The sequence below is a fragment of the Canis aureus genome, chromosome X (assembly GCF_053574225.1).
Source record: "Canis aureus isolate CA01 chromosome X, VMU_Caureus_v.1.0, whole genome shotgun sequence".
Lineage (NCBI taxonomy): Eukaryota > Metazoa > Chordata > Mammalia > Carnivora > Canidae > Canis > Canis aureus.
Window position 1 is genome coordinate 16,502,170 of NC_135649.1, and position 267,655 is coordinate 16,769,824.

The window sequence follows — 267,655 nt, forward strand, 5'->3', positions numbered from 1 at the left end:
GTGTAAGGCCTCATCGAAGATGGTGGTGAATTTTTGAATCCTTGTGGTAGTCGTGTCCAGGTGAGCTGGCTATTGATGCCTTTCAATGTCCGTCCATTCAAAGGTGAAAAGGTCTTGGCTCTTGGGTGCTAAAGGCAGGCTGAAAAAGGCATCTTTTAAATCTAATACCGTATACCAAGTTTTGTCTGGAGGCAAGGTGGAGAGGAGGGTGTATGGGTTTGGGACCGTAGGGTACATATCCTCTACTTGCCGGTTGACTTAATCGTTAGAGTGCAGTTTCCGCACCGGCAGCAAGGGAGTGTTCCATGCCGATTGGCAAGGCCTCTCAGACAGTAGAAGACTACTGCCCGAGTCCAGTAGTTGCCGTATGTGGGTTGTGATTCCTGCTCGTAGCACGAATGGGAGGCATGGGGGATTGGCGGACCCTGACAGGGTCTGCCCCTGGCTTTAGGTCTATGTATATGGCCAGTCGGTGCCGGGCCAGCCCAATTCCCCCAGTTTCTGCCCATGCTTGGGGAAATTCCTGCAGCCAACGGTCAATGTCAGTCACTGGGGCTGAGGGCATTTGGTGGAGATGATATTTGTCCTCTAGACCTAGGACAAGCACCTGAATCGGATGCCCCTCCTTGTTTAGGATTTTTGCCCCTTCGGGGTGGAAGTGAATTTGTGCCCCCATCTTGGAGAGCAAGTCCCAACCTAACAATGGGTAGGGACACTCAGGGATGACTATGAAAAGGAGTGGGATACCTGGCCCATGCCAAGATCCACAGTTCTTCAAGTAGTCCATGAGTACGGTTTGGTGCCCGTGGCCCCTTGCACCCATGAAGTCTTGCTTTCCAATTTCCCTTGGGGTTGTAATAAAATCGAGTGTTGTGCCCCAGTGTCCACTAGGAATTCAACGGGTTGCCCCTCCACTCTGAGAGTTATCCTGGGCTCGGGGAGGGGTGCCAAACTCCGACTCCCCTAGTCGTCCAGGTCCTCCATTTCTAAGATCTTGTCAGGGGCCTTAGGTCTTTTGTTAGGGCAGTCTTTCACCCAGTGGCCCTCTTCTTTGCAATAAGCACATTGGTTTTTGTTCAGTTTAGGGCGCTCCCAATGGGGACCAGGGCCATCCTCCTTACTTGTCCCTGAAGCCAGCTTCTTGAGATGCCTCCGTTTTTCCTGTGGGTCATCCATGGTTGTGGCCAGCAGGATCTTGGCCAGGTTTCGGGTCTGCCGGTCGCTTAGTTTAGTTTGTTGTTCTTCTGGACTTTCTCTATTATAAACTCTTTCTGCTACTATTACTAAGTCTTGCAAGCTCTTCTCTCCTAGTCTCTCTACTCTTTGCAATTTTCTTTTGATGTCTGGAGCAGCCTGGTTAACCAAAGCCATGATAATTGCAGCCTTTGTTTCTGGGGCTTCTGGGTTCATAGGGGTGTACTGACTAAAAGCCTCTATGACTCTCTCTAAGAAGGCTGGACTCTTATCCTTACCTTGTCTCACATCATATACCTTGGCCAGATTGGTAGGCTTGTGCGGGGCAGCCTTAAGACCTGCCATTAGAGTCTAGTGGTAGACCCGGAGTCTCTCCTTACCTTCAGCCGAGTTGTAGTCCCAGGTAGGGTGGGATAAGGGGAAGGCAGCGTTTATGAGGTCTGGGTTTTGAGTCGGCTGTCTGTCCTCTCCCAGGACAGACTTCCGGGCTTCCACCTGAATTCGTTCTCTCTTTGGTGGTGAAGAGAACCTGCAAGAGCTGATGGCAGTCATCCCAAGTAGGCTGGTGGATAAAGAGAACAGTATCTAAAAGCCCGATTAGATCTTTCGGGTTATCAGAGAACTTTGCATTATGGGTTCTCCAATTATATAAATCACTGGTGGAGAACGGCCAATATAACATTGGTTGTTCTCTGGTCTCCACGGGAGGCCCCATGGTGTGGAGGGGAAGAGCAGTGGAGTAGGCCGGCCCCACGTTTGGAGGTGGGGCCACCCGGTGGCTCTGTTGGTGTGCCTCTGCTGCTGGCTGGCACACAGGAACTCCCTTGTCAGGGAGGGGTGGAGCCCCTTCTGCAGCCCCTGGTGCCTCCAATGGAGGGGCGGAAGGGAGAGGGGGTGCCTGGTAGGGCAGTGAGAGAATCAGGTCCTCTGGAGAGGAATCCTGCAAGACCGGATAAAGGGGCGTTTTGGTCTTAGAGTCAGTCTCCTTCTCGGCCTTGCCTTTCACAGGGCTAGAATCTTGGTAGGTCCTGCTTTGTGGGGGTAAAAATGGTTTCAGCCAAGGAGGGGGATTCTCGATCATGTCCTGCCAGACCAGGATGCAGGGCACCTGGTCAGGGTGGCTGTCTGGTTTATTCCTGAAGATCACAGCCTTAACCTGTAGGTGGAAAGTTCCTTCTCGGGGCCATCCCACATCAAAGGTTGGCCATTCTGACATGCAGTAAGTTTGAAATTTCTCTCTCCGTATGTCTGTGTTCAGATTATAAGCTCTTTCCCTAATGTTCGAGAAGTGGGAGAACATAAGAGACAGGGGGGTGGTTTGTGTCTGTCCCATTATGTCCCCAGTCCACACCAAGGCACAGACAGTTATGACGATTAACAAGGACACAGTAACACAGACAAACGTTCCAATGCGGCCACGGAGACAAAACAGAAAGTAAACTGAAGGGCTGGCTGTCCATAATGGCAGTTGGCCCTCTTCACAGATGAGGACTTCGTCCTCCTGGCGGGGGCAAGGGATGTCTCCCAAGACCCCTGGTCGACAGCTTGCCAGCGCGTCCTCCTAAGCCAATGTCGACCTTTAACAGTTTTGAATTCCTACAGGTAGAAATACAGCATGGAACTCTCAGAAAATATGTGCGCAAAAGGTAGAAAAAGTTGAGTGCACTCACCAGGCATGGGACCCTCTGGGTGGGGTCCTAGGGGTCTCTCAGATCCCCGACGAGCTCCCAAATGTTGTGCCCAAGATTGCGAATCCGAGAAACCACCAAGGAGCCAACACCAATGCAAGCACACGAGGGTTTATTAGCAAGCTCGAGCTTGGGTCCAAGTGTACCCGTCACAGCGGAGCAGGGACTTGGACCCCCGAGGTGGGTTATAGCTGGGTTTTTATGGGCTGGTCTAGGGGATTTCCAGTAAGGGTGGGGGAGTTTCTCAAGCTCTTAGTTCCTCATTCCAATATAGGACGTGCTCTGCGGTTTTTCTTGGAACTGACTTGGGCTACAGGCCTCAGGGCGTGCTTATCTAGGGGCCGGGGTTGGGGACATTTTCTGAATTTCTTGGGTCCCACAAGAACAACATGGCTGGTAGGCTTCCATCTTTCTGGCATACTTTCCCTCAGATATCCACACAGTTTACTCCCTTCTTTATCTTTGCTTCAAATATTACTTTAATGGAGCCCATTGTGATCCACCGTTTCAACATTGCACCCTTTCATTCCATACTCCAGACCTTCCTTCCTCACTCTATTTCTTACATAGCACTTTTCAACTTCAAACACACGGATGGATTGATTGATTTAGATTGTTTACTGTCTTTCCCTGTAACTGAAATGTTAGCTCCAGATCGGCAGGCACTCTTAGCCTTTTGTTCAGTGATGCTGTCCCAGCACCTAAGACAGTGCTGGCACAGAATAGACACTGTGTTTGAATGAGTATTTGCGAAGTGTATAAATGAATAGATGGATGGTCTTTCTGACCAGATGATAAAAGCACCTACCCATTTTTATTCTACTACTCCTATGGTTCCACCTTTTACACTTAAATCTTTGAGCTAGGGGCACCAGGGCGGCTCAGTGGTTGAGCGTCTGCCTTTGGCTCAGGTCATGATCTTGGGGTACTGGGATGGAGTCTTGCATCTGGCTCCCCACAGGTAGCCTCTTTCTTACTCTGCCTGTGTTTTTGCCTCTTTCTGTGTGTCTCTCATGGATAAATAAATTTTTTTTAAAAACCTTTAAGCTGGAATTTATTCCAGAGCAAAAAATATGGTGGGAATTCAGATTTTCCCCCTTCAAATGGCTAAGTGCCTCAGTACAATTCATTGCAAAAGCCATCGTTCTCCACCCCATCATTTGAAATGTTTCCTCATACTTCAGTTCCTTTTAATCGAGTATTAAATTTGGTTAAAACTCATTATCTCCGGCGCCGAGGGGGCCGCATCCCCCCGATGGGCTGCCTGGACCCGAGCAGAGAGGATGTAAGGAAGACGTGGAGGAGATTTGATGTCCGAACACCCAAGTCATCTAACTCAGATGATGACCTCCCCGAAGACTATCCAGTGGTCAAAAACATGCTCCACGGGGATCCCTGGGTGGCGCAGCGGTTTGGCGCCTGCCTTTGGCCCAGGGCGCGATCCTGGAGACCCGGGATCGAGTCCCACGTCGGGCTCCCGGTGCATGGAGCCTGCTTCTCCCTCTGCCTGTGTCTCTGCCTCTCTCTCTCTCTGTGAGACTATCATAAATAAATAAAAATTTATAAAAAAAAAAAACATGCTCCACGGACTGGTAGCGGATTTGACCCTGGACCTGGGTACTGCACACCGCCCCCTACTTGTCTCCGCGGACCACCACAGTGTCCAGCTAGCCCTCCCACCCGGGACCCCCGCCCCCCCCCCCCATGGTCCTGCGGGCTTTGATCAGCTCCCGCCCGTACTGGGCACATGGGGCTTTGGGGCTGGCCGGCACTGCTGGGAGGTGGAGACCACGGATGCCGCCTGGGCCCAGCCTCCTCTGGGGAGGACGAAGAGGACGAGGATGAAGCCAAGGGCCACTAAGCCTTGGGTGCGGCCGGGGAGTCACTGCGCCGCAAGGGCCGCGTGGGGCTGTGCCCCGGGGGCCGTGTGGGCTGTGGAGGGTCGCGGCGGCCACCTGTGGGCCCTCACCGCCCCTGACCCCACCCCGCTGGGTGGCGCCGGGCCCCTGCCGTGGCGCATCCGCATAGACCTTGACTGGGAGCGGGGCTGAGTAGCCTTCTATGACGGCCGCTCCCTAGACCTACTCTTCGCCTTCCAGGGGCCAGGCCCCCTGGGGGAGCGCGTTTTCCCGCTGCTCTGCACTCGTCACGCCCACGACACGACACGCCACCACCCCACCACCGGGAGGCTTCCTCCTGTGCCAGGGAGCTCCCCTCCCTCCCGGGAGCACATCCACCTGTCCCCTCCCTCCTTCCCACCTGATCCCTACCCAGCACACAAGCCCTGGCCACCAGGTAGACAGGATGGGTACTCGCAGCAGTTTTCTCCCGGCCCCCACCTCGCCTCCTCTCCAGATGGGCCTGGTCCTCCTCCACAGCTCTAGGGCTCTGGCTTCTGGCCTGGCTCCAGTGTCCTCTAGGAGGGGACAGGCCAGCCCTACTCCATGGTGACTGCTTCCTATGCTCATAGCCTTTTCCCCTTTGGGACCTTGTTAGGGCTCCCTCTGCACATGCTCACAGTAAGGAACAAATGGTGCTACCTCTCCTTTCCTCCACCTGGGAATGGCCCAGACCCCCAAAAACTCATACTTGTATATAGCTTCACATCTTTCCACATATGTATAAATGGGCCCATATTTAACACGTTTTGTGATGCTGGGTTATTTATTTTGTACATCTGTGGCAATAAATGATTTCTCAGTTGTGGTTAAAAAAAAAAAACAAACAAACCTCATTATCTCCTTCATTGTGGAGAAAGGTCCAGTAGAATTGGATCTTCATTCCTTCAGCCAGTTTCTTTTTTTAAGATGTTATTTATTTATTCATGAGAGACACACAGAGAGAGAGGCAGAGACATAGGCAGAGAGAGAAGCAGGCTCCATATAGGGAGCCCAATGCGGGACTCCATCCTGGTACTCCAGGATCACACCCTGCGCTGAAGGCAGACGCTCAACCGCTGAGCCACCCAGGCATCCCATCAGCCAGTTTCTATAAAGATACTAGAGCTATACTTTGGTTTATTTATTTATTTATTTATTTATTTATTTATTTATTTATTATTATTTTTAATTTATGATAGTCACACAGAGAGAGAGAGAGAGAGAGGCAGAGACGCAGGCAGAGGGAGAAGCAGGCTCCATGCACCGGGAGCCCGATGTGGGACTCGATCCCAGGTCTCCAGGATCAGGCCCTGGGCCAAAGGCAGGCGCCAAAACGCTGCGCCACCCAGGGATCCCTATACTTTGGTTTAAAAAGTTTTTGTTCCTCACTTATTGTAGCTAAGTTGGATATCTTCTGGACAGTGGCTACTTTAAGTGGTTTGGAAAGTCTCCCAATCTTTAATCACATAAAATTCTTCCCTCCCTTCCTTCTTGCTTGACATAAGATAACAAGTTTTTAGAACATGTGGCAGGATATCTTTCTGTCATTGGGAAAACAGGCACAAGTGGATGCAGAGCGACCTTACATCTGCCCTTCATGTAAAAATGCAAGCCTGCCCAGAGAGCTTCAATTTACTCATCTCAGAGTGAGCCTTAATTTGATGATGGAAGTTTCTTCTTTAAAAGAAGAGTTTTGGGATCCCTGGGTGGCTCAGAGGTTCAGCGCCTGCCTTTGGCCTAGGGCGTGATCCTGGAGACTCGGGATCGAGTCCCACGTCCGGCTCCCGGCGTGGAGCCTGCTTCTCCCTCTGCCTGTGTCTCTGCCTCTCTCTATGTCTATCATGAATAAATAAATACATCTTTAAAAAAAAAACTTCAATAAGAGTTTTGGGCAGCCCAGGTGGCTCAGCGGTTTAGTGCCGCCTTCAGCCCAGGGTGTGATCCTGGAGACCTGGGATCGAGTCCTGCATCAGGCCCCCTCTGGGGAGTCTGCTTCTCCCTCTGCCTCTCTCTCTCTCTCTGTCTCTCATGAATAAATAAATAAGATCTTTAAAAAAATAAGAGGTTTTTTTTGGGGGGTGCCTGGGTGGCTCAGTTGGTTGAGTGTCTGCCTTTAGCTCAGGTCATGATCCCAGGGGCCTGGGATGGAGCCCCACATTGGGTTCCCTGCTCAACTGGGAGCCTGGTTCTCCCTCTGTCCCTCCCCCTGCTTGTGCTTTCTCTTTCTCAAATAAATATATAAAATCTTAAAAAAATTTTAAATACAATTTTTTAATTAAGTAAAAGTTATTGAAGCTTTTAAAACTATGGAGTGCTTTTTAAAAAAGATTTTATCTATTTATTCATGAGACACACAGAGAGAGAGAGGCAAAGACACAGGCAGAGGGAGAAGCAGGCTCCATGTAGGGAGCCCGACGTGGGACTCAATCCTGGGACTCCAGGACCATGCCCGGGGCAGAAGGCAGGCACCAAATCGCTGAGCCATCCAGGGATCCCTATGGAGTGCTTTTTGTTGTTGGTTGTTGTAGTAAAAAAAATGTGAGCCCTTCATTGGGAGGTTGAAATTTAAGACAAGACCATAGTATTCATTAAATACTTGTTACGCACCCATCTCATACTAACTGCCATGGAGAATAAAAAGAGCCTGCAAGTAATTCAGCCAACATTTATTTGGCACTGATCATATTCAAGGATACCTAATGGTGAAGTAATATTGCTTGACTGGCTATCAGTCCATCATTGAGATGGCATCTGGAGAGAAACAACTAGACCAAGGGAAAAATAATAGTAAAGAGAACATTCAACTATATGTAATGATAATCCAAAGGAGGAAGTAGAAATAAAGTACAAAGGGAAAAATCTAGAGGATCCATGATGGGGAGGGGTGGGTTTCAGAGATTATTTTTGGCTTGTGAGACCTGCTTCTCTGAGGACTGTCCCTTGGCCAGATTTGCTCACACTCAGCTGGTCCATCTCTCCTCGCCAGAATCACATCAGTAATACCCTGCTTCCTGCTCCTCCCTCCCCTAATATAGTCTCCAGGTAGCAGCCACAGTGATCTCTTTAAGATGAAATCTGATTATCTCCTTCCTCCTCTTAAAAAGGCTCCCCTTTTCATTGCTACCTGGATCTAGTCAGTAGGCCCTGCATCTCCCTCTCCAGTTTCTTCTTTTGTCCTCTCTGTCCTAAGATGCACTACAGCCATATCGATGCCCTCCTGCCATTCCCTCAACTAACCTTCCCGCTGTTCCCACTCTGGCTTCTTGTCCTTGGAAGTCCTGTCTCTACCCCCATACTCCTGGGCACTAATTGCAACGACCAGACTGATATGGTCCACATAGACGCACATTTCCCTCTTTGAACCCCAGGGAGAAAGGCACAATTATTGTAGAGTTGGCCCCATTCTGCCCTAGACTGGTGGAGGCCTGGCTGAGAATTAGAGCCTAGGGGAAGGTCCTAAGGTGCTCTATCTGGATTTGAGACAGAGATTGCCCGCCAATCCAGGGGGAGGGATTTCTCCTGACTCCTCCTGGGGGTGCAGACTGCTTGCTGAGCCTGGCATTTAAGTGTTTTTTGCCAGCCTAGCCAATTCCCAACTATCGCCACAGACAGTAACTTACATAACTCATCCTGAAGACAAATGGACAGGACTTTTGCTTTATTTGTCATTATTTGACTAGGAAATAAAGGAAGAAATATTCTTGCCCTACTGAGTACTATTCCCTTCAGTAATGTCAATAATTCAGAGCTGGTTCCAAAAACTCCTTGGGGTTTTTACCCGTGACCTGAACATTATTAACTACCACCTGCCTGATATATACAGTAATACACCATGGGCAGAGTATAACTGTGAAGAAGAAAAGTAACAATTGTCAAAAGATCCTACTCCCCCAAGATAAACTGGTAACATTTTAGTAGATTTCTTTCTGGTTGCTTCTCTCCGTCTACGTATTTTATAGTTAATAATGTGTGATCTTGGGCGTCTTTGTGGCTCAATTGGCTGGGCATCTGCCTTCAGCTTAGGTCATAATCCCAGTGTCCTGGGATCCAGCTCCACCTGGGGTTCTTTGCTCAGCTGGGAACCTGCTTCTCCCTCTCCTTCTGCCCCTCCCCCCTGCTCGTGCACGAGCCCAGGCTCTCTCAAATAAATAAATAAAATCTTAAAAAAAATAAGGTGTGATCTTAAGCTTTCTTTCCCCAGTGTTCCCTTTTCTGGTGGTCTCATTGTTGTATTATCATTTGTAAGTGACAATTCAGCCCTGATCTCTAAGCATCAAATTTCTCCATGTCCCCATCCCAAACTTGCTCCACTGCAAGCATTTTGGTAAGTAGCCACCACACCATTTATGCCAGATGCTTATTTAGTCATCCATACTACTTCTGATGCCTCAATTCCATCCCAGCCCTTTCCCATCTGATTCATTAGCAAATTCTGTCTAAACTATCTGCCACATACGCCTAACAATTGTTCCTTCCTCCCCATCTCCACTGCCACCACCCCAATTCAAGTCCCTATCCTCTCTCTCCAGATCTGTTGGCACAGTCCCAGGGGTACCCCTGCTTTCACACTTAACCCTTTGCAGTCTTTTAATGGGTTCGAAGATTCTATCTACCTCCTTGGCTCCCTCTCTTTATTCTCCTGAAATTCCTGTCACCCTGGATCTCTTTCTGTCTCTTGATATGTGCACACTCTTTCCTCCACTTTCTGCTTAATGCTATCTCTCTCCTTGAAAAGCTTTCCCATGGCTAGTTTTTCTCCATTCAGATCTGATGTGACGTCTAAAATCAAATTGAGTCTCCCATACATTGTCCACCCAAGCACCTAGTTTACTTCCTCTGTAGCACTAATTACAACACATATTGTTTTGTTATTTGTACTAAAATATTTTCGTAAGTTTTTAAATAAATTAGAAAAAAATTAAATTTTTGCAATCCCTCCAACACGAGTAGATTGGCACAGATAAAATACACAATGCCCAGTTAAATCTGAATTAAACGAGTACTTTTTTTTGTATATCATTTTGGGACATGCATAAACTGAAACAATTTATCTGAAATTCAAACTTAACCGGGCGTCCTATATTTTTATTTGCCAAATTTGGTAGTTTTACCTTCGAAGTGCGTGCCTTGTCCTTGTCTCTCTCGCTTGTTCTGCGTTGTATCCTTACAGCCAAGCCCAGATCCTGCCTTTTATTTGTAGGTGTTCAGTAATTGTTCTATATGAAGTAACTATCTGTACTCCCCCCCAAGTCATATTCATTCACCAGAATTTTCCCCATTCAGTAAAAATTCTTGTTGAGGATATTTGGGAAGATGTATTTTATTATTGAAACTTCTTTGTTTCCCCTTTATGCAAAATTAGCATAGTTAGGACTCTGTACCTTCATCACATTGTTTTGAGCATTAAATGAGTTCATGAGTGTAAAGTTCAGCACCGTGTCTGGCCCCCTAGACTATGCAATAAATTTCAGTTCGGTATTAAATGCAGCCCGTGAAACATTCTAGCGGAAAGCAAAACCGCGGGTTTGTGGAGCACGGGTGGGGGCTGGGGAAACGGTTAGAAACGGGCGCCGGCCAGAACGCGGAGGGCCTGGGGAAAGGGGAGGAGCAAGGAGTGAGTGACAGAGAGGACGGCCAATGGGAGGCTGGGAACCGCTCCCCCTCCCTTTGCGTTTCAAATTCTAAGCTCGGTTTCCATCCGGGTCCTTCAGCCTCGTTCCCGGGCAGTATAAAGTTTGCTGTCTCCTTTGTTCGCCCTCGTTGCGCAGTAGTGCTAGCGGCTTCCCTCTTCCGCTCTCAGAGCCGGTGGCTCTCACTCGTGCTGAGCTGCTACGAAGCCCCTGCCGGCGAGCTCGTAGGAGCTTGGAACGGTCGTCACCCCTCCGGTACGTGTTACTCTTTCCTTCACCCGCTTCTCGTACCTTCTTGCCACGTTACAACTTGGGATTATCTCCCTGGAGATGGGGGTGGCGGGCGCCATTTTAAGAGCCTAAAGGTGCCGACCTATTTCGTTAAAGCCGAGCATGTCCGGGGAAAACAGACGTGGGAGCGCCATTCCGTTCGGTGCCTCTCGAGAAAGTTTGGCTGTCCGCCTGCGGGGTTGGTGCCGGAGGTCGGGGCTGGAACAGGACGAGGGCAGACCGCGCCACCGCGGTACCTGCATTGGGATGGCGCTGGCGCTCCGGATGGGCACGTGCGCTTTTACGCGGGTCCTTGTTCATTGGCGGCCTTGGAGAGGAAGCCCTTTGAATTTTCCCAACCACTGCTGATGGCAAAAGTTACTCCCCTGACCGGTGTGGGCTTTTCTGGGTTGAATCCAAGTGTCGCCATTTTGTGTTTTCCACGCGGTTTTTAATGACGGGTTTTAATTGGATTCTGCTGCAGTCATGGAGTGTTGAGTGATACGATGCGCGCTTCCACCTTCCGTTATTATGAAACGAGACTGAGACCATTTTTTTTTCTTTTAAACCTTTTCGGCGGGGCAGGGGCTGGTAAAGAAGAGGAGGTATAACTTGGCCCAAGGTTTAAATTTCTTTTAGATTTACTAGGGAATCCTAATGAGAAAAGGCAAAGAAAGGTCTTGGAAGAGGACTTGCGTCTGGCCCGTGACCTTGAATGAGGCGATACACTTTTAAAAAACCATTAGGGTAATTGGGATGTGATAATTGAATCTTTAAAAGGAAACACATCTAGGATTAAACTAAAATGGCTTTTTCAAATGCTGAGTGGCTGTTACTTTATTAAAATTGCCGAGGTGGATTAAGGAGGAAGGTATTAGCTAAGTTGGACCTTTTTAACTAGTTTAGTGTAAACTGCTGTATCCGTAAACTACTTAAATTGGTTTCCTGCTGAGGCTTAGCAAAGGAATGATGATTTTAGTAAAACAAGAAAGATGTACCAGTAAATAGGTGTGTCCTGTGAACTTGAACTTTTTTTTTTTTTTGAACTTGAACTTTTTATAGGGAGGTAATACTATTCTTTTTTAACAGACTCTCACCAGGGGGAAAAAATGGTTGAAGCAGATCGCCCAGGAAAGCTTTTCATTGGTGGCCTCAATACGGAAACAAATGAAAAAGCCCTTGAAGCAGTATTTGGCAAATATGGACGAATAGTGGAAGGTGAGTTATCTGAAACTATATAGGGAGCTGTTAGAATTAAAAATGTAAGCTGTGATGTATTTAATTGCGTTGATTGTCTGAAATGATACATTATTTTGTCCTCTAAGAAGTTCTGAGCTTACGTTTTGTAGATGCACTTGTCTTACCTAATTCGAACTAGAGTAACACTCCCCCCCCCAAAAAAAAAACTGTTTTTTTTTTTTTTTTTTTTTTTTTTTAGTTCTATTGATGAAAGATCGTGAAACCAACAAATCAAGAGGATTTGCTTTTGTCACCTTTGAGAGCCCAGCAGACGCTAAGGATGCAGCCAGAGACATGAATGGAAAGGTGAGATTGCACAATGATAGTTTCCTAATGCATTAACTTAATGTTGTTATTGAATTTTGGTCTAGGCATAGGTCTTGAGTTGTGTTTGAATGTATGCGTTTCCAGAACCCTCTAATTTTTTTCGCCCTTTGTAGTTTCAAATTTTGCGGAGTTGTGGATTATACTCTTTTAAGTGTTTTCAAATCAGAAAATTATCTGATTGTTATCTGGAATCCATAAAATGAGTTGACAACTTGGCTTTTCATCGGTTATCACATTTGATAACAAGTTGACTGGCTCTTTAAACTTTATTGACCAGCAGTGTGATAGTCACCTTGTGTTGGGGTTCAACTGATCAGTATTGTTCTAAGATACTTTCTCCCCCCCCCCAAAAAAAAAACTTTCAATGGAAAAGTGACCATATATTTTTATCACTTTTCTCAGATGAGTTGATGAGCTAAATTTACCTAAAAACTTGAATTTGGAGGGCACATTGGTGGCACAATGCATAGTGAATACATCTACAAGATCTATTTAAATACTAATGCAATTAACCACTTTGATGTTTAGTCCTTAGATGGAAAAGCCATCAAGGTAGAACAAGCCACAAAACCATCATTTGAAAGTGGTAGACGTGGACCACCTCCACCTCCAAGAAGCAGAGGCCCTCCAAGAGGTCTTAGAGGCGGAAGAGGAGGAAGTGGAGGAACCAGGGGACCTCCTTCACGTGGAGGGCACATGGGTAATGACTTGAGTCTACTTCAGGCTTGTAGAATTTATGGACTGCAAACCCCACACCGATCTGCATTGGTTATGTCCTGGTACAAATTCTACAGCTTTTTTTTTTTTTAAATTAACCAGCTTTTGATATTGAGTGCACCTACTCCTTTATCATTTACCTAAGTTAAATTAGTGTTTAAAAAAATGGACCAGAGCCTGGCTGACAACTTAATCACGGGTCATGAGTTTGAGTCCCACACTGGGATTACTAAACCTCAAAAAATAAAATCATGGGAAACCAGCTTATATGGGTAGTTTGTGAAAGAAGTTTACAGAAAACTTCTCAGAATGCATATATTTTAAGTGTATAAGAATTAAACCATTTTTTTGAAGGAGCTTAGACTACTTAGTTTTGTTAGTCTATATAGACTCCCTTGGACAAGTGCAAATTAAAGCAAGATGTCCCAACTAAACAAAATGGTCATTGATACAGCAAAGGAAACTTTTATGACTTTCATTGATGTGAGAATTAACATGTTTTTCTTTTCTTTTTCAATGCAGATGATGGTGGCTATTCCATGAATTTTAACATGAGTTCTTCCAGGGGACCACTTCCAGTAAAAAGAGGACCACCACCACGAAGTGGTGGTCCTCCTCCTAAAAGATCTGCCCCTTCAGGACCAGTTCGCAGCAGCAGTGGAATGGGAGGAAGAGGTAGATGCTAGATTTATTGAATAATCTGTTCTACCACCATAACAGAAGAGATTGATTAATGGATTTTAAAAAATGATGCTTTAAAATTAAAAACCTAAGTAAATGTTAAGTATAAAAAATGTTAATGAAATGGACTCATGGACTTGAGATGTGATCTAGGTACATAAAGTTACAAGCACTGAAAAGAATTAAGTTGTGAATAGGAAATTTTAAAGAAACTTCATGATTTAGTTGTACTGTCCTATTTGAATCTCTACCCTCAATGCCTGAATATAAATTCATATTTTAGCTTTCCATTTTTGGATATATTTTTTAAATGGTTAATTTTTTCCCTTAAGCTCCTGTGTCACGCGGAAGAGATAGTTATGGAGGCCCACCTCGAAGGGAACCCCTGCCCTCTCGTAGAGATGTGTATTTGTCCCCAAGAGATGATGGATATTCTACTAAAGACAGGTAACAGACCAGTGTAGTAGTAGATAATTGAGGTTGAAAGGAGAACTTGTCAAAAGCGTGAACCAAGTTAATTTTTGTTTTTGTAGCTATTCAAGCAGAGATTACCCAAGTTCTCGTGATACAAGAGATTATGCACCACCACCAAGAGATTATACTTACCGTGATTATGGTCATTCCAGTTCACGTGATGACTACCCATCAAGAGGCTATAGGTAAAGTAATATTGTTGCCTGCCACAGCTGGCTGTAAAAGATAAAATTGCTCTGAAAATTGCCCTGTGACTTAACAAGTTTTTCTCTTTAGTGATAGAGATGGCTATGGTCGTGATCGTGACTATTCAGATCATCCAAGTGGAGGTTCCTACAGAGATTCATATGAGAGTTATGGTAAGATACTGGTTGAGGGTCTTTGAATATCACCAGCTTGAGTTTTTAGGTTCATGAGCCACTTTATTAGGCTGTGTGGTGCTTGCTTTTTAAGGGATATTTGCTTGCTTTTAAGGGGTAACGTTATCAGCTGGGCTTTTCCTAGTTTCGTGAGGGGCTTTTGTTTTTTTCTAAGTTTTTTTTTTTTGAGGCTGTTTGCTTGCTTTGGAGGGGATTTTGCTTGCTTAAATTGGCAGCCTTATGTGTTTTCCCCCAACAGTGAAAATACAATTTAAAAATTTTATTAACAAGATCAAATGTTTACCATTGCAATATGAAGGAAAGTCTACAGTTCAAAATTGCAACTTATCACTGGAAAGTGTCTGAGTGTCTACTATAAAATAACAAGCTGTCTGGAATATCCTCTTGAAATACACACCGTCTTCAATCTTTTCAAACAAACATTAAAACCCATCCAATTTCCGTATCTCAGCAGATGAGCAAATCCCTGTTAATGGCCAGCAATGGCAGAGTTTAAAACCTCCCAGTTAAAGTAAACGTTTAATACAAGAATTCTGTAAATTCAGATTTAAATGTTGTATATATACAATTTATAGTGTTGCCATATTACCTGACCATTGACCCTGCAGGTAACTCACGTAGTGCTCCACCTACACGAGGGCCCCCGCCATCTTATGGTGGAAGCAGTCGCTATGATGATTACAGCAGCTCACGTGACGGATATGGTGGAAGTCGAGACAGTTACTCAAGCAGCCGAAGTGATCTCTACTCAAGTGGTCGTGATCGGGTTGGCAGACAAGAAAGAGGGCTTCCCCCTTCTATGGAAAGGGGGTACCCTCCTCCACGTGATTCCTACAGCAGTTCAAGCCGCGGAGCACCAAGAGGTGGTGGCCGTGGAGGAAGCCGATCTGATAGAGGGGGAGGCAGAAGCAGATATTAAAAACAAAACAAAACTTTGGACCAAAATCCCCGTTCAAAGAAAACAAACAAAAAAGTGGAACCTTTTCTGTCATAACTACCCAAGGACTACTAAAAGGAAAAATTGTGTTACCTTTTTTAAATTTCCTGTTAAGTTCCCCTTCCATAATTTTTATGTTCTTGTGAGGGAAAAAAGTAAAACCTGTTTAATCTTATTTGACTTTATGACATTGCTTTCAATAAGCAAATGTTAAATGTGTTAAGACTTGACTTGTGTACTAGTGTTGTAATTTTTCAAGTTAAAAGTGTCCCTAAAGGCCACTTCCTATATCTGATTTTTCCCAGTAAATGAGGCAAAGCAATTCTAAGACCTTCCACAAACATCTAGCCTTCTAAAATGGAGAGGTGAATCCTTCTGCCTATACAAACAAGCTAGCTATTAGAGGGTGGTCGGGGTATGCTACTCTTAGGATTTCAGAGTGTCTTCAAACTGAAATCTCAATGTTCTCAGTAATGAAAAACCTGAGATCAGATGCTTATGTAAGGAAAGTGCTATTCACCCAGTAAATCCAAAAAAGCAAATGGATAATGCTGGCCATATTTTGCCTTTCTGACATTTCCTTGGGAATCTACAAGAACCTCCCCTATCCCCTCCCCCAATAAGACCATTTAAGTGTGTGTTAAGCAACTACAGAATACTAAATAAAAAGTTTGGCCAAAACCAACCATGAAGCTGCAAACGGTGCTTGCTCTTACTGTTTCAAATTTTTGCAACTCTGTAGTGTCTCACTTTTAAGGAACAGCTTGATTGCAAAGGAGAAAATAGATAAGCAATGAAGTTATCTCCAACTTCTCAAAGGCTTATGACTTCTAAAAAGTGAATCTATCAGCATTCCACATCAGATTTAAAGCATCAAATGCCTGTGAAACAGCAAAGATGGTAAGCAAAGCAAACTAGTTTTTCCGTCTAAGTCGAGATTGAACACTTACCTTCCTCATAGTACAGTGAGACATACTGTACCTCATGGCAATGGAAATGCTTTCTAGATTAAAAAAAAAACTTTGGAAAAGCAAAGTGTTCGATAGCATATTAGAAGTCCTCCAAATTCAACACATGGATTTTTTTTTAAAGCATGTATGACACTTAAAGGCCTTAATAATAACAGCTGTTGTTTACCAATAGCGATCTGGGGCTTGGGAGGGGGTGTCTTTTTTTTTTTAAGTATTTTTGATGAAGACCTTTAAACATGCTTCATATGTTTTAACATTTTTCAAAATAGACTTTTAGTCAATTTAGGAAATGGCTTAAGTTTGGGGTCCCACTCTGCCCCTGTAAGCCATTGCAAACTTGACATTTAGTTGGATGCCTGACTTGTTTTTAGTTCTATGAAACTACACTGTATGGAGAAAATCTATTGCAAGTGGTCTTTAAAAAGCAAAACCTGAGGCAGCATGACCCAGGTCCAGCCATGAAGTTGAAAAAGATGCTCTTGAATATAGTAAACTTGAAGACCTCCAACTAAAATCCTTACACTGCACTTATTCCTTCAAATAAGTTTTGTCCGTTCAACTTATGGATTTAACATGGCAGTGCACCATTGGAACAGAATGAGAATCCATAAGCCATGCGACTTAAACCATTTTAAGCCATTCCAGTCCATCCCAAGCCAGTGAATCTTCCACCACTTTGAGAATTAGTAGAACATGAAATAACTTAAGCTGCAAGTCTGAACTTGCCTTTTCTTTCTGGAAAAGAGCAGTTGTAGGCAAGTTTTGAAGAATTTCCTTTAAGGGAGATAACTAGTTACCTATTTAATTTTTACAGGTTGAGGATTTTGGTCATTATGGTTGGAGTGCTGATTTATTCACACTAGATAAAGCTGGCAGCAAGAGAAATCAAATGCTAAGGTAAGTTTCAAAAGCCAGGGCCTTTATAGGTGTAAGTAATAGCTTTAATAGCTTTTCCATTTTGCATATCTGATATTCGTAAATTTCTCTGACGGGGGTATAATCTTGTGGATTAGGATAAAATTAGGTGCTGTAATATGTAACATTTGGTGTGTTAACTTATCCATTAGAATGTAGAGCAAGGTTATCTTAAACAGGTATGTTTCCATTAGCGGCTTAGTCATAGAATATTAGCATTTTTTTCTATATTAGGGTGTACTTTCCAACTGAGTTATTTATCCTGTAACTGGAAGTTTGTACCTCTTAATCCCCTTTATTAGCTATTTTTGAATATATAAAGCTTGTTTAACACAGTCCCCATAAGCAGAGATTGATTGGAGCTGTACAGTTTGTTTTGGTATGTGAACAAACTGCACTTGCATGAGGTTTCAACTTGACTCCTGTGCATTTTATAAGAGGATACCCATTTTATTAACGATGCCTCTTCAACCGCAGTACAAATTGACTAATGGGATAACAGATGCCACTGTTCTCAATTCCCACTTGGAGTAACATTGTTGTGGGCATGATGTAGTTATCCTCAGTATTGCCCAAAATGATGCAGGAATTGTAATGAGTGTTTTTGGTTGCATTTTAGAGCTTGTAATTTAAAGCAAATGCTTGTTGCCAGTCAAAGCAACAAAAAAGTATATATTTAAAGAATGGGTGGGGAAGGGGAGTGATTTCCAGTATAACACAATGTCTTGTGACCTGATCACATGCTTTTCATTTTACAGAGTTGTTGAAGCAGAAGAATGCTGATTGTCGATAAGGCACAACAGTTGCATAAGCAGTACTCATCAGAATTGGTTTGGTGCAGGCAATAGATTTTGCCTTCGAGGGTTCCTGTGGATCTAAGGAGGGAAGGCATCAGTGTTGGTTAGCACTTAACTAGGGAGTGGTAGTTACTTCAAAAAAGTAATTGACCAGATAAAGGGGAGCAGTTAAGGAAATTGGTAAGTGGAGGTAGTAAGTTCTTGTGGTTCTTTATGTGGATTTTACAGCTTTGGCTTTCATTTTGTTAAAGTCCTAGGGGACAACTCTGCGATTCCTAATTATCACTGACTGTCAGAAAGTTGAAGTAGAAAAATGAAAGGCATGAGTGGTAACTCTTTATCCAGTAAACTGATTTTTCAGCAAGTGGAATATTTGTAGTTTACCCAGAAGTGGGGTTCAGTCATAAAAGAAGGGGAGGAGTAGTGTCTGGAACCTAAAGTAACTGGAAACATAGCTAAAATGACTGGAACAAAATTGGGCCACTTGGCTTTTAAGTATTTTGTAAGCCTGCTATAACCCCACCACCTGTCTTAGAAGCAAACCAGTCATGTTGAAGACCGAGCTGAGTATATATAAAAGCTAATGTTCTCAGAGGAACTGGATTTGAGTTGTTGCGTTAGAACGAAGTACAAAAACTTCTGAGATTTTTGTTTTCATAGTAAAATCAGTGCTTATCGTGTTTAATCTTGGCAATTGTAGGAAATAGTCCAAATACTGTAACCCTCATTGGACAGGCTCTTGTAATTGCAGATCATGATGAGGGTATTGACCAAATTTAAGTGGCTATTGCACTTACATAACTGTCTTCCTCAATCCTCCAATAATGTAAACTACTTGGGATTGTGCTTCTGATGACTTTGGCTTTGGAGATTTTTAGATATCTTGAAAATAGTGTAGAACATAGAAATTAATCATAGTAAACGTAAATACTAAATTCAAATTAAGCAAACCTAAATGACTATTCAGCTATTTGGCAAAGTTTACTGACCCAGCAGACTTACTCTCCCATTGGGAAAAGAATCCATCTTGATTCTTCTGGCTTTACATTGGTTGTAAGACAGAATGATAAAATGTTTTGTTTAACTGGTAGTTGATTATAGAACCTAGATATTATAGATCACTTTTCTCTTTTTGGAATGTTTTGTATTTGAAACTTAATAAAACTTAACCTGCATTTTTTTGTGACCCCTGGGTTCTTTTTCTTTTTAGTTTTTGTAATAAGGATTTCAGACTTTTCAGTATGGTCTCCATATGTCCTCCTCCCCAAACTCTTACTTCTCATGCAGTGAGGGCACTTTGGAGCAGTTGCCATAGAACAGTCATCAAGGTGGCCTGTTTTGTGACTAGGCCCCCTTTATTAGGGGAGAGAGCTTTAGGTGTAGATATTGAGGTGATTGCCTTTAAGATCTTTATCCCTGCATAGGTGAATGGGAGCAAGGACATCAAAGAACTAGAAATTGAAAGACCAAAGATGTACTCTGGTGCTTCTGCTTAACTCTTGGGAAAAAACCAGTCCATTTTAGCTCAGTTTGGTAGGAAATCCCAATTTGGGCCTTTAGCAATTCTGTTTAAACCCAGCACCTATGATTAATTAATGTTTGTGTTGACAACTCTGCTTTTATTGACTGTTCTATGTACATCTGACTCCTGGTGTACTTGTTAAAACTAAAAATGTAGTGACTTGTCCTTTTTTCAAAGGAAAACACCCCATGGATTGGAGTGCAGGGCCTCAAAACAGTGGAGGCTGTTTCTGGGGGGTTTGAAGCGTGACTCAGTTTCATAGAATTGGAAGATGTGCAGAAAGTTGTATATTGTTGGCTATAAGGTCTTATTTTCTAGGGTATGGGAGGTAAAGCTGAATTGGATTGTTCGGTGTATTAGGTTTGCTCTTAAGTGCATCTAAACATCTGACAGGTTTAGATTAGTGACATGGACCCAGACCGATGGAACAACCTCCATTTTTATGGGTCCTTGTTAGATGCATTAAAATAATCTGCACCTAAAACTTGTATTTGGCTTATTAAAAGCCAGTTGAAGAGAAGTCCTCACATGGGAAAGTAAGGTCTCTTGAGCATTAGGGTGACAATAAAGCCCTGAGTATTGTCCTGTAAATAAACTTAGCTCCGTACCAATTATTCTAGGAAAACCAGTCCTTCCCATCAGTTTTTAAGTTGGACACATCAATGTGCTTCCCTAAAAACCTGCATCAATAACGAGCTCAATATTTACAGGTTTTGAAGATTAATGTGTTAATAAACCTTTGAAGTGTTCAAATAAGCATACCATGAAATTTGGCAAAACACAGAACATTGCTATCACCTAACCAGTTACCCTGTGACTCTTCCTAGACAGTTCTTGCCCTCCTTTCTCAAAGATTTAGACTATTTTTGCCTAAATGCAATCAAAAGTGAAGCCTTGCATAAGGCTTTTTATTTTTTTCAGCAGAATGCTTCTGAGATTTTGCCGTGTGTGTATGTGTAGTTCCTTATTATTGCCAAGTATCAGCATGGTGCAGTTTACCTTTTGATGGAGACCTGGGCCTTTTCCAGTTGGCTGTTAAAGTTGCTAATTGAATGTTCTTTTTTTTTTTTTGCTAATTGAATGTTCTTATACACAAGTCTGTACATCATCAGATGAAAACACTTAGTGGAATTTGGATGTTCAGGATCCTATGATAGATGCTTAGTTTCTTAGGGAGTTGCTTTTCCAAAGTTGTAACATTTTACTCCATGCCCATATCAGTATGTGGTACTTTTAAATGTAGCCATTCTGGTGGGTACGTTATATCTCCTTGTGGTTTAAATTTATGTCTCTGATAGGTGAGGAGCATTTGTATTTTAAAAAGATAAAATTTATTTACAATGTAATGCATACAGATGTTGTTTGAGGAGATAGGAAAGAGTGTATAACCTATTCATCAAGAGGCATAATATTTCCCTCCAAAAAGTGCCTGCATGCCCCTTCCTAGTGTCTCTTCTCCCAGGCCCAGAGAAACCACATTGACCACAGGTTTCTGTTGTTGCAGGGTAGATTTGCATATTTTAGGACTTTATGAATTCAGTCTTACACCAACATACTTTTTGTGTTTAGCTACTGTCCACATGATTTTGAGATTTAGCCATGTAGTTGTATTAGTTTCTTTTTGGTGCAGAGAATTCCAGTGTGTAGCTTACAGTGTATAATATAGTTTATCTGTTCTGATAGGCACCTAGGCTTCTAGTTTTGGGCTATTATGAATAATGTTATGAATATTAGACAAGTTTTGGACATATAGATAAAATTTGGAGTGAAATTGATGAAGTACCTGAGTGGACTCTTTAATTTTTAAAGTGCTGAATAGTGTTCCAAGAGTACTATTTTTATGCCCTCTTAGCAAGCAATTTATGGGTTTTCTGGGTGCTTTCCAACATTGGCTGCTGTTCTATTTCATTTTACCCATTTTTGGTGGGTGGGTGGGGTTGGTATCACATTGAGATTTTAATTTGTATTTCCCTGGTGACTAATGTTAAGCACTTTTTAAAAAATGAACTTCATTTTGGGGTGATTGTAAATTTATAGAAAAGCACAGATAGAGTTCCTATATATCTACACCTAGTTCACCCAAATTTTAATGTCTTACATAATTATGGTGTATTTGTCAAAACTAAGATTATCATTGGTGTATGTTTTACGAGTCTGGTAGTTATAACTTTTGTTAGGTCTATAATCCTTTTGAATTGATATTTTTTTGGTAAGAGTTGGAATTTTTTAAAAATAAGGATATCTGTTCTAGTCTGTTGAAAAGATTGCTCTTCCGTTGAATTACTATCTCCATGTCTTTGTAGGAACCATGTATACCTACATCTATTACTTTTTCAATTAATGTGTCTGATCTTGGTTATTGTAGCTCCATATTATGTCTAAAAATACTAATTTTTAAAAGTTATTTTTTGTGGAATTATTTTTTAATTAAAGATTTTATTCATGAGAGAGACAGGCACAGGGAGGAGAAGCAAGCTCCATGCAAGGAACCTAATGCGGAACCGGATCCTGGAACTCCAGAATCATGCCCTGAGCCAAAGGCATTACGCTCAACCCCTGAGACACCCACGCCTCCCTCTGTGAAATGTTTTTTCCTCAAAGTTATTGTTGAAGAGTTTTTGTTTTACTTCAAACTCCATCTTCTATGTTTAGAGACTTTTTAAAGTGGAAATTGTGAGTTTATGCTCATGATTTTAAGAGTAGGAGATGAGCTCTGAGGGTTTTTCAACTCTGAACTTCACTGTAGGGGCTGTTTGGGGAACCCCTGGTGCCAGTGACTATGTTTTACCTCTTGGGATAGTCCCATTTCCTCAAGGAAATCTTGGCCACATTCCTATCTTGAGGGTGTAGGGTGTATTTATTGGTTCAAGATGTCAGGCTGGGGTGTGTGTGTGTTTTGGGAGCTGATGGACCCGTGTGCTCTTACTACATGTACTATGCTGTCAACCCCAGTGGCTTCAGTGCTACCATCATATAATCCACTTCCAGCTGGCTTGGCCTCGCTGTTTTTTTTTTTTTTTTTTTCTTAAGAGTTATTTATTTATTCATGAGAGACACACAGAGGCAGAGACATAGGCAGAGAGAGGAGGCTCTATGCAGGGAGCCTGATGTGGGGGCTCAATCAGGACTCTAGGATCATGCCCTGGGCTGAAGGTAGATGCTGAGCCACCCAGGCATCCCAGCACTGCCGGTCTTAACATGGTAATGAGGTGAAGGTTCTTTTCAGAGTAATGTTGGGGGAGGGGAAAGAAAGGAGAGAAATTTCTTATCTAGCCTCTCATGGTGCTGTTCCTCTTCCATTTTAGTTTTAGATCGCTGTCTCCTGACCTCCATCTCTGCTCTAGACTCCCCTTCTCCAGTCTTTAGGTGTTCTTCAGTTATATCTAGACTACCTTGAGTTTGAATTCAAGCTCCAGCATTACCAGTTGTGTGACCCTAGGCAGTTTACTTAACCTCTCCATGTTCTCTCACCTGTCAAATGGGGAGAAGAGGATCTATTTCTTAGCATAGGATATCTCAGAACATGAGGATTAAATTGAGTTAATAGTGCCTGGCACATGGTGAATGCTGTACATGTAGTAGATTTCATCATCTGTCATCTTCAGGGCTGGAATTGGGGGAAGGATCCCAATACCTTATGTTAGAATCTTGGGGAAGAAATAGAAATCCCTGTAATAAGCCAAGGTGTTTTTTTTTTTTTTTTTCCTGAGTCCTAGTCCTTAGTTTTTTGGTACATTATGATGATTAATCTATACAAGGCCCTTCTCATTTCACTTTCACATTTTATTCCCACTCCCATTTACCCCTCTCCAGTGGCAACCATTCTAGTGCATTTAATGTATATTGATGTTTTATATGCATGTATTTTTAATTTACTGAAATGCTGTGGTATTCTGTTCAATGTTTTTGTTGTGATTTCTCATCAGCATCTTTTGAAGACTTCAAGCATATAGGCCGTTGTTTCTTAGTATTTAATAGCCAGCATTCCCGTATTTTGCCTATCCACTTCAGTTTGGTGTGGAAGCGGTTTCTTTGTGGGTTGTAGTGTATACCTGGCCGGCTGCCTAGAGCATGCTATTTGACCCTAGTTATAGAACTCTCATGGCAATTGGAGGTGGTTGTGCTGGATATTAAGGAGAATGGCATCCCTTTTCAAGGAGTGTGCCCCACATGAGGTTATCATAGGGTTTTTAAGCAGAGGAAGGCCTATTTGTAGACCTTGCAGGGTAGTCTGCATCAACTGGTATGGGTGGAGATTCAGAATGACTTGGACATTAAAGATTGTCAGTTTCATCTGGATCCACAGAGGAGGTTCCACAGGGTCTTATTCCGTACCAATCCGTGCACTTTAATGTGAGCCTGAATTCAACTGTTGTAATTCAGCACCCTGTACAGTTGTTTTTCAGGAATATCAGCTCTGTGACTACAAGACCTAGGTTTTTTAAAGGTCTTACTCATTTATTCATGAGAGACCCAGAGAGGCAGAGGGAGAAAGTCTCCCTGCAAAGAGCCCAATGTGGGACTTGATCGCAGACCCCAGGATGATGCGCTGAGCCACCCAGGCATCCCTGCAAGACCTAAGTTTTTTGTTTGTTTGTTTTTTGTTTTTTTTTTAGAGTTGCCACAGAAGTTCTTTGATTCTCAGACTATGACTGGGAGCTGGCAGTTAATGGACTTGAGCTTGTAATTTTTTTCTTTGCAAGCATTCAGGTGAACTAAAAAAAAATCCACCCAACACCACAGTCTTTATGGTCATCTTGCTAGTATAAGGGTTAAGTGTAGTAAGTGTTTGGCTCGTGAAGCATGCGTTTAAGTTAGCACTTCTTGATTCATTGTGATGCTCCTACATGCCATGGATTACTACCATTTGCAAGGAACTCAAGCACAAAGGCATGAACAAACCAATCCTCAAATTCTGTTTTTGTGGGGTCTATCTCCAGTTGTCACTCCAGGGTCTATTTCTAGGTCAATTTAGTGTTTAGGTCCAGTCAGAAGAGAAACCACCGTCATCAAACAGGGAAGGTTTGATGATAAAGTTTTAACATGGATGGGGGAAATGAGGGATTACTAAGAGAACTCTGAAGAATAAAAGAATACCAGATATAATAGAATGACCAAAATAATGTGATGTATGTAACAGTCACTAAGGCAGAGATGGAGTACTAAGGAAGGCACCCCTCTCCCCTACCAAGGACAGTGATAGACACCCCCCCCCCTGCTACCGCCCCAGGGCTGAAACCTAGACCTGGTTGGAGAGCCACGGTTAGAGAAGTCACTGGTCCCCCTCCCCAAACAGCAGAACTTACTAGAACTATATTCTGGGGAACATGGAGAAGGTTGTTCTTTGGGAGGGTGGTCTCAGAGGTACTGGGCTAGAACACAGCAGGAGGCCTTCTGGGGAAGATGCAGCACATTGCACCCTGCAGGAGCCAGGCACAGGACAGCCTCAGCACAGTAAGGGCCCAAGGCTGCAGGAACCTGCCCTTGCTGCAGGAGCCAAACCTGGAGGAGTTGCCCATGCCAGAGAAGCAGTCTGTAAAAAGCCTGCCAAACAAGCATACCTGAACCAGGAAGCAAAACCCTTTTGCTTCCTGTGGTGTTTAATGCCTTTTACTGACAAAACCTAATGTATTATGATATATTAAAAAGTAGATCTTTTGGTTTTCATCCCCAGCTCCTGAAACCGCTCTGGAGTGATAAAGGTGTATCTTTTGGGTTTTGTCCTCAGTTCCTGAAATAGCACTAGGTTGATAAGGGTGAAAAGAATGCCTTTTCGTTTATTCCTGATAAACCCCTTTCAGCCACACCCAGGTTTGTTATTAAACTTACTTTTGGAAAGTCCCTAAGGATGGGAGCTGGTTGCTAGAGGAACTGACCATGTGATTAGAGAGGGTTAAAACTTTAAGCCCCACCTCCTTGACCTTAGGGGATGGAGGAGAAGGGATGATGAGCCCAAGCACCAGTGGCCAAGTTTAGTCAGTCATACCTACATAGTAAAACCTTCACCAAAAAAAAAAAAAAAAATGCAATGGGGAGGGGATTTGGAGAACCTCTTCACATAGTTGCTGGGGTGGGGTTGTGCCCTGCCAGAGGGGGCACGGGTACCCCGTGGCCCTTTCCCATACCTTGCCCTAGGCAGCTCTTCAGTTTGGCTGTTCCTAAGTTCTGTCCTTTATAATAAATGGTTCATCACGAATACAGTTTTTTCCCTGAATTCTGTGAGCTGTTCTGGATAATTTCCAAACCCAAGGAGGGAGTAGCAGGAATCTGATGTATAGGAGGCCCAGATTTAGGATTGGCATCCTAAGTGGGGCAGCTGTGTGGGACTGAGCCCTTGTAGACGCTAACTCCAGATGGAATTGAATTGCGGGCCACCCAGCTGTTGCCGGAGAATGGATCAATGGAAAAAAAACCCCACATTTGGTGGCCTGAGATCTTGAAAGTAGTACAGAGGAAACAAGTTTTCCTTTTACATACTGTTACAACTGGCAAAGGGAAAATATTTAAGGGGTTCAGATTTATTTTCCTTCTTTAAAAGGTTTACTTATTTGAGAGACCAAGAAAGAGTGGGGGATAGAGGGAGAGGGAGAATCCTGAAGCTGATGACCCGCTGAGCGCAGAGCCCAACATAGGGCTTGATCTCACAACCCCAAGATCATGGCCTGATCCAAAATGGAGTTAGATTTAACCAACTGAGCTACATCCAGGCACCCTAGATTCATTTTTCAAAGATTTATTTATTCATGAGAGACACAGAGCTAAAGGCAGAGATCTAGGCAGAGGGAGAAGGAGGCTCCCCGCAGAGAGCCCAATGTGGGACTGGATCCAGCATCCTGGGATCATGCCCTGGGCCAAAGGCAGATGCTCAACCGCTAAGCCACCCAGGCGTCCCCCCAGATTCATTTTCATAGAGCAAGCAAAAGGTGAATTTGGAGATGAGAGGCAATAAATCGGTAATTGGTATGAAGGGTAATGTTGGCCTCAAAATTAATTAGAAAATGTTTCCTCTTCTCCAAAAGGGTGTGTTTAGGATTAGTATTGTCTTTAAATGTCTGATAGAAGTCACTAAAATCTGGAACTGGAATTCTCTGTGAAAAGATTTTTGTATTGCAAATTTATTTTAAAATTTTAGAAATTATGTTTTAGTTGACACACAATGTTATGTTAGTGTCAGGTGTTCAACTTAGTGATTGGACAAGTTTATACATTATGCTGTGTTTCCCACATGCATAGCTCTTGCTATTACAATGTCATTGACTATGTTCCCCATGCAGTGCCTTTTAATCCTGTGACATTCATTCCATACTGCAAGGGTGCCCCTCCCACGCCCCTTCACCCAATTTGCCCACCTCCCATCCTTCCTTCTGGCAACCATCAGTTTGTTCTCTGCATTTAAATCTGATCCTGCTTTTTGTTAATTTGTGGGAGGTTTTTTTTTTCTTTTTCTTTTTTTTTTTTTGTGGTGGTTTTAATTTCCTGAGTAGATCTAGGTCTCTTCAGGTTTTCTACTTTTTGTGTCTCTGATAAGCAGGATTCCAGCATGGCTCCCCAGATTTCTCTCCCTAATCCCCAGGGCTATGAATATGATACAGTCATGATTGTGTTATGTTACAAGGTAAAAGAGAGAGGGGCAAGGGGCATCAGGCTGGCTCAGTCACATGCTCTTCTCTTTAAAAGATCTCTTCTCTCTTGATCTTGGGGTTGCGAATTCACGCCCCACTACTGGGTGTGGAGATTACTAAAATAAAGGTAAAAAGGATTTTGCATTTATAATTAAGGTTACTAATTTGTTGACTTTGAGTTAATCAAAAGGGAGATTACCTGGGTAGGTTCAGTATAATCACATGAGCTCTTTAAAAGCAAAGATTGAAAAAAAAAAAAAAAAAAAGATTGTCTCTGGCTGGTAGCAAAAGAGGAAATCAAAGGTTAGAGCATGAGAAGGATTTCACGTGTTCTTGTTTGCAAGTGGAAGGGTGGCTGCACGGCAGGAATAAAGGTAGCCTCTAGAAGCTGAGACAGCCCCAGGCTGATAGCCAACAATGAAAAGGAACTCCATTCTGCCATCAGTCCAAATGATCTTGAAAGCAGATTCTTCCCCAGAAGCTCTAGAGACTAGCCTGGCCCAGCCAACACCTTGATTTTAGTTTTTTTTTTTAATTTTTATTTATTTATGATAGTTACAGAGAGAGGCAGAGACACAGGCAGAGGGAGAAGCAGGCTCCATGCACCGGGAGCCCGATGTGGGATTCGATCCCGGGTCTCCAGGATCGCGCCCTGGGCCAAAGGCAGGCGCCAAACTGCTGCGCCACCCAGGGATCCCAATTTTAGTTTTTAATGTTATCCAAAGCAAAGAACGCTGTAGAGCCTGCTTAGACTTTTGACCCACTACTTGCCCCAGATACTCATTTGACTCCCTGATCTCTCAAGTCTGCTCAAATCTTGCCCATCCCCTCAATGAGGGTTACCCTGACTATCCTACTTAATACTGCATCTGTCCATTCCATCTTCCCCCATTCCCAGCATGCCTGAACTTCATTACCCTGCTTTAGGTTTTTAAAAAATATTTAAATTCAATTTGCCAATATATAGTTTTACACTTAGTTACCCCATCCTCCACCTTAACCCTGCTCTAGTTTTTCCCCTATAATGCTTATTTCTTTTTTTTTTTAAAGATTTTATTTATTGATTCATGAGAGACACACAGAGAGGCAGAGACACAGGCAGAGGGAGGAGCAGGTTCCATGTAGGGAGCCGGATGTGGGACTCTATCCCTGGACTCCAGGGTCACACCCTGGACTGAAGGCGGCGCTAAACCACTGAGCCACCCGGGCTGCCTGCTTATTACTTTGTTACATAACATATAGTTTATCTGTTTATTATACCCATTGCTTATTTTATCTTCCTTTATTAGAACTGTCTTTATGAGATCAGGGAACTTTGCCTGTTTTATTAATGTATCCCAAAAGCCTAAGTGAGTGCCTGGGACAGTAGGAGTTCAACAAATTTGTGTTGAATGAATGAATAAACTTTTCTCATATTTATTCTTCCAGAAATGTGTCTGCCTAACACACTTTATTTTGCATATATATCCAAATTTATTGCTTCATGGCCACCCCAAAGAAAGATACCTCAGAGTTTCATGAATAATTACTCCACTCCCAAGTGCAAAATCTCTGGGAACTTCATATTCTCCAATATATGGACTAAAGATGTTGCATTTATCTCCAAACATGCTTTTTTAAAGATTTTATTTGATAGCTCAAGCAGTGTGGGAGCAGCAGACCGTGGGAGAGGGAGAAGCAGGCTCCTGGCTGAGCAGGGAGGCCGATGCGGGGCTCAATCCCACAACCCAGGGATCATGGCCTGAGTCGAAGGCACATGCTTAACCAACTGAACCACTCAGGTGCCCCTGAAAATTTTCTTTTTAAGTAACCTCTACACCCAGTGTGGAGCTCAAACGCACAATCTGGAGATCCAGAGTCAAATGCTCCACCAACTGTGCCAGCCCGACGCCCCTATCTCCAAATATTCTATATAAAATGGAGGAAACAGGAATATGATAGGCTAAGGGACAAAAATCGAATGGAATCTACAACACTTGCTTTGCTAACTGGTCATGAGATCATGTTGGTATTTATTCCCTTTTTTTCCCAATAAAAATTAGAGGGATTTTTAATTTCAAGTCTTTGAGAAAGCAAAGTTAATGCAACCCAAAGTGGACAATCTGGGACACCTGGGTGCTCAGTGCTCAAGTCCTGGGATCGAGTCCCACATCGGGCTCCCTGCATGGAGCCTACTTCTCCCTCTGCCTATGTCTTTGCCTCTTTCTGTGTGTGTGTCTCATGAAAAATAAAATCTTTAAAAAAATTGGAAGATCTAATTAACAACAAGCCAAAGTAATTTTGTTATAAATTAACCCGTTTATTATAGGCTAGCAGTGTTTCAAATGGACCTTCTACTGGTCTTTAACTCCTTCAGTCTTCTGATGACAGGCTTTTGTGACAGCAGAAGTAGTGTTGCAAGTCCAGATGGCACTGGCTGTAGTTTTTATGCAGGAGCCACAATGCCAGATCCCCATAGCTCATCTTTTCATCTTGGTTTTGCCACAGAAGGAGCAAATGTACTTGGTGTGCTGGCTTATTTCAGTCTTCACCATTTTTCTGAGGGAGGCACCACAACAGGTCCCATATTTACCCATGATTCTGATCTTGGTGCATTTAGCCACATTGTTGCAAACTAGGGCTCCCATTTTATTTTTACTTTTTAATTAGAAAAAAAATTGACAGAGAGTACAAGCAGGGGAATGGTAGAGGGAGGAGCAGGATCCCTGCTGAGCAAGAAGCCTGATGCAGGGCTAGATCCCAGGACCCCGGGATCATGACCTGAGCTGAAGGCAGATGCTTGACCCACTGAGCCATCCAGGCACCCCAGATCTCCATTTTATATTCCCTTTACCTCAGTTAATAGTGGTATTTACTTGGTATGACCTAAACCTTTATTTCTGAGCACTAAGCCCTTAGTGATTCTACCTGTGTGTTACAGTAATTTTTAACTTTTTAAAACATTAAATAGAATAGTAAACCAAGCAACTTGCACTTCTGATGATGGTGGAGTAATTGGTATGAAACCTGCTTTCCCACCATAAACAATTTGTAAAACTGGACCAACTAACGAAAACAACCAGGAGGATCCATTTCCGTGCTCATTTGATTACAGGTTATAGAATTAACGTTCATGTTATTTGTAGGCTGTAAACTGCGGGATGTTCCCTGCTTCTAGAGGCCACCAATCTTTTAAATTTCTATCCCCTTTTCTACATATTCAAAGTCAGAAATGGCAGATTCAGTCCTTGTAACGTATCTCTGGCCTTTTCTGCTCCCGTCTTCTATTTTTAAGGACTCATGTAGTTCAGTTGGGCCTATTTGGATGATCTAGAATGATCTCCCTATTTTATGTAAACTGTTAGGAACCTCAATTCCCCCTACAACCTTAACTCTTTTTTTTCCATGTAACATAACATTCACAGGTTCTGAGGATCAAGAAGTGGACATCTTTGTTGGGGGGGAGCCATTGTTCAGCCTCCCACAACCGAGTATGTTCTCTGTCTATAATGGAACCAAACTAGAGATCAGTAACAAATAAAACTATAGCACTGTTAAGTAATCCATGGGCCAAAGAGAAAATCTCAAAGGAAATTTTTAAGGTACAGAGAATTGAATGAAAATGAAAATGCAACATATCAAAATATGTGGGATTCATCTAAGGCAGTGCTGGAAAGGAAATGTTTTTTATATAGTAGCTTCATTGAGGTATAACTTACCCTTTTTAAGTGTGCAATTCAGTGGTTTTTAGTATATTCACATAGTTGTGCAACCATCACCACTAATTTATTTTCATCACCCCAAAAAGAAACCCCGTAACTATTTGTAGTTACTTCCCATTCCTTCTATTCCTCTCTGCCCATAGGCCCTAGAAATAACTAATCTACTTTCTGTTTCCATGGATTTGCCTATTCTTCTTGCATGTAGATGAAACCTTATAATATGTGGCTTTTTGTGACAGGCTTTTTTCACTTAACATGTTTTCAAGGTTCATCCGTGTTGTAGCATCTACCAGTACTTCATTCCTTTTATTAATTAAATATCTATGTTTAGACATAATACAGTTTGTTTACCGATTCAACAACTGCTGGACATTTGAATAGTTTACACTTTTATTGGTTATTGTGAATAATGCTGCTGTGAGTATTCCTGTGCATATTTTTGTGTGAACGTTTTTAATTCTCCTGGGTATATACACCCAGGGTCATATAGTAACTCATTTGTACCATTTTGAGTTAATACAAAATTCTTTTCCAAAGTGACTACACCATTCTACAGTCCCATGAAATAAAAATTTTAAAACTAGAAGAAAGTTCTCAAATAATAGCACAAGTTTCCTTGATTAAGCAACTAGAAAACAAGCAAAATGAAACCAAAGGAAGTAGAGGAAGGAAATAAAAATAACACAAATAGGGCAGCCCTGGTGGCCCAGGGGTTTAGCGCCACCTTCAGCCCAGGGTGTGATCCTGGTGTCCTGGGATCCAGTCCTGCGTTGGGCTCCCTGCGTGGAGCCTGCTTCTCCCTCTGCCTGTGTCTCTCTCTCTCTCTGTCTATCATGAATGAATGAATGAATGAATGAATGAATAAATAAATAAATAAATAAATAAATAAATAAATAAATAATATTAAAAAAACCCAAATCACTGAAATTGAGGAGTGTCTGGGTGCTTAGTTGGGTGTCTGACTCTTTTATTTTTTTTTTTTAAGATTCATTTATTCACGAGAGACCCCCCACACAGAGGCAGAGACACAGGCAGAAGGGAGAAGCAGGCTTACAGGGAGCTCGATGTGGGACTCGATCTCAGACTCCAAGGTCATGCCCTTAGCCACAGGCAGACACTCAACCACTGAGCCACCCACGTGTCCGGAGTGTCGGACTCTTGATTTCAGCTCAGGTCATGATCTTGGATTCATCGAACTCTGCCGGGTGGCGTGGAGCCTGCTTAAGATTCTCTCTCTCACAGTCTGTCTTCCCCTCCATCTGCTCGCTCTCTAAAAATAAAATCACTGAAATCGAAAACAGGAAAACAATAGAGAAATCAGTGAAACAAGAAGTGATTCTTGTAAAATAAAATTGATAAACATCTAGCAAGTTTGACAAAGATAAAAAGACATAAATCAAAAGGGATATAACTAGATCCTATAGACATCAAAATGATAGAAGGGAGTATCAGGAACAACTTGTCACTCATAAATCTGAAAACTTAAGGTAAAAGTACCAATTCTCCAAATCACAAGGTACTTGAGATGGTTAATTTTACGTGTCAACTTGGCTATGGGATGCCCAGATAAATAATCATACATCTGTGGGAGTGTTTGTGAGTGTTAATGGAGCTGCTTTGCTTGCACATGCGGACAGCTGGCAATGCCTATGGGTCTACATTCACTGTGACACAATCTTGTTCCTACTCACCTGCAGGCCATGGACTGTCTTTACCTGGTGACTGACCGATGTGGGAGTATGAAGCCTTGGTTCCTTTGGCTCAAGTAGAGACAAACTGAGGCAAAAATTATACTCAAGAGTCTGCCTGGTGGATCATGCTGAAGCAATCCTCCACAGGGATGTTAACAGACATTAGACATTTGTGTAGCTTCTTCCCCCTTTCCTGCTCTGTTTTCTCCAGTCTCTTACCAGGTTCTCCTGGGAACACTTCTTTGAAGTTCATTGCACATACATGGGGGCGCCTGGGTGGCTCAGTTTATTTAGCGTCTCACTTCAGCTCAAGTCGTGATGTTAGGGTTGTGAGATCCAGCCCTACATTGGGCTCCCTGCCCATTGGGGAGTCTGCTTAAGATTCTCTCTCCCTCTCCCTCTGCTCCTCTTCCCCGTGTTCATTCTTTCTAAAATAAATAAATTTCTAAAAAAATAATTTCATGCACGTGAGTTCTTAGCATCTGCTTTTGGGGAACCCACCCTGAGACAAGGGGAGTTACTCCTTATTCCCCAGTTTTCAGGTAGAGGGACATTATTAAAGTAAAACTCCAGGCTTCTCTGTGTCCTTCACTTTCCTCCATGAGAGGAGGAGTGACATGCCGAATTGTGAGTTTGGGACTAGGAATTTGGTATATGTTGATAGAGCAGATGTTCTGTGAACCTGTAGATAGTGGTGCTGGCTGACCCCTTCCTTGTGGGCACTTAAGGCAATACCATACTTGGCACATGTGTCAGTCTTTGTCAGGATGAACCACTGACCTTTCCAAAGGGAAGGGTTCAAATATAATTATTTTAACACCAAGTCAATGGTTGCTATCATCAAAGGATGGTGCCATATTGGGGATTTAGCGTTGGTCTCTGTTGCTGGAAGGTCAGATATTTGGCCATGACAATATATGGATCAGCCTTGGTAAGCGGAAGACCGTGCTATTTGACCCATGCGTAGCCTCCATCTCTGGCACTGTGGTTGAGATAAACTGGCCAGGTCATCCTGTCTCCTTGGTCATTTAGTGCTTCTGCTCTCTGGTGGGTGTTAATGTGAAAACACAGAAATCTTCATGTTGTGCCCATTGTCCTAAGTCCACCCACATAACGTCTTCCTTAGACCTCCTTGACCCCAATCTTTTCATCTTTCCAAGCCCCTGACCAGCTAACCTCAAACCATTCACTGTACCCATAAACCAATATATATTATGACCCCAGGACACTTCTACACAAAGTGGATGATCAAGTGTACCACCAAAAGCTCAGCCCATGGCTTTTATAGAATTCCTCGGGTGTGGATTTTCAAGCTGCCCATTTTCAGCTTGAACCCAAACAGCCTACCCAACCATGAACCAAATTTGAACTCTTTCCTTTTACATCAGATGGTCATGAGGGATACTCCATGTTCTCTATGCCTATAGGAATGAGTTGAAGGAAAGGTACCAGTGCAATGGTGGGTGACTCACGTGTCTGGACTACCTGTTCCTGCAGCTTACTTGTGCCCCCCTGGGCCTGCTTGAACCTAATCCTGCTGCATGTATCACTTTATCTCACAATGGATTGCTGCGGGGCCTGTCCAAACTTATGACTGGGTAGATCTAACAGAACCCAGCTCATGATAAGCAGTTCTGGAAACATGATGTCTCTTGATATCCCAAGGTCAGTGCTCAATCTCTACCAGGGCCCATAGCATGTCAGGAGCTCCTTTTCAAATGATATATAGTTCTCTGCTTCCAGATGGCATGGCCTTGCTCCAGAGCCCTAAGGATCTGCACTGCACTGCTCCTTTTTGTCTTGGTCAGCACTTTTTTAAAAAAGATTTATTTTAGAGAGTGAGCAGGGGGAGGGGCAGAGAGAGAGGGAGAGGGAATCCCAAGCAGATTCCGTGCTGAACATGGAGCCAGACTTGGGGCTTGGTCTCATGACCCTGAGCTAATATCACGACCCAAGCTGAAACCAAGAGTCGGTCGCCCAACCAACTATGCCACCCAGGTGTCCCACACATTTTTTTAAACCTCAGGTACATTTTGGTGCACCTGGCTGGCTCAGTTGGAAGAGCATGTGACTTTTGAGTTCAAGCTCCACGTTGAGTGTGGAGCTTACAAAAAAACAAAAACAAAAACAAACAAAAAAAAAACAAGGACGCCTGGGTGACTCAGTGACTGAGCATCTGCCTTCGGCCCAGGGCATGATCCTGGGGTCCCGGGATCGAGTTCCACGTTGGGCTCCCTGCATGGAGCCTGCTTCTCCCTCTGCCTATGTCTCTGCCTCTCTCTCTCTCTCTCTCTCTCTCTGTGTGTGTTTCTCGTGAATAAATAAAATCTTAAAAAAAAAAACCCTCACAGATACTTCTGGATCATCTGACCCAAGTGGCAGACTTGCATTTACTACAGTTTGAACTTGCTACAGAGCCCTTTCTTGCTCTGGGCTTCATTCAAAACTAGTGGCCTTGTAGATCATCCAATGAATGGACCAGTGTGGTATTCCCAAGAATAGAACAAGTTGCTTCCAGACCTGAAGAAGTCCGCTTTTTTACTCTTTCTTGGAGGAGGTTCAAAGTTCAAAATCAGGGCAGCCCGGGTGGCTCAGCGGTTTAGCGCCGCCTTCAGCCCAGGGCCTGATCCTGGAGACCCAGGATTGAGTCCCACGTTGGGCTCCCTGCATGGAACCTGCTTCTCCCTCTGCCTCTCTCTCTCTCTCTCATGAATAAATAAATAAAGTCTTAAAAAAAATTTCAAAATCACTTTGGAGCAAATGTGTCAGCCTTCCCTAGTCACTAGATCTCTAAGAACTTCACTCATGTGGCTTATCATTGCATCTTTGTAAGGTTTATCTCTGCCTCTCTAGAGTGCATATGTCTTAAGGCATCTAGAGAACTTTTGCTTTTCACTCACCAGATCTAATGAACATACCATCAATATGATGGACCAACACAATGTTCTATGAAATATCTAGATAGTTTAGGTATCTTGGTGCTATATTATGAGAGAGGACAGGAGAAATAACATAGGCCTGGGATATAACTGTGAGTCTATATTGGTGTCTGTTCCATGAGAATGGAAACTTCGATTTTTCTTCCAGTTGGGCATGAAAGAATAAATTTTCCCAAATCCATAGCCACCTGCCACCTGGCAGAGGCTATGTTAATCTGCGTAAAGGTACTACATCCAGCTCAGTAAATATAATTGGGACTATTATTGGGCAGGTGCCAGACTGGATAAATGGGGATATAATGGGGGACCATGAGTCTTGCATCATTTAATGTTTTGAGAGTGACATTACTTTTTGTCATCGCCACCACCCCTGCCCAGGGATGTGTTGTTTTTTATTTACTGTCTTGGTCATTGGAGGATTTTTTTGTGGGGGAGGAGGGCTTCAGGGGCTTCTAGGGCCTTTCCTATTACAGTAGCTTATTCTGTACATCAAGAACTGATATAAGGATTCTGATAACTGCTAATATATTCATTCCATCTCTTCATCTGGGAGCTATGTAGATGACTGCTGGACCCATTATGAAATCTGAGTTTATATTCCTTATCTCATTATTCGCCTGAACCCCCCAAAAGCCCTCTCTAACAGTGTAGTGCAGTAGCACTGTGGGCTTGGTATCAATGAATACTTAACTTCCCGGTTGCCATACACCTCAAAAGTTCTGTGTATTCCCCTTTCCCTGGCTATCTGAATAAAAAGCTAGACAGGTTTTGGAGAAAGGCCTGGGGAAGTCATTACCAATATATCTGTCATGTTGTAGGGTGCTTCCTCATGGGAACCTGGCCTGGCATCTCACTTCCTCCTTCCCTCCTTCCCTTCCTCCCTTCCTCCCTCTATTCCTCCCTCCCTCCTTCTTTCCCTCCCTTCCCCCTTCCTCCTTCCCTTCCTCCTTTCCTCCCTTCCTTTCTTCTTCTTTCTGCTCCAGTAGCAGAAGAATCCAAAATCTTGTCTGTTTTTGCTTATGAGAGAGTCTGGTATTTATGACAAAGAATTCCTTAAGGGTTTTGAAACTCCCCTGCTGTTTTTCTAATCATTTACAGGAAAAGTTAGAGAAAATTGTTCCACTAGAAGGATCTATAATTTTCAAAATGTAGATGGTTGGCTGGCAGCCTCAGAAACCAGAGAGCAATGTAAAACTGATTGATGCTTGGGTTTTGTCATACTTTTTTGCTTTACGAGGGCATAAGGCCTCACTAGACAAATTGCAGTATTGCTCATCCAAGGTAGAAGATTTAGTGTATCTGTTGTCAGCTGTTGGCCACAGAGTGTGACGATCTAGGAGTCAACCCATTTTGCAGATAAAACAGCCTACTAAAATAAACTCAGACAATTTTGATGCCAGTACAATACTAGACAGTGGATTCCATTTTTTGCAGAGTAGATAAAATCTCTGATGAAACAATTGCATGATAATCCTCCAGACCTTCTGGTTTGTTTTCTAGAATCTGAAGAGGCTTTTGAGCAACTTAAATTGATAATACCCTCTCTCCCAGCATCAAAGAGTCCAAAAATTGAAAACTCTGACCTGATTTATATGTTCTTGTCAAAATGCAGATGTAATGATATTTACCAATGAGTAATGTGCTGTGCCTAAAAGTGGCCCACTTGAGGCCTCCTATGTTGTGATGACTTATGATACAGCTTTGGAAGCTCACATTTTGCCTGGAATTAAACCTACGCAGACAGATGGGTTAATACCAGTTGCTACAGCTTTAATTCTTAGTTCTGGACTTAAAATCAACAAATAAAATCTACCACTAATTAATCTGTGTTTGGTGCCGGTCATGCAACAGCACAACTTAGAAAAAAAATAGAGGACTTTTCCTTTATTAAGCTAAAAAAAATCTCATGGAATAAAACTATCTCTGGAAAAAAAATATCTCCTGGAAAACTGATAGCTGATTTGTTAGGGGCTTTACAATTGAATGTGCAGATCCTAGTAGTTCATTTTGCTGACTGCAGCTGCAAAAGTGCTATAGAAACATGGCAAATTCCAAGTTTAGAAGCTCTGTTCTTCCTACAATAAGAAACTTTTGTTAAGTCACAAAATGTGAGAAATAAATAATGTTTTTCAGAAAAAGGAAATGGGCAAATGCATTGAAAAAGAAGCTGAATTTGACCGGGCTATGGGAATTACCTGACAATACTTTTTATGCCCCAGTTAGTGTGGTGTCATCAACAAAACCATCTGAATAAAAGGCCATTTTAAAGGCATTTGACTCTTACTATGTCTACCAAAAAGATGAAAATTTTTAAAATCTATTAAAGAGATGTACTATTTATCAGTAGAATTCTTTACAGACAACTCCCAAGGTAAGCACAGGAGGATATCCCTAACCAATTTTACCAGGAGCCTAGTGGCAGTTGGATTTCATAGAACTAATGTTTGCAGAAAGTAAGAGATGTTGTCTCATTATGATATGTATGATGTTTAGATGACTGAAATTTATCCCACTTCAAAAGCTGATGTACAGACAGTGGCAAAGGCTCGCTTCATGCACATAATTCCCACTTTTGGGATATTGGAGCATATGGACTAGGACAGAGGAAGTCATCTTATTTCTTTCTACTGTTGTCCAGGAATTATGCCAATGTTGGCAGGTTCCTGTAAGCCTCAGTCCTCTGGATATGCAGAGCAAATGAATCAAACTCTTTGGAAGGTTCAGCAATCTACCAGGTTAAACTGGCCTAGAACCTAATTAAAAATTAAAGAGACCCCTGTGAGCAAGCAAGGACTCTCTCCCTTTGAACTTAGTTTGGCAGGTCTATGAATTTGGGTCTGAGGCCAGGTCCTGTGCCTAATTTAACTGAAGCTTTTCATAATCATGTTCAATACTTAAAAGGGCTCCTCTCTTTCTTAGAAACCTCAAGACTTGAGGTCATAGGACCTGGAAGGGCCTGCCTGAAGATGTCTATTTCTATCAATCAGGAAACTTTATCTTTGTAAAGGTATTCTAAAAGAAAGATGGGCTGTCACCTAGCTGAAAGGTACACTTTCAAGTGCTGCTGATCACCCATAATGGCTTTCAAAGTAAAGGAGAAATGTAGCTGTATTCATGCTTTTCTCACAAGAAGTCAGCAACACAGAAGGCTGCATTGTGGTTCCCACAAAGGACCTTTCTAGAGTAAGGGATATTGATACTGAACTCAACTGAAAAGGGATAGTCTAGAAAATTGATTAGTATTCTCAGAGGCTAAATAGGTCTCCTACTCATGGCAGTGGTTATTCCACTCACTTTAGGAATCACACTTACTAAGAAGACAGGAATCATTACACTACTTTTTCTTTTTGCACTCCCAAGTAATGATTCCAACCACATATTCCAATTCCTCTACATCATGCTCTTGGTATGGCCATGATCCGGATTTACAAATCCAACATTTTTTAAAAAGATTGTATTTATTTATTCAAGAGAGACACACACACACAGAGAGAGGCAGAGACATAGGCAGAGGTAAAAGCAGGCTCCATGCAGGGAGCCCGATGTGGGACTTGATCCCAGGACTCCAGGATCACGCCCTGAGCAGAAGACAGATGCCGAACCACTGAGCCACCCAGGGATCCCCAAATCCCAACATTCTGATTATTGGCATGGTACAAGTGGCACCATCTTTATTAGTAATTTTTTATTGTAACAAAGTAAAAGTGGTTAGTATGCATCTATGTACTCAAGCTCTAAATTTAACACAGAAATGTTTTTGTTAACTGGTTGATTGGAAAGTTGATGTAGAAAATAGAAAAGCAAAACATTTAATTAATAGACAAACAGAAAGCTGGCATCTAGAGGTAGAAATTGCAGAAATCAGATATGATATCACTAGATGAACATTGGGAGGTAAGTTCTCTCCAGTCCCAGTATAGATGGATAAACAAAGATGAATGCCTGTTATGTATAGATTCAGTTGACTGTTATAATAATACAAGTACTGACTTAGACCAATATGAAAAATGATCCATAGGATTAGTGTGTCCTCAAGACTTAAGACATCAGAGACATGTACAGTAAACACTAGAAGTTCCATCCATGCTCTTGAACTGGTGCCTCATAATAAGACTTCAAGAGGTGCCTGGGTGGCTCAGTTGGTTAAGCATCCGATTCTTGGTTTCTGCTCAGGTCATGATCTCATGGGTTGTGGGATCCAGCCCCACATTGGACTCCATGCTCAGTGGGGGAAATGCTGCTTGAAGATTTGCTCTCTCTGCCCCTCCCCCCATTTCTCTAAAATAAATAAAGTAAATAAATCTTTAAAAAATAATAAGACTGATACTAGATGATGGACATGGGAATCTTTGCATTTCATATTTGAAAAAGATTATTTGGAAAGATGGAACATTTACCAAAGGGCCTAAATTATCATGTAAGTATGATGTTGCTTATGTAATTGATGTACCTCAGGAGAAATTTATTGGTCTTAAAAGGATAACTCTTTCTCTTTTTAAGATTTTATTTATTTATTTGAGAGAGAGAGTGTGAGTGACCATGAGTGGAGGTGGGGAGGGGCAGGGGGAGAGAGAAAAGCAGGAGCAGGGAGCCTGAGGCAGATCTCCATCCCAGGACCCTGGGATCATGACCTGAGCTGAAGGTGCATGCTAAACCAACTGAGCCACACAGGTGCTCCAAAAAGGAAAAATCTTTTTTTTTTTTTTCAAAAAGGAAAAATCTTAATTAAAATTTTAAATGATCAGGCTCCTGAGTTAAGCAACCTCTTAGTCTTGGATTGGGAAAGACTTCATAAGGAACTACAAAACAATACTCAGTAGTTAATCATTTGAAAGCACAAGCAGGGGCACCTGGGGGGCTCAGTGGTTGAGTGTCTGCCTTTGGCTTAGGTTGTGATCCCAGGGTCCTGGGATTGAATGACGAATCAGGCTCCCCGTAGGGAGTCTGCTTCTCCCTCTGCATGTCTCTGCCTCTCTCTGTGTCTCTCATGAATAGATAAATAAAATCTTAAAAAATGTGAAAGCACAAGCAATAAAAGCATCATAATAGTTTATAAAATTAACGTATGACAAAAAAGTTTTTTTGTTGTTGCCGATCAAGAATCTGATTTAGGGATCCCTGGGTGGCGCAGTGGTTTGGCGCCTGCCTTTGGCCCAGGGCACGATCCTGGAGACCTGGGATCGAATCCCACGTCAGGCTCCTGGTGCATGGAGCCTGCTTCTCCCTCTGCCTGTGTCTCTGCCTCTCTCTCTCTCTCTCACTGCGTGCCTATCAATAAAAAAAAAAAAGGAGCCAGCAATGTATATTTAAAAAAAAAAAAAGAATCTGATTTAACCGTTTACCATAGTATGAGATACTAATTTTTTAAAAGAGATTTAATTCAATTATTTATGAGAGACACAGAGAGAGAGAGAGAGAGAAGAAGAAGCAGGCTCCATGTGGGGAGCCCGATGTGGGACTCGATCTCCGGACTCCAGGATCACACCCTGGGCTGAAGGCAGGCACTAAACTGCTGAGCCATCCAGAGATCCCAGTATGAGATATTCAAAGTATTCTCTTAAGGTGGATAATATCCTGACTTTCCAAAAATTTAGTAATTCCATTATTCTATCACACTTTAGATGATTGCTTTGCTTTGTATTTTTCTGTGCATACGCTTGATTTCAATGGCTACAACTTCCCCAGAGAAAGGAAAAAAAATAATGGAGATGATTAAAAAACTTTTAATGTGATTACTTTATAGTAAACACAGGGAGGATATTGTAGGGACAAATACACATTTTGTAAAAAAAAAAAAAAGGGCTTAAATTTTCCCTGTTGAAAATAAAGTATGAGATTTCACTCCCCTTTCTTTTCTCAAAGCATTTACTTTAGAAACTTGTAATTTTAAGCATTTCTCATCTCTTTGAAATGTATGTAAATCCTTTTGAAGACTAAATAGACCTTTTGTCAGCTTTGTGACTCAGGAGTGTCTTTCTCAAGGAACTGGGAATATCTCTTTGATGTGAACAGTTAGAGATAACACCCCTGGGACTCCTGGGTGGCTCAGTCAGTTAAGCATCTGACTCTTGGTTTCTGCTCAGGTTATGATCTCAGGGTTGTGAGATTGAACCCCGAGAGGAGACATGCAGCTCTGTGCTCAGAAGGGAGTCAGCTTCTCTCCCTCTCCTTCTGCTCCTACCTCCCCTGCTTATGTGTGCACATGCACACACTCTCTCTCAAGTAAATAAATACATATTTTAAAAATATTTGGAGAGATAGCTATGTCCTAGCTTCTGTGGATGGGTAGAAGCCTAACCTTAGTGGGCACCTTGCTCCAAGTTGCAAAACCACTTCCTGTCATAAAGATATGAGAAGTTGGTTGTTTATTGGTTTTTGTGTTTTTCTTTTTTTTTATTAGTGATGGGGGAGGGGCAGAGGGAGAGAGAGAATCTTAAGCAGATTCTAGGCCCAGCGCAGAGCCCTACATGGGGCTCCACCCCGCAATCCTGAGATCATGACCTGAGCTACAATCAAGGGTCAGATGCTTAACTGACTGAGTTACTCAGGCACCTCTGATTCTTTTTTAAGGATTTTATTTATTTATTCATGAGAGATACATAGAGAGAGAGGCAGAGACATAGGCAGAGGGAGAAGCAGGCTCCCACTGGGGAGCCCAGTGCGGCACTTGATCCCAGAACCCTGGGATCACGTCCTGAGCCAAAGGCAGACACTCAACCACTGAGCCACCCAGGCATCCCATTTTTTGTTTTTAAAATATTTTATTTTTTTAAGTAATCTATACACCCAACATGGGCTCAGATTCACAACCCCAAGATCAAGAGTCACATGCTCCACCAACTAAGACAGCCAGGTGCCCCTGAAAAGTTGATTTCTTACCTTGATAAAGCCATTTAGCTAACACAGATATTCATACCATTACAAAGTAAAGTTAGGATTAGCTGTGTGTGACAAATGGTGCTGTCAGGCACTCTTCCTTAAGAAGTAGTCCATCATTAATCTTGAGAACATGTATGTAATAGGTTGTATCTGCTTGGCTATATAAAATGGGAAGATTTCTTTTCTGTCTTTGTAGTCTCTTAGTAGATTATCTATAATGCACATCACATTCTGGTTTAATGTTTGTTCAATAATAAAAATATTCTCTTTCGCTACTACCACTACGGGAAAGATTTCTGGGTTTGGAGAATACTTCACTTTTGTTTTTTTTAATTGTATTTCTCCAGCTTAAGCAAAATAATGACCCCTCCCCAAGATGTCCATGTCCTAATCTCTGGGACTTGTGAATTTTACCTTACATGGCAAAAGGGATTCTGCAGATATGATTAAGGAAGATGGGGAAATTATCCTTGATTGTCTAGGTGGTTCCAATCTAGCCACATAAGTTCTCAAAAATGGAAGAAGAGGGCAGAAGAGTGGGTTAGAGATATGATATGAGGACTCAACTTGCTGTTGCTAGCTTTGAAGATGGAGAAAGGGAGCTGAAAGCCAGGGAATGCAGGTGTCTTAGTCTGTTCAGGCTGCTATAATAAAATACCCCAGATTGGGTAGTAATTTATTTCTCACAACAGAAATTTATTTCTCACAGTTCTGGAGGCTGCAAAGTCCAAGATCAAGATGCCAGCATGGTTGGGTGAAGGCCCTCCTTCTGGTTCATCACCAGTGCTTTCACACTATGTCCTCACTTGGTAGAAGGCATTAGAGAACTCTCCGAGGCCTCTTTTATTTTTATTTTTTCAAGTAATCTCTAAACCCAACATGGGGCTTGAAGTCACAATCCCAAGATCAGTATTTGCACGCTCCACCTACTGAGCCAGCCAGGCACCCCTCTCTGGGGTCTCTTTTATAAGACACTTACTCCATTCATGAGGGCTCCACCCTCATGATCTCTTCACTTCCTGAAGGACCCACCTCCTACTACCATCATGTTTGAGGGCTAGGATTTCAATAGGTGAACCATTGGAGAGGGGGCGGGCACAAACATTCAGACCATAGCAGCAGGTGGCCCCTAAGGGCTGGAAAAGACCAAAAAATGGATACTCTCTTACAGTCTCTAGAAAGGAGCATAGTTCTTTTTTTTATTTTTTTAAAGATTTTATTTATTTATTCATGAAAGACACACAGACAGAGAGGCAGAGACACAGGCAGAGGGAGAAGCAGGCTCCATACAGGGAGCCCGATGTGGGACTCGATCCCAGGGCTCCAGGGTCACGCCCTGAGCTGAAGGCAAGCACTTAACCCCTGAGCCACCCAGGGATCCCAGAAAGGAGCATAGTTCTACTGACACCTTGATTTTTAGCCCAGTGAGACCTATGTTGGACTTCTGACCTATAGAGCTAGAAGACAGTCTGTAAAATTGTAGCTATTCTGGTACTGCCATAATAAAAAGTTACAAAGCAAGGGAGTCCCCAGCAGCTAGAGCAGGTCTAAGGAGAAAGCTGCAGGTGTAAGCTGTTAGCTGTAGCTCTCCTCACAACTGGATGATAGGATGTGCTGGCCAGGAAATGGGAAAACAGCTTTGGCTATGCCAGTGAGTCTGCCTGATTCTGGGATGCAATATAAAGGAACCCTGTATTTATGGTTTGGATTTCTTTTTTGGGGGAGAGGTCCTTTTTGGGAATACCTTACCCCAAGGGCACAAACATATCTTTACATTTTCTTCTGTTTTTATTTCAGTTTTATACATATAAGGATTTAATCCATCTCTTCTGAATCTTATTTTTGTTTGTGGTATGAGTTGCTGATCTACCTCTTTTCTCAATGGATAGCCAGTTGTCTCAACATCATTTATGGAGGAGGCAATCTTTCCCTGTTCATCTAAAATACCATGGCTATCATATACCAAATTCCCACATGGGCATGAATTAGCTTCTGGGTGGCCCTCAATTTTTTTCCTACTGATTTGTTTTCACCAATCTTGAGTCAGTACCACACTTATTTACTTATTGTAGGCTTAGAGTATGTCTTGGTATCTTGTGGGTAACATCCCTTATTTATTTTTATTTTTAAAAATAATCTCAGCTATTTGAGGGTGGTGAGATGGGTTGAATTTATCTTCTCCTTCTTTTTAAAATACACAACAGATTTATTGAGATCTAATTCATATACCATACATTTATCCCGTGTTAAGTGTACAATTCATGGTTTTTAGTATATTCACAGATATGTGCCACAATCAGGTAGAAATGACAAGTAAGCAGTTGAATATATGAGTCTGAAGTCTAAGGGAGAGTTGTAAAGTAGTAAAGTTGAAGTGAATCCAGTCTATTGTTTTTCTCTGGTCACATTCAGCTAGAATGAAGTTGAATTTAGCCAGAGTTGGGATTTTGGCAGATTATGGCAGAGGGAGAGTGGAAGAAGAAAGGTGAGGGAATTTGCAAGGAAATTATTCTAACAATGGACCATGGGATCTAGGCTGGTTAACAAGGAGAGTGGTAGGACTCCTGGGTGACCGAATTAGTTAAACATCCCACTCTTGGTTTCAGCTCAGGTGATGTTCTCATGGTTTGTGGGATTGAGCCCCTCAGCAAGCCTTGTGGTGGGCTCCTCACTCAGCAGGGAATCTACTTGAAAGATTCTCTCCCTTTGCCCCTCTGCCCACTCATGCTCTCTCTCTTTCAAAATAAATAAATCTTAAAAAAGAAAACAAGGAGAGTGGTGACATGAGGGCAGTCGTGGACCATAAAGAGGTGTTGGGTTAAATGGATAACAAGATAGTTGGGGGGACGCCTGGGTGGCTCCGCGGTTTGGTGTCTGCCTTTGGCTCAGGGTGTGATCCTGGGGTCCCAGGATCGAGTCCCACATCAGGCTCCCTGCATGGAGCCTGCTTCTCCCTCTGCCTATGTCTCTGCCTGCCTGCCTCTCTCTCTCTCTTTCTCTCTCTCTCTCTCTCTGTCTCTCATGAATAAATAAATAGAATCTTAAAAAAAAAGAATCTTAAAAAAAAACAAGATGGTTGGGATGGGGTACTAAATGAGTGATCTGGAAAGCTATAATATTTGTTTAGAGTGCTGAATATTTGATCTTGAGATTTCAGAGGTGGTGTAGTTTTGGTAATGATATGTATTCAAATATGCTTATGAGAGTGGGTGGGGAGAGTGAAAACCAAGATCATTGGAAATGAAAAGTCAAGGCAATCAGAAGCCAGTGTTGGACTGATCATCCATATAGATATGGAAGTTACCAAGAACTGTGGCAGTTTTAGTGGTGGAAAGATAGCAAAGCAAGCTGGATGCTAAAGACTATTATGTCAAATGAAAAAAAAAAGAATAAGAAAGAGAACAAGATTTATGGCATGATATCACTCATGTAAAGCACACTACAAACTTTATGAGAGAACATGGATATTTATTTATTTTTTTTAAGTTTTTTTGTTTTTTATTTATTTATGATAGCCATACAGAGAGAGAGAGAGAGAGAGAGGCAGAGACATAGGCAGAGGGAGAAGCAGGCTCCATGCACCGGGAGCCCGACGTGGGATTCGATCCCGGGTCTCCAGGATCGCGCCCCGGGCCAAAGGCAGGCGCTAAACCGCTGCACCACCCAGGGATCCCGAGAACATGGATATTTAATGAGATTTATCACACACATTGGAATGGGTGTCTGTGAGGAGAGTTTGTGAATGAAGGAAAAATATGAGAGTCCTCATGTAGGATTACATGTGTGGTAAACTGAGGAGTATGATTAACTGAACATTCTGCATCTGAAGATGAAGAAATATCTAATGAGTGTTCAGTGATAATAGCTGTGGTATAGTATTCAATTTTTTTAAAAGATTTATTTATTTGTTTATTTATTTATTATAGACATAGGGAGAGAGAGAGAGAGAGAGAGAGGCAGAGACACATGAGGAGGGAGAAGCAGGCTCCATGCCGGGAGCCCGACGTGGGACTCGATCCCGGGACTCCAGGATCGCGCCCTGGGCCAAAGGCAGGCGCTAAACCACTGAGCCACCTAGGGATCCCCCAGTATTCAATTTTTTAAAAAAGATTTCATTTGAGGTAGAGAGCCTGCACATGTGCATAAGTGGAGGGGTGGGACAGAGGGGCAGAGGGAGAGGAAGAAACAGGTTCTCCACTGAGCAGAGAGCCTGACATGGGGCTCAATCCCAGGACGCTGGAATCATGACCTGAGTGGAAGGCAGATGCTTAACTGGATGAGCCACCCTGGTGCAGCATAGTCTTCAATTTTATGCATATTTAAGCATTTGTTTTTAAAAAGGAGGGTCATATCATATATGCTATTTTGTATTTTGCTTTTTGTGTTTTTTTCAAGTAATCTCTATACCCAGTGTGGGGCTCAAACTCAACCTCAAGATCAAGAGTCAGATACTCTACTGACTGAGCTAGCCAGGCACCCCTGGACCATATACTTTTGCTAAAAGTTTTTCCACATTCATCTCTGAAAATCTTCTGCCCATTATATATCAAAGTCCCATCATATATAATGTCAATTCTTTGTGACCAGACTACCAGACTGCATCATCACCTACTGCTTTACAGTATGGGATGGGTAGACCATACTGGCCATCCAATTTGGTGATTTTCATAAGACAGTCTTTTAGGCCTCCAAGGTTTCTTTTTTTAAAAACAAAAGTTCTCACTAGTTATTGCTGAAACAACCTACTAGTGAGTGCAGAAGCATAGAAACAAAGAGAATAATCATTTCCCCAATAAAACATGTCCAGCTGTCCAGATAGTACTGATGTTTCCAGCTTGATACAGTAAGACGCTAGTGACCTTGATGCATCATAGATATGTGGACCATCTCATGTGCAACTCCTTATAGACCCAGCTGGGTTCTTATCCAATGTCTCTCTTTTGAGTTGTACCTGATTTTTTTGTTTACCAGTTTTATCCAAATCCAATGGGGAATAGAACGATTCTGCTTTTGTTTCTTGGCCAGGAATTGCTTGATCTCAAAAGTCTTGCAAGGAGACATGGCAAGGAACATAGTCAACCACACACACCATGATGGTGGAGAAAGGGAGAGAGAGCAGAGTTTTCCTTCCTTGACAGATTTTCCAATATTGGCTGCCAAGTGGGTTCTGGCAAAATCTAAGTAGAAACAGCTGAAAGATGTGACTCCCAAAGTACCACAGGATGCCAGATTGTCAGCAAAATATCTCCAAAACTTTGTGCTTGTGCATTCATCTTAAGAGTACCTGCTGAAACTTGACCTTAAAGGCAAAGTTAATGACTCGATTGGGGATCAATATGATGAGTTTTCTCAAGTTGTTCCTCCAGAAGGAGAAAAGCCACTTCTTGGAGAAGCAGACTATATAATACTATGTGTCTTTGTATTGTTTGTCGACGTCAAGCTTTTCCCGTGTGTGTTTTACCTCTGGTGTTGTGAGACCCCTGGGCATCTCTCATTTCAAGAATGTTATATAAATGAAATATACAGTATGTAACTTTTTAGGATTGGCTTCTTTTTCACTCAGAATATTTTCCTTGAGATCCATCCAGGTTGTCGTGTGTATCAATAATTTGTCCTTTTCATTGCTGAATAGGATTCTGTGATCTGGATATACCATAGTTTGTCTAACCATTCACTTGTTGGAGGAAGAACCTTTGAGTTGTTTTTAGTTTGGGGCTGCTACAAATAAAGCTTTTATGAAGGTTCATGTATAGGCTTATATATTTTTTTTTCTGTGATAAATTCCCAAGCGTGTAATTGCTGAGTTGTATGGCAAGTACAAACTACTGCAAACTACTTTCCAGAGTGGTTGCAACATTTTACCTTCCCGCCAACCATGTATGAGTGATCCAGTATCTCTGCATCCTCAGCACCATTTGGTGTTGTCAGTGTTTTTTATTCCAGTTCTTCTGATATGTGTGTAGTGATATCTTACTATGGTTTTTAATTTGCATTTCCCTAGTGGCTAATGATATTGATCATCTTTTCATGTGTTTATTTACTATCTACCTATTCTAGATCATGAAATATCTGTTCATGTCTTTTGCCCATTTTCTGTTGGATTCCTTTTTTTGTAACTGTTGAGTTTTTTAAAAAAATATTTTATTTATTTATTCATGAGAGACACACGAGAGAGAGAGAGAGAGAGAGAGAGAATTTATTTATCTGAGAGAGAGAAAGAGCATGAGTGGGGAGCAGGGTGAGAGGGAGGAGAAGCAGACTTCCCACTGAGCAGGGAGCCTGAGGCAGCATTGACCCTGGGATCCTGACCTAAGTTGAAGGCAGATGCTTCTTTTTTTAAAAAATTTTACTTTTTATTATTTTTTTTTGCTTTTTTTAAAAAAAGATTTTATTTATTCCTGAGAGACACACACACAGAGAGAGAGAGAGAGGCAGAGACACAAGCAGAGGGAGAAGCAGGCTCCATGCAGGAAGCCCGACGTGGGACTCGATCCTGGGTCTCCAGGATCATGCCATGGGCTGAAGGCAACGCTAAACCGCTGAGCCACTGGGCTGCCCCAAAGGCAGATCCTTAACTAACTGAGCCACCTAGATTCCCCAGATTTTGACTTTATTGTCATCAACATATATCTTCTGAACTTGCCATAATTTCCCTAGGATAAGTTTCTAAAGTGACTTTGAGGAAGGACTTTAAGCATATAAAAGGTATATATCATAAAGGGAAAGAATGGTATATTTCATTACCTATAAAATTTTATTTTATTTTATTTTTTTCATTACCTATAAAATTTTAAACTTTTGTATAGTAGTTGTTAAGAAATATATAAAAGGCAAATAACAACTAGGAAAATTTTCTTTTAAAGATTTTATTTATTTTTCATGAGAGACAGAGAGAGAGGCAGAGACATTGGCAGAGGGAGAAGCAGGCTCCATGCAGGGAGCCCAATGTGGGACTCGATCCTAGGACTCCAGGATCACACTCTGGGCTGAGGGCAGACACTTAACCACTGAGCCACCCAGGCGTCCCCTCTAGGAAAAAAATTAAAACATATATACCAAAAGGTCAATATCCTGAATTATCTAAAGAGCCCTTATAACAACAATGAATTGTATTAGGTCTCACTTGTTGCATGATATAGAAGAATAATTAAAAGTAGATTAAGCCAATTTCTTTTTTAAAATTTTTTTATTTATTTATGATAGTCACAGAGAGAGAGAGAGAGAGAGAGGCAGAGACACAGGCAGAGGGAGAAGCAGGCTCCATGCTCCGGGAACCCGACGTGGGATTCGATCTCGGGTCTCCAGGATCGTGCCCTGGGCCAAAGGCAGGTGCCAAACCGCTGCGCCACCCAGGGATCCCAGATTAAGCCAATTTCTGCTTCTGCCCATGAAAGATTATGTAGTACAGATTTTCCTCCTAATGTAAACAACTAGAAAACTTTATAAAATATATGGAACAACTCTTTCCAGACATTGAGACAACAAGCAGTGCAGGATATTGATCCCCAAGAGAAGGGAAACAATGATGGAGAACTTTACGGTCACTCAGATTTTTTTTGCCTCAAAACAGATTCAGTATTACAGTCTCAAGGAAGGGCAACTTGATTGGATGCTGCTTTGAAAAAAAATCTCTAAAACACATTTTTAGGGATAATTGAAAAGTCTTGATACGGACTGAGAATTAGATGGTATTAGTGAATTATTGTTAATTTTCTTGGTTGTGATATAGATTTTTGGTTATGTTGAAAAGGACCTTAATTTTAGGAGAGGCATGCTGAAGTATTTTGGGTGAAGTGATAAGATGTGTGAGTTGCATACAGTTTATTTATTTTATTTTTTTAAAGTAATCTCTACACCCAACATGAAGTTTGAACTCATGGCTCTGAGATTGAGTCAGATATTCTACTGACTGAGCCACCCACGTGCTTCATTTTATTTTTAAAAATACAGCCACTGTACCAATGTAGGCAAGTGAAATATGGCAGAATGTTACTAATTATTTAATCTGGATGATGGGTATGAAGGAGGTCATCATACTATTCTTTCAATTTTTTAGTATGTTACAAATATTTCCTAATAAACTGCGTGTGTGTGTGTGTGTGTGTGTGTGTGTGTGTGAGGACTGTTGTTTTATTTCCCCTTCCTTTTTTCCTGATGGCTGGAATGCAGACATGATGGCTGGTGTGATCCTGGAGTTCCAGGATCGAGTCACACTTCTGGCTTCCTGCATGGAGCCTGCTTCTCCCACTGCCTGTGTCTCTGCCTCTCTGTGTCTCTCCATGAATAAATAAATAAAATCTTAAAAAAAACAACTTTGCTGAGACATAATTCAGATATTATACAATTTACCTACTTAAAGTGTACAGTTCAGTAACTTCTAGTATATTCAGAGTTGTGCACAGTTCAGTAACTTCTAGTATATTCAGAGTTGTGCAACCATCACCAAATCATTTTTAGAACATTTTCTTCACTTCCCCTTAAAAGAAATCTTCATAACCATCAGCAGTCACTCCCAGTTTCCCCTCAACCCCCACCCCAGTCCTGGGCAACTGCCGTTCTACTACTGTGTCTGTATGGATTTGCCTATTCTGAACATGTCATATAAATAGAATCATATAATATATGATCTTTTGTATCTGGCTTCTTTCAGTTAGTATGTTTTCAAGGTTTGTCCATGATGTGGCATGTATCAGGACTTCATTCATTTTTATGACTAATATTTGACTGTAACATTTTATCTATCCATTCATCAAGTGATAAACATTGTATTGTTTGAACTTTTTGGCTGTTATGACTAATACTGGTATTAATATTTGTATACAAGTTTTCATATATACATATGTTTTTATTCCTCTTGGAGAGGAATTTCTGGGCCATATTGTGACTCTGTTAACATTTTGAGGCACTGTAAAACTGTTTTCTTATAGCAACTACAGTATTTTACATTCACACCAACAATGTATGAGGGTTACAGTTTCTCCACATCCTTACCAACATTAGTTATTATCTTTTTGGTTTTTTTAGTTAAAAAATTTTTAGTAAAAAAAAATTTAGTGACCTCTACTTCCAGTGTGGGGCTTAATTTATGATCCTGAGATCAGGAATTTCATGCTCTTGGGGTACCTGGGTGGCTCGGTTGGTTAGGTGTCTGATTCTTGGTTTTGGCTCAGGTCAAGATCTGGTGGTCATGAGACTGAGCCCTCTGTCAGGCTCTGTGCTCATCATGGAATCTGCTTCAGATTCTCTCTCCCTCCCTTTCTGCTTTTCCCCTTAGTTGTGCTCCTACTCTCTCTCTAAAATAAATAAATAAATAAAATCTGGGAAAAAAAGGAATCGTATGCTCTTCTGACTGAGCCAGCCAGGTGCCCCGATATCTGTCTTTTTTATTATGGCCATCCTAGTGGGTGTAAAGTGGAATCTCATTGTGGTTTTGATTTGCATTTGCCTGAAGACTAATAATGTCGAGGATCTTTTTTTGAGCTTATTAGCTATTTGTATATCTTTTTTGAAATTTTGTTTATTTATTTGTTTGAGAGAGAGGGAGAATGAGAAATAAAGCACTGAGTAGGGAGAGGGGGAGGGAGAAGCAGACTCCCTGATGAGCAGGGAGCCTGACATGGGGCTACATCCTAGGACCCTGGGATCATGACCTGAGCTGAAAGCAGACACTTAACTGACTGAGCCACACCGGTGCCCCTGTATATCTTTTTTTTGGAGAATTGTCTATTCATAATTTGTCCATTTTTAGTTATTCGTCCTCTTATTATTGAATTATAAGAGTTCTTTATATATTCTGGATACAAGTCCCTAATTGGATATATGACTTGCGAATATTTTCTCATTCTGGAGTTGTCTTTTCACTTTCTTGATGATATCCTTTGAAGAACAAAATATTTGATTTTGATGAAGACCAATTTGTTTCTATTCTTTAGTTGCTTGTGGCCTCAGTCTGATATTTAAGAAACCATTATTGCCTAGTCCAAGTTCACACAAACAGTCATTTTGAACTATGAGGTAGGAAGCTAAAGATGGTGAAGTAACAGGAGAGTGGAATCCTGGGTCTCTAATGACTGTGAAGCTTCATGGTAGCCTTGGGCTGCCAAATTCTGGACTTATTTTACATGAGAGTGAGATAAAGTATTTTACTTTTAAAGATCAAGAACTGCTATTTCCTAAAATGCACCACATTTTACACCATGATGAAAAACAAAAGTACAGGGATCCCTGGGTGGCTTAGTGGTTTGCTGTCTGCCTTTGGCCCAGGGCGTGATCCTGGAGTCCCAGGATCGAGTCCCACATCAGGCTTCCTGCTTGGAGCCTGCTTCTCCCTCTGCCTGTGGCTCTGCCTCTCTCTGTGTGTCTTCCATGAATAAATAAATAAATAAATAAAAATCTTTAAAAAAAGTACAAGGGGATATTCATGTATGTATATAGCTAACATTGGTTTAGTATCCATCATGTATTATAGACTTTTACAAATCAATAGCAAAAAGACAACCCAGTGGAAAAGTAGACAATGGAAATGAGCAAGTATTTCACAGAAGAGGAAATATGCATGGACAATCGACATATGAAAACATGCTTTAGGGGCACCTGGGTAGCTCAGTTAATTAAGCATCTGACTCTTGATTTCAGCTCAGATCATAATCTCAGGGTTGTATAATGGAGTGCTGGTTGGGCTCTATGCTGGGCGTAGAACCTGCTTAAGATTCTCTCTCTCTTAGGGATCCCTGGGTGGCTCAGCGGTTTAGCGCCTGCTTTTGGCCCAGGGCGTGATCCTGGAGTCCCAGGTTTGAGTCCCACGTCGGGGTCCCTGCATGGGGCCTGCTTCTCCCTCTGCCTGTGCCTCTCTCTCTCTCTCTCTGTGTCTCTCATGAATAAATAAATAAAATCTTTTTTTAAAAAAAAAGATTCTCTCTCTCCCTCTAACCCTCCCACCCACCCTCTCTCTTTCCCTCTTTAAAAATTTTTTCAATGTTTTAACCTTATTAGGAATCATAGAAAAGTAAATTCTACACCCATGAAAATAAAAATTAAAAGTCTGAAATATGTAATAGCTATGATATGGAGCAATGGGAAACCAGAACCTGATTGCAAGAATGTAAAATTGTATAATCATTTTGGAAAACAATGCTTTGAAGATCGCTACAAGATTAAGGGATTGTTGTCATGAAGGAAACTGAACAAGCAGGCAGCCCGGGTGGCTCAGTGGTTTAGTGCTGCCTTCAGCCCAGGGCCTGATCCTGGAGACCTGGGATTGAGTCCCATGTCGCATGTCGGGCTCCCTGCATGGAGCCTGCTTCTCCCTCTGCCTGTGTCTCTGCCTCTCCCTCTCTCTGTGACTTTCATGAATAAATAAAATCTTAAAAAAAGAGAAACTGAACAAACAAGCTGGAAAGATGGTAGGTTGTGGTTACAAAATGTAATGATTGAATTCATGATTAGGAAGCAGAGAAATTTGTGTAATGACAGTACATGTTGTGACCTTGCAAGCGATTGGCTAAAGTGAAGGAGTGTTCATTGAAGATAACGAGGCATGTCACTGGGTCCAATCAGGACAGAGAAACCACAGAGGAATTTGAAGAGGAAAAGTTTAACATAATTATTAACAGTAACAGGGGAATGGAGTAATAAGGATTGACTAGTAGTAAGAAGTAAAGAGAATTCTTTTTTCTTTTTTTAGAATTCTAAGAGTATAGGACTAGCAGATAAAATATATAATAGCAGACAATATGAAATAATACATACTACTCACTCCCCTAGAACTGTGAGAACCTCCCCTCTCCACCTGCAGCTGAAATCCAGGCCTTATTATAGAAGTTGCCATGGGGCTGAGTCAGTAGAAGTAGCTGGATACTTGTCCTCTAGAACTTGCTGAAAATGTGCCCTTGTAGGATGCTTGTTTCCATTCATGGGGGAGAGGTTCACCAGAGACACTTTGGTATAGAACGCCCCCCACAAAGGTGATGCCACGGGAAGCTGCTACCCACTGTGAACTAGAGGAAGCCAGTGTTGCAGAAGGAGAGCACTAAGAAAGCTAGGAGCTCATCAGGAGCCTGTGGAGTGAGCACACAGGAAACAGGAAGTAAAACCCCTTCTTCCTGCAATATCTCTCTATCACCAGCTACCGATAAAATTTCGTATCAACTTCATATGTTGCAGGCTGGCAAAATAAAAATGATTTAAAAGCCCAGGTCTGTTTTCACAGAGCAAGCATGAAGAGGAGTTTGAGGTAATCCATCAATCACAAAAAGGAAAGGCAAGGAACTAAGCAGTCTTGACCTAGATGTTGGCAGAAATTGGTGTGGAGTGGGGGTGCTTTGGTGGCTCAGTCCTTTAGCCTCTGGCTCAGGTCAAGATCCCAGATGGAGCCCTATATCCAGCTCCCTGCTCATTGGGGAGCCTGCTTCTCCCTTTCCCTCTGCTCTTCCTCCTCCTGCTCATGCGCTTTCTCTCTCTCTCTCTCTCTCTCTCTCTCTCCCTCTCTCTCTCTCAAATAAAATCTTAAAGAAATTGGGATGGAGTGGAAGGTTATAACCAACTTGTTTCTCCCAGTGTGACTTTGGTCTACCTGCACTGGAATCAAGTGGGATATTTAATAATACAGATTCCTTTGCTTCATTGCAGATCTTCTGAAGTAAGCTTAGCACTGGGGACTAGGGCTCCCAACTCTTCTTTTGAAGTGTCCCAGTAGATTTAAAATTTAAAAAATTTAAAAATCAATTATGGACGTTCCAAATATGTAAAGGAAAATGGTATAAACAGTTACCAGTGTACCCAGCAACTAGTTTTAGCAAATGTTAACATTGACCTTACTTCCTGCAGATCTTTTTTTTTTTTAAGTTTACTTTAATTGAAGTAATCCCTATACCCGATGTGGGGCTCAAACTCACAGCCCCTGTGGGGAGCCCAATGTGGGACTCATTCTAGGACCTCGGGATCACGACCTGAGCCAAAGGCAGATGCTCAACCACTGAGATACCCAGGCATCCCACATCTTTTTATTTTTAATAAAATGTTACCTATTTTGGCTCAAGTTTCACTCTTCATTCTTTTTTTTAAAGATTTTATTTCTTTATTTAAGAGAGAGAGAGAGACAGAAAGGAGAAGGCAGAGGGAGAAGGAGAAGCAGACTTCCCCCTGAGCAGAGAGCCCGATGCAGGGCTCAATCCTAGGACCCTGAGATCATGACCTGAGCTGAAGACAGACGCTTCACCCATGTAGCCCTCCAGGCGCTCCTACACTTTTCATTCTTTTCTACACCTTCCCTCATAAGAGATGATTATTTTTGTACATTGTTGTTTGTAAGTCATGGCTTTAGGATACGGAGAGCCTTTGAGAGTTTTTGAGCAGGAGTATTGCACTATCAAAGAGGTTTTTCTGGAAGATCAACCAGACCATGCTCTGCCAGAGAATCCATTAGGATGAGAGGATGCAGATGGGAAAGCCAGTGAGTGGGGAGGCTGGTTCAGTGGCTCAGGGTGCATAGTGCCAAGCTCTGCAGTTGAGTGAGAAACCCGTTCTCTGTTTACTCCTGTTGTCATGTGAAGCCTGTCGCTCTTTGTATCACCATGACCTCTAGTCTCCCAATGGCCCATCCTATTCCCCCAGTTCCTCAGCTCCTTTCTCTCCTCACTTGCTTCCCTAGTCAACCTACACTCCATGGTTAGTCATTCAGCCACATGCTTGCTACAGTCCTGGAATTCTTTGCTCTCCTGACATTTGACCATACTGACCCCAACTTCCAATCTTCATACTAATAGAAGTGCTTTGAGGTGGTAGCCTGGCTTTTCTCATTTAACTTTAGTGGTTATAGTAATGTGCTATAGCCATTGTCTAAAATGAGGCAGATTTTCATCTGGGTGACCTCAGTGGGCTCAAGCCTGTTTTGGGCAAGGCTGGGTTCCTGAAATGACCTAGGCTTTATTCTGGATCGGGAAATGTAAGTGATACCTCAATAATACTATCAGATTTGTTTGTCTGTAAAGTACAGTTCTTAAAAAATATTTATTTGAGATAGTGAGAGACAGCATGAGCAGGGGTGAGAGGGAGAAGCAGGCTTCTCACTGAGCAGGGAGCCTGATGTGAGGCTTGATCCCAGGAGCCTGGGATCATGACCTGAGCTGAAGGCAGATGCTCAACTGACTGAGCCACCCAGATGCCCCTGTAAAGTACAGTTTTGATGAGCAATTGTGAAAATTGTCAAAATGACATAGAAAAACGTATTCAGATAGGTCTGACTTGGGACTTTCATTTATCAACAAGTGGATTTTATATTTCTTCCTATGACACAGCTTTGGCCAGGGTCAAAAGTCAATGAAAACTTTTTTTTAAAGATCTTATTTACTTATTCATAAACACACACACACACACACACACACACACACACACAGAGGCAGAGGGAGAAGCAGGCACCATACAGAGAGCCTGACGTGGGACTTGATCCTGGGTCTCCAGGATCACGCCCTGGGCTGCAGGCAGCACTAAACCGCTGCACCACCAGGGCTGCCCTGATTGAGTATATTTATTTTGCTTCTAAGTATAATTACATCAAACCAAACAGTTGGAGGTCAAATCCTTGTTATAGAACTATTGATAGACAAAACAACATGAATGAATCTCAAAATGATGATGCTGAGTGAAAAAAAAAAAAACAGAGAAAAGGAAGTACCACACTGTATGCTCCCATTTATATAGGATTTTAGAAAATGTGAACTAATCTGCAGGGGCTGAAAGCAGATTGGAAGGGAAGGTAGGGAAGAAGGGACATCTTTGGGGGTGATGGAAAGTTTTACTTGCATTGTGTTTGATTGTATTGCAGGTGTATATGTCAAATTTAATTAAATTGGACATCTTAAATAGGTGCATAATAATATGCATCAATTATATTTCAGTAAAAGAAATCAGCAAGGAAAAATTTTTGTTTTAAGACATAAGAGTTTATTCGTTCATTCATGCATTCCTCCAGCATTTTTAATTTTATTTATCTTTAAAGATTTTATTTATTTATTCATGAGAGACACACAGAGAGAGGGGCAGAGACACAGGCAGAGGGAGAAGCAGGCTCCATGCAGGGAGCCCGACGTGGGTCTCGATCCAGGGACTCCAGGATCACGCCCTGGGCCAAAGGCAGGCGTTAAACCGCTAAGCCACCCAGGGATCCCTCCTTCAGCATTTTTTAAAAAAGATTTTATTGGGATCCCTGGGTGGCGCAGTGGTTTGGCGCCTGCCTTTGGCCCGGGGCGCGATCCTGGAGACCCGGGATCGAATCCCACATCAGGCTCCCTGCATGGAGCCTGCTTCTCCCTCTGCCTGTGTCTCTGCCTCTCTGTCTCTCTCTGTGTGACTATCATGAATAAATAAATAAAATATAAAAAAAAATAAAAAATAAAGAAGATTTTATTTATTTGAGAGAGAGCAGGAGCAGGGAGAGGGGAGAGGGAGAAGGGGGAGGGATGGAGGGAGAAAGAGAAGCAGACTCCTGACTGAGCAGGGAGCCTGACCCTAGGCTCTATCTCAGGACCCCAGGATCATGACCTGAGCCAAAGGCAGACAACCAATTGAGCTACTCAGATACCCCTCATTCAGCATTGTAGAATATCTACTATGTACCTGATCCTGCTGGGAACAGTGTTAAACAAAACAAACAAGACGTCTACTCTAGGGAGGTTACATTCTGGTGGAGGAGACATATCAACAAGTAAATAGTAACGTGATAAGTGTTAGGAACATGGCAAGAAGAGGAAGCTTTGAAAACATTTAGCAGGATTATCTAAGCTGATCATTTGGTAGTAGATGTCTAGAGCTGTGTTGAGAAGGACTCGGAAGCTTAGCAGGATCCCCTACTTGAGGAGGGGCAGTGACTGATGGGGAGGAGCATGCATTTGCCAGTTTAAGGCTATGCTGTTCTCATTGGTCTTCTTACAAGTTTCCCAATAGTATGACTATTTCAACTGGTTGTGAAAAGATCTCTTGTTTTAGACCAGGTTTGTTTTTTTTCAGAGCAGCATTTTTAAAAAAGGATTTTATTTATTTATTTGAGAAAGAGAGAGAGACAGCAAGAGAGAGTACAAGTGGGGGGTGGGTGGGGAGAGGGACGGAGAAGCAGACTCCCCACTGAGCAGGGAGCCCGACATGGGGCTCAATCCCAGGACCCTGGGATCATGACCCGAGCTGAAGGCAGATGCTTAACCAACTGAGCCACCCAGGCGCCCCTAGAGCACCATTTTTAACGCAAAGTGTTTCTTGTTGGGGAAGCATCAACTTTCCAGACTATAGTATAGACAGAGGACAAGTGCTCTTTTGTTCTCAAAAGTTCTGTTTTCAAGTGTTTTATACCCTCTCATAGGACTGTGTCAGAGCCTTTGCTAGGGGTACTGCAGCTGGATTGTGTAGTGGAACCAGGTCCAGAAAAAGAATTGCTAAAGAATGCAAGTAAACAGGATGTCAGATGTTATCCTTAGCCTATTTCCCTAAACATAGCTTTTTGGCTGCAAAGTAAAATGCCATTCTTCTAGCTTCTGCTTGTACACAGTGATGGCTGACAGCAGGCACCGTCTTCATTTGCTTGGCACGTTATCACCATGCAATTCAACGTGTTTTACAAGGGATGATCATGACACACCATCTCTGTGAGACAGTATGAGGACATCCGGCCATTTCTTGGAAGAATTTTCTCAGCCTACCTTCTTCATGAGCCTCAGATCTATGTGACCTAAGAGCCAGTTGGCATCTTCCTCCTGACAGCAGCCAGATTTTCACTGGGGCTAGACTATTTATTGACAGTGTTTCCCCAGACTGGCCCATGAGTGTCTCATTGCCAAAGTCCCCTGTGTTTTCCAAGAGCACTTGCTTCATTCTCTCTCCTCCCTCCCCAGCATCCTCCTCACTTCCTTCCCTTACAGCTTCTTGCACTGTTGGGTTTTTTTTTGGGGGGGGGGGCTGTGTTTATGTGTGTTTCTTCTTCTTTTTTTTTTTAACCCTGGTAAGTTAGCTTTGCAGGCTTGGAAAACAAAATCCAGCATTATCCAAAGATTTTTATTCTTTCTATTTCTACATCTTTTAAGTGTGATCTCTGTGGCTTTAAGATCCTGTAATTGGAGTGGGGTCGCGTTATCTAAGAAAGTCGTTGAAACGCTTTGCTCTGCAAGCCCCAGAAGAGAACTTATAAAAACGGAAGGCAGTAGCAGATGCAATTACGGATGTGGCTTAGTCCTTGCAGCTGCCCTGGGGAGCTGTGCAGAGCATACAGTCCTCAGCGATGAATCCAGAAGAGCGAATCGTGACATGGCTTATATCCTTGGGAGTTTTAGATTCCCCCAAAAAGACTATCTGTGATCCAGAGGAGTTCTTGAAGTCCTCGCTGAAAAATGGGGTAGTGCTGTGCAAACTGATCAACAGACTTAGGCCTGGCTCTCTAGAAAAGGTAAGGGAAATGGGCATTCTCTTTAGGATTGCTTACCACCAGAGAGCAGCAATAATGTAACCCTTGAGATGTTCTGTTGCCTGGATCATGGGACTCTGCCACTTGAATCTCTTCCTAGGAGTTTGGCATTCTGTCTTGTTTTTGTAGTTTGAAAAGCTCAGAAAATGAAAGGTTATCCGTTAGCACTTGGCCCCCAAATATAGTAAAATCATGATACAATGTTGGTGCCAGGGGACAAGGAGAAAATACTCGTATCATTTGCTCTGTCATAGAGATATGTGTTATTACTCTCTGTGTACCAAGGGCATATTTTGAACTTGGGGTATATATGAATTGGTGTAATAACGGGATGATTTATAATAGATATTGATGGTGTTTATTGACAGTTTGACTAAAATCAATGTTGATTTGCTTCTCAAAGAAATAAAATATCCTTTGAAACAGAGGCAACCAGAAGAAATAATCCAAAATGTCAGAAAAGGTTTGTTAAAACAATAGAAACCAGATATATGTTTTGTATGCAACATGTGTTCAAAGTGAAACTAACCTTACTCTCTTTTAAAAAGCCAAAAGTTTTAATGTTGGAAATCCATATTCACAAGGATAGATAATTTCTAAAGTAGGCACTTTAAGTTTAAAGGTTGAATCCTACAGCTTTCTTAAGGTTAGCAGGGGACGTGACTATGAGCATAACGTGAGTGCTTTTGCCTTCTTGTACTGGTTGGTATTTTTATTGAGCAAATTGGTTTACTTATAATTTCTCTGAAACTTGAAAAACAGTGCTGAAGTGGTAGTGCAACATGCAGAACTGTAACCAAATGTAACAAACAGTAAATGGGAGGATAGAGTGTTAATAAATTATCATGGGGAGGAGGGAGCAAGAAAATAACTTAAAAGCAAGAACCAAGGTCAAAACACAGCCTGGATCTAATTTGCTGTCTCCGCACTTTGGCTGAAGGCTAAAAAATAGTTTGTCAGTAGAGATAGGTGGTTTGGGACTGGAAGTTTGGTGACATTTGAAACAGACCGACCGTTTAGACTTTTACATCACTTCCTCCAGTGGTTATTTCTCTTCCTGGATTGACAGCAATGTGGCCCCTGCCTTAAAAAGCTTACCTATCTAGTTATCAGAAAATGAGGACTATGGTGTATGCTTGGCATGCGATAACAGGGTTCAAGTGACATTTGGCTATGTTTTTCTAGTACTGTTTGGAGCCCCAAACCGAAGCTGACTGCCTCAACAACATCAGTGACTTCCTGAAAGGATGTGCAGCCCTTCAAGTGGAGGTAAGCCCACCCGGGATGCCTTGCCTTGCTAGTGAAAATGGTGTTGTACTAAAAGTACTGGGTTGTTTCTGACTGTTACACAGGGGTAGCATTTTATGGAGATCATGGTTAAGATTGGTGGTCTCCAGTGGTGGCTGGTTAGTTTGTCTTTTCCAGAAACCAGTTCCAAAACAAAATGAAACAAAACAAAATCAAAACTCAGAATATGCTATTTTTTAATACAGCATCCGTGCCCTGAAAGCAGGCTTCCAGTGACAAAGGCTGTGTAATGTGCCTCCCTCCTGGGAGGAACCAAAAGCAGGCCATTGGCCGCTCTAGGGGGTCATAGTAATCCCCCCCCTCCGAGTTGGGAAGAGATGAAAGTATACTGTCACTTTTTTCCTATTAACACTTTAGAACAGAGGCCATGAAAAGCCAAGAGAGCCTGGCCCTGTGGTAGAAATTGTATATTAACTTACATTGCACTATTTTATATCATATAGATCCTTACAGTATATTTGGGGGTATTGCTGCAAAGGAGGTGATACTTTTGTCTGAGTGTCCAATTATGTAACTTCTTTGTTCCTCAGTGTGTGTGTGTGTGTGTGTGTGTGTATTACATCTTTATTTGCAGAAGCAAAATCATGGAAACAACATCCATAACTAGCAATGGGAGAATAGTCAAATAAATTATAGTACATTCAAATGATGCTGAAGTCTTATACATTCATTTAAAAAAGATTGTAGGTTTTTAAAATGGAAGTATAGTTATATTGATATTAATATTAGTTGATATTAATATTAACTAATATTATATTAGTTTTAGATGTACAATGTGTGATTCAACATTCTATACATTACACAGTGCCCACCATAGTAAGTGTAGCTACCATTTGTCACCATACAATGTTACTTCAATATTATTCTTTAAAGATTTATTTATTTATTTATTTATTTATTTATTTATTTATTTATTTATAGAATGCGTGGGGGAGGGGCAGGGGAGAGAGAGAATCCTGAAGCAGACTCTCCTCCAAATGTGGAGCCCACTGCGGGGCTTTGTGTGGGTGGGGTTGGACACGAGGCTTGATGCCAGGACTTGGAGATCATGACCTGAGCCAAAATCAAGGGTCGGCCACCTAACCAACTGAGCCACCCAGGCGACCCTACAATATTATTGACTGTATTCCCTCTGTTTTATTTGTCATCCCCATGACTTACTTATTGTAACATTGGAGGTTTGTGCCTATTAGTCGCCTTCATCTATTTCATCCATCCTCTCAGTCCCCTTCTTTCTGGCAACCACCAGTGTGTTCTGTTTCTATGAGTCTGTTTCTATTTCATTTTGTTTTGTTTTTTAGATTCCACACATGAGTGAAATGGTATGGTAATGGCCTTTCTTTGTCTGACTTACTTCACTTAGCATAATACCCCATCCATGTTGTCCCAAATGGCAAGATTTCATTCATTTTTTTTATATGATTGAGTGCATGTATACCATATTTGTGTCTGTTCATCTCTGAATGGATGCTTGGGTGGCTTCCATATCTTAGCTATTGCAAATAATGCTTTAATAACCATACAGATGCATATTTTTTAAGGATTTTATTTATTTATTCATGAGACATACACACATACACACAGAGAGGAGAGAGAGAGAGAGAGAGAGAGAGAGAGAAGCAGAGACACAGGCAGAGGGAGAAGCAGGCTCCATGCAGGGAGCCTGATGCGGGACTCGATCCCGGGACTCTAGGATCATGCCCCCGGCCGAAGGCAGGCTCTAAACCACTGGGCCACCCAGGCGGCCCTACATATTTTTTTAATTCATGTTTTTGTTTTCTTTGGCTATTTGCCTCAGTGTTTTGATCTGTAAAATGGACACAACAATTGCTACCTCATGGGGTTGTTTTAAGGTCACATGAGATACTATATAATAATTTAGAGGAAGGAGCTTCAACCTGAAAAAGTTCTATGAGATAATGTATGTACCGTGCTCAGCTAAGAACCAGGGGCATAAGAAGTGTAGACCTGTTTTAGCAGTATAATTTGTGAAAAAGTATTGGTAGTGGGTTGATGATAGACTCCAATGCTAGGTTGCTTGGGTTCAAAGCTCAGTTCTCTCTCATTAGTAGCTTTGTGACCTTGGGCATGTTCTTTGACTGCCTCAGTCTCCCCACCTATAAAATGAGAATAATAGCAGCACCTATCTCATAGGATCAATATGTCAATTAATTCATGTCCCCAGAAGAGTGCCTGGCACATAGTAAGTATTCTCCAAGTATTAGCTATTATTATTAGTAGTAATACAAGTTGCTTTGCCCCAGATTAATTTGGCTTGCTTCAGAATTTTTCCTAAAGTTATCCACAGCATTAGGCTATAGTTGTCTCAGATTATTTTATTCTAGGTGTCCCTATTGCCCATAGTTAGCTGTGTGTCTGCAAGGGCACATGTGTGTGTATATGGCTTTTGAGGTAGGTGTAGCCTGAAACTTCTCTATATATCTTATAGAATAATGTCTACTGTGGTACAGATCATGGTATTTTCTTCTTTATTTGACAAATAAAAAACATGGTGAGATTGCCAGTGATTTCTGCACTGATAGCTGCCAGAAGATATCCTGAACTTCTTTGCAGTTCTAAGAATACTAGGTGATATAGAAACACCTTCTGGGTCTGGCATTGTGGGATAATGAGTCGTTTCACAAAAGTGGATTTTTCTGATAACTAATGCTTACTCCTTTAAGTACCAGTGCTTAAAATATTTTCACCCACTTTGGGGCACCTGGGTGGCTCAGTCGGGTAAGTGTCTGCCTTTGGCTCAGGTAATGATCTCAGTGTCCTGGGATCGAGCCCTGAGTCAGGCTCCCTGCTCAGCAGAGAGCCTGCTTCTCCCTCTCCTTCTTAAAAAAAAAAATTCATCCACTTTGGATAAAAATCTTTCTGAAAAGTATATGCTAATTTTCATTCTTTTTAAAAAAATATTTTTATTTATTTATTTGAAAGAAAGCACAAGCAGGGGCAGAGGCAGAGGGAGAGGGAAAAGCAGACTCCCTGCAGAACAGGGTGCCCTACTTGGGGCTTGAACCCAAGAGCCTGGGATCATGACCTGAGCCGAAGGCAGACTCCAAACCAACTAAATCACCCAGGTGCCCCTAATTTTCGTTTCTTAAATGAAAGGCATTGGGCATATTTTTGTCTCTCTTTGATCATAAAGGCTGGCCTGAACATTGTATGGGTATTGAAATAAGGCAATAACTGGCACCACAGCTAAGCACATAACTTTCTCTAGTTTGACAGACTTGAGCTAGAGTCTTGGCTTGGTGGGTTACTGACTGTGGACTCTGGGAAAAGTTACTTTGCCCCTCTATTTTCCAGTTTCTTCATCTGCATAATGGAGACAATAATATCTACTGCATAGAATTGTTTTAGGGATCAAATGAGATAGTGCTGAGCTGGGGGGCACTGACCATCCAGTCTCACGCTCCCAGGTAGCTAGGACACAGACCAAGACACAAATATTTACAAAGTTTTTCAAATTCATTTTTTAAATTGAATATATTTGACATATGATGTGGAAGTTGAAGGTGTACACCATGTTACTTTCTATATTTATATATTATAATATGATTGCTGTTGCAGTGATACTTATCACATCACATAATACTAGTACAGTATTGTTGTCTATATTCATATTATGCCATGGCATTAGATCACTGTTGCTTACTTAGTACTCATTGCAAGTTTGTGACCTTGAACAATATCAATGTTTATCTCCCCATCTCCCCATCCCATGGTAATCACCATTTCACTCTGCTTTTTTTTCAAGTTTGACTTTTTAAAGATTTTATTTATTTATTTGAGACAGACAGAGAGAAAGAGAGCACAAATTGGGTGAGGGATAGAGGGAGAGGGAGAGAGAGAATCCCAAGCAGACTCCCCACTGAGCATGGAGCTTGAGACTCTGAGATCATGACCTGAACCAAACCAAGAGTCAGATGTTTGTGCCACCCAGGTGCCCCCAGAACACACCATTATTTGTCTAAAGAAAGAGTGCCAGATTGAAAAGGGTCAGTTGGGAAATGTAGAAAAATGAAGCCAGAGATGGGGCGGGCAGCATAGTGACATCTTGAGTACTGGCTATCGGGCACAGTGGCTCCATTAAAGAGCTGCTGCCTTTTGAACCTCTGGGTGGCCTGTGGGCCTCTCCAAGGGACTTTCATCTTTGTGTTTTCATATGGCTGTAGTGTCCTAGGGTCTCTAGAAGATCACTTAGCTAGTAACTGGTTGAGGAGGTCTGCTGAGACATCTAAGAAACAAAGCACTCTCTAAAGCACCTCCCCAACTTTGATAATATCTTTTGAAACACACAAGTTTCTTAAATTTGATGAAGTCAAACTGATCTATTTTTGTTGTTGTTGCTTGTCTTTTGGGTATCATGTCTAAAAAATCATTGTCTAATGCAAGATCATGAAGATTTATACTTAGGTTTTCTTGTGAGAGTGTTATAGTTTTAGCTCTTACAGTTAGGTCCTTGATTCATTTTTACTTAATTTTTGTATATGGTGTGAGGTAGAATTTCAGGTTCATTTTCTCTTTTTAAAATATTTTATTTATTTATTTGAGAGAGAGAGATAACAAGTGGGAGGAAGGGCAGAAGGACAAACAGACTCTCTGCTGAGCAGGGAGCCTGACTCAGGGCTTCATCTCAAGACCCTGAGATCATGACCTGAGCCAAAGTCAGATGCTTAACCAACTGAGCCACCAGGCAACACCCCCCAATTCATTCTCTTAAACATTATTTGTTGAAAAGACTATTCTTTCCCCCACTCAATCAATTAATGTAGCTGTGTAGTAAGTTTTCAAATCAGAAAGCATGAATCTTCCAAATTTGTTCTTCATTTTCAAAATCATTTTGGCTCAACTGGATCCTTTGTGTACCCATATGGATTTTAGGATCAGCCTGTCCATTTCCACAAAAAACAAAAAACAAAAAACAAAACCCAACCCAGCTGGTATTTTGATAGGGATCGTGTTCAGTTGGTAGATGGCTTAGGGGAGTATTTCCATCCTAACAATATTAAGTCTTCTGATCCATGAACACAGGATGTCTTTCTACTTATTTGGGTCTTTTAAAATTTGATTCAATAGGGTACCTAGGTGGCTCAGTCCATTTAGTGTCTGCCTTCGGCTCAGGTCATAATCCCAGGGTCCTGGGATGGAGCCCCGAGTTAGGCTCCCTGCTCAGTGGAAAGCCTGTTTCTCCCTCTCCCTTTATCCTTCCTTCCCCCTGCCTGTGCTTTCTCTCTCTCAAATAAATAAATAAATTATTTTTAAAAATTTCATTCAACAGTGTTTTGTAGTTTCTAGTGTGTACATCTTATACTTCCTTGATTCAGTCTATTCCAAAGAATTTTATTCCTTTTGATACTATTGTAAATGGAATTGTTTTCTTAATTTCATGTTTGGATTGTTCACTGCAAGTATATAGATATAGCTGATGTTTGCATATTAGTCTTGTATCCTTCAAGTTTGCTGAACTTATTCACTAATTCTAAGTTTTTTTAAATCTTTGTGGTTTTCTTGTATAAGATCATGTCATCTGTGCATATAGTTTTACTTCTTCCTTTCCAATCTAGATGCCTTTTATTTCATTTTCTTGCCTACTTTGCCTGGTTGAAACCTTCAGTACAATGTTGAATAGAAGAGATTAAAGTGGACATCCTAGTGTTGTTTTTAATCTTAGGGGGAAGTTTTTAGTCTTAAGTAGGATGTTAACTGTGAATTTTTCATAGATAGCCTTTATCAAATTGAAGGAATTCCCTTCTATTCCTAGTTTTTTGAGTTTTTCTATCATGAAAGGAGGCTGGATTTTGTCAAATGCTTTCTCTGTATCTGTTAAGAGAACCATTGGTTTTTTGTCCATATCTTGATATGTTGCATTAGTTTGATTTTCATATGTTAGCTCAATCTTGCATTGCTGGGATAAATCCCAGCGGGTCTTACTGTGTATGAGATGTGTACCTAGAGATAGATTTGTGTACATCTGTGATTATTCTTGAGGCATTTTTCTTCATGGAAATGGAATTTCTGTGTCAAAATTTGATAGATATTCTCAAATCCTCTACAAAAATGCTATATGAAGCTATACTCCCACCAGTAGAGTAGGAAGTGCCTTCTTCCTCATGTCCCTGGCAGCACTGGATATTATGTATCTTTCAGGTTTGCTAAAAGGTCGGGTGAAAATGGTATTTCGTTTACTGCTGTAATTTGAGGTTCATGATTCCAGTGAATTTGGACATCTGCTGACCCCTTTATGGTCCATTTGTATTTCCTCTTCTGTGAACCAACTCTCTTTTTTATTTGTTTACAGAATGGAGAAGGCAGGGAGGACACTCAGGCCTCAAGAGAAAATCTAGAACACATGGAGAAACCTTTATGTCTAGGTAGAGTGTCACTAATTTGACCAGGAAGTCCTCTGACAACACTAGCAATGGTAGCAATGGTAGTTTTGTTTTCATTCTGCCTTTCAACTTGGAAGGAGGAGGGGCAGACACATTTCTTCTGATCAATTGAGAGTGGCTTGGGTGAGATACTTCTTTGACTATACTGTTCTGGCTGCAGCCTTCATGCTCTCCCCCTGGCCTCATGACCAGCTGTTACTCCTGTTTTGTCCCCTGCCACCTTTACCACAAACCCATGGCCAGGGATACTTATCTCCTGTTCTACTCCTGGACCAAGCCTACTTTTATAAAAAGATGTTTTGTTCATGAAGGATTTGATTGAATGTATATGAGGCTCAATTAGTGCTTCTCTCTCTCTCTCTTTTTCCTTCCCTCCCTTCTTTCTTCTCTCTCTCCTTCTCTTTCCAGTACCAGCTGGTCTCAGTATGGCTTTTCTTTGCCCCCACCCCCTCACAGCCTCCTGTCTCCCTGAGTCACTCCATCTGCCTTGTCACTGGAACAGTACGAGTGCCATCCCCAAAGTGAGGCCTGTGGGATGGACAATTTGCCATTTCCCAGGGAATGCTCTGCAGGGAAGCAGTTTTGGAAGGAAGGCAGATCTACTAATGACCAAAAGTCAAGACTAAATCTTCCATAAGAGAACCCCAGCTCTAGGAGAACAGAAGCCTCTTGGAGGAGTGAGGCATGAGGTCAGGAAACTAACCAGTACCTGTCATGGGTATCAAGGCCAAGTCTGCCACCTGTATGAAGTCAGAGACCCCATTCCCTGGGCCTGGGTTGACTCATCTGTGAAAGAGGAGACTAGAATAGGGATTGGTAATATCTAACTTTTGGACACTCTGTTTTTAACTGGCCCAATTCCATGAGTTTCTGCTGGGCAGAGCTTTGTATATCTAGCTGCTCAATTTGTGCTAGTGGGAAGACTAAAGAGGATTTTGGTAAGTTTTTTTGTTTGTTTGTTTTTGTTTTTCCCTGCTGAGCAAATGTGACACTCCTAACAGAATTTCCGTGAGTTACATTAGCTGACACCCAGGGCTCTGGCCATCCTAATCTTTTACCAACTGCACTGTATTTCTGTAAAAACCAGACTTCAAGTAAGGCGGTAAATATCAAGAACCTTTTTAAGCTTATAACAGGCTCACTTGACTTGGGTCCTGTTGTGAGAACCCAGGAAGGGCATCCAGGATAGTTAGGGAAGGGACGGATGTGGAGGGCCACCGGAGAGCGCTACCTTTCTCACTGTCTTGGCGGCTCAGCACAGAGCTGGGGGGTTCCAAGTTGCGTCGGGGAGTGGCAGGAGGAAGCGGGCCGCTGGGAAGGGCTAGTCCGTGAGGCCGGGATTCCCGCCTGAGGGTCTGGCAGTGGCCCGCGGCAGGCCAGGAGCCAGCGGCCCGGGGCTCGGCTGGAGCCGGCGACAGCAGCATGCGCAGTGTGGCCGCCGCCGCTCCACCACGGTTTCTGCCGCTGCCACGGCTACCCGGACGGCGGCGGCGGTGGCGGCTGCTGCTCTGCCCTGCCGCTGTCACTTCCAGTTCCTACTTCGGCGATCCAGGTCCGGGTCACCGCTTCCCCACCGCTGGCCCGGTCCCTCCAGGCCTCCCTCCCTGCCGGGCTCTGGCTCCAGGCCTGAGAAGCCAGAGCGCGCAGCAGAGCGGGGTCCGGGGCAGCCGCTCCCGCCCGCCGCCGCCGCCCCGCGCGCCCTGGCCCGGCTCGCCGCCAGTGCACCCGGCGGGCGGGTCTCCCGCACCCGGCTCGGCGCCGCGCTTCTCCGCCTGCCGAGCCGCACGGCCATGGCAGCAAGAACTTGAGGGCAAGAATCTGGCTTCCCTTTAGATTAAAAAAAAAAAAAAAGGCATAAAGAAAATCCTCAGGCTGGAGAGGTGGCGGGCGCGGCACAGAGTTTGGAGACGGGCGCCCCCTCCTCGCCCGCGTTCAGGAGCAAAGTTGCAGCCGCCCCTCCCCGCCCGGGCGAGCCGAGCCCAGCTCTCCAGTTTCGCTCCGGTGGCGGCCGCGTTCAGGGCAGGGTCCCAGCTCCGGCTGGGGTGCACAGTTCCCGCAGCCTTGGCACGGGCTCGCCCGCCCGCTCGCCGGCCCCGTGACTCGCCAGGGCGAGCCGCTTCCAGGAGGCGGCGGCGGCGGCGCGGCCGGAGCCAGCGAGCAGCGGGAGGAGCAGCGGGCAGCGGCTGAGCCAGGTGACCTGCCTGGGGGCGAGGGGTCAGGGAAAGGGGAGAGCGCGAGGGTCGGGGTGGTGCCGAAGGACCTGGGTTGCAGAGGAGCCGCCCTTCCTCCCCCTGCCGTGGCTTGCAGCCCCAGCCGTGGGGTCGGTGTTCGGCCAGGGCCTGGCGGTGCCCTGGGATCCCGGGGGCCAGGATGGAGGGGCGGGGGCGGGGGCCTAGGGCGCGGAGCGAGGACGCGGCAAACTTAGGGGCGAGTTCTCTGGCTCTGGCCGCTGGGTTTGCAGCGGACAGGATTCCTTCTTTCCCCTGGAACCAGGGCGGGAGTCAACAGTACAATTTTCGATACTAATTTGATGCCTCCCCCCAGCCTCCTCGGTCCCTGGCATCCGCGCATTTGGGGATATTTTCGGCGTCGAGTACACAGGTCTGTCGCAGGAATGGTTTGTGGCTGGGGGATGACCTGTACTCTGGAAGGTGTACCAACGTGCCGGTAGTTAATTTCGAGTTTTCATTTTTCAGTCATTTAGGAACCCAACAGGTATTTGAGCTATTTTGTTTCTTAGCTCTAGAGTGCAGAGCCCTTAAGTTTATCTCTGTCTCTTCAAAAATTTTATTTTTATTTTTGGTTTGTTATTGTTTTGGGCTACAGGGGTGACTCACATGTTTTTTTTTTTTCTTTTCTTAATGTGTAGTGGGAATAAAATTGGAATAAGAGAATATATTTATCTATGCAACTACTTATGTTTTTGTGAATAAGAGCTCCACATAACTCCCCCCAAAGTCACAGTATAGGATAAATTTAAGTTGATGTTTTATAAAGTATTAACGATTTTAACAGCAAGATACTAAGGTCCAGACTGCTTTTCTAACTTATTTTTGCCTGGAAAACCCACAATTTGTCCTTGAACTTCCTATCTTAATTTTGACATTGACCATGGTAAGAGGAGCTCGGATGACATCATTTGCTCCAGCCACAGTTCTGGTGTTCTGTGACTGAGAGCACCTCTCTCCAAAACATTAAGGCCTGGGCCTGCCCTTGTACTTCAGCTAAGGCATTTCCAAGGATTTCTCTTAAGCAAAGTATTGTGCTACATGCCAGGCAATGCTGCAGTCCCGTCTTACATAAGTGAGCTTCAGGCTGTGTGCTTGGAGCGGTTAGTATCAGAGAGTTCTCAGTCTCTGGGGGTGGTGGTGGTTGGTGATTGGAGTTTGGAACAAAGTAAATTTGCAGCTTGTATTGTCCTCTTGCATTTCTTGGCTGCTTAATTTTTTAGAATGCCATCTACATGCCTTATCTGAAACTCACTATGCCCTTGTAAAGCATGTAGCATTACTTTCGTTTAGCAGGGAAACTGAAAAGTTAGCTCACCAAAGTCATACAGTTTACCAGTGGTGGCATCACAACTCCAACCTGGATCTTCTGCTCTCAGCTCAGGATTTTGTTTTGTTTGTTTTTACTAAAATGTGGCAATTTATACAAAAGAATTTCATTTGGCACATATAATGGATGGTATGTCTTCCAAGCTACTAATTTTTTCTGTTCTTTTTGCCAACTCACATCTTGGCCTTGTCTTTGCTCGCACAGGGCTGGCACTGTTCTTAAGGATGAGGCCAGGAGTAAAGCTTTCTAGAGGAGGGTCTGTGGTTTCTATTTACGTGTGGTCTGTGTCCTCTCCATTCATCTTCAGGGATAGCATGTGCTGAAGACAGTGAGGAAACTACAGCCCAGAAATGTCCAATATTCGTTTGACATCATTAGTCCAAGTATAATATTACTTCAGTCTTTACAAAGAGACTCATTGAGGAGGAGAAATTGGAGAGCGTGAGTTTTGTGCCTTTATAGCAATCTGCTGATCACTGTACTTAAGAACTTAGATGCAAAAGAGGAAAAGGAGTGGAGTACCTAGCACTTCTCAAGCACCTACTATGTTCTAGGTACTGTGCTAGGTACTGTGTACTATGTTAAGTATATTACTTTGTTTAATCCTCCCAACAATCCTGGGAGGGAAGAATTGTTGTATCCATTGTGCAGTGGAGGAAACTGAGGTTTGGGGATGATGCAGACGAATGCCCCACATTGTCAGTGCAAATCAGAACGTAATTGCGGATGAGCCTTACTCCAGAACTCATTCCATTTGCCATGTGGCCGACTGTCCCCCAAAAGGAGCTATTAATAAATATAAGAACACCAAGCCCCTTGGTGTTTAGATATGGCTGTACATCAGAGTTACCTACGATGCTTCTAAAAAATACAAATGTTGGGGTGTTCCCCCCCAGTTGAGCTTAATTGGTCTGTAGTGAGGCCCAGGCCTGAGTATTTCTTTTTCTTTTTCTTTTTCTTTTTCTTTTCTTTCTTTTTCTTTCTTTCTTTCTTTCTTTCTTTCTTTCTTTCTTTCTTTCTCTTTCTTTCTTTCTCCTCCTCCTCCTCCTCCTCCTCCTCCTCCTCCTCCTCCTTCTTCTTCTTCTTCTTCTTCTTCTTCTTCTTCTTCTTCTTCTTCTTCTTTCTTCTTCTTCCTCCTTCTCCTGCTTTTTAGAGAAGAAGAGGGGTGGACAGAGGAAGAGGGAGAGAAGCTTTTTTAAAAGATTTATTCATTTATTTTAGAGAGAGAGAGAGCATGAGGTGTGGGCAGAGCAAAAGGGAGAGAGAATATGAAGCTGACTCCCTGCTGAGCATGCAGCCCAACATGGGGCTTGACCTCACAACCCAGAGATCATGACCTGAGCTGAAATCAAGAGTCAAATGCTTAACCAACTGAGCCACACAGGCACTTTGGTATTTTTTTTAAATGTTTAAATAAACTTCATATTGAAATATAGCATGAATTCAGGAAATCACACAAATTCTAAGTATTTATAAATTGAACACATCCATATAATCAGCACACCAATTAAGAAACACAACATTATCAGCACCTGGAAGCCACCCTCATCCCCTGTCCCAGTCACACCCCTCATCATTGGGTACCACTGCCCTGACTTCTAAGACAATAGATTCATTTTTTTTTTCTGTTTTGGTATATTATATGAGTGGAATCATACAGTATGTACTCATTTGTATAAGATTTGTTTCACTCAGGGTAACATTTGTACAAGTCACCCATATTGTGGATACTAAAGGTTCATTCTTTTTATTGCTGGTAGATCCTATCATGTGGATGTACCATCTTTTGTTTATCCATTCACCTGTTGATGGACATCTGGGTTGTTTCCAGTTTTTTGGTTGCTATGAACAGTGCTGCTGTGCGTGTCTCATGCATGTCTTCTGGTGGACATTTCTGTTGGGTTTGTACATGGTAACGGAACTGCTGGGACTCAGGGTATGTTCAGCCTGAGTAGGTACCGCCTGACAGTTTCCCAGAGTCACTATGTAATTATTTTGTTTTGAAAGGTGCCCCAAGTGCTTCTAATGTGCAGCCAGATTCAAGAACCATTTCCATGGGTTTTTTTTAAAAAAGATTTTATTTGTTCATGAAAGACACACAGGGAGTGGCAGAGACATAGGTAGAGGGAGAAGGGAGCCTGATGTGGGACTCAATCCCAGAACCCTAGGATCACGACCTGAGCTAAAGGCAGATGCTCAACCACTGAGCCGCCCAGTGCCCCTCATTTCCATGGTTTATCTAGAGTTCAGTGACCTAGCAACCTCCAGTGTCTGCCACTTAGCTGAGAACTGTAAAGAAAGAGATACCAAGCTTCCTCCACAGCCTTAGATCTAGAAAATCTCTGCTGAATTGGGCAACTATTGGCCTCATTCCCATAATCCTTTGTGTCAGGATATCTAATGCTGGCAGGCCACTCTCATTATAGGGAACCTGAGTTTGATCATTCTTATAAATCCCAGCACTCAATATAACACAGCACAAAGCAGGTACTCAGTAAATGTTTATTAAATGAATGACCGGTATAATGAATGAATGGTGAGGGAAGATCTGGGCTGCAGAAGAGACACACCGCCCCCATCTTTGCACTAAGGCTTCCACACTTTATTCCTGGGAGACTGCCTCAGGATCTCACTTGGAGCCTAATGACTTTTACTTATCTAAGCATGTTGGAATTATGGGTAATTTGGTTGCTCATCCCAAAATGAATTAGAAATAGAAAATTAGATTAGATGAGATAAGGTATGTGGAAGCACTTTGTAAATTGGAGAACAGCATCTAGATAGAAGGTCATGATAAAGGGAAAAGGGCGGCTGCCAGGGACTAGACGTGCCAGCAGTGGTAGAAAGAGTGCATATCCACGTATAACGCAGAAGAAATGAAACCAACAGCACACCAGGAAAGGAGACAGGAAAACTCTAAAAAGCAGATCTCCAAATATATAACCATCTGGGGCCTTTTGGTGTGGAATCAGGCCAACTCAGCACATGCTCTGTGGTCTAGTGGCTCAAATTTGTGATTTTCTCTTCCTTGGTCTGGGTTTGAATCCTGGTCAGGGAAACCTGTGTTCCTGAACACAGAAGTCGCATAGCAGTGCAGTGGCTAAGAGCCTGAGCTTTGGACTTGAATGGACCTGGATTGGCCACTTATTGGGTGTATGCCAACTTCCTTGGTAGTAGTGGGAGGTAATACTAGGTATGTGCCACTTTATTATTCCCAGGTATACACTACCTCTTAGCCATAAATGAGAGAAGGCAGAGAAAGCACTTGGTACAGTGCCTGGCACTGAATAGACTCAATGAAAGCTCATTCCTAACTGGAATTTTCATATATCCCAGTAGACTAATGTTCACGAATGATAACATTGCATTATCAAAAATAAAAGTTCACTTAAAGTCTTTGGTTACGTTAAGCAAACTCTAAAGTGAGTTATGCTGTACAGAGAGATCTTCTTTTGAAATCTTAACATTAAAAACAGCTTGGGGGTGTCTGGGTGGCTCAGTCGGTTAGATATCTGACTCGATCTCAGGGTGGTGAGTTCAGTCCCTGTCTTGGGTTCCACGTTGAGTATGGGGCTTGCTTACACAAACAAAAAACTTGGGTACAGGCAGGGGTAAGCTGTGGCCTCTGTGGGATGATGGCTTCTCCTCAGGTTTCTGAACTTATACATCAGTCACTTTGAGAATTTAAACAGGGAGGAACCTTGAAACAGGAAAACAAAATCAGCTATCTTGTTCCTTAGTTCTGTGCTTTATTGGACAGAGACTGCTTGTTTTTGGAAAAAACATTTTTAAAAGTAAAGTTGAAGGTAAGATGCCCACATACTTTCTCATGCTTACCACCCCTCTTCTGAAGGCAAACCCAAGTTGAGTGTTTCTGGAAACTTAGGATGAATCGTGGTAGTGGCCTTGGCCTCTGTTGCATTTGCCAGCACGCATCAGGCCTTTCAACATTATTAACGTCTTTCACTCACTAATTGAAGTGCTTTTTTTCTTTTTTTTGTACTTGAGATTCTCAGTGCGTCACATCATAGAAAATAATTTGAATTTAGCTTAGAGTATGTTGAAATGTGTTTAAAATTATTTGTATGTCCTATTTAATTTGCCATACTTTATTTGAAAGGCTACATAAAGACAGTTTAAATTTCAGTGATATCGTGGTTCAGTGATATCCATGGAACAGAGACTGGAACCTTCCACTATAATTTCTGTCAATTTATGTCTAAGCTTAAGAGTTACATGAATCAGTTATAAAAGTTCATGTTAAGCTCTCCGGCTGGCTGTCTTACTGTTGTTCTCAGTGCTTACCCTGGCCAGTTTTTAACTGCTGAAAACTATTTGTAGATGGTTTCCTTTGTAAGAACTGAGGACTAGAGATGTGTGGGTCTCCAGGTTTAAGGAGGACCTGGGGAAGACAAAGCAGGCGAATTCTTCAGAGACTATGAATTATTCAGTTGTTAACCACAGTAACTTCTTTAGCTACCATTTTGTGTGCTAATAATAGAAACAGTTTGGACGGATTCCTCTTGGAATTGAAAAATCAGGAATGCTTTTTGCTCTTTTTTACTCTATGCATAAACTAGAAGGTGATAAAAGAATATTTCTGCTTTCTTACATTGACTACCTGGATGAAGTAGTTTAATTTTTGTGTCTTTTAGTTATTTTCAAATTTCTGTGTCTTTTAAAACAAACATATTTGTTGTATAATGACAACAATAAAATTTAGAAAGATACCCCAGAGCAAGATGCTTGTTTTAGTTAAATTTAACTGTTCAACAAATGGTTTTCTAGTTTTGGGGATGACTGACAAAAATCATTTCCCCTTGCCCCCAGGAAATAAGTAATGAATCTGTCAAATTGGGCATAGTTGAGGGGGATAATCAAAATCAATTGCCTCTATTAAAAAAAGAAACATGGTATGTAATACTTAAAAAGGAAACATGTCATTTCTGAATCGGGTTGAATGTATATTGATAGTACCAAAAGGAATACATTTTGTTGGAAAATTTGATCAACTGAATCTTCCTGATGGGAGATACACAAGTTATCTTGTTTTAAATCTCATTCACTCTAATTCGGTTTTAATGTTGATTCTGATTCAGGCTGTTTCAGGGGGCACCAGAGGAAAATATAGCTCTTTACTAGAACTACAGAATCTTGGCCAGCTATCCCCTACTTCAACCCCATTCTAATCTGGTCATATGTTATCATTGAGGCAGCCCCCAAGGATCAATCTGAGAAGTGAAGACATTGCTGGCACAGCAGAAGGTATGCCGAACTATTGGCAATGACTCTGGGGTTAGTACCAAAAGGCAGTGTAAGGTCTGGCCTCTGGACTGCCAATGAAGAAGTGTGAGGGCACTTGTCAGTGTTTTAGGGACTTTACTTACCAACTTTGTAGAGGGAATATATGTCCACCCAGTCCAGAAGCTGCTCCATAACTGTATTTCAGCAGTGACATTGCCACTTCCTCTGCTGTCGTCTGGAGGACTTAGGACACCAGACATCTCTCTGATTAGCTCTAGTTTTTGTTGTATATTGGCAGACTGGACCCTATCACACAGAGGAGTGTATGGGTGCAGAGAAGTGGCTGATTTGAAAGAGCTTAGAGCCACTCATCATTTGTACTTGACTTCTGGCAGAAGATTTACCTTCCTAATTAAGTTCTGCTTAGACAAATAGAGTAAAATCCCAGCTTTATACTTTCTTGGGACTTGAATATTATTACAGAGATCAGACATATCAGCTGAGGGATTGAAGTGGGCAAAAGGGAAAAGAAAGGATTAAATTAAGGTGAGATCGAAGTTTGCAGTTTGCAAAGCAGTGAGTGACACTGTTATTAAGGGCTTGTCTTGCTCTAGACAATAGCAGGCAGGATTCCCTATCCTTGGAAGCGTGGACATTATTTTAAGAGGCATCTTTAAGGTGTCAAGCTCTTCACATCTGTATGAAGCAGACCTGAGCACTAAGGAACATTCTAACTTATAATTTGTCTGTTCTTCATGGCAAACTGGGGCTATTTACCAATACTTTGTGAGAAACATATGCAAACTAAGAAAATGCATTATTTTTGAAACAAAAGGAATTTAACCACTTCTTTGGGGGGATATATGTTGTGATAGTGTCACTAAGCATTTGTGCTGTAGCACGACCAGTTTTCTTGAAGACGTGCTGGTGTTTTATGAATGTGTTATGAATTGGGGAAAATCTTGATTTGGGATTGAAAAATTACCTTCTAGAAAAGACAACAGAGTGGAAAACAATGGTTTAGTGGCTGGTGAGCCTGTAAGTGACTCCTTTATTTGCCAGATTTTACATACTATCCTTTTTACGTCTCATCTTAACAACAAATTTCTCTCTTAGTCCCTGGCATATACCAGGTGCTCAGTAAATATTTTTTAAATGGAGAATGAATGGATAATATCTTTTTTGAGAGAGAGAGAGATAGCACAAGTGGAAGGTGGAGGGGAGAGAGAGAATCTCAAGCAGGCTCCATGCTCAGTGCAGAGCCTGACATGGGCCTCAACCCACAACTGTGAGACTGTGACCTGAGCTGAAACCAAGACTCAGATGCTTAACTGACTGAGCCACCCAGGTGCCCCTGGATGAATTTGTAAAAATGTATTTTAGATAGCTTGTGTATCTGAGTCTATATGTAGATTATCAAGAGTTGACTTTCATTCATAGAAATGGCTCTTCATGAATGAAAATCAAGATAAAAAGAAAGCTGAGTTTCTCCTAATGCAGTATTTGCTCTGTTTCTTTGTGTCAAGCTAGAGTACCTGTTACAGGTTTTTCAAAAAGAAAAAAATAATGGTTTGCAAGTTAAGTCCCATAATGTCACATGGAAGACCTTCTCTGCTTTTTCAGTCCTCAGCTCACTTCTTATTTCTTATGTTACCCAAACTCTCTTGATTTCACTGTGCTTTCAAGGTGTGACACTTTCACATTAGGACTCTGTAATTGTGATTCTCCCAAGTGATCCTAGGCAGTACCTTTGCTTCCTTTTGGTGAGATAAATATTTAGTCAGCATTCTTCATGACTCTCAATCATAGCCATCCAAAAGAAGAATCTGTTTTACCAAGAGATGAAAAAAGAGATGAGCTCTGATTAATCAAATTCTACCAAAAAACCCCCAAAAAACAAAAAACAAAAAACAAAACCCAACCTTTTCTCTGTCTTTCCTTCTGAGGAAGGCATGCCAGAAGGACTAATGTTTCTGGTGGAAGAAATACCTGTTTAACTTTTAGGTGAAAAGGAAAGAATAATAGTCTGCAAGTACTAGTTTGCCATCTGTACGGTGGGCGCTGTACCTGTGGCATTATGGGAAGAGGCAGCAGGTGTACGAGAAATCGTGGACTTGAACAACGTGGATTGTGTTGTATGGCAAGGTATCCAATCTAGTGGGTCCAGGGTCTAGAGCATAACGCAGAGTTCAGAAGAAGCCCATTGTATACTGAGGTGTAGTGTTTGGGGCAGACCCTATGGAGGGGGAATGATGTCGTCTGGGCCCCAAAGGACAGCTGGGATTCAGATGGTTGAGGGAACCTTTTCATGAGAAGTGTGCGTATCAAAGAGAGGCACAGTGAAGAAAGTGAAGGATTGTGGGGCATACGAGTTGATGATGGTGAGAAATGATGGGCTTGAGAAGAAATCTGAATGCCAGCTTAAAGATTGGGGATTTCATTTTGTAGGCACTTACAGGCTGAGTTCCATTAGGCTGAGAGACCTAATGGATGTTCATGGAAAGCACCGTTCCTGACATGTCTGATAGGTGAGCTCCCAATACCACCTCACCACATTTGGATTGTATCCTACGTCTAAATCTTTGAGATCACATGGAGAAAAATTAATTAACTGATTGATGTCAGGCATTGATGGGCATCTCTGAAAATGGCATGCTTTTGAAAAGGTGACTCACACATAGACATAAGCAAGGAGTGCCAAAAGTCTTTGCCAAATATATTGTTGAGGGTGATCTCTAAATAAAGGAAATGGTTGTAACTTTGGCACAACATCCTTCCTACCCAGATTAGCTGGTGTAAGAAGGACTGTGGGCATGTGGGTTGTAGGCTTTTAATTTGCCTGTCACCCCTTCTTGCTTCTCGTGAGCTCCTTTGGCATATTTTGCCATGTCCCACTGTGTTCTGTCTATGACTCAGAGCCTGTTTTGGAGTAAGGGATGAACAGATGAGTTTGGCTTATAGTGTTTGTCCTTTAAGCTATTTACAATGAAAAATATAGCCAACTCCAGCAAAGCAGTGAAATCCCACAGTTCTTTCCTGCTCTCTCTCTGTACTGTGTAAGTTATGGTGCTTTGTGAGGGGAATGAAAGGCACCTATACTATCCAGGACAGGCCAGCAATTGCAGACTTGGCCCGAACTGGCACATAGCTCAATGAAATCCACAATCTTGGAGCTTGAAGTACCTTTAGTCGTCTCACAGTTGCAAGGCTTAATTTTGATGACTTGTATGGGTGTAATATTATTTTAGCTAATAGTTGTTTCCTGGAAAGTCACGTGGAAATTGATTGTTTCTCCCTTAATCATATTTCTTTTGAACTTTACTGTAATTCTGGCAATGCTTTTTCTTCAATTATGATTAATCATCTGTTGGCAAGAGCTTCTAAACTTGCATCAATTCATCAAATATTTATTAAGTGCCTGCTGTGTGACAAGCACTCTTCTAGACACTGAGGATCCAGAAGTGAAAAAGTTTTTTAAAAAACTGGCTTCATGGGGCTTGCATTTGAGGCATAATTTGTGTTTAAGTTTTTCTGCCAGTACATCCTGTTGATCAGCCAATGAATAATTATTTATCGAGTCTCACATATGTTGAACAGTGGGCTGGGTCTGTGGGGCAATTTGGACTTCTAAGAGTCCGCCTTCTAATTGGAAATCCAGAGCTAATCTTAATACCCACAGAATAAATAGAGAATATTACAGTAGTAGGTAGTTGAGGGCTTAAGTGTGCAGCCTCTATACAGACTGGAAGACTCCTCCTTCCCTAATCTTTGTGTGGGGTTCATTTAACATCAGTCTCTCTGGTGCATGGAATCTGTAGTGAAGCCCTTGATTCTGCTAGACTCCCAGGCTCTAACCACAGCAGACTCCTGGGAAAGCTGGGGCTGCAGGAGCCCTCTCTTTACATGAGAGTCTCCTCCTTAACTGTCTGGCCAGTTAAACACGCATGATTTGTCAACTTAAAATTTCTGAGGACATTCTCATCATCTTTGTATGTATCACTTGATTGTCTCATCATGGGCAGTTCTAAAATAAATAGCACTTGGAGTGTCTGGGGTAGTTGTTCATCCTTTATTTGAAAGGACAAGGAGAAAGTATAACAGATGTAGACATTAATTTGGGACCACACAACCAGGCATTCTTCAATGTAAAATGGATTCTTTTCCAAAAGTTCATTTGTGAGTTACTGTTAGGAACACAGAAAACATTTTGCCCCCTAGAAACCAGGTTCTGTGTGCTGATTAAGTTTCCTGGCTGGCCCAAAACAGCCTGCTTAATAAGTATGGCTGAACTATAGAATTCACACACTAAGTGGCAGATGTGACACTATGTCTCTGTGAAAATGTGTTCCACATTCCAATTTGGAACGCTGGAAAATGAGTCCCCTTCTCTGAAGGGATGGGGGTGAGGAGCTTGGGGAGGACACCCCCAGGTCTGGAACCCAGATGCTCTAGCAGCTGAGGAATTACCCGTCCACCCCACCCCTCAAAACTGGCAGCCAATGCAGCTCCTGCAGAGGTTCTAGCGACAGGAGTGCAGGAGGAGGGGGCAGGCCACGGTGGCGTCTTGCTGAGCAGCAGCTGGTTCTAGGTGCCCAGCTTTCTGTCCTGGGCTTGGCAAGCCCTATTGACAAGAGAGATTTCATCTTTTCATTCTCTTCATGCCTAATCTCTTCTTGGTGAAATTATCCAAAACCAGTTATTCTGTCTCTTTCTCTTTTTAATCCTGTGACCGTCCTGGCCAAGATACCTATATCATTCCTTGTGTCATTTTGCTCTTTCCTGAACACTTAATACTCAATTGAAGAGAATTCCCTGGGGCACCTGGGTGGCTCAGTGATTGAGCATCTATCTGCCTTTGGCTCAGGTCATGATCCTAGGGTCTTGGGATCGAGTCCTGCATCAGGTTCTCCGCAGGAAGCCTGCTTCTCCCTCTGCCTATGTCTCTGCCTCTCTGTGTCTCACATGAATAAATAAATAAAATCTTTAAAAAATAAAAGAATTCCCTATTGTGGAGAATGTGTTTTTTTCCCCTACAGGAGTGTTAACAAGGAAGAATAGAGGCCATAAGGTGTCAATGATTCTGAAATGGCCATCAGGAAGTGGATTTGGTGATGTTCCATTGAGGTGTGAGTCATGTGGCATTACATGCAGAACTTCACTTCTGTCATAGGAGCTTTGTGGAGCTGAACTTCCTGGCTCTGGATTCTATAAGGTTCAGGCAATCTAGAAGCCCACATTAGTTATGTAAAATGACACTATATAAATCCACAGATACAAAAGAACATAAATGGTTAAAGCTGTCCACAATCACAGGCCAAATGCCACTAGGCAGTGGTCGCAAGATAGAGCAAGAATTTATAAAAAGGTCACTATTTATTTTGTATTTTTTTTAGAGAGGGAAAACGGGGGAAGGACCAAGGGGGGAGAGAATCTTCAGCAGGCTCCACACCCAGGGCAGAGCCTGACCTGAGCCGAAATCAAAAGTTACATGCTTAACTGAGCCACCCAGGTACCCCAATAGGTCACTTTAAAAATGACATTTTGAAAAAGTCCACTAACAAACAGGTAGTAATTACATTAGCTTGTGATACCCCAGACTCCTTTTGCTTTGATTGTGTACTATCCAACAGATTTCTAACTTTCTAATTTGGCTTACCATGCAGATTTCTCTCTTGCAAGAGAGTGATATGCTGGCCATAAAATGGGAGTATCCAATCTCCTTAACGGTCTATTTCTTTTAGCAGAAATTAGCAAATTGGCCTTTTGGTTGATGCATTGGCCTTTTGTGAACTTGGTTAGTGTGAGTCCATTCTCAAGAGCCATGAGAATCAAATACTAGATTCTGGACCTTGGGGACACAGCCCGGGTGATACATTTGAGAGCCCCTATTCAGACGATGTGCCAGTGTGCCTTTCACTGTGCCGGTCTGGTCAGAGACATCTCTCACTTTCCAGATAGGAAACAGAGCTGCAAAAAAGTAGTGTGACTTTCCTATGGTCCCCACAACTGCTCAGCAGTGACAAATCTGGGGTTGGAATCAAGGTTTTCAGACCCTCACACCAGTGCTATTTCCAAACACTGATGTTTTTGCAGCCACACACCCAGGTCAGATCTCATTCCCTGAGTTGCTGAATGGAGAGAAAGGAAGGAAATAAGAGAGGAGTGGAGAGCTGGATTTGCTCTCTTAAGTTTGCTCCATATCAAATAGGAAGTCATTATTTAAAACCAGGCACAGTAAAAATGCCATCTACTGTATTCTAGTAAGTGGTGTGTCAGTGGCTAATTGAGTGCAGTTTCTGAGCTAAGAGCATTATTTGTTGCTGATGTTGTGATTGCTTCTAGTAGGAGCTATGTGAAAGCATCCCTGGTTGTGTTCACAGAGCCAGGAGCAATGCTACCCAGTGAAATATGACTAAGCAGCTCAAATTTGCTTGCTCTATTGCACTATGTAATGACATTTCCTCCAAAGTTCAGGGGTTAACAGAGGCAGCATGCTCAGCTGTGAGAATGGGAGAATGTGATTCAAGATGGCCTAAGTTAATTTAAGATTTTATTCAATAGGAACAGGGGAGAGATGGAATGTTCTTAAAATATTTGGAATCTTTTTTTTTATGGGCCTGAAACAGAGCTATGTCCATGTGGTTCTACTGAATCCCTTGCTTTTCAGCTGATTATGTTTTAACAGATGAGTGACGGAGCCTATTGTGATCACCCCAAACCCTAAATTAGCTTTAACTGGAAGTCTATTGAATGGTACTGAAGCCCCATGACATTAGAGACCTCACCGTATTCTGATCGTGTATACGGTGTGGCTTCTTCTCCTAACAAGGATGTGGCCAGGGCTGTCACTGGTTATCTCAGGTGGTTAGAGCAAGGTGCCAGGGAATGGTTCAGCTTGGTTCTATAACCATGGGCTGGACCCCCACCCAACCGACACTTCACACATATGGACGGCAGCTCACAAGGTGGAACTAGATGAACAAATAGGAGTAGCTCAGCACAGCCCACTTCCAGCAAACATGAGCAGATGCTTCCTGGGTCAGGACTTGAAATGAAAAGGCCAGTGCTGGAATCAGCCATGGCCTCTGTGGAGACAGCTTTGTCATATGAGAGATTTTCTCTTTGCCACAATTAGTTGAATTAGTCATCTTAGAGGTTGTAACAAACTTGCTGCCAATGGTACAGATGTGGCTCATATTGACAGCAGCAAGGGATTTCTTTTTGTGTACAAATCCGCAGATTTCTTTTTCTTCTTTTTAATGCCTCATGACAGTGGAAGGTATTCAGACAGGACTAAAATGCCCCTCAGAGCACTTTCTTGTGTATCTGCATTGGTTCCAGCACTCTCTTGCCGTGTGAGTTAACTACTTGGAGTGCAGTTTGCTCATCTATAAAATGGGGGAAATAATTGTACCTACATTACAAGCTTGCTAGGAGAAACACATGCAATGAATAGAGACAAATGTACGTATCTCCCAGCATGGTGTCAGTGCATAGCAAGGTCTCAGTAAGTCAGTACACTATACCTACAAGATTAGTGAGGAAATGGAGCAGGGGCTTTGGAGATTTTCTTCTCATGTGTTTCCTTATGTTTGTCTGCTTAAGGAAAATGTCATAAAACAGCATACGTATTGAGACTGAAAACTACTCCAAAAGGGTCTATTTGTAAAGCCATGAAAATATTAACTGTTGTGTGGATTATACTGCCAGATCCTCAACAGTTTAGAATTAACACCTGGTGTTTAGTGGATGGAAAAGAAGTTTTGTTGTCATTGTGGATATCCAAAATGTTAAAATGTGAGGAAACATTTAAAGATCAAATGTTGGGCAGCCCAGGTGGCTCAGTGGTTTAGCGCCACCTTCAGCCAAGGGCCTGATCCTGGAGACCTGGGATCGAGCCCCACGTCGGGATCCCTGCATGGAGCCCGCTTCTCCCTCTGCCTGTCTCTGCCTCTCTCTCTCTCTCTGTGTGTGTCGCTCATGAATAAATAAATAAAATCTTTTTAAAAAAAATAAAGATCAAATGTTTTGTGGGCGCCTGGGTGGTGGAGTTGGTTAGGTGTCTGATTCTTGGTTTCGGCTGAGGTCATGATCTCGGGGTTGTGAGATCAAGCCCCGCATTGGGCTCTGCGCTCAGCAGGGAGTCTGCTGGAGATTCTCTCCCCCTCTGCCTCTGCCCCTCCCCACTACCCCCCATCCCCGAAAGCAAGCTCTTTCTCTCAAATAAATAAAATCTTAAAAAAAAATTCAATGTCTTGTCTGAACTCAGCTATTGATGTAGTATTGGACCTTATGTAAATTCACCTTATGTTAATTGACCAGAAGTCTCAGTGATAACATCAATAGTCAATTAACATATTTAGTATGTTCTATGTGTTATATACTACGTTCTTACAATAAAGTAAACTAGAGAAAAGATGTCCTTACAAACTCATAAGGAAGAGAAAATACATGTATGGTTCTGTACTGTATGTATCAAAAAAAAAATCCACATGCAAGTAGACCTGCACACTTCAAACCCATGTTTATCAGGGGTCAATAGCGCTTTAAAAAATCTTTCTTTCTTTTTTTTTTAATCTTTCTTTTTTTTAAGATTTTATTTTTTTATTCATGAGACACACACACACAGAGGCAGAGACATAGGCAGAAGGAGAAAGAAGCAAGCTCCCTGCAGGGAACCTGATGTGGAACTCGATCCCAGAACCCCAGGATCATGACCTGAGCCAAAGGCTCAACCACTGAGCTATCCAGGTGCCCCTCCCCACAAAAAATCCTTCAAGTTTAATCTTTGTCTTTCCTGTCACTTACCCAGAGTAGAGTAAATGTTTGTTGTTGTTTTTATCCTTTAGCCTCGCCTCATCCCACTGCAGGAGTAGAACCTTGAAAGCATCTAGGAGTCGTCTGAGAAGCAATCTTTTCTTTCTTGTCCGCATCACAATTGTGGTAAATGGAGGGAGGGGATCTTGTTCATCTGACCTTGGCAAATCCAACTGGAACTAACCAGCTAATTTCTGGACCCACATGGTACAGAGAAAGTGCAGCTAATCTGTGGCTCAGCTTCATGCCATACTAAACAGGCTAGTGAGGCTCGCACAGAGTAGCAGAAGATGAGTAGCATCATGGCTTCATGTTGGAAAAGCACAGGCAGCGTAAATATGCAAATATGCATTTCTTTTAACAAGCCTCTGTGCTTTGCAGACAGAAGAGGGGAATTGGTTCTCCATTTTGTATATAGAAATGGTTGGGATTAGTTGGAGGCAAATGGCCTGTACTGCAACCGACTTCTTGTTCTCTCCGTACCCCCCTCCGCATTGGGCAATTCTCCTGCCTTTTCCCAGCGGGGCACCAGTGCCTTTAGGTTTTCTGCGTCATCATCTCTAAACTTGGTTTCATGCCTCTCGTTTCCACGAGGGTCTAAAAGACTGCTAACAGCTGAAAGTGTTGTGCTCCCTCCAAATGTTTCCATTTTAGTAGGGGACCAGTCTCAGCACATGGAGGAAAAGGCCCGGGGTGGAATTTTTACTAGTATTCATTTTGGGGTTTGGAAGGGTGTGGTGCAGTGGAGAGTGTTCCTGGTTATATTTAATCTTTCAACTGCTCTGACTTTGTAATTCTTAGGCTTTGCTTTCTGTACTCCTCCCTAGAGACGTCTTCTAGCTCCTTCCTGTGGAGTGCTTAGTGCTACAAAATGAGAAAAACAGTATCCATGGGTAAACTCTAGTGTATTGGCCTTTTCTAAAAAGGAAACTGTATAGTCCAGGCAACTTCCCTCGCGCAGATGCAGTGACTCTTGCTGATGCAAGTTTCATTTTCTGATTAGGTTATTTGTCCTAATTTCAGCCAAGTACCCATATAAGTGAATCATGGCACTATTGCCACATATAGGCAGTCAGTTACTCTGGATAAGGAGCAACAGAAAAAGGGAGAGGTTTTGATCACAGTTTTTGCTCTCATGCCTTATTCTGCTAATATCTTCTTCTGCTTATTTCACACTCTACCCGTCTCCACCACACCTACCGAAGATACACATCCACATGCACACACCTTTTCATGCTCCTGTTAGGAATGATGGGCTAAAAACAAGTGAATTTCTTGCTTTGTTACCACTTTGTCATACATGTCATTAACACTTTCCCACTGATGTGCTCTAAGGGAGGTTAAGTGAATCTGGAATCCTCTGGGATACTTGATACTCTCTCCAGGGTCTGCTGCATCTTGTTCAGCCAGACTTTGGCAGACTAAAACAGAATGCCTATCCATTTATTCCTGGACAACTTTGAATCTAATATTGTGGCATTCAGAAACATATTTGGGATGTAATATCATTTGACTCTTTAGTAATATTGAGATTACCTCTTTACTAAAAGTAGATTAGTGTGTAATTTTTATTCTTTCAAAGATCTATTTATTTATTTTATAGTGAGAGAGCATGCACACGTTCACACGTGTGAGTCGGGGGAGGGGCAGAGGAAGAGAGAAAATCCTGAAGCAGAGTCCCTGAGGAGCACAGAGCCTGGGGCAGGACTTGAACCCAGGACTCTGAGACTGTGACCTAAGCCAAAATTAAGAGATGACAGCTTAAAAAAAAAAGAGATGACAGATTAACCAACTGAACCACCCAGGCGCCTCTAACATGTCGTTTTTAGATGTGATCGGGCTCTTCAGTCATATTGTTTGAATGCAAAACATTCATTGATCAAATGAGTAGTACAGTCGTGAATCCCAGAATAGGCAGACTTCTGTTGGCTCATATTTGCTTATATTATCTATATTGACACCTCTTCCCAGTGTGAAAAAAAATGGCCACTATATATTTTCATTCTAGAGACAGAGTTTAGGTCTTAAAGAATACGTACACAAAGAAGACAGAATTTTGTCTTGACGTGGCTCCCAGAAAACATGCAGATTAGCAATGACATGGATGGCTCTTAATAATAGGCCCATTACCAGTCATGTCCCACGTGAAAAGATATGTTTTATTCCTATCGCTGCATCTGGGAAAAGAATATTCAAACTTCTATAACTCCTGGAATGAAATGTTTTTAGAAGGTACATTTCCGGGATCCCTGGGTATCTCAGCGGCTGAGCATCTGCCTTCGGCTCAGGGCGTAATCCCAGAGACCTAGGATGGAGTCCCACATTGGGCTCCCTGCATGGAGCCTGCTTCTCCCTCTACCTGTGTCTCTGCCTCTCCCTCTGTGTGTGTGTGTGTGTGTGTGTGTGTGTGTGTGATAAATAGATGGATAAGGTTTTTTAATAAAAGAAGGTGCATTTTCATCCAGAACCTGGGCATCTGGTTTCCTATAGATAAATATATCTACATCCTTGGCTGGCAAATTAATAGATTGTACCTATGATTCAAAATACTTCTAGTTTCAAATACACATGTATGAGACTAGAAGAATTCTCCATACATTTTAATGCATTGAATACACTGATAGAACAATTAATTTGTACTTAAAACAACAGCTGACTGGTGTTTTCACTAGGGACAGTGGCATATCAGAATGAAGACAAAGTGAAATATAGTATTCATTTCATGTTTTATTGCTGACAGTTGAATAGTATTAGGAAGGCCAGAGGTCACATCTGGAAAAGTCACCTGAGGGAAGAGCCAGCACAGTTTCAGATTCATGAAGACAAACCAAGAGGGGCAAGGTCAAGCAGCAGAGACCAGGAACAGAGGCTGGGAGCAAAACGCAGGCCTGGAGAACTCTGGGTGGCATGGATTTAGGATCCCAGGCTGTTGGGACCCAGTGGGTGGTAGCAGGGAGATGAGGAGCACAGGAAAGGCAGTGTGGGTTGTGGCTATACTGAATCCAGTGATTGAACTATGCCCTTGGCAATGTGTCAGAAAGGCTCCACCACCTTCTTCATGGACTGTAAGGACTTTATGTAGGTGATGGACATGAACTGTAACCCATACATTCGGGTTTCCTGGAACTGGGCTGCGTATTGACATGCCTAGGTTTGCTGGGGACCCTGCTTCTCAGCTTGGCTCTCATTTCCCATCACTACTTCACTCTGACTCACTGATGGCCTGCCACATGTAATTAGGTGGCTCAGCTGCTGCTTTCACTTTCCCAAAGGTATACATACAGAGATTTGGGTCTTGGCTTTTACATTTTTTTTCTCCTGAGAGCCGGAGGAAGTGGCCTTTTGATAGTATAAAGGTTTGCTAAGTTGAATACTTACAGTGTCTGACAGTTTCAATTTCCTTTCTCATAGGTATTTGATCCTGATGACCTTTATTCAGGGGCCAACTTCTCCAAGGTCCTCAGTACTCTTTTAGCTGTCAACAAGGCAACAGAAGGTAAGCAGGGTTTGTGATTTATGAGTCATACATGACATGTTAGGATCCACAGGCTTCTCATTCCACCGGGGAGCCAACTGTGGCCAGGATTGTTCGATTGGTGCAGATTTCTCCTCTCCTCGAAAATAAATCGCAGTGGGTGTCAACATGCTTTCATTGTTCATAGCTTAGGATTTAAACATGCCTATCACAGATGTTCCTGTAATGCCCCCCATATAATGGCAAGAGCCAAGAAACCACTTCGTTCAAAGCTATGGAATAAGCAACAGAGTGTAACAAGACAGAAAATGAAAAGGAAGAAACCAGTTCTCTTTTTCATGAACTTCACAGAAGATAGCTGTTACTTCCCTGTCCCCACTAGAGCATGTTTTTCTCTGAGATTTTTGTATGTATCTGTCCATGTAAAGGAAGCCATCAGTAACCTGGCACTGGAAATGAAACCTCAGGTTCATAGGGACCGAAAAAAAAATTTTTATTTGAACGTTTAATAGCTACCACATTGGACATATTGAACGTAAAGCCGAGTAAATGTGAAGAAAATGCTGATACCTTGGAGTATAGCTTCACTCCTGTGAGACAGCACCTTACCTACAGCTGGGTGGGAATAACCAGAGTTAAAATACTTGAAGCCCTCACCGTGAGTCTAAGCAATTCTTTTTTTTTTCTTAAAGATTTTATTTATTCATGATGACCCACACAGACAGGCAGAGACTTAGGCAGAGGGAGAAGCAGGCTCCCTGTGGGGAGCTCGATTCGGGACTCGATCCCAGGACCCTGGGATCATGACCTGAGCCAAAGGCAGATGCTCAACCACTGAGCCACCCAGACATCCTGGGTCTAAGCAATTCTAAGAGCCATCGTTGGTCTCATCTTTGAAACAACTCTGGGGGTAGGTATTATTATTAGGTCCATATTTCGGATAAGAGAAGTGAGGCCCGCAGTTACCCAGTTAGAAAGTAAGTGGCAGAACTGGGATTCAAACCTACATTGGACTGACCCTGGGACCCTTATGGCCGAGCATGGGTCTTGATGTTCACACTGTTGGGAGAGTCCATAGGCTGTGTGCTCAGCACTGCCAGGTGCTACAAAGGAAGTGTTAGCTATGGTCCCCACCCTTGAGAAAATGACTGTCTATTTAGGGACACTCAACTTACCCACATGAAACAATTAGCGAACAAGAGCAGACAATATAGTCAAGTGCCAAATAGAATGGAGCATCTAGGAAGCTATCAAGTAATTATAGTTTTAGTCAAAAGAACTGTATATAATAGCAATAAATGTAAAAATACTTTTCTAGAGTTGTTCTTTTGCTATTTGGGAAAAAAATGCTTTTGAGCTATTGCAAGGCATATAGCAGAAAGTACAGCTAATTCAAGTAACTATATTTAACACACATGACAACTACCCAGTGCTGGGCAGGGAGGATCGTATAATTCTAACATTATGCCATACAAATTATACGTTCCTTTGCCAAACTCTGCTAGCAAGTTTTACAGTCTCTTCCCTTGCCACAGATATTTATAAAATACAAGGAGGTGAAAGTTAAAATCCACAGCATCAAGGAAATTACTTGGATACTGAGCTTGTCGCCTAGGGAATGTTTGGGCTTTAGACTTTTGCAGTTTATGTCTTTTAAAAATAAATGGAGAGGAAAAGAACCCTCATTTGAATTTGTCAAGGAGCCAGCTCCTCTCTTTATTTTAGCACACTGTCAGCGTACAGAAAACATCCAGCTCAGCGCTGGTCTGATCAAATTTCACAAGGTTTCAAGGAAGAGAAGATTCTTGAGTTTGATTTTTTAAAAGAAGAATACTGATATCAAGATTGCATCTTTCCCAGATATACAATTTTCTCTCGGATTATCCTTCTCCACCCCCCCCCCACCCTGAGGCTCTGGGGGAGAGTTTACATTACATCCGCCACACATACTGCTGCCTACGAGGAAGACAAGAACCACCCAGTTAAGGGCCAAAACACAAAGAGAGAAGTTTGAAATATTTCAAAGTAATAAGAGCCACAAACAGCTGTTTGGTACCCAATATAGTTCTGCCTTGGATAACAGGGCATACTGTTGCAACTGGTTTAAGAGGGGAGAGTTGTAGGGAAATGGGTTAAGAGAAAATGTGGCTCTGTCGCTGTTTTTCATTCTACTGGACAGCAATGGCCAGTAAGGTTACGCAGAAGGAAGTTGGCCACCAAGATGGAGGGAGGGGGAATGAAATACCCTTGGCATGTTCCTAATGGTAACAGTGAGGAAGACGGCCAGGGTGCCTTCGATAATGTCCCATGAAAGATGACTTTATGTTGTAGCAGTGTTTCTGACAGGAGTGGTTCCTTTTATCTTGCCTTTTCCTCTTTTCACAGATCAGCTATCAGAAAGACCATGTGGACGTTCTTCTCTTACTGCTGCTAATAGTTCTCAGACAAACCCACAGGGAGGAGTTGCTAGCACAGCTCCAGGCCTGCAAAGGCAGTCAAAGACAGTGGTAAGTATAGAACTCAATTCCCCTTGCCTGTTTTAAACTCCGTAAAATGAGATCCCTATCCTGGTTTCATCTGCATATGTGGTGAGATAGCCGGGTCTGTGTGTTTGGGGCGTCGCCCACAAAACGACTTTGAAACCCAGCGCCAGTTCGGGCTGGCCCACTGGCACCCATCAAAGGTGTGTGAGCCAGAGGGTCAGAGTGTTGGGGTTGAAGCCCCAGAGATGTTTTCCTTCCTTGAACTGAGTGAGTTGGTTCACAGAGAATGCTATGCAAGTGGAAGTCCTTATAACTACTTCCTAAGGGCAGTTTGCTGTTGTTTCCTCTACCCCTGGTTTATTAGGAGAACTAAATTGTGCCTGGCACAGAATAGGCAATCAATATATATTACTTGCTCTCATCATCGTTATTGTCATTTTGTTTTTCTCTTTGCATTCCTAGTGAGCCTGTGGGGAGCTTGCGCACTGGCATAGCCCAGTTATCTTTGCTTTTGGTCTTAATGGGAGCTTCTATTTGGGAGGAACCACCTATCTTTTGCTCTTTAGAAACCTTTATTCCTCGTCAGAAGCCACCCACTCCCTTTAAGCCATCAGGAGCTCTTACTTCCAAAACACTTTAACTACTTCCAAAGGGCTTAACCTTTTGGGATCACGATGCCTTTGAGGAGCTGATGAACTCTATGGTCCCACAGCCCTGGGACCCTCACAGATTGTGTGCAAAATCTCCTGTGTGTGAATTTATGCATGTGTGTCTTGGGTAAAGATCCGTTGTGCTCATTAGCTTCTCTAAGGGACCCACGAGAGGTTAACAACTCCCGATTTAGGTAACTATGGGGTATTTGATGTTTGCATATGACTAAAGCACAGCCAATTTAAGATATTCTTAGCAATTGGGAGGTGGGAGGCTGATTTTACGGGTAGATTAGTACCTAATCTTGGCCGTATAATTATGTAAGACTGTGTCTGCCTGTTGGTAGAGGCAGGGTGGAATAGTTTATCACTCTACTCTGTTTCACAGTTCATTTAAATAAGTATCTTTAGGTAATTGGCGAGGGAGAGGGAAATGAAAGCTATGGCCTCCTTCAAAATATACATTCTCACAAATGCAAAAGGTCGTGCGTGCTTCCGAGTGTCTTATTAGCCTCCCCTCACCCCCAGTCCCACTCCGCAGCTAAAAACTCAGGACTCAAGATTGAGATAGACCTGGGGTTTCATCCTTGGTCACCCCACCTTCTTTGCCTCAGTTCATTTAATTCCTGCCCCTGCCTCATGTAGATGAGTGCTTAATCTGGTGTGATTTTTTTTCTCTTAGGAGATGACGGAAAATGGGAGCCATCAGTTGATAGTGAAGGCAAGATTCAACTTTAAGCAGACAAACGAAGACGAATTGTCGGTTTGTAAAGGGGACATCATTTATGTCACCAGAGTTGAAGAAGGAGGCTGGTGGGAAGGCACGTTAAATGGCAGAACAGGCTGGTTCCCCAGTAATTATGTCCGAGAAATTAAATCCAGTGGTAAGTGGGTCTTTTAAGAGCCTTCTTGAATGTGCCTCTTGTACTTTCTTGTATTTCTACTAAAAATCTTGTACTTTTTTAAAAAAGATTTAATTTATTTATTTATGACAGACACACACATACACACACACACACACACACACACACACACACACACAGAGGCAGAGACACAGGCAGAGGCAGAAGCAGGCTCCATGCAGGGAGCCCGATGTGGGACTCGATCCCAGGACTCTAGGATCACACCCTGAGCCCAAGGCAGGTGCTCAACTGCTGAGCCACCCAGGTGTCCCAAATCTTGTACTTTTAATTGGTTCCCAGAAACTATTTGTTTTTGTATCTATATGCCCACAGTAAGAGTAGGAGAGAAATGCGGGGGTGGGGGGGGCATGGAAATCTGTGAGTAGATATTTTGAAACACAATTGTATTTAGATTATATCAAGGCAGCAGAAACCCCAAAAAGCAAAAGAATTCAAAGCTCAGATAGCTAACTGTTCCACCTTAACTATATCCTCTTCTGTCTACTAATTGTAGCTCATGTAATATAGAACATAGTCTTGCCTGCTGCTCCAAGGCTCACCATGGCAGAATACAATAATAAGACAGGCCGTGTGCTAACTTCCTTTTTTTAGCCCTACGCTCCTTAAGCAGACCTATGTCTAAATGCTTCAGAGATGTGTTTGAGAAATAATAATCGTCGGACTGCAAGAAGCTGTCTGGCTGCTTTGATTCTGAATAAGATTGTCCTTAACTCATTGCATACTACTAACTGCTTATCTTCTTTCATAATAATATCCAGAGAATAAAATCTAGTAATTCTTCATTAGTCTTTCTAGAACTTTCTTAGGTAACTTCCTTGCCTTTTATTATTATTATTTTTAAAGGTTTTACTTATTTATTCATGAAAGACACAGAGAGAGGCAGAGACATAGGCAGAGGGAGAGGCAGGCCTGGGCCAAAGGCAGATACTCCACCACTGAGCTACCCAGGTGTCCCACCTTTTATTATTTAAGAAAGTAGATCCTACCTCTCTATTAGCAAAGACCCCTGATACATAAAAATATGTCACAATCCGGATAAAATAGCGTTCAGTTATTTACATTATTATATCTCTTTACTTCCCCAAATTATTTACCCAAGGGCTCCTTTGAGTGGTTATCTCCTCAGGGCAGTTTTTCTTTTGTAGATGTCTTTATTGCTTTCTTAATGCCTCAAAATTAATACTATTAACTAATATAATTATAGGCTCACTGTAAATAAATTAAAACATTACAGAGATGTATAATGCAAATAATACGAATTCCTCTCTCCTTTGTACCCTCCCCCAGATAACCACCAACCATTAGGAGCTTTTCCCTAAAACATTTAATAGAAAGTTTAGTTTGCACACTTTCTCTGTTGTGTGTTGGTTTAAGGGCAGGGAATGCATCTTTTTTAATGGAATAGATGTTTACTAACAGATTTACAATTATATATGTATGTGTGGACTTCTTAGCATTTTTTTAAGATTTTATTTTTAAGTATCTCTACACCCAGTGTGGGGCTTGAATTCACAACCTTGAGATCAAGAGCCACACAGTCAACCAACTGAGCTGCTCAGGTGCCCCTTAGCATTTTTCTTTACTGGGAATCAAGATGTTTCTGTTGAGTCCTGAAATATTTTCACAGGCCTTGATTCGAATTTCCTTGGTTTTGATGATCCTCACAGCTGATTTTTACCCCTTGCTACATCTTTCAATTGCTTTGATCTGGTTATCAAGGTCTCTAACTTTCCAGATTCACTCTAGCTTTGTTCCTTGATTCAGTGTCTTCATCTGCAAAATTAAAAGCCCCAGCACTTGCTGCCTTGCCTGGGAATCCCAAGCATTGTTGAGAGGGCACAGGGAGTGGACACACAGCATGCCCTCATTATTGTGTCCCTTACTGAGATGCCTTGTAGCCCAGGCTGGCTGCTGTACTAGGGACTGCCCTGGGCTGTTGTCCTGGGCTTTGGACTCTTCTCTTCAGGTTTCTCCTATACTCTCTTTTGCTTGGAACTCAGTGAAGGACTCACATGGCAAGGTCTGGCCCTGATTTGAGCACTTAGGTAATCCTTAGAAGCATTTCACCCATCTGTCAAAGATAGATCTGTACAGTGTGGCCCAGGAAGTCTGCTAGTTAAATGAAATGTAATTTAAACTCGGTAGCCAGAGTGATTTTTTTTTCTAAATGGAACTTGAGTAATGGTTCCCCATCCCAAAAAGAGTAAAAGCCAAGGTCATCTAAGTAGTCTACAAGATCCTCCAGGATTTGGCTTCCCATTGGTCCTCTGACATCCTCTCTGACCTTTTTCCCCCTCACTCCTTCCACTTCAGCCACACGGGCCTCCTGGTTGCCTGTGCCAGACGGGCACCTGCCTCACTTGCTGACCCTCTGCTTGGGACACTGTCCCCAGATATCTGCATGACTGGTCCCCTCGCCTCCTCAAGTCTTTGCTTACTTGTCTGCTTTGCAGTAGTGCCTTTCCTGATCACCTGAGAAAACAACCTTATCCCCATTGCCTCTGTCCCCCTTCCCTGCTCTATTGTTTGGTTTACCACTTCTCCCCATCTAATATAATATACGTGTGCTTATTTATTTCATTTACTGTCTGTATCTTGCCATTAGAGTGTAAGTGCCATGAGGACAGAGATGTTTTTGTTTTGTTTAGGCTTAGTAAATATCTGTAAGATGAATGAATACTGTGGGGCAGGTCATTACATTCTGTTCAACCCATTCACTGAGCATCAGTTAGATACTGGGTAGTGGTAGAGCTATAATAGTCTGTCCTCATGGACCCAGCCTCTAAGGATGTTTCAGTCTAGTGTCAAGATAGGAGTGTATGTAACCAACTGTAACAAGATAGCACAAGGTAAGTAACACAGACAGAGCTCTAAGTCTAGATAAGATGCTGTTGGAGCAGTAAAGAAATTATTTTATTAACAAAAACCTCGGTGAGGGGAGAGCACTTAAATTGGGTCTTGGAGGATGAAAAGAAGCTTCTGCAGGTAGAAGATTAGAGGGCTTGCTCACTTCCGCAGCACATATACTAGAAGGTTAGAGGGCATTAGTAAGTTAAAGAATGGAACTTGGAGGGCAAGGCACTGACAGGTGGTAGGGTGATTTGGGTTGGGGGGAAGGTAAGTAAAGAGAAGTGGGGCCTTGGCTGGAGCTGCATGAAGAAGGGTGTCAGTGAGAAGCAAGGGATAGCATGTGGTTTGGAAAGCTCTTTCTAGTGGTAGTATAGAGGCTGGATGGCAGAGAAATGGTGAGGATAACTGACGAGGATGTGGGGAAGCCAGTAGAGACTCTTGCTGAGATCTAGGCAGGCCAGATAGTGGTCTGGGCCACTTTTGTGACAGTGGAGCGGAAGAAGAAGTGGGTGGATGTGGTGGAGACTGTCAACATACAATCAAGAAAATTCGCTGACAATTTGTTATGAGCACAAGGGAAGAGGTGAAGGTAACTCCAAATCTAGGGGTTTAGCTTGAGGGTGAGCTCTTTAAGGGCATGTAGTATCATGTACCTAGCCAGCCAGCAAAGGGTTTTTTTTTTGCCACAACTGGACCATCAGGCTCTGTCCTGGACTCTGGTGAGGCACAGAAATATAGACATGTTCATAGTCTAGTGGGGGGGCGCAGATCTCTTACCATGTAGCATGAGAAGTTCAGTGATAGAGTTAAATGCAGGGTGCTATGAAGAGTGGTGAGCAGAAGAGGGATGCCTGACTCACTGGACATGCAGGTCAAGGGGAATTTATTTGTCCTTGTCAACTTTCTGTCTCCATAGGACCTCATACAGTGCTTTAGGCACAGGAAATATAGGAAATGTTTGACACGCACTGAACTCCATTAATAGAGAAGATGGGATGAGGAGGGTATGTGTGAGTGTGTGTGTTGGGTGGGTTGTCAGGACCGAAGATGAGGAGTTGCTTTGGACATGTTGAGTGGAGATGCCAGAGAGTCATAGTTGTGAAGATTTGCAGCAGGTAGTTATCCTTCCAGATTTGGAGTCTGAGGGAGAGCTAAAAGCTGGTGATGAAACAGAACTGACAATATAAGGTGAGAGGCAAGAAAGTATAAACTGCAAAGCAGGTCAACAGCGGAAAGAGTGCGCTGTGGGTGGAGAGGTTGTCAGAGGCTCTGTGGAGGAGGTAGGGCTTGAGCCAAGCCCTCAAAGACAGGTAGTCTGTGGATAGGCCCAGATGAGAGGGGAGGGTGATCCAAGTCGTAGCAATGCGTGGGGGCAGGACAAAAGCCACAGAGGATCTGTGGTAGGATTGAGTCAAAGGGAGCCTGGGGGATGGTGGAGATCAGCTTGATGGAATGAGCTGTTGTTGGGAAGGAGGTGTTGAGCCTTTGTTGACCTGAATTCTTTCCCATCCCAACTTGTGCACCTTCACAGAGTAGGGAGTAGGCCAAAACCCATTGAGGAGGCTGCTGAGGGACATTTTAAGTTCTATGTGTGCTGTTTTGTCTTTGGCTTAGAAAATGCTTGTCAATTTTTAATGTCTGTCCGTGAAATTCATACTGATATATAAGCTTAGGAAAGGTTTATCTTTAAGGAGTTAAAAAAATGACTCAAAGGGGCCCCTGGGTGGCTCAGTCGGTTGGGAGTCTGCCTTTGGCTCAGGTTGTGATGTCAGGGTCCTGGGATCAAGTCCCATATCAGGCTCCCTGCTCAGCAGGGAGTCTGCTTCTCCCTCTCCCTCTGTGCTCTCTCTCTCTCTCCTCAAATAAATAAAATCTTTAAAAAAGTGATCCATAGATGAAATGCATCTCTCATAGAAATGAAATTGGCCACTCAGTTTTAAACCCCATTGCTATACAACCTCTTGGGTCATCTATAGAAGTTAAATCAGGCATCAAACTAAAGGCCTCCTGTCATCTCTTTCTGCTTACTCTTGGGTCACATATGTAGCACTGAGGTCACTCAAGTAGTCTGTAATTCTGACAAATTCATTCAAGGTAGCCTGGATACTGTTCATTCAGGCCAACATTACCCATTCTTTTGTATTGTCTTAAAAACAAAACAAGCAACCCTAGCCGGTGCAAACTCTCGCCCTGCAGATTGCTGTGCCGTGGGAGTGCTGTGCACAGTTTTCTTCCCTTGAGCCTGTCATCCACAAGAGCACTTTGTGCTCTGGTAAATGCCCTAGGGGAGTGGCATTTTAAGTTTTAGATTCCACTGTAGCTTTTGTCGAGAAGATAATTATGGCCAAAGCCCTGGGGGCAGCTTCTTCCCTCTGTTCAGACGGAGGCTGGTTTCAGAGGACTTGTGGAACTACCAATCTACTTCTGTAGAAAGTTAAGAAATAGAATATTTGAGGGGTGCTTGGGTGGCTCAGATAGTGAAGCATCTGCCTTGGGTTCAGGTCATGATCTTCAGATCCTGGGATTGAGCCCCATGTTGGGCTCCCTGCTCAGCGGGGAGCCTGCTTCTACCTCTCCCTCTGCCTCTGCCCATGCTGGTGCTCTCTCTCTCTCCCTCTTCCTCTCTTGAATAAATAAATAAATTTGAAAAAATAAATAGAATATTTGAATATCTCACACACACGCACACACGTGCACTCGCACCCTCAAACTCCTTTCAACATGAGCTTGAAGCTGAAGGTAGAATAGATTTTCATGAGTATGATGATAAAAGCCTCTCACCAAGGATGATGGAATCTGGAAAGTGGTGACATTATGAAGCCATTGTTCTCAGTCCTGCTTGCATACCTCTCGATTTCTTGTTACATGAGAAAAACCCTAATTTGAACAAAAATATTTTTCAAAGATTTTATTTCATGAAAAATGTATGTATGAGGGGCGCCTGGGTGGCTCAAAGGTTGAGCGTCTGCCTTTGGTTCAGGTCGTTATCCCAGGGTCCTGGGATGGAGTCCCTCATCGGGCTCCCCGTGGGGAGCCTGCTTCTCCTTCTGCTTATGTCTTTGCCTCTCATGAATAAATAAATAAAATCTTAAAAAAGAAAAATACATGTATGAATAAATTAGTCATTATATAAGCTACAGAAGCTACATTAAGGGCATTTGCTCCTCTGTTTGAATCAGATACGTTACAAATAAGAAAATTAGCCATTGTTACAATTTTCAGTCCTTTACTTAAAAATCACTGGTGACCTATAAATTAACGTGTTATTTATACATTAGACAAATTTCTGCCAATACATCAGGAACATGGTCAATTATGTCTCTTTTTCATTTTTGTCTTTGTTCCTTAGAAAAAAGCTAAGGGTTCTGTCAGGACTTGGCGTTAAAATTTTCCTGGCAAAATTTCCATGTCGAGGAAGTATTGAAGCAAGTATGATCAGAACAGATATTTTAAGCAAATTCTGTTTTCTGCCACCAGTTCAGTTAAAGGGTCATTAAATCCTTCTTCTAAAACTTATTAGCAAGAAAATATAGATATCACATGAGGAGATTAGGTAGCATTCTAATTAAATTTGTATTAAGGCAGATTAAGAAATGGCTCATCCTACTGATTGTAAACCAAAACTAGGATTGAGCTTTATATTTAGATTTCCTTTTGTAGTCCCCTGGGTATGTCACATAGATGTTTCCTTTTCTTTTTTTTCTTTTTTTTTTTTTTTTTTTGGCTCGAGATTTTGTATTCTGCATTTTGGGGCCTCCTTGCCCCCACTACATAGATGTTTCCTATCCAGAGAAACTAGTTGTCACTGGATTTCTTTTTGTCCAGTCACCATCACAGGCAATAGGACTCTGTACAGTGGCAAGGGAGGGGAAGGAACTGGAGGTTAATTGGAAAGGGATCAGGGCACCTGGGTGGCTCAGTGGTTGAGCATCTGCCTTCAGCTCAGGGTGTGATCCCAGGGTCCTGGGATTGAGTCCCTCATCAGGCACCCCACAGGGAGCCTGCTTCTCCCTCTGCCTATGTCTCTGCCTCTCTCTCTGTCTCTTCTAAATAAAATCTTTTTAAAAAATTGGAAAGGGATGTTTACATCAGGATTAGGAGGGCTTCTGAGGGCTGCATCTGTGTGATACTGCTATTGTTTAAGTTCTGTTATGCCAGATAACCCATCTGAATTCTTCATGACACTGATTGATGTCAGTGATTGAATTGAATTGAGTAAGAGTGGTGAGAGAGGCCACCTTGCCTTGTTCCTGATCTCAGGGGGTGTGCGCTCAGCCTCCCATCTCGCACCATTTATGTAAATGCTAGCTGTGGGTTTTTGGTAGATGCTCTTTATTCAGTTGAAGGAGTTCCACTTCATTCCTGTTTTGGGGGTTGGTGGGGGTGGGAGTTTTTTACCCCTTGAATGAGTGTTGAGTTTTGTCAAGTGCTTTTTCTGCACTGATTGATATTATCTTGTGATGTTTCTTTTTAGACTATTAATGTTGTGGGTCACATTGATTGATTTTTGAATATTTAACCAACCTTGCATCCCTGGGATGAATTCCATGGTCTATGGTGCTTAAAAAATATTGCTGAACTTTATTTGCTAATATTTTGTTAAAATCTTGTGCATCTATATTCATGAGGGCTGTTGGTCTGCAGTTTTCTTTTTTAAGACTCTCTTTGTCTGGCTTCGGGGCTGGGGTAATAGTGACTTCATAAAACGAGTTTGACGGCTATCCCTCCTTTCATTTTCTCTAAGGGACTATAAAGAATTGGTATTGCCTCTTCCTGAAACATTTGATAGCATTCTCCAGCAAAACCATATAGGCCTGGAGATTTCTTTTTCACGAGTTTTAAATTTAGAAATTCTATTTCCCTAATAGTTATAAGGCTACTCAAATGGTCCGTTTCCTACTGGGTAAGTTGTGGTAGTTCTTGTTTTCGGGAGAGAGTTGGTTCATTTCACATCTAATTATCAAACTTATATGTGTAGAGTTGCACAGAGTATTGCTTTATCATCCTTTTGCTGTCTCCAGGGGCTGTTATGATATCCCCTGTTTGGCTCCTGATATTGGTAATTCGTGTCTTCTCTCTCTTTTTTTTTTCTGTCAATCTCGCTAGAGGTTTGATAATTTTATTGATCTTACCAAAATGCCGTCTGTTTCTTTGCATCACCTTCAGCCACCCAGGAATCTCCAAATCAGCTACTTCCTTCTTTTCAATTCTTGTCTCTCCATTCTACATTACATAGTTAACATTTTGTTTCATTTGCAATTACCCATTCCAGTGGCCTTTCCTGCTCTCTTCTGTTTCTTGGCAGGCTCTCCATTACTGTTTACCCTCCTTTTCAGCCTGGCTTTTGAAAGGTGACCACATCTTACTGGTATCTCTAGAAAGTTTAATTTTTATCAAGACTGGCTTGTATTTTCATTGCACAAAGCAACTGTGAGTTCTAAGTAGAACCATTAAGGGTACATTGTAGAAAACTTGCCTAATCAAAAATGAAAAGAATTGGGTAACTGTCAACTTAGAAGATATGTGAGTGTACAACACCATGATATACTGGAAAGTATACCACACTTGGCTGTACAGTACTTGGTTCAAGTCCTGGCTCTGCCACTTACAATCTCAAGTATAGGCAAGGTTGCTGTACATTGTTCAGTTTTTCCCAATAAGTAAGGCCTTGTGAAGTCACCAGGTAGATCCAGGAGGATCTTGAAATAGCTCAAAGCTCCCCGAAACTGGCTATGCCTCACTTGTCATCACTTGCAAGTGGCAGAATTGGCTCAGGTTTCTGCCTTTTGGCCTTATTTTCACTCTACCCAGCATGGTCCAGCTAGATGATTCACTGTCACAGGAACAGTCCTCCCTTAACATTGCCATTTCTGTAGCTGTTCTTCTGGAATCTTCTCTACCTAGAAAATTCTCTACAGTTTTCTCTCCCAGTTTGAATTCTTACCACTCTCCAGGACTGGATCAAGTGGCCCTTCCCCAGCTAAGTCTTCTCTGACCATCCCAGCTCAAACTGATGGTCCCTCTGAACTCCAGTAGGAATCACTACCAATGCCATCAACTGAACCCTTCAGTAGCTTTATCTCTGGACATCATAAGGGTTAGGAATGCAGGCTCTTCTCAAGGCACATCTGGGCTTCAATCTTGGCTTTGCCATTTCCTAGATACATGCCATTAGACAACTGACTTCATCTCTCTGAACCTTAGTGACCTCTTCTGCAAAATGAGATCACCTCTGCCTGACAGGGCTGTTGTGAGGATCAAATAAAATGTCTTAAAAGCTATTAAGTTCCAAATAAATATAAAGGATATTTTTAATGTAATAATTAAAAGTCAAGATTAGATGACAAAATATTCATAAAATAATGTTATGATAGGAGAATTAGAAGCGTACCTGGCTGGCTCAGTTGATAGAACATGTGACTCTTGATCTTGGGATCTTTATTTTTTTATTTTATTTATTTATTTATTTATTTATTTATTTATTTATTTATTTATTTATTTATCTTGGGATCTTGACATTGAGCCTCTCATTGCGGATAGAGATTACACAAAAACATTAAAAAAAAACATTATTAGGAGAATTACAAAACTGTAAGTAAAGTAAGAAAGATCCCTGTGTGTGTGTGTGTGTGTGTGTGTGTGTGTGTCTTCACAAATACATATATAAAAAGAGTGGGAAGACATGCTTTATAGAGACGCCTGGGTGGCTCAGCGGTTGAACATCTGCCTTTGGCTCAGGGCATGATCCCAGGTCTGGGGATCGAGTCTTGCTTCAGGCTCCCTGCAGAGGAGCCTGCTTCTCCCTCTGGGTATGTCCCTGCCTCTCTCTCTGTCTTTCATGAATAAATAAATAAAATGTTTTTTTAAAAAAAGAAGATATGCTTTATAATGTTACTCTGATGATGGTTAGCTCTGAGTGATGGCTAATCATTGGTTTTTATTTTCTTTTCTATAATTTTCATTTTTAGGATAAGAATGTAATATGTTTAGAACTAGAAAACATTTTTTAAAAATATTTTATTTATTTATTCATGATAGACATAGAGAGGGAGAGGGGAGGGAGAGGGAGAGAGAGAGAGAGAGAGAGAGAGAGAGAGACAGACACAGGCAGAGGGAGAAGCAGGGTCCATGCAGGGAGCCCGATGTGGGACTTGATCCCAGGACTCCAGGATCATGCCCTGGGTCAAAGGCAGGCGCCAAACCACTGAGCCACCCAGGGATCCCTAGAAAACATTTTCTTAAATGATTTTTATTTGTTTGTTCATGAGAGACACACACAGAGAGAGAGGCACAGACACAGGCAGAGGAAGAAGTAGGCCCCATGCAGGGAGCCCGACGTGGGACTTGATCCCGGGTCTCCAGGATCACACCCTGGGCTGAAGGCAGGCGCTAAACCACTGAGCCACCCGGGCTGCCCATAAAACATTTTTTAAAAAGAAAAATCAAGCGTGATGATATGTTACATTTAGTTATTCATATATACTCTACCATACTTCATAACGAGTTTAAAGTACCATATAATATAGCAAGGTAAAAATGGAATATAAAACAAAATGAAGCAAAGGAAAAAATGAGGATAGGAAAGATAGTATTAGTGACACTGTTAAACATTTATCATCACCATCTTGTATTTATCTTCTGTGTTTTTTTTTTTAAAGAAAGAATGTGGGGCAGCCTGGGTGGCCCAGCGGTTTAGCTCCGCCTTCAGCCTAGGGCGTGATCCTGGAGACCCAGGATCCGGTCCTGCACTGGGCTCCCTGCATGGAGACTGCTTCTCCTTCTGCCTGTGTCTCTGCCTCTTTCTCTGTCTCTGTGTCTCTCATGAATAAATACAATCTTTTAATAAAAGAAAGAATGTGTTATGATATCTCTTAATCGTGAGTTTAATAGCTAAGATTAACTTTGTAAAAGAAAGCATTTTATCACTCAATGTCATGATGTTAAAATGATGCATAAAAGAAAGAAGAATTTTCTGCCAGTTTTTTTTAAGATTTTATTTATTTATTCATGAGAGTCACAGAGAGAGAGAGAGAGAAGCAGAGACACAGGCAGAGGGAAAAGCAGGCTCCATGCAGGAAGCCCAATGCAGGACTCGATCCCAAGACTCTGGGATCATGCCCTGAGCCAAAAGCAGACCTTCAACCACTGAGCCACCCAGGCATCCCTTTCTGCTAGTTTTTAATGTGTTAGAGATTCTGATTATTTTATTTTTGGCACAGTAGAGGGCCCCAAGAAAGGATGGTTGCTATTATCTATATTATACTTATATAGTAACTTATGAGTTACAAATATATATATATATTTGGTTAGTGTTGGCTTTACGTATCTGTTTTGATTAAGTTGAGGGGAGAGACAAGACTGGAGTAAAGAAACAAGCCTGAATGGAGTGAAGTTCTTACCCTGGGCCTGCCATTCATTAGCTAGGCCTTACCTCCTTAGAAATTGAGGGGGCCTGAACAAGAAGATCTATCTAGAGTTTAGCAAAATTATAGTTTCACTTATTGAGGAATGTACATTTCCATTGATCATTCTATTTAACAATATCTACTGTATGTGAGTTGACCTGTGTAATAAAATGTTCCTCTTAGATTTCTATGACATTAACATAATTTACATGTCTTTCACAGAGAGACCTCTCTCCCCCAAGGCTGTCAAAGGATTTGAAACAACTCCACTTACCAAGAACTATTATACTGTGGTGAGTGTTCAGATCATAACAAAAAAGTTTCTTGACTGTGGAAACTTTTCAGTGGCTGAGCCACTGATGTGTCGAGTAACACTTATGGGAGACTGGGTAAAGTATTGCAAAGGTCTCATGTCAGCTGTGCTACAGTAAAGCTCTTCTGCTTGTAGGCCTCTTACAGATGTCTAGAAGTTTTAGATTCACCATACTGAAAAATTCAAAGATGGTACAGTGATTCTGAGCAAGGCCTATTAAACAGTGCCGAAAGAGAAATTGGTCCATAGGTAGGCATCATGGGGAAATTCAGCAGTAGATATAGCTTTACCAAATATTTAGAAGGTGAATTCCCAAGTTACTCTAAGCAGTAAGTTTTAAGTGATTGCATACTGTGATTTTATTTTAGAATCAACCAATCCATTATGATGTCCTCTGAAATATGATCAACCTTGTGTTCGAGGAGAGCCTGAAGGGAAGACTGCCCTTTGGCAAAAAGCAAGGAATTAAATGGCTCTGGCTTGAACACAGATATGTCAAAATCTATTAGCTATAAATAGGGCATATGCAATATTCAAAATAACTTCTCATTTGAAAAAAAAATCATATTATTCTCAATCTTCTCTCTGCTTTCTTTCGTATCTACTTTCCAGACTTAGCCCAGTCACTAATGAAAAGGTCAAGTCATCATAACCTCTAAGTTTTCCTGTCTGATAGCTTTGTCATCATCCTCCACCTCAGCTGAAATAGTGTCACTTTCCCCCCAATATTGGATGTGCATTTGGACTGCATACTCCTTTCATTTTGTGCATGGATAGTTTTTAAACATCTCTATACATTGCGTTTCAGAAAACAGATTTGCACTCTTCAGTGAATTTGCTCCATAATGATGACATGGGCGGGACGATAGTTGGCATGAAAACTCAGAAAGTAGCTTCATAGGTGACATGGAAAATAATCATAGGGGACAATTTTGTCACTATTTTTCTTCTTACATTTACACTATTTTCCTCTTACATTGGGTTAAAATCTATTACCCAACAGAGCTGGGCTCCCTTCTCCCTTCCTCATGATCATTTCTTTAGCCTCCAGGTGACCCCAGTCATTTAATTTTTAAGACATTATCTATCTATCTATCTATCTATCTATCATCTATTATCTATCTATCTATCTATCTATCTATCTATCTATCTATCTATCTATCATCTATCTATCATCTATTTGAGAGAGAGAGAGAGAGAGCATGCACAGGCCAGGGGAGGGAGGGGTAGAGGGGGTGGGAGAGGGCGAGGGAGAGAATTTCAAGCGGATTCTGCACTGAGTGCAGGGCCCAACAGGGACTCCATCTCACAACCCTAAGATCATGACCTGAGCCCAAACCAAGAGTGTGACACTTAACTGAGCCACCCAGGCACCCTACCTCAGTGATTTAATTTTTTTAAAAGATTTATTCATTATTTTAGAGAGAGAGAGCATGCACACACATACCCATTTGCACAAGTGGGGGGAGGGGCAGAGGGAGAGAGAGAAGTAAATTTCCCAGTAAGCATAGAGCCCGACACAGAGCTTGATCCCATGACCCTGAGATCATGACTTAGGCCAAAATCAAGAATCAGACCCTTAAATGATGGAGCTACCCAGGTGCCCCTCCACAAGTGACTTAATTTTTAAAGAAAAGATGCAGTCAAATGAGGGATGAAAATGCTACCATAGCTTCTTTTCCCTGTGGATTTAGAGTATACCATCGAGCTGCTTTGGAGTTGTCTCTGCTTCTGTGGATTCTACCAATTTATTTATTTATTTTAGTTTTTATTTAAATTCCAGTGAGTTAACATACGGTGTGCTATTAGTTTCAGGTGTACAATTTAGTGATTCAACACTTCTGTACATCAGCTGCTGCTCATCACAAGTGCCCTCCTTAAGCCCAATCATCTGTTTCACCCATCCTCTCCCTGCCCCGCCCGGGGAAGCCTCAGTTTGTTCTCTGTGGTCAAGTCTGTTTCTTGGCTTGCCTCTCTCTCTCTCTTTTTTTACTTTCCTCATTTGTTTTATTTCTTCAGTTTCACATAGGAGTGAAATTAGATGGTACTTGTCTTTCTCTGACTGACGTATTTAACTTAGCATAATTACTCTCCAGCTCTGTCCATGTTGTTGCAAATGAAAAGATTTTATTCTTTTTTTGTGGCTAATATTCCTGTGTTTGTGTGTGTGTGTGTGTGTATCTGAAAAAGTTAAAAATAGAACTACTTTATGATCCAAAACCACACTACTGGTTATTTACCCAAAGAATACAAAAAACACTAATTCAAAGGGATACATGCACCCTTATATTTATAGCAGCATTATTTACAATAGCCAGGGTGTGGAAGCAGCCCAAGTGTGCACTGATGGGTGAATGGATAAAGAAAAGGTGGTATATACATAAATGATTCTACCGATTTAAAATGCCGTTGGGATTATCCAAGGCACATTAACCTCTGTGATTCTTATGGGCCTATGTAAACCATATATATACTTATACACAAATTCTGGATGTCCTGCAGTTTATATCTCCCAGTTCCTATTGGAGTTCATGTGCATTGCTTCTAGTTCCCTGCTGCTATATAAACAGTTCTGCAGTGAAGATCTTATCATAGGACGTTGGCAAAGTATATGAAGATCTATAGAGTAGATTCCTAGAAATTAAATTGTCCAAAGGCCTGAGAACCAGGAGAGCCAATGGTGTAAGTTCTAGTCTGAGGGTAGGAGAAGACTGATGTTTCAGCTCAAGAAGTCAGGCAGAGACAATGATTCTCCTTCCCTCTCCCTTTTTGTTCTATTCGGGCCCTCAACAGATTGGGTGATGCCCACTCACATTGGGGGTGGGCAGTCTGCTTTAATAACTCTACCAATTCAAGGGCTCATGTTACCTGGAAATGCCCTTACAGACACACCCAGAAATAACGTTTAAGCCAGGTACCTTGTGACCCAGTGAGGTTGACATGTAAAATGACATGTAAAATTAACCATCACATCCTAAAAACATGGGCAGGAGACCTCTTGGATTTGCAAATCTGTAGATATCGTGTCCCCCTTTTCAAGTTTCCAAGGGATCATCTTCTGATTCCTGCCCTACTCAGGCTTTGATGCAATTTGGGTAGCACATCTGATTTGAAATGTAACTCGATTTTATGTGCTAGGAGGTATTTAAAAATAAAGAACAACAGCAACAATTGGAACAAGAAAGGAAAATGGTAATGTTGTGAGAGGAGGGTTTTTAATGAGTGACTGTGGTGATCATTTTGCAAGGTGTACTTCTATCAAAATATCAAGTTATATACCTCCAATATATATACTTCTTATTGGTCAGTTGTACCTCAGTAAAACTGAAAAAATAAAGAACAGAGAAAGGAATCCAAGTGGCTTTGTTATCAGGCTTAATTTGCGTTGTGACACTTAGCTCTTAGCACCCATGGCCTCACTGGGAAGGCGGGGCAGATGTGATAGTATAAGGCATGTGGCAGAGATGTCACATTATAAAAGTGTCCTAAGATGGGTTCCTTACACTGTGCTTGAGGTCTTGTGCATCAGAAGCCCCCGGGGAGCTTGTTAAACGTGCAGGTTGTGGGCCCCACACCTGACTTACTCTACCTGAGAATCTCTGGCCACAGAGCTCAGGAAACCTGCAGCCCCTTCCTCACCCCTACCACCCCCCACAGGTGATTCTGAAGCTCACTAAACTGAAGTTGGAGAACCCAGCAAAAAAAAGGTTCAGTGGAAGACGAGACTCAGTCATGTCCAGACCTAGATAAGCAGAGAACAGCTGGAAGGGAATTGGGGCAGTGGGACTATACAGGCACATCCGACCAGGCAGGAATGTGCGAGCCTGCAGTCCCTCCCCTCAGGTCACAGAGTGGATAGAACTCTCTTCTTCACCCATCAGAATGCCCCTGAGAAGGTGCAGTGCTTTATTCACTGCAACCAGTGTGGCACACGGGAAGAATGCTGTCCTTTGTGCTGCCATATGCAGTGATCCGAATATTCAGTTCTGCATGCTAGCATCCATCTGCAGAGGGAGAGATGGTGTCTCCCTACATCCGAACAGGAAAATTCAATCTGTAATGGCCAGCATTATTTTTTTTTCTAGTTTTCTTCTACTTCACTGTTACTTGTGGCAGATGCCTAAAGGGTATGTCTTAAAGAGCCTACACTCAGTAGGAAAGGTGGAGAGTGTGTGGCATGTGACATCACAAAAATCCCAGGAAACCTCCTGTAATATCTGCCCTTACTGCCTGCTTTCTGCTTACTCTATTTTCTCTCTTACTCCTCTATCTGCCCACTTGCTCCCACCCTGAATTTTCTCTATCTTTCTAGTGCTTATCAACTCCTTACCCCCCTCTTTTTAATACTTTATTTTATAGTGCAGTTTGGGGTTTGCAGCAAAATTGAGTGGAAGGTACAGAGAGTTCTCATATACCACCCACAACCACACACATGCACAGCCTCACCCACCACCAGCATCTCTCACCAGAGTAGTGTATTTGTGACAACTGAAGAATCTACACTTTCACATCATGATCATCCAAAGTCCATAGTTTACATTAGGGCTCACTCTTGGTCTTGTATGTTCTTTGGGTTCGGGCAAATGTATAATGGCATATATCATCCATCATTATGTTATCATACAGAGTATTTTCACTGTCCTAAAAATCCACTGTGCACTTTCCCTTTTTAATTTTTTTAAAGATTTTATTTATTCATGAGAGACACAGAGAGAGAGGCAGAGACATAGGCAGAGGGAGAAGGAGGCTCCCCACAGGCAGCCCGATGCGGGACTCAATCCTAGGACCCTGGGATCATGACCTGAGCCAAAGGCAAATGCTCAACCACTGAGCCACCCAGGTACCCGCACCTTCCCTTTTTTAATATACCGACCTAAACTATTTTATCCATCCATCCATTTATTCCTTCTCCGTATCCCTGTACTTTTTTTTTTTACCTACCCATTTCCTGTCTTACTCATCCGTATACAGTTGACCTTTGAACAACTCGGAGGTTAGGGTCGCTGACCCCCTGCATAGTCAAAAAATCCATGTATAACCTTCGACTCCCAAGAACTTTACTGAGACCTTGCTATTTACTGGAAGCTTCACCGATAACATGAAGAGTTGATGAATACATATTTTGCATGTTATATGTGTCATATGCTGCATTCATACAATAAGGTAAGATGGAGAAAAGGAAATGTTATTAAGAAAATCATAAGGAAGAAAAAATACATTTACAGTCCTGTACTGCATTTATTGAAAAGAATTCGTGTATAAGTGGACCTGTGCAGTTCAAACCTGTGTTGTTCAGAGGTCAGCTGTTTCTCTTCCATCTGAAGGCTGGAGGTTAAGGTGGTGACAGCATTTGCATAGTCTGTCAATAGGGAGATAGTGCTGCTTGTTGCATGAAAGCCAGGGACCTGGAGGTGTGAAATCAGTCACTGCATTTGAATGTAAGCAAGGAGGCTCTACTGGCATATAAGTCAAATATGACATAAATACAGGAATAGGTCGCTTTTTTAGGTCCCATAGGACTTTATCAACATGAGCTCATTCTTACGGGCATCATAATTATCTCAGAATTCCTATAATATGACATCTTTGCTTTGAGGTTTCCTGAGGCCATTATAATCCTCTGTGATCATTGGACCTTCCTCTATTTTCAGCCTTTTGTGTTTATGCATTTTCACCTCTTAAAATAATTCCTTCATACTCTGTGACTCCTTCCCTTTGGAAGAAAGAGTTATAAAAATGAACTCACTCTAAAGCCTTCCCAGGAAATGTGGGAAATACATTTTACTGGAGAATCAATAGCCCAGGATAGAGGTACAAAAGGCCTCCACATCTTTTTCTATGGCTTCTCCCCATCTGTCTTATTCTGAATTTAGTCAAAGGTTAATGGAGCAAAAGGATACTCAGTTACCCTTGTGGAGACAGTCAGGGAGGCAAAAGCAATGTCTGGATGCAGTCTATTTTAGCAGTTTGAATGGATTTCATCTCGATCAAACTGTACTGCTCTGAAGTTGGTTGGCTTGCCAAACCCCTTGCCATCTGAGGCCTTCTGTTTGGGAACACATAGCCTTCTCTGTCTGCTTCCCTTTTTATCCTTTTACAGTAGATGCCCTGTGGCCTGCAAAATAAAGAACCAGTATCAGAAGTTCATCAGTTGGTCTTTTGAGATTGAGGAAAGCAATGAAAGTCCAGATGAATTTGGGAAAGAATCCCAAGCATCCACCCAGAAGATTGTTTCTACTAATCAGACCACAGCAAGGGCAGGACTATCTAATACCTTACCGTTCAATTTTTTTTTTGCATTATTTAATGAAGGATTCATTGACCACCTTTGTCAATTTAGTTTTGTAAAGTTAGCATTCAGCCATACTCAAAACTTATAGTGATATGAGTTAAAACGATTTTTGGTGTAGCTCTCCAGGACTCATTGAGAAGCAGCAGGAGGTGTCTCCTTGCCTTTGTTACCTTTGTGTTCTGTGTGTCCCAAGCTAGTGGGTCCAACAGGAATGGAACTCCTACAAGGTGTCCTGCCTCACCTCACAAATATACCCACTGGAGCAGGACAGTTAGCACCTTTCTTGCAAAATCTTAGTGATTTCTTCTTCTTTTCTTCTCTCTCTCTCTCTCTCTCTCTTTTTGCAAAATCTTAGTGATATCTTTAAAAGAAGCCCCAGATGATAGCATTTGAAAGGAAGATGAAATAATAAAGCTGTTTCAGTGGTGAGAGGGAGGTCGGATTAAAGCAGCATCGTTTTAAAAATCACATTTTTAATGTAAATATGACTGACTTTTCTAATTTAAAAATTCCCTTCAGACAATGAATGACTGGATCTAGTTTGATTTTTTATTTATTTTTTCTTGTTTTCAACAGACATTGCAATTTGGGTAGGGTGGCAGTTATAGGCAACAGCGCTTGAGAGGAAGGTGAGGATGTGGGATGTCTCATTTCCAGACACAGTCTTTTTAGAGAAATGTGAACAAAAGGAGATGATGAGATGACTTCATTCCTTCCTGAACATGAGCAGGAAGGCTTGCCACCATCCTTTTTCCCCTCCCTCAATACAAATTCTATAGAAAAATAAATATTGTTAATAAAGCAGTATGCATATATATGTTTTACCTCTTCCTTAATAAAAGATGATACTGCTGAATTCTGGTGCAGTTCTCTCCATTTCTAAGAATATAAAATGAATATTAGTGCTGAGCATGCATGTAGTTGAGGAGCTGGGGTACTGCATGCTTTGAACAGTGGCCCAGCTGGGCAGAGAGCTCTATGATGGACAAATTTGAGTTTGGAAGGACACTCTCCTGGATAAGGACTTGGAGTCTAAGAGAAAAACCAGAAAGAATTTCTATTAGCAGATGCAAAATGTGTGCTTTGACTTTTTAAAATGGCTTCATTGACATATAATTTACATACCACAAAACTCACCATTTTAAGCTGTATAATTTACTGATTTTTAATAAGTTAACAGTTATGTGACAATCACCAGTCTGATTTTACAATATTTTCATCACCTCATCACTCCAGTTATAAACCCTGTACCCATAGCAGCAATGTCCACAATAGCTGAGCTATAGAAAGAGCCCATGTGTCCATTGACAGATGAGTGGGCAAAGAAGACATGGTATATATACACAATGGAATATTACTCAGCCATCAAAAAGAATGAAATAAATATTGCCATTTGCAATGACATGGGTAGAACTAGAGGGCATTATGCTAAGTAAAGTAAGTCAGTCAAAGAAAGACAAACACCAAATAATTTCATTCATATGTGGGACTTAAGAAACAAAACCGATGAACATTAGGGAAGATAGGGGAAAGTAAAATAAGATGAAATCAGCGAGGGAGACAAACTGTAAGAAATTCTTAACTCTAAAAAAAAAGAAATTCTTAACTCTAGGAAGCAAACTGAGGGTTGACGGGGGGGATAGGGTAACTGGGTGATGGGCATTAAGGAGGGCACTTGATGGAATGAGCACTGAGTGTTTTTTTTAAGATTTTATTTTATTTATTTATTCATGAAAGACACACACAGAGAGAGAGGCAGAGACATAAGCAGAGGGAGAAGCAGGCTGCCTGTGAGGAGCCCAATACAGGACTCAATCCCAGGACCCTGGGAACACAACCTGAGTCAGAGGTAGACACTCAACCACTTAGCCACCCAGGTGCCCCTGAGCACTGGGTGTTATATGCAACTGATGAATCCCTAAATTCTACCTCTGAAGTTATAATACAGTATATGTTAACTAAATTGAATTTAAGTGAAAAAATTTTAAAAGGAAACCCTGTACCTATTAGCAATCACTTCCTCCAGACCTTGACAAGCACTAATCTACTTTCTGTCTCTATGGATTTTGACTATTCTGGACATGTATAAACTGAATCATACAATATTTGTTCCTTTGTGTCTGGCTTCTTTCACTTAGCATATTATTTTCATGGTTCGTTCATGTTGTAGAATTTACCAGTACTTCTTTCTTTCTTTTTTTTTTTAATTTTTTTTTTATTTATTTATGATAGTTACAGAGAGAGAAAGAGAGAGAGGCAGAGACATAGGCAGAGGGAGAAGCAGGCTCCATGCACCGGGAGCCTGATGTGGGATTCGATCCCGGGTCTCCAGGATCGCGCCCTGGGCCAAAGGCAGGCGCCAAACCGCTGTGCCACCCAGGGATCCCCTACTTCTTTCTTTTTATGGCTAACATTCCATTGTATAGATACACTAGGTTATGTTTATCTATTCATCAGTTTATGGACCTTTGAATTATATCCACTTTTTGGTTGTTACTAATATAGCTCTGTGAATGGGGCACCTGGGTGGCTCAGTTGAGCACCTGCCTTTGGCTTGGGTCATGATTCTGGGATCCTGAGATCAAGCACTGAGTCAGGCTCCCTACTCAGTGGAGATCTGCTTCTCCCTCTCTCTCTGCCCCTCTTCCCTGCTTGTGTTCTCTCTCACTCTCAAATAAATAAATCTTAAAAATATAATGCTCTATGAAGATTCACTTGCAGATTTTTGTGTGGACATTTGTTTTCATTTCTCTAGGAATTGAACTGCTGGGTCATAATGTAAAACTATGGCTATTCAAAGCCTTAGCCGACTTTCAAGTAATTATTTTTACTGTTCAGTTGTTAGAGTTTTTTATATATTCTGGATACTAGACCCTTTTCAGATATATGACTTGGAAATATTTCTCCCATCCTGTGGCTTGTCTTTCACTTTCCTGATAATGTCCTCTGACACACAAAAGTTTTTAATTTTATGAATTCCAATTTATGTACTTTTTCTCTTGTTGCTTGTGATTTTGGTGTCAAATCCAAAGTCATGAAGATTTCCTCCTCTATTCTCTTCTAAGAGTTTGATAGTTTTAAGTCTTGAGTCCATTTTAAGTTAATTTTTGTATATATTATAAAGTTGAAGTGCACATTCTTTTGCATATAGCCATCCAGTGGTCCCTGCACCATGTGTTGAAAAGACTGTTTTTTCCCTACTGTATGGTCTTGGTACATTTGTCAAAAATCAGTTGACTATAGGTTTATTTTTGGACTCTCAATTCTACTCCACTGATCTATATATCTATCCTATACCAGTACTAAACTATCTTGTTATTGTAGCTTTGTAGTATGTTTTGGAATTGGGAAGTATACCTTCTACTCTCTTCTTTTCCAAGATTTTAAGAATTTGTGAAGGATTTATATAAATTCTTTCAACTTTTGGTAGCATCAACCAGAAAAGCCATCTCATCCTAGGCTTTAACTTATGGGAATTGTTTTGAATGCTTAATCAATGTCTTTATTTGTTATAGCTGTTGAGACTTTCTTTTTTTTAATTTTTTTTAATTTTTATTTATTTATGATAGTCACAGAGAGAGAGAGAGAAAGGCAGAGACACAGGCAGAGGGAGAAGCAGGCTCCATGCACCGGGAGCCTGACGTGGGATTCGATCCCGGGTCTCCAGGATCGCGCCCTGGGCCAAAGGCAGGCGCTAAACCACTGCGCCACCCAGGGATCCCATCTTTTTTTTAATTTTTAAAAATTTTTTATTTATTTATGATAGTCACAGAGAGAGAGAGAGAGAGTGAGAGAGGCAGAGACACAGGCAGAGGGAGAAGCAGGCTCCATGCACCAGGACCCCGACGTGGGATGCTATCCTGTGTCTCCAGGATCGCGCCCTGGGCCAAAGGCGGGCGCCAAACCGCTGCGCCACCCAGGGATCCCTGTTGAGACTTTCTATTCCTTTTGTGAGTCAGTTTTGGTAGTATTATCTTTCTAGAATTTTTACTTTTTTCAGTGGTTGACCTAGAGTTTGCAATGTATATTTAGAACTAGTCCAAAGATAGTAGTATATTACTTCACAGGTAGTGCGAGTACCTTATAATAACAGAGTATTCCTAATTCCTCTCTCCCATACCTTGTATCTTTGCTATCATTCATTTCAATTATACATAAGCATACTGGGTGTTATAGTATATGTTGGCAAATTGAATTTAAATTTAAAAATAATAAATATGAACACCAATAAAAATAAATTAAAAAAATAAAAATAAAAATAATAAATAAATTTTAAATCATATATGCTTATCTATATGCAAGCATATAAGCATATATCTGTTACATCAATTAATAGTGCAAAAATTTAGAGTTTTTATTTTATCATTACTTATTTCTTCTCTCATACTTTCTTTCCTTATGTAGATCTGGGTCTCTGACCTATAGCATTTTCCTCCTCTCTGAAGAACCTTTTTTGAAACATTTCTTCCAAGGCAGTTCTGTTGGAAACAAATTCCCTCAATCTTTGTATGTCTGAGAAAGCCTTTATTTTTCCTTGAGTTTTAAAAGAAAATTTCACAGGGTACAGAATTCTAGGTTAGTGGGATGTTTTTTTCTCAACACTTTAAATATTTCTCTCCACTGCCCTCTTCTTACATGGTTTCTGAGAATACGTTGGATATAATTCTTATCTTAGCCCCTCTATAGGTAAGCTGGATTTTTATTTCCCTCTGGCTTCTTTTAGGATTTTTTTCTTTATCTTTGCCTTTTCTGTACTTTGAATATGATTATGTGTAGGTGGGTTTGTCTTTGGCATTCATCCTGCCAATTTTCTCTGAGCTTCCTGGAACTGTCATTTAGTGTTTGACATTAATTTGGAAAAATTCTATCATTGTTGTTTCAAGTATTCTGTCCTTTTCTCCCCTTCTTCCTCTTTTGGCATTCTGATTAAACATATGTTATACCACAGTTTGTAGGTATTCTGTTTCTTTTTTTTTTTTGTCTTTTTTTTTTCTGTTTGCTTTTCAGTTTCAAAATCTTCTATCGATATATCTATCCACAAGCTCAGAGATTCTTTTCTTGGTGGTCCAGTGTACTAATGAGCCCATCAAAGGCATTCTTCATTTCTGTTACAGTGTTTTGGATCACTACCATTTCATTTTCATCCTAAGTATTTCTATCTTTCTGCTTACAATACCCATCTGTTCTTGTATGTTGTCTACTTTCATTAGAGCTCTTAGCATATTACTCATAGTCATTCTAAAATCCTAGTCTAATGATTCCAACACTCCTGTCATTCCTGACTGTGGTTTCAGTGTTTTCTCTGTCTCTTCAAACTATGTTTTTTGCCTTTTAGTATGCCTTATAACTTTTTGTTGGAAGCCAAATGTGACGTACTGTGTAAAAGGAATTGCAGTAGTAGGATGGTGAGGTGTGGGGGCTGGGGAGGTTTTCTGAAGTCCGATGATCAAGTCTAAGTCTTTTGGTATGCTTATGTCTCTAGATTGTAAACTTCACCAGTGCTTCCCAGGTTGTTTTACTCTTTTAGGGGGGGACAGGAAGGCTGGAGGGAGCTGGGGTAGGTATTTCCCTTCTTCTTATGAGGTTCGGCTTTGGTAAAGACCTGAAAGGTTAGGCCCTGGTCAAATAGTTTCTCTCTTGTGGGCAGACCTTGTCAGGATGGACAGAATGCTCTGGTGTATTTCCAAAATGGCCACCTTTCCTTTCCCACTTCTGAAGCAGGAGGGAGATTTTCTTCCTATCTTTACTGTGACAGCCTGATAGAGCCACTGGACATATAACAAAAGGTGAGTGTGCTGCTCTGTGACTGGGCTCCCTGGAGGTCTGAATGCTCAGACTTGTCCACCCTGTGCCCCCAGCAGTTCAGTTACAGCTCAAGTTGTCCTGCCCTGCTCCTGATTTCCACAGAGGCCTCTGCTCATGGATTTCTGTGCCAGCAAGTTTTGATTTTGTGTATCTTCCTGTTTGTCTCTCCAGTTTGGGAGGTAGCATTTTCCAATGTGGCCTCAATTCCTTGACAGATATAAGAAAAGTCAAGTGGTTTTTTTTCCCCAGTTAGTTTAGCTATTTACTTATGGTTAGGATGGGGTAATGACATCCACACTGCTTAAATGCTGGACCAGAAACAAGAAGTCCTCTTTCTTCTTTTTCCATATGGACATTTACAGCTATATATTTGTCTGCTTTAACTGCATCCTGTGAGGTTTTTTATGTTGTGTTTTCTTTTTTGTTCATCTCAAGATAGTTGCCAATTTCCTTTGTGGTGCTTCAGCTTTCTATGGGGGGGAGTCATTTCTGTTCTGTCACTGGATTAATTTCAGAGAGTGTCAGTGCCTCCAGGCCCTGAGGTTTATTTACATCTACACCTTTTGACAGTAGTTTCTGAGAATAGGGGAACTGAAAGGAGACATGAGTGACTGGAGAGGGGGGAGTATGACTTAAGCTCTCGCTTTTGAAGCCATGCTGTAGCTTGTGGCCTCTACCCCAGAGATTCTCAACTAGGCCATATCGTCCTTCAGGTGGAATTTGGCAACATCTGGACATGTGTTCGGTTGCCATACTGGATGGAGGAGTGGCGTGCAACTGGCGTCTAGTGAGTAGAGGCTGGGGATGCTGCTCAACACCCCATAATGCACAGGGCAGCCCCTCACAGCAGAGTTGTCTGGTCCAAAATGTCAGTAGTGCTGCCATGGAGAAACCTTTTGTAACACCTTACATTAGCAGGACTGTATCCTGCTCACTAAGCACCCACCTGTGTAGTATCTCAGTCCCTCTTCACAGTGATCCCTGAGGTAGGTGAAATGTCACAATCTGAGGTGAGAGGAGTGAAGCCTTAAAACTGTAGCAACCTGTCAGTTGGTAGCAGAGCCTGGATGACCACCTGCCAGTCTGATTGTTACCCCCAAAGGCCATAGTTACCTGGGTCTCCACTCGCTCTGTCCACTCCATCTTTCAAAAGCAGATCAACATGCATTGTCCTGTGAGTAGATGTCTGGAGCACTGGTTGCCTGAGGGGCCTCTCCTAGCTAAGAATGCTTCACATGGTCTTGTGATCCTCTGCAAACACAGTGGAGAGACTCCCTGCAGGCCATGTGGCATTTGGCACGGAGTGGGCATACAGTACATTTCTGTTGAGTAAATTAAGAGTAGCTTGGTGAGCTCTAGGAGCTTGAAATGTAGGTTGTAGGTATCTCCAGAAGAGGCTGGAAAATGAGACAGGACCCTAGGATTGACAGGGCAAGAGAAATCGCGGACTGTACATGGGTTGTTTTGCCTCAAGGATTTTAATTTGGTTATTATTAATATAAAAACCAATTATTATAATTTGGTTATAATTCATTATTCCCCTTGTTAAATTCCTCACACTTCAGCTTCCTCTTCTTATTGAATTGTTCATACTAGTACTTTTTAACCTTTCTTAAAAGACCAGTTTTTACTCTACTTAAAAATTCACTGTGGCTTCAGATTTTGTCCCCTAAAGATCTTACTGGAACATTACTTCAAGAAAAATCTTTTGTGGTACTTTTAAAGATTTTATTTATTTATTCATGAGAGACACACACAGAGAGAGGCAGAGACATAGACAGAGGGGGAAGCAGGCTCCCCACAAGAAGCCTGATACAGGACTAGATCCTGGGTCCCCGGGATCACACCCTGAGCCGAAGGCAGACGCTTAACTGCTGGGCCACTCAGGCATCCCTTTTGTGGTATTTTGACATCAGTTATCATGAAATTATCCTGACATTGAATCCGTATGTCTTCAGGTAACTGGTCTCTATGTTCGCATCCATAAAATGGGATATGGTCCTTTGTTAGTTAACTGTGGCCTTTCCCGAGGATAAATGATTTAGAGCATGTGAAAGCATTCTCAACAGTGCTGTGTAAATGGCCAGGTCCCTCCAGTTATGAGTAACTGTGAAAAATTGTATTCATATGAATTATGCAGTATAACCAGTTGTCGTGCAATTATTAAGGTAGTTTGCTAGAATGAAACAAAGTGCATTCAGATTTTGTGTTTCTTACAGTGCTAGCCTAGTAATTTGATGAAAAGATCTCAAGCTATATCTTACTTTGGACTGTCCTGAGAAATACAAGAGCTTGACCTTGACCTTTGTTTCTCCATAGGTGTTACAGAACATTTTGGACACTGAAAAGGATTATGCTAAAGAACTTCAGTCTCTACTTGTCACTTATTTAAGACCCCTGCAGTCCAATAACAAGTAAGATTTACATTTTAAACCCCTTGCTAAATAAAGCAAGATAATGTCAGCATCCAGAGTTATTGCTCTTATGTCACTGAATAATTGATTTTGCCCTTTAGAAGAATTTCCACAGATCACAGGTTGCCAAGAACACGGTCAGGGCAACGGAAATTACACAAGATGTTGCTGCTGGAGAGCTTGGCTTTCTTTCTCTTTTGCCTGTGGAAGGAATGAGCACATCTGCATTTCTGTCTGTAGCAGTTTTTATCATTTCTGTCTGTACAGTTTTTAAAAGCGATATATGCAGTTTTACCTTGCACACACGGATCCTGCTAGTGTTTTTATGCAGAAAACATATAAACTGGAAAGTTTTGTGCTCCCCCTGACCTTTGCTTGCTGGGGCAGAAACTCTTCCCCATGGTCTGAGAAGGGAAAGCATGTGGCATTTTGTGAATGTTTGTTAAGGGCACCTCGAGGTCGTATTTCATTCAGACCAAAGAGAATGATAGAACTGTTAAAATGTTTGTGTGTTTGTTTTATTTTTTTTTTTAATTTTTTTTATTTATTTATGATAGTCACAGAGAGAGAGAGAGGCAGAGACACAGGCAGAGGGAGAAGCAGGCTCCATGCACCGGGAGCCTGACGTGGGACTCGATCCCGGGTCTCCAGGATCGCGCCCTGGGCCAAAGGCAGGCGCTAAACCGCTGCGCCACCCAGGGATCCCTGTGTGTTTGTTTTAAATAAAATACTCAAACCTTATTCTGGTCTTAGAAATGTCTGAAGCTTGAATTGAAAACTTCACTTTCACAAAAGAAAAACATTGACCATTTTTTTTGTGCTTGTAGGCGTGGCCTATTTAACAAATAGTGGCTAACTGCATTTGTGTTTTTATTTTAATTGATTACACTTTACTAGAGATTATGATCTATAAGTCAAATAGAAAATTGAGCCACAGGCCCTTAAACTGCAGGACAAAAGCCTTCTCCTTCCCCTCAGTAAGAGTTTACTTTTGCTGGACAGCTGCCTCAGCTATTGGACTTCAGGCTTAAATAAATTTAACATATTTCGTGATTTTTTTTCCTCCCTTTTTTTTTCCAAATCATGTTTGCTAAGGCATAAGGTCTTGCTAAATTTCCCAGTTGGTTATTTTCCATGGCACTATGGGAATCTTAACTTCGGTATGAAAGGATTTTGTATTCCTGTGTTTTGTAAGCATTGAAACATGATCAACAACAAAGTGTCTTTTGTTATTATTATGTAAAACATGAAGTTAATCCTGTGAATCATACTTATTAGAGCTGAATGGAAGGAACCTCAATGAATCATTGAGTCTAGTGCCCTGGAAGAAATGACTATCCCCATTGAACAAATAAGGAAACTGAAGTCCAGAGGCTTATTGCTGTACCCATCACACAGCCAGTAAGTGGCCAGACTCGACCAGCTGCACCTCCTGCCGCTGATTGAAATGTGCCTTCCATTTCGTAGAGGTGACAGACAGGGGCAGGAAACCGAGGTGATGACCCTGAGAGGGGAGATGGGAAAGTTTCAAATGAAGGAGGCAAGAAGCCTGACTCAGAACTGTGCTGTTGCCATGTAAATTCAGAATACACTTGGGGTCTGTTTCTACCAGCTGTCTTTCTGGACAGAATGACTCGAGCAAACCAGACTGTTTACTGTCTGATCCTAAAGGGACCAAGAAAGCCCCCAATCAGGTTCAGTTCGACTCCCCAGTCACCTTCTTGGGGCCATGAGAGAAGGAAGTCAGGGAAGCTGGCTGGCTGAATGTTTCACTTTTGATACCCATACTAGGGGTTTTCCAGCTTGTGGTTCAGAAGGGCATGATGGCAGAGGAACTGGGCACTTCTTATACTCGAGGGGTTACTGGTAAGGTTTGTGTGGGGCTTCCTTTTCTTTGTCAGCAAAAATTACTCTCTTGGAAACACTCCCCTATTATATGAAGAATAAAGAATGTGTGGCTGACACTGGCCTTCTAAATCTTCAGAAAAGTTTTCTTCCAAAAAGTGTTTAAGAACATGGGCTCTGGAGTTAGAATGTTGTGGTTTAAGTTCTGGCTTCACCCTTCACTAGCTTCGTGACTGGGTGATTTGCTTTAACCTCTCTGTGCCTGGGTCTCCTTACATGTAAGATGGAGACAATAGCATGCACCTCATGAGGTTGTTGTCAGGTTAAAATGAGTTATTATTTGTGAAACACCTGCAGAAGTGTTAAGTGCTGTGTGAGTGTTGTTGGTGCATGTAATCACCTACCATTTGGTGGGGGAAAATGGAGAAAATTCATAGTACAGAGGCTCTGGATAAAATTGTTCAGTTGGCCTTTATTTGCTCCATTCCATCCCACAAACAAACAAGCAAGAAAACAAGCAAATAAATCAGTACTATTTTCTTCTCCTCTACTTCCTCTCATGAAGATTTCCTTTTATTGATTTATGAGCATTAAATTGGGAGAAAGTGGATTTTGCAATTTTTCCCTGTGCAGTCTATGAGAATATATAATATCTTTCAATTAATCTCCCAGCTCCTCTAGAAGAGAATACTCAAAATTTTTTACATTTATTCCCCAGCTATGATGTATTTTGCCTATTTAGATACTAAATATTACACACTTGTTATTTGTTCACTCATTGCATTTTGAAACACCTAAATGTCTTTTATAAACACTTGTTTGCTCTGGGATCATTATTCTTATTATAGAAAAAAATCAAGGAAAGACACTTTTAAAAGTTGTTTAAGACCACAGAGTTGTTGTAAATTTAAAAGTGAAAGTTAAAATCTAGGGATTGCCCTTCCCTCATCCCATTTGCCAATTTTTAGCAAATAATCAGCTCACTAGACTAGAGGTAGATAACTGGAATCATCCTGAAGTTCTATTCACTGAAACTATGTATTATTTTTTTTTTCAGTCTGAGTACTGTGGAGTTTACATCTTTATTGGGGAACTTTGAGGAAGTATGCTCATTTCAACAGACACTCTGCCAAGCCTTGGAAGAATGTTCAAAGTAAGTGTTGGGTGTTGCCATTAGGATAGCCAGCAATACCATTTCTTTGGTGTCTTTTGTTTACCCTTTACCTGTTGTCTTAGACAGGGGTACTTTATATTTACTCATTTGTTACAACGTTGATAAATTGTCCTGTATAGAGAAAACCCACTAGGTGGTGGTATTTACAGAGCCAAACCACTAATGCATTGTATATCAGGGCTCTACATGCAGTACGTTTTTTTCTGATTTTATTTAAAAATTGTTTCGGTTTTCTGCTCCTGATCAGTGTAAGAGGCAAATAAGGTCTCAACTGACCATGGACGATGCCTTTGACATTGATTAGATATTTTCTTTTGTATACTGCAAATTACTTGGAAAAATTAGTCAGATGATTCATTCAGTTGCATAAGCTGCTTTTTCTCTTTATATCACTCCTGCTATCTTGTCTATTATATTAATAGTAGAAATACACAAAAAAGTGGGGAAAGGAAAGTATATCTATGTGACCCACAATACATATTTGATGGCTAGCTCAATAGTTGAGGTGTTCAACTTCATATACAAAATGGACTGTAAAGATCATCAGGCAATATATTTTTGTAGCAAGATTAATTTTCCAAGCATTGTATCTCGGAGAAGTTTCATTGTCTACAGGGAGATTGGGGTGATTGCCTGTTTCTTGAGCTTTCTGGGACACAGGTGGTCATCCAGGAAGGAAGATGGTAAGAGCCTATACCAAAGAGACCTGAGGAGCCATCCTAAATACTGATACGGATCCAGCTTATTGATGTGGAAAGATAAGTCACTAAGTGAGAGGAACCAGTTACAAACTAGATTTGTAATCTTTGTTTTCCATTTTATAGAGAAACATGTAGAAGGAAGACAAAGGAATATGCCAAAATTGTTCTAATAGCTGTCTGTGAACAGTGGAATGCTGAATAATTTTTTTCTTGCACTTTTCTGATTTGTCTACAAATGAAGACAGGTGGCTTGTAACTTAAAATAATTAGTCTTGAGGCCATCCTGCCTAGCGACCACCAAGCCACGAAGACTGCATAATATTCCTTTGTGATGTGTCATTTTTAGATTTGATTTCTTTTGTCTGTCCTTTAACTTCATATAAATTAGCCAAGAGTATTTTTTGTGTGCCTGGCTAAAATTTTGAATATTATAATTTGAACAAATATCTTTAAAAAAAAAAAAACCCTACCTAGTAATTTCAAGTAAGCATCTAGCCCCTATTTATTGGTTCTGTGTTTGGTGGCTCAAGTTTAAAGTGGTGGTCAATTATCCCTTCAAAAAACAAAAAATAAGGTGGTGGTCAAGAACTTACATTCCATGGAGAAAGTGATTAGAACATACTTTCTCTTTTAACTTTCGCAAAATAATTCAAAAGGTTTGCATGTAGTCAGGCTTGATTGGTAATCCTCTTCCTTTGTCCCTTGTTTCATATTTTACATTCTGTGTTTCATCTGTCTTACTTACAGGTTTCCAGAAAACCAACACAAAGTAGGAGGTTGTCTGCTGAACCTCATGCCTCATTTTAAATCTATGTATCTGGCTTACTGTGCAAATCACCCCTCAGCTGTCAATGTACTCACACAGCACAGGTAAATTGTTAACTGTTTGCCCAAATAAGCCATTCTGCAGTGAGATCCTTTCCTAAAACCACTTCCTTTAGAAATCCAAGATGTCCAGTTGGACTTTTGATTATCCCCCTTCACAATTGCAGGAGTTAATCTGTCATTACGTGGATTGCTAGTCTGTCAGTGCAGCAGATCATTTCCTGAGCATCTGCTATGTGCAGAAACCGGTACTAGCTGAGGGGGGATACAGTAGCAAACAAGGAAGAGGAAGTCCCTTCCCTCCTGGAGCATAGAATCTCAAGGGAAATACAGACATGAAATGAAATGTCATAAACATGTGGCATTACAAAAGGGTAATTAAAAGGGTGCTGTGAGACTTTGCAGTGTGGTACCAGCTTAGTGTGGGATGAGGGAAGATCAGGGAAAGTTTTCCTGAAGCAAAACTCCATTTAGATCCAGTGTTTTAGCCTTTCCTCATCCCAGTGAATGATTGATCTGAGTTGCTGACAGAAGGCTAAAGTGCCTGGGTTCATTCCTTTTTTCTCTTTCCCTTTCTCTGGTGGGGGAAGCTTCAAACAGTGCTATGGCCAAAGGCAGATACTCATTACCCTGGAAGGGCAGAAGGAAACCAGCAGTGTGAACTATCTGGCAGGCGTTTTAAGCAACGGGCTGTGATAATAATTGTACACGAATATAAATTGTTCACAATTCATGGGGAACAATGAAATGGTATCTCCTTTAAGAGTCCTTGCGAGGGACCCAGATTAGCTCGTATCTCTCTTACCCTTCCTCACCATCTCCTTTCCCAGCCCTGATGCATTCACTGATGCATTCATCTGGACCAGAACCCTGGATGATAGGTTTAAAGATACAGTTTGGACTTTGAAATGGTGTGCTAGAAATCTAGTGTGGGGGTCGGGAGGAGGAAGACAACAGCAAGAACACCACACAGAGTCTCTTAGTACTTGACCCAGAAACGAGACTCAGAATGGATATGGATTCCTCAGGACTGGAAACCGGAAAGAATATTCTTCTCTTAATCTGGCTCAGACTTGAACCCCCAGAGCCAGACTGGAACACTAGTTGACACGAACCCTCAGAAGTGGTAGAAATTTGGGTTTTATCCTGGTTGGTTAGGAGTTTTATTGAATTTAGAGAGCCAATAAGTAAGGATTCTTAAGGTAGAATTCAGTGGGTCCTGCTTGGAGGTCAATTTTCTTCTCCTGATCAAAGTCATGAGTTCTTGTAGAATAGCAAATATGGAAGTTGGAGTTTAAAGAAGGAGAGGCCATGATTCTGAGTTATTTAGGCAAGTAGCTGAACTCCTTATAGCTAATACTAGCTAATAATAGCACTGACAGTGCACCAGGCACATAAGAGCCTATGAGGGAATTACTATTACTACCTTCACTGCTTTACAGATAAGACAGTGGAAGGTCAAGTAATCTGCCGGAGAGCTCATAGCTCTTAAGTAGTTGAGCCAGAATTAGCATCCAGGTCTATCACACTTCTAAAAAAATATTTTTATTAAGATATATATATATATATATATTCCCTACAAAGTATAATTTAAATGCAAATTTAAAGAATTACAATAAAATGAGCACTCGTATACACACCACCCAGCTTAAAAAATAAAACATTACCAAAAAAGAGAGAATGAAAGTGTTACCATTTCCTTTTTTATCTACCAGCCTTATTGAATTCTAATTCACATACCATGCAATTCACCCATTTGAAGCATACAGTTGAATTATTTTTAGCATATTCAGAGTTGTGCAACCATCACCACAATCAATTGAAGAACATTTTCATCACTCCCCAGACAATCCCATGCTCATTAGCAGGCACCCTCCATTGCCATTCCAAGGTAACCCCTAAAGTACTTTAAGTCACTCTGGATTTGCTAATTCTAGACATTTCATTTAAGTGGAGTCACACACCACAGGGCCTTTTATGTTTAGCTTTCTTTACTCATCATGTTTTCAAGCTTCATCATGTTGTAGTACTTATTTGCACCTCATTTTTTTAGAGATTTTATTTATTTATTAATGAGAGAGAGAGAGAGAGAGAGAGAAGCAGAGATACAGGCAGAGGGAGAAGCAGGCTCCTGGCAGGAAGCCCGACATGGGACTTGATCCTGGGTCTCCAGGATCACACCCTAGGCTGAAGGCAGGCGCTAAACCATTGAGCCACCCAGGGATCCCCCAGTACTTCATTTTTTAAATCCTCACAGAAGATTCCATTATTTAGATACTGCATATTGTTCTTCCATTCACTAGTATGTAGACATATGAATTGTGAATAACCTACTGGCTATGAACATCAGCTACAAGTGTTTGTGTGGACATCTGTTTTCATTTCTCTTGGTAGATACCTAGGAGTGACATTGCTGGGTCATATGATAACTCTTCTGTTTCACCTTCGGAGCAGTTGTCAGACTGTTTTCCAAAGTGGCTACACCAATTTATGTTCCCACCACCAGTGTATGAGAGTCCCATTTTTCTCCTCATCCCCACCATTTATTATTATCAGTCTGTTTGATTATAGCCATCCTTATGGGTATAAAGTGATCTCTCATTGTGATTTGGTTTGCATTTCCCTAACGAATAATGATGTTAAGTGTCTTTCATGGGTTTATTGGCCATTTGTATATCTTCATTTGGGAAAACATCTATTTGGATCCTTCACTTACTTTAAAATCAGATTATTTGTTTTATTGAGTAATTATCTGCGTACTGTAAATTCACCATTTTATTTATTTTAAAAGATTATTTATTTTTAAAAGATTTTGTTTATTTATTCATGAGAAATACACAGAGTACTTACACAGAGTACGTCACTCTGGATTTGCTAATTCTAGACATTTCATTTAAGTGGAGTCACACACCACAGGGCCTTTTATGTTTAGCTTTCTTTACTAGTCATGTTTTCAAGCTTCATTGTGTTGCAGTACTTATTTGTACCTCATTTTTTTAAAGAGATTTTATTTATTTATTAATGAGAGAGAGAGAGAGAGAGAGAAGCAGAGACACAGGCAGAGGGAGAAGCAGGCTCCTGGCTGGGAGCCCGACATGGGACTTGATCCCGGGTCTCCAGGATCACACCCTGGGCTGAAGGCAGGCGCTAAACCGCTGAGCCACCCAGGGATCCCCCAGTACCTCATTTTTTAAATCCCCACAGAAGATTCCATTATTTAGATACCTCATTTTTTAAACAGATTTTATTTATGTATTAATGAGAGAGAGAGAGAGAGAAGCAGAGACACAGGCAGAGGGAGAAGCAGGCTCCCTGCCGGGAGCCTGATGTGGAACTTGATCCCAAAACCCCAGGATTATACCCTGAGCCAAAGGCAGATACTCATCCACTAAGCCACCCAGGTGTCCCTATTTATTTATTTTACAGAGAGAGTAAGAGAGAGTGCGTGAACACACACACACACACAAGCTGGGGAGAGGAGCAGAGGGGGAGGGAGAAAAATCCTCAGGCAGACTCCCCACTGAGTACAGAGCCCCACATGGAGCTTGATCCCACAAACCTGAGATCATGAACCAAAATCAAGAGTCGGGTGCTCAACTGACTCAGTCACCCAGGCATCCCAGAAATGCACTATTTTAAAGTGTATAATTAAGTGGTTGTTAATATATTCACCAGGTTGGGCAACCATCACCACCATTTGGTTTCAAAACATTTTCATCTCCCCCAAAAGAAACCTAGTAGCCAGTAGTGGTCACTTTCCTTCTTTCCAGTGGCTAATGATGTTGAACATGGTTGCACATGCTTGTTGGCTATTATAAGACCTTTGAAAATATGTTTGTTTAAATCCTTTGCCTGTTGTTTAGTTGGGCTATCTTTTCATTGTTGAGTTGTAACACTTCTTTATATATTCTTCTTTATATATTCCTCATATCAGATACATGATTTGCAAAAATTTTCTCCCAGTTTATATGTTGTCTTTTCACTTTCTTTTTTTTTTTTTTTTTTTTTGTCTTTTCACTTTCTTGATGGTACCCTATGAAGCACAAAAGTTTTAATTTTAAGTTTAATTTTGATGACATCCATCATACCTATTTTCCTACTGTTGCTTGTGGTTTTGATGTTTTAGCTAAAAAACTATTGCTTAATCCAGGTCATGAGAATTTATGCCTATTTAAGAATTTTATAGTGTTATCTCTTACATTTAGCTCTTTAATCCATTTTTGAGTTAATTTCTGCATACGGTATGAGGGAGGGGTCCAACTTCATTCTTTTGTGTGTGTAAGTCTAATGTCCCAGCACCCTTTGTTGATTTCTATTCTTATAAATTTATTACATTGTTTTATGTCTCAGAATTGGATCTATCTTGGTGAATGCTCCACTTGAGCTTCAGAACAATGTATATTTTTCTGTGGTTAGATGAAATATTCTATAAATGTAAATGAGATTACTAGGTTGACGGCCTGTCTACTTCAGCTATGTCTTTTTTTTTTTTCACCCCAGCTATGTCTTTACTAATTTTCTATCTGCTGGATCTGTTGATTACTGATAGAGGGATGTTGAGGTTTCTAACCACAATAGTGGATTTATCTGTTTCTCCTTTCAATTCTATTAATGTTTGCCTCGTGTATTTTGTTGTACCGTTGTTAGGTGTTTTCACATTAAGGATTGTTTTGTCTTGTTGGGGAATTGGCCCTTTTATCTTTATGTAATGCTCCCTCTTTATCCCTCATAATTTTCTTTGTTCTGATGTAGCTTTTTCTGAAATTAATGTAGCTAACTCAGCACATTTTTGACATATATTTTTCATCCTTTCCCTTTTATTCTATTTATATCTCATAGACAATATACAGTTGTGTCTTGTTTTTTAATCCACTCTGACAGCCTTGTCTTTTAATTGGTATATTGAGACCATTTACATTTAAAGTGATTATTGATATAGTTGGATTCATGTTTACCATGTTTATAACAGTTTTCTTTTTAAATATTTTTTAAAGATTTTATTTATTCATGAGAGACACACAGAGAGAGGCAGAGGAATAGGCAGAGGGAGAAGTGGGCTCCCCGCAGGACTCGATCCCAGGACCCCGGGATCCCGGGACCTGAGTCAAAGTCAGATGCTCAACCACTGAACCACTCATGTGTCCCTATAACTGTTTGCTATTCATTGTACTTGTTCTGTTTCTTTACTACCCCACTTTTACTGACTTCTCTGGTTTTAGTTAAATGTTTTATGTGACTTCATTTTTCATTTTATCTTCTCTCCTAGCATATTATACTTCTGAAAAAAACTTTAGTGGTTTCCCTAGAGTTTACAATAGCCATTTATAACTAACAGCACTTTCATATAACACTTTGATTTCATAGGTAGTATTCTCAATTCCCCCTCATCTCTTACAACATTGTTCTCATTCACTTCATTTATCCATAAGGTAAAATCACCTGATATATTGTCACTATTATTACTTTGAACAGTTATCTATTAGATCCATTAAGAATCAGAAAAGGGGGGGACCGCTGGGTGGCTCAGCGGTTTGGCGCCTGCCTTTGGCCCGGGGCGTGATCCTGGAGTCCTGGGATGGGAGTCCCGCGTCGGGCTTCCGGCATGGAGTCTGCTTCTCCCTCTGCCTGTGTTTCTGCCTCTCTCTCTCTCTCTCTGTGTCTATCATGAATGAATGAATAAATAAATAAATAAATAAATCTTTAAAAAAAGAATCAGAAAAAGGTTTTCTTTCACTTACATGTATTATTCTCTGGCACTCTTCCCTTTTTATGTAGGTCTAAGTTTACTTCTCTCTGAAGAACTTTTTTTAACAATCTTTGTGAAGGTGGTCTACTGGTGATAATTTCAGTTTTTGTTTGCCTGAGGAAGTATTTTTCCTCCACTTTTTTTTTTTTTTAAAGTAGGCTCTACTCCCAGTGTGGAGCCCAATGCAAGGCTTGAACTCATGATTCTGAGATCAAGACCTGAGCAGAGATTGAGTCGGACTCAGAACTGACTGAGCCTCCCAGGTGCTCCTCTCCTCCACTTAAAAAAATTCTTTTCCCTTTTATTTTTATTGTGGCAGAAAATATATATAGCATGAGATATACCCTCAACAGATTTCTAAGTGTAAGAACAGTATGCGAGGAGATTTTTCTATGATCTTTGCCTTGAGAACTTGAGTGGACTCTTGGATGCAAAACCCATGCAAGTATTGGGATCCTAAGACTAGGCCCCTGGGAGTTTTTAACTGTTCAGCTAGTCCACATGTAGACTCTTAAAATTCATCAAAATTAGCATTTGAGTGTTTCTACCAGTTACTGGCTCCCATGGCTTCTTCAGGGAAGCAGATCTCTGTTTTAATTCTCTGTATTTACCTGCCTTTCCAGATTTGGGGTGGAGGGGTCATCTCATTTCCTGGTGGATCTAAGGAAAGTCATTGATTTTCAATTAGTCCAGTTTTTTTTTCTTCCTTGGGAGAATAGTAAGGATGCCTTCCAAACTCTATATGTCAGAGCTGAAACCAGAAGTCCTTCAATGATTTTTTTGAATTCTGTTTTTGGTGGTTGCTTTGAGACTTTCCATATATATCCTAACTTATCAGAATCTCCTTTATATTCACACTAAATTAATTCTAGTGTGATAAACTAATTTTACTCCTCGTATACCCTGTGTCTTCTCATTTGGGGCTACTGTTATACATATTATATCTATATGCTATAAACCCAGAAATACATTGTTGTAAATATTATTTTATGTAATGCTATGTGTATTACTGAAACAGAGAGGGAAAGGAGAACAAGGATATATTTAGAGCATCTGTTACATTAACATTCACTTTTAGTAGGTGTTTATCTTAATTTCTTCCTGTGGATTTGAGTTACTATCTGGTATCATATCCTTACTCCAATAGTGCTTTCCTCCCACCCACTGCCACTGTGCTGTGCTTGTAAAATATATTACATTTCAATGTTACAGGCCCAATGATATTGCTTTACACAATCATTTTTATACTAGTTAAGAGAAAAAGGAGAAATATGTAAATATGTCTTTCACAATTGCATGACTACCTTTGCTGGTGCTCTTTTTACATGTAGATTTGAATTTACATTTGGATTTACTTAATTTTCTCATGTAACTTTAATATTTTCTTGTAAGCTGGGTCTTCCAGCAAGTAATTCTTTGGTTTTGTTTATTGGGGAATATTTCCATTCCACCTAAATTTTGGAAAAATAGTTTGGATGGATATAGAATTCTTGGTGGGCAGTTTCATTTCTTTACCTTGAGTATATGTCATTTCACTGCCTCTGGGCCCATATTAATTCTGATGAGAGATTAGTGGTTAATCTTATTCAGGTTCCCTAGCCTATGATCAGTTTTCTCTTTCTATTTTTAAGATTTTCTCTTTTTTTTTTTTTGTCTCTCAGCATTTTTACTACAATTTGTACATGGATCTCTTTGCACCTGTCCTACTTGGAATTCATTGAGTTTCTTGGCTATATAGATCAACATTTTCCTCAAGTTTGGGGTTTTCAGTCATTATATCTTCAAATATTTTTTTTCTGCTCCATTCTCTCTCCTCTCCTTTGGGACTGTCATGATTCATATGTTTTTGTGCTCAAAGATGCCCCACATTTCTCTGAGGCTGGTTCATTTTTCTTTATTCGTTTCTCCCTGCCCCCCCCCCCCGTTTTCTCAGATTGCATTATCTCTCTGAATCTATCATTAAAGTTACTGATTCTTTCTTCTGTCAGTTCGCATCTACCACTGAGCAGCTCCAGTGAATTTTAAAATCTCAGATATTGTATCTTTTAACCCCAGAACTTCTATTTGGTTCTTTTTTTAAAAAAAAACAATTTCTGTCTCTTCACTGATACTCTCTGGTAAGACATTGTCATTATAGCTTCCTTTAGTTCTTTAAGCATGGTTTCCTTCTTTTGTTGTTGTTTATTTTTTTATTGGAGTTCGATTTGCCAACATATAGTACAACACCCAATTTTCATCCCATCAAGTGCCCCCCTCAGTGCCTGTCACCCAGTCACCCCATCCCCCCACCCACCTCCCCTTCCACTACCCCTTATTCATTTCCCAGATTTAAGAGTCTCTCGTGTTCTGTCACCCTCTCTATTTCCCACTCATTTTCTCTTCTTTCCCCTTTAATCAGCATGGTTTCCTTTTGTTCTTAGAGCACATTTATAATGGCTTTGAAGTCTTGTAACTCTCACAGACAATTTTTATTATCTCTTTTTATCTCTTGTGTATGGGTCACACATTCCTGTTTCTTTGCATGTTACATATTTTGTTGTTGTTGTAAACTAGACACTATGCAATTTTAGCGTTAGAAACTCTGGATACTGATTCCTTTCTCTCCTCTTGGGGGTGTGTTGTTGTTATTGTTTGCCTATTTGTTTAGTTACTTGATAGTCTCTCTTAGTGACGCCTGTTTCACCCACAGTGTGCACCTCTGACGTCATCCTTCAGAGAGCATAGCCCTGGTCATGCACACAGTCAACCTGAAAGGATGGTGGTTTTAGCAGGGTTCTCTTTGACCATCTCTCCCTGATTTTCCTGTTAAGCTGTCTACCCAATTCTGCATCAGATCCAGCTGTTAGGCCCCACTAATTTCCAGTGGATTGCTCTCATGGTTTTGACAATCCCCTGTGGGGCATAAATTGATCTGTCATCCAATCCAATGAAGTTCAGGCAGGGGTAGTTTTTGAGACAAATCTTTGAAGTGTGTTCTGACCCTTCTTAGCTGTGTCTTTCCTTGGTACTTTCTAGTGACCTAACTAGCCTATGGTTTACATTCTTGCTCTTAATTAAGAAGAGCTGCCGGCATCCTCTTCTTTTCCTCATCACCAAAATCTTCATTGTTTTTGCAAGAACTTTTAGGTTTGGATTCCCTCACACTCTTTTTCTTTTATCCTTTTTTTAAAAAGTAGGCTCTACACCCAACATGGGGCTCTAGCTCATGACTGTGAGATCAGGAGTCACATGGTCTACCAACTGAACCAGCCAGGCGCCCCTCCCCACACTTTTTTTTTCTTTTTCCTTTTTTAAAAATTTAAATTCAATTAGCTAACATCTGGTACATTTATTTCTGATGTAGTTTTCACTGATTCGTCAGTTGCATATAACACCCAGTGCTCATCATATCACATGCACTCTTTCATGCCCATCACCCAGTTACCCCATTCCCTCATCCCCCACACTCTTTTTCAACTAAAACCAGTTCCTCTGGGGAGAGCCTCAGAACTCTCTGTTCCTGTAGGCTGCCTTCCTCCCTGGGAAAAATCTTTGTGCCACTGTTTTGGGCACTGGGTAGGGCACTAGCCTCTGGTCTTCTCTGCTTGCCTCTCTCAGCACAGAACCTCTGCCCAGCAAGTGAGTAGGGGTGAAGGTGTTGGGTCCCAGTGTTTTCAGCCTGCCACTGTAGGGATAGAGCCTTCTTCCTATGCCTGTGTGAGAGGCTGAGTAGAGAAGGAAGCCTCCACCTCTTAGCCATGCTGGCTAGGAATTGGCTTCTTCAGCTTAAAGTTTAAGCAGATGAGATATGCTAGTGAGGTATTGTGTCCTTGGATTGGGAGCTGAGGGGAGAGGGAGGGAGACCTGAAGTCTTGGCCACACTTGCAAGAGGTAGAGCCTCCATCAAGCTGAGTGGGGAGGGAAGGAGAGAGGAAGATGGCAAGTTCATGGTCAAATGCCAGGTACTCTCCTTGTTCTGAGCATTGGAATGTTTTCTTGAATAAATGTTCTTTCACTTATCATTATGCCATTAGGACAATTTCTGGAGACCTGAAATGGTTGCTTTTATAGTTTCCACCAACCTGCAGGTTTGTGTGGGGATTAAATAAGATAATGTCTACAAAGTACCCAGTATTTAGCACAAGGCAGTTGTCACCACTCTTTATTTCTACTTTATTCATTTGCTACCAGCCATTAGTTACTTTTTAAAAAGAAAGTTGTATGTGGCATTTCCAGCATACAAAATACAGAAATAAAATAAAGTCCACCCAGGTAGCCACCATTCAGCTTAACAAACAAATTTTAGCTGCAGTCGTAGTCCTATATGTACTCTCTCCTATTTCCTGTTCCTCCCTCCCATGCCACAGGGAACCACAGTCCTGAATTTGGTTTTATCATTTCCAGAAATATTTTCATACTTTACTATCTATCTTCAATTAAGAAAAAAAAATACCCAGAAGCATTTTTCCTGTGGTGGATAAACATCTTGTGTGTATAAAGACAAATTTCTTAATACCAATAAAAAGAGATCCCCCTCATGTTAGAATATGAGCACACTTTCTTTTCCTTTTAACCTGAGAAGGTCAATTCCAGAAAGAAATGGTGTACCTCCAGGAGCCGACTTCTATAGTGTTCAGAGAAGTTTCAGTTGTAACTCTGTGTGCTAGAATGTTATGACTGCATTTACCCACATTAGGATTTTAATTTTGTAAATAACAGTAGAGATTCCTTCAACCATTATGATTTAAAGTTTGTTACAGGGATGCCTGAGTGGCTCAGTGGTTGAGTGCCTGCCTTTGGCTCAGGGCATGATCCCGGATTCCTGGGGTCGAATCCCACATCGGGCTCCTTGCATGGAGCCTACTTCTCCCTCTGCCTGTGTGTCTGCCTCTCTCTGTCTCTCATGAATAAATAAACAAAATCTTAAAAAAATAAATAAAGTTTGTTAGAGAGTTAATTTAAAGTTTCTCAACTTTGGGGGGATTATCATATCCTATTTGCTTCATTTTGGTTAGTGGTGTTTTTTGAGAATTTTATAATATACCTTGAAATGATGGAAGACTCATTGGAGTCCCATAGAACTGAATTTTTATATTACCTTTTATTTCTATATAAGGGATGAAAATTAAATTGAAATCCTTGGAGGTTTCCCCAGATGTGTTTCTCATATAATCTCAGCTCTTTTACATGTATCTTGTGGGCAATTTATGCTGAAGACTAGAGGCAAGGTATAGGTGAATGAAATTTCAGTCTAAAATCCTATTTTATTGTTTTTTTTTAAAAAAGCAAGATTTATTTACTTATTTGAGAGGGAGGGAGAGAGAGGGAGAGATAGAGGGAGAGAGAGAGAGAGGTGGGATAGGAGCAGAGGGAGAGGGAGAGAGAATCCCAAGCAGACTCCCCGCTGATCATGGAACCCTGATGTGGGGCTCGATCTCATGACCCTGAGCTGAAGCCAAGAGTCGGGTGTTTAACTGGCTGTGCCACACAAGCACCCCTAAAATCCTGTTTTAGATGAAAGTGTCAGCCGAAATAAGGACATTGGTGGATTTCTGTTCTTTCCCTGCCGAAATCTGTGGATGCTTAGACACTGAATTCCACTGGAGCCTTAACCGGCCAGTCAGTTGAACTTCTTCCTTTCGGCCTGCAGATGGCAGCATCATACCAGAAATATACCTGACATTTGGCAAAGACCTACTACAGCTTTGAAATTCATTACGTGTTGGTACCTTGTTAAAAATGCAGTGATGTATCATCTGAATATGGATATAGAAGCAGACCCCAACTTTGATGTGTCCCCATATTTACATATATTTGAATGGCTGCCCCAGTCTTTTGTTATCCCTTGGTTGAGGTCTTTTGGGATTTCCCCTCTCTTTCCCTTTCAGGCTTATTACTGTAGCTCTTGTTTCTTCCTGGGAATAAGTGCTCCCTTACAAAAATACCCACTTCTCTCTCGTGCTTTGGTGTGTCTCCCATCCTTTTCGCGAGGGAAGGGACTCAGATTGAAAGAGAGAGCAAGGTGGGCAGCCCGGGTGGCTCAGCAGTTTAGCGGTTTAGCGCCGTCTTCAGTTCAGGGCGTGATCCTGGAGACACCGGGCTCCATGTCACCACTGTGCCCGGTTCCTCTTGTTGTCTTACTGTTTACCCTGTTGTCAGCAATGAAGACTTGGAGGAAAAACCCAGAGTTGTGTTGTGCATTCGTTCCGGGGACAAGGAGCCTAGGGAACATTCTGAGACTGGGTTCGGTTCTTTCTGTGTCTTTGAGGAACCGGGGGAGGGAGCGCACGCGGGACAGATCACAAACAAAAAGTGGCGGGGATGAAAAAGAAGCAGACAGCCTTGGCTCTGGGACTAGATGAATGAATAAAGTGATAATAGGGATCCACCTAACCCATTTGAGTGGCATCCCTGGGATTTCCCACTGGCCAGAGGTCCAGGCCTTCAGCTCCTCAGGCCTCACTTCCCCCTTTCCAGGCCACAGTGATTTCCATGAAAGCAGGGCAGGGGAGGAAGGAAGTGTAGGGAGGGAATATCTAATCCTTTTCCAGCTATTTTAGGTAGACTTCTCATCCTCAAAGTAGAAATCTATGCAAAGATTCCACAGAAACACTCTTATATGATATGGTTAACCTCTGTAGAAGTATTAGAAGTTAGGATCATTTTCTGGAGCTTTCTAGCCTAACCCCAAACATCCCAGAGCCCCATCCACCATGCATTCTGTGAGATAAATGTATATTGAATCTAAAACAGCATTCATACATTGAGAACTGCTTCTCTTATATCACATCATGTGTACAGAACATGTGAAGCTTGAAAAACAAGTTTTAACCTACTGACATTTCCAACAGGCTATATAAAATTAAAAACCGCATTTTAAAGACAGCTTGTTCTTTGATATAACAATAGATATTTGAATCTTACATTTTTGTATAATGACCTTAATTTGTGGATTAAGTTTATTTGGCCAAGTAAAATGTGTCTTGTAGGATCTAGTTATTGTAATGGGCAGTGGCTTTATTAAGACAGTTTTGTTCACTTGTTGCACTAGTAAAATGCTCATTTCTTCCCAATAGCCGATGATCTCATGTTAAATGGAAAAATTTTTTTTAAAATTTTTTATTTATTTATGATAGTTACACACACAGAGAGAGATACAGAGACACAGGCAGAGAGAGAAGCAGGCTCCATGCACCAGGAGCCCGATGTGGGACTCGATCCCGGGTCTCCAGGATCGCGCCCTGGGCCAAAGGCAGGCACCAAACCGCTGCGCCACCCAGGGATCCCTAAATGGAAAAAATTTTAAAGACCCTCTTTTATGATATTTAGCAAGCCTAAAAGTTAGAATGCGGCATGGAAAGTAATAACAAAATACACGTTAGCATTTGCTTTTAATTGTTGTAAGCCTTGTATCAATTAGTGTAGAACATCGAGGACAGGGGGCATTTATTTAGTCATGGAGAGAAAAAAAATAAGACTTGTTTACCTAATTGAAAAGAAATTAGGAAAGTGATTTTCCCTAAATTACATTTCTATTCAAATGCACTCTCCAAATTCAAGTTATTTTCCTAATTATATTTTATATGCAATGAATTTTTAAACCTCTTTGTGCACTTTATGCTCTTGGTTGGAAATTTAACATCAATTGAGTTTCCATTAAGCTGGAAATCACAGCTTAATGGTAGTTTTTAGAGATGTGATTTTAGCAAGGTATTTGTCTTGGCATAGTAATAACAGTAATATAAATGCATTTATAGACTACTTTAAAGTTTACAAAATACTTTTCTACACAAAGGCGTGTGGTGTCATGGAAAGACTTGAGGCTTTGACTTCAGACCTGGGCGTGAACCCCAACTTAGCCATTTACTTCCAATTACTCTTCCTGAGTCTCAGGCTTCTCATCTGTAAAATGAGGATAACACCTGGGTTGAAGTGCCACTGTGCATATTAAATAGGAATGAATGTTTGTGAATATCTTAGCATGAAACAAGTCACCTTCTGAACCCCAGTAGTGAATCTTCAGAATTTAGTAGGAAGTAGATTTAATCCCTGTCTTACAAATGAGTCAGCTGAGTCCAGGTAACTGATCCAGAGGCACCAGCCCTGTTTCATGACTCCAGGTCCAGAGCTCTTCCCTCCTCCCAGGGGCTTCTGGGGCAAGACGGCAAACATAGATACAATACTCAGCATGGATTGCCAGGTGTGGCCACTCAGATACCATCCAGCTTCCATCAAAGCAGTGATTCCTAGCCCATTTTCCCTCTGACATACATGTGACCCTGCATGGCTCCAGGTTGCTGGGGTGTTAGCTGAAACCCCATCCCTTTCTCTCCCACTCACAAAAGCCCAAGAAGGGAGTGTGTCTATTAATAGGATAACCTACAATCCATCCCATCCCCACCCCACCACCCAGTATTTTACTGCCAATAGCAAGTTTCTCTGAAAACCTTTCACCACTGATTGCAACATGCCATGGTTAGGAACTGCCTGCCTGAGCTGTCTTCTAGGGAGAATAAGTCATTTTGAAGTAGACAGTTCATGATCGAGAGTGATGAGAAAGATTGGTGGGACCAGTGGGAGGTAAAAAGTGTGGGCTTGAGTTTGTAGGCAATCAGAGGTTCTTGAGTAGAAAGCAACAGGATTAGAGTGGTAGTCTGCAGGACAACTTGGAAGCCAAAAAGGCTGGAAGCCAGGAGACCAGTTGGACTCTTGGAGTGAACCAGATGGTATGAGATAAAGGTCTGAACCGTGGCAGTGGCAGCGGGAATGGAAAGGAATCAACCTGAGACTGATTGGCTATGCACAAGCAAGCAAGGAGGCAGAGGGGGCCCAGTCAGAAGCAGAAGTTTCAGAATATGCTGTCAGGTAGGCAGTGGGTGTCCTTCTTTAATTTTATTTTGCACAAATGAATATTAAAATGATCTTGCAGCCCCAGGACTCAGGATCACGTTGCTAGAAAGGGACAATTAGGACGGTGCAAAAAAGCAGAAAAGAAAAGCCCAAGCTTATAGGGCATAGTTCATAACATATTAGTGGTCTTTTTCTTTTAACCCAATTGCTGCCTTATGGAACTGTCTGTGTAGCCTGCTGTGCTGGTTTCAGATCCTAGGCTAAGTGACTTTGTGGCTAGTCATAGGAACATGCAGCTATCTGAATTTTGAACTTGATTCTGAACATTACAAGTGGGTGCCCGATGATAGGGAGTATGCGGTGAGTTGCTACGCTTGGCATTTTACCAGTCAATAACCAGAAAGTTTGAAATGACTCAAGCTGTATGTGGAGGCCGTCTGATAGACTGTATGTCCCATGTTGGTGGGGGCAGTCTCCTTAATTGAGGGCAGGGATTTTTATTTCATCCACTGCTGTGTCCCCTGCAGAGAACAGAGCCCATTTATTTGTAGATGTCAATCAATGATTGTTGTATGCACAGATGAAGCCGGGGATCACAGTGACTCTGGCTTGCCACAGTAGCCCCAGTGCTGGGCACAAGGCTGATTGCATAGCAGGAGCTGAATAAAGGTTTATCAAATGGAACTGACATGAGTTGGACAGCATTTGGTTTAGCGAAACTGATTTCTGTCTGGTTTTATATTGTGCAAAATACAGGAAAATAATATTGGGTTGGGAATTCTTTACTTGGAACATTAAGCAGTAACAAAACCATGTTCATTCTTTTGCTAGTGATGATCTGGAACAATTCATGGAAAGTCAAGGTGCGTCCAGCCCAGGGATCCTCATTTTAACAACCAGCCTCAGCAAACCATTCATGCGACTGGAAAAGTATGTCACTCTCTTGCAAGAGTTGGAACGGCATATGGAGGTAAGAAGGCAGTGTGTGGGCCTCTGCTCTAGAGGAAGCAGCCAGTCTCCCTTCAGACTAACCCTGCTGAGGAATTCAGGAAAAGCCTTGGTTTCACATTTTACTTGATCCAGTCTTCCCTCTTCCTGGGCTTCTAGTATCCCTCTTTATGCAGCAAAATAGAAAGGGGGCATTCTTTTTCCCCCCTCTTAAGATTTTTTTATTTTTATTTAATTTATTTTTCCCATTTTTATTGACAAATAAAAACCATATATGTTTAGGTTGTACAATGTGATTTTTTTAAGTGTACCATGTGATGGTTTAATATCTGTAGACATTGTGAAATGATTCCCACAAGCTAGTTAATTCACACCTCCATCACCTCACACAGTTACAAGTATTTTTTTATAACACTTACAATATACTCTCAGTGAATTGCAAGTATACAATACAGTGCTAGAAACTATAACCACCATGCTGTACATTAGATCCCCGGAATTCATTCATCTTGCAACTAAGAGGTCCCTCCTTTACTACAAAATATTCGTGATCATTTGTCTTCCCAGCCTCAAACCCGGTGCTTCTCTCAAGTTGACTTAGGTTCTCCTCATCTGTCGATGGTGGTTCAGTCAAAATTGGCCAAGATTTTCTGTTGTTCTGGTATATGAACCAGCCTGATTGTGGGATATAAACAAAGCAAAGCATCAGAAAATATAAACACCATTTTCACTTATAGACAGGGATAAATATCTTGAGATCACTGCGATCATTCAGCTTTCTGAATTACAGCTTTCTGGGTTACACTGGAACATTCTGGAATCTCCTTAAAGACTCATAAACAGGATAACCAATATTAATTGATCTGTCTATGTATCCATAGACCTACATCAAATCCCCTCACATTTGTGTTTATAAACTTAGAGTTGATTGGCAATAGCTGCAGCATAGCTATAATCTTTCCTAAATATTAAGATTGGCAACGATGCCTGACCATTGAATACTGTTTCAGCAAGAGGCCAGATCCTTTTATTAAAACCCAATCAACAGGGATTGCTTCTAGAGTCGTCCTTGCACCATGGAGCATGGGTGTTTGAGGTGTGGGTGGGAGAGGAGGGCCCTCTGAGGGAGGCTGCGTTTACCCTAGTTGCTCTTCCTGTGTCTGAGGAAAGGTTTTGAGGTTTTAAAGGGTTTGATTATCTTTAAAGAAAAAGGTTGCACACCGCTGTTCTCATCAGCATTTGTAAGGATTGAAAGCGTGTACTCTGAGCAAAACCACATTCTCAGGTTGTTTGGCCTGCCGGAAAGCTGGAGGCAGCAGGGAGCTAGTGAGCAAAGCCTGCTGGGATGAAATTTCAGTTAGGCCTTGGGAAGGTGTTGACCTCTGGATGCCTTCCCAAAAGCTAAACCAGTTTGCTGAACCGTTTGAGGTTTGCCCCTCCTTGCTTATTGCAGAAATCCAGAAACCAGCGGCCTCAGTTTCTGTTCCTGCTCAATGCAGGAGTGCTAACATATACTCAGTTTGAGGAGAAGAATCCCCAGCCACCCCCGCTGTCTGGATCCCCTCCAATGGGCTTCTGTGTGTTGGAGCCTGTCTGCACTCCTGCCTCCGTTGGCTGTTGCTCACCTGCCTTGGGCCGCCTTCTGTTTCCCACCAACAGATAACCCACACCCTCAGCACTAGTTAGCCATCCGGTGAGCCACTTTCTCCAGATTTCTGATCATTTAGCATGGCCGCTGGCTAAGGGGAGCCTAGAATCAAATTAGCTATTGGTTAATTTGGCAAAGGATACATTTGACCATAAAAGAATAGAAACCTTCTTCACAGAAGCAATACTGTTCTTGGCTTGGGGCAGACCCCTGGTCTGTCCAGCTGTGTGTTTTCTTACCTATGGCTGGTGGAGCAGCAGATTTTGTCCTTCCGTTAGGCCGGCTGAATCCCAAAGGTTAGGTAGACATATACTCCCATGGTGGGTATACAGCCTCCCCAAGAATCTCCCCTCTCCCTTCATGAGTGGTCACGGAGATATGCATTCCTCAGAGCCGTTCTGGAACCTGTCTGCTTTTCAGGGTTGTAAGTAGCACAGAACTGCAGACCATATATGTGGCTTACAAAGAAGCACATGGTATGAAACTTGGAATTTTGTTCCCATCTGCCCCACTGAGCCTCCTGGAGGAAAATGAAGGCATTTTAGGAAGTAAGATGGGATTGATTTTTCTGTAACCACGGTTCCCTACCTCTTGTCACTTATTAACAACGTGGCCTGATGATGCCCCCTCCTGACTGCTGATTATTTATTATCTAGAGACTCAGTAACCACACCTAGCATGTTGTTGCCAAATCCATGATGCGCTACCTACCGCCTGTCTACGTTTCTTGGTCATCTGATCATGGGAGGCGCTGAGACGCCAAATGCTTAGGTGCTGCCTTATTTTGTGATCTTTAAATTAGCATACAGTGAAATGGACTTTTTTCTTTTGACATATAGTGCTGTGGCTTTCAGCACGTGTCTGGATTCATCTGACCACTGCCACGATGGAGATACAAGACAGATCCATCATCCCCTCAGATTTCCTCTGTGTCCTTGCGGCTGCCACACCCTCCTCCCTCAACCCCTGGCAATGGCTGATCTGTTCTCCTTTAATATTATTTTGCAATGTATTCCTTTAATAGGATACGCATCCAGATCATCAGGATATTCTGAAAGCAATCATAGCATTCAAAACTCTCATGGTAGGTGATGCTCTCCAATTATAATTCTGTTTTGTATGCTTTGTTCCTAAAAGAGTGACATGTGTGTAACGTTTCTTTCCTTATGCAAAGGTCTTTAGAGTGGAAACAATAAGCTTTAGTGACAGTACGGCAGTGATTGTCTCATTTAATTTTGTCTTCCAAAAAATCATGCTTACCTATGAAAGGTTGCCAGGCTGAGAGTATAAAGCACTCACATTTGAAGTTTTTGCCACATTAAGCATTGCTGTGTAGGTGGGGGGTTTCCTTTTGTCTCTTTGTCTTTCCCCCCCGTGTCGTTCACCTTATGTCTGTGCAACTTGTCGTTCACTGATTGGCATCGATAATGGATTCATCTATATATGCCAAAAGGTGTGAGTTTGTTCTTTGCATATGAAAAAGAAATCCTTCATCAAATCTAAAAGGAGAAAACCTACTCAAATACAGTTGCTTTATACAGATTTCTATCAAAGCTATCTGTAATCTTGTATCTTGAGCATGATGGTTAATGTCTTCTGGAACCCACTGATGGCACTTGGTAGCATTTTAGGAGAAAAGATAGTGTTACTTTGAGTGATTGATTAAGTTCAAATTCACTTTTAAAAAAGATTTATTTATTTATTTGAGAGAGAGGAGCACAAGAGGGAGAGGGAGAGAGAATCTCAAGCAGACTCCACGCTGAGCATGGAGCTGGGTGCAGGGATCTCTCACAACCCCGAGATCACGACCCAAGCTGAAACCAAGAGTCAGACACTTAAGCGACCATGCCACCCAGGAACCCCAAGCTTAGCTTCATTTTAGACATTTCTGTGGCATTCTAATTGACTGCATTCCATGGTTAGTTACTGATCCTTGCTATAACGTTGTGAGGCAGCATTCACCATCACCTCATTTTTATTGCTGTTAAAAGATCAGTACCTGGTGTGTCCACAGGAAACATCAAATTGAAGAGCAGAGTAAAGCATTAGGTTAAAATTGCTGTAGTCATAGGTCAAAAATGGTTGAATATTGGCAATTTTCTATGGCTCAACCTAACAGAACAGCCCACCGAAATATGGCATTTATTACTACTTGTGTCCCTTGATTTGTCCTATGTAAATTGAATATAGAATTCTTTTTTATAAAAATAATATTTCTTTCTGACCATTGTACATGTTGTGAAGCTTGCTTTGATGGCCATAGTATGTTTATTCCCAGTATAGATGCTTCAAAAATGTGTGTACAGTGAACTGCTGTCTTTAAGTTTACATGTAGCTGAAAGGGGCAGCAGAGATTTTATAGAAAACACACCCCAAAAAACTATGACATTTATTTGGAAACAGTAGCATAGCTAACCATATGTTCATTTTCATATTCAGCTTGGAATGAGTACTGTTAAATCACTCTAAGAAATAACTTCACACTTTCTGAAGCAGTGATATTTATATATAGTGTATTCATATGCCACATATTGTTTCCTGGCTTGTATTTTCAGTTTGTATTAGTAAAATTCAGTTGTATCTCTTTTTCATGGTTCTCTTAGGAATGAAAATTAATTTCGTATTTTTTCCATATCGATCTACTACTAGTGCCTAAAGTATAGGGCCGTGCCACAGTGAATCCAATTGATCTTATAACGAAACAAATACAGGGTCCCTTCTACCACTTTATCTTGATGTTTTGACAAAAGTGGCCCTTCTTCACAAAACCTTTGGCTAGAGATTTAAGATAGTGGATCTCTTTATGTGTCAGGAGCACATCTGGTGATGGGACTTGTGATGAGGAATAGGGACTCCGTGGCAATCTGAAAGTGCAAAGTCCCATCTCACTTTGGTCTTGTTTTGGGTCTGTGTAACAAGAATTCCATTATGTTCTGCTTTGGTTCTATAGGGCCAGTGCCAAGATCTAAGAAAGAGAAAACAGCTGGAGTTGCAGATACTTTCAGAACCTATTCAGGCATGGGAAGGAGAGAATATTAAAACCTTGGGAAACGTGCTGTTTATGTCACAAGTAATGATGCAATACGGAACATCTGAGGTAAGATGTTTCAAATCTCAACGCCATTGCTTCCATCTTCCCTGTTTCTCTTCTTTGACTTGTCCTTTCGTCAAGGTCAAGTGCTTGAACATTCAAAGAAACTGAGCACCTCTTCTTTGCCCGGCACTCTGCTAGGTGCTGTGGGAGATAGGAGGAAAGAATACGCGATAATCCTGGCCTTCGAGGAATGTCTTACAAAACAGATGGAAACTCAAGCTGCAACTGGCAAACAAACCCAAATAGTCAGCATAGGTTGTGTGGTCTCCAGTGGATTCCACGGAAAGCCTTATGGAGGTAGGATCTGAGGAAAGCCTTATGGAGGTAGGACCTGAGGAGGAGGCCAGGAAGAGAGATGGCAAGGATTTTGTAAGTTAGAGGCTGTTCCTACCTCCGGAAAGAACAGAAGCGTGGCCTTTTGAGATGGAGAGAAACATCAGGTTTTGAGAACCCCGGGCATCAGGCAAGAGCTGTTCAGATCCACAAGGCAGGCAGCAGAGTCATAGAGAAATACGACGAAAGGGGTGATAACAATATTCACTCTGCCAACCATGTGTGTCAGTAAACTGGGGGGATGGGGCTAGGCACAGAAGGACCAGCTGGGTTGCAAAGTGAGAAGCACCCCCCACGAAGGTGGTGGGGAAGAAAATGAAAGTGCAAGGGCAAATGAACCCTGTTTAGGAGGGCAGGTTGAGACGAAGCAGTGACCTGGGGGCCAGAGGAGACGATGAATGTTATCTTAGACCTGTTAACTTGCCTGTAACATAGGTCTCCAGGTGGAAAGGTCTTGTAGGCAGCTGTTAAAACAGAAGAAAAATGTGGGTGGGAGTGAGAGGCAGAGATTCAGATGTCCCTGACAGATGTGCCCTCCTAGGAAGTAAATATCTGGAGAGAAGCATGGAGGGCTGAAGATGGATTATGTCTTTTAGGAAGGGGGCAGAGTAGGGGAGGAAGGTTGCTTATGTCACCTGGTATGATTTATCGGGTGTTAGAACTGCCTTCCCTGTCCCAAAACATCTTCCTATAGTCCCTGACAGGTCTCTGTCAGAGATTCATTACTTAGGGTTAATAAGCAATCTCATTTAAGATGCAGATACCCTGGGGAGGGTTAATGCGGTGGCCAGTCTAACTATTAGTCTTTCACACCTTTGGGATAAACCTCTGGGGTGAAGGGAGGAGGAGCCAGGGCCTGAAAGAGCCCACAAAGAGAATTGGAGAAGTGTGTTGTCATGGAAACTCCAGGAGGGGCTGTGGAAAGTGGTCAGCCTGCTGAGTGCCGATGAAGGTTCGAAGGTTTGAAGGTTCGGAGGTCAAGGAGTCTGGAAACCAAGAAGAAACCATTGGATTTCGCTAGAAGGCAGTTATTGATGACTTCGAGAGAGCAGTAGGGCTGCAGTTAGGGAGGAATCAATGGGGAGAAAAATGAAGACAGCAAGTAATTTGGCAATATAGTCTCAAGGACCAGGAGGTACTGGCATACCTGGGAGATGTTGGACGTTGGGTTCCAGACACCTGCCATAAAGCAAACAGTGCAGTGAAGCGAGTCAAATGAAGTTTTTGGTCTCTCGGTGCATATAAAAGTAGTCTTTATGCTATATCATAGTTTATTAAGTGTACAATAGTGTCATGTCTAAAAACAGTTACGGACCTTAATCAAAAATACTTTATTGCTAAAAAATGCTAACCAGCATCACGGCTTTCAGTGAGTCATAATCACTGATCACCATAACAAAAACAGTAATAGTGAAAAAGCTTGAAATGCAGCAAGAATTACCAAAACATGACAGAGACATGAAGTGAGCAAATGCTGTTGGAAAAATGGCGCCTACAGACTCGCTTCACACCGGGGCCCTACGAACCCTCAATGAGTAAAAACACGGCACCCGTGAAACCCGATACGGGGAAGCGCAGTAAGGCAAGGCAGGCCGGTGTTACACAGAAGGAGCCACGGGATCCATGAAGGCCTGTTAGGACAGAAGCTGGCCATATGTTAACGAGCAGAAAAGAAGAAATTAGGCTGCTGGAAGGACAGGGAAGAGACAGAGTGTCTGCAGAAGGAAGCTAAGTAAGAGAAAGACGTGAGAGGGTGCAAAGAACTTGCTAGAAGAGTGAGCCTCAAAGGATTGATTGCCTTTCTCAAGTGCAAGGAAGATGGAGATAGGCATAAGGATCATTGTAGCTAACATGGCTGGATGTGTCAGCCAAACAGAAGTTTTTGCACCTACTAATCACATATCTGTGTAAGAAGTTCAGAGAAGCCCTCTTGTGTGAAGTTTCCTTTAGTGCCACTTCCAAAAAGTATTTACTTCTTCGTGTTATGTGGGAACAATAGCTACCTTGTTCTAAAATTTTAGTGATTGGGCAGCCTGGGTGGCTCAGTGCTTTAGCGCTGCCTTCAGTCCAGGGCATGATCCTGGGGACCCAGGATTGAGTCTCATGTCAGGCTTCCTGCATGGAGCCTGCTTCTCCCTCCACCTGTGTCTCTGCCTCTCTCTCTCTGTCTCTCATGAATAAATAAATAAAATCTTTAAAAATTAAAAATAAATTAAAAATAAAATTTTAGTGATTAAGTGATTTTGTAATTAAGATTAAAATTAATTTTATGAATAGGATTTTAATATACATGCTACAGCATAATAAACTTCCTATTGCCCCAAAGCCCCTTCTGCTTTGCTCCTTTTCAAAGGAAAAATCATTTTCATTTTGTAAACCCAGAGACTTGTGCCTTGCCATTAACTGTGTGATGTCTCAGGTGTGCATACCTGGGAAACCAGCATGGTTAATTTGTATCTAACTTATGTATATGAAGAAAAAGGATAAACCAGGGGTTTGTACTCATATCAAAGCAAAATTCAACCAGTTTTGTGTTTTTAGGTTGAGTATCTTTTTTAAACGTTCGCTTTTTGTGCTCTGTTGCCTTATACAAGCTCTGTGTTATACAACAGTGACTCCAGAAATTCTTAACAAATAAAATGTCCAATTTCTGTTCTCCACTTAACATTTTTTCATTTCACTTTAGGAAAAGGAGGAGCGGTACCTCATGCTGTTTTCAAGTGTCTTGATTCTGTTATCTGCAAGTCCTCGGATGAGTGGCTTTATCTATCAGGTTAGTAGATTTCATACAAAGCAAATAGCAGGATCCAGAATGAAAACAGGTTTCCATCCAGATGCAATATTTCCACTCTGGCATTAAAAGCTCCAGCCAGAAAAGACAGAATGTTCTGACCCTTTGTTGTAATTAAACAGCTTATAAGAGCAGATGTTCCTTAGATCAGAAACCTTTATATAGCTGTAATGAGTTTATATTGAATATCCACTGCTCTGGTTATGAGCTAGGTTATGGATGTTCAAATAGAATTCTGAGTCTACAACCAGATAAATTAACAGCCATATTTCACAGGCTCATATCATATCATTATTGCTGAGAAACTATAAAGCTGGGGCCTGCTCCTGTGACTGTCTGATTGCAGTCATATCACATGATTTGGGGTTCTGAGGTGCAAGTCATGAAACTCCTTAGGAAATTAAACTTCCTTCTGTCTGCTCCCAAAATATGGAAGGCTAGTGAGTTACTGTCATCTGTTATAACTGGCCTAGTGATTACTAAGTTTCATAAAATTGGAATTTTTTTTGAATATTTACTTTGTTTACTGATTCCCTTCCAAATGTGTTAGAAAAAAGTAAGCTGTTTATAAATCCCCACCGTATGGTTTAGGGCGTGTTGGCAAAACACAACCCACATTTCCCCCTTGCTTTTTTGTCTAATTAAAATTGAAAGGAAAACATATTATCTATTGACAAGCCAGAGAGATATGTCTGGCCATAATTCAGCAGTGATTCCTGAGAGGGTCAGAAAAATCTGATAGACATAAGCAGGGATGCATATAACCACAGAATTAATGGAAATGTTCTTTTTCCAATAGGGAAAAATACCAGTGGCAGGAATGGTGGTGACCAGATTAGATGAAATTGAAGGGAATGACAATACATTTGAAATCACAGGTAGGTAATTTTATTTTATTTTTTTTCAAGTAGCTACTTGAAATCCTTTTTGGAGCAAAGTGGGATTTGAATAAATAAATGCTATTATTTTCTGCACTAAGTCTATGAGCTATAAGCTTTACCTGGGCAGGGCAAGGTTTGTTCTCTTTCCCAGGATAATTAGCATCCTGGGATAATTAGCATCCAGTGAAAGAACAAAGTCTCTCAGTCATTCAAAAGCCTCAGCTTTGCCATTAGTTTCAATCTTTTCTTGCACAGGAGCCACTTGATAGAACTAAAAAATAACAAAACAGGCTGAAGTAAATGAACAAATTGAGCAAAATACCAGGCCTGACCTTTGTGGCCTGTGGTCCCTTTTGCCAGGCCTGTGTAATTTCCATGTGGCGGTTTTCCTTTTTTTACTGACATGGCACAGTGGCTAGCACTGGGTCTATGGCCCCAGGCCTCCCCCCTTCTTCCCCAGTAGGGAGCCTGAGCTCGGATGTTGGCCTTGTTTCAACTTGAATATTGGGTAAAGCGGGACAGCATTCTCATTGTAGGCCGTGAACTAGATGGGCTCTGTGCTTACACTTTTGCACTGTGAGTTTGTTTAAAGTGAAGTTTTAGACTACTTTCCTCAGATTCTGTAAGCAGTAGAAGTCAAGGACAGTTTTAAAAATCAGACACAGGGATCCCTGGGTGGCGCAGCAGTTTAGCGCCTGCCTTTGGCCCAGGGCGTGATCCTGGAGACCCGGGATCGAATCCCACGTCAGGCTCCCGGTGCATGGAGCCTGCTTCTCCCTCTGCCTATGTCTCTGCCTCTCTCTCTCTCTCTCTCTCTCTCTCTCTATGACTCATAAATAAATAAAAATAAAAAAAAATCAGACACAGATATTTCTTTTCTTGCTTCATTACCTGTTCCTGACATAGAAGTTTCCATAGGGTCACCCCATAGGTGTGACCCCTTCTGATAACAGACACCCAACTCTTAGTTGCGTCAGGTCTGTTTATGAATGAGGTGCGTTCAAGCTTCTCCTTGCCTCTTATTTCCAAATGCTCACCATCGGGCAATGCAGGTAACATGGTCGACAGAATTGTGATCCACTGCAACAATAGCCAGGACTTCCAGGAGTGGCTGGAGCAGCTGTGCAGACTGATCAGGGGCCCTGCCTCTTGCAGTTCCTTATCCAAAACATCATCGTCATCTTGCAGCGCTCATTCTGTAAGTAGTCCACTTGTGCGGCTTGGGGACTGATGAGTCTCCCATCAGACCTGCCTGCAGAGAACTTTCAAGAAGCAGTTAGCATGCCCTCAGTCTTTGGGTCTTCTATATTTGTAGGTTTTGAAGTACAGTAAAACCTCACTAATTCTGATTTCTTGTGGAGGGAGGCCCATCCAAATTAATAAAACATTTTGCCGAGGGATGTGCACTTTTGTTTGATGATTCTAAGCAACTCCCCCTGACTGCCAGCAAAGTTTTTCTCATCACGGGTCCTGCTAAGACATTTCAATGATAAACAAGATTCATGTGAATTGTCAACCGTTAGTCTCATGTGAATTGTGTGCTGAGTCAAAACACAGAGTTTACCTTCGTAAATCCTTAAGTGCCCTCATGGAATCTCATTTATGCTACCGCATTCACTAGGTCAGCTTTAAGGGTAAACTCTCAGCGTTGCCTTCTTCCAGGTTATCATGAATCTGGAATTCCTAGAATCGGAATCGTTGAGATTTTACTGTATGTGCTGAGTGAGAGCGCATATTGTTGTGTTGTCTGTTAACACTCAAATGGGCAATGCCAAAACCCCAGTCTTAAGTACTGTGCATTGTGGTGGGAAGAACAAGGGCTTTGGCATCAGATCTGAGTTCAAATCTTGGCTTGTTCAATTGCCAGCTAGCTACTTTGCTTTGCTAAGGTTCATCTTAAGTCATTCTGCCAAAATAACCTATTTCGGCACCTAGTAGAGCACCCAACGCATGACTGAACGCAGTCAATGTTGACTCAGCTTTCCTGCTTCCTAAAGGAAAGCCACCCCTGACTTGAGTGACATTCCCAAAGAGAGAGGGAAGACAGGATCATGGGATGTTGAGTCAATTTTGTGCTGTTCCTTAGAGACCCCATAATCTGAACTGGAAAGTGCCAGTTCCCAAACTGGAGAATTTTGTTTTCCCACCTCTCCTTTTCTATGGCTGGCTTTGCTGATCCAATGACATTGTCGCTGTTCTCTCACCGTGTGGCACAAGGTCGGGTTCAGACGGCAGATTGCCAACATCTCATCAGACATTTTCCCAGTCTTTTAGCTCTACTGGACAGCCCCGAGGACCCCTGGAACCTCCTCAGATTATAAAACCGTGGAGTTTAAGTTGTCTACGACCCGCACCTCCACTTAGACCATCAGCAGCACTAGGTTATAAAGAGGTAATTTTGCTACATGTGGTATAAAATGCTTCTGACAAGCTAATTTCATAGCTCGTTACAAAGAGTTCTGTGGGAATGTGCTAGAACTTATGCTAGGTGATACATGTCAATCAATTGTGAATTGTTAGACTCAGGGATTTTGTTTGTTGCTTAATTTCCCTTTTTCCCATGGTCCCCGCACAAATATTTAGCAAACATCCACAGAGTTTCTGTGCACTGCCTGAGTTCCCTGGCCCCCTCCTGAAGTGCCTCTGGCTCACCTGATTGCTTTGGTAATAATGTCCACACATCTCAAACAAGAGCCACTTCATTTGACTTGAATTTCCAACCAAGAAGACCCAATTCTGCATTTTGGACCATTTTGATCTATTAAGCCAAACCAGGAAAGTCTTATGGGACCAAGCCATGAGTCTGAATTTTGAGGGTCTGGTCTTTTTGCTGCAGTTGAGAAGGGAAAAGAATTTAATGAAAAGAACATCTTTTCCACAGAGGCTTCTAAGCGACAACCCTAGAAGATATAGGATAAATTTGGGTAGTGGGGGGACTTTGAGGTTCTTTCTATTTTTTCCTGAAAGTCGCAGTCAGGAAATGTCAGTCACTAGCTTCTAGGACTGTATGGACTGTTACTTTTTCCATCCAGTGTTTTTTGGGTTGGTTTTTTTCCCCTAAGCTGTTTCTCATCATTTCAGCTTTTAAAGAGCCTCATTTATTAGGAACTGTTCTTTACCCAGATCTTACCAAGTGAAAGTTTAAGTCCATGACGGTTATGAGGTACATCTTAGAATTAGAGGTAAAGACAGCATATCAAACGTGTGCTTTGACATGTGATACAGATTTAGCTCCATTTCAAGTTGATCTTGATTTCAAACACCATGCTGCTGTTTCCATTAATTGTTGCCTTCAACTCCACATGCTTTAAAAAATAGAACAATCTTTGGGCACTGGAGGATTTTTTTGATCATTTCAAAAAAAATGATACGGGCACAACAGGAGATTCATAATAAGCTGAATCCTTATTATGTACCTCTGTTCAGAATTGGGCCAGGAAACAGTCCCACAGGTTTGCTTTGGAAATCGACCAGTGATACCCGCAAGCATCCAGTTTTCTTCTCTGATTACGTAAAGCAGGAGTGCCACTGCATAGTTATCTGGGTCCCCTTTTTAACGATGGATATTTTAGAATTGTCAGTTACTAAGTTCAAATGAAGGTGAGCCTTGAAGGGTAAAGTTTACTTAATCCTTCACAGAACTAATCCATTAAAACTAAGGCATGATCATGTTGTTTCTCTTGGGAGAAGAGAGTTATTAATATATTCTTACTGCATAGTGTGTATTTCGGTTATTTTCAGTATTTGTTATTCTGCATAGAACTGTATTTCTTGGGCTTTTGCATGATGCTATTGCATCTGAGACTAATGTGGGAAACATAATGATATTCCTTCTGTGTAATTGATGATAACACTAACATTTCAAATGTTGTTTTAGAATTATTGATAAATGGATTTGGTCATTATAACCATCGACCTCTCACGCTCATCTTCTCTTTCTTTACATATTCACTTTAGAGGATGTCTTATATCTTGAAGGTAAGGGTAGAACAATATCTTTGGCTTATGGTGACATCATAATGCTGTGCTATAATCTTTGATGAATGAAACTTTCCTTTATGCTTGTTGTGTCCCTTGTTCTAATTGGTGGCTAGAGTATGAAGATGCTATTCTGACATGTAAGTATTTGCTTCAAAAAATCAGGCTCTTATGAAACACATGTGAAAACGTAGTCTTAGATGCCTTAAAAATGCCTGTTTTCCTTGTGTTTTTTTTTTTTTAAATTGCTCCTTTTCCTGTTATTTTTGTCCCTCGTGAGTTTTCCATGTCTGTCTGTTCTCAAGTCTAAGTGGGTCACTGTGGTTAAATGGAAGAAATTAAATTCTTTGTTCCATATATTTTAAGGTACTAGTTATTATCCATACATCACTTATATACACTGCATGGGAGATTGGGATAAGAATGGTCACTAGGGTCTAAGATTCTAATCTGTTTACTTGGGTACCTGTTCATGGGCTCTGGTTATTCATACGGCAAAAGCAAATTTAAGAATCCATGGCTCTAAAAAAAAAAAAAAAAAAAAAAAAAAAACAAACAAACAAACAAAAAAAAAGAATCCATGGCTCTTTTATCTACTAATTTAAAATACACTTTATATATGTATTTTTAAGCTTGGGTCTACACCCAGTACTCCTAACCCCAAGTTATGTATCCAGAGATCCCTCATTTAGCTCTTCTCTCTGGCTTCAGGGAAATTATTTAGTCCCTCTGCCTTAATTTTTTCCATCTGAAAAATGGAAATTAATATTCTTCTTTCCGGGACTGTTGCTAAGGAAAATGTATTTAAACCGCTTTGAAATTCTTTGAAAAGCAGTATATACTACAATTGTTGTTTAATTCCCTTAACACTGTATCAGTGAAGACCATCAACTAAGTTAGGAATACAGGTATTTCCCTAGGATCGACACCCACTACTTTCTTTGCAGATGGCACCCATCCCTATGGCAATTGAGACACAATGTCATTGCCTCTGTTTTATGTGATCTTTTAGAATTTACTGGAGCCATTTTTATTGTGTACATTATTAAATTTTGATGCATTTTTGAGACTGTTAAAGTAAGGGAGAGCCATGCAGTTTAAGTTCATTTGCTCTTTTTAATTTGTTTTTTGGGGATAATTCTAATTCATAAAGAAACTTCTATCCTTACAGGAGTCTAGTAAAAGCCCCAAAACAATGAAGAAGTTTCTTCATAAAAGAAAGACGGAAAGAAAGCCATCTGAGGAGGAATATGTGATTCGGAAAAGTATGTGTCTTGCACTTTTTTGACAGTCGGTTATGGATGAGCTATCAGAAGAATTTTGTTGAAAGCAAATGATTAGAGCCATTTGTCCTCCATTATCACCTGTTACACAAAGAAAAATGCCATTCTAGGGCTGGTCACTTCTAAGCTTTTTGAATGAGCTGCCTGCTTCTGCACTTCATGTGATCTGAGGCAGACACCATTATATGATCTTGGGATAGAATATTTTACCCCACCTGGATGAGAACCACTAAAGGGCCCCATTTGCTACAGATTCATTTCTTTCCCTCAGTTTCTCATACACAAAATGTTTTCCCTACTGAGATAGACAAAACAGACCTGAAGGCTGAAATCCTTCTGGAAGTTTAATGCTCAGTGACATTTCCAGTTAGCTAAGCAGTCACCCTGCTGCCATGTAGAAATGGCTTGATTCCAAGGTGGGCTACAGAGTCCGTTGGCCAGTACATATGTCCGTATTTGCCTCTAAGACTGGGACCGAGGTACTCTGGGAGACACATGAAGGAGTGAGTGGTACATCCCAAAAGGGTCGCAGAATTGTGTGTCTCAGGCAAAAGTAATCTGTAGAAGTCTTTACTGGACTCCAGCTTCTGCATCGCCCAGCCCACCCCTGGGTGCATGCATCATCCCTTGAGCAGGGTTCCGCCTCCCAGTCATTTCAAGAAAGAGTTGGAGGGGAAGGGAGAATCAATGACTCTGCTGGCTGATTGGGAAAAACCGAATGAGGTCTATGGGGGAAAGCTTCCTAGAGAAGGGATGCCTTGCAATTTGGAGGGGAGGCAGGCTGTGGTGTACGTCGGGTGAGAACTGGGGCTAGAGCCAAGCCTGGTGCTGTCATCGTGGCCCCTAGGAGTCTAGTAGAAGCCTCCAAATGATGTAGAAGTTTCTTCAGAAAAGAAAAATTGAAACCTGCCGCTGCTGGCAAAGGCTTTCCGGTCAGGGAACCCAGTCCCCAGCAACTGAGTACATGGCATCATTTTGAGGGTCCAGAGGTGGATCTCTGTCTGCAAAGTCATTATTAATTAAATCCAATAGGTACGGCTGCTCTGGAAGAGGATGCTCAGATCCTTAAAGTGATTGAAGCCTACTGCACCAGCGCGAATTTTCAACAAGGCCACGGCTCAAGTAGGTTCCCCCCCAAACCACTTTCTCTAATGAATGCTGTTTCTTTTTGACTGCTCAGCACCTCTTTGAAAAAGAGCAAAGCAACCCAGATGGGTTGCAGGGTGTGGAAAGCAGGTGACCTGGTGCAGAACTGCATCTTTCCGATAAGGTGCTTTTAGCTGCCAGGCGGTTTGTTTACCCACTCTTTCTTTTCACTCAGAGAGAAAGAGAGACGCAAGAGTAAAAAAGTTGGAGGTGATAGAAATGAAAAAAAGAAGTCTTTTTTTTTTTAAAAGTCCTTCTCCTTTGAAGTATACAGATACCTTTGCCAGCACTAGTTAGGAATTAAAGAGCCCAGAAGAGTTCCTGTGTCTGTGAACTGATGGTAATCTCTTCTCATAGGCAGATTTGGAAAGGAAGTTACAATACTATCTTTGATCAGCTGCATTTTTAAGCGAACAGTGCTCCACCCAGCTTGAGTTTCAAAGTTGCTCTGAAAATCTGGAAATGTAGCTGCTTAGCAGGGGCTGTTTGGAATGTCTGCAGTTTTCAGGGAGTGATCAGGAAGGGTGTTCCCCACTCACTCCAACATCTTTCAGGCTACAGAACTGAAAGCGAGATGAGGTTGTCTGATTGATCCTTGAGCTTCTCAAAAAACTGGGTCGCATCAGTCCTGTCTTGTCTTGCATGATTAAAGACATTCAGGAGACCTCTATGAGGTGTTTGCATCCGCACAAGAAGTGAGTTCTCTCCATAATGCTCCATTTTGGATAGCTGCTGACCCACCACTCGAGTTGGAGGTGGGGATCACTTGGGTGCCTCCAAAGGAACTTGTCCCTAACTAAGGTTGGCATGAGGAAAACATTTGATGTCAAACTTGACACATTTGGCCGTGAAGAGAGGTCTGTCACACCCTCTGCTTTCACAGATAGATCCTGGTGGTGGCTTTGGACATGCCCAGCTCTGTGAACAAGTTTCAAGGAGGCAGGAAAGGACAGAGAGAGCAGTTTGGGGCATGAAAGCTAGGAAAGAGAGGGGGACAGGGAGACACCAGAAGAAGCCTCCCTCGTACAAAACGTGACCTCATCTGCTCCCCGACCCCGCTCTCTTCACATTCACGGCATCCGCAGATCTGTAGGAGGCACAGGCAGGTGTTCTGGCCTAAAGAGCCACATTTCCGCCCCTCCTACCTAGCCTGTCCCCGACACGTGGCAGGTTGTCTAGCATCGTGGCGACCTTCCATCCTCTGTCCCTCTTCAGCTGGAAGTCCTATTTCCTAGGACCTCGCTGCTATTTCCTGCTGCATTTAACCAGTGAGTCAGCCAGTCTGCTGTCTAATTATTAAGCACCTACAGAGTCCTGGGCCCAGGAAGGCAAAGCCACTGCCACCTGAGCAAAGGTGAGACAGTGAGCGCACACAATTTGAAGGCTCAGGGAGACTGAAGATTAAGGCCTTGAGCTCCAGGAGGAAGGATCCAGAAGTGAGGAGGAAGTTAGAGGTGCAGGAGAGTTGTTTGGTCCAGTCCCTTGTCTGTTCTGTCACCTCTTCCATCCCCAGAGCCTGGAGACTGTCTGAGCAGAGCCATGAGGATGTCCACACCTTTGTGCTGGTGTGACGATCCCCAAACCCCTCTCCACCCTTGACCCAAATGAACTTGACTGATAAAGTGCCCCACCCTGGCCAAAATCCAATTGATGTAGTTGTCTGTTTTCTCATGTCAGCAAATGTTGGATGACTGCTCTCTGGGTGCAAAGCAGCAACATGCCATCAGCAGAGACCCCTAAGTGATATTAGTAGAAGAGACCAACACCTAGAATAGTCTCTGCTAACTCTCCCCTCTCCTCCCTCTTGCAACCCTTGTTTGTAGGTGCTCGCAAAGATTCTCTTCCACAAGTTTTACTCCCTGAGGAAGAGAAACTCATCATTGAAGAAACCAGGAGCAATGGCCAGACTATCATTGAAGAAAAGTGAGTAGAGTGGGCTACCTTTTCTGATTTGTCTGTGGGCTGGAAATAAGGTTCCAGAAAGGCAATGCATCTCTTGCAAAGCCTGCACTGAAGGACAGTCCGTCCTTCTCCAGGAATATAGTTGGGAGCTGCAGGAGGGCTGCCCCCACAATGAGGGGAAGGGGGCAGGGGAGGCAGAGGGCGTGGAACTCTGTGTGTGGTGGCTGCCCCTGGGGCTAGCTCCCCCATACAGTAAAGTAAGTATGCAAGAATCGCACTCTAGATGGGTTTAGATGGTGCTTGGGAAGGCCACAACACCAATTTCCTTGCCCAGAGGGATGCTTCTCACATTTACTGAATCAAACACTGGACTTCCACATACTTGGCCTATTTAGCATCCTACAGAAACCCAGTGAATTAAGCATTACTTTCATCAATTCTATTGAAGTTGAGGTTCAGGGAAATGATGTTCCTGGTCTACCTTTGCACACTAATGAGGGTGACCTAATGGGGAAAAATCAGGTTAAGTACCTATGGGCTCATAAAATAAACACAAAGTAGCCAAATAATTCATTTGTTTAAACTTGAGTCATTTCTGAAGTCAGGCCTAAATTTGCATAGTACAGCATATTTCAAAGTGCTTGACATCGTCAATGTATTTTTCCATCTGGTATACGAAGTGATGTGGCAAAATGGTAAAGTGCTTGGGCTCAAGAGAACAGTCCTGGTTCAAGCCCAAATTCAGCATCGTGTTAGCCGTGTGACCTGGGGCCAGCCTCTTTACCGTTCTGTGCCTCCATTTCCCCATCTGTAAATAAGTATGATAGTAATACTTTAAGGTTTATTGTGAAGTTAAATGGAATAATAAGTATAAAGGCTGGCACATAGTTATAGAGAGCTATATTAATCCCCACAACAACTTTGTGAAGTTTGTGGGGAATGTGGTATTATCCCCATTTTGTATGCGAAGAAAGTAAGGCAAGGAGAGGAGAAAGAACCTGATTACCCAAGGCTGGAGGATGGTAAGTGGTAGGGTCAGACCTGGAACCCAGATCTCTAGAATTCTTGTCCAGGGAGAGAGCCATCTGGGAATTAACTGTTCCACGAGTCAGGCAGGGCATTTTATCCTCTTTTGGAACAGATGAGACCTTCCAGAAAGAATGCCCCTGACTTTGTGTCATATAGGGTCACGTAGGGTCACAGAGGTGAGAGCAGCAATGCCATAGCACAGGATAAGCAGGGCCTCATGACACCCCTCATTATATGTTATGTGATGTTCATTCCTGCTCTTAAGAAAGTCAAAACCTTGCGATGAGCTCTAGTCTCTTTTTTTGTAAATCCCCCAAGCTGGGAAGTAAGTGGCCAAGGAGGAGGGCACTATAGTAAAGGTGTAATGACATGGCATTCGAATGAGCATGTGGGCTGGTGGTGGTTTGCCCATAAAAATAGAGACCACAGGGGCCATTCGTAGCAGTATCTCTCCCAACCAGCTCCCCCAAAAAAAAGGCCACTGTTTTTCAGGATCTGTATTTCTTGAAAGTGGCTTTTATGGTTAAGTTTTATGTGACAGTGTTTCAGTACCAGCTATGAATCTCTGAACTTTATGTTCTAGGAGTCTTGTTGATACTGTGTATGCCTTGAAGGATGAGGTCAAAGAACTGAAACAGGTAATGAAATATATAACTGATTTTCTTGGGTCATATAATAGGAACAAGGTGGTGAGGTGGGGATTTTTCTTATTTCTACAGGGTGAGTTCTGTTGATTTTGCCATGTAGTGTTGGGTTTAAATTTCTTAGGCTTGCTCATATACCTATTTAGCGGTTTACAATAGGTTCCCAATACTTAGTTACAACTTTCATGTTCTCTGACATTTGTAAACAGAATTTTAGAAAAGATAAGTCATCCACGAGTGTGTAAGTATAAAGAGAACCATAAATCTTGATTTGCGGGCTCCTCTGAAGATGTGATCCAGTGCTCCATGATGCACACTTCCTGGTGTTTGGGGACTGGCTGCACCTGGTGACGGGGTAAAGGATGGACTGGAGGGGGGAGAACAGAGATTATCTGTCACAAAACTCAGGGTGAGACACAATGGATTTCTGAACTGAGGTAGTGCCATTGAGGCTGCAGAGAAGGAAAACAAATGTAAAGGAAGGCACATCGTAGAGTTAGAGCCTATGGAAAATTGATGCTGTGATGTTGGGATTGAGAGGGAGAGCCAGAGATTGAAGATGAGGCTTCTTACATGGATACCTACTTGGATAGGGCAGTGCCCTTCACGAACTCAGGAACCACAGGAGGAAAAGAAGTTTGGGGTGACAGAGGAGAGACTGAGTTCACTCTAGGATATGAGTCTGAAGTGCTTGTAAATATCAACTTGACACTAGGGACTGTGGACCTGGTGCTCATGAGATGAGATGAGGTCAGGTGTCAGAGGGATTAGGGAGGCCCCTGAGTTGAGCTGAAGAAGAGACATTAGGTGAAAAGAGAGCTGAGTTGGAAGAGGGCCCGGGCCAGTGCTGTACAGGACGCTTAGACTGCAAGCAAGAAGACTGCAAAGGCTTGGCCAGAGAAAGGTAGGAGAAGCAGGGGGCTGCCTTGTCCTAAAAGCTGAAGGAGAGGAGTCTGAGGAAGGAAAGTGGTCAGTGGTGAAAGCTGCCAAGAGGAGGAACAGGAGGAGCCCTGGGAAGGGGCCACGTAGTTTGGGAATTAATGAGTCTTTTCTCATCGTAGGAAAATAAAAGAATGAAGCAATGCCTGGAAGAAGAACTGAAATCAAGAAGGGACCTAGAAAAGCTGGTCCGGAGGCTGTTGAAGCAAACTGATGAGTGTATTCGGGCTGAATCTAGTAGCAAGACCTCCATTCTTCCATAACTATCACTGTGCAGCTGGGTAGACGTGCCTTCGGGGCATCTCAAAATGTCCAGCTGAATGATTTGTTTGCTCACTTCCTTGGCTTTTATTTTGTATCTGAGTCAGTCCTCTCTCCCCCCCTCCCATTCCCCCCGCTCTCGCTCTTGCTTTCTTTCTCTGTCTCTCTGTTTGCTTTCTGTTTGCTTGAGTATTTGTTGTTGTTTGGTTATTGGTTGGTTGTTTTCTTTCTGACAGGGGTAAAAGTGAAAGTGGTGGTGGAAGTCTCTCCAGAGTCTTTTCCATTCAATAAGAAAAGGAAAACTAGTATAGGCAAATGACTTACATGGTCTTCAGATGGCCTTCAATTCATAGTGCCTCTTCAACCAGCCATTTCCCCTCCCCGCCCCGCCCCATCACTCTTTTGGGGCTGGATGCCATATCAAAGTGGCTGGCCATGGCTTAGTAAATGTGAACTTGACTTTTTCTCTCATGCTTTCTTGTATCTGGAAGCCCCTCTGTACCCAATTTAAGGAAGACAAAGCTCCTTGAGCTATGACTAGGGTAGGGTGAATGGAAGACTAGCACATTTGCCCGGTGACCCAGCCACCTTCCCTGGACTATCATGTGCCACCCCTCAATGCACACTTTTTAAAAAAATTACTGTCCTGTGTTGTCTATAAGGCCAAGAAAACAGTAGCACCCTTATTCCTTTTGTGTGCGTTTACATTTTAACTCTATGGGGCAGAAGCTCCGGTCATCCATGCCAATACCAGATCCATTAGCAAATTGCACTAGACAATCTTCCCCTTCAGCAGCAGAGTTGATCATCTCTCCCCAGTGCATGATAGATTTCGCCCCCAACCTTCTGCCTCGTATGTAAGTTTTATATTTCCCCAGTGCTTTTAGCCAACCATATGAAGCGATGTGTAAACTAGTATGTGTGTGCTTCGCTTCCTTTTTGAAAATATAGACTGTGAGCAGTTACTTTATCTACCCTGCATATTCAACTTGTGACTTCTCGTCCTTCAAAACAATCTGCATTGAGGAGCTATCATGCCCTAGTAGACTGCTTTAATTCACTTTATTGCTCTACCAGGTATGCAGTGAGAAGCTGTAATATTCCTCAGCCTTGAAGCATTATTTGCAGAAATGTGCTCTTGGTCCAGTTTGTATATCCAGAAAGAATGGACACTTCTAGTGGTTGTGTGCTGGTTGCTAGTGAAGCTCAGGATTTGGAACTAGTTTACTAAAGTGGCTCATTAAATCCAACGATCACCTTTGTAAGTGTCTCAACAATTAGAACTGCGGTAAACCAGGTTTAGAAGGGTCACAGAAGAGCAGAACTCATGCAAATTCAGCACAACTGAAAGTCAGCACAGTGCAACCCACCCCTCTCTCTCCCCAAGACAGGTGCAACTGGGCAGGTGGGAAAGATCACTGGAAAGAGAGGCAGAGGGCCAATGGTCTGGTCAAGGTAGTCTTCCAGATACATTTGACGCATGCCTATAAATGTGGGTTTTGCAAATGTTATTTAGAAAGCACACTTGAAGCTCGAATCCCCCAGCTTGCTAAGCTCTTTTTCTTTCTCATACTGGGGTGGGGGGGCGTCTCAAGTTCCCATAGCTACACGGTACAGGGCTGTTGACTACTTGCTGCACAACAGAAATGACACCATCCACAGGAAAGGGACTCTACCTGCAGTCCGCCATCAGCCAACCACATGCAGCCATCTTTGGAAGCTGAAGAGTGAAGATTTCTAGAAATGGCCATCATTCTGTTTTTAAGCCCAAAAGCTTAGCTTTGCCATCCTTCACCTAAAAATTAACAACAACCACACAGATCTGAGCATCTGCCCCGTCTGTGGTTAATCAATGGCTTACAGTAAATGTGCACACTATATCCATAGGGAACATTTTTGTGATTTAAAAATACTTTAGTAGATAAGGTACAGGATTGCTTATAATACTGAAAGGTCTTTATTTTAAAGTAAAGTGTACATATGCATGTTTTTGGAACTTGGCCTTCTGAGGAGAGGCCCTCGGTACTCTGGGTAGTGAAGCTTGTGCAGAGTGTGGTGTCTGCGCTCACACAGTAAGCAGTAATATAAAGGAAATGAAGCCATGTTAACCCGAGAGCAGTGTCTTCATAGTTGTGTTGTTTACTTACTCTATAAGTGGGTTCCTCTTACTCTGTAATTAAACTGCTGCCCTTAGAGGCTTTTTAGTTCTTCTTCCGTCATGTTCCTTCTTACACAAGCTCAAATTTTCTAACTTGTTTTTATTTTGAAGACTTTTAAAATGGACGTTTTCAATAAATAAGAATAACAGTGCTTTATAAACTAAGTCCTGTGTTTTCTTTTCTTTTTCTTTCTTCTTCTTCCTTTTTTTTTCTAACCAGTGTGCAGAAGGATTTTTCATGCTATGGCAGCTTCCTCCCCCATTTACTCATTAGGCGTCTGCTCTCCAGCTGTCTTCCACCTGTTTCAGTCTGGGCAGGTGAGATTTGCTCCCTGCTTTACAGAGATAATACGGGCCTTCCTTAACTTCTCCACCCCTCTCCTTCCATCCTCAACCTATGAACTGTACACCATTTTCCATCCTGTATCAGGATTTTGTCAACCACTTGAAGCCTACATTTTGACTGCAGTTGGAATGCTGGTGTCAGCAGTCAAAATAAAAATATATGCTCCACCTCGAGACAGGTGTGCTGTAGGTATCTGTTGCTACTCAGCTTCCCTTCCTACCCCTTTTGTGTTTCTCCCTGGAAGCCTAAAAAACAAAACAAAAGACCTATCTAAGACTCCGTTGCAGCTAGGGTTCTCTATACAATGTGGGTTCTGACGTATTTTCAGTTCTGCCAATGAGATGCCTTTGCATGATGTTTGGAAGGTTTACGTGAGGCAGAGGTCATCTTCCTGGGGCTTGGCAGCTGGTGGGCAGTTCCACAGATGTGTTTGTGGCTTCTGAACTGTAGCTTCCAGTGTGTCCACTCATGGCTTTGTGCTTGGGAGATTGTTGTGGCAGCGGTGGGGGGTGGAACAGGAGTAGAAGCTTCCTGGACCAAATTTGGATCACAACTACAGTACGATGACCTTGAAGCCATTAGTCCAACAGAAGCCCCTGACTTCCACTCCTGTAGCCAATGATTTTTTAGGCACCAAGTATTACCTTTCTGCTTAGGATGCCTTTGGAGGCTATTTCTCCTACTCTGAAGCAGTAGATCCAACATCACACCTCCCATGTTCTGGGCTCTATCCTAAGTGTTTTATATGGTTGAGCTCACAAAACATTTGCACCCACTGTATGAGGTACTGGTTATCCCCATCTTAAAAAGGAACAGAGGCACAGGTGTTGAACAAGATGCTAGTATGTGTGGAGCTGGGATTCGAAACCTTGGTCCATCTGCCTCTGGGATCCATGCTCTTTCTACCATGCTTTCACTTCTATACTTGGAGCCTACTAAATAGGCTTCTACCTCAGCGATCTACTCTCATGAAATCACTAATGAGCTCTTAATTGAAAAATCCAGGGAACACTTTTCAATTCTTGTCTTGACATCTCCACATTATTTGACCCTCACCTCCTTGGCTTTCATGATCCCAACTTTTCTGGCATTCATTCAATCTTTCTGACCACCCCTGTCTTTGCTGCCTTTGCCTCCTTTGCCTGTCCCTTGAACATTTGATATCCTCAACACTTCTTCTTCTCTTCCTTTTTATAGCCTCTTTCTGAACAACCTCATCTATTCCTAAAACCTCATTGATGAAAATGCAAGTGACCCCCATGTCCGTGTTTTTCCATCCCAATCTTTCTCCTGAGCTCCAGACCCATGGATACAGCTACTTCCTGCAGTCTCAACTTGGTTGTCCTACAGCACCTTGAACTCAACATGTCCAAAATAGGACTCCTCATTTTTATTCCCAGATTGGCTCCTCCAATGTTTCCCATCCCAGTGAACAGCACCCCTGGCCCCTTAGTTGCCTATCAGGAAAATGGGCATTATCATCTGCTCCATCCTCTCTCTCAACCCTGTATAAATTTATACATTAACCCTTTATAAGTCTAGCTATCCACTCTTACCATTTTTAACTCTGTTGTATCATCTGAATTTCTCTCCATCCTCCTGACCATCACCTGTTTTTGGCGCTTATCATCTCTCCCTTAGACTAATGCATCTCCTTGCCTCTTGTGTCACCTCTAGTCAATCCTCTTTGGTTCCCATGGCATGGTTACCTAAGAGATCGATGTCATTCATCTGTTTAAAAAATTAGTCTCTTGCTACTCCTCACCACACAGTAAAATTTAATTTCCATGAATTTCTCTTAAGTCCTATAATATGCCTTTTGCCCTGCCTAATACACCTATCCCTTTCCCATTCCTGTCCATCAAGCAAATTCTTTACTTTCCATTTAGAATCAGCTTACATATCTATGTGAGCTCATGATCTCTAAAACATGTGTATATATGTGTGTCTCTGCATGTGTATGTGTACATTTATATGTATGTACTTTATATGTTTGTATGTATTAGGATTGCCAGATAAAATACAAGATGCTCAGTTAAGTTTGAATTTCAGCTGGGGCACCTGGCTGGCTTAGTCAGTAGAGCAAGCAACTCTTGATCTTGGGGTCTTAAGTTCAAACCCCATGTTGAGTATAGAGCTTACTTTTAAAAATTGAATTTCAGCTGTGCAACAAATAATGTTAATAATGTTTTGGTACAGATCATGTCTCATATATTGCATGGGATATATTTCTACTAAGTTTTTCAATGTTTATCTGAAATTCAAATATAACTGGGTATCCAGAATTTTTATCTGCTAACTCGGATAGCTTTTGTGTGTGTGTATAAATATATTTATAGTTATTAGTATATATTTATATATGTTATACTATATATATATATATATATATATATATATATATATATATATTTACACTTCCTAGGAGCAGTGACACCCTCATAGCAAGAAATACAATTAGTACCCAGAACTTGGTTTCTAAACACTTAAACTCTGTGCTGAAAAGAACCGGAGCTCCTTGGCAAAATGGCTGATTCTATAGCTGAAGCAGGGAAGGTACAAGATGAGGCCGGAACATCTTCTTGTGCCAGAAAGTAAAATAATGCTAAAAAAGGAACCTGGTAGATCCCATTTCAAGGACACAGGGGCTAACCCAAAGAGGCTCCCACTAGCAAAATAGGGTAAGTTTGAGCACCAAAATAAGGACAGTGATGAGTTTGAAAACAGTGAACAATGTAGGAATCTATGAGTCCATACTGATAAGTAAGTGGGCAGAAAGGGAGAAGCTCTTGCTCACAGGACCACATTGAGTGTTGATGGTAAATGTGGAAGGAAGGCCAGAGTTGGAAAAAATCATTTTGCAAGCATCATACTATAGACTGATTCAGGCAAAAATGACTATCAGATGCTAAATAAAGGGGGAAATGTTTTTTTTTTATTTTTTTATTTTTTATTGGTGTTCAATTTACTAACATACAGAATAACCCCCAGTGCCCGTCACCCATTCACTCCCACCCCCCGCCCTCCTCCCCTTCCACCACCCCTAGTTCGTTTCCCAGAGTTAGCAGTCTTTACGTTCTGTCTCCCTTTCTGATATTTCCCACACATTTCTTCTCCCTTCCCTTATATTCCCTTTCACTATTATTTATATTCCCCAAATGAATGAGAACATATAATGTTTGTCCTTCTCCGACTGACTTACTTCACTCAGCATATTACCCTCCAGTTCCATCCACGTTGAAGCAAATGGTGGGTATTTGTCATTTCTAATAGCTGGGAAATGTTAAAAAGATCCTTGCATGGTCTTGAAGTGTTTCCCCTAAGACTGCTCACTTAGTTACAAAGGGGAAAATGGTAACTATGGGGTACAGAGACTGGATGACATCTTCCTTCACTGAGTGATCAAAATTCACATCAGTGACGAGAGACAGATGGCCAGCATGTGCTTCCAGATGGGATCCACTGAGAACACAACATCATGAATGTGGTTTGCCATCTAGGAAAGCATAACTGGGATTTAACCCTGAGGAAACTTCAGACAAATTCAGAAAAGGAACATTCTTTTTTTTTTTTTCTTTTTAAAGGGGAGAGACTGTTAGTATTTTAGGCAAAAATGTCAAAGTCATTAAATGCAAAGAAAGGCTGTGGCAATGTTCCAGATTAAAAGCAATTAAAGAGACATGACAGCTGAATTTAATACCTGACCCCAGACTGGTTCCTGTACTGGAAGGGCAAAGTGATAGCAAAGATATTATTGTATAACTTAACTGAATTAGAAGACAAATGGCAAATCAGTATCAATGTTAAATTTATGGAAGTTGATAAATGTACAGTTGGCCTTTGATTAATCTAAGGGTAAGAGTGCCGACCCCCCCCCCACAGTCAAAAATCCACGTAAAGTTTTGACCTCCCCCACACTAAACTAATGGCCTACTGTTGACTGGAAGCCTTACTGATAACATACAGTCAACATATTTTTTTTTTAATTTTTATTTATTTATGATAGTCACAGAGAGAGAGAGACAGAGGCAGAGACATAGGCAGAGGGAGAAGCAGGCTCCATGCACCGGGAGCCTGATGTGGGATTCGATCCCGGGTCTCCAGGATCGCGCCCTGGGCCAAAGGCAGGCGCCAAACCGCTGCGCCACCCAGGGATCCCCAGTCAACATATATTTTGTATGTTCTATGCATTATATGCTGTATTCTTACAATAAAGTAAGCCAAAGAAAGGAAAACGTTTTTAAGAAAATCTTAAGGAAGAGCATTTATAGTACTTTATTTATTGAAAAAAAAATCCAAACCTGTGTTATTTGGGGCTCACCTGTGCTGTGGTTATAAAGAATATCTTTATTATCAGCAAATACATATTTAGGGGTGAGACCATGATGTATACAATCTCATGTGGTTCCAAAAAAAGATACACTGTTATTTATACTATTATTTTTCAACTTCTCTATAACTTTGAAATAATTTCTTTAAAAAAAAAAAAGTGAGCTCACGTCTTGCCTCTTCAGGGGATCCAGACTCCCAACAACCTTTTTCCTGCCACTGCACTGCACTTCATCTACTGGGGTCTTCTCCCACACTAAATGTTAAGTACTTGAAGAGGAGAGATTGACTCCTTTCATCTGTGTAAATTCAGGGCCTGGTACAGGGTCAAGCCCACAGTACCTACTCAATAAATATTTGTTGAACAAGCAAACATTCCAAATAATTTGAATGGGAAAACTGAAAACTTGCCTTAGTGTCTATAGCAGAGGCCAACCGGGGGTCCAAGTTTTCTGTGTCCTTGTAGCCTGCACTGTCTGCTCTGTGACCAGCCTCCTGGCCACCTTCTCGCAACATGCCCCTCAGGCCACCTGAGCCCCACAGGATGCTGCGGAGCCAGCCACTTTGGAAAGCATGCCAGAGGGCAGTTTCTGCCAAATGAGCGCTGGGCCTCTTCCTAAACTGGGCTTCCACATGAGCTCTGCGGCCGTACACCAAGACCGTTACTCACGTGAAGCCCCCTGTGAACAGACACCTGCCCCCTGCTGTGCTTCTGTGTGTTCTGCTCTCTTCCTCCGAGGCTCCTTCCCTCCCCAAAACACCCTTTAAGACTCAGTCTGTGCCACCACTCCCAGAAAGCCTTTCCTGACTCCTACTTTCCCCTGCGTGTCTAAGTTGTAAGTCCTTTGCATATATCACCTGTAACACTGGTCCCTAACTCCTGCTGCAGCATTAACTCCAGGCTTTAAATGTTTGTACACCTGTTATGTAGAAGGCTGTAAGCTACTTGAGGGCAGGCACGGGATCACATTTATCTCATGTTTAGCACAGGATGTATAACGTCAATCAGTGTTGGATGGGTGGGTGGATGGATTTAAAAAAACCTTGTAAGAAGAAATGTGAATCAAATCTGAGTTCAAGGTTGCATGTTGGACTTCAAAGAGGTTTACAGCAGAGAAGTAGAACAGATAGTAGAGTTTGTGACAAAAAAAAAATCATTGGACTTTAAGTGGGGTTACATTAGCAGGGAAATGGGAAAGATAATTCAGTGTAACTCCAGTAGTGGGCAGTGGGAAACCTCCTCCTGGAGCCTGGGAGTCTATATGTTGTTTTCCTTTTTTTTAAGATTTTATTTATTTATTCATGAGAAACAGAGAGAGAGAGAGGCAGAGACACAGGCAGAGGGAGAAGCAGGCTCCATGCAGGGAGCCTGACGTGGGACTTGATCCCGGGTCTCCAGAATCACTCCCTGGGCCGAAGGCAGGCGCTAAACCGCTGAGCCACCCGGGGATCCCTATATGTTGTTTTCCTTTAACTGGGGTGCCCTATAGCGACAGCTTACTAGGGCACACTGTTTGCCTTTCTCAGACATTTGCTTCCTACCAAGTAACAGAGTAATATTTTGTACTTACTTCATTTTCTCTTTATCTGGAAATCAGAATTATTGGTCATTTCCAGCATTCCTTTCCCCTAACCCTTAGATGGAATGTAAAAGTAACATGTTTATAAAAATGGGATGAACGTAGATAATTTATGATCAGAATATTATAGGTAGATCAGAAATACACTCAAGTTCCCATCTTTGATTAGAACAACTTTGAAAGTGTTCAAATGAAGTTCGGGGCAACTTCACGTACTATTTTGCAAACTATTATGAACCATATAATAAAATAGATGATTTAATTTTTAAAGATTTTATTTTGAAGTTATCTCCACACACAATGTGGAGCTCGAACTCATGACCTTGAGCTCAAGTGTCACACCACTGACAGAGCCGACCAGGCATCCCAGGAAAAGAGATTTTTTTTTTATTTTTATCTACAGTATAATTCCCATTCTCTACTCCCTGAGTACAGTTTTATCATATACATGTTGATATAAAATATTTTTACAGCATAGCAAATTTATGATTTTTTAAAAATTTTTATTTATTTATGATAGTCACACACACAGAGAGAGGGAGAGAGAGAGGCAGAGACACAGACAGAGGGGAGAAGCAGGCTCCATGCACCAGGAGCCCGACGTGGGACTCGATCCCGGGTCTCCAGGATCACGCCCTGGGCCAAAGGCAGGCGCCAAACCGCTGTGCCACCCAGGGATCCCGCAAATTTATGCTTTAATCAACACACAATTATTTCATGAACTAGTTAACCAAGTTACAAGCAGGGGCATTTACTCATTTGTTATTTTATTCATGCAATAAATCAAGGGCCAATTCTATGGTAGGTCCTGTAGCAGGCACTGGAGGCACCATGAGCAGGTGAATGGGACAAAATCTTGGTCCTCAAAAAGCTCACAGCACAGTAAGGGAAGGGAATGGATGTTCCAAGAAGATCAAACAACATGCCTGGGTCCCAAGGCAGGAGAACATGTGTAGCCTTGCTTAGCGGAACTGAAGGTTGGAACGTAAGCCATTGAGAGGGATGTTGGCAGGAGATGATGAAGCAGGGGAGTGGAGAAATAGACTTATTTTAGAATTCACTTTGGCTTTGCGTGGAGAATGAATGAGAGGGAGAGAGATGATGGTAGTGTGGACTAGGATAGCACCAGTAGAGATAGAAAGAAGTAGATTCTAAGGACTATTTAAGGAATAGGGGTGATGTGTTTATGCTGGTACAGTTGGACACGAGTGAGGACAGTGAGAAGTCAAACCAGGCTTGGGAAGCAGGGTAGATGAGGCTGCCATTCACTGGAATGGGAAATACTGAAAGTAAAGGGGGAATGATCAAGAGTTCCATTTCGTTGCATTGGGTTTGATGGCCTGAGCTCAGTGTCAGGAGAGGCAGGCAGTTGGGGACAAACTCCAGGGAGCAGGTCAGGACTAAAGTTTGGCATGAAGGTGGTGGTTGAACCCAGGGGCTGGTGGGGCAGAGGAGATAGCCCGCTGTGGGCATGTAGGACAGGAAGAGAAGAGGGTGAAGGATGGGACTGGAGTTCTCAGGAAGGACAAGGGGACTTCATGAGGAAGTAGTCTGATTGGTTGAAGGCAGTTGGCTAGGTGAGGCTGATGCTCAGGGGAAAGTTCTGTACGGGACCTATGGGAGGTGTCTTTTAGTGAGCAGTAGGAAGCATGAGAGCAGAAGAAATACACTAGAAAATGGAGTTTTTGTATATCTAGCATTCCTTCTGATAGAAGATATTGTTAGCAACTTGGTTGCCAGGGGCAGAGATAATTGGGAGATATGATAACCAAAGAAGAAGGTAGGGCCAAGTGCAGGGGCAATGTTTAGATTAGAGGGTGCAAGTATATGAAGACTATAAAAGTTTTGTCCAGGCTGGATGTGGATTCCCTTTGCAGGAACCCTTAAAGGGTTGATGCCGCTTGGCCACCGCTGCCCCCACATCTCACCCGGGCAAGCTGGGCAAATACGGCTGTCCCTCGGAGTGGGCCTTCAGCTACCGCGAGGGAGGGGAAGTTATGACCTGTGGATTCTCTTCTTTCTGGACTGGGCCAGGCCCTCTTCTCAGGTGGACCTGGGGTCCTGACCTTCCTTAGGGAGCCCCCTACCTATGAGGATGCCGTTACACTGTCTCCTTGCGGCCATGGCTGCTGCCCCGCTTCCTTCAAACGTCCTGTGCAGAGGACAAGGCCGTAGAAGGATCTTTCTCCGGAGGACAAGACAGCAGTGTAGACATATCTGTGAGTCCCTGAATCAACAAATGTCCCCTCTGCCCAAAGTTCTCTCATTGAAGACAGTATGCAGCCAGGTGAGTTCAAGCAGCACAATTTCAGCCCTGTGTTGGAAGTTCATGCTGAAACATCTTCAAAGTCTCTCAGCCCAAAAGGGGCTGTGTGGTCCACAGGAAGGGCAGGGCCAATGGGCAGAGCAGACTCCTCATCGCCCCCACATTCCCCCCTTCCTATTTCTACATAATATATTTCTGCTTGAACCTATGGTGTTTGCCTTAAGCAACACTCTACCAGTATAGACGAACCAGCCATTCTGAGTTTCTTCTGTTTCCTGGTCCCTCTATTGGAGGTGACCAAGAATAGGTCTGCTGGCTTTGGTGGAAGAACAGAGGACCAATATTTCTCCCCAGTTCGTCCCAGCTCCATTTCTTTTCACCCCTGAGGTAGAACCACCCAGACAGCTATTAAAAAGGGAAGCCGGTGCTTCTCATTGAACCCTCCCTCCAGCCCCAGCTAGCTGCGATGAATCAAGAACGAAGAGGCGCTATTTAATCCCCTGCAGCCTTTCCAGAGCAGGCAAGAAAGACCCAGATTGCTCTTCCCCAAGGAGCTTCACGTCATCCATCAAATCCTATCACAGGCTGTCAGGAGGGTGCTGTCGCCAAGATACTTGGTGGTGCAAGGAGCTTGAGAACCAAGTTTAGGAACACACCACAAAAATTGGGAAGAATCCCTCCGAAGGATCCCTCCTCCTCCACCCCCCCTCAACCTGCCCCCAGGGGCTTCAGGTGCTAGATAACAACAATAACGTTAAGGGCGCTTTATTATTCAAAAAATAAATAACAAGATAATCACAAGTTCACTCTGGAAACAATGGAGACTGCAGGTAGGTAGGAGAGATTTCCTTTAAATACAGTCATTTCAGGAGGAGGAGTGGGCAGCCTCTGCTCTCTCCTCCCGCCTACACTGGTGGAGAGGCAACAGGGTTGAAATAAGATAACCGATTAGCAACAGCCTGACTGTGGGGGGAGGGGGGGCGGAGGAGGGAGAGAATGAGTGTCAGGGTGGCTGGTGGGGGCAGGGTTTTCCAGTTCTCCGCGCCATCAGACTTTCTGGAGCCTGTCCCCTCCATCGGGGCCCCGGGGACCCCGGGTCAACCGTAACTGACTGTGAGCTGAGGCTCCCTGTTGCCCTTCAGCATCTTCGCGGGGAAATCGAGTACATTCTCCAGTGAAAGACACTGCATGCAAAGAAACAAAACGAAACTGGACTAATTATCTGCCGTTTACTGAGGATTCAATCTGTGCATAATAGTCTCGTCTTTTTCATGGGACTCTCTGGATGTCTGCATCAGTGGGGCGGCTGCTTCCAGAATATCAACTCTTACCGACCGGGGCCTGTTGGTGCTGCCCCCGCCCTGTCATTCCCTTCTTGCAGCCCTCCACGCCTGGGGGTGTATAATAAATAGTTCTCCACGAGGAGGATCCTAGGGTTATAAATAGGCAGTTCAACAGGGGTGGTGGTCTTAACTGCTCGGCCGTATTACGAAGACCACCAACAGGAGCTGAGCCGCAGCCTGTGAGGTGCCAGCACTCAGAGTTTGAGTAAGCCAAAAGACGTGAAGCCGGTCCCGTGGCTCACTTGGCTTGGATCAGTCACGTTGACGAACACCGAAGCACCTGGATGCAATTCAAATACTCCTCCCAAGTGGATGGACTGTTGGCCGCAAGGTTTGGACGAGCCGCGGGAGCTCGCGGCGCGGAGTAAGACTCTCTCCGTTCCACTCGGGGAATGGAGGCATAGGCTGGCGACGAACGGAGCTTGACTCGAAGCTGCCCGATTGGAGCAGAAGGTGACTTGGGCATAGACGTAATAGAGTCCTTGTCTTTTCACGGCCAACTGTTTCCCATTCTCGAGGCTCACCAGGTTGCTGCTTATGGTGTAGTACCCTTTTGGCGCCCACCGCAGAACTGCAAGGAGAGGGGGAAATGCGTGGTGAGACGAAGCGTGCATGGCTCCCATCCCAGCACGACACAGGCCTTAATGGTGGATACTGGCTTCACGCACACAGGAAAGTTTGGGGTGCCAAGCATTCTCAAGGGCCCCTCCACCCCTCCGTCTGGCAAATCAGTAGGGGCTGCGCAGTCGGTGAGAGCTGGGTTCCAATCCAGACTTCAGTCACTTAATCTCCCTGGGCTGTTTACCCCCGTCTGTTACCCTCGTCTGTAACACGGGGATAGTATTATTACAGCGTCTTACAGACTCATTTTGAAGGTTAAACACAGCTGCCAGGCACAGTGAGTTTCCTTCCTCCTTTGGAGCCTTTAAAGCCAATTGGCCCTCGAACTTCAAGTGTGAGTGATTTCAAAGTGCCACATCCTACACTATGCACCGTCAAGCATTCACCGTCAAGCTGATGTGAACACTGCTGTCTTGCCTTCCTTGGATTCCAGAGTGGAAGAGTTGCCAGTTCATCTAGCTCAGCCTCCACTGCCGAAAGACCCCATCTCTTCCTACCTGCTCATGCTGTCACAAACCCAGCTGGCCTCCCACAGCAAGGACTAAAATTAGGCAAGGAAGTATGAAAATGAACCTGTCATTTCACAGTGTTTTGATCTTCCATTGTAGTGGGCGCCACCAACTTGAAAGTACCTGTGTTCTTGTGGCTAAACCTGAGTACCCACCAACGGTATGCCATTTTCTCGGCGGAGATGTTGAGTGGGTTCAAAGTACGGTGTGCGCCTGATTTCAAATCTCAGCTCCCACAGCGAGGTAGACTGCTGGGCATGGGGGCTGGGGAGAAGTCAAAGTATCGATCCTTAGCTTCCTTGAGCCCTCTTTTTAAGTTCCTACTTGGCCATCTATCAAGGTATCAGATTCAAGCTGTTAAGACTCCTCCTTTAGTAATAGGGAAGTCATCCTGAGATGTTTGACATTTCTTGGCCCTCCTGGCCACTCCAGAAATGATACTTCCTTATGATGCTTTCATTTTCAGGCCATTTGAGAAGCCAAGGGCAGGTTCTCTCTCTTTTAGTCCACTAAGATTATCTGTCCTAATCTTTTGCTGTGGGGTGCAGGTCAAGCCTGTGGCAGTGTGCCCGGGCAGGGGCAGGGGGTTTGGGACTGGGATGCAGTGAGGAATGTTGCTGTCCTCGCACCTGCGGACCTTCTGTGAGGCGGACTAGGAAATATGCTGGGACCAATATCGATCCTGGGCCCTTTGGCAGAATCTGAGTGCTGTGAAATATATCCAAGGGCAAGGATTTCTGTACAGGTGGCAAAGACCAGTGGGAAGCTACTCTTCTAGGTGGTGTCTCTGTCGCTGTTATGCAATCCAGGTGTGCAAGTGTCATGTGGATGGCCACCCTGGACATGCCAATACAGCTATGATATTCTCCCATTTCTAAGAATGGCTACCCAGCAGGGTTATTATGTATGGTAGGAATAACTGGTATTAATGAAAGGCTTTATGTTACTCTTCTGACATCTAGACTACAGTAAAGGAAGCTAAGTAATGGCACCTTACATTTATCTAGCACATGACAGTAAAAACTTCTTCCACATTAGCTGATTTGACACTGAAAGTCACCCTGTGAAGTCAGTGAGGCAGGAAACAGCAGTAAATGGACTTGCCCAAGATCACTTAGCAAGTGGTAGTCACTGTTCTGGAATCTCGTTTCAAAAACTTCCTATCCAGGGACACCTGAATGGCTCAATGGTTGAGTGTCTGTCTTCGGCTCAGGTCATGATCTGGGGGTCCTGGGATTGAATCCCACATTGGGCCCCCCACAGGGAGCCTGTCTCTCCCTCTGCCTGTATCTCTGACTCTCTCTGTATGTCTCTCAGGACTAAATACATAAAATCTTTAAAAAAAAACTTCCTCTCCAGTGCTCTTCCTTCTGTATTATGATCCATGATAACCATTTATGTGTTACACTCACTGAGAAGCCCATGCCACCTCAGAGATAAGATGGTATCTCCTCTTCTCTCTGTCTGTCTCTATCTCTCTCTTGTTGTGTGTCTCACTCTCATACACACACACTGTTTAGAACTTCTTTCTGGAGCACTGTGCTAAATTTTTCCAAGACTACTCTGATGCCATCAGACTGCATTTATATCGCAAGGGGGTTTCATGCTCGCAGGCATGTTTCCATCCATTTATCAAATTCAACACATTCTCAGGCACCAGCTCTCTCAAGGTATATAGGTTTGGGAAAAAAAGATCTAAGAGCTAGAATGATGGCAGAATGTATATGGAAATAAACTCAGAGTTGAAAAGATTATAGTATGTCGTCTGTTGTTACTTCATTGGAAAATCTAACATCCTGGCACCTATTGATCTTTGCAGAATGATTTTACCTTTAATTTCCCTGAGGTTGGCCCCTGTGAGGCTGGGGTTAATCATACAGGGATTGACAGATGGGAGGAAGTACCCCCTGAGGCCCATTTACACACAGCGAAGAGGGGTTAGCATGAGGGATGCTCCTAGCCAGGAGGTCACTACCTGCCATCTCGTCTATGTTCTCAGACTAATGGTTCCTCCATCCAGCAATTCATCATTTAGAATCGGCCATTGAACAAGAACATAATGAGAACATCAGGATTGCTTCCCACCTCCTTTTGTCCCTTCAAGTCCCATCTGTGCTCCTGAGCTCACTTTGAAGACAAAGGAGAGCATAGGAGAGAGGTATGGGTGGATTGGTAAATTGGACCCCAGAGGAAGAGAGGAACCTGATCATTAGGCTTCATTGCTTCCATATCCCAGCTTTCCCACCTGGGTGACTGACTCAGATGTTTTGGACTTACCGGACGCTGGGTTACTACTAGCCTCACTTATGACATGGGCTGCAATTCGAGGATCCTGATCACCTGAAATGAAACCAGAAGTCAACTGTCAGGCCAAAGCAATACAAAACTTCCCACAGAACTATTTGGTCCGGTTCTACAGCTGTGTAATAGAGACTGGGCTTAAGTAGGCTATGCAAAAGGAAGAGCACAGCGGCCTGAAGTCCCTGTCACAGGGAAAAGCTGGTTTCTAGAATCTAAACACCGAATTGACTATTTTCACTGATCCCATTCTTCTAATGGTTGCTCAGTACTTGACTCCTCTTTACCGGATTGACGCAGGCTAAAACTCTGGTGTTCGTGAAACAGATTTTGAATCTTGCTGTTAGAAACAGCTCCCATCCATTGGGACCCTCACTGGGCCCCAATGTGGCGTTTGCATACCTAGCTGGCATGGTGCCAATTGTGTCTGACATCATCAAGCAACTGGCCAAACTATTGTTCCTAGCTCAAGTTGCTTCTCATGTAAAAATCTTGCTCTTTAATTAGATGTGTTCATATCCCATGTGAGGAGACTGTGTGCAAGTTTCTTTCTTATTTTTGTTCTCCAGGAATGAGCCTGGTGTCAGACACTTTGTAGGTGCCCTGTAAATATTGAATCAAATTGCATGACCAGAATAACCAGTTTTGTTCAGTTGATCCTTTTCCTGAAGACTGGTGGGCAACATCTACATGCACCCCATTTCCTCAAATTTCACTGTAAGTCACAGACAACATGATACCACTCAACACATTTTAAAATCATTCTGAAGACAAAACCTTCATGGAGATCAGATGACCCATGGCATCCAGAGCAATAGTTAAAGCAAGCTCTAAGTACTCTCTTTGCCTTGGAAAATACTATCTGTATCTCTGTATGCATATATTTCTTAGTGTGTACTAATTTGCACAAGCCACAGCATCATTTTCACTGGCATTATGAATAATACTGGTCTCCCAATGATGCCCCATCTCTCCCATGCTCAGCTGTTTGGCTCACTCCCGGCATTATTCTTGTGTTTGGGATGCTAAATTCTAAGAGGAACAGGGAGAAGAAAAGCCTTGGAAGGAGTCATGGGAGGAACAGTGGAAGACACGGGGAGGTTTAGCCTAGAGAAAGGGCCATGATTGCTGCTTTCAACATCTGGACAGCTGCTGTGTAGAAGCATTCTACTTTGCCTAGTATGGCCCCAAAGAGCAGGACTGGGTCCAATGAGTGGAGATTAAAGCAACAAATTTCAACTCCAGAGGAGAAAAGACTTCCCTCTGAGTAGTATAGTAATCTTTTTATAATTATTAGAACCATTCCAAGATGGACCAGGATGAATAATGAGCTAGAAGGCGCCTAGGCGTGTTAGATCAGAGGCCAGATGGTCAGTGCTGTTAAGGAGATTCGTGCTCTGTGGGTGGCGCTGCATTGGAGAACCCTGCCTTCCAGTCAAGATCCCTTCAAGCCCTGAGATGTTCGAGATGTTCTGACATTAAGAACAGGGCAGAGAATAGAACGTTGTCACACAGAATCATTCCTTGATTGCAGACACTCAACTGGTCATGGTTCCCCACAAAAAAACAATTATCACTGAGCGATGAATGCCAGTGATGACTTTCTTGTCATCTTATCCTCTGTAGGCGGCACCAGGCTGTGGGGTTGCTTTGAGGAAGATACTGAAAATAGTGGCATTTCTTCATAGTTGGTATTGTTAGCATTAAAGGAACACAGCCTGCCTCATAAATGTGTACATATAAAGCCCTTCCAAATCACAGACATTAGAGAAGGTGTCGATTTAGCCATTGTGGTCCTGTTTTATTCCCCAGGCTAAAAGTTCCCTAATTCAACAGCTGGTTTGTTCAGTGTAATCAGCTTTAGGTTTTAAGTATTCAAAAAAATTGATAAATAGCAACCTACCTTTTTGCATTGCAATGTTTTCTTCTTTCTTCATTTCGTTGTTTAGCATTATCTCCTAAAATAAGAATTATTGCAAAAGGTCATTTTGACAGGAAACCTGGGGTTTTAGAGGCATCATTCATTTGGCATCTGTCATGACTCTATTGCCTGTTCCTGGTGGGGATTATCACATGGACTTAGATCCTGTTATTAATTCCATCATAGCGATTGGGAGCCTGTGGCTCTGACAGATGAGCTGACAACCCAGAAAGCCCAGGGGTGAACCTGGAAGCAGAATCTGGACCCTATTATTTCCACTGCAGTGCTCTCCAGACCAGTGGCTGTGATGCTGACCCTTCCTGTGACCCCGGCCTCCTTGCCTTTGACAGGTATTGACAAATAATGTTGAATGAGGAGATGTTTCTACCCTGGTTACCAGCATATAGAATATTACTAAACATAAAGCATGGCATGTATCTATTAAAATAAAACTGGTCTGAAATCTCTTAGGAAATGGTAAGAGTGAGTTTGACCTTGGGAAGAAATTCCGGACTATGAAAAGACCCTCAGACATTTTTTATTGTCAATGGGATGAGGAGATTCTCTCAATGCTGATCGCCTTATGTGGCCTGTATGTATAGAATATCAGCATATAGGAAACACAGGTAATCTCCCAATGATGCTGTTGTTCAAAGGCAAATGCAACACTTTTTAAGTGGTTTCTTTTCACTTAGCAATGGGGGAAGGCTAGAGGTGCTCAAAGAAATTTACAAGCATGGCCATCAACTCAAGTAGGAAGGGAATCATGGGTACAGCTGCCATTTTAAAGATACTGAATACAAGGCCTTGATGGCTTAACTGGCTGGCACGAGGTCAACCAAGGAGTCTGAGGCTGAAGCCAAGAGCAGAAACTCTGAGATCACATGCAGAGGCCGGCTTAGCTCACACCATCACTCTGGGCTCTAAGTACGAGGGCAGAGCACAGGAGCATTTTCATATCTGATAATCAGTCTTGGGCACCTTTCCATTACTGGACTCAATTTTCTACAGGGCCTTTCCTTTCGTCCTTCCCCAGGAGGAATCAGTGTTGGGACTGTTGAGCGTCCTGTTGTAGGCTCAGCTAGATTGCCAGATGGGAAGATGTAAGTCACAGAGCCCTAACGGGGAGCCTGTGCCTCAAAATGCTCACAGGGGCCACAGGGCTTCAACTTTCCACTTGAGCTAAAGTGTGGCGCTGAGAAAGTGCAGGGACAGGAAAATGTTTGTGAGACAGCCAGTAAACAAATGAGTATTTAGTGTCTTTTAAAAAATGGAGTGTGATGATCAAGGTTGAGATACTTTTAGGCTACGTGGTTTGCGCTGGTGTCAGGGCTTGGCCAAGATGAAAACGTGAAGTCAGCAAAGTCTTTTATGCACCCAGCCTTGCCTTTCTGTGAACTTTCCCTCAGCCACACTCCCCAGAGGCTTTTTTCTCCCCCTTGCTTCACTCTCCACCTTGACTAGAAGACTTCTTAAAGTTTACTTCCAGAAAATCTCAGATTAGTTATTTCTCTCTTACTGGGAAGTCTACATGAAAGGTATGGACAGGTGGACATTGACCTTGGAAAGGAAATGCTTTGACACCCCCCCCCCATCAAAGACCGCTCAGGCCTCGGTGGGCAGACAACCCTGGAACTGACCAGTCTAGCGGGGTAGGGAGAGTAGTATGTTTTACTATGAAATTACACTATTTAAGACGCTGCCTGAAGTTACCCAAGCATAAGCCCATCTTCCCCTCCAAGTGACAGCTTGGTGTTACCTGCCTCAGGAGCTAATGAGTTACTCCTCACCAGAGCAGTCCAAACAGAGCTTGGTAACCACTTGGTAGGGATTTTGGGAAGTTCAGGGTTGATCATTGGATCTGGTGACTTCTAAGACCCCTTCAAGTCCTATGATTTGGAACCCCCAAATTCCAACCTTTCGTTGCCCTGGACCAGTCAGACCGCGAAGCCCAGAAAGAAAGCCTGCTAACACTCACTAGGAATATTAATATCCAATTTGGGGTTACTCTGTAGGTGGCCAGTTTGATTTCTTTTTAAAAGTCCAAAATATTGTTTAGAATGAGAAATTTGGGAGAATGGCATTGGAAAGGGAAACAGTGTTTGGGAGAGGACTGGGTGGCCAGAAGACATTTTGTTTAACTACCATGTGTGTCATAGGGCCACATGGCACCAACTAGGATCCCGCCCCTGTGGCAGTAGAGGCCAGGGGCTTCCTCTGCCATTCATGAGGAGCCCTGCTTCACATGCCTGAGACAGGCTGCCTTTCTAAAATAGGAAACTTTGAAGCTGTTTTCCTTGCTCCTACCCTGGGTCGCTGATTTGAGAAATTCTACATGTCTGCCCGGAAATAAAACCATTAGAAATGGGCCATTGAACTGTAAAACTCTCAGAAAGAAAGGGAGAGGAGGGGAAAAAGCAAAGGTGCTCTCACTGCCTTGGAGGGAATGCAAGGTTGGTCACATAATTACAGAATGTCAGAGTGGGTCATCTCAGCCCTCATTTGTAGATGACAAAACAGGCCAAGGGAGGTGAAGCCATTTGCCCAAGGTCGCACGGCCAAGCCTATTAAATATCCAATAAATATCTGGATTATGAACTGCTGTTCTGAAAGTGGCTGTCTTCACATTTAAATTTGCAACACCTCCCAACACCCTATAGTACCAGCCAGAATCCTCAGAGAACCAGAGAAACTCAAACCATTTCTAAGCCTAGCCAATAAAGAGGGAGTCTTCATCTAAAAACCTAGATTAGCGTAAAGAACACAAAAGGCAGCCATAGATTGGGGCTGCATTCTGATTCCTGGAGATGATGCAGGAATAGGCTCAGAAAAAAAGATCTTAAACCCTTTACTCCTGGGTTAAATATCATACATTATTTATATGCAAGAGCTAACTGCCCTTGGTTTATCCAGATACCTGCTTCCACCCACCCCCACCAGCTTGGCACAGAGCTGCCTTCTCTTCGGGACCCCAAAGTGAGCTGAGGGCCGAGGGTATTCTACTCAGCATCTGAGAGGGGAAACAAACAGGAAGACTTTTTGATGTTTTGCTTCAGGAGAAAGCTTCTAGACTCCCTCTCTGTGATGATGGAATTCATGTGGTAAGGGCATCCTCAGTAAACATTCTAAGACTTCTTGTTGTCAGTACCTATGACAGGCCCCAGTGACAGCAGTGACTGCACTGGGTCCTCTGTCCACCTCTGGTCTTAACAGACCCTAGAGTGGACTGGCTTCATGTGGGGTCTGGTCTGAGTGGCACCGAGAAAGTCCACTCCCCCAACCCCCCACAACCTCTCCTCACAATAAAAGGAAGAGATCTCACTTTCATATGTATGCACATATGTATGTATGTCTATACAACTTCTACACTTTCAGGTTGCCATTTCCCGACCTAGCAAAAGCAGTAAAAGTTTTCAATGACCCTTTAATTAACAGCTGAGCTCCTTACCTTGAGAAAGGCTTCAAATTGGCTTTTAATTTCCTCACAGTTCAGTAAGGACAAGGACCCCTCCCCTTTGTTGCATTTCTGTAACGTTTTCATGAACACAAAATCTTCATAAAGATTCCTTTCATCTTCTATCTATTTGAGAAATAACAGGGACATGAGAAACATAATTCTGGAGAATATGGCTAATGATGTCTGCCTCTACAATTACTTCCACAGCATCAGTAATAGGAGGAGGGCTTTGCAGATATAAATGGGGAATAAAAGTCATTATACCAGATTACTGTTATTTGGTATTAGCTGTTAAAAAATTGACAAAAGCCAGCAACTATAACGTCACATTAACCAAAACTCTAGGTAGAAATCACAGCCATTCTAATAAAATTCCATTACACAGTGTACATTTTGTCCATGTATTATAGCAGCAATATTCTAGAATGATCATATTCCTCATTGCTCTAGTAATGATTGGTCATTGTGAACCCAGTGTATAAAATCATTTTCTGCTGAGCTCGTTTGCCCACCTCATCTTACTTTGTGCTGCAGTGCTTTATAAAAAGAAGTGAATTTGCAATGTGTGTCAATTAACTTGAGTTTCTAATTACATCACTCTTTTTAACTTTAGTATTTGTGGAAAACATTTGCATTTTTAAGGAAATCATCTTTCTTTCCCAGAGCTAACAAGATATTTTAGTTGCCAATGTCTTAGAATAATTAAATGTATGGAATTCACTTGTATAATCAACTGATTCCGTACCACTTTCTTGTTTCAAAATTCAATTTTTAGATTCAAAACAAGATCCAATTAGCCAGCGGCTTCCATTATTATCAAGAATGGGGCACATGGGTGGCTCAGGGGCACATGGGTGGCTCAGCAGTTGAGTATCTGCCTTTGGCTCAGGCTGAGATCCTCAGGATCTGGGATGGAGTCCCGAATCGGGATCCCCACAGGGAGCCTGCTTCTCCCTCTGCCTATGTCTCTGCTCTCTCTCTTATGAATAAATAAATAAAATCTTTAAAAAAAATAAAAGAGCACACCTCAATGCTTTGGTAAATTTGGTCAATGCCTTCCCCCATAGAGGCCAGGCTTGGGTCCAGGCATTTGATTGACAGAGCCCACCAGGCCAAACACAAACAACCAGGCCCAGAACCCCTCTCTTTACTCAACTAAAATGTGAGTTACCCAGTGAGTTGCCTCAACCATCACTGTCTCTCCTTATCCTGATGAAAAACATCCTGGCCTTCATTCTAGGATGGGATCTCAATAGAGGGCATTCAAACATCCCTGAGAAAATGTGGTCTCCAGATGCTGTACATCCACAATTCCCACATCCAGAGTTAGGGGAACAGCCAGATAACTCATCAAATTTCTCCTTTTCATCTGTGCTTGGGTTTCTGTCGGTACAGCCAATAATGCCCCTCAGTGGAAGTGGGTTAAGGCATTGAAACAGGACAAATCCTAACAGTTATTTTTTCCTAAGAATGCAAAAGTACTGAATAATCTACTCTACTGTTTTGTTCCCCTATGTCCCGCCACTTAAGAATGTAAAACATCTCAGAAGGCAACTGAGCAGCTTGCAACTAAAATCAGTGTTTGAAGAATTATAGAGAGAATGCCCTCTTTTACTCTAAGACAGCAAATTCCAGACTTATTTATCCATGTCTATGCTAATCTAAAATGCTATGAAGTTTCAGATCAAAGTCATACTCTCCTTCTCTAGTTAGCAATTAAAAAAAAGGTTGTCTCCATCAAAAAAAAAAACAAATTTTTAAGCAAAACTTTAGCAAATAATTATAGAGAGAATGCCCCTTTTACTCTAAGATGGCAAATTCCAGACTTATCTGCATCTGTGCTAATCTAAAACACTATAAAGCTTCAGATCAAAGTCATATTCTCCTTCTCTAGTATTTACTTTGTGCCGGGCTCTGTTCTAAGCTTGCTACAAGGCTAAATTAATGTCATCTACCAGGTGGGTACTATTACCTTCCCCGTTTCTCAAATGTGGAAACTGAGGCACAGAAATATAAAATAACTTGCCCAGGATCGCAGAGCTGATAGGAGCCAGAGTCAAGATTTGAACGTAGGCAGTCTGACTCCAGAGCCCAAGCTCTCGACCAGAGACAAGAATAGGACATCTTACCAACTAGATGGCAAACATAATGCCACAAGACCTTTTTAGCCATTTGGGTTCCTACCATTGTCCATCATCTGGGTAGAACTAAAACCAGTCAACCTGCAAATCAATGAAGACCCCAACTTTCATTAATAAGGACTCTTGGTTCATCTTACCTTGTCCAATCTTCTGTGAAGATATACAGCAAAGAGTGCCGACCCAATCATCTGGGTGATGAGAAAAACAGTAAGCAAATACATAAAAATTTTCATACTGACGGGTGGTCCAGTGGCCACAGATCGGGGAGCAGTTTGGCTATATGTTTCGATCATGCTGTGTTAGAGTTGAAATGATATCTTCAGACCGAGAAGGTGGCAGAGGCAGCATGAAAACACTGTCAAAGTGGCCACCTTACTCAGGATTAGTTAAGAGCGCACAATCGTTGCAGCCCACACTTCCTGGAAAATGTGCTTCGTAGTCTTCTCTCCCAGCAAAAAAAGTTACGTAAAGGTTTTTTTTTTTTTTTTTTTTTTTAATTATACCCATATCATTCACTTCCAGGCTTTCCCTTTTGTTAGTAAAGAAGAAACAAGTTTCTTCTTCCATACATTCATTCTTGCCTTGAAATGTCATAGACTTCTTAACAGACAATGGCAGTATTTTCCTATCGCTAGCTTTCTGGGTTCACCAATTTCAAGGAAAGTGACAAATTTGTCCACTAGCAACAGACTTATTTCAATTTCAATCTTACTAATACAAACCGGGAACCTGGCATATGGGGAAAGAAACATGTCAACAAAAGTTTGGATTGATTTGATGACTGATATACCCCTGGCTAATGGCTTCTCAACACTTCTTTAATCTGAAAATCCAAAGAAATCCCAGCACTTTTCAAGTCTACATGGCATGAAGCAAAAAGGAGTGCTGACAGTTATTTTTTTTAATTTAGCTGGAAAAGGTAATTCAAGAAAAAGAAATTTCTCAAAGGCCGAGAGGAGTGAGGTCTTAAAGGAAATTGGTCCAAAACTCTGGGATCAGGAGGTTAAAGTTGGAATCTTCACTTGACTTAGCCCAATTGCTTGTCTACACTGTTCCAGTCTGTCAGATAATTGCTGATGCTGATGTAATGGATCAGAATAGAGAACATATGCTCCGGTTAAGAGACCTGAATTCTAGTCCTTGCTCTATCAACAAATCACTATGGACCTCAGATGAATCACTTTACCTCTCTGGGTCTTGGTTTCCCCATATCCAAAAGGGGCAGTTGCACCTGCCTTGCCTATCTTATAGGCTGCTGCAAAGATCAAATAAAATGTGTACGAAAGATCTTTGAGACGTGTTAAGTGACAGACAACTCATTCTGAATTTGGGGGAATTTGTTTAGCTGAAGATAATGAGTTTTCCAAATAATCACCACCTCATTACATACTAGTAAAAAAAACAAAAGAACAATAACAACATCAAAAACACCTAAAGTTTTGACAATGAATTGAATCACTGAGGTATGTGGATTATGCATTTCTCAATGTCTTCTGTATCATTTTATCAGATTGCCTTTGAAACAAAAGCAACTGTGGAAATCCCTACCCCACATCCCAACCTGGTCTAGAAACCATGATAAGATCACTTTGGTGATTCCTATAAAATTGTTTTGAGAGACAAATAGGAAATGTAACAAAGTGCTCTTGTAGGCACACTATCTGTATTGTTAGCACCTGCTCTCTTCCCCTCCCACGCGCCAGCATCCTGTCCTGGGCTCAGAGCTGTGTAGCTTTTCACTACATCTGCCAAGTAGGTAGCTTCCACGCACGTGATAAACTTTCATTAGTCAAGTCAGAGGCTTCGGTTCCTAGACAAGTAACCCGAGTTGAACTGAAGGAAAATAATCATGAGATCCAGAATGGGCTTTAGGACTTCTCCAAAGCCCCTGTTTCATACAATTACAGAATGCCAGAAGCGCAAGGGCCCTGCCAAGATCAGCTTGGCCAAATGCCGAGAGGGAGGACGCTCAAGGCACTGCCATAGAGATGTAAGCAATGTCAGGATTTGCTCACATGATCGCCTTCCAGAAAGAGTTGCTGTCCAATCTCCCTGCCTCCCACTTCCCCAGCTTCAGCCTTCTGCAATATGACTTCGGCCCCAGTATTCCCCCGGAACTGTTCCCACCATTATTAGCACAATAGTTTTGGCTGAATACTTTTTATGGTTCATTTTTAATGACCTTTCTATCCGTCCATTAACCTATGATTCTATTGTCACCCTTCTGAAAGCTTGTCCCCCTAGACTCTCAGAATACTTCTTTGTGTGACTCCCTTTTTACTCTGTTCCCCTTAAAACTTTGGTATTCCTCATCCTCATTCTCCCCTCCTCTTTTCTCTTTCCCCGCCCCTCCCCTCTCCCCTTCCTCATTCTACACGTTTTCCTTGGGTGATTCCCATCCACTGTCATGGTTTTCACTATCACCTTCATTGTGATAAATCCAAAATCTATAACTACAACCTTGAAATTCAGTTTTGTAAGTATAGGTACCTCTGAACATTTCCACTTGGTTCTCCCAAAGCCACCTCCTATTTGCATGTCCTATACTTAACTCCACTTCCAACCCAGACCTGTTCTCCCTCAGGGTGCTTCCTATCTCAGGATACAGTGCTACTATATCCATCTAATTGCCCAGGTCAGAGACCAGGGAACTGTCCATGATTCCTCCCTCTCTCTTGCCCAGATTCCTCCCCAATTCCAGTGGCTTCTTCTTCCCCAAAGCTTCTTGACTGCCACCACTTTTTTTCTGCCAATATCAGAGAAGGCCCATGTCCCCTCTCTCCTAGATTACTGATTTGTACTCTTCTAATTTATCTCCTTGCTTCCCTTGCTGCCCTACCCTATCTACCCTTCATACTGCTGGAAGAATGTTAATTCTAAATCTTATAAGTGACCGTATTATCTAATCTGACTTGACCCCCTAAGATTCTGCATCAGATGCAGGGAAACAGAATGATGGAGTGCCCTGGTGTGTTCAACATGAATGGGATTAACTCCAGAAGAGCCCACTTGCACTTCAATCCTTGAAGCCTCCTCTTTCTTCCATCCTTCTTGTGCCTGGTCCTCTACAACAATTGGCTACCTTTCCAACTTCCAAACTTGAGCTCTATTTTCTGATTTCTGATTCTTGATCAAAAATCCTTTGTGTTGGGATGTCCCGTACCTGTCTCTCCTCCAAGAAGGAGTGGCCTTGGCCCTGGTGTTGGGTCCCCTTTAAAAATCCTCAGCTGCTTAATGCATCCAAAAGTGATTCTTAACCTTAGTTTCCAAGAAATCTATGGGTCTATGGAGTGCACAAAAGTGCCTGTAGCCAAAGTCAAATATTGACCATCTTTCTCTTAGTTCACAGAAAGAATAAAGCTAATGCATTGCATTGTTTCATTTTTCAGTTTTTCTTATGCAAAATTTTCTTAAATCTCTGTTATCCTTTTTTACTACCACTTTCCTGCTAGCCAGTGACTGAATTGCAACAAATAAGTATGAAGGGGAAAGTTAAAAAACCAATGGATCATACTTCAACAGTTTGTTTTTGGTGTGACTATGCTTGTGGTTGTGATTTTATATTGATAACCTAGAACACAGTCATAGTTTCTGCTAGGAAAATTATTTCCAGTACATACGAAAGAGTTAAATATATCAGCATTTTGTTTGTTCTACAAACGGCCTCACAGACTCTTTTCCCTGAACATGTCTGGAAAACCCTAGCCTAGAGCACAGCATCTCAATTCTTAGCACAGAACGTGATCTGCCCCTTGCCCACCTTTCTGTCTTCATCTCTTGTAACTTGCTCCCACTCAACCCTGAGCATCAGCCATATCAAGCTAGGTCAATTCCTAAATGTGCTGTGCTTAGTCAAACTGTTCCCCATGAACATGCTGACTCCCTCCACCCTTAGTCATTAAGGTTGATGAAGAGATCACCCCCTCTGAAACATCCCCTCCCAGCAGACAAGGTGGGAGGCTTAATCCACATGAATCCATCTTCTGTACTTCATCTACCCTAGCATTTGCCACATTATCTCATAATTGACTTGTTTGATTTTCCTACCATTAGCTTGTAGAGGAAAGGGACAATCAGAAAAAAAAACCCACCTCAGAATCCTTGCTTCCTGACATTTTGTAAGGAATTAGTAAATCTCGGCCAATTTAGTAAATTTTAAGAGGATGGAAAGGAGAACTATACAACATTCTAATCTGATACAATGGCACTGGCTGGGCTCTCTGGTGATACAAATGAGAATATATTTGTTTTGAGTTTGCTTCTTTTCCTCTAATTGTCTTTGTCTCCTCTGGGGTCAGTTCCATTTGTTTATGGGATCAGTTCCATTTGTTTATGTTGGTCCTTTTCTTTCATGTTGATAGTCTTCCTCAAATATCTGATGACCCTTTATTGTCTGGTCATATTTATGAATGAAAAACTATGTGCGTTTTTATGGGTAGATAGCATGGATTTCCTCTGCAATTGCACTGATCTGTTTCCCCCCACAAACACTTCTCCGGAATGGGAGGGCTGACTGTGGGTTCTGTTTCAGTGGGTAGAGCCTGTCAACAGGCAGGCTTCCCTTTAGGTTATGTGGGTGGAGAGGCAGGAAGGCCTGGGACCCCCACAACTGATAAAGCAAGGAGGGCTTTTCTCTGGGGGGTGAAGACCTTAAGAGGGTTTCACTCTTGACTGAGCTGGTTTTCCTTTTGTTTTCTTTTTTCTATCTTTTGCAAAGGTCTTAGCACTCTCCCTAGAGCCCTCCTCTGGCAACTCAGCCTGAGGGCCTAGGGAGGCCTTATGCTGCTGCTGCTGCTGACAAAGGGCTCTTGGGTGGGGGGAGAGAAGAGAGCCCACCTGTCCCAGCTGCTTTACTGCAGCTCTTCAATAAGTTATCACAATGATTCCTTCTCAGCCTACCCCTGCTCTCTGCATTCATTGTCTCTGAGATTGGTGTCCCCTTGGGAAAACCCACTCTTACCTCTTGAGTACCTGAATTGCAATGCTTTCTACTTGGATTTCTCTTCTAGTCCAAATTCATTGTCTTCCTTACTTGAGGGTATCACTCAAAATTTATTTCACACTGATGTTACCTTTTTTTGTTTCCCATAGTTGTTGTGATTTCACTCTTTTTACGTTTATTCTTGGCCAAATAATATATTCACATGGTTAAAAAGGTAAATGATGGGGTACCTGGGTGGCTCAGTGGTTGAGCATCTGCCTTTGGCTCAGGTTGACCTCAGATCCTGGGGTCCTGGGATCGAGTCCCAGTTTAGGCTCCCCGCAGGGAGCCTGCTTCTCCCTCTGCTTATGTCTCTGCCGCTCTCTCTATGTCTCTCATGAACAAATAAATAAAATATTTTTTAAAAGGTAAGTGATATAAAGTAATGTGCAGTGTAAAGTCATCTTTCCACCTCTTTCTCCCAGTTCTCCATTGTCAACCAATGTTAGTTTCTCACATATCTTCCAGAGTTGCTTCTCTATGCATTCAAGCAAGTACATAGATATTCTCTTTCACCTTTATTTACACACAGTAGTATTTAATACTCTATTCTGCAACTTTGTTTTTTCATTTAACAATATATTTTGGAGATTATCCCATGTCAGCAAAGTGCTTCTTTATTCTTTTTTTACAACTGCATAATATTCCATTGTATAATGACATACCACAATTTATTTAACTAGTTCCCTATTGATAAACATTTAAGTTAGGTCTTATGATATTGAACAATGCTGCCACAGGGGTGCCTGGATGGCTCAGTCAGTTGAGAACCTGACTCTTGGTTTCCACTCAGGTCATGATCTCATGGGTCAGGAGGTTGAGCTCCCAGTCCGGGTCCAAGCTCAGTGGGCAGTCGGCTTGAAGTTCTCCCCCTCTGCCCCTCCCTCAACTTGCACACACAGACTCTCTCTCTCTCTCAAACAAATAAATAAATATTTTTAAAAAGTAATAAACAATGCTGCAACATAAAACCCTGTACTGATTCATTTTTTAAAGTTTCTTTTCAGACATTTCTGTGAGATTTGGAAGGCAAAAAAAAAATCACATATTTTTTTAAAAACATTGAACAATAAACATGTTAACCTAAACAAGCACATCACACTCAAAGGAAGATAATTTAAAAGTTATTGTTTATTTTCTATTAGTCAACAGACAATAAAAATCTCCATTATCAATGCATAATAAATTATTTGTTATACACTCTCTTCAAAGCCAGATATTGCATTTTAAATTTTTTTTAATTTTTATTTATTTATGATAGTCACAGAGAGAGAAAGAGAGAGAGGCAGAGACATAGGCAGAGGGAGAAGCAGGCTCCATGCACCGGAAGCCCGATGTGGGATTCGATCCCGGGTCTCCAGGATCGCGCCCTGGGCCAAAGGCAGGCGCCAAACCGCTGCGCCACCCAGGGATCCCCAGATATTGCATTTTAAAGCTTCCAACGCAAAATTTCTATCCAGCCTTGAGAATTTTTTTGGCCCCATGAATGATTCTCCACGTAGATCTGCAGCAAAAAGCCAAATATGAGATGCTCTCTGGTGCCTCCATCCACAATACTGCCCTTGTTAGCTAGATTGGTAAGAAGCAATTACAGGAGACATTTCTCTCAACCAGTTCATTTGCTCAGATCAACATTCACTGAGTGCCTACTGTGGCCTGGGTGCTAAGCTGGATGCTGGGGATACAAAGATAAAGACAATAGTCCCTTCCTTGCCAGGAGCTCCCAGTTCAGAGCAAACAACTAATATACAAGCAAACAAACATAAAACAATGTGACAAATGCCCCAGTAGAGATGCATACAGACTGCTGTGGGAACAGTAAGGAGGAGTACCTATGCAGCAGGTGGCTGGGATAGAAAGAATATCAGGGAAGGCTCCCTAGAAGAAGATATACGTGTCATAACTTTGAATCCTGGCTTCTAGCACTCCACTGACAAATCCCACATTCAGTGCCAATCTACTGTCCTTGGCTTTTCTTTTTTTTTTTCTTTAAGTTTCAGTTTATTTTATTTTTTATTTATGATAGTCACACACACAGAGAGAGAGAGAGAGAGAGAGAGGCAGAGACATAGGCAGAGGGAGAAGCAGGCTCCATGCACCGGGAGCCCGACATGGGATTCGATCCCAGGTCTCCAGGATCGCGCCCTGGGCCAAAGGCAGGCGCCAAACCGCTGCGCCACCCAGGGATCCCGTCCTTGGCTTTTCTAGTCCAGAATCTTCCATCCCTTTTCATTCTGTAGTAATCTTCTAGTTGACTGTACTGACTCTAACACGGAGGAGTAAGGTAGGAGGGGGTTGGGGATAATCATCTCCAGCATAAACGAATGACATTGAGGACAAGGATGTTTGGAATGTTGGCCTGGTTTTAGGTATTAGTTTTGCTAGTTTTTTGTGACCAGAATCCTCAATCTCTGTTACTACTAGCTGCCTACCTCCATCCTAGATCCCCAAAGTGAATTTTGTTGGCAAATATTCACTCGTTGTTTCTGACTTTTGGGCATTCTGCCTCCACTCCCCATTAGTGTAAGAAAAATACAGCTGTATTTATCTATATACTTAGATTAACACTGATTACCACTGGGAAGTAGAACTGGGGGATGGGGAGGCAAATCTTACTTTTTGCCCTATACCCTCTCCACTTTTTGCACTATTTTTAACAGTGAACATATTTTACTTTTATCATGATTTATTCTTTAATAAACTTTTATTGACATAAACGTTTACAAACAGAAAAATGCACAAATCATAAGCTTAATGAATATTCATAAAGAAAACATATCCATTGTAATCATCACCCAGATGGAGACATTCACAGTGCCTCTGAAGCCCCCCACTTGTCTTCTCCCAGTCATCTCTACTCACAAAGGTAACCACTATTCTGCCTTCTATCACCAAAGATCATTCTGACTGGAAGTTCCAGTTGCTACTTATCCTCACTAGCTCTTGGTATCATCTGTATTGTTTATCTCGGCCATTCTAATAGATCTATAATATAACCTCATTATAATTTTGATCTGTATTTCCCTAATGGTTAATGATGTTGAACATCTTTGCATATATTCATTTGCTACCAATATGTGCTCTTTGTTGCTAACATTTTTCAAAAATATAGAACACGATCATTTAAAACAATTGCTTGAAAATTATAATGCCACTTACCTGACAAGGGAAGAGTCTTTGAGTGTAACAATCCTTCTGAGAGGCAGATTAGGGTGGTGGAAATAGCCAGAATTTGGTAGCCGACATTCCAGACTATTCTACTTGCTGTGGGATCTTAGGTGAACTATTTAACCATTTTTTGTGCCATAGTTGCTTTGTCTATAAAGTAGAGATAAGAATAGTTCCTGCTGCATTGGGTTGTCCTGAGTATCAATGAGAAAATTATATAAGGCAATATGCCCCATGCCTGAGAGGGGAAATGTTCATCAGTGTTCTCTCTACCTGTCTAGCCAAACCTGGAGACCAGGGGAGGGAAGTTCATTCTTGAGGCAGTCAGCAGCTTAGTATATGAGGGAGACTGGGTGAGTGATTCCTCTATTTCTGGCTCTAAAGATTAAACACTCCAAAGTTGTTTTCTGGATGCAGAATTCTGTCCCCTCACTCACTGCTGTGCTCCCCACCCCCCAAGCAGCTGGAACATCCTACTTTGAGGAAAACTCTAGGAGAAATTTCTGGTCACAAACAACTGGGTTCTTAGATGCTGCTGGACCCCTTTTATGTGTGTCCTAACACCTCCTGCTGTGTGTCTAGCAGAAAGACACGAATCCCACAGCATCTTTCTGTATAATTCCCAAAGGTTTTCCCATTGATGCCTTCTATGGCAAGATGGCTTGAGATGCCTTGTGGCTAACAGCATGTAGTCAACATCTATGTAGCAAATATTTGCCCAGCGCTTAGCAAGCACTAGTCTCTCTGATAGGTCTGAGGAACCAAAATGAAGAAGAAAGGACTGCTAGTTAAGGAGACAGGAAAATGTCACAGTAGGGCAAGTAGATAGGGTTGGCGGAGCATGGAGGTAGAGAGTGGAGTATGAGAGGGTCTGAGAGGGCTCCTGGAGGAGGGAAGGTTAGAGCCCTGAGATAATTGTCTGGGTGAGAGAGGAATGCACTCCAGGTACAGGAAATAGCACATGCAAAGACCCAGAGAGTGAGATGCTTTCTCCTCTTGAGGCTGCATGTTTGGGACCAAAGCCTTGCTCTGGGATCTGCACAGCACCCAACTTCTTCCAATGGGCCCTTAAGGTGGAACACAGAATACTGAGTCTTGATAGTACAAAAATCCCCTTTGTTCCAGACTGAGCATCTCAGGGATCAGGTGCTCTACAGGGAGGTATTAGTATTATTGGCACCCATTTTCCTTCAGAAATCAGATTGATATGAGTGAACATCTGTGTGGTTGTAGCCCATTTTCAGCCTCCCTCGTTCCAGTCTTAGCCTGCCTTCTGCACCTCCCCTAGAGCTCCAGAACTCTGGTAGCCTGGCCCCTAGCGCCTATGCACCAAGACCCCAACACACAGCCTTTCCTTGGGCCCTTCTTATCTACCCTTATCCAATCCTTCTTCTTGACTTCACAAGTTCAGGGTTCCTTCCCATCTCTTTCACTCTGTCTCTCCCCAACTTCTAACTATAATTGTTCAGGCTGCCCTCTTTAGTTCTGACCCTAGGATTGAGCAGTCTTGTCTCTCATCCTTCCTGTGTTTCACTCCTGGGACTGTTTCTGAAAGAGCACTTCTGCTCCTAAACCGGTTCCTCCATAACCTCACAGGAGACTGTCTTCTTAGCAGAGACATTACTCAGAGGATCTCTAGTTCTCCCACGGGATTTCCTGGGGCCAGCCCCCTGTTTTCATAAGTGGGGAAATTGAGGCTCGAGGAAAGGGGATGACTTACCAAAGTCATGTTTGTAGCAAGTTAGTGGTAGAGACTAGCCCAGGCCACCAAACTTCCAGCCAATGCTCTTTCCTGGGGAATCAGACTGCTCCTCGCAAGGCTCAGATCTTCTAGCCGGCATCGGCTCCCACCCACTGAGCGCACAGTGCACCATCTCTGTTAGCACTTCCTTCCTGAGTCAGTTCATTAAGACTGCAGCTGGCCGGTCCAGGCTTCTGACTCAGCAGCTTAGCAATGAACATCCAACCATGTCTGCATACAATTAAGGAAATGCCAGGGGCAGGAAACATTTTTTTTTCTGGCAGAGTGGGGGTACAAAAGGAGGTGAAGAGATTCAATTAAATTATAAGATGTCAGGGACCACAGTGGGGGTAAGGTAAGGAGTGGAAGGGTTGTATCAAAGGGTTTAGGATTAGTAGTTTGATACATTTTGGTACAGAAGTATATTTACTGGCTTACAAGGAACAGTGCAGTACAAATATCATGGCAAAGATAGAATGTTTCCATAGCTTCCATGGTGTAAACGTAAGTTGAGTGTCCCCAAAATGCCTATGAGTACTAATTAGAAATTAGCTGTATGTTCCCTTCCATTCTCTCCACCCATGTCAATTTTTGCCCACAGGTTAATAGTTTGAAATGATTACCACACCTTTGAAAGCTGTTGTGGCTCAAGTGTTCACCTGCAAATAAAGAGTTGAGAACTTTTCTCCTTCACAAGGTCCCACAGTGAATGGTGCCATCTGGCTAAGTGTAGACTTAGAATAGCTCCCACCAGAGCACATCTACATCTCATCCAGCATCCAGTCCAATCAAAGATTTTAAAACAGTGATATCTATGCCCAATATGGGGCTTGAACTCACAGCCCTGAGGTCAAGAGTGGCATGCTCTACCGACTGAGCTAGCCAGGTGCCACCCCCACAACTGAGGATTTTGACATCAAGATGTTTTCTGACTTGGAGGAGCAGAAAGCCCTGGCCCCCTGTATTGTGACAGAGTCGTGGATGTCTAGACACTGCCCTCCCAACATGGAAGAACCAACCACATTTGAAGCATGTTCAAATAAACAATGGGGTTGACACTTGTGCTGGGTTGAATTGCATCCCCCTAAAGTTCTTGTCCACCTGGAATCTATGGATGTGACCTTATTTGGAAATAGAATCCTTGCAGATATTAGTTAAAATCAGATGAGGCTGACTGTTCGCGGGGCATTGCCTGCGAGCGCCCGCGGCCCAGCCGCTACCATGAGCCGGGCCAGCAGGCTGCAGAGGCAAGTTTTGAGCTTGTACCGCAGGCCAGGTGCCAAGGCTCGAGCACAGGCCGCGTTCCGGCAGCACGCCTCATTGCCACGCTCCGACGTGCTACATATCGAGTACCTGTGCCGCCATGGGTGGCGCCAGCTGCAGCTGCTACGCTCAGGTCACACCAAGGCCATGGGTGCCTTCGTGCGCCGGCAGGGGCCAACCAAGGAGTCCAGCAGCGCGGGGGCCTCAGGAGCCCAGCCTGAGGATGGTGGTGGTCCGAGGAACCCCTTCGACAGCATGGGGTCACCAGAGACCCCTCCGGATGGGCGGTGACAGGCCAAGGAGCTCACCCGGTAGCACAGGGGAAGCAGGGGCCCTCCTGACTGCGTGGGGAGACCAGGGAACCCACTTGATGGAAGGGGAGATGTCTTGAGAAGACCAGCTCGATAGATTGGGTAAATTGGAGAGCCCTCCTCAGGACGTGAGGTCCTAGAGACCCCGATGATGGATGCTGAGAGGTACCTGACCTTTCCCCATCCATGATCGAATTCTCCCCATGAGGGTTTGGGGCGGCTTGGTTGCTGGCTGGCTGAACTGCATCAAGCTGAGAGCTACTTACCCTAAAGCTTGGGGAGCCAGGACGCCCGCCGTGGGACAGAAAGAAGATGCCCTTCTCTTGACCCCGGACTCCCCTCTCTTGTGTTTAACTCTGAAAAGAGCAGACTTTTTGCCAAGAACTTTGAGAAGATACCCTGATGGATGGTGAGAAGCCCTGAATCCCCCTTTGGAGAACTTTCTTCCCGTTAATTGAGGCAGACTAGGACTTGGGAGGAAGGGGCTGGGGTATCTTAGCCCTTCTGATCAACTAAAGACCCCTCAAGACCTATACTTGATGGTTCTAAGGGGGGAACCCTGACTCCTCCACCCTTCTCCCAGGACTACTGAACAAAAGGAATAAAATCGGGGATGTTATTTCAAAAGTAAATAAATAAATAAATAAATAAATAAATAAATAAATAAATTCAGATGAGGCTATACTGAATTAGGATGGGCCTTATCCAATGTTTGCTGTCCCTATAAGAAGAGGAAAATTTGGTCACCAAAACACAATAAAAGAAGATGCCAACGTGACAGGCAGAGATTGAAGTAATTACTACCACAAGCCAAGTAACAACAAGGATTATTGGCAACCACCAGAGGCCAAAAGAGGCAAGAAAGGATTCTTCCTTAGAGTCTTCAGAGGGAGCATGGCCCTGCTGACACCTTCATCTTGAACTTCTGGCCTGTAGAACTGTGAGAGAATAAATTTCCATTATTTTAAGCTATCTAATTTGTGGTAGCTTATGTGTGGAGTGTGCAAGCTTGCAATGGAAGGCATTGGAACCAAATACAACACTTGTATGGAAAAAGTTGGCCCCATCTTGTGAAATGCTGTGCTGGTCATAACATGAAGAGAAAGATGCTGTGTGACCCTTCTGGTTATGCTCTACACTGATCTACACATGCATAGAGTGATAAGCCTGGAAGGTACAACAAGACTCATCTATGAGTGATAAATTCTGGAAAATTATGATCTGCTTGCTTTAAATTGTCTATCTTTTCTAAGTTTCCCACAATGAATATGTATTATCTGTGTAAAAATTATGTGTCTCTGGCTACCTGTCATCTATTTATCTACCTCCCTATCTTTGATTGTTAGTACTCTCATGTACTCACAGAATACTTCTAAGTGAAATATTCCCAGGGTACCTTCATTTCTTATAGGTCTGCAGTTAGGAACTACTCCCTATAAGCCTTGGCAGGGGTAAGGGTAGACAAAAATAAAGCCATATATTTACATGGTATTTGATACTCTTCAAAGAGCATACATCCATGTCCACCAACCCATTCAACCTCATACCCCTCTGATAAGAATTCTCAGGTTCAGGGAGTTGTTAAAGAACTTGTGCCAGGTCTCATAGCTAATAACTCATGGGGCTGTGACTAGCGCTCATGGTCCTGACACCTGGTCCAGTAGCAGTTTCTAGAATGTAAGATCCATAAGGACAGCGCTTTTTGTCTGTCATGTTCCCCAAGCACTTATATCTCCAGCACTTAGAATGGTGCTTGGCGTATAGTAGGTGATTCATCTCCTTGAATGAATATGACAAATGCAAGTTCCTCTCTAGAAGCATTTTCTGCTGCTAGGAACAGTTTTGTTCTAGCCAAGCTGCTGTGCTCTGCAAAAGACAGCAGTGTTGCTGGAGGGATCCCACTTTCTTCTCATTCTCTGTCCTTCCATAGCCTGCTCCTCCACTCCCACCCCCCACCCCCATGCAAAGAACAGCTCATTTCTAGGGATGACCTCTCATATCATTACAAGGAGGCACCTATGTGGTATGATTCAAGGTGAGTCTAAAAAGAGCTCCTTGGGGCACCTGGCTGGCTCAGTCAGTGGAGTGTGTTAACTCTTGATCTCAGGGTTGTGGCTTTAAGCCCAATCTCTATTTTTAGAGATTACTTAAAAATAAAACCTTTAAAATAGATAGGTATATAGACAGACATACAGATAGATAAAGAATAAAAAGAGCCTGTTGCCCAAAAATAGCATCACCCAGGGCCCAGGGGAGGGCAGGCTCTGCTGATGGGTGGGCTTCTCAATTGCAGAATGATTCATTTGGTCCTGTCATAAGGAGCACCTCAAGAAACAGAGGCAGAGGGAGAAAATGGCAGCCAAATGGTTACAGAAGGGTCTCAATTCAGGAACAGAACAAAAGAAATGCAGAAAATCTCCAAAAGTAAGTCAAAAAGGAAAATTTGTTGAAACAAATAGGAAAAAGGAAGTTGGGCAGGACAGGCAGAAGACATCTCCATCCCTCGATGTACTGTACCCCTAGCCCAACCTCCAGTTCTCCTGCCTTCTAAGGATATCCCCCTCATCCTCCACACAGGTGACACCTTCCCATCATTCCCACCAGGGCCTGCTGGGGGGGGGGGTGCTCCCCAAAGGCAGGCTTTGTACCCATGTTTTCTTTTCAAGGGCAAATTCCCAGGAAGCTTTAAAGCTACCCGCTGCTCTGCCTGGGCGGGGGAGGGGGGGTTGGAGGAGGGGTAATGTGGCTAGTCTCAATGCCAAGAACAGGGTCTCTGGAAGCTGGGAAGCCAGCCAAGAAATTGGAGAAGGGAAGGGAGGGTCAGGGGCCTCCAACCACTGGGGTCAGGAGCAGAGTTCTGGGGACCCTGTAGGATTTCACAATTCTTCTCTTTCCTGGCCTCTTTCACACACACCAGGACAGGAAAGGGAAGCTAAAAGAGGATTATGAGCCAATTAATTTAGGAAAGGAAGTTGCCTTAAAAAGGAAAGCTCACACCTCTATCTTAATTAAGGATCATTCCTGGCTAATTTTCTAGACAAGGAGAAGGTGCGGCTTTGAGCTGCAGGTTTTGAGAGATCACACATTTCTGTGTCCAGGTGGAGCCACATGTATTCTGGAAAAGGAAGCCTTCCAGGTCTTTGAGCACTATGGGAGGGGAGTTGTGAGAGGGTTTTCCTTCTTTTCCAACACTGCATTCTTCTGCCTGGGCATTCTGGGGTTTACAGCATTAGGAGCCTCTAGATACAAAATGCCAACCCAGAATATCACTCATGTGGCAAAGTCCAGGAATTAATGCACTATATCAATTACCAACGTCCTAATTTTCATTATTCTTAACAAAGACCTATCTCATAACAAAGACCTATCTCAAAATCTACTCCCATCTGAAAAGCACAATGTTCATTTGCAGCTTTAGGACTCAACAGAATTTTCTTTCAGAGGGGTGGGTTTGGGGAGTATCCTTCACAAAGTTGGTGAACAATGAAAATTACTGCATCTTCAGAGTTAGCTCCTCTGAAACCGGAAATGTGAACAGAGCTAACTTAGTACTAATACTTTCTCTTACTCTTGTAAGAAAGAGGAAAGACTGTGCTCAAGGTAACAGTGATGTGCGAAAACCACAGTAGAGGTTTTGTAAAGAAGAGCAATTGTGGCTTTTGCACAAGTTATTCCTAAACCGAGGCTGGGGACAGCATATGACACGTTTCAAAGTAGCTTCTGGACTGGTATTTCACTGAAATGAAGATGATCTTTGAGCAAGACCGGAAAGCCAAAAATCTACATTTCATGACCTCTGCAGGAAAGTAATAATTGCATTATGGAACATTCTAGAATGGCAGGCTCAAACCATGGCCCGGAAGAAATGTACACCTTTTTGGGTAGGAGGGGGAAGGCAGGAAAAATCTAATTCCCAGTGAAGGTTTCTGATAGTTTTCCACTCTCTCCCCACCCCCTCACCTAGTTCTGTGGCTCTTCTTTAGCCACCTCCTCTAGCACAGGAGATTTGATTCAATAGATGGGGAAAAGGAAGTAGAGGAAACAGAGAAGAAAATTTAACGTCAGCCTCAGGAAGTCCAGAACATTGTTAGCTTAAAAGTTGCCTGCAAATGTTAGCAGAAAAGAGGAAATAACAAAGATCAGAGAAGAAATACATGAAATAGAAAATCAATAGAAAAAATCAACAAACCTAAGTTAGTTTTAAAAAAATAAACAAAATTGATGAATGCTTAGTTAAAACAACTAAAAAGAGAGAGAAGACTCAAATAAGTAAAACCAGAAATGAAAGAAGGGACATTACAACTGATGCCAAGGAAATAAAAAGGATCAAAAGAGTCTAATACAAAGAATTACAAACCAACAAATTGGATAAACCAAAATAAATGGATAAATTCCTAGAAACCTACTAAGAATAAGTTATGAAAAAATAGAAAAATCTGAACAGACCAATATGAGTTAGGAGATTGAATCAATAATCACAAATCTCCCAAGACAGAAAAGCCCAGAACCAGATGGCTTTACAGGTAAATTCTACCAAACATTAAAGAAGAATCAATACCATTCATTCTCCAACTTTTCCAAGAAATTGAAGAGAAGGGAACACTTCCAAACTCATTCTATGATGCCAGCACAATGATACCCAATACCACAAACAAACTATAGGTCAATATCCCTAATGATTATAGAAGCAAAAATCCTCAACAAAATACTAGCAAATTCAACAACTCATTAAAAAGCTCAAATACCACGAGCAAGTGAAATTCATCCCTTGGCTACAAGGATGGTTGAATACGCACAAATCAACCAACATGATATTCCACGTGAATAGAATAAAAGATAAAAATCACATGATCATCTCAGTGCATGCAGAAAAAGCATTTGACAAAATCCAACACCTTTTCATGATAAAAACTCTAAACAAACTAGGAATAGAAGGAAACCACCTCAACATCATAAAGACCAAATACAACAAGCCCACAGTTACCATCATACTCAACAGTGGAAAGCTGAAAGCCTTTCCTCTAAGATCAGGAACTAGGCAGCAGGATAGCCCGGGTGGCTCAGAGGTTTACCGCCGCCTTCAGCCCAGGACCTAATCCTGGAGAGACTCAGGATCAAGTCCCATGTCAGGCTCCCTGCATGGAGCCTGCTTCTCTCTCTCTCTCTCTCTCTCCCCTCTCTCCCTCTGTGTCTCTCATGAATAAATAAACTCTTTAAAATAAAAAAAAGGAACAAGGTAGCAATGCCCACTCTTGCCACTTCTATTTACCATAGAACTGGATGTTCTAGCTGGAGTGATCAGGCAAGGAAAAGAAATAAAGACATCCAAATCAGAAAAGAAATAAAATTATCTCTGTTTGCAGATGACATGATCTTAAATATAGAAAACCCTAAAGATTCCTTTCATTTTATTTTTTGAAGATTCCTTTTTAAAAACTGTTAGACACCAGGACACCTGCACCCCGATGTTTCTAGCAGCAATGTCCACAATAGCCAAACTGTAGAAGAAGCCTCAGTGTCCATCAAAAGATGAATGGATAAAGGAGATGTGGTTTATGTATACAATGGAATATTACTCAGCCATTAGAAACAACAAATACCCACCATTTGCTTCGATGTGGATGGAACTGGAGGGTATTATCCTGAGTGAAATAAGTCAATCGGAGAAGGACAAACATTATATGGTCTCATTCATTTGGGGAATATAAAAAATAGTGAAAGGGAATAAAGGGGAAAGGATAAAAAATAAGAGGGAAATATCAGAAAGGGAGACAGAACATGAGAGACTCCTAACTCTGGAAAATGAACTAGGGGTGGTGGAAGGGGAGGTGTGGGGGGGGGATGGGATGACTGGGTGACAGGCACTGAGGGGGGCACTTGACAGGATGAGCACTGGGTGTTATTCTATATGTTGGCAAATTGAACACCAATAAAAAATACATTTATAATAAATAAATAAATAAACAAACAAATAAATAAATAAAAACTGTTAGAACTAATAAGCAAATACAGTAAAGTTATAGGACACAAAATCAATACGCAAAAATCAGTTGCATTTCTATATACTAACAACGAACTCTCTGAAAAGGAAATCAGGAAAATGATTCCATTTATAAATAGTACCAAAAAGAATAAAATGCTGAGGAATAAATTTAAGTAAGGAGGTATAAGACTTGTCTACTGAAAACTACAAAACATTGATTTAAAAAAATTAAGCAGATACAAAAAAATAAAAAGACAACATTGCATGTACAAGGATTGAAAGACTTAATAATGTGAAAATGTCTATACTACCCAAAGCAATTTACAGATTCAATGCTACTCTAACAAAATTACGATGGAATTATTTACAGAAATAGAAAAAAATCCTAAATATCATGTGGAACAATGAAAGACCCTGAATAGCCAAAACAATCTTGAGAAAGAAGAACAAAGCTGGAAGCCTCATACTTCCTGATTTGAAAATATATTACAAAGCTACAGTAATCAAAACAGCAAGACACTGGCATGAAGCCAGTCATATAGACCACTGGAAGTAAATAGAGATCCCAGAAGTGAATCCACATTTATACTGTCAACTGATATTTAACAAGGATGCCAAGAATTCACAATAGGAAAGGGATAGTCTCTTTAACAAATGATGTTAGGAAAACTGGATATCTACCTGCAAAAGAATGAAATTGGACCCTTATCTTACACCATACCTAAAAATCAACTTAAAATGAATTTAAGGCTTAAACATAAGACCCCAAACCACAAAACTCCTAGAAGAACACATGGGGGGCAGAGAAACACCTCATGGTATTGATCTTGGTAAGGACTTCATAGATATGACGCCAAAAGCACAAGCAACAAAGCCAAAACTAAGCGAGATGACATCAAACTAAAAAGCTGCACAGCAAAGGAAACAATCAAACAGAGTGAAAAGGCAACCTCAGAAAGGGGGAAAATATTTACAAGCCATATATCTGACAAGGGGTTAGTCTCTGAAATATTTAAGGAACTTTTACAACTCATAGTTTAAAAAAAAAAAACCAAACCTAACAACCTAATTTAAAAATAGGCTAAGAACTCAGATAGACACTTCTCCAAAGAAGACATATAAATGGCTAACAGGCATATAAAAAAATTCTCAATGTCGCTCATCATCAGGGAAATGCAAATCAAAACCACAATGAGACATCACCTCACACCTGTCATGATTGCTACTATTTTAAAAAAAGGTGACAAGTGTTGATGAGAACATAGAGATTGGAACCCTTCCACATGTTGATGCAAAATGGTGCAGCACTATGGAACACAGTATGGAAATTCCTCAAAAAATTAAGAATAGGACTACTCTGTATCCAGCAATCCCACTTCTGGGTATTTATGCAAAATAATTTAAATCAGTATCTTGGAGAAATATTAGCACCTCAATGTTCATTGCAGCAATAGCCAAGATATGGAAACAAGTTAAATATCTAATGACAGATGATAGGATAAAGAAAATGTAGTATATACATACAGTAGAATATATTCTTCAGTCTTAAAAAAGAAGGATGGCTGAGGAAATTATGCTAAATGAAATAAGTCGGTTGGAGAAAGACACACAAACACAGCATGATTCCATTTATATAAGGTACCTAACATAGTCAAATTCAGAGGCGCCCAGGTGGCACAGTCAGTTAAGCATCTGATTCTTGGTTTCAGCTCAGGTCATGATCTCAGGGTGGTAAGGTCGAGCCCAGCTTCGGGCTCTACACTGCTTACTGCTGAAGACTTCCTTTCTCTTTGTTCCTCCCCACCTCACCCTCTCTCTCTCAATCTCTCTCTCTCTCACTCTCTAAAAATAAATAAATAAATCTTAAAAAAAATAATGAGAGTACCTGCATGGCCCAGTCAGTTAAGTGTTTGCCTTCGGCTCAGGTCATGATCCCAGAGTCCTGGGATTGAGCCCCATATCAGACTCCTTGCTCAGCGAGGAGCCTGCATCTCTTGCCCTCTTTTGAGTGCTCTCTCTCTCAAATAAATAAATAAAACCTTTAAAAAAAATTAAAAAATAAATAAATAAAATAGTCAAATTCATAGAATCAAAGACTGGAATAGTGTTTGCCAGGGGCTAGGATGGAGGAAATGGGGAGTTACTAATCAACGGGCATAAATTTTCAGGTTGAGATGAGTAAGCTCAAGAGATCTACAGTACAGCATTGTGCCTATATTCATAATAATGTATTGTACAGTTAAAAATTTGTTAAGAGGTGGGGATCCCTGGGTGGCTCAGCGGTTTAGTGCCTGCCTTTGGCTCAGGGCATGATCCTGGAGTCCTGGAGTCCCAGAATCAAGTCCCACATCGGGCTCCCTACATGGAGCCTGCTTCTCCCTCTGCCTGTGTCTCTGCCTCTCTCTCTCTCTCTCTCTCTCTGTCGCTCATGAATAAATAAATAAAATCTTAAAAAATAATAATAAAATTTGTTAAGAGGCTGAATCTCAGGTGTTCTTACAACAATAAAATAAAATTTTAAAACCTGAAAAAAAGCATAAAAAATTAAACTGCCTATCATCAGTCTCACACATAAATATTTATTTAAACTATGTCAAGTAAAATATTAGTAAAGGAAATCGAACAGTGTGTCAATATACCTTCACCAAGAGGGACCCATTCAAGTCATGCAAGAATGGTCTAATAGTGGAAAATCTATTAATCAAATTTATTTTAATAACAGAACAAAGAAAGAACACTATTGTAATCCATGGTGGAAAAGCAAAAAATTCACTATCAATCCGTGAGAATGATTTTAGAAAAAGAATATTGACATTCATAAGGTACATGTATCTTTCAGTCCTATTATCTCTACAACCTTGGCCATATCCATCCTGTTTGTGCCTCAGTTTCCAAATATTTTTTAAAGGTTTTATTTATTTATTTATTTATTCATGAGAGACATAGAGACACAGGCAGAGGGAGAAGCAGGCTCCATGCAGGGAGCCTGACATGGGACTCGATCCCGGATCTCCAGAATCATGCCCTGGACCAAAGCAGGCGCTAAACCGCTGAGCCACCCAGGGATTCTCAGTTTCCAAATATTTTAAACAGGGATAATAATATATGTTTCTTTTTTTTAATTTTTATTTATTTATGATAGTCAGAGAGAGAGAGAGAGAGAGAGAGAGAGAGAAGCAGGCTCCGATGAGGGATTCGATCCCGGGTCTCCAGGATCGTGCCCTGGGCCAAAGGCAGGCGCCAAACCGTGGCGCCACCCAGGGATCCCAATTATATATGTTTCTAATGCCATGAAGATTCAACAAGATATAGAAAGTTCGACCACTCAACACCAATTCCTCCCACCCTCTTATGGCCTTTTTTTCTCTTGTGTGTAACAGTCATTAACGCTGTATGACATGCACTAAGGAAAGTGATGTGCTCTCATTTTTCTGTTCTCTGGGTGTTTTTCATCTGCACCAGTGGATTAGGATGCTTTCACTGCTACTCTAGCTTGTGTTTGCTCCTGCATGGCCTTGACAACAAAGTAACACTCTTCATATCTGCCCCTCCATGCTAACTCCTAGACCCCCTTAAAGGAAGATTGTACTGATTGGCTTTACTGGTATTAAGTCAATGGTTCCCAGCCCTGGCTACACATTAGAATCACCTGAGCAGCTTTCTCAAGCAATCCTCCTGGGTAGCCAGAATTGCAAGCTGGTGCAGCCGTCATTCCTCTCCAAGTTCCAGGTGTGTTTACTATCTTTACACAAATTGTCATATATGCTATTTGATTTTGAAATTAGTTTTGATTCATTATTCAAAATTGACCACCTGACTCCATAAGATCCTAAAAGACCATTCATTAGAGTAAGTGCGTTTGCAGAAAGGAAGAGGACATTAAAAAGAGGGCAGAGAGGAAGTAACCAAACCTTAGGGGAATCTCAAATTTAGGTCAAAGAAGAAAAAGAAGCAAGCAGGGGGTCGAAAGAGAATCAGGACTGGGTGGTACTGTAGAAATGCAAGAGGGGAAAAGATGCAAGATGAACTAAGCTCCTCTTTCTTGTCTCCCGTGAAGCTCCGCCCACCTTCCTACTCAGGGAAGGCTTTTCCTGGCCTTATTGGCTTGGACTGACCCTCAGCACCAGAAGGATGCCACCTAGCTTCCCAATTCCATCCTTTTCCAAGCACGTGGCATCAGACAAGTTAGTAAATTCTTTGTGTCTTCATCTCATCATCTACAAAACGGGGACTATAGTCTCGGCTCCTAGGGCTATTGCAAGTCCTAAACAAGAACAGCAATATACTATGTGGAGAGTTAGCTATCGTTTTATATATATAAAGTTAAATAAATATGTAAAGAGTTAAATATAAATATATGTAGTTAAGTAACCCCCATTGTAGATCTTCTTAGTGCCCTACATTTCCCTTCTGTAATATTTGTCCCAATTGTCATCTGACAATTTCTCTTGCTGATTAAACCAGCTCCACCAGAAGAACCTCCCTTTTGAGTAACTCAGAGCCAACTGATTTGAGACCCTAATTACATCTGCAGAATCCCTTCACCTTTGCCACACAACATAACATAATCACAGGAGTAATCACCCATCATACTCCTAGGTCCTGCCCACATGCCAGTGGAGGGGGTTATACAAGGCATGTAACCCAGGGTGTAGGAATCTCCAGGACTGTCTTAGAATTCTGCCTACCACAGTGATGATTTGATCACTCTCTCTCCCACTAGATCATAAAGTCCACAAGGGCAGGGGCTATTTCTGTTTTGTAGAATGAATGAACAAATGAATCAAAGAAGAATGCAAGACAACTAAGGGAAAATAGTTGTATATGTATGTGTTTTGATTCATTGAAAGCCTTGCCACCGTGTTCAAGAAGTTGAGGTATCCTTTACAACTTCACAAAAGCTTTTGGAAAACTGTAGAGTATATAAACCAGGTAGGCATCAAAGCTGAACCCCTCTTTGGTGCTCGTCCTGGTATCAAAGGCAATGGGGGTGCTACCTGGGGCCTCTGCTGGCCTGAGCAGTTCCCCAACCACAGGGTCTCCACACACCCAGCTAGCTCTTGGCCAGCACCCAGAACTTAACACCTGGCACTCCTAACACAGGGGCACCATCTGATCTCAACTGTTTATGAAGAGATCAAGGGCATTCTGAGGGAGGGAAGGAGGGGGAGAGATGCATCTAAGGCCAAACCAAAGAACTTCAGAGAATGAATTAGACCTCACCTCAAAGGCACCCAGGTGTTTTTGCTTGGTGTGTATGAAGTTTTGCAGTTCATAAATGGTATTTACTGTACAGCATTCTATTGCCCTGCTATTCACTTGCCCCATTCCTCTCCTGGCAACTGGGCCCTGTTCTGGGCTAGGACCCAGGATGGGCGCAGGGGCTTCAGTACTTTTAAAAAAGATTTTATTTGTTTGTTTGTTTGTTTGTTTGTTTAAGAGAGAGGGAGAGGTGGTGGGGAGGGACAGAGGGAGAGGCAGAGAATCTCAAGCAGACTCCAGGCTGAGTGCAGAGCCTGACATGGCGCTCAATCCCAGGACTCTGAGGTCATGACCTGAACCAAAATCAGCCACCCAGGTCCCCCACTTCAGTACTTTTTATAACACCTTTATCAAGATATAAATCCCATACCATATAATGCCCCCATTTAAGGTGTGCAGTTCAGGGGCACCTGGGTGGCTTGGTCAATTGGGCAGCCGACTCTTGATTTTGGCTCAGGTTATGATCTCAGGGTCCTGGGATTGAGCCCCGTGTTGGGCTCCACACTCCGTGAAGAGTCTCCTTGAGGATTCTCTCTCCCTCTCCCTCTCCCCCTCCTCCCAATATTTCTCTCTTATTTTTTTTTCCAATATTTCTCTCTTAAATAAAAAATAAATCTTTACAAAAAAAATCTTAAAAAAAATAGCATAGATGGACATCTGAGTGGCTCAGCAGTTGAGTATCTGCCTTCAGCTCAGGATGTGATCCCGGGTTCCTGGGATAGAGTCCCGCATTGGGCTCCCCACAGGGAGCCTGCTTCTCTCTCTGCCTGTGTCTCTGCCTCCCTCTGTGTGTTTCTCATGAATAAATAAATAAAATCTTTAAAAATAAATAAAATTTTAAAATAGCATAGAACTCAATGGTTTTTTTTAGTATATTCACAGAGTTCTACAACCATTGCCACTACCCAATTCTAGAACATCCTCTTTTGCAGTCATGCCCCACTCCCTGCTCTGATCCCCACTCAATTTTGACAAAGGCAGAATCCCTGCCTCCAAGGCTATCCCTATCTTGTTCCTTGTGTCTGGGCAGGGCAGAAGACCAAGGTTCTAGTCCTGGCTGTGCTGTTGACCAGCTGTGTGACTGTGTGGCCTTCCCCATTTGAGTCTCAGGGTTTTTTTAGATGTAAAATGAGGGGATTGGATTACAAAATGTTCCCTGAGGGACTCTACTATTTTTATATTTTACCCACAAACTACTGCTGTAAGCAAGGTATGAGTTTAGGCCAACATCCCAGCCTCCTTTATGCCTTCACTTCATTCACCCCATGCATTATCTTCCTCTCCTTTTACAGCTCCCCACACTCCTCTCTCCAAGACTCAACCCCAGCTGTACCTCCTCCAGGAAGCCCTGTAGAATTCCTCTTTTTTTATCTAAGCTCCTATGGCAACTAAATAATCTACCACCCAAGTTGGCCCTTCCTTATATAAAGAAAGTCTGTGCTTCTTATGGATGGCTAGGAATGGTATCAAGTATTTGCACTGCATCTCACATTACCATCCCCCTTTTCCCCACCCAATGCCTTGTATTGCTGTTTCTGTTATTCTTTCCTGATTGACCCCTGGCAAGATATTGCAGTACTTTAGAACTTGGAAGTGTCAATGGGAAGGAAACAGGGTGAGACTAGCATAGTTGGGGTACTTATGATATGCCAGTCCGTGTCAAGGATTTCATATACTTTATCTCACCAGAGGCTCCCAACAGCAACTCATGAGGTAGAAGTGAAGCTGAGAAGGGTCAATTTACTTGGCCAAGCTAATAAGCAGTACCGAATAGAAGAAAATCCAAATCTGATTCCTGTGTTTGTGCTTTTTAATTTGCTGTTACAATAGCTCTCCCTATAGTAGAAAATGCTGGAGGAGGCATGGTCAGATAAAATCCAAATTCCTCCCACAGCTAATGGGGGCTGAGCTCACTCTCAACAGAGAGGAGAGATCTCTGCTGCCCAATCACACCCAGTGCAATGCTGGCCATGCCATATGCCCCCAGATCCTGCTTGCTCAGGCCCTTGATGATTGGTCAAGGTACTGAAATATTAGGGCAAGATTTGAAGGAGAGGTGTGTGGCTGCCCCACTAGATCTCAGCAGAAAAATATTTACCTCAAAGAGAATTTCTGTGAAGAATTCATTTTCAATTAGCCAGAAATGTCTTTAAAATTGTTCTTAAATCCATTTTATTATTTTCACGTAAGGCCCTTCATTTTAGAATGCTTCACCCACCAATGCCTGATGGAGCTCTGGTTTTCTGATGAGAAAACTGATAAGTGCTCATTGTGGGAAACTTTAAAATGCAGAAAAATATAAAGAAGGAAGCAAAAAGCACCCGCAACCTAAAGATAACCACTGATAACATGTTGGAGTATTTCCTTCTAGGCTCACTGGCTTGCATGCACTGTCTCTCAATAAAGAAATAAATATACATAGCTTTTGCATCAGTGTATTCATACTGGGCATACAACTTCATACTCACTTTTCCCTGAACACTGGATGGGGTGAGTATTTTTCTGCTTGTTTCCAAATTTGTCTCTATTAGGAACTGATTTTGTAAACGAATAAGACGATTTTAACACCGGCTCTCAGAAGTATGTTCCATAACTATTAAATACCAAATCTTAATAAATGAAAACAGCTCTGGAGCCCAGAGGGTGGCAGAGTACTTAGGACGTTGTTCTGATAGACTCAGAGTGCTCTTCCATTCACATGGCACTTCATTATATCGTACCAGGCACTGGCACCTAGCTGTTTTTTTGTCTCCTCAACAAACACTAGGTATTAAGCATCTATGGCTGACCCTTAACTCTCCACATTTTCCAAAAAAAAAAATTGTAGGATCGATTCAAATGTGGTTTTGAGATTTCGTGTGTGTGTGTGTGTGTGTGTGTGTGTGAAGGTAGTAAGCAGCCCTTCCAAAAAGATAAAGATTTTGGTGAAGCTGGTGATTCACTTGATGATATGTGGTGACAGGGAAAGTTCTAAATGGCAAACTTAGCCACAAAGGTCATCTTCCTTCCCAGGAAGAGGAGACACCATCTTTTACCCAACATGCTCCATTTCCCTTTCCCTATTTCCGGCCCGGCCATGATGAGCCAAAATCAGGGGCTTCTAGATGCTCTTTATCCTCCTTGAGACTCAGCTTTCTGAAACCATGCTGGCAGGCACACAGAAGAATAGGTTGCACCATGGCCTTGATTTAAAAGGACAGACGGGAATGAGGCTGCTGGCTCTTATTTCTGGGATGACTCAGGGTTTCTCTGGGCCTACTCACTGAAGCCAAGAGCCTAGCTGAGCCCCTTTCCTGGGCAACCTCTTTAGGATGAAGAACTCACCTCATTGAGAATCTCAGTTTCTGGAAGATGGCGTTAAGCAAGGGGAAAAAAAATCAACTCATGCTTTCAACTTGGAGACTTAACTTTATAATAACTATACAGAAACCCCTCTTTTAAATAAAATGCTGAAAAAAGTACTATTTCATGATATTGCCCAAAGGAGAGAAAAGGAACAAAAATACTCATAAACCTACCTTCCTAGCATAACGGTTGTTATCATATTTCCTTCCAGTCTTTCCGTCACATAATTTTTTTATAATTGTGATTATAGAATCTATATAATGACTACATGGTGCTTTCTTCACATAGCTTTTTTTCAGCTTTATTGAGGTATAATTGACAAATAAAATCATAAGATATTGAAAGTGTGCATTGTGATGATTTGATGTACATACACACGGTGGAAGGGTGCCTCCATCGAGTTAATTTACCACACCCATCACCTCACACAGTTGTCTTAGCCTTTTCTACCGAGCATCTGATGTTGTTCCACATTCTAATAACCACCATTCTATTTTTTTAGAGATATATTTATTAATTTTAGAGGAGGGAGGGGCAGAGGAGGAGAGAGGGAGAGACAGAGAGACAGAGAATCGTAAGCAGACTTCCTGCAGAGTGCAGAGTGGGATTCAGGGCTCAATCCTACGACCCTGAACTCATGACCCTGAGTTTATGACCTGAACTGAAACCAAGAGCTGGATGCCTAACCAACTGAACCACCCAAGTGCCCCTAACCACTGTTTTAAAAGGCAACATAACAGTGCTTTCTTTTTTCATAACATCGCATCGCTGTGAGATTATGGTTTTTCTCCTACTTACTCACAAAAGGCACAGGATTAAGAGATTGGAGACATAGCTGCTACTGTCAAAGAGCTTTTATTCCATCTGGTAAAGACGGTTATTTCTCCAAATACTCTTAGTTTGCAGCTCCCAAGCATAAGTACCATCAAGCTCAGGATGGTCTCAACAGATAGCCCTCTATGAACAATGGAGTATATATGAGAGCAATTGGATGAGCCATTTGCAGTGCTCAGGTTTACAGCCCTCAGACTCGGATTCTGTATTGGCACCTATATCACCTACTCCTAGCTAAAGAGATGTTTCAGTGGCCTTGATGTGGAGGCTGTGTATGTGGAGGCCTCTCCCACACCCTTTTAATCTGGTTGGTTGGTTTGATAGAGAGTTTACCCTGATGGGTTTACACCTTACCTCCGTGGTAACCTAGTGAGAAGATTCTAGCATCTTGGAGGGCATCAAATGAAACCTTAATGAGAGCAGTGGAATCTTTTTGACTCTAAGTGGCTCAGCTGATGGAGGTGTTACCCAGACTCTGTAGTCCTGAGAAGGGTTACTGCATTTTGTCATATTGCTGAAAACTTCGAACCCTAATTTCACTTAGAGCCTGGTAAATGTTTGGAAATGTTTGCAATTTGTAACTTGTCTTTGTTGATTTGCACAAGCATTATCATTCCAAAATCATTTGCACTTTGAGCTTCTTTTATAAGCATAGACCCTCTTTATTATCCTGGATTCTATGAAAGAAAAGTTTGATCTTGATACAAGAAAATCTTCATCATTGGCTGCCAATGGTCAAGAAATAACAAAGCTACCATCACCAGTATATTCTCAACTGAAAAGAGCCATTTGAACATTTGGTGGCATTACTTATTCTGACTTCTACACAGGGTATCACTCCTTTAGCCAATACTCAGCTTTGCTAAAAACGACTTTTCTAACTATCTCTGTGGTATGTGTTTATACTGAGCCCAAGGTCATGTGTGTTGTGAACTTACTATTGATACTATTAATAGTATCTGGGACTAGTTGAAATAAGCCTTTTCTTGAGGCACCAACCCAGTACACTGGGGCATGTAGACCATGCAAGATCATCTGGAAATGAAGGTTTAAGCATAGAGTTATAGAAAGATTGTGAAAACAAAAGCTACAGAAGGGCCCAGGAAGTCATCCTTCAATGCCATTCCCTACAGCCTGTGAGAGTCTTAAATATTCATATTTTTCCCTCTTTAAGATTTCCCTGCTAAAAGGTGATAGACTGTACCCCACTATTGTAAAAAGACATTTTCCCATTTCAATTACCTATTTGGCTTCCTCAATAAAATATTTTACTACTTTTGTCCACAGCCTTAGTGTTCCTCTAATCGTTCTGACTCAAATGGAGGTTGACTTTGTGGTTGGAAATTTTGTGACATTACTAAGAAAGCTCAGTCAGTACCAGGACTCTTCTCAAACTCCTGTTTGCAAACCCAAGGAAAGACCTTTAGCAGGAAAGGCCAAAATACTGATATGCAAAACAATTATGTGATGTTTGGTAGAACTTAAATGATTAGTGAACTCTTCTCTCCATTGTGTGTGTGTGTGGGGGGGGTGTTCTTTTTTTTTTGTCAAAGTTTTTGTTTTGTTTTGTTTTGTTTTGTTTTTGGTCAAAGGAACCAGTTCAAGGAAATTTTTAGTGAGGCTACCTACTGATTATTTGTGTCCATGAGGGACAAACAAGTTCTGGAGAATTGAAAGCCAGACAATATCAAAAGTTTATGTTAAGCTAGTAGTTTCTTTTTTTTTTTTTAAGCTAGTAGTTTCAAACTTATTTCCCACCAACTCTTTATTTTTGCTTTTCTCCTTGCTTAAAGGTACAAATATGGCTTTTATAGCTAAAAGCACTTGAGGACCTCACCAGCTGCACTAAGGATCAAACCAGCAGCTAAGAGTAGCAAGGGGTCCAAGCAAGAAAATGATCCTTAGTTCTAAGCATATAAGGGGGATAGGCAGAGTGGATAATAATAGGTCATAGACCCGTGAGATATTGAGTTTAAAGAAACCTTGGGGGCACCCGAGTGGCTCAGTTAAGCGACTGACTCTTAGTTTCGGCTCAGGTTGTGATCTCATGACTTATGGGACTGAGCCCAATGCCAGGCTCCATGCTCAGTGGGGAGTCTGCTTGAAGATTCTCTCCTTCTGCACCCCCCCCCCAAATAAATGAATAAATCTTTAAAAAGATAAAGAGACTTTGGAGCAACACAGTTTGTTAAGATGCAGATTCCAAGGCCCCAAAATAGGAGATTCTGAATCAGTGGGTCTGGGATAGGGCCCAGGATTTTACTGGAAACAAATGCCCCAGTTGATTGTGTTACAACTGTTTCATGCTGATCCCACCCTGAGAACCTCTGCCTTAGCAGGAAGAGGATACAACTCATTCATTTTATATATATGAGCAAAGAGGCCCTGAGAGGTTAAATAATTTATTCAAGGTCCTGAGAATAAGATTAAGAAGACAGGTTTCTCAATCTGGTAACTCTCTCTTTCTGCTATGGTTCTAGAGCAAGTTCTTTTTCCTTCTTCTGTGCTCATCACCTGAGTTTATGCCAGTGGCCAAGGCAGTCAGGCCTATTGTATCAAGTTAGGGCTGGTACTTCTTCACTATAGGCCTCAGACTATGTGGGCTGTGATCTTAGGAGAGGAGCATCCAGAAAGTGGATCTGGCCCCCTTAGCTTTGTTGTTCCCCATAAACAGAGAGAACCAAGACACAGACTTTCCTCATGCCAGAATGCTAGGCTGTAAGGACAAAGTGCTGAGATCTATAGTCAACTATTGGTTAAGCCAGACAACTATTTCACATGTGTGACCCTGAGCTCTAGAATATATCTGTACTGTTGCAGATTTGCCCTAGGATTCCTGGCCCCTTGGCATATATAGGTCATTAAAAATTTGGGTGCTGGGTGTTATACTATACGTTGGCAAATTGAATTTAAATTTGTAAAAATGTAAAAAAAATAAATAAAATAAAATAAGAAAGTTAAAATTTTTAAAAATTTTAGGGTGCTTGATCTCCTTACCTATCCAAGAAGGATAATATTAATCGCCCATACATGTAGTGTATTAGTTTGCTAAGACGGATGGAACAAAAGACCACATACCAGGTGGCTTAAACACTAAACATTTAATGTCTAAGAGTTCTGGAGGCTAGAAGTCCAAGGATTGGTTTCTTCTGAGGCTTTTCTTCTTGGCTTGTAAATCTTCTTTCTGTGTCTCCACATGGTCTTCCCTCCATGTGCATCTGTGTCCTAATCTCCTTGTCTGACAAGGACACCAGCCATATTGAATTAGGACCCACCCTTATGTCCTTATTTGACCATAATCACTTCTTTAAAGATCCTATGTCCAAATATAGTCATATTCTGAGGCACTGGGGGTTAGGATTTCAACACTTGAATTTTGAAGGACACAATTCAACTCATAGCATGTTGTCTTTGTTTCTACAATAAATAGGGTTGAGCAACTGATGGTGGAGGTGGCATAGGTAGGGAGGAGGGAGTGGAGAAGAGCAGAAGGGTGATCAGCCCTGGTGGCTCAGCAGTTTAGCACCGCCTTCAGTCCAGGGTGTGATCCTGGAGTCCCCGGATCGAGTCCCACATCGGGCTTCCTGCATGGAACCTGTTTCTCTCTCTGTCTCTCATGAATAAATAAATAAAATCTTAAAAAAAAGAAGAGCAGAAGGGTAAACAGAAACCTAGGGGTGCCTAGTGAAGGGAAATGTGTTTGTTGAGTAAGAGAAGTCAGATATTGGGGAAGCAATGCCATCAACTCAATACTAAAATCATGCACCATATACTACTACTTGCACAAAATACAGCATTTCATAAGGACAGATGAATTTTTCATGAAAATGCTCCACATGCATGAATTGATTTTATATTTTACTGATAAAATGTGCTCTTCTGAATAAAAAAAAATGACAACCATGCCTTTAATCTTTTGGAGCTTTCTATACATATGAATTTCCCCAATATCTCTTTTTTTAAAGATTTTAAAGTCATCTCTTCACCCAGTGTGGGGCTTGAACTCGCAACCCCAAGATCAAGAGTCGCATGCTTCACCTACTAAGCCAGCCAGGCACCCCTTTCCCAAATCTCTTAACTTTAAGAGAAAAATAGCTAACAGATTACCTCAGAAATTTTAAAAAATATATATAAAGGCATCCAACATTTCCCCACTGCGAACATAAGTGGGGATGTTATAGACCTATTCAGATGCTCCGAAGATGTGGTTTAGTATGGCTAACTTTGAAAAAAAGAGAGATCATAGTTCTCAAGGGTGGCCTGGCAAGAGGAGGGAGGAGATCCTGAGAGGGGTGGGAAAACAAAACAATCTTGGATCAGTCCTGCAAATCACTAATAAAGATTGGGAAGCTATGATAGGCAGAGTTGATTTGTTTTGTGAATGAAGGCTTAGGCCTTTTGAATCCAGCTAGCTACTGGAGAGGTAGGTTTTGCTCCATCAGAATCCCAGATGAGAAAGGCCCATAGCCTAAGTAATGTCTCTGCCAGGAGCCCTGCCTAACCAGGCTCCTACTAAGGGCCCTGAGTGCCTGTGAGATTGGAGAAGGGAGACTATGAAGGAAGGAGTGAGAGGAGCTGCCTGATACACACTGCCAATGTCACAAACTGCCAATGTCACCCGCTGCTGTGGTTTGGGCTCATCTGGGACTTAAGCACTAAGGGGGAATTAAAGTGAATGCTGAGTCACCCAGCTGAGTTGCTAGAAGACAGAGGTGGGCACTTCTGAGTTTTGGTGGCCACAGAGTGTGGCTTTCGGTGGGCCACAATCTGACTACACTGGAGCTCACCAACAAACGATGGAAAGAGGAAAGAGAAATAGTTGGTGCCGGAAGTTTTACTTTCCAAGCTTGCCCTTCATCCTGCTGCTTTTACTTTGCCTATTTGGTGGCCTATCTATGAGCCAGTTTGTCATCACAGGGTCATTTCGTACTGGAAGCCACGTGATAACTTATGCAGTTGTTTACTACATGATAGGTTCTGTGTTAAGTGCTTTATGAAGAATAACTCATTTAATCTATGTGACAGGTGAGGAAACAAAGATGCCACAAAGATGAAGGAATGTGCCTAAGATTATAGTGCTAACAAGGGGTAGAGCCAATATTACAACCCCCAGCATTCTGACTTCAAACCCTATGCTCACGATCCCTACAACTGACTACTGCCTCATCCCTGCCTAGGAAGGGAGGACAGTGGAGGCAATCAAGCCCAGCTGTCCAGAATTGACAGGGCATGGTGGGGGTAGAGAGCCACTCTTCTAGAGAAGCTCACTTTCCATATAACTGAAGGCCCACCCTTTATGTGTGGGAACTTACAAATTACAGTGTTGTTGGATAGAGATCTTTCTAAAATATTACTTCCCAACAGAAGATTCTAAACATGTGGTCACCCATTCTGAAAGATTAAATGGCTTCATTACCAACATTATTCACACATTCATTGCACACTTACTGAGTGGTTGTGCTGTTGATACCAGTGGTGATTGTGTGGGGCTCTCTCTGGCTGAATGAGCTTTTAATTCTGTGTAAGAGGACAGATTCCCAGTGCTCTCCCCAGATGCTATAGTATGCTGGTGGGTATGTCTTCAGCTGGAAACAAATGCCTTAAGGTTCCCTCCAGAATGAGGTAGACCCAGGTGATTCACATTTAAGTGGCTCTGCCTCTTATTAGGTTTGTGACCTTGGGCAAGTCAGTGACCTTCAGTTTCGTCATCTGTAAAAGGAGGTTAAAGAGACTTCCTACCTCAAAGGTTATGAGAACCCAGTGAGATAACACAAGGGAGGCACAGTGCCTGGCCCCAGAATGAGCCTTGTGATCACAAACCAATCAGAGGGTCCCTTTGATTCTGTACAGGAAACCCACCACTCTTCAGCCCTGGGTGTCATCACAGGGGCTCTGGCCTTCCCAACTCTGTTTTTTTGTGGCTGTGTGCTCAAGTGCAACGTCCAGGCTATCAGAGAAGCCTTTCCCAGTCCTGAGCTAAGCACACCCAGGCCTATCTGAATGAGAAAAATAACATGGGCTATTTGTTGATACAGCTTGAAAGTTGTGCCCATACAAAGTAGGCACTCAGTGAGTGGCAACTTGAATGGAATACACAGTAGGCCACCTCGTTGGCTCACCTCACCTACCTTGGCTATGTCTCACTTTCTCCATCTGCACATAGGCCTAATAATACCTGCCACCTACACGCCTTACTATTGTTGTCGGGGAGCAAAAAGTCTTAGCCCCTTTAAGGGTTCTTCTAGTTGGACTAAGAAGCCACAGACTTGAGACAGGTTGACAGGAGAAAATCTAATTTAATACTATACCTACAGGGAATCCACACAGACATGTAAATTCCAAAAACAGTCAAGCAAACTGAGGTCTATCTGTCATCCTGAACTAAAGAGAAGAGGGTAGGGGTCTGGGACTTCAGAGGAAAGGAAAATACTTCACAGGGTGATAAGAAGAGCAGATAATTAGATGTTTGCTCTGCCATCCAGATGGGTCACTCAGATAAAATGGATCTCTGCTAATAACCCTTATTCTGGAAAGACCTTCCAATTTAGATTCTTCTATGTAGTTAAGGGAAGGGCGAAAGTTTCTCTTGAGCCCGCAGGGTCTCGATTGTCATTGGCTCAAAATAATCCACATGCCAGAGTGGCACATTTGGTCCGGGGGAGGGGGATCGCTGTCCCAAACCCCCTCACTGTTGTGAGGGTTATCGTAGGCAAATGCCATGGAGAGCGGGGAGTCATTAGAAGATGTACATCTAACAAAGTAGAAACCTTTGAACCTTCAGAGCTATGGGGCTGTCATGTGGAGACCTGCTCTCTTCATCTTTCAAACTCCTCTTCAGCATTTCAATTATGTTAGAAGTGAAGTGCTCCCATCTGGCCCCAAGCTGATGTGTACATATCCAGGAGAGCATTCTGGCCCCTGAAAGCCCAAATTCCAGCTTACTTCCTGCCAAAAGTCCTTTGAGTGATAAAATAGCTTCTTAATACCACCACAGCCCTGCTATTTAATGTACAGAAAGGACAGTCTTATTTGTTCCATAAAAAATTTATGGAGTCTGAATTGTCAAAGGCTATGTGGAGATGAATAATTTACTTTTAGGAAAACTTGCTAAAAAAATCACTTCAGTTCATTATTTCTTCATTCACTTCACTTCATTTATTGAGCACCTATTATATGGTAGACCCTCTTCTGGGTCCTAAAGGATATAGGGGTGAATGAACTAGACGAAGTCCCTGTCCTAATGTATAGTATGTTCTTAGGAGGGTAGATAGACTATAATCAAATAAATAGATAAATTAACAAGATGTTTTCAGATGGTGATAATGGTTATGAAGAAAACCAAAGGGGGTTAATTGGTTAGAGATTGACCAAGATGGGAGAAATGGTTTAATTGGGATACTTGAGAAAAGTCTCATCCAAACCAGCTCATGTTATTTTGGGGCTTGGGTACTAGAAGTCCCAGGGCTTGGGTGTCCTCTGCTAGAGATTTCAGAACCTACCTGGGATTCCCTTCAAATTGTAGATCCTACTAAAGGGGTCACACTCAAGACTGCTAACACCTTGATGTGAATTTGGTGTCAAACCCTTTCCTCCCCATCCTGAGCAAGGAAGCCCTTGTGGGCTGTGGGATGGAGCAGAGCATAGGATGAGGCAGGGTAGAGGGGGAGCCCTTTGCAGTTTCTGTGTCATCATTTCCGCCTTCTCATCAAGGTGCTTTACCCCTCAGGAAAAATCTTTAGATGACGAGTGACTATAAATTGGTTTGAGAGGTTTCCAAAGCTGTAGATCTTGTGATCACTGTTGCCATACCTGCATTCTTCCCTTCCTATCAACAAACACTGGAAAAGCTCTGATTCATGGCGTCGGGCTTGCCATGCAGGCTTCTTGTTCTGAGTCAGAATGGAAGGGCTCAGGGGCCTTCGGTTGGTAGGGCTTAGTAATGAGGAAGGAAACGGTTACTAGGAAATGAAGAGTTGCACTCATCAAAGTGATCAGTAACCAAAGAACGGTGACTTGGTTCTTTGTTACATGGTGGAATAGAAAAGAGTAGGTGTGTGACAGAAACAGACCCAGATGACCCCACACTGCTCAAAGGGCCAATGCCAGCTTCCCATGAAGCTGCCTAGGAAGTAGGTGGGGACGGCCCCAATTAAATCTCCATGTTGTTTGTTTTTGCTTTTCCCGAAATAAGAAATTTTAATCTTTCATTTCCATGTGGAAATACTCCCACTTTCCCCGTCCCCCAAATGTGTAGAAAAGTTAGATTTTGCGAGTGGTAATCAACAACCTGAATTTGGAAGTCTTCCTCATAGCAGCTCTCCTCGCACCTACCCATGAATTGCTCTTAATGGCTGCTCACTAAACTGGCATAGCAGCTGAGGTCAGTAGAACATTCTAGAAACATTTAGAACTCAGAAACAATAATATATAGCACTTAACACATGCTTAGCTGTACTGTTATAATTTTCTTTTTTAGAAACAATGATATATTGTATTTAGCAGGTGCTTAGTTGTGCTATTATAATTTTCTTTTTTAAAAAAGATAAAAAAAATAAAAATAAAAAAGATTTATTTGAGAGAGAGAGAGAGAGAGAGAGAGAGCATGCAAGAGCATGAGTAGGTGGAGGGGAACAGGGAGAATCCTTGAGCAGATTTCCTGCTAAATATGGAGACCCTGGGGCTTGATCCCAGGACACTGAGATCATGACCTGAGTTGAAATCAGGAGTTGGCCGCTTAACCAATTAAGCCATCCAGATGCCCCTATAATTTTCTATTTAATAACACTCACTCTTGCAGTAACGCCATGAGGTTGTCCTGTTATTATCTCCTTTTTACAGATTAGGAGACTGAGGCCTGAGGAGATTAATGAACTTGCCCAGCTGTGGAATGGCATGGCAGGATCTAAGTCTAGGCAGCCCACTTCCTCTGCTTGTCTCTTGATTATTATGCTATTCCTGTTTCTTCCACTATCTGCAACAAGTGGTACCAAGCTCTCTCAGTGTTCCTGGCTGTTCTGTGTGTTTGCGTAAACTCTGTCTCTGCTGCTCATTCCATGTACTATCTCCTTCCCAACTACTTCCAGAAAAGATCAGAGGTGGTGACTTAGCTCCTCAGGATTCAACCCACTTAGAATAGTTCACCAAATGTTTACCAGCTGGCTTATAATTATTTGTTACCCACCCACACATTTCCCTCCAAGTGTTTTTCATACTTGCTCCTTCCTCAGAGAATCAGGGCTGTGAACTTCTGAAGCCCAAATGAGCACCATAGCATTCATTATCTGGAAACTATGAGTTGGGGGGCCCCATGCCCAGAGATGGCCCTGGCAGATATTCTACTTTCAGAAATGACTGATTTCATTTTCAGACACTAAGCCAAGGCAAAATTTGGCTGAATACTCAGATGAGAGACCAGATTTTGGTTATTATATACAGCAAGAAATCCTATTGGGGGCCCTTGGGGTGAGCAGTTGTACTGAAGACTTGGTTGGCTTAGTTGTACCTGGTTAGCTGGTCCAAGCAGTGTGTTTATGAGAGGACCATGAGTTTGCTATGATGGTTGGCTGTGGTTTGTGTCTTGCCCCTCAGGACACATTCTGAGGAGGAAAATCTGAAATCTTCAAACCAAAGATCCATGCACATTCCCAGAGGAATGGGACAAAATAGTCTCAGGAAGCTAGGTGCCAAACTTGTACTCACTGACCGTGATCCATGGGTCAATTTCAAGATGTCGCCTAGAAAAGACGATAAACAGGATTCTCCCACCCTCAGGTGATCTGGCAGTTTTCTCTCCCTTCTCAACCACTTTTCTTCTAAAACCCCTTCTTAAAATTCACTTATTCCATGCTAATAACCCATTAAAAGGGTTTTTACCTAGGGAAGGATTAAAAACTTGCCTTCTTTTCCACTGGGAGAATAAGGCGGCAGAAGCTTATAGTTAAGAAAAAGGGATTTGTCTGATTACCACAGATTCACACCCAACATCCTCTCCACTCATTAATTAGGTATCACTTCAGCACTTGAATCATTAATTTCCAGTTTATTACCATGAATGGCATGTGACCATTCATTGCTTCATGATGGCAATGTCTGATTTTTGTTTGCTTGAATGTTTGCTGTCCTGACGTCTTTAGGAGCTTCTTGCAAACCTAGGTCAAGTTTGAAATACTCAAAAATGTTGAATGACATGAAGCAAAAACCTAGAGGCATTGTTTTCCAGTTTAAATAAGCAAATGTTACACGTTCTCCTGTGGGACAGTCGTGCCTGGCTTGTGGTAGTGGTGGTTCCCCAGGCACATGGCAGCCTTTAATGAGCCCTTTATACTACTGTGTGCTCTGAAGCACTGAGAAGAGTCTAGAAAGCTTGAGCCGACTATTTAAAGATGCTAGTCTTCACTACATAAGAACCACCCCCTTCACTGAACACTGGAGGGGAAGGCCCTTCATCTGAGCACTCCAGGAAGTCAAATGAGAGATGAAAATGGTCTCCATTTATTGAGCACTTGCTGTGTTCAAGGAAGTTCACATACATCATCTCCTTTTATTGTCACAACAGCTCTGTGAGGTAGAAAATGTTATAACCGGGGTGCCTGGGTGGCTCAGTCAATTAAGTGTCCAACTCTTGATTTCCCCCTCCAGTCATGATCTTAGTGTCTTGGAATCAAGCCCCACGTCAGCATCAGGCCCCCTGCTCAGCAGGGAGTCTGCTTTTCCCTCTCCCTCTGCCGGCTGCTCTGCCTACTTGTGCTCTCCCTCTGTCAAATAAATAAATATTTTTAAAAATAAAAAAATAAGAAAGAGAAAACGTTGTGATCATCCTCATTTCATAGGAAACTGAGGATCAGAAGAATTTAAAAACTCTCCTGGGCAGCGCGGGTGGCTCAGCGGTTTAGCGCCGCCTTCAGCCCAGGGCCTGATCCTGAAGACCCAGGATTGAGTCCCACCTCAGGCTTCCTGCATGGAGCCTGCTTTCTCCCTCTGCCTTTGTCTCTCTCTCTCTCTCTCTCTCTCATGAATAAATAAATAAAATATTAAAAAAAAAATCTCCTGAGCTCACCAAGCTTGTAAGTGGTACAGATGGGACTCAACAAGTCATATAGTGAGACGCCACTGCCTGTGCATTTTGCCACTGCCCTATCCTGTCCCTCACAGGGCCCAGTGCATGAAGACGGGACTGAAATTGAATTATAGGGACTGTTTAACCACCACTTGGATTTCCTCAATTCTAAGATACCGGGTATCTAAGAGCCAGGCACCATTGGTTTGGAGATAGCCTTGGTAAAGAACACAAGTGCCACTATTTTGGTAAATTGGATGCCAATGTCATGGTTAGGGTAACGGCTCTGCACACCTCTGCCTCTTAATAGATGCACGCGTGTGACACCTTGGAAAATGTACCTCTCCTTTTTGTGTCTCAGTCTCCTCAACTGTCAAAGAGGGGATGATAACTGTAGCTAACTCACAGGGTCATAAATAAGTTCATGCAGATAAGGTACTTAGAAGAACACCTGGCGCACATTGAGTTGTATATAAGCATTAACTGTTATTATATTATTATCATATTCATCCTCATCACCATCATCATAATTATACATCCTGATTTCAGAAATAATCAAATGTGGAAAATGTGCTTTTTAAAAGTGAAAAAATACAGTAAAGATACCGATTCAATTCAATGACTGCTGGCATGGATTACATGGATTGTCTTACAATATCATCATCAATGTGACCTAAGCCTTAGCCACTTCTGCCACCCCATGGGTCTCTCTTTTTCTGAAATCTTGGGAAAGAAAGCTTTACACACTAACATTTACTTCTCAGTTAAGCATTCATTGGGGAGCCACTTTTGTGGAGTTGGATCCCTCTAAGCCACTCAGCAATTCTTCCATATAGGCCACAGCTCACCCCCAAACTTGTCACCATGCAGAGATCCTGGACAATGGCCCTTCCTGGGGTGCTGCTGCTCCTCTGTCTGGCCATCAGCTCCAAGCTGAACATGAAACAGGCTCTTCTCCCCTTGTAGTCCTCCCAAAACTCCACCACACAGAGTTCTGTTGGACTTTAGTGGAGGGGTGGGGGTAAGGGTAACTGGAGAGAATTTCACCAAGGGACAGTGAAGGTAAACCATACATTAAATGTGGCTTTCGCCTTGGTGTTGTGCAACAACAATAACAACAACAACAACAACAACAACAACAACAAAAACAGGAAAGAATTAACTCCCACACAAAAATCCTTTGTGAACACATTGAGTTCCTAGCCTTGTTCTCTCTTGTAGGTTGTGCACTTCTCTTCTCAATAAGGCTTCCATATTCAAGCTGGGAATGACTACTTTGCTTTTGGGAAATGCCACTCCCAAATAGCAAACTTTAAGCACTCACTATATGCAGGCATTACTGCAAGTGCCTTATCAGTATAAACTCTGTATTTCATTAATCAGGAAATGTGCACATTTCATATTTTAACATTTCTGAAACCAGGGTGTCTCAAAATCAAGGTGTTCAAGGTGTACACAGTTTAAAGGGTAATCTGTCTTTTCCTTTTGAGTGGTCCATAAAATAATGGTCTATCTTACACTCGATGATGTCTTAGATTCACTGACATGACAATTTAATCCTTATGACTCCATCATGGAGGGACTATTGTTTTTTAAAATTTAATGTTTAATCCTTTTAAACTAGGCTCCACCCCCAGTGTGGAGCCCAATGTGGGGCTAGAACTCATAACTCTGAGATCAAGACCTGAGCTGAGGGACGCCTGGGTGGCTCAGCGGTTGGGCATCTGCCTTCAACTTGGGATGTGGTCCTGGGGTCCCAGGATCAAGTCCCACATCAGGCTCCCTGTGTGGAGCCTGCTTCTCCCTCTGTCTGTGTCTCTCTCACTCTCTGTATCTCTCATGAATAAATAAATGAATAAATCTTTTTTTTTATTTTTTTTATCTTTTTTTTTTTTAAAGAAAAAAACCTGAGCTGAGATCAGCAGTCAGCTTGACCTACTGAGTCACCCAGGAACCCCATTGAAGATCTTATTTTTAAGTAATCTCTCCAAAGTGGGGCTCGAACTTACAACCCTGAGATCAAGAGCAGCATGATCCACCCACTCAGCCAGCCAAGTGTCTGCCCATGGAGAGACTATTTTTATCAACATTTGACAGATGATGTATTTGAGGCTCAGAGAGGTTACATGGTAAATGCGAACATAGGCTGACTGACTCGAGAGCCTATATATACCCTTAGGAGATGATCTGATCCTCTGGGATCAACATGTCTCCTATTGGACCCCATTAATTATTAAGGATGGTCCAGTCCAACTCAAAGTGAGAAATGGAAACAATTTCCAAAGGGTCACAAACAAACATTATATGATCTCATTCGTTTGGGGAATATAAAAAATAGTGAAAGGGAATAAAGGGGAAAGGAGAAAAAATGAGTGGGAAATATCAGAAAGGGAGAGAGAACATGAGAGACTCCTAACTCTGGGAAATGAAAAAGGGGTGGTAGAAAGGGAGGTGGGCAGGGGGTGGGGGTGACTGGGTGACGGGCACTGAGGGAGGCACTTGATGGGATGAGCACTGGATGTTATTCTATATGATGGCAAATTGAACACCAATAAAAAATTAAAAAACAAAACAAAACAAAACCTGCCAGGCTGGCCCTGCCAAGTTATATTGTTATGCAAAGCAAGTGCCAGGGTTTTGTTTCTCCTGCTTTCAGACTGTGCTCCAGAGGCAAAGAAGTAAACGGCCCACAGAGCCACCTACCCCAAAAATTGGCAGAAACTTTGAAGTGGAAAATTTCTTGCTTTATTTTGGAGGCTAGGTCAACTTCTAGGACAACGCTACCTCCTGCAATCTCTGCAAAGGAGGGCTGGGTGAGGATTTACTAATTCTGTGCTAACACCATCTCTGGAATGAAGAGGTGAAGAAATGGGCAGTGGTTGTCTCTCTAGTTCCACAGATTTATGATATTATTATTTATCATATCTTGTCTATTCAATGTGTATATTTTGGCCACTGATTTTTTATGAGCTTGTGACATAAAGGAAGAAGTTTGACAGCAGAAACAGAGATTCATGTCTTCAAACTGTGTCTGCATCAAGCAAGCAAGAAGCCAGAATACTTCAAAGTGAGGATGGCCTAGCCCTGTTCCATTTCTAAAAATTGGAGGAAAACAGCTGTAGAATATCAAATAATTAATGAGTTTTAGAGTAGTCTATTCTAAGAGTTTTCCAATGCTGCCAACTGCACCATGTGTGTTCTTCCTTCTGCAACACCGACCTTTGTAAAAGAGGATTTTCATCTCACTGGGTAAGCAACATCTAGTTAAGAAATAAATTTAATACAAAAGAAAGAAAAAGAAAGAAAGAAAGAAAGAAGAAAGAAAGAAAGAAGGAAGGAAGGAAGGAAGGAAGGAAGGAAGGAAGGAAGGAAGGAAGGAAGGAAGGAAGGAAGGAAGAAACTTAATTCTACACCTGACATGGAGATCAGGAAACTTCATTCCTCATTATAGTATGTTGTGGGGAAGTTTTTTAAAAAGAGCACCTCATGGGGATCCCTGGATGGCTCAGTGGTTTAGTGCCTGCCTTCGGCTCATGGCGTGATCCTGAAGTCCCGGGATCAAGTCCCACATCGGGCTCCCTGCATGGAGCCTGCTTCTCCCTCTGCCTGTGTCTCTGCCTCTCTCTCTTTCTCTGTGTGTCTCTCATGAATAAATAAATAAAATCTAAAAAAAAGAGCACCTCATGGTTCTCATTTTTACATGTTTTATGATATTTATCATATTTTATGCAGAAACATAAATATGCATTGCTTTACCTTATTCTATGTTGTACTTTTCAGTGTAGATTAAAGTAATTTAGTTTCTGTATTTTAAAATACCATGATAAAGGCTAAATAAGCATATGAATCTCATCTTGGTGTTGTTGTAGGATTTGTTGGGATTTTTTGTTTTGTTTTGTTTTGTTTTGTTTTGTTTTGTTTAGCACCAACTAATTGTAGAATCCAAGTTTTGCTCTTTGCTGTTTCCATGAGCTCTCTGTGAGCCCAGGTTGGTGTGCTGGCAATAGGCTCTAATTTTAAAGATATTTAATAAAACAAAAAAAAATAAATAAATAAAATAAAAAAATAAAAATAAAGATATTTAATAGATAGATACATTTTAAAACTTTTTTTTCATTTAAAAACTTCTAGGCACCTAGGTGGCTCAGCAGTTGAGCATCTGACTTCAGCTAAAGTCATGATCCTGGGGTCTTGGAATCGAGTCCCACATCGGGCTCCCCACGGGGAGCCTGCTTCTCCCTTTGCCTGTCTCTCTGCCTCTCTCTGTGTCTTTCATGAATAAATAAATAAAAATAAATAAAATAAATAAAAACTTCTAACGGGGGCATCGAACTTCTAAACTGAGAGCTAAGTAATATAAACTAGCCTTTCTGAAGTTCAGGCATGGGAAAGTTTGCCTCACAGTTGGTTCTGTCCTACATGACGTACCCCGTCTGCACTGCTCTTTCCTCTATATTTCCTTTCTGCTGTTAGTCTTGGAAACACGACACTGCTCTGCTTACCTTTAAAAATACTTGGAGATAATATCCTGAAGCGCTACAAGTGCAGCTGTGACATGGAAAATCACTTGTTGGTCAAACGAGTTGGGCCATTTTCCACTTTCCAAAAGAAATTCTGCCCTCCTGGCCACCACCTGTCCCACATCTAAATGCAACACCTCCCACAAGCATAAACAATTGCTCTGTTCACTGTAACAATTCCTTGGAAAACTCTAATGCTATCACCCACACATCTACCTTATGCTTTTAATCTTAAAACTAGCAGAGGATGGCTGACACTCTGGGATGGAATCTCACCACCACACTTGACTACCTTTGTTGGGATTTGCGCCTCCATATATGTCATGACTCATCTCCCGAGGAGGCAAAATTCATCGGAAGGTAGAGTGTCTAATATTTTTCCTTCACTTGAACAATTTCTCACTAGTCTGAGAAAGGATTTCTGAAGTTCTGCCATTTTTAGGTTTTTGAGAGATGTGACTTTCAGCGTGTTCTCAGATATATGCAACTATCACCAGAGTTGATTTTAGCAATTTAGAATTTTCTTAACCTCAAAAAGAAACTCCATACCATTTAACAATCACTTCCCCACCCCCACCCTCCACCTCCCTTTTCAGCAACCACTAATCTTCTTTCTGTTTCTGTAGATGTCTCTATTCTGGACTTCCATATGAATGGAATCCTATCGTATGTGTTCTTTAGTGACTGGCTTCTTTACCTTAGCAGGTCCTCTGTGTTATAGCACCTTCTGGTACTTCATTCCTTTGCATGGCTGAATTATATTCCATATTATGAATTTATCACATTTTGTCGCAATGAAGGGACTTAAATACCAGTGAGCAGGGGCAAGGCCAGGCATCAGTAGGCTGACTGAACCTTAGGACCTAACAGTTCTGGGAGTCTCTGAGACTACACGGAACACACGAGAATCATGTAAGATTTGTAAGTCCTCGTAGGTGGACAGAGCCCTTTGGTCTGGGTTTGTATCAGGCCACAGTTTCCAGGCTTGCTGTATTAGACATGCTAATAATGTGCCTGCCTTTCCACAGGAAATCTGAATGCTATTTCTGCAACCCTAAATCTTCACAAGACCTCACCCTTCCCAATGTTGTTTGATTGCAACAGGATTGTGGCTCAGTCAGTTAAGCATCTGCCTTTGGCTCAGGTCATGATCCCAGGGTCCTGGGATTGAGCCCCACATAGGGCTTCCTGCTCAGCAACCAGCCTGCTTCTTCCTCTGCTCCTCCCCCTGTGCTCTCTTTCTGTCTCAAATAAATAAATAAAACATTTTTAAAAAGAAGATAAACTTAAGCAATCAGATTCCTTTCTTGGAACAATGGTATATGGAAGTTGAGAGTCTGAGCCGCCGATCAGAGACTGAAAGGCTATAAGACAGATTTGGAGTTGGGTCACATGTGAGGGACCATTTGTGAGCAAAAGTTAGGAGGAAACCAGTCAACAGAAAGATGAGGATGGAGCAGATATGCAGAATGGACTAGAGACACTGGGAGAGGTCCTGGCCCTCTGGAGGGAACACCAGAACTTGTAGCTGTCATGCTTCCCGTTCCAAGTCCCACTGTGGTGGCTCTCTTGGAAGTGTCATAAGGTCTCAGTCTCCTTACGATAGCTGGTACCCCACCCTCCTGCCCCCTTGCACACTTTGTTGTTGAACCAGCTTGAGTGGGTCTCTGTTACTTGCATAACGGAGCTCTGAATGAAACAGAAACACTCACAGAAATGGGTGTAGAGTCAGGAGCTGGGGGCGGAGATGCAGAGAGTGCCGAGAAGGCAGATGTTCAGCAGGATGATGGACGTTGGCCAGGCAGCCCTGGCCAAAGGGTGGAGTGTGGTGTTGGAGGGGTGAAGGAGAGCCACCTGGCAACAGGGCCAGAGGCGTCTTGTGAGCTTCCTGTCCAGGGCAGAATGTGTGTGCATATGCACACACGTGTGTGTACACACATGTGTGTCTGTGTGTGGTACGTGTGTGCGTGGGAGCACTAACATCCAATCTTCACCTAAACGTGAGATATGCGTGTAGATCCTGAGGGCCCACAGGAGCATGGGATGGTCCCACTCAGCTGGCAGCGTGAGCACCTCCTGGCCCTTCCACCTTCTGCCTCAGCCGTGCAGAGCTGTACTTTTCATTAATCATTGCTTTATGCTGGCAAGAACCAAATTAAATAATCCTGCTTCAAAAGGCCTCTGGTAAGAGCAGCTGTTGCAGAGCAGAGAGAAGCTTGGGAAGATGGATAAGAGGTGTCTGATGAAAATATTTTTTCTAGATTTTCTTTTTTAAACATATATCTAGGGGATCCCTGAGTGGCTCAGCTGTTTAGCGCCCTTCCGCCCAGGGCATTATACTGGAGTCCCAGGATCGAGTCCCACATCAGGCTCCCTGCATGGAGCCTACTTCAACCTCTGCCTGTGTCTCTGCCTCTCTCTCTGTGTGTGTCTTTCATGAATGAATGAATAAATAAATAAACAAAATATTTTTTTAAAATAAACATGTATTTATAGAGATGTATACAGATGGTAGTTTTGAACCTATTAGAGCTTTGGTCAAAGTAACTCCAAACTCCTAGGCTAAGACCCAGGAAATTCTTAGTAAATTGAAGCAGAGATGATCCCACAACCTACTGACATTGGCAAGTACGAATGCCCAGTTTATTTTCCCAGAGTTAGCTAAAGGCATCTCCTTGGGGCTCGCATGGGCAGGGCAATGCTGTAGAAGCTTTCTAAAGTCTGGACCCAGGGCAGCCTCCTGCATGGGGAGGCAAAGATTTGACACTTCTTAAACGTTTTCTTTTTTTTTTTTTAAGATTTTATTTATTTATTCATGATAGTCACACACAGAGAGAGAGGCAGAGACACAGGCAGAGGGAGAAGCAGGCTCCATGCAGGGAGCCCGACGTGGGATTCGATCCCGGGTCTCCAGGATCGCGCCCTGGGCCAAAGGCAGGCGCCAAACCGCTGCGCCACCCAGGGATCCCAAACGTTTTCTTTACAAAAGATGAAGTGCTTTTCTTTTCCTTATTCCGCACGTTCTACATGTTCATCTGGAAAAAATCAAAATATACACAAAAGCGCATAGAAGATTAAAAAAGAATATCCACAGGAACCCCACACCCAGATATAGCCACTGGTCACATTATACTGTGTGTTAATTGCAGCTTTTTTCTCGATTCACACCACTCTCCCTGGCATTCTGCCAACGCCAGCCAGCATGCCTGTGGGCTCCGATGCACACCAGCCTGGCAGAAAAGCACAAGTTGAAACAACCCTGCCACCTGCTGCCCAACCTAATCTCTTAAGCAGCTTTTTGGCCCTTTTAAAGCTCTTTTTTTTTTTTAAATCCCTATTATTTCTATTTTTCTAATTACAAAGGTAATGTATGCTTTCTCTAAAAATTCACACAACAGGGAAGCTGAAGTCCAAAATGAAAGTCCCCCCCCTCAAAAAAGTGAAAGTCCCTTTCCATAATCACACTCCGCAGAGGCACCACTATGACCAGTTTAGTGTGTATCCATCTTGATCTACGGGTTTACATGCCTATATGTGGTTCATTCATTCAGTCATTCAAAAAATGTTTCCCATGTACCAGGCTAGACACTAGGGCTGGAGCTGTGAAAAAACAAAATTTCTTCCTTTTTGGAGCTTACATTTTAGTCCAGGGAGACAGGCAGTAAGTAGACAGACTAACAATGGATCCATAATATGCTAGGTGATGAAATGGAGAAAATAAGACAGCAAGAGAACTGGGGAGCGCCCCCACAGAACGTAGAAGGGCTTGCTACTTTACAGAAAAGAAAGGACTCTCAGAGTAGGTGGCATTTGGGCAGGGCCCTTAAAAAAGGGAGGGAAGAAACAATGTGGTTACCTGAGCCAAAAACCAAGGGCTGAGGCAGAAACAGACCAGAGAAACATCAAAGATGTTTGCTGGCTGGAATAGAGTGACCCAAGGGGGAGGGCGGTAAGAGACAAGGTCACAGAGATCACAGGGCTGAGGTAAGGGCAAGAGACTCCTCTGCCTGAAGGTACAATGAGAGAGAACAACATTCCAGGAGCCCCACGAGAACGGAACTCTGGAGGAAGGACCTGTGACTGCAGCTGCTGGAGAGTTTTGAGGAGAAAAGAGAGGCATGATCTAACTTACAGGTCTTAAAGGATCGTTCTGGCTGCTGGGTTGAGAGTGGACTGTAAAGAAAAGTTCGAACAGTAACAGGAAAGGTAGAAAGCAGAGGTTGGGGCTGGGGCACTTTACCGCAGAAAACGAGAAAAGGAGCTGAGGGGGCCAAGAAATCTGTACTTTTTAAAGAAATATCACAAGTAATTCTGATGCAGGTGCCTATTCCTGACACTTACATTCAACATAGTGCCCATTGTCCTAGCCAGAGCAATTAAGCAAGAAAAAGAGATAAGAGGCATCTGAAGAAGTAGTAAGAGGTAAAATCGTAAGTAAAGAAGTAAAATTGTCTGTATTTGTAGATGACATGATATTATACATAGAAAACCCTAAAGACTACAGCCAAAAAACTGTTAGAACTAATAAATTTAGTAAAGTAGCAGGATACAAGATCAACATACACAAATCAGTTGTGGTTTTTTAAGATTTATTAATTTATTTTAGAGAGAGAGTGCACAAGCAAGGGGAGAGGCAGAGGGAGGGAAAGAGAGAAACTTCAGCAGACCCCACTGAGTGCAGAGCCCAGTGATGTGGGCCTTGATCTTATAACCCTGAGATCATGACCTGAGCAGAAACAAAGAGTCAGACACCTAACCAACTACACCACTCAGGTTGCCCCTCAGTTGGGTTTCTATGCATCAATAACAAACTATCAAAAAGAGAAATTAAGAAAACAATACTATTGTGCTCGCTTCAGCAGCACACATACTAAAATTGGAACATTACAGAGAAGATAAGCATGGCCCCTGTGCAAGGATGACATGCAAATTTGTGAAGCATTCCATATTTTTTAAGAAATAAAAAAGTAATAAAGCACTCTAAAATGCAAAAAAAAATAAGACAATACCATTTATGATAGCATCAACAAGAATAAAATACATAGGAATGAATTTAACCAAGGAGGCGAAAGATCTGAACACTGAAAACTCTAAGGTGCTGATGAAAGAAATTGAAGAAGATGCAAATAAATGTAAAGACGTTCCATGCTCATGGATTGGAAGAATAATATTGTTACAATGCTCACACCATCCAAAGCAACTTACAGAATCAGTGTAATTCCTGCCAAAATTCCAATGGTATTTTTCACAGAACTGGAACAAATAATCCTCAAATTTGTATGAAACCACAAAAGACCCTGAATAGCTAAAGCAATTTTTATTTATTTTATTTTTTTCGTTTTCTTTTTTTTATAAATTTATTTTTTATTGGTGTTCAATTTGCCAACATACAGAATAACATATAGAGCACATATAGTGCTCATCCCATCAAGTGCAATTTTTAGAAAAAAAAGAAGAAAGCTGGAAGAATCGCACTTTCTGATTTCCAACTGTATTACAAAGCTCTCTTAGTCAAAACTGTATGATACTGGCATAAAAACAGACACATAGATCAATGGAACAGACTACAGAGCCCAGAAATAAACCCATGCATCTACAGTCAATTATTTTTTGACAAAGGAGTTAAAACTACGCAATGGGGAAAGGACAGATTCCTCAGTAAATGGTGTTGGGAAAACTAGACAGCTACATGTGAAAGGATGAAACCGGACCTTTTTCTTACACCACACACAAAAACCAACTCAAAATGGACTAAAGACTTGAACATAAGACCTGAAACCATAAAACACCTAGAGGAAAACGTAGGAGAATAAGCTCCTTGACATTGGTCTTGGAAATGATGTTTTTGGATTTGACAGAAAAAGAAAAAATAAACAAATGGTTCTACATCAAACTAAAAAGCTTTTGTACAGCAAAAGAAACATTCGACAGAATTAAAAGGCAGCCTACAGAATGGGAGATAATGTTTGCAAGCCACATACATGATAAAGGATTAGTATCCAAAATATACAAGGAACTCATACAACCCAATTGCAAAAAAAAAACCCAAATAACCCAATTTAAAAATTGGCAAAGGACCTGAATAGACATTTTTCCAAAGACGTACAAATGGCCAACAGACACATGAAAAGATGCTCAACATCACTCATCATCAGGGAAATACAAATCCAAACCACAGTGAGATACCACCTCACACCTGTTAAGGTGGCTATTATCAAAAAGACAAAAAAATAAAAAGTGCTGGAGAGTTATAGAGAAAAAAGGACCCTTGTGCTCTGTTTAGTGGGAATGTGAACTGGTACAACCACTATGGGAAACAGTATGGAAACTCCTCAAAAAATTAAAAATAGAACTACTATGTGATCCAGTAATCCTACTTATCAAGTATATACCCAAAGGAAATGAAACCATTATCTAGAAGCGGTATCTGTTTTCCCATATTCATTTCAGCATTACTTACAGTAGCTAAAGTATGGAAACAAGTACCTGTTGATGGTTGAAGGGATAAGAAAACGTGACATGTGTAGAGATACAATGGAATATTACTCAGTCTTTTTTTTTTCTCTCCCCCTACTCAGTCTTTAAAAAGAAGGAAACCTGTCATTTACAAATCCTATTATTTACAATCCTGTCATTTAAAACTGGAGGGCTTTTGCACAGCAAAGGATACAGTCAACAGAACTAAAAGACAACCTACAGAATGGGAGAAGATATTTGCAAATGATGTGTCAGATAAAGGGCTAGTATCCAAGATCTATAAAGAACTTATTAAACTCAACAGCAAAGAAACAAACAATCCAATCATGAAATGGGCAAAAGACATGAACAGAAATCTCACAGAGGAAGACATAGGCATGGCCAACAAGCACATGAGAAAATGCTCTGCATCACTTGCCATCAGGGAAATACAAATCAAAACCACAATGAGATACCACCTCACACCAGCGAGAATGGGGAAAATTAAGGCAGGAAACCAGAAATGTTGGAGAGGATGTGGAGAAAAGGGAACCCTCTTGCACTGTTGGTGGGAATGTGAAATGGTACAGCCACTCTGGAAAATTGTGTGGAGGTTCCTAAAAGAGTTAAAAATAGACCTGCCCGACGACCCAGCAATTGCACTGTTGGGGATTTACCCCAAAGATACAGATGCAATGAAACACCGGGACACCTGCACCCCGATGTTTATAGCAGCAATGTCCACAATAGCCAAACTGTGGAAGGAGCCTTGGTGTCCATCGAAAGATGAATGGATAAAGAAGATGTGGTCTATGTATACGATGGAATATTCCTCAGCCATTAGAAATGACAAATACCCACCATTTGCTTCAACGTGGATGGAACTGGAGGGTATTATGCGGAGTGAAATAAGTCAATCGGAGAAGAACAAATATTATATGGTCTCATTCATTTGGGGAATATAAATAATAGTGAAAGGGAATAAAGGGGAAAGGAGAAAAAATGAGTGGGATATATCAGAAAGGTAGACAGAACATGAGAGACTCCTAATTCTGGGAAACGAACTAAGGGTGGTGGAAGAGGAGGTGGGCGGGGGGGTGGAGGTGACTGGGTGGCGGGCACTGAGGTGGGCACTTGACGGGATGAGCACTGGATGTTATTCTGTATGTTGGCAAATTGAACACCAATAAAAAATAAATTTATTATTAAAAAATAAATAAATAAAACTGGAGGGCATTATGCTAAGCGAAATAAACCCGAGAGAGAAAGATAAATACTACATGGTATCACTCATGTGTGAGATCTTTAAAAAAAAGAAAGAAAGAAAAAGTTTTAAAAAGTCAAATTCATAGAAACAAGAGAGTAGAATTGGTGGTTGCCAGGAGCTGGGAAGGGGGGAAATTGGAAGTGGCTGCAAAGGGGTACAAATTTCCAGTTATAAAATGAATAAGTTCTAATGATCTAATGTATCACATGATGATTGTAGCTGATAATACTGTGTTGTAACATTGAAATTCGCTAAAAGTAAAGCTTTGTCATTCTTGCAAAAAAACATCACTATGTGAGGTGATTGTTGAATGAGTTAGTTTTATTGAAATTCCATTCACAAGGTATATGTATATCAAATAAATATGTTGTGCACTTTAAATATGCTACAATTTAATTGTCAATTATACCTCCATAAAGATGAAAAAAACCAGCAAGTAAACACGCACATATACACCATTGGACATTTGTGTTTTTCTGCAAGCTCACACTTTGTAGGAAAAAGTGCTTCACGCAGCTACATTTCCCCCATAAAGCAAATGATAGGAAAAAAATTGTTCAAAGTGGAAGGATAGTAAACACATATATGTTTATTTAAAGACCAATGAAAAGGGATGAAATAGGCCACATCCTCTCCCTTGACTTCCATCATTATGTTTATTAAGTATACTTGCACTTTAGGGACAAGTAGGTCAATCTGAGTGTTGCTTGGGTCTTTGATTTCTCTAGTTGTCTGAAGGTATACAGGTGAGGTAGGGGGGTTCAGAGTGGGGATATTCAGGTTTTTGTCACAGCAAAAGAAAAAAGTCTTTTCATTCAATGAAATAAACAATTACAAACTATCAACATCAAATGATCTTGTGGAGTTCTTTTTGACTGGCTTATTTCTGCACAAACTTCTATCCAATAACTTGTCTGGTGACAGAGATGACACTGATCATTAGTAAGTAGTAGAATTATCCCTCCACACCAGAAGTTGAGAAAACATAGGGATTTCAACAGTTGCTTGCATGTCATTCAGCCTTTCCTTGGGATATGATCAGAGGCTTTTATGTTATCATGAAACAACCAGAACAGGGGTGCCTGAGTGGCTCAGCCATTGAGCATCTGCCTTTAGCTCAGGTCGTGATCCCAGGATCCGGGATCGAGTCCCACATTGGGCTCTCTACATGGAGCCTGCTTCTCCCTCTGCCTATGTCTCTGCCTCTCTGTGTGTGTGTCTCTCAGAAATAAATAAAATCTATTTATTTATTCATAGAGACAGAGAGAGAGAGAGAGAGAAAGAGAGGCAGAGACACCGGCAGAGGGAGAAGCAGGCTCCATGCAGAGAGCCTGACGTGGGACTCGATTCAGGGTCTCCAGGATCACGCCCTGGGCTGCAAGCGGCGCTAAACCGCTGCGCCACCGGGGCTGCCCAATAAGATCTTTTTTTAAAAAAACAGAACAGACAAAAAAAAACAAAAACAAAAACAGAACAGACCATCCTGAATAAAAAGAAGAAAGTTCTCCAGATGATCTAAGGGACCCGCATCATCGTGATATAGTTTTGAACTCTCATCACCCCTACTTTGCCCAAGACAAGGGCCTTTGTTATATTTCTCATCACAAACAGCTGTCTCTTTCTTGAGATCTCCATTTCAAAGATGAAAGCAATGGTAAGAAAGCTTTGCTTCTTTGGTAGCAAGGTTAAAGAAGAGTCTATGCATTGTATCACGCACCCACTGTAATTTTGCTGTTACTAAATCCTAATATAAGGTGGAGCTGTGCAATCTTCTTCAACTCTCTCATTGGCAAGCTTCACTGTGAATAAGGCCCTGCAACTTTTCCAGCAGGCCACTTCACTTAGCTTCAGGGAATTCAGGGGAGTCACAGAATGAGGTAGCCCTGGGATTTGTAGCCTATTCAGAGAATCCAACATTGGCAGGTTCCAATCTGTAGGATTCATAACAGTCCTAATCAATGGCCATACGAATAAGATGGTCACGAATTGTGTCCATAACTAGTAATGTTATGATTATTTTATTTAATAATTGAATTCTGTCATGGTGTTTGCTTCCAAGAGTCTTTGCCCAAGTTGATGAGATTAGCTGTTTTCCTTGAAATTACAATTATTACCCAGCTGATGTTGCTGGAAGCTGGTTGGTATGTTAATATGTGGTTTGGTAGAAAAGCAAAAGCGGGGGTGGGGGTGGGGTGCAGAACAGAGATGTGTGTGTGTGTTTTTTTAACTTTTATTTATGATAGTCACAGAGAGAGAGAGAGAGGCAGAGACACAGGCAGAAGGAGAAGCAGGCTCCATGCACCGGGAGCCCGACGTGGGAATCCATCCTGGGTCTCCAGGACCGCACCCTGGGCCAAAGGCAGGCGCCAAACCGCTGCGCCACCCAGGGATCCCCAGAACCGAGATGTTTTAAGAATGGACTAGTTGACTCCAGTAAGAATCAGAGGCCAATCATTAACACCATCTACTAATGGGAAGCTGTGAACACATTACCCACTTCCACGTTTTCCAATAAAGTGCGAGCTTACAGGGCAGCCTGGGTGGCTCAGCGATTTAGCGCCCTCTTTGGCCCAGGGCATGATCCTGGGGACCTGGAATCAAGTCCCACGTCAGGCTCCCTGCATGGAGCCTGCTTCTCCCTCCGCCTGTGTCTCTGCCTCCTCTCTCTCTCTCTCTCTCTCTCTCTGTTTCTCATGAATAAATAAAATCTTAAAAAAAGCGGGAGCATACAAAATAGCAACCAGAAATATTCCATTCAGATTCTGCTGTTGCATACGTTCCCTTCAAAACTGGAGTTTTGTTTTTGTTTGTTTTCCCCTAGGAAAAAAAAGGTTAAAGAAGAGTCTATGCATTGTATCACGCACCCACTGTAATTTTGCTGTTACTAAATCCTAATATAAGGTGGATTGGGTTCAATAGTGTCCCCTTCAAAACTCATGTCTTCTCAGAACGTGGCCTTATTTGGAACTAGGGTATTTACAGAAATGATTAGTTAAAATAAGATGAGGTCGGGATGTCTGAGTGGCTCAGCAATTGAGCATCTGACTTCAGCTCAGGGCATGATCATGGGTCCAGGGATCGAATCCCGCATTGGGCTCCCTGTGGGGAGTTTGCCTTTCCCTCTGCCTATGTCTCTGCCTCTCTGTGTCTCTCATGAATAAATAAATAAAATATGAGATACTACCTCACACCAGTGAGAATGGGGAAAATTAACAAGGCAGGAAACCACAAATGTTGGAGAGGATGCGGAGAAAAGGGAACCTTCTTACACTGTTGGTGGGAATGTGAACTGGTGCAGCCACTCTGGAAAATTCTGTGGAGGTTCCTAAAAGAGTTAAAAATAGACCTGCCCTACAACCCAGCAATTGCACTGTTGGGGATTTACCCCAAAGATACAGATGCAATGAAACGCCGGGACACCTGCACCCCGATGTTTATAGCAGCAATGTCCACAATAGCCAAACTGTGGAAGGAGCCTCGGTGTCCATTGAAAGATGAATGGATAAAGAAGATGTGGTCTATGTATACAATGGAATATTCCTCAGCCATTAGAAATGACAAATACCCACCATTTGCTTCAACGTGGATGGGACTGGAGGGTATTATGCTGAGTGAAGTAAGTCAATCGGAGAAGGACAAACATTATATGGTCTCATTCATTTGGGGAATATAAATAATAATGAAAGGGAATATAAGGGGAGGGAGAAGAAGTGTGTGGGAAATATCAGAAAGGGAGACAGAACATAAAGACTCCTAACTCTGGGAAACGAACTAGGCGTGGTGAAAGGGGAGGAGGGCGGGGGGTCGGGGTGACTGGGTGACGGGCACTGAGGTGGGCACTTAACGGGATGAGCACTGGGTGTTATTCTGTATGTTGGTAAATTGAACACCAATAAAAAATAAATTTATTATTTAAAATTTTTTAAATAAAATAAATAAAAGAAGATGAAATCATACTGGATCACGGTGGGTCCCAAGTCCCATGAGTGGGGTCCTTATAAGAGGGTCATGTGAAGACACAGACACACAGGGAAGATGGACATGTGATAATAGAGGCGAAAATGGGGTGCTACAGGTACAAGCCAAGGAAGGCCGAGAATTGCCAGCCAGCACTAGAAGCTGACAGGTATGGACCTAATTTCTACCTCAGCACCTCCAAAAGGAGCCTGACTGCTGACACCAGCAGTGTCAGACCTGAACTCTAAGAGAATCCATTTCTGTTGTTTCAAGCCAGCAAATGTGTGGTAATTTATTATGACAATCCTAGGAAGCTAACACATATGATTGGGGGAGATTTTGGGAGTGGGGAATACTGATGCCTAGGGGGAGTAAGTCACTTCAGCCTTACCCTGATCTCCTTTGTGCACTCCTCTGATGTTTGACCTTTAATGGTACCTCCACGGAGCACCAGGCATCCACCCTCCACTTGGAGCCTCCCATTTAAGCAACTTTATTTTCGAATTTCTATTGAGCTTAGAGGTTTTCAGGTTTTCATGAGGATTCTACTGTTCTTTTTTTATTTATTTTTATTTTTTATTTTTTGGATTCTACTGTTCTGATCATCACATAGACACAGGGCAAACAAGTAGAATAATGTCAGGAAACCCTACATTCTTGGGGCACCTGGGTGACTCAGTCAGCTGAGCGTCCAGCTCTTGATTTCAGCTCACATCATGATCTCAGTGTCATGGGATTGAGCCCCATGTTGGGTTCCATGCTCAGTGCAGAGTCTGCTTGAGACTTTTTCTCCCTCTCCCTCTGCCCTTCCCCCTCCTCAGATAAATAACTAAATCTTTTTTTTTTTTTTTAAGAAACCCTGCATTTTTGTTGTGCATGCATCTGGGTGAACAAAAACATCTGTGCAGCTGGACCTTCAGGATCATCTTCTGCTCTGCCTTCATACTGCCACAACTGGAGCCAGCCCTCACATGCTGTACAATGTGCCTCCTCCAGAAGTAAAGCAAAACTACAGGCATCCTGGAGGAGGGGGGCTACTCAACTGTTGTTGTGTTTTTCTTCTACTTTATTACATTTTGAAAAAGGCATGATGAGAGACTGAACTTAAGAAGTAGCAATGAGGAGAGGGGCACTTGGGTGGCTCAGTACGTTACTGGCTGCCTTCAGTTCAGGTCATGATCCCAGGGACTTGGGATTGAGTTCTGCATCTGGGTCCTTGCTCAGCTGGGAGTCTGCTTCTCTCTCTCCCTCTTCCACTGCTCCTCCTGCTTGTGCGCTCTCTCTGTCAAGTAAATAAATAAAACATATATATTTTTAAAGTAACAATGGGGGATGCGATGTTGGATTTAAGAGATAAGCTGTAGAGCACCTCGGTGGCTCAGTTGGTTGAGTGTCTGCCTTCAGCTCAGGTCATGATCTCAGGGTCCTGGGTCAAGCCCCACATTGGGCTCTCTGCTCAGCAGGGAGTCTGCTTCTCTCTCTCTCTCTCTCTCTCTCTCTCTCTCTCTCTCTGCGCCTCCTCCCTGCTCATACTCTCTCTCTTTCTCTCTCTCTCTCAAATAAATATATTTTTCAAAAAAGGAGCAATGGGGGAGATATGATGTTGGATTTAAGAGATGAGATGTAGGGCACCTGGGTGGCTCAGTCGGTTGAGCATCTGCTTTTGGTTCAGGTCATGATCTCAGGGACCTAAGTCACAATCCCACCTCGAGGACAGTCCAGGTGGCTCCGCGGTTTAGCACCACCTTCAGCCCAGGGTCTGATCCTGGAGACCCAGGATCGAGTCCCACATCAGGATCCCTACATGGAGCCTGCTTCTCCCTCTGCCTGTGTCTCTGCCTCTGTGTGTGTGTGTGTGTGTGTGTGTGTGTGTGTGTGTCTTTCATGAATAAATAAATAAAATCTTAAAAGAATCCCACCTCAGGCTCCCTGCTCAGCAAGGAGTCTGCTTCTCCCTCTACCCCTACCGCCCCCCCTCCGCTCATGCTTTCTCTCTCTCTCATGTGCTCTGTCTCTCAAATAAATAATAATAAAATCTTAAAAAGAGAAAGAGATGACCTATACCACTACCAGGCTTTGTTGATTAATTGGTTAGTGGATACTGTATAAAGATGAAGGAGGAAGAGTTAAAAATTAAAAAAAAAGACCTTGAGGTGCCTTAGCCAGGGGCCTGAAAATATAGTAATATATCATCAGACATAAGCTGTACAAGAGGGACAACAAGTTGTAGGGAAGAACCAGGGATGTGATTCCAATATCCTTTTAGATTAAGCTCGTATTTTACAACAGTCTTCATTCTTCCCATTATTGACCTTCTCTCAGTCTCCTTTCCCCATCTGTAAAGTGGACAGGATGTATTACTGACCTTATAGAATTGTTAGAATTTCATGTGATAATAGTAGATTGAACCTTCTGAAATACTCATTTTTGTAGGTAAAAAATCAAATACTAGCATTTTGAATGTTTTAACTTCTACACATAAAGCATAGTGCACTTAATAAACACTAGGAATAATTATTCTAGGGGCACCTCAGTGGCTCAGTTGGTTGAGCATCTTTCTTAGGCTCTGGTCATGATCCCTGGGTCCTAGGATCCAGCCTCCGGCTGGGATCCCTGCTCAGGGAGGGAGTCTGCTTCTCCCTCTCCCTCTGCTGTTCCTCCTGCTTGTGTGCTTGCTCAAGCTCTGTCAGATAAGAAAATAAAATATATTTTTAAAAAATGAATGATTAAAAAAAAATAAATAAATAAAAAATAAAAAAAAAAATAAAAAATGAATGATTATTTCAGAGATATGGATTCCAATTTGAGCTCCCCGGGCAAGCTGTGTGACTTCAGATACAATGTGTCCCTCCTCTGGGTACAAGATTTCCTTGTGCTTTCTCTTTCTGTGTTTTCATTGGAGGATATTCATCTTTCCCAACACAGGGTGAGTGTGTATAAACTTCTTGAGGGCGGAGAACTTGGTCTTGTTTGTTGCTGTTTCCTCAGTGCCTAGAAGAGTCAGTGCCTGGCACACAAGAAGAGTACAACTAGTGATTGGGAGTGAGTGAATTAAAGCACAGTCAAGGCCAGATAAGGGGGTAACTGATCCTAACTCAGGTACTTTTTGCCTTTTCTCCTCCCAAAGCTGTTGAGACCACAGTAAGGTAAGTGTTCTAGATTGACTATTCAGAGCGAAGACAGATTAGATTCACAAGATAATTACTCTCTCTTCATTTTGCTCAAGGAAATAGTTGGGGATGCTTGCACAGAACAGTCAGATACTCGGGATGCCTGGGTGGCTCAGTGGTTGAGCATCTGCCTTTGCTTCAGGTCATGATCCTGGGGTCCTGAGATTGAGTCCTGCATCAGGCTCCCCACAGGGAGTCTGCTTCTCCCTCTGCCTATGTCTCTGCCTCTTTCTGTATCTATCATGAATAAAAAAAGAAGAGTCAGGTACTCAATTTTTTCTAGTCTAAGAAGTAATTAAAAGAAATAGAAAAAAAAAGGTTGAAATGATGATCAAATCTTTATTATTGGAGAGTTAAAATGGTCTGCTGTAAGTCTTTTTGAAAAAACAAGAACATTTCCCATAAGAAAAGGAAAGGAAAATTTCTACATTAAGGGGGAAAATGGTGTTATCAAGAATCTGAGTTACAGTGCAAAGACAATTTTCACAGTACTGTAATTTTAGAAAGGCTATGTAGTATTTTGACAAGTATTCAGTTTCTACATTTCCCTGGGGTAAGATGCTGATGGTAAAATATTGAATACAAAATAATAAATGAGAATTCTTACCATGGCATACATCCCTAAACCATGCTGGGGAGGTGTTTTAAGTCACTAAGCTGTTTTGAGATTAAATCTGATGGTCACAGGGATCCCTGGGTGGCTCAGCGGTTTAGAGCCTGCCTTCACACCCAGGGCGTGATCCTGGAGTCCCAGGATAGAGTCCCATGTCAGGCTTCCTGCATGGAGCCTGCTTCTCCCTCTGCCTGTGTCTCTGCCTGTGTGTGTGTGTGTGTGTGTGTGTGTGTGAGTGTGTGTCTCCTGTGAATAAATGAATGAAATCTTAAAAAAATAAATCTGACAGTCGCTTTTAAAGAAAATATGACAACTCCTGATTTTTTTAACACAATAAAAATGTGGTAGAAAATTTTCTGATTGAGATAGACTTGTGGTCAAATATAATTCACTTAGAAATCAAAGAGAAAACAGATCTGTTCTGGATCTATCTATTATGCTACTGCAGTGGACTATTTCACTGTGGGGTTTTTTCTTTCTTTTCTCTCTCTCTTTTCATTGTTTTTTTTTAAAGATTTTATTTATTTATTCATGAGATACACAGTGAGAGAAGCAGAGACATAGGCAGAGGGAGAAGCAGGCTCCCTGCAGGGAGCCCGATGTGGGGCTTGATCCCAGGACCCCAGGATCATGTCGTGAGCTGAAGGGAAATGCTCAACCACTGAGCCACCCAGGTGCCCTAGATTTTTGTTTTTTTAGCTGCAACTAGAGCCTTTTCCTCCATCTCATTGAGAGGTGGCCCAGAACAACTTGCTCACTGGTTGACAAAGAAATGGAGACCCAAGTCAGATCCTGTTAGATACAGCTCATTGGCCTTCCTACCACTATGTCTTCCTTGACAGCAGAACCCTGTGTCAGGCCTTCAAGCCAAGAGCTCTTGGCCTCAGGGAAGGTGTCCCCATCCACTGTCATTACTGATCCAAGCCAAGCATAATAATCCTATTTCTCTTGCCACTAGGTCATGTGGCCTAGTTTGGTCAATGGGACAAAGAAGTCCACTGCGAGTGAGGTGGGGGCTTCTGGGAAATGTTTTCCTCTCTGATCAAATAGACAGACATATAGAGAACAAGTCTCCTCCCTATATCACTTCCTGCTTCTAGAAGGTGTCCGGTGATTATGTGCTGCTTGGATCTGCTCCTGAGTGGGAGAATGCTTTCCCACCCAAGGTAGCAGAATGGAAAGAGAGAAGTGGGGGCTCAAGCTACAGTCCCTTCTCTAGAACTACCTATTTCAAAGTTTATATTATAGGAGAATATTAAATTTATTGTTTAAACTGGTGTTAGTTCCTCTACTACATGAAGCCAAAGGCAACCTAAACAGTAAGACACAGAAAAACAAAATGACATGTCCAAGAGCACTTGGGTCATAAGTAGCAGTGCAAGAGTCAGGTCTGGAGTGAATATGCAGTTTGAAATGAAATAGCCCCATTTTGAATCACTGCTGCACTGTGTGTTCTAGAACAAGCTACTTCATGGGGATAACATCTCATGGGGCTACTGTGGGGATTAAGTGAGGCCATGTAATGTGGCCGACAGTCAATGAGTATTTTTCCTCTTCTGCTTCCCCCTGACACTGCTTCAGCACAATTTTTTATTTCAAAAATGGATTTATTTTAAGAAAATTAACTTTAAGAATTTTAATGCAGGGGGACACCTTGGTGGCTCAGGTGCCTGCCTTCGGCCCAGGGCATGATCCTGGGGTCCCAGGATTGAGTCCCGCATTGGGCTCCCTGCATGGAGCCTGCTTCTCCCTCTGCCTATATCTCTGCCTCTGTGTGTGTGTGTGTGTGTGGGTGTCTCATGAATAAATAAATAATAGTGAAAGGGAATAGAAGGGAAGGGAGAAGAAATGGGTTCAAAATATCAGAAAGGGAGACAGAACATGAAGACTCTTAACTCTGGGAACCAAACTAGGGGTGGTGGAAGGGGAGGAGGGCGGGAGGTGGGGGTGAATGGGTGATGGGCACTGAGGGGGGCACTTGACAGGATGAGCACTGGGTGTTGTTCTGTATGTTGGCAAATTGAACACCAATAAAAAATAAATTTATTATTAAAAATATAAAATAAAATAAAGAATAAATTAATAAATAAAATATTTATTTTTTAAAAATAACTCTAATGAAGTAAAAATTTTTTAATTGATCTTATTTTTTTTTACAAAATGTATTTGAAACACTGCAATCTTTTGATTGTTTTTTCTTTCCTTTAGCACTATATTAGCAGTTGGATTTTCAAGATGAATATTAATTGTACACAACCTCAGACTACCTAAAGGAGTAATTTCACTTCATTGTAAACATTTTTCTATATTTACAGTGTGCCTCTTCTCTCAAAGTCCCACAAACAGTAGATTTCTTAGCTACATTAGAATCTAGAAGAGTTGCTGCTAAAGATCTAGATCTCGCTCTGAGAATTCTGAAAATGCAATGCATCATCTTGAAAATCTTTAAGTGCTTTTTAAAAAGTATCCTTAAGGGATCCTTGGGTGGCTCAGCAATTTAGCGCTGCCTTTGGCCCAGGGCGTGATCCTGGAGTCCCAGAATCGAGTCCCGCATTGGGGTCCCTGCATGGAGCCTGCTTCTCCCTCTGCCTGTGTCTTTGCTTCTGTCGCTCTGTGTGTCTCTCATGAATAAATAAATAAAATCTTTTTAAAAAAATAAAAAGTATCCTTAAATCTGTTTTTTATGGTATTTTCAGGCCCTTATGACAAAAGCAGAAAAAAATGAGTGACTCAGTTGTTCCTACTTGTGAATATTGGAAAAGAAATGGTATCTAAATATCAGTGATTTATAAAGTGGCTACAGTGTCTCTACAGCACAGATGCTGACAACCTCACCCTTGAGTGAAGGCGCTGCATTCGATTCTCTCTGGTTGGTATCTCATTAAACTGTGCCAAAAAATAAAAAATAAACTGTGCCAACAGCCCTACGTGGTAAATTCTGCTATCCTCATTGGAGAAACAAGAACACAGATATGACAAGTTTAATGGTCTGTCCGAGGTCACACAGCTAGTTAAAGTGGTATGGCTGAGACTGAAACCCAATTCTATCAGATTTGGTAGCCCATGCTTTTGATTGTTGTGCTGTACTGCCTGCTTTCCTGAGTTGTCACACTTTTGTGAACAATTGGACATAATCATATAATAGTCATTCTTCATAATACTAGTTAGCATTTATTGAGCACCTACTATATACCAGGTAAGTGATAACATTTCATTATCAGAACAACTCTGAAGGATAGGTATAATTGCTATAATAATAAATTATTTCTTATAACAAATATCAATATCAATTAATGTTAATATTATTGTTAATAATATTTATGAACAATATTGGCTATAATATTAACATGAATTAGTGATGTTGAATACTAATTAACTGTGTGAATTATTAACTATTAATTGAAATGCTGACATTATTGGTCAATAGTGTTATTAATACACATATTGTTTATTATAATAACTTACAGATGAAGAGAGTGAGGGGCAGGGGTGGGCTATAACGTCTCCAGGTTTGCACAATTAGTAAAGTTCATTCGATTCCACCATGGCCTGATTGCAAAGCCTGGGCTCTTTCCAGTCTTCCATGTAGCTTCCTATTGTAAGAAGAGTAAATTTCCATGGGGAAGCTGTTGCATGTTTACACTGGAAAACAATTGGGGTGCCTGGGTGGCAGAGTGTGTTAAGCGATCGATCGACCCTTGGTTTTGCCTCAGGTCATGATCTCAGGGTCGTGAGATTAAGCCCTGTGTGGAGCGGAGTCTACTTGAGATTCTCCTCTCCGTCTGCCCCTCCTCCCCTGTCAGCATAAATAAATAAGTCTTAAAAAAATAAAATGGAAAACATATATATAGTAATATATTTTAAGGGTCTCAGGGGCCCAAAGATACAGATGCAATGAAACACCGGGACACCTGCACCCCGATGTTTATAGCAGCAATGTCCACAATAGCCAAACTGTGGAAGGAGCCTCGGTGTCCATCGAAAGATGAATGAATAAAGAAGATGTGGTTTATGTATACAATGGAATATTCCTCAGCCATTAGAAATGACAGATACCCACCATTTGCTTCAACATGGATGGGACTGGAGGGTATTATGCTGAGTGAAGTAAGTCAATCGGAGAAGGACAAACATTATATGTTCTCATTCATTTGGGGAATATAAATAATAGTGAAAGGGAATATAAGGGAAGGGAGAAGAAGTGTGTGGGAAATATCAGAAAGGGAGACAGAACATGAAAGACTCCTAACTCTGGGAAACGAACTAGGGGTGGTGGAAGGGGAGGAGGGCGAGGGGTGGGGGTGACTGGGTGACGGGCACTGAGGGGGGCCCTTGACGGGATGAGCACTGGGTGTTATTCTGTAAGTTGGCAAATTGAACAACAATAAAAAATAAATTCATTATAAAAAAATAGAATAAAATTAAAAAAAAGGATCTCAGGGGCCTTACTTGTTTTGTTCCCCAACTAGAGCAGTGCTAGGTACCTATTGGGCACTCAATGATTGGTCAATGAACTGATTGATAACAAGCAATATCTTATTTGTGCACATTTCCCTCTGAAGAAATTTTTTTAAATATTTTATTTATTTATTCATAAGAAACACGAAGAGAGAGAGGCAAAGACACAGGCAGAGGGAGAAGCAGGCTCCACACAAGGAGCCCAAAGCAGGACTCAATCCTGGGACTCCAGGATCACTCTCTGGGCCAAAGGCAGCGCTAAACTGCTGAGCCACCTGGGCTGCACCCCTCTGAAGAAATATTTAAGGGACTGACAATGATGTGAATCTCATCATCATTTCCAAAATATCTATTATACTTTCTAAGTGGCTGCAGGAGACTTCCACAGCAATGACAGTTTCATCAGTTTGTGGAAGTCTTGAGGATACAACTATCAAAATGAAAGCTGGTCACATCATTCTTTTAAAGGCCAAATAGAGCAGTAGTTTTATTGGAGGAAAAATAAAAAGACTAAGGATGTGATCCTTCATTAAACTTTCATACCAAAGCTGAGAATTGGACATGAATCAAAGCAGTTCGCAGAACTCAAATTTTAAGTGTCATGGCCATAACTCTTCAGCAGCTATATAACTCAAAATTCTTGAGTTAATGACTATGTGCATTTTACATAGTCATTAACTTGAAGGGATAGAATGATTGGGAGCAGAGGTTGATGTGTATTCTGTGAAGAAAATAAAGTTTGATGTTTTTAAAAAAATGCATTGCAATTTCCTTTATATAATTTCAGATTGAGATCCCAATGGAAAACTAGTGAGTTAGAAGAAATGAGGAAGACTGGAATCTAGTTCTGGCTATATTGCTGATTGACTGTGTGACTTTGGGAGCATCATCTCTTCCTCTCTCTGGAGCCCCATTTCCCCATATGTACAATGAAAGCTTGACCATGTGATTTGTAAAGCCACTTTCATGTGCAAGTTAGCTCCTTCTCTTTCCTTTTACCAACCCCTCCTCCCACCCCAGGTTCTTGCCATTAGAGGAGGAATGGACAGTCTTAAGTCTCGAGAAAAGTCCCTTGTATAGTAAATAACTTATCTCATGAGCCTGGAAGATATTATGTAAAGTGAAAAATGCCAAACACACAAAAGGACAAATACTATATGATCCCACTTAAATGAGGAATCTAAAATAGTCAAACTCATAGAAGCAGAGAGTAGAATGTTGGTTGCCAGGGGCTGGGGGATGGTGTAACAGGGAGATATTAGTCAAAGGGTACTAAGTTTCAGTTGTAAGATGAATAAGTCCTAGAAATCTATGGTACAGTACAGTGCTTATAGTTAACAATGCTGTATTGTATACTGAAATTTGGGGTAAGAGGGGAGATCTTATATTTAAGTGTTCTTATCCCAACTAATGATGATAATGATAATGATAATAAAGAGGGTAAGAGGAAATTTTGGAGGTGATGGAAATGTTTATGGCAAAGATTATGAAGGGCACCTGGCTGGCTCAGTTGGAAGAACATGTGACTCTTGATTTCAGGATCATGAGTTTGAGCCCCATGTTGGGTGTAGGTATTTACTTAAATAAAATTTTTAAAAAAGATTATGAAAGTACTTGGAGGCCATAAAGCTCCTCACTCATTTGCAGAGCTAATGGCATATTCCATGTGTATATTACTCAGGATTCTTATGGTTGCCAGTGACTTATCTCCAGCTGGAGTTTTGCTTATACATAAAAGAGAGACCTACTTGTTCATGTAACCAAGCCATGGGAAAGGCAGGGACAACTGGAATGAAGGACTTGAATAACTGGCAGGATTCTCTCTTTCCCTTTTCCTCTCTCTTTTTCTGACTCCCATCTCTGCCTCTCTGAATGTCAGCTTAATTCTCTCAGACTAATTTCTTCCACAGACCTGGATGCATGGCAGCTGGCCAGTTCTGTGCTCATACCTCCCAGAGTTTCTGCCAGAGAGGAATTTCTACTTGCTCTTTCTAATGCCAAGTATTAAAAGATCCCAGAAAGTATTGGCTTACCTTGGATCAGGTGCCCATGTCTATACTAATCACTGTGTCCAGATAACAGAGTTCTCTAAGAACATAGCTGTAGTCCTTCCAGTGCATGGCTGGAGTGCAGAAGGGAGCATTTCCCAGAAGGGGAATGCTGCTCTGAGAAGACAGAGCTCTGGATAGCCTTGGCAGTGAGACTCCATTGTCTGTGATAAAAGCTTGCTAATCACAGCCTACAATGACACCAAATGGTTCTATGGCATTTTCATAATCAGGAGATGCTACAGTCTGAATGTGTGTGTCACCCTCAAAATTCATATGTTGACATCCTAACCCTCAATGTTATGGTATTAGAAGGTGTGCCTTTGGGAGGAGAGTAGGTCATGAGCATGCAGCCCTCAAATGGGATCAGTGCCCTTATCAGAGACCCCAGAGAGCTCCCTCACCCTTTAGCCATGGGAGGACACAGCAAGATGGCCATTTATAAACCAAGAAGTGGGGTCTCACCAGATACCAAATCTTCCAGTGCCTTAATCTTGGATTTCCCAGTCTCCAAAACTGTAAAGAATAAGTTTCTGTTGTTTATAAGCCACTCAGTCTGTGGTAATTTGTTATGGCAGCTGGAATGGACTAAGACAGGAGACTCTTGGAAAAGCAAATATATTGCTCCATTAAATTCAAAGGATTAAGGAATTGAATATATTTTACCAGTCTCTTTTCTCCAATGCAGACATGACCTATAATTTTGCAAGAGACATCCACTTTTTATAGTGTCACTCAAGGAGTGAGCAATAGAAACTTCATCCATTTGTTATTATTCATAACACTACTTGATACTTATATATATGACATTTTCATCAAAGGATTTTAGAACATACAATTAGCAAGTATTAGTCAGTTTTCAGATGGGAAGTCAGAGGTGCTGAGAAGGCAAAGCCAGGCACTGTGAGTCTGCCTGGGATGGTGAACTTCTGGAAAGTACCTTTTCTAACCCCGACCTAGTAAGCCAGTACAAAGGTGACATGCCATCCAATTCATAAGCCCCATTCCAGTTAGAAGGAAATTAAAGATGAAGATCAAGCTTTCACAGAATCAGAAACTCTCAGATTTGGAAGAGAACTTGGTGGCCAATTGCAGGCCAACTTCCCACTTGTGCATATTCTCTTTCTAGAATATCATCCATCATGAGTGGCCATACAATGTGTAGAGGCTAAACACTATTTGGTTTACTAAATAACATGTTTTATTGTTAGAGTAAGAAACTTACTTTTTAAGTTGGAACTTGACTTCCTCAGGGCAGTCATTCTTTTTTAAAATTCATTCTTGAAGTCTTGTTCTATGAATGACACTCAGCTAGTGTAGGGATTCAGAGGTAAGAGATGGTTTTCGTTCTCCAGGATATCAGTGTCCAGTGAAAGACACAGATGTATTTGTCTACGGTATATTCTTTACTGAAGGTGTAAACATGGGAACACAAAAGGAGAAATGCTTACCTCTCTCCAGAGATGTCAAAAAAGTTCTCCTAGAGGGACTAACCCCAGAGCTGATTTTTTATTTATTTATTTTTAAGATTTTATTTATTCATTCATGACAGACAGACAGAGAGGGAGAAGCAGGCTCCAGGCAGGGAGCCCGATGTGGGACTCGATCCTGGGACCCCAGGATAGCGCCCTGGGCCAAAGGCAGGCACTCAGCCGCTGAGTCACCCAGGGATCCCCCAGAGCTGATTTTTAAAAAGATGAGTAAGATTCTGCCAGGTGGGGACACCTAGGTGGCTCAGTGTTTAAGCGTCTGCCTTTGGTTCAGGTGGTGATCCCGGGGTCCTGGGATCAAGTCCCGCATTGGTCTCCCTGCAGAAAGGTCTGCTTCTCCCTCTACCTGTGTCTCTGCCTCTCTCTGTGAGGGTCTCTCAGGAATAAATAAATAAAATATTTTTTTAAAAAAAGAATCTACCAGGTGAATTAGGATGGATTCTGGATTAGGCAGAGGTGATACCAGCATATACAAAGGCTCAGAGATAAGCAAGAGAATGGCTCATGAAGGGAAACAGAGCGTTCAGTGTGACTGGAGACAGGGTGTTGGAGGTGTAAAAGGTCAGGCTGCAGAGCTAGGTGGAGCCATATGATGAAGGGCTCGTATATCATAACAAAACTGTGTTTCCCTTATAAACTAATGTATCTTCGCACTTACAGGGCCACAAATCACTGAGTATCTGACAGGAGGCTAGGGACTGGCCTCCAGAGAAACACATGAACACAGATGCACATATGTGTGCACACACACACACCATATTTCTTATCATTGTACAGATGCTTTAAAATCCATCCATGGAGGGGCACCTGGCTGGCTCAGTTGGCAGAGCATGTGACTCTTGATCTTGGGGTTGTGAGTTCAAGACCCACATTGGGTGTAGAGATTACTTAGAAATAAAATCTTTAAAAAAATAAAATCCATCCATGGATTCATTCATTTGTTCATTCAGTATTCATTGGGGGGAATTAGAGGCCTGGAGCCAAGGACTGTGTTAGGTGCTAGAGAGAGCAGTATTTTGTGTTGAATTGTGTCTCCCTTGCAAAAGATATATTGACCATACTTGTACTATTCCTACTACCTCAAAATGTGACCTTATTCGGAAATAGGGTTTTTAAAGAGATGATAGTTAAGATTAAGTCATTAGGGTGGGTCCTAATCGAACATGACAAGTGTCCTTATAAAAAAGAGAAATTTGGACAAAGGCATGCACACAGGGAGAACAGTCCTGTGAACACGAAGGCAGAGATCTATATGATGCATCTACAAGTTAAAGAACATCAAAGATGGCCAGCAAACCACCAGAAGCTAAGCAAGAGGCCTGGAACAGATTCTCCCTCACAGCCCTCAGAAGGAAGCAACACTGTCCACACATGATCTCTGACTTCCAGTCTCCAGAACTGTGAGACAATAAACATCCATTGTTTAAACCACCCAGTCTATAGTACATCATAACGGTAGGCTTAGCAAAGTAATACAAGCAGTGAACAATGAAAACCTGCATTCTGCCCTCATGGAGCTTATACTTTAGCAATGGGGAGAGATAATCAAACAGATACAAAAATGTATGCCACACACTGTGAGAGCAAGAGCTCAGGGGTTTATGGGAATACATATAGAAGGACCTAATTTAATATAGGTGGTCAGAAAAGGCAACCTAGAAAAAAATGTGCTAAAGGATGAGTAAAATTAGGGCATGCTACTAGGGTGATGAGGTGAGAAGTGAGTTGTGAGAAGAGAGAATATCCATGTGCAAAGGTTCAGAGGCAATAAAAAGCATGAGGATGAATTCCAGGAATGGAAGGAAGATCACTATGGCTGCAACCTAATGTGTAAAGGAGAGAAAGGTCAGAGATGAAGATATAGACTTAGGATCAGATCTTGGAGTCTTATAGGCCGAGTTAAGGAGCTCAGACTATATTGTAAGAGCAATGGGTGGGATCCCTGGGTGGCGCAGCGGTTTGGCGCCTGCCTTTGGCCCAGGGCGTGATCCTGGAGACCCAGGATCGAATCCCACATCGGGCTCCCAGTGCATGGAGCCTGCTTCTCCCTCTGCCTATGTCTCTGCCCCTCTCTCTCTCTGTGTGACTATCATAAATAAATAAAATAAAAATTAAAAAAAAAGTAAGAGCAATGGGGAATCACTGAAGGGTTTTAAGTAGGGGAATGAGATCAGATTAATAGTTTAGGAAGATCACTCCCACTGCATGGTAGGGAATGGATTTAAGAACACTAAGAGTGGCCTCAGAGAGACCAGGTTAGGAGGCTTTTACAAGAGTCCAGTGAGTAATGATGATGGCTTGGGCCACAGGCAGTAGCAAATAGAAGTGGAGAAAACTGAATGGATTTGGGTTAAAATTTTGAGTTACAGGGACACCTGGGTGGCTCAGTGGTTGAGTATCTGCCTTTGGCCCAGGGCGTGATCCTGGGATCCAGGATCAGGTCCCACATTGGGCTCCCTGCATGAGGCCTGCTTCTCTCTCTGCCTATGTCTCTGCCTCTGTGTGTGTGTGTGTCTCATGAATAAATAAATAAAATCTTTAAAAAAATTTTTTTTATTTACAGCCAATGGAACCTCCAGGTGGAGCTATCCTGCAGATAGTTAGAAATATCTATGAGAATCCCTTCTTGAATGCACCACCAATTTCTCTCTTTCTACTGCATCGAAGCCATGAACATACAGACATACTCTAATAATTCCCATCTTTAAAAAATACCCTTTTTATTTTATATGCCCCTCCAGCAGTTCCCTCTCAAAACAAAATTTTTGCAAAGAATTTTTGCAAAAAATGTCTGTATTCTCCTTTTCATTTTCCATTCACTCTTTTAAAAAAACAGCTTTATTAAAGACATAATTCACATCATACAATTTACTCATTCTAAGGGCACAGTTCAGTGGTTTTTAGTATACTAATAGAGCTGGAGCATTTTCATCCTCAAAAATATTGGGATGCCTAGGTGGCTCAGTGGTTGAGTGTCTGCTTTTGGCCCAGGGTGTGATCCTGGAGTCCCAGGATTGGGTCCCACATTGGGTTCCCTGCATGGAGCCTGCCTCTCTCTGCCTATGTCTCTGCTGCCTCTTTCTGAGTCTCTCATGAATAAAAAAATAAAATCTTGTAAAAAATATATTCCTATATCCTTTGCTATCATCCTCTCCACCCCTCCCATCCTATCAAGCCTTAAGCAACCACTAATCTACTTTCTGTCTCTGTATAATTGCCTATTCTGGAATTTTCACATAAATGGAATCGTTGGTATCTTGTGACTGACTTCTTTCACTTAGCATAATGTTTCACAATTCCTCCATGTTGTAGCACAGATCAATATTTCATAGAAAAATAATACTCTGTTTTACAGATATGCCACATTTTGTTTATCTATTCATCAGTTGATCCATTCATTCTTCAATATTGCCCAATTGGGCTTTCATCTCCACTACTCCACTGCAGATACATTTATCAAAGTCACTAATAACATCTACATTGCTTAATTCAATAGTCACTTTGCTAGTCTCATATTATTCAAACTCTTAAGCATTCAACATGATTGAACACTCTTTCTTTTTTGAAATAATTACTTCTCCTGATTTCAGTGACACCATAATTTCCTACCCAAATTGCTTGCTTCCTTCAATTTTGTTGCTGCTTTTTCTCTTTAATCCCATCTATAAATGTTGGAATGTCCTAGAGTTTGACCTTGAACTCCTTGGTCTATCTACACTTTCTAAATTATTTCATCCAATCTCATGGCTTTATATATTCTCTATGTATGTTGATGACTCCAAAGTCAGCCCAGACCTCTTCTCTGACTCCACACTCATGTATACTTATCTCCAATTCAGGGCACAGTCTCACAACCATGAGATTATGACCTGAGCCAAAAATCAAAAGTCAAACACTTAACTGACTGAGTCACCCAGAAACCCCTTAATAATCACTTTAAATGTAAATGGTCTAAATTCACCAACTAAAAGACAGAGATTGGCAGAATAGTATTTTTTAAATGAACCTAACTATATACTGTTTTTAAGCAATGAACTTCAAATATAACAAGATAATAAGTATTAAAGTAAAAGGATGGAAAAAGATATATCATGCAAACATTAATCAAAAGAAAGAGGGAAGTGATATTAATATCAGATAAAGTAAATTTCAGAACAGAGAAAATCACTAGAGACAAAAAGGAATATTATATAGTGATAAAAGGGTCAATTCATTGAGAATACCACCAAACAACACAATTTCAAAATACGTGGGCAAAACCCATAGACATGAAGAAGAAAGAGACGAATCCACAATCAAAATTGAAGACTTTAATACCCCCTCTTAGCAACTGATAGAGCTTTTAGATGATCAGCAAGGGTATAGAAGATTTTTTAAAGGTTTTTATCTATTTGAGGCACACAGCGAGAACAAGTGGGGGGAATGGCAGAGGGAGAGGGAGAAGTAGACTCCCCACTAAGCAGGGAGCCTGATGTGGGGCTTGATCCCAGGACCCTGAGATCATGACCTGAGCTAAAGACAGATGCTCAACTGACTGAGCCACCCAGGTGTCCTTCAAGGCTTTTAACACAATCAACAAACATCACACCTATCCATGACAGAATATACATTATTTTTCAAACACTCATGGGACATTCACCAAGATAACTATATCTGAGTCATTTAAAAACCTTAACAAATTTAATCATAAATCATACCAAAATCAAACTAGAAAGCAATAACAGAAAGATAAAGAGAAATCTCCACTTTGAAACTAAGCAACACACTTAAAATCCATGAGTCAAAGAGACAGCCTCAAAAGAAATTTGAAAATACACAGAACTGAATTAAAATGAAAGTATAACATATCAACATGTATGAGATATATCTCAATCAGTGCAAAAAAAGGAAACTTATAACACTAAATATTTATATTAAAAAAGGAAAAAAGTCTCAAATCAATAACCTAGCCTTCTGTGCAGCTCTGGTGGCCCAGAGGTTTAGTGCCACCTTCAGCCTGGGGTGTGATCCTGGAGACCCAGAAATCGAGTCCCATGTCAGGTTCCCTGCATGGATCCTGCTTCTCCCTCTGCCTGTGTCTCTGCTTCTCCCTCCCTCTCTCCTCTCTCTCTCTCTCTCTGTCATGAATAAATAAATAAATAAAAATATTTTAAAAAAACCTAGCCTTCTTAAGAACCTGGGAAAGGAGAGCAAGATAAATACAAAGAAAGCAGGAAGGAAATAATAGTGATAAGAACAGAAATTAATAGCATTGCAAACAGGGAATCAATAGAGAAAATTAATGAAACAAAGAGCTGGTTCTTCAAAAAAACTCAATAAAATTGATAAGCTGCTAGCAAGTTTGAAAAGGTAAAAATAGAGAAGATGCAAATCACCAACATCAGGAATGAAATAAGGATATCACAGCAGATGCTGCATCCCTTAGAAGGATCATAAAGGAACACTACAAACAACCTCATGGTTCTAAATTCTCATGCAAGAACTTGTACACAAATTCTGATAGCATCTTTTTTTGTAGTGGCCCAAACTGGAAACTACCCAAATGTCCTTCAATGGGTGATTGGTTAAACAAACTGTGGGGCATCCACCCTATGGAATACTATTCAGCAGTATAAAGGAATGCACTCCTGATAAATGTAACAACTTAAGTGAGTCTCAAGGGAAAAAAAAAAGTGAGTCTCAAGGGAATCATGCTGCAGAAAAAAAGCCAATCTCAAGAGAGTACCTGTTGTGTAAGTCCATTTATATAACATTCTCAGAATGGCAAAACTATAATGATGGAGAACAAACTGGTAGTTGCCAGAAATGAGGGGAGGGGATGGGTGTGGCTATGGGGTAAAACAAGAGCATTTGTGGTGATATTATAATTGAGTGTCTTGATTGTTGTGGTGGTTATACAAAGCTTCACACATGATAAAATTGCATACAGCTACACACACACACATTGATGTGTGCATGTGCACACACACTCAAGTGCATGTGTATGTGTATAACGGGTAGAATTTGAATAAGTTCTGTGGGTTTTATTAATGTCAATTTCTTGGCTTTGATATTGTACTATAGTTGTATCAGATGTCAACATTAGAGGAAGCTAGGGGAAGGCTGCTTCAGACTTCCCAGTGTCTTTCTTTGCAACCTCCTGTGAATTTATAATTATTTCAGCATAAAATGTTACAAAAAAAAAATGGAAACCAAGCAAGAGACTCCATATATGATGACCTTAATCAACTGAGGTCCATATATATTTTCTTTATTAATGTTATTGTTACTCACTTGCCTTCCTGATTCAAACTCTTCCCCATGTATAACAGCCTCAAATAGTATTGCCAAAGTGGGTGGCTTTGCCCAGTGTGGTTGACTCAAGGAAAACCAAGATTCTGTTTTTAACCTAGCTAAAGCATGGGGTCCTCTATTAGGCACTCCAGCTAGTCCTTCCTTGCTTTCAAGATGGGCAAGAAAACACATTTTTATTAATAGAGTAAGAAGCACTTGCATAGGGTGAACTTCACGTCTAGTCAGAACAAGAGTTAACAACAGCACCAGCAATCTAAACTTTACAGGGCATATATGTATATATAATTGTATATATAAGAGAAGTGATATATGTCATTAATTTACAGGAATCCGGAGATAATGGCACTCTGCTCCTTTGCTTTGGAAACAAGCTTAGTATGACTTCAAACATTTCTCACTCTATCTAGCCTGGGTTAAGAACATAGGCACTGCCAAGGTAAACTTATCCAAATCCCAGTTCTGACACTCACAGGTTGTGAGAACATAAGCCATTTGTGTTGACCTCTATAAACCTCACTTCCTCATCTGTAAAGTGGGGCTATAATCTCAACTACCTTAGATGATTGCTTGCATGAGCCAATGAGAGTTTAAAAAATGCTTAGCATGCCACCTCCTGGCATATAGTAAAAGCCCAATACACAGTGGTGCTACTAATAGTAGTCATTGTGGTTATTGTTGTTATTACTAGTATCATTATTATTATTATTTCACCACCCACCTCTAGTGGTAGCAGAGGCCTTAGAACCCAGGGTTTTAGATTTCTATCCTTTTTGTAAATCTGAGTAAGGCTGGTCCTTTCTGTCTTCACCCTCCCAAAAACTTTTGAGCAAATCTTTAGGTTTCAAGTAAACCTTTACTTCTGTGGGGTCTACACTGTGGTTTTGACTGAGTTTCGCTCTGATATTTGGGTTCAGCCAAAGGTAGAATTCAAAGTGAAATGTAAAGAGGAAAGTCTGTTTTATGCAAATGTCACTGAAAAAAAAGTTTCTGCAAAATGGAAAGTGCTGAGTTTTGCACAAACTTTAGGTCAGTTGGCTTTCTTAAGCTAGACTACTCTGTTGTCTACACTGCCAGAGCCATAGGCCTAGAAGAGAGAAGGAGCTGGGGGCAGAGAAGAGGCCCTCTTCTGTACTCAGTAGTTATCTTGGGCGCTGACAGAGAGATGCTTGTCAGCAGGGTTAAAATAGGGGGCACCTGGGTGGCTCAGTGGTTGAGTGTCTGCCTTTGGCTCAAGGTGTGATCCTGGGGTCCTGGGATGGAGTCCCGCATCAGGTTCCCAGCCTGCTTCTCCCTCTGCCTATGTCTCTGCCTCTTTCTCTGGGTCTCTCATGAATAAATAAATAAAATATATTTTAAAAGGGGGGGTCAAAATAGGATCCTGTCCTGCAGCTCAGTGTCTGCTGATGAATCCAGTCATCTTTAGATGGTTATCCTTGTCGCTCTCTCGGGCAGAAGCAAGTTCGATGAGGCCATAGTGGGTGGGCGTCAGCACAAATGCCTCCTCTCCAACTTCTCAGATGGGAAGTAACTATGGAAACAGTGTAACACTCTCACAAGCACATGATACCTGGTACGTACAGTATGAAACACAAGTCAATGGTGCTACTAGTTTTACAGCACTAGGAAAATAAATTGTTGCAATAGACTGTGCCCCCTCAATTTACATGCTGAAACTTGACCCCCAAGGATGATGGCATTAGGAAATGAAGTCTTTGAGAGATAATGAGGTCATGAGGTGGAGCCCTCATGAATGAGGTCAGTGCCCTTACCAATGGGACCCCAGAGAGCTCCTTTGCCCCTTCCACCATGTGAGGACATGGCAACACAACACTGTCTATAAACCAGGAAAAGGACCCTCAACAGACTCTGAATCTGCTGGTGCCTTGATTTTGGACTTCTCAGTCTCTAGAACTATGAAAAATACATTTCTGTTCTGCAGTGTAAGGTATTCTGTTAAAGCAGCCTGAACAGACTAAGACAGTTCTTTGTGAAGCCAGAGAATTAAAATTTTTTAAAGAGATTTTATTTATTTACTCATGAGAGACACACAGAGAGAGAAAGGCAGAGACATAGGCAGAGGGAGAATCAGGCTCCCCACAAGGAGCCCGATGCGGGACTCAATCCAGGACCCCGGGGATCACACCCTAAGCCAAAAGCAGATGCTCAACCGCTGAGCTACCCAGGCATCCTGAGAATTAAAATTTTTAAATTCAATAATGTCCTTTTGAAACCATCAGGCCTCCCGCAAACTTTGGGTCCTATTATTCCCACAACTAAGGCCATCCATTCACCAGTGAATACTCCTTTCTGAGATGCCGGCTGGGTATAGTGCTGTAGATGCACACATTTGAAATGCCATACTAGGCAGCATTTTGCCAGGAGTAGCCAAGAAATAACCCCTTGCATGAATGGAATATCTGGGAGCATAACTGAGCATTCTGATCAAAGAATCCTGTGAGTATAAAATAGATTTGGAGGATTATTTTTCTACAATGCTTTTAGTTTTAATTTTTCAATTTTCATGCTGGTTTTGGACCAAATGTGCCTCTTTTATCCCAGCTAAGAAAATCCCAAGTGTTTTCAAATAGCACTTTTTAAAAATCGAAGTGTAGTTGACATGCAATTTTATTTTGGTTTCAGGTGTACAACATAATGATTCAACAAGCATATACGTTATGAAGTGATAAACGTCACTTCTTTAGAGGAGCTTTCTTTGACTCGTTCACCAAGTCCCCTGAGGTTGGGATCCTACAATATCTCACAGTCTCTGCTTCCTTTTTGTCAGAGGGCATGTCACGCTTACAGTTCCCTAACGAAGTGTGTAGTTGTGAGTTTAGTGTTTGTTTTTTCTGCTGGACGGTACACTCTCTAAGGACAGGGGCTGTGCCCATCTTAGTCACTGCTTACCTGGGACTCCTAGCTCAGAACCTGGCACATTGTGGATGCTCAGTAAATATATCTGAATTAATCCAATCTCCCCACCCATCCTTTATGCGAACTAGCTTGATGGGTTTCTATTCCTTGCAAACAAGAGACTTGAGTAGAACGCAAAGGAATAAATGAAAACTCAAAGTCTCTGCGAAAGCTGAGCCCAGGTTTCTTTCCAAGAGTTTATTTACAGAGGGATTAATCCTGTTGGTAACACGGAGGGTGAACATTTCACATCCGGGTGCTTGGATAACTCGATCTGCTTCCTCTTAGCAGGTACTAAAATGTTACACCACTCTTTGCCTCGCCTCCATTCTAGTTTCATTTTTAGGTTGCTTATCTGACCTTTAGTGTTTTTTTTTTAAAAGACACCAAATGCAAAGAGAGTGTAGGTATTTTCCCCAAGTGTTATTACCAAAGTGAGACAACATCATTTCTTAGCTTCTCTGTACTTAGGGACCCATTCGCAATTAAAAGTGCCTGATCATAATGCATATGCCAGAATGTACTCCATCTTTATCCCGGGGGCCAGTTTTTCTTGGATAAGTTGGGCGGTGGTGTTTATAAGAATGTATAGTATTGAGAAGAGAATGGTATGGTTTATCCTTTGTCCATGAAATCCAAAGGCTTAGCAAACAACAGATCTTTGAATATGGGATTTAATAATACTCCCCCAAACAAAGGATTTGGTCCCATTCAGGTCAGAATTCAATAAATGCAACCAATTCCCTCCACCACCACCACTACCACATCCATATTCAGGCAAAAGTTGGAAGCCCTTGGTCAGGGCTGATATAAAGCAAAGCCCTGAATTGGGTGAGAGAACAACTCTTACTCTTTCATGAAGAATATGTTGGTTAACATATTTTAATATGTAAGAAGACATTACTTTCCTAGCCTCTGTTTCCAAGAGGGATGGCCACTCCTAATTATCTTTTGATCTCAGCTTAACATATCACATCATAGAGGGACCTGGCTGGCTCAGTCAGAAGAGCATTGCGACTCTCTCTTTTTTTTTAAGATTTTATTTTAAAGAAATATTCACACCCAACACAGCCTTGAACTTACAAGTCCGAGATCAAGAGTCACATTCTCTACCGCCTGAGCCAGCCAGGTGCCCCTAGACGCGCAACCTCCACCCCAGAGTTGTGAGTTGGAGCCCTGGATTGGGTGTAGAGATTACTAAATAAAGTAATAAACTTTACCAAATAGTTCAGCAAGTATTAAAATCATTTTTTAAAAAGATATCTCATTACCTCCTCTAGGAAGCCTTCCTTTACCCCCACTAATGGGGTGCCCACCTCTGTGCTTTCAGAGCAATGCCCCACCCCCCACTACCCCGGCAGTCTCCAGCAGGGCACTTGACCCTACATTTCCTTCCAACTGTTTCTTCATTTGTCTCTAACTGCACTGAGAGGCCCCTTAGGGGGCCGGGAACAACTCATCCCTTTCATCAATTCTGCCCTGTCTAGCTTCTGGGCCTTCACTCCTAATTACCCTTCAGGGGCTTTCTTAAGCACTGTTTCCTCTACGAAGCCTTCTGGGACACTTCCTCACCTCAAGCTCCCCCAACCTACACCAAAATCCCATAGCCATGGGGCCCATTGGCTTTACCATAATCACCTATGGCTAGTGTGTCTCTGGTGCTGTGCTGGTAAATGTTTAATAACTGGTTTTCTGGAAGAAAAAAATCCTGCGTTGTAATGATCGCTGATTTCCTTGATATAAATTCTCCTGCAGTGGCCAATCTCAGGCTACCACAGTGAGGTCATTCAACACTAAGCTGGGAAGAAACAGCAGCAGCACAGCATTACATACTATCCTATCATAGTATATATTATTTGCACCCTAGAGATACAACAGCCGTAGATTACCCCAGGAGCAGAGATAATGATAAAAGGCAGAAAAAAATGGTTGGGAAGCGATAAGCTTTGAGTCCTTGGTACTTTTGTTTTAATTATATTTTATTTAATGGTAAGCTGATATGAAATAATCTGTAATATGGGACACCTGGGTAGCTCAGCGGTTGGGCATCTGCCTTTGGTTCGGGGCATGATTCCAGGATCCGGGATGGAGTCCCGCAACAGGCTCCTTGCGGGGAAGCCTGTTCTTCCTCTGCTTGGGTTTCTGCCTCTCTCTCTTCTCTGTGTGTCTCTCATGAATAAATAAATAAATGATAAAAAATAATAATTTGTAATAGTACTATGTTTCACAGTCGGTCTGCAATATTCCTGAATGCTGATTAACTCTCCCGACCCAGTACGAACTGGCTGCAGCCTGTTACCATCTGTGTCCCCAACTAGACTAAATTTTGTGAAGACTTAGGCTGGGACAGCCCCCAGCACAGAGGACATTCGCTAATGTTGACTGTAACCAGCCCGGCAATTCTGTCCTTTTGTCCTCTGTAAAGAAGTTAAGAGAGAGCTTAGTGTGCTGTTTAACCACAAAGGCCACTTGGCAAATGCTCTGGAGGAAGCCAGTCTGACCAAGGTCAGAGCTCTGTTAAATATAGCACCTCATGACCAACTTCCTTCACAGTGAGCTAATGTGCCACTCCCTGTTGACAGACGGAACAAGGCTCTGCCAAGTGTCTTAGACTTTCCTTGAGGGGTGATCACCTAAGGAAGCAAGCAAGGTAGTATGGATCTGGTCTTCTATGAGATTCGAACCAAATCCTCTACAGGCAAAGTGAATTCTTGCCCCTTCAGGCCTCAGACACAGATCTGGTTATTCCAAGACCCATCAAAGTTCACTGAATTCCAGCCCACGGAGAATTTAGACATTTCCCTGAGGTATCTTGTGATGGTTTGGACTACACCAGAGCACCAGGCAGGCTGCCAGCAGAGGAGAACTGTGGGAAGGGACCACAGAGGGTCTGAGACCAAGACAGACATTAATAGCACCCTATGGAAATGAATTTTTATTAATTGTAGCAATAGCTACTATGCACTGAGTGCTTCCTACCTTGGTGCCCGGCTCCATGAGGGGCCATCCTCACAAACTAATGAACGAGGTCTCACAAAAAGTCCTCCACCAGTGGCACCATTAAGATTGTCACTGTCCGGGGGCTGTTGTCAATCCCCCAGTTGGGATCAATAGGTTCTGCTTCATTATCTCAAATGACTCTTTCCCTTTCTGCCAAGATGGTGCCAATGTGGCTTCCTCCATAAGTGTGTTCAGGTCTCACCTTGAAGCAGTCCACTGAGAAGCACGGCAGGAAGAGGTCCCAGGGGCTCAGCTTTGCCCCTCTCTGACATCCGTTCAGAGAGTTGAAATTCGTTGGCTTTTCAGGGCACTGGGTGACACTACCCACGGTCCCCTCCAGATCTCAATAGGTTGACATTTCTCATCATTTGAATAAATCAAAGTGACAGAGGCCCATTAAGTTGCTGAGTTGGGGAGATGATCACAAAGAAGTGAAAAAGACATTTTCATTTTCTTGCTGATGAGCAAAATAAGTAAATTTTGCAAAGGAAGTGGGACGCTTTGTGAGAGGAGACTTCTCAGGGAGAGAGTGGCAGGGCTACCTCTGTCTAGGTAGTAATAAGCTGGTGGGGGAAACATTTCAAAGCCATCCCTTAGGTACACTCGAAAAGCCCATCATGTAGAATCCACTCTCTCCCAGAAAACAAGAGAGTCCTGATTTGGTGAGTCCTGACCTTGGAATACAAACTCAGTGTCACTTGGAAAATGGAATCCGGTTTCCCCTGAGTAAAGCTTAAACTTTGGTCTCAATGGCTGTTGATCTTCATCTTTTCCTACAACAGGAAAAAAGTAGTTTTTCTACCATTGGTGGAAACATAAACTTGGGTGCTCTTCTGTTTGTGTGCAGAAACAGACTAATTCTGCTTTCAGGCTGCTTTGTTTAAAATGTGTTTCAAGGATTTGGCAAGTGAAAAAAAAAAGCCAGCCAGCCAGCAAACAACAACTCTAAATTGTCCAGCAATTTGGGTCAGAAGTTGAAAAACCCAATTGTGAGGCCTCATTCAGGAAGGAAGATCTTTTTCATGCTAATCAACTACTAATTATAAAATTGGTGATAGCAGGGGAGCAAGGAACTAAAAAGGAGGGGGTGGGGGCGGTGCTAGTTCATGATTTAGTCACCCTTGATTGGAAAGTGGGTGTGTTAGGGTTTTTGGCACCAAACCCCTGCAAGTCACTCTGCAGCGTGGGTTTCTCTCACTTTGGGCTTTCAGTTTGGACGCGGAAAAGAAAGAGCCAAAAATTAAAGCCCGAAGGCCTGATTTTGAAAGGCTAAGCTGCATAAAGAGTGGGTTTTGGACTCCTTTGCAAATAGAGGTGGAATAATGGGAATTAACTCTTAAAAGCAGGGGGGAGAAGGAAACCGTGGAAGTGGTCCACTATTGTGTCCAGATAATGCCCTCGGAGTAGCCTCTAGGATCCTGGGCATAATAGGAAGTTCTGGGTTGGGGGTGGGGGGTGCTAAAGCCATTCTAGGACTGAGTCAGAGTCCTGACATTAGCAATGTCAACTGGCTGGGGTTTTTCGTGTGAGGCAAGGAAGGGTAAGAGATGCAGATTAAGAAGTGGACAGGGGTCAGATGGTGAAGAATCTGGATGATGTCAGGGAGCCAGAACTCTATCCTATGACCAATTGGGAGCCACAAAAGCAGCATTTCTCCTATTTGGCTACAAATTGGAATCACCTGGAGACCCTGATGCCTGGATCCCCAACCCCCAAAATTCCATGGGTATCTGGATATTAGAAATCTGTCCAGGTGATTCTGTGATGCAGCTAACATTGAAAGCCACTGCTTTAAAGGGTTTCAAGCAGGGCAGGGATGTTTTTAAAAACCCATTGTTGACAGCAAGTGGAGAGAAGGCAAAGGCAAGAACCAGTCTGGAGGCAATTGCAATAGTCCAGGTGAGAGATGATGTAGGATGGACCAAAGCAATAGCAGTAGGACTGGAGACGACACAATTTTGGAGAGATGTTTAGTTTGTTCAATTGGCAAGACTTGGGTTATTGATTAGCTGAGTGAGCTTGGGAAGAAGGAGGAATCAAGACTGACTCCCAAAGTTGCACCCTCATACAAGGCTGGTGGGTGTAACACAGCACATTCACTTTGGAAAATGGTTTGGCAGTTCCTCAAAAACCTAAACATAGGGATCCCTGGGTGGCTTAGCGGTTTATCGCCTGCCTTTGGCCCAGGGCGTGATCCTGGAGTCCTGGGACCGAGACCCACGTCACGTTCCCTGCATGGAGCCTGCTTCTCCCTCTGCCTGTGTCTCTGCCTCTCTCTCTGTCTCAATCTGTGTGTGTCTTTCATGAATAAATAAATAAAAATCTTAAAAGGAAAAAAACCCCTAAATATAGATTACTGTATGACCCAGAAATTTCACTTCTAGGTATGTGACCAAGAGAACCAAAACTATATGTCCCTGCAAAAATCTGTAGATGGGTGTTTATCGTGGCATTGTTCGTAACTGCCAAACTTTGGAAACAATGCAAATGTCCATCAACTGGTGAATGGATAAATAAAAAGTGGTATTATCCATACAGTGGAATATTGTTCAGCCATAAAACAGAATGATCTGTGCTACAACATGGTTGAACCTTGCAAACATTATGCTAAGTGAGAGAAGCCAGTCACAAAAGACCACACATTGTAGGATACCATTTATATGAAAAACCCAGAATGTATGCGCCCGATCTCGTCTGATCTCGGAAGCTAAGCAGGGTCGGGCCTGGTTAGTACTTGGATGGGAAAAACCCAGAATGGGCAAAGTCCAAAGAGACAGAAAGTAAACTCATTGTTTTCAGGGGTAGAAGGAGCGGGGAATAAGAAGGGACTGTTAATGGGTAAGAGGCATCTTTTGGGGAGTGATGAAATGTTGTAAAACCAGATTGTGGGGCCAGTTGCCCAACTGTGAATTTGCTAAAAATTACTGAATTGAACACTGTAAAAGGGTGGCTGTGCAAATTACATCTCGATTTTTAAAAAAGAATAGCTTCTAAGTTCTTAACCTTGACTGGTGTAGTTAAGGATGGTTTCATTAAATGATGCAGAGAAAACAGTGGGGGAACACATGTGGGAAGGGCTGGTACCTGTGGGACTTCAGGGTACCAATGTGCAGAAGACAGGCGGGTGATGAGTCTGGAGCTCCCAGGAGAGATCTTGGCAGGAGACAGGGATTCTGGAGCAATCAGCTCGGTCATCAGTGGCCACTGGTGTTATGGGGAACGATGCACTTAGGAAGAGGGTGTAGGGTGTGAATGCTGGAGGCCAACGAGAAATCCCTGGAGGATGCTAACAATTAGGGGATGGTAGGGAAAGAAGAGTTCATGAAGGCACCAAAGAGGAGCCTCAGAGAGATTTGAAGAAAGGAGCAAACGAAGAGGAGCAATTTTCTTTTCGTGGGATCCAGAGCAGTGAGATTAGAGGGAAGATCCAATTTCAATGCTATTGTAGAATTATATCCTTGCCCACAGGACCAACCCCTACTGACTTGGTTTTGCAGATATGGATAAGATGAATTTTGTCCAATGATCAATTCTTGATAGTTCAAAAAAATTCTCCTGAGAATTTTTCAAAGTTTTTTAAATTCCTTTTTTCCCTTTAGCTACAAAATGCATTTATTTACAGCCAGATAAATTTCCAATCTAGGGGATCCCTGGGTGGCGCAGTGGTTTAGCGCCTGCCTTTGGCCCAGGGTGCGATCCTGGAGACCCGGGATCGAATCCCACGTCGGGCTCCCGGTGCATGGAGCCTGCTTCTCCCTCTGCCTATGTTTCTGCCTCTCTCTCTCTCTGTGTGTGACTATCATAAATAAATAAATAAATAATTTTAAAAAATCTCCAACTGAGTATGTGTGCACGTATTATGAAGACCTTCTTGGATACATATCTTGTTAATCAGAGCCAATTCTGATTATTCAAATGTATACTGAGCATCTTTGACTTAAAATATAATGGAAAAAACCATGGAGGGGGTGCACTGGGGGCTCAGTGGTTGAGGGTCTGCCTTCAGCTCAGGTTTGATCCCGGGGTCTTGGGATCAAGTCCTACATCCTGCTGCCAACAGGGAGCCTGCTTCTCCCTCTGTGTCTCTGCCTCTCTGTTTCTCACGAATAAATGAATAAAATCTAAAAAAAAAAAAAAAAAAAATACCCTGTGTGTCAATGCATAAGCTCTAGGTCCGCCATTGTCATGAATGGCATGGGATTCTTCACCGATGAATCCAGAGCAGTATCCACACATCACCCACTCCCTTTTGAGACTGTTTTAACAAGAATCTTTGGGATCCCTGGGTGGCGCAGCGGTTTAGCGCCTGCCTTTGGCCCAGGGCGCTGTCCTGGAGACCCAGGATCAAATCCCACGTCGGGCTCCCGGTGCATGGAGCCTGCTTCTCCCTCTGCCTGTGTCTCTGCCTCTCTCTCTCTCTCTCTTTCTCTCTCTCTCTGTGACTATCATAAAAAAAAAAAACAAGAATCTTTTACAATTGTCTCTTACAATTCCTGGTTCCTCTGGCAGTTTCCTTCCTGTACCCCCCCACCCGGCAAGGCATAGGTCACCTCTCCAGGGCAGAATTTGTTCTTCCAGCCTCTGTAGCTCTGGTTCTTCTGCAGGGGCTCCGGGAGACAAGAGGAAAAATTATCATCCCCAGAAGAGTGAAAACTGAGCTGTTTTGCTTACCATTTAAAATAAGGGATTTGGGATCCCTGGGTGGCGCAGCGGTTTGGTGCCTGCCTTTGGCCCAGGGTGCGATCCTGGAGACCCGGGATCGAATCCCACATCGGGCTCCCGGTGCATGGAGCCTGCTTCTCCCTCTGCCTATGTCTCTGCCTCTCTCTCTCTCTCTCTCTCTCTGTGACTATCATAAATAAATAAAAATTTTGAAAAAAAATAAAAAATAAAATAAAATAAGGGATTTAGGGCGCTTGGGTGGCTTAGGTTATGATCCCGGGGTCCAAGGATCGAGTCCCACATGGGGCTCCCTGCAGGGATCCTGCTTCTCCCTCTGCCTACGTCTCTGCCTCTCTCTCTCTGCCTCTCATGAATAAATAAATAAAATCTTAATACAATACAAATAAAAAAGGGGGGAAACGAGGCAAAAAGAAATAATTTGCTTTTGCCTGACTCTACACAGCTAGAGAGCAGTAGGACTCCAGAGCGCTTGGCCTTCACTGTTACTCTTCCAAGCTCTCAGGAAGCAGTATAAAGCTGTGTACAGCAGCGAAGGGAGTGGGTTCAAAGTCACAGTCAAGTGTAAACTCTATAACCTGACAGCTAGCCGTGTATTTGGCAGCGCATACAACCTATCTGAGCCTCCATTGCCTAACCTCTATAACGGGTTTATTCATATTTGCTTTCCATACCTCACCAGTTTGTTGCGATGCTCAAACAAGATGTGTGCTAAGAGACCAGCTAAAACAATAAAGCTCTGTGCACAGACTCTCAATTGGCAGTTGACACAGAGTAGGGGCTTAGTACTGGGGATTGAAGGAACGCAGAGGTCCTGTCCCATGCCCTCTGCTGACACTAACTGCACTTGGGGGTAATTTTCTGTTTGGGAATCCGTCTTCCCCCCTAGGCTGTTTGCCAAGGGCCAGGACCAGAGCTTGCCATCTCTGTCTCCACCGCACCTCGCTCGGTACCTGGCCCCGAGAGAGCACTCGCAAAATGGCAGAGACGGCAGAAGAGACAGCGTTAGCAGCACAGCAGGAGCAGCCCCTGCCGCGGCGTCGTAAAGGAGGCACCTCCTGGGCGCCGACAGCACCAGGCTGCGGCCAGCAGAGAGCAGCAGAGACCCCCGAGTCCGGCCCCCTCTGCGCGCAAGCCCCCACCCCACCCCCACCCCCCAGCATCCGGGCAGGCCTCCTTCCATCTCTAACCTTGCACCGCATTTGGCCTCTCTCCAAAGGGGTGGAAATCGGCCCGGTTTGACTAAAATGTTTCCCCGAACCTAAGCAGTTTGCAAATTTCGGCCTGAAACTAGGGCAACGGGAGCACTTTTAGTCACCAAGGCCATTCCCAGTGTTAACGGCGGCACAGCATCCATGAGGTCTGAAACTCTGCGGGGCCCGGACAGCTTACCACTTGAATGCGTTTGACAAAAGGTCTCACGGAATTTGGAAAGAATGCCTGGCTTTAGAAGATTGAGAACTGGAGAGTTCTGCTTTTTTGTTGCTGTTCAACGGCGCTTTCAAAGGTCCCTTAGAGGGGGCTGCCTATCTACATATAATTTGATGTTCTACAGTGAAGTAGAGAGCCGAATGAAAGCCGCCCCAGCCCAGGTTGGGAGTCATTAAAGTGGCTGAATGAACAGTAATTATTTTAGCTAGCAGTGGGACGAAGGACCCAGCATATTGGTAAAGTGGATCGCCGGCTTTTACTAACTGATGGGCGGACCTTATTATTTTTCCCATTTGACACCAGAAGACTGCTGGAACTAATGGCCTTTCAAGAGAAAGCAAAAGCTTTCTATTTATTTACTTTATTCTCTGGCTTTTACAGGGTTCCATTTTAATGCTTTTTAATTACGCTACAGCTAGCCGTTGAGTGTAGGGGTTAAGAGTATGGGCTTTGGAGGCAGACAAAACCGGGCTTCCATCCCAGCTCTGCAGCTTCCCAGCTGCGTGGGCTGGGTCACTTGCTAGAGCACTCCAGAGTTTTATTTTCCTTTCTCTGCAAAAGAGTGACTTCTAATTCATGACTCGTAGGGTTATTGTGATGATTCAGTGAGCTGATGCATCTAAAGCACTTAGCCTGGAACCATAGTGCTGGGTGGGTACCTGGTAAATCGGAGCAGTTATTACTCAAATATTTTAAGAATTTTACATACGGCGCATGTGTGCATACATGCATAGAGTTATGAAATCACCTTGAGGGTGGTCCATGGCAGTGATAAGATGCTCACAACAAACCCTGACAAAGAAACAAGGCTCAGAGGGACGCTGGTCATAAAGTGCTGGAGATGAATGGCAAACCCTGTGTGTCTGAAGCCAAAGGCCTTATTCTTGATGACAAGAATGAAATCTCCCCTGTCAACTTTTTTCTAGAGGGACAACCTGTTTTTCTCCACAGCCTTAGCTCTCTTTGAGCCCATGTGTAAGGGAAGGCCCAGTGCCCACTTGAAGGGCCATCCCTGAACTCAGCACTCTGACTGAGGCTGGCTCCCAGAAGCCAAGTTATTTGTCTAAGGTCACACAGTTAGCTGAGCAAGGAGACCTGGAGAAGGAGTGGTAACTCCATTATTCCTTAGCCTTGACCTTATACTTCTGGAACATGGAGTATGATTAATATCCTACGCATTCTGTTATTCATAGACATGGCACTGGGAGTGTGGTAATGGTCAGGTCAAAGCCAGCTCACAGTCTGGTGGGGACCACAGAGAAGGGAACAGTCAAGGAGGATAAACATGGAGTGACCAGTGCTGTAATAATGGAAGCCCAGCAAGCTGTGGGAGCCTTGGGTGGGGGTGAAGGTGGGGTTCCAAGAAGGATCCATTAAAGTTCATTTGTTGTCCTTGTCAGCCAATAGTAATAGCAATTGGTCAGTGGGAAAATGCTATTTTCATTCACTTATTTATTGAACAAAAATGTACCAAATGAAGTCCCTGTGTCAGGCACCATGCTGGGCATGATAAAATACAGAGATGACTCCGACATGAGGATTGCTTTTCTGAAAGCTGGCTCTTTCCTTTGGAAGTGGCAGCAGTGATGCTTTTTGGTTTATTCAGAATGATCGAC

General features: G+C 42.2%; 3 protein-coding genes, 2 long non-coding RNA genes, 2 other non-coding genes and 2 pseudogenes across 12 annotated transcripts in view; 6 read left to right on the forward strand and 3 right to left on the reverse strand.

The window, feature by feature from the left end:
• LOC144307597 (uncharacterized) overlaps nt 1–3,098 on the reverse strand; it is a 7,367-nt gene extending 4,269 nt beyond the window's left edge. Inside the window, exons 1-3 of one of the 2 annotated variants that reach the window (XR_013374410.1) lie at nt 2,865–3,098; nt 1,575–1,756; nt 1–594 (exon numbers count right to left, since the gene is read on the reverse strand). The exon at nt 1–594 is cut by the window's left edge and continues 1,651 nt beyond it. This is a non-coding gene — a long non-coding RNA (uncharacterized LOC144307597). The remainder of the gene's footprint in view (nt 595–1,574; nt 1,757–2,864) is intronic. The other variant, XR_013374411.1, reaches the window with a different exon arrangement.
• Nucleotides 3,099–3,888: 790 nt separating this feature from the next.
• On the forward strand, nt 3,889–5,266 carry LOC144308809 (RING finger protein 39 pseudogene; annotated as a pseudogene).
• A 5,205-nt stretch (nt 5,267–10,471) lies between these two features.
• RBMX (RNA binding motif protein X-linked) lies at nt 10,472–15,592 on the forward strand. Its single transcript, XM_077889082.1, has 9 exons — nt 10,472–10,647; nt 11,752–11,880; nt 12,101–12,207; nt 12,757–12,928; nt 13,468–13,620; nt 13,959–14,073; nt 14,160–14,285; nt 14,377–14,459; nt 15,089–15,592. The coding sequence occupies exons 2-9, from the start codon at nt 11,772–11,774 to the stop codon at nt 15,397–15,399; spliced, it is 1,176 nt and encodes a 391-aa protein (XP_077745208.1). The 5' UTR covers nt 10,472–10,647; nt 11,752–11,771; the 3' UTR covers nt 15,400–15,592.
• Nucleotides 11,929–12,000, forward strand: LOC144309317 (small nucleolar RNA SNORD61). Its single transcript, XR_013375360.1, has one exon. It is a non-coding gene; the product is annotated as a small nucleolar RNA SNORD61 (small nucleolar RNA).
• A 43,833-nt stretch (nt 15,593–59,425) lies between the features above and the next one.
• ARHGEF6 (Rac/Cdc42 guanine nucleotide exchange factor 6) lies at nt 59,426–161,155 on the forward strand. Of its 3 annotated transcripts, none has more exons than XM_077889391.1 (22): nt 59,426–59,879; nt 61,083–61,166; nt 88,637–88,721; nt 91,086–91,207; nt 92,516–92,717; nt 104,234–104,304; nt 118,741–118,835; nt 121,738–121,833; nt 123,303–123,425; nt 138,787–138,925; nt 141,576–141,635; nt 143,502–143,648; nt 146,665–146,751; nt 147,569–147,647; nt 148,703–148,848; nt 149,905–150,042; nt 151,608–151,628; nt 152,800–152,893; nt 153,944–154,033; nt 155,881–155,980; nt 157,572–157,626; nt 158,694–161,155. In XM_077889391.1, exons 1-22 carry the CDS (start codon nt 59,715–59,717, stop codon nt 158,832–158,834), a joined length of 2,340 nt encoding a protein of 779 aa, XP_077745517.1. In that variant the 5' UTR covers nt 59,426–59,714; the 3' UTR covers nt 158,835–161,155. The 3 variants fall into 3 exon arrangements, with proteins under 3 accessions (XP_077745517.1, XP_077745516.1, XP_077745518.1); XM_077889390.1 differs by having other exon boundaries at nt 59,695–59,879; nt 149,917–150,042; XM_077889392.1 differs by lacking the exons at nt 59,426–59,879; nt 61,083–61,166 and adding an exon at nt 69,644–69,798.
• Nucleotides 138,722–141,155, reverse strand: LOC144308618 (uncharacterized). Its single transcript, XR_013375028.1, has 2 exons — nt 140,791–141,155; nt 138,722–139,578 (listed from the first exon to the last, which is right to left on the reverse strand). It is a non-coding gene; the product is annotated as an uncharacterized LOC144308618 (long non-coding RNA).
• A 9,102-nt stretch (nt 161,156–170,257) lies between the features above and the next one.
• Nucleotides 170,258–191,846, reverse strand: CD40LG (CD40 ligand). Of its 3 annotated transcripts, none has more exons than XM_077887552.1 (7): nt 191,668–191,846; nt 189,939–190,097; nt 181,936–181,986; nt 179,649–179,780; nt 176,183–176,237; nt 174,259–174,321; nt 170,258–171,422 (listed from the first exon to the last, which is right to left on the reverse strand). In XM_077887552.1, exons 3-7 carry the CDS (start codon nt 181,984–181,986, stop codon nt 171,046–171,048), a joined length of 678 nt encoding a protein of 225 aa, XP_077743678.1. In that variant the 5' UTR covers nt 189,939–190,097; nt 191,668–191,846; the 3' UTR covers nt 170,258–171,045. The 3 variants fall into 3 exon arrangements, with proteins under 3 accessions (XP_077743678.1, XP_077743679.1, XP_077743677.1); XM_077887553.1 differs by having other exon boundaries at nt 189,939–190,141; XM_077887551.1 differs by lacking the exons at nt 189,939–190,097; nt 191,668–191,846 and having other exon boundaries at nt 181,936–182,208.
• Nucleotides 191,847–192,909: 1,063 nt separating this feature from the next.
• On the forward strand, nt 192,910–194,315 carry LOC144308687 (succinate dehydrogenase assembly factor 1, mitochondrial pseudogene; annotated as a pseudogene).
• A 34,793-nt stretch (nt 194,316–229,108) lies between these two features.
• On the forward strand, nt 229,109–229,215 carry LOC144309229 (U6 spliceosomal RNA). The gene has a single exon (XR_013375291.1). It is a non-coding gene; the product is annotated as a U6 spliceosomal RNA (small nuclear RNA).
• Nucleotides 229,216–267,655: the final 38,440 nt, after the last annotated feature.

Bases quoted from the DNA above. Each gene is read 5' to 3' on its own strand.
- RBMX (XM_077889082.1), top strand. From the start codon at position 11,772: ATGGTTGAAGCAGATCGCCCAGGAAAGCTTTTCATTGGTGGCCTCAAT. The intron at 14,286-14,376 runs GTAAAGTAATAT...TTTTCTCTTTAG, and splicing joins TACCCATCAAGAGGCTATAG to TGATAGAGATGGCTATGGTC. The intron at 14,460-15,088 runs GTAAGATACTGG...TTGACCCTGCAG, and splicing joins AGATTCATATGAGAGTTATG to GTAACTCACGTAGTGCTCCA.
- CD40LG (XM_077887551.1), bottom strand. From the start codon at position 182,091: ATGATCGAAACATATAGCCAAACTGCTCCCCGATCTGTGGCCACTGGA. The intron at 176,238-179,648 runs GTAAGGAGCTCA...TTCTTATTTTAG, and splicing joins AATTTGAAGCCTTTCTCAAG to GAGATAATGCTAAACAACGA. The intron at 174,322-176,182 runs GTAGGTTGCTAT...GTTTCATTTCAG, and splicing joins AAACATTGCAATGCAAAAAG to GTGATCAGGATCCTCGAATT.
- ARHGEF6 (XM_077889391.1), top strand. From the start codon at position 59,715: ATGAATCCAGAAGAGCGAATCGTGACATGGCTTATATCCTTGGGAGTT. The intron at 61,167-88,636 runs GTAAGCCCACCC...CCTTTCTCATAG, and splicing joins GTGCAGCCCTTCAAGTGGAG to GTATTTGATCCTGATGACCT. The intron at 151,629-152,799 runs GTAAGGGTAGAA...CTATCCTTACAG, and splicing joins GGATGTCTTATATCTTGAAG to GAGTCTAGTAAAAGCCCCAA.